Here is a 281,429-nt window from a genome sequence, read left to right as displayed (position 1 = left end):
CTCTGCAAAAACATGCAATTAGAGATCATTTTTTGTTGAGCGCATTAAAAACTAGATTAAACAAGGCTTAAGGCTTAGCCTTTATGTAATCCAACGATCAAGGTTTAACTGTAATAAATATCATAACAAATTACCAACTGGATCACTGACAAGAGTGAACCCTTTTGCATTTTTTGTAGCGTTTACTATAGCCTTTACTATGAACAATATAGGACATGGCCTGCAATTATTGATGATAAAATGTACTAAAACATTTTAGCTTAGTTGAAGAGAATGTTAAAGATATAACCTCAGTCTCAGGCATTCAGGTGTATTTTTTTATGCATCTATGGTTTCTATATTAAGTTCAAGTTTGCAACTATTTGGAATAGAGTTTTCATGCCGAACCCTTTTATCGGTGTGTGCGTTGAAGAAACGAGGGATTCGATGATTTGATAGAGTACACAAACGCAATGAAGATATATGGCAACAAATTGATTTTAAAGAAGATAAAAGTGTTAAAAGGACAAGGGGGACTGGTTTGGCTAAGTAATCTGTCTGATTGCTTGGTCAAACCAGTCCCCTTTTTTTCGTTCAATTGCACTACTCTTTGTGCCATTTGTAGGATATAGAATGCAACCAGAGATAAAAGCAATGACAAGTACGACAGATAGAGGTATATTTTTAGAACCTGATACTTCTATCAACATACGATTTGTATAGAGATCTTTAACAATATTAGTTTAGCTGAATGAGATTTCCTTTACCAATCGTAGAAAGAATGGACAAAAGGATAAACTATAATTTGGTAAAAAGGTTTTTGGGATATTAATGTTGTTAACCCAGGGCAGTGACGGTGAATACTGAATCCACTTAGAGAAGTGTTCATTCTCTAGCTGCTTTTAGCTCAAATTTAGGGTCATACCGTGGGCAAATTTATACCAATTTTATGGTTGAGATTGCATGTAGTTGTCAATCGATAGAAATCCTTCAATAGATCTCATCCATAACCTTAAACCCAATCCCAAAGCTTTGTGGGGCTATCTAGAGAATAAAGAATCTGTAGAAATTACCCGAAGATTAATTTTGGCAAGAAACATTATTGGAATTGGTACCGAAAAGAGAGAAAAACTGAAGTTACTGCAAGAACTTTTGATCTTCCCAAAAATTCCAATTTTTTAACTAGACCTAAAAGAATATACATCATTGAGTTATTCTAGAGTCTCTATCCTCTTCCTTAGTGTCCTAGTTTTACAATCTGGACGTTTCTCCATCATTTTCTGTTTCTATTTGATAAAGCATATACTGATATTTTGATAAAGAGGAAAGAAATAGAGGGAAAAGTGCGTGAAAGAGAGAAAAGGAAGAGAAATACATTAACAATACAGTAAAAATAGAGGTTATTTGTTTGAAAATAATAATGTAAAATTATTATTATTATTTTTAACTATTTAGTTTAAAAAGTCATTAATAGAAATGTATTATTTATTTATGTTATTATTTATATTTTTATTGCAAGGCAACAATGGTAAGGTAAAGAAGAGAAACAAAGAAGAATGTATTTGCGATAGTGTTACTATTAACAATTACCGGATTTTATAAATAAAAAGTGACATATTACTTAACATAATATTAATTATGTTACATATTATATTAATTACGTTTTTACCCAATTTTTAAATTTTTATTTTACTTTTTTCTTACAAAATGGTCAACATTTAGTTCGTCTATTAAATATAATTTTGTTTTTCTAAGTCACTAACTGACTTAAGCTAAATACTCTTGAAATTGTTTTTCCAAACAATATCTCAACAATTAATTTACTAGCAAATCTCTTTAGACTCTTATCACACTCTCAAAGATTCAGAAAAAAGGTTTTAACTTTACAAACCAATAACTTTATTAGATTCTACAACGACGAATAAAAATATTGGTTTTTATTGTGCAAACAAGACTGTTTGATGTATCAGTGTGTTCAAATATCTGTTTTCTAATATAATAATATATATAACCTTGTTAAATTTTGTAGTAAGTGGAGAATGCGAGATATATATTTTGGAAAACTTGTAAATTGTTGTACTTTTGGCATGACAAGTGTATGTATTGGTATTTTGTAATAATAAATATATCTTTCATAGATATCGAAGAATTGTTGAATATTAATTTGGTGAAAAACTAGATAATTTGAACTTTTCGATAAAACTGTAAAAAACAGTGATAATTTTTCAAATAAAAAATTAATCAAATGTATCAAATTTTACCAAAATTACAATTATAAACATTAAGTTTAAGATATTTTAAATAAAATAACCAGGACTGATTAAAAAATAAACAAAGTTTTAAAATAAGTAGGATTATAAACAAATTCAATTACTATAAAGCATTGTAAATAGATTTCATATTTTCTCTTATATGTTTCATCATTTCAATTGACACTAGTATTCAAAGTATTTTTTTACTTAATTAAGAATTAATACTATGTTAACAATTTTTTTTAATAACTTTTTAATAGTAGATTATATGTTATTATTTCATTGGTCTGAATATTTAAAATATCAATTTCAAACTAATTATTATAAAAAAAGTTGTTAAAAAAATATTTTTCTAAGAATTATTCGTTCCTAATTGTTTAGAGAGTGTATGATTAAACCTAGCCTCCCAATCTCTAAGTTGATCAATTTACTAAAACTATTAAATCAATAATTATTTCAAATTAAGTGCACCCAATTTCTCAATTATGATGAAACTTGATTATTTTTACAACATTTCTCAACCCATTTAACTAAACATATTTTACAACATAAAAAACTTAATATTCAATGACAACTAATTGGTCAAACCCTTGTTGTTAAAATACAAAAATAAATGTTTTTATGATTCTGTTTTCTTTTGAGTTTAAATCACTCTTCTAAAATGCTTAATCCACCTTCAGCATGAGAATTTTTTTACTTATCTTTTCTCATTTAATTTATTTCAACTTTAATATTTTTTTCTTCATATTCCTTTCACACTATAACTTCTATTCCGGTCCTTAAAATATTTATTTACAATAAACAATAAAAAAACTAAAAGAAAAAAAGAGTATAATCTAAAATGAAGACAATTTATAATAAAATAAACCAAATGATATAATTATGCATGCATATGTACTAAATTGACAAAACCAATTTAAATACACTTCAAAAATCATCATGAGTTTTCCAAAAAAATGAATCGAACCTCTGTCTAAGCCAAGATAACTATAGAGATTTTTTATCAATATTTTATAATGATATGAGCATAAAATGCCTTTTTCATTTCCTTTTTATGCTAGTACTTTTCATAACCATATGAATGAAAAATGTTAAAGTTTAAATACGATGTCTTATTGTAAATTGTGATATACAGTTTATATTTGAATAATTAACTTGTAGTTAATTGTTTAATTGCTTCCCCTTGTTGCTTTTAATGCAATAAGTCGTATTAGAAGGATGATAGAAGTTTAATATTATTACAAGTTTAGAGTTTTTTATTTGAACTAACATTTTTATCTTCCTTTCTAATATTCACTGTAATTACAAAATTAATACTTTATTTTTTTATTTTTTTATTGTTTAAAAATTATATAAGAAATGGTGGAATGTGTTTTCTTCTTGTTTTCATAATTTTATACCTATTTTAAATTAGCAAATGAAAACTAAAATTATTTGCTTAAACCAAACACGTTTTCATTTTTAAGATATTATGTAAATAGATAAAATGTTAAAAATTTGTGATTTAAGTAAATGATGTTTGGAATTACAACTCTAAAACAAAAAAAAAAAAACCTTGTATTTTCAGGTAAAATTTTTATCGGATTTAAGATTTAACGATAAACATGATATTTAAAAACATGTTTTTTATTTATTTATTTAATTTAAATCATATTTATAGTGATCATTTTTTTTATTTGAATCGTACGTCCAAACATGTTTTCCTTTTTATAAAATTATGTTAAGAAACATGACTTTTAATTTTTAAATTTTCATTTTAGTAATTTTTTAAATGAATTTTTAGAAACTTTTACATAAGTTTTAATTATTATTTTTTGTTATGAAACATTTGTTTTGTTAAATATTTGTTTTGATATTTTCTTCATATGAATTTTCAACAGTGTTATTTATTTTCGATTACAATTTTATTGTTTTATATCTTCCAAATTACATTAAATTAACATCATTATTTAATTAACAGACCACACTATTAAAATTATGTAAATTAAAATAGATAAAAAATTTATTTTAAATTTAAACTTATAAGTAAATTTTTATTTTTTAAATAAAAGTAAATAGATTTTTTCAATAAATAAAAAAATCAATAAGTTAACTAAAACAAAAAACAAAACAAAGTTTTAATAAAAAATATATATACTTAAGTGAAAAAGTGGTTACATGCTTTCGTAACAGAAAATCAATAATAAAGTCGTGTAAAAAGAAATGCTAAAATCTAATTTAAAAATGAAAAAAAAAATAAGACTTTGCAAGACTTTGGCCTGATTAAATCTTTCATTAACCTAGATTTAAGCTTACTAGATTTGACTTTAACATATGTGGGCATAGATCTCTATCAACTCGACTTGATCTAATTCAACTTAACATGACATGGATCGAGACGCACTTAACTTGACATAGATTTGGATTGACTCGACTTAACCTAAAATAGACTTGTCCTAATTCAACTTTACATTAGTCTCTCCTAAATAGACCTAATGTGGATCCAAATTGACTCAACTCGAATTGGTTTGAGCCAGTTGGGTATTAACTCGACTTGAGCCTATGCTTACTTAGCCTAACATGAATTTGGGGCTAGCTCGACTTAACTCTGACCCTGCTCAACTTGAATTGTCATGTCTCAACTTATCCTAGGTTCTATAAACTTGGGCTGAGTTTGACTCAACTTGATATGATCCAACCTCCTTCACCTTATAAGTTTCCCACCAATCTTACATGAGCCCAACTTGACATGGTACTAGCTTGATCTAACTTGACTTGGGTCTAACCTGACCAAGACTTACCTAGGTCTAACCTAGTCCAATTGACTTAAGCATGACCTAACATTAGGTTGGGCTTCGACCAAACTCAACCTAATTTTGGTATAGCTTGATCAAGCCTAAGTTAAGCCTAACCTAGCTTGACTTTGATGTTGTTCGACTTATCCAACCTTACATGACTTTAGTTCAATGCAACTCAATTGTGTATTAAGTGGACTCAATCTAACCCAATTTTGCTTAACTTATAAATGAATTGATCTAATCTTTTATAACTTAAACTAACTTAGATTTGCCTTAATTTTGGATTTTTTTAATCTAAAATATTGTTCAATCTATATCCAATCTAAATCTACTTAGACTTAAAATCTTAAAATAATTATTTGAATTTAAAATATACCAATTTGTAGTCATTCCTTTAGGTTTAATAATATGAGCAAAAATGTTATAAGGGATGTCACCCTAATTTGGATCACCTTTGGATTTCTTTTGCATCAACTTACCTTATTTTGAAAAAAAAAGAAGAAAAAAAATAGTGTAAATAGTTTATCTTTTATAATCTTTATAATCCTTTAGTGTTTTACTTCAATATTAATTGTATATTAACGTTAATTTTTCATTTTAATAAATACACTGTAACAATTATTAAAAATTAAATTCATGTCAACTATCTTAATTATTAATAGAGTTTAAAAAATTATCAAAATTAAAATTTTATTACTTTTTATTATACTGAAAATAAAATATGTGAATACATAGTGAAATGATTAAATTAACAATATATATATATATATATATATATATATATATATATATATATATATATGTATATATATATAACCTTGTTGAAAATTGTAGTAAGTGGATAATGCGAGATATATATTTTGGAAAACTTGTAAGTTTTTGTACTTTTGGCATGACAAGTGTATCTATTGGTATTTGTAATAATAAATATATCTTTCATAGATATTGAGAAATTGTTGAATGATATATTTAAAAACAAGAATAATAATAAATAATAAATAATAAAATTAACAAAGTTTAAAAATAAATACAATTATAAAGATTCCTGTAAAATCCAAATGATAATTATGCACAAGTCAGCAGCAGTGTGGCTTCTGTAAATCATGTAACGTCTTCAAGTACATACAACTTTTGCGATCCGTTACTATACTTTCTAGATTGAATGACTTGGTCGGAATAACCTCCTACATCATTCTAGGTCAATAAACTTGATTGATTTTCGGATGATTTCTTAGCTTTCTTTCGAGGTTGTAGTTGTTTGATTATGATTTATTACTGAATGCATTGAAATGTTACTGTTGGAGGTATTAGAATTTTCTGAGAATACTGCAAATTTTACCTTCAGTTGGAGAAAGAGGCCTTTGTGAAGGGTGTTCCAGTAGGACAAGCTCTTGATATAGACATACCCCCTCCAAGGCCTAAAAGAAAACCAAGCAATCCTTATCCCAGGAAGATCAATGCTGCTGTCGCTGTCCCAAAGAATGGAAAGTCTCTCCTTTCATTTGCATCTTCACATGGTAAACTTGCACTGGACTTGGAGAAAGAACCACTTCCAGAGGTTATATTTATTTTTCTTTTTATATTTCCATTGCCATTAAAACTATCTGTTCTTCCCCCTTTCCATAACATCATTATGCTTTCTCCTTTAGAAGCATTATCAGGAGGACCAAATGCCAACAACTGTAAAAGAAAATAACGACGAAAACAGCTCAAAAATATTTACCATTCTCCAGGAAGCAGCACCTGCCTCATCTGTATCACTGCCGCTCAGAAATCCAAGTCCCTTGAGGGAGTTTATACCCTCAATAAAAGAGGTAACAACTCTAGATGAAACAAATGAGTCTTTTATTACTGATGAGCTTCAAAATCACAAGTTAGAGTTAGATGACGGAGAGCACAAACAAGAGACTAATGCCACTTGTAAAGTCTCTAAGTCGGAGAATTCTGGTGCTTTGAAATTGGTTCAAACTGAGAAAACAGATGGGATGCAAGGAAATCAGAATTACCCGAGACATGTCGCTGTGCACGTTGTTGACGACAAGTTTAATGGGCAACCTAAGATTGTCACAAACTCTGCTGCATCAAACATAAGTGAAAGTCAAAACAACACAGCACGGTCCTCTCTTCATCAATCGTTTTCTCCTTGTCCTCCCTTCTTACAACACAATCAGGATGATTACCATTCATTTCTTCATATGTCCTCCACGTTTTCAAGTCTTGTTGTCTCTACCTTGCTGCAAAATCCTGCTGCCCATGCTGCTGCAAGTTTTGCTGCTACATTTTGGCCCTATGCAAATGCAGAAACTTCCGTAGATTCTCCCGTGTGCACTCCTCCTAGTGTGACAGCTATTACAGCAGCTACAGTTGCTGCCGCAACTGCATGGTGGGCTGCCCATGGTCTGCTTCCTTTGTGTACTCCACTTCATACTGCCTTTGCGTGTCCTCCTGCACCAGCGACTGCAGCTCCATCCATGACTCTCGGTCTATCACAGCACAAAAACCAACAAGGAGAGGTTAAGCCAGAAAATCCTCCTCCAGAACAATCGGAAGTTCTGCAAGCTCAACACTCAGCTTCCAAGTCACCAGCTGTTTCTTCATCAGAATCTGAGAAGAAGGGAGATACCAATGTAAATACTGCACCAAAGGCTACTAATGATGAGATGAACCAAGCGATTTCCGAGAATCCCGATTCCGACAAAATAAACGGTAGAAAACCTGTAGACCGTTCCTCGTGTGGTTCTAACACAACCTCTAGCAGTGAAGAGACTGAGATACTAGAGAAGGATGAGAAAGAAAAGGAAGAGCCAAACAAACCTGATACAAACCTTTTAGGTTCTGAGCCTAATAATCGCCGTAGTAGAAGCATTAGCAACCTTACTGATTCTTGGAAGGAGGTCTCTGAAGAGGTATCACTCTCTATCCAATGATGAAGTCTTAATGTAGTCTGTGTATTTTATCGCTGCTGCTTCTTTCCTCATGCCATTGTTATTTTCAGGGGCGGCTTGCCTTTCAGGCGCTATTCTCCAGGGAGGTGTTGCCACAAAGCTTTTCACCTCCTCATGATTTGATAAATGCAGATAATCAGATTCACAGCATCAACAAGCAAAACGAAAACTACAAAGATGAAGACCTTGAAACCAAAAAACACAGTCCTATTTGTGATGGGCTGCAGAAAAGTTTGTCATTTGTCAAAGATAATGATGAAGAGGAGGGATTGCTAACCATGGGTCTTGGACAAGGAAAGCTGAAGATTCGTCGAACAGGGTTTAAACCTTACAAAAGGTGTTCGGTAGAGGCAAAGGAAAACATGATCGGAACGGCCTGCAACCAAGGTGAAGAGAAAGGTCCAAAGAGAATACGCTTGAACGGGGAAGCTTCAACTTGATGCTTGAGATATATGCATGCAACCACACGAAGAAAATGTCTAGTTTTGCGTATAACATTTCTAAGTCCCTTTGATCAGGGTCTGTATTGCTTCTTTGCAGCTCACGAAACTGGTCGTGTAGGTCTGTGTACCATATTAAATTACCACATACAATCTTTTTCTTTCTTTGAATGATGTTCCTACCGCTGTTAAAAACTCCCCTAAAATAGACTTAGACAACAAACATTAAGTACTGTTTGTGCATTGATCATTTAAGTAATTTATAATCCATCTTTCAGTCACTTCCCACATGCACTTCATGGGATTCTTCTAGTGCCTTTCCGAATCTTCTAATCCTTGTTTGATTTGCAACTCCAAATTCCTTGTTAGTCCTCTTTGAAGATTCAGTGAGAAACTGAATATAGAAATGGAGTTCAGATATTGGCAGAAAATGACAGGCCCGAAGCATTGCATAACACGAAATATTCGAAACACAGATTGGTTTGACAAATAGATACCTCAACAAACATACTTTTCCTCTTGCTGCCTATATCAGTTGCAGGAGTGAACTGACATCTGGAGACGAAGAATGCTTTTGGAAAGATTGAATCCCAGATTCATGAAACCATTTCTAACTCAAAATATTAAGACATTAAATTTATATTGTTGTTAATGTAATTATTGTAGTATCGCTTTTACCTATTTAATAGATCAAATTTCCGAGAGAATTATATAAAGTGTATTTTCATTATGTAATTTAAAAGAAGCTATATGACTTTAAAGGAATTGTATTTTGTTTCTAAAAAGAGTTTCAAGGCTTTATGCATCTTTATACAATTAAAGTGAATATATGACTTCTATACATTAATTAATCTTCGGCTTTATATGAAATCCATTTAATTAACAAATCCTCCTGTGTATTAAATGATTTTGTTTTTAATTCTTATATGATTTAGTGACGGTAATAACCATCTATAATTGGAAGAGTTTTATTTATGAGTGAATTTGAACGAAACCATCTATAATTGGAAGAGTTTTATTTATGAGTGAATTGAAAAAAAAATGTTTAATCTAGTGATATCCAAAATTAGAGGTGTTACATTTAGAGTACATCAATACAGAATCAATAAGAAAATGACACATTTGCAGTGTCAAAATATTTTTTTCTAACCAATAATATAAACCTTGTGTGTCTTAAACTTTTAGAATAAAAGTGATATTAATTTGTTATGTGCATGGATCAAATTCATAATTTCCCTTAAACTATCTCTTCTCAAAGAAAAAATATTCAGTCTAGTGGAAGTTAAACTCCTTTGGAAAGGCTGCAACACAAAAGTGAAATTGATGAGGGGAAAAACATGTTAACAAAAAAGTGAAAAAAAAGTATCCCTTTATTTTTTTTAATGAAGAGAACTAAAATAAATCCATTGTTGCACTCAACCATTATATACACAAGAGTTTAGTTTGTGTATGTATAATTGATGGGTCTTTGATTTACAGGATGATCAACATTCTCTAACGAGTACTAGTTAACTAGGGGTCAACATTTTCATCCTTATTTATCATCTGTAGACTGGACGGATTCACTAAAGAGTGAGAAACCGATTGGTCAAATATCTATTAGTCGATCATATCACAAATTGATCATGTTTACAAGTAAATATATTTATCGGGCTGTGATTAGGTCAACTTTAATTAAAAACTCTTTTTGAAATCTATAAATAGAGATGTAAGGTAAGAAAATAAGTGATTGCATTTATTGCAAATTTAAGACTTCATTGTACTAACCAATCAGTCATTTACTGATTTAAACGTCGAAGTGGCTTTAACAGACACACACCCGCACAGTCTGGTAAGAGAACTTTATAATGAAAACCAAAAATGACGTTTTGAGACTTAGATAAAAGTGTGAATGAGTGTTTTCATTATTATCTCCAACGCCACACCCAAAATAGTTTGTTTTGTTGAATAAGATATGCAAATCATTGTAAACCGTGGTTGAATTCTCACAGAAAAATAATTTAAACATTTTAGAAAAATTTTAAAAATAACAAACAGTGGAAGGATTGTCCAAACAAAATTAAAAATATTTTTATATTAATAAAAAAATGAAAAGAAAAAAATGTATTAATTAATAACATAAACTTACAAACCAATCTTCTATTATTCTTTTCAATTTAAATGAAAAAATATTTTATTTAAGCCAAATCACAAAATTTCCCTCTTTCTTCCTTTTTTTTTCGCTTAAACAACTACATCCTTGCATTATATACAAAATATTTTTACATATGATAAGAATGGAAGAAGAAATTAAGAGATTGCATGAAAAAAATATATTAAGATAATGGATTATTATAGTTATTATTAGCGAGTTAAGTATGGTGGGAAGTGAAATTGGTAATTAGTAATTTCCTTTGTGAAGGAGAGATGAAGTGTTAAAGAATGGAAAGTTTGGTGGCATTGGTTTTCATTATGTTGGAGTAAGGTATGTGTTCATCTTCAAAACGGTGAGGAACTACAAAATAAAATAGCTAATTCATTATTTTATATCCTAAATAAGTAATTAAGTAGTAATATCACATTTAAAGATAAAAGTTTTTCTTTTCTTTTTCCTTCTCTATCACTATTATGCTTAATATAACACCTACAACCATCAAGGTTAAATTATTGTACTAATACTTTTCCACAGAAATATTATTTGATGAAATTTGTCTCTTCATATTTTAGATTTATTCACATTATTAAATATAATAAGAATGCACTTAAACAAGACAATTAAGAATTTTTACTATTTAAATTTGAATATTTTGAATTTCCGAGCAATTTTTTTTTATTTAGAGATAATACACTAATAATCATATAAGTAAATTTTAACTAGTATGTATAATATATTTTATTGTGGACCGATTCCTAATTTGAATATGTTCGAAGTTGGCCCAGATTTAAGTTCGGCTATCAATTTGGGCTTAATTTTTAATAATTTTATTTGGACCAACATCATGTATTTTATGCATGATTTTATAATGTGCACAGTTGTTTATGTAATTATCTATTCCAGGATTCCTCTATAATGGTTAGATTTGTTTTCCAGTTTTATACGTTAAATAAGTTATTTAAAATTAAAATAATTATTTAAGTAATAATTTTTTAAAACTTTAACTTTTTTTGTTTAATCGATTTTTTAAAATTAAACATTCTCTTAATTATAAAATTATCCAAATATAAATAAAAACTATTTTCAGTAAATTTAAAAAAATATTTTAATTTTATAATTATTATAATAATGATGGTAATAATAATTTTATTATTATAAAAGAAATGTATGTTTAACTAGTATAAAATCATCTTATTTAATTTTAGTGTAATGTAAGTGTTTTAATAAGAATTTAAATATATACAAGTATATATAGCTTAAATAGGTAAATGACTAAATATACACAATGATTTCTCATGTTATGATAACTCCTTAGAATCAACTTTTATTGTTATATATTCTTATAAAGCTAAATATATTTTGTAAAGACTTCAACTCCAAATACATTTAGGTTTGACTTTACATTCTAGACCTCTGCATGTTCAAGAAGACGTCCTCTCCAAGCCAAATAAGGGTTGTAACTTGTATCTATAAAAGATACTCTCAAGTCAACCAAATGCATAAGATGTTATTAAATGTTGTAATAATGGAATGTAATCAATTTACTTAAATGCACACTCTACTATTTATACAATGTTAATGGGCTTTTTACCTGAATGAGCTTGATATGTGTAGTTGATTACCTTGATTAGTATTTGATTAATCTATGTGCTTACCATACCTTAATTATGATCTTAAATTAGTAAATTTAATCAACATTTTTCATAGAAACAATCATGGTCAATATGTAGTTGACCAAACCGTTATAGTGCATGTTCAAACCATAAGGACCGAATACATCTAGATAGTCGAGATGTCATCAGTGTAACTGATTATCTTGATTAGTCTTTGATTAATCTATGAGCTTATCATAGATCTTAAATTATTTAACTTAATCAATATTTTTCATAGAAACAATCATGGTCGATATGTATTTGACCAAACCGTCATATCTGCATGTTCAAACCATAAGGACCAAGTACCTAGATGGTCGAGATGTCATAAGACATACATGGTACACCAGCTCTCAATATATTTATACTTGAGTCTTCATATTGTCGATATCTGGTGGCATTGTGTGAAAAAAATTATATTTCTTTAATATGGTCCAATAAGTATAATATAAATATTTACTACTAAACCAAGCAAACATAAACTTATATCATTTTAGTAACATGCAAATATGATTTTTTAAGTCTTTTTAATAAATTTGTGTTACTCTAAACGAATTAATTTAAATACTTCATGTATGGTATATAGTATAAACCGAACGATTAACACCCATGACTGTTCGGTCCACTCACTACATCAACAATGTTGTGCCATAATTGGGTCAACGTTTAAGTTATTATTGGCAATAGTCTAGCAGACGATAAAATAAGCAAAGATATTTGATTAAAGATATTGATAAGCTGTTTATGAGTAACTAATCAAATCTTGTTTTTATTTTATTGGATCTGTGCTAGTTTAGAATCCGTGAGATGACTTATAAATATAAGGTCAAGACCAAAAGCCGGGTACGTTCGACCAAAACTCAAATACTCAATTGTGATAAACAATTCATTAAACTACGCCTAATTTGAGCATTGAAGTGTCTTTTGCAAGTACCTCCCTCATGGTCAAGAGTGCAACCGAGCGGTGCAGATGACTTAGGCATCAAAAGTTAGAAAGATTAGGTCAAAAAAGGTGTGTTTCTCATTTTGCAATATATGTATGTTCTAGGCTTATTAAAACACAAAGATGAGTAAATGAGAAAAAATATTGTGAAAATGAATCTAGAGGTAGATTAAGGAGAAATGTTATCATATAAGCTTATAATTATATTCAAAGTGATATAAAACTAAAATTAAAAAAAGTTATCACTGAAAAATTGTTATAGAAGTTTCCTTATTAGAACTCCCAAAAGATACCTGATTTAAAAAAAACCTGAATAATAAGTTAGATTAGATTAACAATTAAATTAAATTATTTTTCATGCAGTCTATTTCATCGTATCCTAAATGAATTTAGGTAAAACTCGTTCTATAAAACAACAATTTAAAAAAATAAAAATATTAACAAATATTTTATTAAAACATATATCTCTATTATAATGTACATATTAATTATTCAATTTAAAATTAAAATTAAAGTTATTAATATAATTTAAATTTTAATAATACTTTTTTTGTGCTATTTTATTTTTATTTTTAGAAAAGTCAAAATATCTATGATCATATGATCAAATACTCCAACATAAAATTGAAATAAACTTAAAAGTTACATAATCCATTCAAAAAATGATTGGAATTAAATAGACACAAATTTATTTAACGCAAATTTAATGACGTTTTGAAATTATTATCACCAAGACATCACCCTAAAGCAAGTTGGAATCCTATGTTATCCATTGATTTAATTAATTGTGAGAAGAAATTCAATCGTTCCACCTCATCATGTTGGAGTTCTTATGGTCCAACGTCTCCATACAAACTTTCCGTTTTTCTTTTCTTTATATGAATTTGAAGTTTAATATAATCTTATTAAATTATTTCGTAAAATGAAATATTCATTTATTTATATATATATTTGTAAATTATCCTCGATACATCCTTTATATATATTTCAAATGTGAGGTTAAACATTTATTAATATTTTAATAATAATCAAATAAATTTAATAAATAACAAATTTTATAAAAATATTTTAATTGTGTTAAAAAAAAATCTTAAATCTAATTCAATCTTATAACATGATTATAATATCACAATAGAAAAATAATTTTAAACATAACTCAATCTTATAAAATAAATCTTATTTTTCATCCAACTAAATCTTATCACAGTATACAAATATCTTATTTCTAATTTACGTAAATTTTATCACATTATGAAAATATATAAGTTTATTATACCGGAAAATTAAATATTAGTACGGAATATATTACTATACCTATATATTCTTATTATTATTATTTACTCTTTGTTTACCCTGGTTAAAAAATCGGGATCATTTTCACTCGATTTACACGTCTAAAAGAAAGAACAAGAAACCCATTGCTTCTCACCTAACACTCCAAGGGAACCTTAATCACTGCTACTTTTTTCGGCTTCATATAGAAAGATTTGTGCCGGTTAATACGGTGGAAAAAAAAACAAAACAACATAATTATGTGTTGACAATTAGATGTTTGAAAATAATTACATGTTGTGAAAAGGATGTAACCAACACGAGGTGCTGTTTTGAGTCACTATAATTCATTCTGTATAGCCAAAAAAAATAGAATGTAATCTGAGTTATGTACGTAAAGAGCAATGCTTAACTATTTATTCTAGTTACCTAGCATTACATTTAACACAGTGTGATGAGTTTAGGTTAGGTTAAGGTTTATGTGGGTCCCCAACAACATTAATTATTTATCTTTTTCTCTTTTTGTAAGGTACGCATCCATATTCCTTTCCATACATTCATTGTTCACAGATCTAATTCACTGACATTCCGTGATCCTTAAACCATGTTCTTCTAAATTTTATTTTATCATACACACACACACACACAAACGCACGTATAAGCAATCGCTACTTTGACAAAAACAGTTACCTCTGCTTTCAATTTCAATTCATACATATTTTAATATGTATAGCCCTTCAATTAATATAGTACTACTTTCATTAAATTTCTCCTTCAAAAAAATAAAACTGAACTTATAACTTTCATTATTTTTTTTACTAAAATCATGAAATCAAATATATTAACGTATGTATACATATAGGTGTAGGAAATAAGATACATGGGTGTGTGTATGTATATAGTATATTGATTATTGGTGTGAGTTTGTGCAAGAAATCTCGATTCCCATGCAAGATCACAATAGTCTATGCTACGTAATTAAGCTTTGTGCAATTCAACAAGATTGAAATGCTCACAAGCTTGGCCACGCTCGCTCAGCACAAGCTCCAATGTATTATTCTGATACGAAGTGTGCCCCATTCCTCAGACCAATCGTCTCCTCCTTCTCCAACTTCTATGCCTCCTTCACACTACCCATTACCTCCCTGATTTCGCCACGTCTTCTTCTTCATCTTCATCTCTCTCTCATTCCATCAATCATTCACTTTTACAACATACATACATACACACACTACACTCATATTCATTAAATTACAGACCAACTACACTTTCACTCCACTCACTTCTTTTCTTCCTTACAATGTCACCTATTCTTCTCCTCACTTTTCTTCTACTTCTTCTGTGCTTCCCATTTTCTTCTTCCTTACAACCCTCTTTGCCTCCAAACTCCTGCACTCAAACATGCGGGGACCTCCGTCTTCCTTTTCCATTCTATGTCAACTCTTCTTGTCAGTCGATTTCCACCGCTTTCCATCTCTCCTGCACGAATTCATCTACCCTTTTCCTCAGAATTGGCTCGGTGAGCTACAAAGTCTTGGAATTCTTCCCGGATGGCCTGCTGGTGGACTTTCCTGGCTCATCATCCTGTAGACAGTACAATGACTTGAATTCTTTTGACAGAAGCTTTGCAGGGAAGGACAACTTTGGAGTTTCGGTGGACAATGTTATTGGTCTCTATGACTGTGAGGATTCCTCTCTCTGCAAAGCAGATTGTGAAACTATTGACTTGCCCGGTTGTGATGGAAGGGGTGGAGGCTCCCTTGCCTGCTGCTATCCACTCTCCGACCATACCGTATGGCATGTTGGATATGGGTTTTCGGTGTTTTCTCAGTTTGGATGCAGGGGGGTTTCTAGTTGGGCCGTTTTGCGAGGCTCAACTTGGGGAAAACGGGGGGTCAAGTTGGAATGGGCACTGCCCAGAAACTCCTCTGACCAAGTTTGTGCAAGGAATGCTGACATGATCAATGCTACATCAATCGAAGGAGGAGTGAGATGTGCCTGTCAAAATGGATATATCGGTGATGGTTTTGCTAATGGAACTGGATGTTTGCAGGGTGAGTAGTTTTCATCATAACCGGGTTAAAATATATTACTTGTTTTAATGCCATTACATATTTGCAATTACGTCGTTTGTGCGTTATAATTTGTGAAAGAAAGTGTGATGCACGGAAGGGTGTGGTAGAAATTGTCCCAGTAATATCCCTTTTCTTCCGTAAATAGATTGTTAACCTTGTATACGTTTAAGTATGACATTTGCTTATGGTTGATGTATTCCTGTTAGCTTGCATAAAGGACGGAAAGGAAGCATATGGAAGTGACTGCAACATCAAAAGACAAGATCAGAGGAAATTTGTTATCATTGCCGGTACGTAATAGAGAACGGTAATATTCATATAAAACTTAATTTCCTAAAGTCTCGAGTGTGCCAACTCAAAAATTACTATACAACACATTCAACAAATTGTGCAGAGGTCACAACAAGGATTCATGACTACCAGATGCTTTCAATTCTTCACCGTTTTCCTTAAGCTATATATGTAATCTGGTAGTCGTGGTCAGTTATATTATATACTTATATTTCTTGTGTCAATCAATCTAAGAGCATTCTAAACTCAACATGCAGGAATCATTGGCCCAGTTCTGATCGTTGCCTCCCTGGTTGCTCTATTTTATCTTCTTAAAAGGCCAGCAAAACCGGGGATGTTTGACACGGAGCAGGCTTACTATCAAAACATTTCAATCCCCAAAGCTTGTAAAACTCGACTGTTCAGCCTCCACGAGCTAGAGGAAGCCACTAAAGGTTTTGAAGAGGTTAAAAAACTTATGCATGCCAATAATGGGACAATTTTCGCTGGAGTTTTGAGGGATGGATCTCACATAGCTGTCCACAAATTACAATGTGAGAAGAAAGACTTGATTCAAGTTCTGTCACAGATCGAAGTTCTGTCCTCTACTGTGCATAGAAACATGGCCCGCATTCTTGGTTGCTGTATTGAATCTGGCAACACTCTAGTAGTTTATGAGTTTCCTTCCAATGGTACTCTGGAGGAACATTTACATCAAAGCAAAGGACAACAACTACGTTTAGATTGGTACAGGAGATTGACTATCGCTGCAGAAACAGCTAGCATTCTTGCATTCCTACACTACGAGAACTCTCCTCCCATATTTCACCATAACCTTAAATCTGCATGCATCTTCCTTGATGATGATTATTCTGTCAAGATTGCAGGATTTGGTCTGCTCAACTCCAATTTTTACTATGGTTCTCACTTACACAAGAACCACGAAGGCTTTGGCATCTGCAAAAATGATGTCTATGACATGGGTGTGTTGCTTCTTGAAATCATCTCAGGCTCAAATCGCTTGGATTTACCAAGTTCAGCCTTGCAGCATATAAGGGCTGGAAAATTTGAAGAAATTTTTGACCCTTTTCTTTGCTATGATGAACAACCACAGTATCGGCAAGAGCAAATGCAGATCATTGCTGATCTTGCCACAAGATGCCTCTTATTTGGTGTTGATGGAAGGTTGGGAATGGTTGATGTTGTGAGGGAGTTAGTACACTTGACTAAAGAAAGTCTTGATGGAGGAATTAGCAAAGGACCTGCACTGGAAGAGACATTCTCAAATTCAAGCCTTCTTCAGATGATATCAATGTCTCCTGATTCTATGAATGTCCCTTGAATTTTTCCTCCTTTTTATGTCCTACTCAGTTTAGTTTTGCCAGTCTAAAAAAGAAGATAAAGATCCTTAATTGTACGTGTTTATGTGTGAACTGTGACTTCCCTGCCACTGTACATCCAATATTCTGCTACTGACATACTTCACTAAGGTACAAAAGCAAGTGTATTCCGTAGCTGTAACTTAATAAATTTAATCATCTGCTATTAACAGTCTTATAACCATTCAGATGAAAATCTCTGTGCATTCTGAATGTTTCAATTTATTGCATATACCGGACTCTGATTCATTGGATGACTAAATTCTTTACTCACAACTCAATCTTAGCTGGATTTAACTAATGGAATTGATGACAGCTTCGAATAAAGAAACAAACTTTTGATAACTCATTAGATTAACATATTAATCATGTATTTTCTATTTTTTAAGTTAAACATTAATGTAAATTGATTGACATTTTCTTCTTAAGGATGTGATATTATTGACATCCAAAATAGAAGCTGTTATTCTTGAATGATTATTGTTAATGCAAAACTATTCAATTAATTCTTACATTAATAAAACTACTCCAGATAATAATTTTATTCTTGGTACACATGAAATGACTTCTTTTCTATTTAAGAAAATGAACTAAAAGTAATAATACACACAACTGAAAAGTAATTTAACATATATACATCAAGAGGTAAAAAAGAAGAAGATAAAATGTAATTTAGGTTGGGAATCCAAGTGTGAGTCCAAATTTCACATTGGATAGAAATGAGAAAGTAGAGTAATATATAAAGGTGAAAGACTCATTAACTTATTGCCTTAAGGTTTTGGATAAATAGTGGTGTTGATCTGTTATATAATTGATCCAAATGCTATTGATGTTTAACCCACGAGTAACCTCTACCTTCCTCGATAGATCCAACACTTTAGTCATATTTTTTATTATTTTGGTTTACGGGTAAACTAGATATAATTATATGTTTGTATAGAACTACTTATTATAATTTTATCTGGTCATAATACAACATATTTTCCTATATAAAACAAGCTTTAAAATTTGAATAATCAACATCTTTATCCCGAATTTCCTTTATGTAACTAATATTTTAGTGAGAGGGGAGCAGGTAACAATTAAAAAGCTTTTTATTATCAATCATTATATCAATTTTAAAAATTGAATGATAAATTATAAGAGCATTACGAAAAAGCTAGAAATTTTCAACTGACACATGTCAAAGTTAAATCCTTTTTATCAAGATAAAATAGATGATGCTATTCACATTTCTTTTACAATGCTATGTTACAGCATTCTTTTTACATGAATTATTATAATATATTGTAGAATATATACCAAAATTGAAAGGGATGCCAAATTAGTAAAGAGGATACAAAACTAGAAAAGAACAAAACGGGAAAAAAGGTGAAGATGTTCTAAAATTGTGTTTCGTTTAACTTAGTTTTCGGAGAATCTAGTGGTTAATACAGACATAAGGAAGTTTGAAATTTGTAGGAAAAAAGTGATGGAGTGCTAAATTTCATGAAGAACCGAAGTGAATGGTCTAATAAATTTGACCAAGTCTTCTACTTCCCTTCAAATCTTCATATAAATACATCAACCCTTAACAATTTATTCCATCAACATTATTTACTCCATCAAGGTACGTCTTTTCTTTGTCTCAAACCTTGTATAACTTCTTGCATGCACCGTGTTTGGGTGACTTTTTTCATCCCATATAGATTTAAAGATGGCTGAGAATGGCGAAGAAGGTCAAGAAAATCGTCCAGTTCCCCGTTTGAATGAAAGGATTCTTTCTTCTTTGTCAAGGAGATCAGTAGCTGCGCATCCTTGGCATGATCTTGAAATTGGTACTGTAGCTCAGATATTATACATTGCCAATTTGTATTCAATGTGCATTCAATTTACGTCAAAGCTGAGATTTAAAACATGTTTCAAAACTAATTTTTCAAAAATATGCAGGACCGGAGGCTCCTCAGATTTTCAACTGTGTAAGTTCTTGTCTTCTGATTTGCATCCCATTCTTGACTTGCAATTTTCTAGTGAAATAGTTTTGCTGCTTGCTGAATGATTAGTTGTCTCCCACAGGTTGTGGAGATCACTAAAGGAAGCAAGGTCAAGTATGAACTTGACAAAAAGACTGGATTAATTAAGGTACAAACAGATTTCACAGAGAGCTCACTGCCAGATGATTTTTTTCCCTACCCATCTATCTCTATGCTTTAGATTGTTCTTCTTACTATCCTAATAATGCTCAGGTTGATCGGATTCTGTATTCATCTGTTGTTTATCCTCATAACTACGGTTTTATCCCTCGCACACTGTGTGAAGACAATGACCCAATGGATGTCTTGGTCCTCATGCAGGTAAAGCTTCTGCTAAAATGTTGACCCATTTGAATTACATTGATGGGAAAGAAAGCAGAAAAAACTATTTTTTTAACTCCAATATTGCAGTAGTCATTAGTGCAAAGGTCTGAGAGGGGAGGAAGATGAGATAAAAGAACTTATTTTCTTAACTACATCTGGAGAAATCCTAAACATAGGCATTTTAACATAGTTAGCTTACTGAATGAATTACTGACGGACAGGAACCTGTACTTCCTGGTTGTTTCCTGCGAGCCAGGGCCATTGGAATCATGCCCATGATTGACCAGGTATATCTACCTCTATTGCTTTCTAAGCCAATAAAATCATTCCCACTTCTTTTACCCCATTTTACATTACACAATGACAAATGTGTTTTTGACACAGGGAGAGAAAGATGATAAAATTATTGCAGTGTGCGCTGATGACCCAGAATATAAGCACTTTACCGACTATAAAGAACTTGCACCTCACCGCATCTCTGAGATCCGACGCTTCTTTGAAGACTGTATCCAATTCATTACATTCTTTTAAGTTTATTTCTTACCTTTCCTTCACAATTTGAGATTTGTTTCTTAACACATTGCTAAGACAAAAAGAATGAGCACAAGGAAGTAGCAGTTAATGACTTTCTACCTGCAAGCGTTGCTGTTGATGCCATCCAGTACTCAATGTATACGCATCCAATCGAATTTAAACAAAATCCTCACACTCTGCTAACATCATTCTCTCCTGCCATGCATTTGTTGTCATTTTGGACATGTTTATGCAACTAATACTGCTCTACAGTGCAAGAATCTCATTATTTTACGTCACATTTTGCTACACCTATTAAAATATGCCCTTTTTTTTACATGAAATAAGCGTAGAAACAAAAAAGTAAGGTGTCGCGAAAAAAAATAAAAGCATTACAAATCTGGAGTCTTCTGGTACATGTTTTACGCTGCTAACCTTGCCTCTAATTTGGTGCAGGGATCTCTATGCAGAGTATATTCTGCACACCTTGAGGCGATAGACAATTATGTTACTCTACGTTCTCCATCAACAATCGGAATAAGCCATAATATACTGTTATTTTAATATATCCTAATCAAAACCTGTCTATACCTTTTAGTTTTCGTATTTGGCCGGATAATAAACAACCTGTTTGGTTTCTTAGCCGTGCTTAATGTATGTAAGTTTTGTAAAATAATCAAAATTGAAGTGTTTTAACTATGTTTACCAGTTTCCATGCCATAATTTGGCTGTGTATTTCATTAATGCTGACTCAAGTCCTATTGTAACCTTCATTTTAGACTCAAATTCTCGAGTAAAAGTTCAATATCGTTGTGTAATTCAATAATTTACATGAGCTGTTTCTAGAATACATACAAGCTACAAAATAGTATGCTTAACCGCCAATTCTAGTCCTCAACTTGTTTTATGTACGACTATCCTCTGTCACAAAATACTGGCCAAGATGAGTGCTCGTAAACATTAAATTAAGATCTCATGAAATACCTGAAGGAAAAAAAGACGACAAAGTGAACTAAAAGCTATTACCTCTTGTGAATTTATCAGAGGAATCACATAATTGGTAACATATATAATAAATTAGTAAATCGTAACATCCCTTGTTTCTTATTTATTCAACCATTGATTGAGACATGGCTTGAAGCAGTTGATAATGCTGGGTTTCAATACCTGATGCACAAGAATGGTTTAAATATTTGGCTAGATAGAATGGGAATAAAAATCACTCCATCTTTTTCACGTATAATTTGTTTAGTAGTTCTAAGAGAAGAACGGCTGCTGAGTCTTTGGCCTTCTTGACGCTTGGCATTGGCTCTCCAACACATTCATCCGTCCATCCCCGATCAGTAGTATTGACTCGCACCGCAAATGTAAATCTCTTTGCATGTGCTGGACCACCCTCATTCACACACCTACAAGTTTGTGTTAAAAAAGTTATAGATGTTCAGTTATAATACTAAGTAGGTAACTTCATAATGCCATATACCTGTAGAATGGCATAGGCCAATTTCTTCGTAAGCAGATATCATTTAATGTTTGCCTAGTAAATGACTGGTTTCCATTCTTTTTCCCGCTTTCATCATTCTTTTCCTGAGTTTTTCCCACCTCCTTCTCTTTCAAAGCAGCAAGGGCATTTCTGGCAGCTAACTTTTGTGCCATTTTTTTCTGTGGATTTTGAGCAGCTCCTACTTGCACCCCATCAATGAATACTTCAACAGTGGCCAAATTGCCAATACGGCTTGCTTTATACTCTAAGCCTTCGGCTTGCTGTTGGCATCGCTCCTGCAGCTCTCGCACAGGATGCATTGGCAGAGTCTCTGGGGTAACCATAGGATGCAGAAGAGGCTGAAAAACCTGGCAAAATTGAGAAACCCATAATATTCTCCATTAGTTTCTCTTTTTTCCTTCCATTTTGTGAATGAACACTGGAAGGAATGGTCTGCTTAAAAGCTAGGAACTAACCTTCCAAACAACAGTAGTATCCCTTCCACTGTCAAGAAAAATGGCACCCGCAATAGATTCGACAATGTCACCAAGGACCTTGGGAGCTTTGCAGTCTCCCAGACCAAAGGAGTTAAAACCTGGCTTTGACAATTCATCTTGAACTTCCTTCACAAATTCTTTAATCTGTACGCAACCAACAAAATCAACAGCTCGCTTAAAGAATTTGGAATATTACAGATAGGTCATATGATTCATCTCAAGGTAATAAAAAATCAATAGAACGAAACAAGACCTGTTTCTCTAGGGCACTGGACCCATGTCGGAGATGTACATGAAGGTTGTGTTTAACTGCAACACGTGCAAAATTTTCATTATTTACAGCAGCAGCCCGAAGGTCAGTGAGACGTCCTGGTGGCAGATTTGTGTAAGTGAAAAACAAGTGTCTGGTGATAAGATGATCCAAGACAGCATCACCAACGAATTCCAACCGCTGATAACAGGATACTCCTGAAGATGGTCTGGAGGCATGCGTTATGGATTCTATCAACAGCCCCTTGTCTTTAAACTTTAGATTTAAAGCACCCTCTAAAGCATCAAAGTCAACACTCCTGAGTATGCTATCTGGAACATTAAATGGCTTTCTTGCACAATCCATCGTATCGGGATCAAACTCTATTTGAATGCCAATCCATTTCATAAGGTGATTGGCAGCATTTTTACCACCTTCTACATAATATACCCCAATCAGTGCTTCCACAACATCTGCAAGTGTCTTACTGGACAGAACTCTGTAAGAACTTGAATCACTCTCAAGCTCGCCGTCTTCCATCTCATCATCATATCCATCCGTGTGACAATCCATCTTCTCAGTTTTAGAAATGGATCGCTCCTGGTCAAACAAAGAGGACTCCCCATCCTTGGTATCTTCATCAAAGACAGGCAGCACCCCAGGAGCTGCCCATCTGGATGGAGCAAAGCGATCTGCCTGAATGTATGATTGAAGCCCTCTACTTAATGCATATTGATATAATACCATGTTACTGACCATTTGTTGTCTCATCCTAGTAAGTTGACCTTCATGTTTCTGAGGGTATTTTAAGAAAAGAAATCGACTAACAACCCATTTCAGGTAAGCGTCTCCGAGAAGCTCAGCCCTTTCATAGCAGAATGTCTCCTGGCAAGAGGCAGCGGTCAAGGCTTCCAAGATCTGTTCACAAAGAAGGCATGGGTTAAGTGAGGAAACTAGAACTGAAACACAAATACCTCGAGCAGATAAGATACCTTTGAAGTTTGGACAGGATAGTTTATCATATTCTTCAGCTGAACTGCAAGTAGCATACTTTCAACCCTCCTCATTATTGAAGGCAACCTCTGGGCACCACGAACAAGTGATCCAGGCAGTGGGTGTACAAGACATAGCTCGGGAGGAAGGAAAACATAATAAGTTTTGTCATGTGTCTCTTCAGATTCGCCTTCATGTGCTATACAATGAATTGACATTTCCCATTAAACATGAGTCCACAAATTTTACAACGCACAATAATTCCACGATAGAAACTATGAGAACAAACCTTCACAGTGCTCAAAGCGAGGGGACAGAAGATTCTTGCAGTATGATACACCACGCCCTCTTATTAGAGGTTGCTGCTTGTAAATCAAATCAACTCCATATCTACACCCAAAACATAAAAAGAACCAGTAGCCATTCGCACCCTCAATTGTGCAAGAAGAGACAAAAAGCTTCTCTAATCTGGAAGGAACAAGAAGTTATTGTCACTTTCCATGGAACATTGTTGATAACGTCCTCACTATTTAGAGGTGACAACAGAAGATTCCTTCACAGATTAAGATTTGCCCCTTGTTCTTCCTGCACAATATTAGAGGTGCAATGTGGCCAACAAGTTATTAGTAAGAAGTTTCAAAACACACGGAAACTAAAGAGTTCAAAAAACGGGATAGGGAGGCTTGACTGCATCAGGAAAGAAATATTTTAAACAAAGGGGAAAAAACTACGAGATAACAATATTAGTAATATATCATACTTTTGCTTGTAGTAATCAGCATATGAGCTATACTCCAGAGGACCAAGATAACCTTCTTTTCTAGGGAAAGAGTTTTCTGCTGACATGTCATAGCGTATAGAATCAACATAAAACCTCTTCCCCGAATGAGCAGCAGTTACAATTTTCCCTACCAGATCCTCTGCATTAGTACAGGTATCTGCCATCATCAATTTTCCGTGGGTAGTAATATTAATTTGCTTTTGTGTTTGCATGGAATCTCTACTAGGAACCAACCCTGAAGCTTTCACCACATCAAACTGGGCCACAGCTCCTCTGATTCCATAGGTGGGATGTGATTTTTGCCCAAAAGCCATGCCATGACGCAATTTTCCAAATCCATATTCCCTTCTGTCTCCACCTAATGTTCTCTCATTAGTACCAAGGTAAACATCTGGTCGAGCTTTCTGGAGGGGATTCTTCCATGCATCAGCTCCAATTATTGTCTCAACCAGACACCAGTCAATTTGGTTCATAGGATCTACAGACTTATCGCCAAACATTGGGACAAACAAATATGCTTTTGCAGGATCCCAAGGTGTGGTAGATGGTTCAACATCCACATCCAAGACAATGCTCATCAATCTTACATGAAAGCTTTTCAGGGATGCCAGCTGCATGTCATGAAAAAATAGGTTTCTGACATAAGAAACTACTTTTTAAAAAAATATATGAACATTTAAAACAAGTACACTGATTAATTTTTCAACCTGACTCTCAGTGATACTTATCAACCCCATAAAGACAAGAGATGCCTTTGTAGTCACGGTTCGAGCGATAAATAGATCCATTGACATCGATAACACCTACAAAATTAGGGTGATTAGAAAGGGAGAAAATGAGTTAAAATGCAAAAAATGGAACTAGAAGCAGTAGCACAAATACAAATTACTACCTCTGCATCCAGCTCATTGCCAAAAAGTATTGCAAAATTTGAAACTTGAATCAAGAACGGATCCTTTGAATGGCCAATATTTTCACACTTCACAGCATACATGTAAAGTTGAAGCAATTTGGAATTGTTGCAAGCATCTTTTCCAGATAAGATCCATTCTCCCTGAAAATTCAAATAGCATTAAGCAATAATGAGGTCAAGACAACAAACCTATCCTGTAACTAAAGACCAAAATAGCATTCATGTGGCTAGACAGATACAAATTTGGTGAATATTCACTTTTGTAGAAGGTATCCCTGTTCTTTTCCTGAATGGGAAGTGTTGAGAAGAGAGAAAACAAGGCATATATAATGACTTCTGTGTGTTTAGACCACAATACAGTAAGTATTTAGGTTGCACTTGCTCTCCATTATATTAATAATAACCATCTTCAAAGCCTTCAAGATCATAGCACCAGAATAAAGGTATAACATACAAGCTTCCTTTACAAATGAAGAATGATAAATGGTGTACTGGTCAACTATATAATAAACCCTTACAAAAGATTGCTTAGACTACATAAATTGCAGAAAGAACCAACCCTCAGTATACTCAAAATCATATCACTGGATTAAGGTATTACACAAGATTTTTATTGAAGATTTCACATCAACTAAAGATACAGCCAAATTATAATATATAAATGAACACAAAAACTCAGTTACAAGTTGGTTTTGTATGGTTGAGATACGTTTAAAGTTCACTTTCTAAGATGATATCAAAGTCTATCCTAACGAGATTTATTGGGTTTACCATATAACTTGCTACTAAACCACCTACAAGTATTTAGTCCTATATTTGAGATGTTCAATCCTCGGTGTGAGGAGTTGTGTTGGAAATCATACGTCAACTAGAGACATGGCCAAATTAGAGCATATAAGTGAATGAAAATCTCACCATATGAATTGACTGTGTAAGGTTGAATTAGATTTAAAGTGCACTTTCTAAGAATTTCTTCAAAAATGAATAATGATAAATGTGTACTGCTCAACTATACAAAACTCTACAAAAAGATTGCTTAGACTGCATAACTTGCAGAAAGAACCAACCTTCAGTATGTCAGCCACACCTTCAGGATAGAACTCCCTATGTCTAGCAGTCCCTGGAAGTGGATCTCCTTCATCAGTTTGCTCATCCTTTTCTCTTTCTCCCCCACTTCCTTTATCAGGCAATAGCATGTCAGTGAATGCTCCCATCTCATGCAATTTCTTGCAAGCAGCCAGACAAACAGCCTACGTAACACCAGATTAACAAATGGTTCATGATAAAGCTGAGCAATATTACAATTTAATATTCATAAAGAAATCATGAGAAGATATATTTTATTATTACTGAAATATTCAGTAGAGTGCACATTTATAATACTCTAAGAAGAGTGCTTAGCAGGCAAAGACTCCTGTGCTGACTCAGCTCTTAAGTGACAGTCAACAAACAAAGACTATCATACTATTGTATACAACACTAACTAACATACAACCAACAAGCAGAATCAATCAAATTCATCATAAAATATCGCATGCCTGTTGTGCTAGACGCATAGAACTGCATATTGGGCCCTCGAGATTTTCAAATGGTGCATTACAAGGCAGTTGAAGCTTGCAAGAATATTCTGTGGGACCTCCTGTTTTCTCATGCCTCTCCATAATAAACTCAGGACGAAGAATTGAATATCTGGACAAGGGATAGAAAACATCCAAGTCATAATTTGAAGCTTAATAAAAGGCCGGTAAAGAAAACTACCAATCTCAAGCCAAAATGTAGCACCTGTCACTAGGTAGCTGAGAGCAGTAGAAGTGGATAAGACCTACAGCAGAATTAAGACTCACAACTGCACCAGTTGACTTCACCTGGTAAACTGTTCCAGGCCTAGTTTCAACAGAAATCAATCTTGAAGTGTCCTTCAGATGACTAAGGTCTGTTCTCTCTATTGCTTCTTTACGCAAAGTCTCCTCACTGTTCCTGGCATTCCTTAGGAATGCTTCATGTGACAAATTGCCCCTATGTACAAGACAACACAAGTAGTGGAGAGGGAAAGAGTTCAATGACTTAGCATCCACCCACAAAATATAAAACACCATGCATGTCTGGTAAAATTATGAACATTATGCCGGTGAATGCCATAACCAACAAAATGCCAAATTTTCAGTATGACAATCAGATAAGGAAAAGCAGAATCTTCCACAAAGAATAATTTACTATTGGTTGAAAAATCTAAAACAAAATTTTCAAATAAATTATTCTGACACTAAATAAAGAACAAGTTCATGTCGTATAGAAAAGCCTATTATCACAAGAGCCTCGACACATGTGGCAAAATGATTCTAAAGAGACTATTTGATCCCATGCTCAAATCCAACTAAGGCCACTTTGCCTCAACTTTAGTCTACCTTCCACTTCTGAAAACCCAATTTAAACTTCCCATGTAATGAAAGATATTTATGACAAGCAAAGTAATTTATTAAACAGTTAAAAAATAATTAATGATAAAAGAATAGCTTTGAGACATGGCATAAATCACAGAGAAAGAAGGACAAGGAATCTGCCTGAACCAGAAAAAAGAACTAAATTGACCAAGAAAGAGAAGAAAATCAATGAGTAAACTTCATTCTAATCCCTAAAATTGTTAGTGACTTACGCTATAGTCCCTAACTTCGATATAATCTTCACTTGGTCCTGGAATTTGAAAAAAGTCCTAACTTTAGTCCTTTCTCTACATCATTGTTGTCATTTTGCATAAAAAATTACCAATATCATTCCACAATGTCAATGATTAAATATGGATTTTGTGATTTCACGGACTAAAATGGGGATTTATTTAAATTCAATGGGTGGAGGAGGAACAAAAAAAGAAAATAACCCAAGAAATAATAAAAATTTTCTTAGTTGCATTGCTAAATGCAGAATGAGATCCTTCCATCACCTCAATTAATAATAACATAACTACTGTCATCAAAGCAGGCCATAACCAGAGGACAAACAAAAGAGATTCCTTTTCTCTTGGTCTTACTAAATCTCTAGAAAAATATACTTGAAAAACAAAAGAAAGAGTAAAATGACAACAGCTAAAACTGTCACAACCAGTACCTCTCCACCATCAGGATGTAATCAGATCCAGGTTTTCTAGCACGCCCCCTGGATTGAATGTATGCCAAAACAGTTTTTGCAAGGTCAAAGCGAATAACAACATTGCATTGCCGAATATCAAGTCCTTCTTCAGCAACACTAGTGGCAACCAACAATGTGACCTACAAATGAGGACATTAGTCAGATTGAGAGAATAGAAAATATTACTTCTACCCATGTGAAATTGATAGCTGAGCCATGCCAATAAAATATTACCCGCCCATCACGGAATTTGGAAATTGTATCTTGCATTTGGTGGGTTCGCATTTCCTGACTGTTATTGTGACCAATCAAGCTTGCACACTTAACAAAACTAAGAGATGGAAGCTCCGCAAAGACCTGCCAGTATTGGCACACAATGAACCAACAGGATATTGGTTATGCAACTTAATCAACTAAAAGAAACTATAGAAGTAATGTGTGTCTATCAACCTTTGGCAGAACTAATGCAGAAACAACACGCTCAACAAAGATGATTGCACGGAAGTCTTCTGTATGCTGATACTTGAGAAGTATTTTTATTAGTGCTTGCACCTTGGGGGTCACCTTGCCATCAGCCACAGCAGCTCCTATAATGACATCCACATGCTCTCCACCAGAGACAACTAAACAAAAATGTGTCAGCTTAAATAAAATATCAAACTACATTTCATCTCAGACATTGGTATTTTAATATTTAATTTAAATATCATTACAAAACAATGAATAAGTTAGATATGTAGTGAATTATGAATGCTCTTTCACATGTGAAATATACTCCAAATTTCGTATATACTCTAAGATGTTGCCAAATTAAAGAATAACAAATTTAGCTTATCTGGACAATTACAAATTTAAGCAGATGAAATTTGAGCCATTACAAAGTTTCGATTCAATAACCCAGCTCACCATGACTGTCTGGAAGTTCCCCTTCTTCCATCTCTTCATGCTCAGAAACACTTTGAGCTGCACCATTCTCCAAGTCATCAATATCAGTATTTTTGTCAGAAACTGCTCCCTCTGACAGTTGGCATTTCAGTAGAGAAACAACTTTACTCAGATAAGATTCCTGAAACTTGACATCAAGTTGGTAGTTGGCCCTTTCATCATTTTGCAAAGCTGCTAAAAAGGATTGTGCAACCTGTAAAAAGAAAGACACTTTATAAAGATGGACAAGGAACTCAAGATTCCTCATTCTCCAAGAAAGGGTATGTACCTTGAATGCACACCATTGTCCCAGTTCACCAAGAGCATAATTAACAGCTCTCAACTTCTGAATTAGGTTTGCAGCTCCATCGCTTTCAGTTCTTTCAGAAACACCATATACTTGGCGCAGCTCTTCCTTAGCTCCAGCATCTCTAGCTCCCATAAACTGCCATTTGCTTCTTCTTGAACTAGATTTTGCAGCTTCTTCAACTTCAACCTCCATCTGCTTTATCTGCTCATGTAGATAACATAAACTGGCAGCTTTGTCATACTCGACCACAACTTCAGAGGGCATTGGCACATGTTTCTCCAGCTCCTTACGATCTTTAATGGTGCAAACTATAGAATCTAACTTACTCTCAAGATTGCGAATTTTAATTGCACAATCTACTTGGCTGGAGACACCTGAATATGTCACAAGCATGAACAATTCTAACTTGAACACAACTCAGAATGAACAATGCAAATAATAAAAGAATACTAAGTTGTTGGACAAGAGTTTCAAACCCTAAGTAAAATGTTTACAAAAGATAGTCATATCTAGATTATCCTATAAGTTTCGTTCCCCTATTTCCTCTTTATCTCTTAAGATTATTACAAAAGATCCTTATCATATCATGATTTGTTTCCTTAATTAGTTAGGTTTAAGGCTTAGAATTGTTAGTTTTAAGAACCCATCAAACGCAAGAATACACTGCAATACATTATACATCTCAGTTAATCTAAAATTAGTGTTTTATTCTCTTGTATTCTCTTTGTCCCTCTTATACCTAAAATCCCATGATTTCAAAACAAAATATAGCTTTAAAAACTCAGTAACAAAGCACCGGATCCTAAGCTCATCTGAGAAATTGAATAACTACCCTTCAAGTTAACAGGAGAAGCAGTCATTCCAAATACAGATGGTCTCTTCTCTTTGGGAGTTGTATGGTAGAACTCAGACATCACCAGTGAATATGGGTGTTTCTTCACAGCATGGTGGCACTCATCCAGAATCAAGAGATTGATTGCTTCCATTTTTATTATACTATGCCTCAAAATGTTCAAAAGAATTTGAGCGGTCATGACTAATACCTACAGAAAGAAAAGCCAACATGAGTACTTGTAGTATAAACACACAGCTGGCCAAGGAAGAATAGTGGAAATATAAACAGGGCGAGAGGGGAAACTTGAGAATCTTATAGAAAAACAATCTGCCAACCACTTTTATTAAATTTTGAGAATAAAAGTTGCAGAAACATATACCAATCAACTTTCAAATCACATAGTCATGTCTTTTAAGTCTGATTTACTAGCTATTAGTCCATCCACTGCTTTCTAATATTTAAAAACAATACAAAGAAATTACAAGAGCTTCAACAAACGTGCAAATAATTACAATTGCTAGTTTTTAGAATACATTATATCTTGCAAACGTTGAAAAAGTCAAATGTTGGCACCAGAATATCGACATAAAACGTAGATAATGCAATACAATTGATAAAAAATAATATAAGATTCATTTTGAGTGAATATTCTTGAGAGCTAAATACACAGGAAAATGATATATACAGAGATAGTTAATATAGTACAATTTAAAAAAGGATAATTAAAATATCTCAATTTTCCAAGGCACAGAGAACCAAAGGTAATTGCAAAACAGGATTAGTGATAGGTTATATATAGTTTCTAACATGTCCTTCAGCTGGAGTGTAGATATAATAAACATTTAGGTTCCTGCAGATAGAAAAGTTTTTGGTCTCCAAAGAGGTTTGGCGAATAAATCAAATAATTGATCCTTTAAGCTAACAAAGGATGTGTTAATTTCTCCAAGAGCAATCTTCTCATGAATTACGTAGCAGCAATTTCTATATGTTTGGCTCACTCAGGGAAGATTGGGTCAGATGCAACGTGAAGAACTGCCACATTGTAAAAAGTTGATGTTTTCAATATCAGGTCTTAGTTTGGTATTCTGCTTTAGCAGTTGAATTTGAAAACCACCTTTTAGTCCTTGTTTTTCCATGAAATGAGATTTCCCAAAAATGAAAACATTATGTTGAGGGATACCTTTTGTGACAAGGAGACAAAACCCGGTGTGCATTTATATAAGTAACAATATCCCTATGGTCCCAATTCCCATACACAAATCTTTCCTAAGTATCATTTTATAAACCTCAAAACTCAAGCAACTACATCCAATAGTCACTACGAAGTGGACTAAAGAACTGGCTCACCAAACCATCAGCAAAAAAATATCTGGTCAGATTACATGAAATAATTCAGCTTTTGTACCATTCACCAATATTTGCTTAGCAGATGGAAATTCCACAATTTTACTAAGCAACCTTAATTCCTGTAAGTATCTTAATTGACCCAAGTCTTTCATTTCAAAGTGAGAAAATGGATACTCCTTCAAATGCTGAATCCCAGTATGATCATCCCTTATGATGATTATATCATCCACATAAACTACTACATATATGCATAGATTAGATGAATATGCATTTCAATTTTTAGTAAAACCCTGAACTGCCTAAACCAAATAACAAGGGGATTGTTTGGTGTCATATAGTTACAAGTTCTTCATAACTCCAACAAATACAAATACCACAAAAATCTGTCAGATTAAACATTGGAGTATTGAGATAAACATTGGAACAAAAAGAAAAATAAAAGCTGAAGTGCAAAATCATCAACAAGCGTACTCACCATCCCCACACATTCTGAAATCTAATACCCCAAGGAAACTAAAAAAGCATTCCATTTCAGTGATACCATCTTAGATGAACCCAACATATAAAAGTTCATTCATTGAGCAACACCAATTATAATTACAAAGCATAAATGATTTATGAAAACAAAAATAGGCCAGTAAGGATACATACTAGTATACTAATTAAACTAAAGTTGAATCTTACCTAAAAGTTAAGAGCATAGGCTTTAACTTCTATTTACCTAACCTAAACAAATGTGTACAATTTTCCCAGTGTTATCCTCCATTGATATGTTAATACTAATAGATAATGGTATATTAATAGATGCTAGTGTACTAATTACACTAAAACTTAATTCCACAGCTAAACTTCATAAATTAAAAAAAAAAAAAACAGGTTCTAACATCTACTTTCTAAACCTGAATAGATGTGTACGATTTTCCAGCAGTGTTATCAATGGTGGATAGTGGAACATGATGGAAGACCAAAATTACACAGTAGAAACACGCCAGTGTGGCTATGCCACTACAATAGCAGGTCTCCCTTCAAAAGTTGGCAAAAATTCGCTACGCAATTCTGTCATAGCACCACCAGTTAACAACAATGTTTTCCCATCATATGCTATTGCAGGCTAAGAACCAAAAATTTATACAGCTAGATATGGCCAATCATTAACTACAAAAGCTGCATGTTCTACAATACTGGCATCCGAGCAAGAATTTTAATATGAAGTACACATATGCATTGGGCATAAATGAATAACTTTATGTCAACAACTAAACCTTAACACTGAACCAGTAGCCAAACAAAGATGGGGAAGAAAACAGAATAGCAAAAAATAAGGTGAGAGCAAGCTCAGATCAGCATATCTTCAATAAAAAGTTCAAAACATACATGTTTGGTATCAAATTCACGCTGCCACCTTCGTGCATCCCAGAAATCCTGTCCCATTTCTCCACAATAGTGGCCTACTTGATAACCAGTTCGCTCACGAATTACTTCAGCTTGCTGTAATTAGACAAAGAACTGAAATTACTACAGCGGATTACTTATACAAATAATTACGATTGTGAATGGAGACCACTTGCATAGCATTACAAAAATCTCATTGATGTCCCCAACCAAAAGCATTTAATAATAAATAAATTGTGAAAAACTATTTTACCTGGTAAACTAATGGAACTTTTGGAACTAAAAATACTGCAAGCATTTTCTTATTTTGCTTCTGCAAACTCTCTTGTATACTTTTAATAAGAAGAACAGCAATTAAGGTTTTCCCTGCTCCAGTTTCAAGGAAAGCTATAGTATTTTTCCTCTTTGCCTGGTCAAGAACATCTAATTGATACTGTCTAGCTTTTTCCTCAGGAACCCTCTCCTTAGCCTCCTCAGATTTCTTATCAAGCTTTCCATTGCTCTCTTGTTTCACATCATTAACCATTTTTTCTTCTCGGTTCCGCTCAGGTTCCCAAGCGCCTGGGCGAAAGACCATGTCATTGTTACCTGATTTATCCCTCTCCCAGTAACCCCTAGGTTCTCTATCCCTCCAATCTCTATCTCTAACATCCCTCCTGCCAACAGCACCACAATGTTCTCTTTTCCTTCCACCACCATCCCTGTCCCTCCTGTCGACCTCATCCCTATCCCGTGGCCTCTTTCTGTTATTATTAAAACACCTCTCCCTCTCCTTGCCTTGATAATTACCTCTGCCATAATGAGGCCTCTCATTCTTGTAGCCACCAAGCCGAGCCCTTTTGCTGCACCTTTCTTCACTATCAACATCATGGCCACCATTCAGAACCCCCCTATCCTTAGAATAATTAACCAAAACTCCCCCTTCATTCCCATTAGACAGTTTACTCGACCCATTATTCCGAACAGTAGCAGAATGGTCAAAAGCAGCATCAGCGGAAGCAGGAACAGGAGTATGAGGATGACGATTTCCCCCATCCGCCAAAGTGGCATTGGAGGGAAGCCAAACTTCACCTGCTCCTGCTGCTGTGCCATTAGAGTTGGAAGCAGGTTCACCATGATTCAGAGGGAGACCAGCACCGTTTTTTATGCTGTCCAAAATCTTATCAATGCCACCGAAGAAGTCCTGATTGGAAGGGTTGTCAGGCTGCTCTGAAACTATGGATGAGACATCAAAATCAATGAAATCACATGATATGTCTTCACACGCATCCAGCCAGTAAGAGGGGTCATCCCCTGCCGGAACCCTACTCCCATCCTCCATAATAGATTTTGCTAAAAAAAAAAACTCAGTCAGAAAAACAAATAATAACAACAGGAATAGCAGAAAAGAATGAATGAAAAAGAATAGTGATAAAGAGAGAAAGTCACCTAAAACCACAAATACTGTAGGTAGTGTGATTCTATTAGATTCCGCGGTGTATCAACGCTTATTGATTTTTTCGATTCGAGCTAACATAACTAAACTGCCCCAGTCCAAAAGGCAGAGCTCTGTGCTGTTTTCATTCACTCTTCATTCTTCATTCTCAGAGTCGTTTTCTTCTGAATTTTGCTTCTCGTTCTTCTTGCGCTGCTGCTGCTGCTTTTTTTAATTTACTCAGAAAAAGCACAGCCACAGAGACAGAAGAAACAGAGCAAAATCCCAGACAGAATCGGAGAACACCAACACTCCCCACACAAACCACAAACCAGACATACGATGCGGTGCGACAACCTGATTTAAGTCAAAAACAAAAAATAAAATAAAAAATAGATTAAATACTAAACACCTTCCTTCATTAATTAAGGTTAGATATCTCTGTTACGGTCATTACCATTAATTACAAGATATTGTTTTATTCGTAAGTCCTCCCCCACCCCTCAAAAATATCTACTGTATCATTTAATTTAATCTAATTCTTGTTTAGGTAAATTAATTTAATATAATCAAATCAAATATTTCGTAATTTCGATACTAGGCGTGTTGTATTTCCTTATTTATATCTTTTTTTAACTTTAGAAAGATTAGTATTTTAAAAATGAGGTTGAGTGTTTATTCAAATAAAAATATTTAAAATCAAAGTAAAGGTTATATTATTATTTTTTTGAAAGAGTTGTTAATTTAAATAACATAAATAATGTAAACTTAAATACAAAATATTATACTTATAAAACAAAACAAAACTTTGTCTCGTTAAATAAAATTAATTACATTCGTCACGGAATATCTTACTTAGCCCGGTTAAATTTATTTAAAATACAAATAATTAAGTATGAGATGAAAAAGTTTGATGATAGTTCATTTTGGAAAATAATGGTTTAATGAAAAATTATTTTTAAGTAAAAGATAAAAGGTAAATGATGACGTAGTTTTTAAATAAAAGGAATAAAAGTTATTTATTATGAGAAAATAAAAACAAATGAGAATTCTCATCAAAAATAGTAGTTGAGATTTCTTAAAAATATCCTTATCTAAAGAATCATAGATATTTTTGTTAATCTCCTAAATTTCATTTGGTCTTTAAGATTTTAAGATTCTATATATTATACTCAACGGTGACTTAATAAGTTAAAAGGAAAATATTTCAATTAAACATTTTATTTTGGGAGAAGAATAGAGACAGAAGAACAAAGTCTTTTTTTTTTCTTTAAAAAATTAAATTATACTTTATTCATAAAAGAATAAAAAAAGTTTAGTTAATTAATTATTAATTACTAAAGGGATATTCTTAAGATTGAGTGTATTAACATATTTAGATTCTAAACTACTTTGATATATATATCAAATATTGTTCACCAACAGAAAAATATTCTTTGATATTTCAAAAATAATTATCAATATATTAAATTACTAAATTTATGTACTTCTGGTTGATAATAAGAGTGGAACTAATGGTAATTGATATAATAAATATGGGAATGAATAACATTAAGTGATAATAATGATGATGATGATTTTAATTGTAAGGATGAAAATAACATAATGATGAATGATAATAACAATAGTAATAGAAATAATAGTAGTGATAATAATATGGGTATCAAATATTTTATAAATATTAAATTATTAATGATAAATATTATAACAATATTAATGTAGTAAGGATACTAGTTGCTACAACAAATATAGCAATAATATTAAATATAAAACTTAAATAATGATAATAAAAAAATCATGAAACAAAGAATTAAAGAAGTTTTTGTCTCATTTTTATTGTGCTTGGACACATAATACTAATATTATAATTTTTCACTACAAGAAGGCATAAATAGTACTAAAAATTGTTCCAAATTATGTTGAGTATATATATATTTGTGAAAGTAAAAAATTGAGATAAAAAATAAAAAATAGGTTTTTGAAGTAGTGTATTAGAATATGGATACATAAAGTTATAAGCGAGAGGAGTGGAGTAATTGTGGTAGAATGTGGAGTTGATTTGGATATATTCTAAGAAAAGGAATGTAAGAAGGTGCGAGAAATCAATAATTGTAATTCCAAAAGAATATTAAAAGACACATAGAATAGAAATCGATGAAGTTGAATAGGGTTAGTTGATGAAGAAGAAATAGGAATATGAAAAAAAGAAGAGAGAGGAAGCATATATTTAGTTGACAAGTGGATGATTTGCTTTCCTTTCTCATTGATTCACCACACAACAAATTGGAGCATCACTCATTGGTGGACTATGGAACAATCTCATTTTGCTTGGAACCTCATCCTCCAACTTGCATACTATACTCAATGGAAATATATTCTTCTTCTTTTATGAAAAATAACAATATTTATGAAAATCAAATGAGAACAAATTTTCAAGCCAATAACTCATATCCTAATTCATATAATCAAGGAAGAAGAAATAAAAGCAACAAGGGGAACATCAACTAAGTAATTCAAGTAAATCTTATCAACAAATACTTTCTCAAAGTATTTTCACATTGGAGGAGACATTTAATCAATTAATATATATGCATCTCCAATTATTAAACTATTGAATCATCCATCAAGAATTTGGAAGTTCAGGTTGGCCAATTAGAAAAATAGTCTGCATATCTATTTAGTAGTAGTTTTTTAGTCAACAAACAAGTTAATCCTAAAGAATATTATAAGCTAATTACAAAATGAAAAATGAGAATACAAAGATTATAAATTAACACAGACAATGTCAACTTATGTTAAGTTTACAAAGGAACTTCTCGTAAAAAGAAGAAGATAACTAAAGAGGAAAGTATGGCTTTAACAAAGAGATGTAGAGTGTCATAATTCATAAAAAGCAACAAGTTTCATACGTTTTTACACTCTGATGTACCATTGGATATCTTACAATTGGTAAGACATTATTACTTGATTTTGGAGCAAACATCAATCTTATGTTCCTTTCAATGCTAACTAAGATCAAGGATCATGAAATGGAGTCAACAAGAATTATATAGTTTTTCTTAAGAATAACACTACATAAGAATAGTTTTTATTGTTAGAATAAATTGTTAGCTAGAAACAAAAACAAAGATGATTGTCTATGAATCATTTTTACTATCTTGAATTAGTGATAAATATGGGTAGACATTGAAGCAAGTCCTTTTGAAAACAATACTTTATACTATGTGTACTTGTTAAAACTTTATGTACCATATAAAAATTTCAAAGAATACTTATGAAATCTAACTCTTTAGTTCTTTTATTAAATGTAAAAGACTATGTTGAGTTGAGACATATTGATTGAGATTTAAACCAATATATATAAAGAAATGTATTGAAATAAGAATAAAAATAAATATTATATTTTTAAGCATATTATGTTAACTTTATTTACTTCAACCGTATTTCTCATTATAATTTTCTTAGTTTTTGAGTGTTTTTCCTTAAAAGAAAGTATATTTAAATAATTTAAATAAAACATAAATAAAGAAACAAAGCATTAATTAAATCCATTCTTTCTCTATATAATGAAAATTCTGATAAGTATATCTAAATGATATGGTTGTTGACTTTAATAGTATTATTAATATTAATCAAAGTTTCTCATTATATATATTTTTATGAGAAATTGAGGTTGAAGAGTGGGAAGAGAAAAAATGGAAAAGAAAGTACAACAAAAAAAGTTCAAAAATATTGGCAAGATATTTAAAATTCATTCTCAAACATACTAAGAAAAATATATGGAAAGTTTTTATAAATGAAAGGGAGTGTGAAAAGTCTTTACATCTAGGAGAAGAGTCTTTACATCTAGGAAAAAAAATAGTGAGGTAGAAAGATTTGATTTTATAAGATTTAGAAATATAGTGAATGAAAGAAGGTTGAGAAAACAACTACAAGAAAAAGGTATAGGAAACACTATAAGTTGATAGTTAATATACATATTCATGAAATAAGGAGAAAAAAAGTAAGAGGGAGAGATTTGCAAGAGGAGAAGGGAAAGAAGTGAAAGAACAACAAAATAGTGAAAAATAATAAAAGGATTAATTATCCAAACTACAAGGAAGAAAGAAAAACAACCTTTGGAAAAGTAATTTTACATGAAGGAGGAAGAAGTAGATAAGAATGGAAAATATAATCACAATGAACCTTTGTTGGGCATGTCAAGCTAAACGTCCATTCATGAACTTCAATGCTATATTTTTTTCTTGTTGTTTTGGAGTATAGGATTCAGGTCAACTCCCACAAACATTGTCTCGGTCCAAGGTTTTCAAACACAGTCTTTCACATCTTTTTTTTAATCGTCATTCATCCAACACTTTTCGGAGGATACTTGCAGAAGATGCTTTGATGCTCATATCAGTTCAAGTTCAACAATTTAGATATTTAATGTGTATTAAGTATAATCACTTACCTATTTACCTCAAACTTGTATTTATAGATTTAAGTGTGAGTCTAATTATGACCCATTTGATAAAATTTACATTTTGCTCTAATTTATCAATATTAAAAGTAATGTCCTTGTAAGTTAACCGTTTGACCTGTTTGTGTAATCGCATGATCATGAAAACAATATGCGATCATGTTTGTTGTGTGATCGACGGGAACCATCCAATTTGAAGTTAACTGGACAATCGTATGGTACACTCATTGTTCATATCAATATTAATGTTTTAAATTTTCATTATTTACATTCTTTTTTCACAGCCACGGATGATTTTTAATTTTATATGTCAACCCTTTAATTTTTTTAATTAAGAAAAAAAATTAAGTACGTGAATTGAATTATATTTTGAAAATTACAATAAAAACTATACATGAATCTTAAAATGATATAATTTTAACATACACAATAGTTTACACCTGTCGTTAATATTATAAAGTCCAATATAAAGACATAGATCAAAATTGATAATTTATAACTCGATTATATTATTTTATTTGAGACATTATATAATTAATCTATTTTATGTAAGGTGAAGCAAGATCAATAATGATAAGAGCCCGTCTTTTCATACAACTTTATTAATATCATCTATTTAATTAATTATATAATTAATACTAGCACTTAATAAGTAGTATACTATTGTTAATTACTAGTAAATAATCAATTATTGCACAAAGACCATGTAGTTCGAGAAGAACAATTATAATTGATATTAATTACTTGAATTGAGTATATATGCATAACATAACTATAAATTAAACAGATACACACATGTTCTCCTGTCTCAGTTCATAACCATATAAAACCCTTGCACACATAAACTTTACTAGTAATTAATGATAGTTAAGTTAGTCTATATTTGGATGGACCATTCTAAATCAGCCAATTGCTGTTTATTTTGCAATTTTTCAGTTGTGTATGTGCCTAAAATAAAATAAATGAGATCTCATTTTTTATGTTAATAATATAGAACATATTTAAAAGAACTTATGAATATTTGAGCTATCGAAAGAAAGCCGTAAACTTGCAACGAGCTCCTTTTTTTTTTATTTGTTTTCATAAATTTAAAATTTTAAAAATGTAACACTTTTTTTTAATACATTATATATAATATATTTTTAGAATTAGAATATACTTCAAATTATTACTTGCACGAATTTTATAATTCTTTTCTTCTCTTTAATTTTTTTACTCTAAAAAAATTTCTTCTAAGTTAATTAATCTGTTACAATCTCTTTAATCTCCACTCACTTAATGGAATAAAAAAACAAACATACAGCAAAGATCCAACACAAATGGCCAAAACGTGATTTAATTCATTCCCTTCCTATAGTACAACAAGTCCATGGAAAAGCTTGTGATGAAGTTTGTGATATATAGTCGTCGAAGCCTCTAGCGTAGTTGATGATGTAACCTAGTACAACATTTTTTGGTTCAGTTCAAATTATTAGAAAATCTAGAGGTAGATTACCCAAGAAATTTAATGTTCAATCATCCGAACCAAGAATTTCTAAGCACTAATGAGTTGTTTGGATTTTTCTAAGCATAGTTTCTTAAATTTTTCATTAAGAAAATCATTGGAAACAATTTAAGTGGTATAATGTTTTACGTTCAAGTATTTAGTTTTAATTCATAATAAATATAATTTATCTATGTTGCATGCCATATAACTTTTTCTTTTTATGGATGTGATGTAATCCTCATGTTTTTCTTTTATTTTTTATTTTATTTTATTATTTATAGGACTACATAATTAAATAAGTACAAATTTTCTTTACAAATAAGACAAGGATTTAATACATGTCGACATGTTAAGTGCAACATGTACCTAGCCTATATATATTTGATCATCACAACAACCACCTATTATTCACAATAATCTATTAATATTAACAGGTTATTGGGCCACGTGGCCTAGACCCATCCAGATAAGGACTTATGAATAACAATATTTTATCAGGTATATTAGTTACATTCATTAATTACAAAATTTATTGTTAGACTGTTAAGAAGTGAATTTTAAGCCTAACTCAACTCTACAAAATCAGCTTGTAAGGTGAGGTTTGCACCCACCTATATCTCTAAATTGGTCTTATCTCTAGTCGATGTGAGACTTCCAATATCCCCCTCATGCCGAGGTACATACATCTCGAACGTGAAACTTAGACAATAATGGGTGGTTCGATAATGGTCCAATAGTGAGTGAAACAATATGCCCAACACATAACAAATATCGCTAGGATAAGCTCTAACCATAGCTATAATACCATGTTAAAAAGTGAATTTTAAGTCTAATTCAACCTCACAAAACCGGTTTTGTAAGGTGAGGTTTGCACCCACTTATATATTCTAATTGGTCTTATCTCTAGTCGACGTGAGACTTTCAACACTAATGTACTTGGTTGACTTAGGCGTTAAAATGCCTTTTGCAAGCACAAACTCTATCTAGGGAGAACAAGTACTCTTAGAAAGGATGGATATATCTCAAGATGAGGGCTTAAAATGTTTGAAATGTTTTTGAAGTCTTTAGAAAATATATTTTGGTTCTATAGTTCCATCAAGTAAGAAACTTTGATTTTTTTTCTAAATATTTGTAAGTGAATTAAGTCATATAATATATTTTTATAAACATTCTTACCATGTGTCTATTCAAAATTATCCAATGATGAATGAGATTGATAAAATGATTATATGAGATTGATAAAATTATTATAGGTTATATAATGAGTAGATGATGATAAGATTGATTAAACAGTGACTTTGATAATTGTAAATTCAAATTACTAATTTTTCTTTTCATTTTGTATATATTGTGATTATGAGATTGCAATAACACTTTAATACATTAAAAAATTTGAATTTATTAAATTTATTTGAAAAAAGTTTTCTTCAAAAAAATGTTGCCGATAATTTTCAAAATATCATATATAATTGGTCGTATAATCATGGTTATATAGATGTTTTTTATGAAAAATATTTAATTGCCGGTATCAGAAGATTAGTGAAATTTTTTTTGATAAAAAAAGAATTGATGGAATTACCAATGGAATAGGTATTACAAGTTTTTTTCTAGGAGAAGCTATCAAATATGTGGGGGGTGGGCGAATAGCTTCGTATATATTATTCTTTATTCTAGATATATTAATCTTTCTAGTAATTTTATTGTTACATCGAAACAAATAAATATTGATGAATCTCATGAATATTGAACTTGGTAAGAAAAGGGGATTTAAAAATTGAAAAAGAAGATTCTGAAAGAATCTTCTTTGAATACTAAAATTACGTATTGAATAATTTGAATTTTTATCCATAATTCAGACCGTTTTTTCACTATTGCCTGAAATAAAAAATAAGATATAGTAATTATGACCGTTATTATATGAGATCCACCAATATTAAATGCAAAAACACATTATATAGAAATATAGAAATCAATAGGAAAATAAAAATTGAATATAGATTAATATAGAATAAATTTCATATAGAAATGGAGCAACCTCTTTATTATATATATACGTGGAATTCACATAGAAAAATATCGAAAGGGGCAATAGCCAGTTTCCCTTATAAATTGTAATCACTTTTTTCGTAAAATATCGTCTACTTACTATGCTTCTATTCCAATACGAAAGATAGAAATCTATTGAATAATGAAGTATCTTTGTATTATTGTTCAATTTTTTTTAAAAAAAATTATGTCTAGTTTAATTGCAATTAATCTAAAATATTAAACTAAAATATCCCGTGCTTCCGATTCAAATTTGATTTTCCTTCCATACTTGGCAATAGCTAAATCATCATGTAGTGAATATTTTCATAGTTAACATTTTTTATAATATTTTAAAATACTGTGAATACATCTCTGGTTTGGTTTGTAAGATTATCTGTATGAGATATTATACACTCCCTTATCATACCTTTATACACACATGCATGTTATCTAATGCAAGTTTTAAGTTTATATGGTTGCAAAATGTTTGTTTATATATTATTTTAGACGTTGCACAAGTGACCTACATTATTATTCTTATTTATGGACCACCATTATCTGACATAATAATTTGGATCATTATGTATATATACGATGTACGATATACCTTGCGTTGTCATTGTTTTTCGATATTAGCAATTTAATTATGAACACAAACTAGGATAATAATGATCATATCATATAAATTAACATGATTTTCTCGATTAGAATAAGTTCTAAATTTAAAATTTTTCCCTCGACTAATGATTAGGGACATAACATTCAATGAATGAATTCATAGTTTTAAATATGCTTGATTGTATGAGTAACTTAATTATACATGTACGTATTTTGATTAAACTGTGTATTATATGGCTTTTGTGTAAAACTGGAATAGGTTAAAAAAGGGTTGTGCAAATAGATGACCTGGAGAGAGGGTGCAGGTAGTAAAAGTATATAAATGGAATGAGTGGTTAATTTTGTTTCTGTTGGGCTTTAAGTTATAGTGAAAAATAGAATAAAGAGGGGTACAGTTAGCAAATAGACATCCTTTCTCTCTTTTTATTCCGTTCCTTCTTCCTCCCTTTCTCATCACCATTTTCCACAAGCTAATTAAGGTGAAAATCAGAGTCAACATGAAGAAATTTCTTTTCCCTTAGTTCTCGCAATTAAAGTTGATTGTAACCTTATGTTTCAAGAATTTATTTGGTGATCCAAAATCACTTCAATCCCTCTCTTTAACTTCAAGATACCTCAGAATTAAGTAAGGAGAGTTAATTAAGCTCGAAACCCTAATTTTTATAAGAATTTGTTTATTTTGGGGGGGATTTTGAATGTGCATGCAAGTTGTAAAATATTGGTTGTGTTGTGCAACGTTGCATGTTGATGGATTTTGCTATACTGGGAGACTGAATTGTTTTAATGTTATGTTTTTATTATGAAGAAGAATTTAGATGTTTGCTATTTTCGAGGACATCTATGGAGATTATAATTTGTGAGTGGAAGTTAATATAATCACGTTTGAACATTTTTATGTACTAATTCGATCTATGTGTATATAGTATACTCTATATCATAGTATCAGTTTCTTAATACGTGAACGAACAAGCATACCAATGCAGGAGATATTAATGATACATGCATACTTAAATATAAAATAAAATTCAACATTTGAAGACAGTCAAAAAGATATGACAAGGTATATAAAGTGACATGATTCCTTTAAAACATGGTACCATGATATATATTAATGACACATGCAAATACAGTTAAACTAACATAATATATACATCTACCACAGAATGCAATATGAAATGATAGCTTTCTCTCATGCATGCCAGAAATTTTTATGCAAAACTTCAAGTTATTCATGTTCTTGCTGCACAGAATGATGACATGCTGTAAGAAAAGAAGTCATCAGTGACTGATGTTTTTTACTTGTTACAAACTATTACTATATTCACCAAGCATAGTTTTATGAGAGAAGAATGCAGTTACAGTAATGTACTCGGGCAGAAAAAGAGGGTCACAACACTATACACATATACAGGTGTGAAAAAGTAATAGGCTTATTTTACTTGTCAGCATTAATTAGGAGTCTCCTCTTCATTAAGTGTCAGAATCCACCCTAGGAAATTAAATTAGCGAAAAATGTATGATAAATGCATTGGTGCACATGAAGATTGTTTTAAAGCACAGAAAGCGTAACAGTAAACATAAATAATACAGGGAGAAGGGAATGCAAGGTGATGAATTTGGGAGACAGAAGAAGGTTAAAGATGAAATTATGCAGAAGAAAAGAGAGGGTGGTATTTATGAGTGATGATGTTTTGTTTGAGAAAAAAAAAGGAGAGAAAGAAAGAAAGAAAGAAAGAAAGAAAGAATACAGCTTGGCAGATGGCTCCACCATAATTATACTGATATAATTTTGCAGTGGAAAGCAACAAAAGCTCAAAAGAAAAGCAGCATAAGGTAGTGTAATACATGAATAAATGATAGAGAAGGGGCTGGGAGGGGGGGCTGTAGCAGCTAGTGGGCTAAATTTATTAGAGTCTACGCAATTGAAGATTGGAAAGTGACCTAACAGGGAGAAACCCCAACGGTTTTCTCAGAGGGTAGTGTAGTAGTGAGGGGATGTGATGAGATAGTAGACTCCTAGTGTGGGGTTTCTTTTCTTTTCATTTTTTGGTAGAACAGAAGAAGTGAATGAATGAATGAACGCAGGAAGAAGGAAAGAAGAAAGAATGGTAGATTTCCTTACTTTCTTTCAACCCTTATCTGATCTCATCTGATAAATCTGAACTGTAATATTAACACATATACATATTCTTCTACAGCTACCTAGCCAGCTGCATGCTGCAGCTATTATTTGGCCTATTGCAAATATATATATTGTACTCTTTCTTCTGCCCTTCCCCTACCATACTGTGCCCCATATATATAGTTATATATACATCTCAAATGGAATTATTTTGGTAAACTCGCCACCAGTGAATAAAGTTCCTTTTCCAGCAATCTGGTTGATTTGTATAATTGCATGTGTCCCCATTCCCTTACATATGGTCCCACCCCTCTTTTTGTGGTCTCCCTTTATCCCTCGCTGCATCCATTAACAACCCTCTGATAGATTTATGTGCCTGCTTAATTTGTCCCTTCACTTTGTCCTATCTATATTGCCAATGCTAAACCCTTTTTTCACTATTTCGGTAACCTATTTTCTCTCTTCCATCTCTCTCCAATATACTAATTTCTCACCACCAAATCCCTGCATAGATCTGCATATCAATCCTCTATAATAATTTATCTCATCACCTTCCTCCAACTCCTTCTACCTTGCTTAATTACTCTCCTCCATCATTACCAATATTTTAGTCACCGGCAAAAACACTGTTTAATTTCAACATTAACTCCCAACCAAACTGGACCACCATGTGACACGGTTGAATATTTTGCCATCAAAATTAACCAGACTTTGTAAATTCTGCATACAACTTTTGTCATTTAATTAGGACACCCCTTTTACCGACTCTCTTTGAAACATACTTCATTTACTAGTTTCTTCAATTATTATTGTTTTTAAAAGAAGCAAACAAAGCTGTGATATTTATTAGAATCATAGAGCCAACAGGTTTGCTTATTAAAGTCGTGACGACAAACCACTGAGCTGGAAATTGTGTGTGTGCGTGTGCAGTGTGGGGGATATCAGAATACAAGAAAGAAACCTTTGTCTAGTTTATCCTCAACTGAGATGATCGAGATGTACACATTTTTTTAATCAAAGTTAAGCCATCATGGCTAAGCCCTATATATTCTATAGACTTTTGGGCACGTGATGTGCTATACAAGTAAATTTTAACCTCCAACTGGAACCATAAATTGTAAATAACTTTCTTTACCCTTTAATATCACACATCATTTATCACACATCGTTTATGATTATAGGTTCTAACGTGATTTTTAAGGATAACAAATGACGCTACATTAATTAGGTCGCTTTCAACATGTTGATGAAAGAAAACGGCAAATATAAGAGACTGTCATTTCAAAAATGTTTTATTATACACTGTCAATTTTAACACTTACAATAACTAAACTGACTTAGACAAAGTATAGCCTAAAGAGAGTGATAATGCTCCCTACTTTGTCAATGCATGAATAAGGAAATAAATGAGGAGAAGAAAAGAAGAGAGAGTGTAATCTCAGGTTGGGTTTTGCAGTGCAACCTAACATTGGCAAGTGTAGTTGTCTCTCTACAAGACAAATGTGTATGGTAAATATCCTAATTCTTTTCACCCTTCCATTTAAAGCACGCTTAAGGACTTGTTACAAACTGGTCCACTCCTACACCTCACACCATGCTACCATAGTTAAGTTTTGCTAAAGTTAATGAATTTAAAACGTAGAAATGCATAATTGCACACTGTAGGGTGTATTATTGTAAATTACATATGCTTAGTTTGATATTTATAGTTTGATTTGGTCAATAAGGTATATGTGGGTGAATGTTTGCTACAGTTTCGTCATATGAATGTTAGATATCATGTGGGGTGGGTGGTTTCTGTTGGAAGGTTTTGCTTGCCAAGCTATGTGAATGTACTTTTGGCTGTGTTTTTTTATGTGCAAACTTATCAAGAGGAATAATATAAGATTCAAGGGTTGTTTTGCAGAATAAAGATTGTCAAGGATATAGAGTGTAATTATTTTTTTGAATGTATGTTATCTTAGTATTTTGAGACAAAAAATGTAGGGGCATTCATGTGTAATGATGCTATTATTAGGACTAATATAGGATGTAGGTTTGTTGAGTTGGAAATGAATGATAATTGTGCTTTGAGGGATTGTTAACAAGAAACATCTCATTTTTCTTGTATGTACACATTTCTTTGTATATAGACAACTAAATTGTTTTCATTTAATATGTTTGTTTTTGTTAATTAAAAAAACACTATAGGGTTTATATAAAATTTGTATATTTCTTCTTATTGTCTTATAGTAGTTAAGCTTAATTCAATTTTATTAATTAAATTTCATTAGATTATAATTTATCTATAATTTGATGTTATTTTTAATCGAAATCCAACAAAAAAGTTATAGATATAAAATATGGGAGAAAAATGATAGTATAATTAAAAAGAATGAATTTATTTTAAAAGGAAATTGTTATGTTTTATAGTAAGAAAGTGAAATTTGTGTGCAGGCAGGCTGTATAGGACCAATGTATTCAGCCTTTATATGCATTGCATAGTCAATAAACACTTGTAGGTTTAACAAATTTTCATATTAACTTTTTGTATTTAGTATGCTTATATGATATATATTACACATACCAGCATTAATAATTACACTCAATTTATAATATTCTTACAAGATGATAATCTCGAAACTCTACTTTTTCATTTTTTTTCTCTTTTGTTTTTGGTGTATTCTTATAATTTAGTTTGACAACTGAATGTATATATAAAGGGAAATTGATTATGTTATTATACTGAACTATATAATAAATTATTTATTTGTTTTTAACTTTTTTCTAGAGTAGACCTTCAACATTTATATCTATATTAATAATTAATGAACAAAATAGAAAGATACATTCTATTAAAATAATTAACTATGTTTTTTTAATACTTAAAAAATTATGGACGTGATCATTCTCATTTAATGATGTTAATTATATTTTTGGCAGAACAAATAACTAATCACGTATGATCTTTTTAAGAAGTTGAAAATGTTGTCAATTACATCCAATATAATTTGTCCTATGTTATATCAATAAAATAGTTAATATTATTGAATAAAAAGGATTGCATCTATTCATTTCGTAATTATAAAGATCTAACAGATCAAAATTTGAAATATATTAAAAAACTAAAATTTTATTATAGTTTAAAAGAAAAAAACATAATTAATTCTAAAAAAAATAAAAAATTTGTAAAATTAAAAATATTACCTGTTTTTTTCACTTTTTTTTAACGGGAGGGGATAATTAGCCTCCTATCCCAAATATTTCCAACTTTCGTTCTCAAAACAAAATAATGAAAACGTGAAACAGTCAAACATTCTCATAACGATAACTTATAAAAAGAAAACTACATTAAAAAAATATTTATGCTGTACAAAAACATTCCTACGATCATAATACTTATAAAATGAAAGAAATAAAATTTAAAAATATTTAAAGCTCTTAATTAATAATAATTGACTGCAACGCTAGCAATTCAATAAGTTATTTTTTTAAAAATAAAATAAACTTAATTTTGTTTTTATTTTTATTTTTCATAAAAACGAATTATGTTATCTAGTTACACCGCTTTTAAATATATACTAGTTTGTTTTTTATCAATAACAATAAAAAATATAATAAAATTTTAGTTTTATTAATTTTACTTTAATTCGATAGTGTTTGAACTAATTGGAGATGTCTTTATTCTATAGTAGCTGATAACATGATAATATGTATTTGTTAAAAAAAGATGACTAACATTAATATGTAATAAAAAAAATTTAAAAACTATTAAGAAATTTGAAATTGTAAAATAAAAAATTTAAAATTACAAAGTAAAAAGAGTAAAAATTGTTTTTCAAAATTAATAACATATTTTTAACTTTATTTTTGTTTTAATAATAACATATGCGAATTTTTTAAAATTAAAAATATATTTAATTTTATCAACTATTACAATACCAATATTTTTATTGTATTTAAAAATAAAGTATATCTATATTTATTATAACGAAATTAGTTTTTACCCATTATAGAATAATAATGACATTGAGCTTTTTAATAATGAATTTTTTTTATTGTTTTATTTGTTTTACCTTGTTCATTACATATGTTGTGAAATTCGAGTATATCCTAAATTAGTAATGGCTTTCACATTTTCCATAATTATGATATAGATAGAGCATAGAGAAAAAAAATGTGGTCCAAAGTTGAAGACATGCATAGAGTTGAAGAAATCTATCTTCTGAAAAGACAACAATTGCCACCTACCCCTAATTTATTGTCCTCCTTCGTTAATGTCACACTATCTCGTCTCTTGCACAACTATTTTTATTTTCTTAACATGCTTTTTCCTTTCAAATTTTATATATAGTCACAATTTTAAAATATGTTTTCTAACATTATATATATATATATATTTGTTAATTTACACTTATTTAGTAACCTTATAAGTTATAATTATAAATATATTAAAATACATACAAATTGTCAATAACTAATGCACTTATTCTAAATAGACAAACTTAATAAATACATTTTTTAACAAGTGTATAAAAGTTTACTTATCTAAAAATACATCATATTTAAATAAATTATTTATATAACTTATTAATGTTGTAAGTAGTTGTTTTGTAACAGTGATCAAATAAACTAGATCAAATTGAATTATGACGGATAAACTATTATGCTTTTAAGTAGAAAAAGATACAGTTATATTTTTTTTATCTAATGATAAACGTCAAATTTAACAATTAATTTACTATTTAGAGAAAAATGTTACTATATGCTAACAAATCATATTTTAGTATTTTTATCTCTACATTCATAGTATTTTTTTATGAGTAATTAATAAATTGGGAGTACTAATGCTTTATTCCTTATAATAAAAGAATAGATATATGTATTTTTGTTTTTATAAATCATGTTTTTAATTCTTTATTTACTAAAACTCGTTGGAATTTACCAAAAAATTGAAACCTTTCTTATGACAAGTCAGGGAACAAGCATTTTCATAAATAAAAAATCTGATAAAAAAATCTCAGTACAAAATGGTAAAAAATGTTTAAAATCCTAAAATCAAAATACACCATTAAATTTTTTATATTTTGTAAAAAAAATTCGGTTAATATAAAATATTTGTAACAAAATATGAAAGATGGTATAATAGGAATATATAGAAACAAAATTTAACACATAGATATTAATGTGTGTACGTATATGGAAAGAAAATGTATATATTTAATTGGAAATATAACATGTGAAACGAAAGGGGTCCCCAATAGATTTTTTTGTATGATGGTGATGTAAAGTGGGGCTTCTTTCAGATGGAAGGAAAGGCTTAACATTAGTATTAGTAAATTTAGGGTTCTTAAACTCTGAATTTTAAATCCTAATTCTTCTTTTCTTACCCTTAACAGGAATCTAGCTACCTAGGCATGCATGCAATTCTTTTCTTCTCTGTCATCCACATGTGGCCTTCTGGTGTGACATTTCCTCGGAAAATCCTCGGTATGTGTTTTTACCAACTCTTTCCACTCCAATACCAGATCCCAACAAAACACGATAACCTCAAATTATTCAACTTTCCTTTTAATTAATCTCTTTCTTCCATTTTCTTCTCTTTCCAATTTAATGGCTTCCCAATGCTCAATTAGGGTTTCAATCGCTTTCCATTGCCCGCATACCTCTCTCACAATTAATGAAACCAGCAAACAAAGAAACACCGTCACTCTTTCGCATTGGTTCTTTCTGCTGCATTTTATTGCATTATCTGCTGTCAAACAAAACTTAAAGACGGGATTCAGATGTCATTTTGTGTTTTAAGGATTCTGTACGTAGTAGTTCATATTATTACTCCTCGATTCTTTTGTTTTCACTTTATCAATCAATGCTTTTCAGCCAACTTAGTCGAAGAACAACCGAATGATGTTAGGCAGATGGAAGAGAGAAATCCAAATATAGAAAGAATACGTGACGAATAAAATCAAAGGAAAAGAGATAATATAACTTGGAGGATGGAATATATATTGTTTATATTTATTGTCATTAAACAACTCTCACGGGGTACTAAAAGTTACTTGTAGGTCATGTAATTTTTTTCAAAGTTTTTTTAATGTCATATCATTTTCACTGTTGTAAAACTATTAGAGTTTCTTCAATGAATCTCGTAAACTAATTCTCACTTTTATATTTTATTATTTATCTCTATTCATCTCACCGAACATAGATTAAAAAATAGGTGAAACCAGAGAAAAAAGGTAGAGTATAGTTGTGTGCAGAACCGCTGTTCTTGTGTGGCATTTTCTTGCATATATTTGCTTTCACATGAAGACATTATTGGAGTTGTTTTTTGAAATGAGGGTAACATAAAGGAGGATTTTTAATTGCTTATAACTGATTATGAGTAGTTCTCATGCAATTAGTCTTTGCTGTGAAAATAAAAGACAGTCACAGGTCTCTCTTGTATCTTCTGCTATTTCATGATGCTATTTATGAGTCCTTCTTCTATTAAATATGTGTGGCAGAAGCTTTAGAAAAAGGATGTATATATATATTTTCATTCAAAACTATATATAATATTACAAAGAGAGTTTCAGAAGAAACAATAAAGAGACTCACACTTGTATATGTGATGAGCTGCAGCCTGCCAGTGCATAGAATTGTAATTGGAATATGACTAGACACTATTCCTCATGCCAAGGCAAACGCAACTTGTTTGATCCTCTTTTCTCTGTGCTATCTCTACGACTTGAACTTGATAACGTTAATTTTTCACTTGCTTGTCTATATTATAGATTCAAATATGTAATTTATGGTGATTGGAGGCTCATCCAGCCAAAGAAAAATATAGGCAGCAGGTCACAGTGGACCACTCGATGATACTACTGGCTACTCATAAACATAGCCAACTATCTGATCTAGAGGTAGATATCATCACCGGGATCAATTACTTGTAGGCATCTAAATCATATGAATAGTATTTATTTTTTCTGATTTTCGAAAGCTTAATGAAAAAGAGAAACTTCCAACCAGGGTTTGTGGTTTTCGGATGCATTCAACATTTTGTTTCAGTACCTGTGTTCAATGCATATATACACAGATCATATATTATATGACATTTTACTTTTCTTGGTTGTCTATGTTTTTATCTGGTTGCGTGTCTCTGTGTATCTATATATAAAAGAAGGCAACTGATTATTAATTTTGTTCAACTATAATCTCTTGGCTTTCATGGTTAACTAGCCACTCAGTTCATGTAAATTTACATGATCGATATAACAGATGCTGCCTGATTAATTCAACGTGCATGCAGAGAGGGTTGATGAAGACAGTGATTCATGTTACGTGTAAAATATAGGACATGGCTATGCTTGAATGTGTTGAAGAAATAACATGTTTTTTGTTGATAAATTTAAAAACGATGTAGTGAAGCAGAGAGAAAAGGTTAATTTCTGACATGTGGGGCTGTGTCTAGGTGAATGTGTTAAAATTCTACATTAAATATGTGGCTTTGTATCATATAACATCAAACAAGGACACTATATAATATAAATTGATGAGTAGTACCTATTGAAACGAAAAATCACGTGCAGGGAGCAGGCAAGTTAATGATTAGTTTTACGTATATATATACATTCATAATATTACTTATACTCATCCCTTATGAAAAAAAAAAGAAAAATTATTAGTTCAGATTGCATTAATTTCGACTTTCGGCTATTCCTCCCACTTCTTAGTTAAGTTATCTACATTCAGAAAGTCTGACATACTATTTCTAATACAACTGTTAATTATGTTTTTGGGGTCACACAAGTACATATTTAAAACCTAGTTCTTTTGTTCTTTTGTTGGGAAGTCAATTGTAAGCAACCTAAATTCATTGGTAGGGAAACTTAGGCAATGTTTGAAGTTTAAATGTGTTATAAAAACATTAGTGAAGGATTAATCTACAGGATGTCTATTCTTTTGATTGATCTTCAACTTTTTCACGTCATTCCTCACCTCATCATCTCCATATCGAAAAACTATTTTTAGATGATTTCTTCCTCATAAATAGTGAAACTGTGTTTTTGTTTTCATTAAAAACGAACTTTAAAACCTATCCTAAAAGTAAGTCCTTTTTTTTATATTTATTTTACCCTTTGGAACAAGTTATTACAACCTTCACTTTTCCTTTATTAGTTATATCCATCACATACATATATTAGTGTCATTTGATTATGAATAATATATGAAAAAATTTATTGATTTTAATAACAATATTCTTTTTTATGCTTATAAGAATATTTAGATATTGTATTAATATTTAGAATAATAATAATAATAATTTATGGATAATTTTCTTTTTTTGGTTTTGAAATATTCATAAATCAGAGTGCTGATTGTCAAACTAGATTCCTTAGTAAATTCCAAAATTAAATATCATGTTCAAATCACTACTTTTATTATTGGTTTCGCATTAATTTATAATGATATACACACATTTATTATTTTAAAAGGAATGATTTCTTCTGTTTTTGTTAATGAAATATGTTCTAAGAAAGATTTGTGAAATCCTTTTTTAAATCACACGTGGTTCAACACTTTTGTGTTTATTTATGCTTTATAAAACAGTAATCCTCTAAGAGAACTAAACGTATCATAAATAAATAAAAACCATGAACAATTAAATAAAATAACCACAATAAATAAATTTTAAATAAATATATGGTACCTTTTCTATTCATTTATCTTTATGTTTTCTATTTTACTTGACAAAGTTTTAGTTATTTATTGTGGCAAAAAAGAATTAAAAGAAAAATTTGGATTGAAAGAAAAAAAATTAAAAGAAACCCATGTCACTATTCCATTAAAAAATGAAACCTAAAATGGCCAAGCAACTTTACAAACTTTAGCCTAACATAACAAAAACAACTCCATCTTAATAAATGTATTAAAACAATCTTTACTGAATAAATCGTATGTAGTTTGTACACAGGAATTAAAGCACTCCGCATACACTTTTAATATCTGTGTTCATAAATCTTATAACTAACTTATTATACTTAAAATACTTTTTTTATTAAGTTCTATCACCTAAAGTTTAATGATTTCTTCTGTACATATAATCAATCTCCTTAAGTAAACTATATATCTTTATAGGAAATTGCACTGGAGTTGTCTAATTTTTATAATTAACTTTGTTAAAACAAAGTAATTAATATGCACGAGCCAACGACCTTATATACACTACTAACGGTTAACCATTTACCCAGAAGGGTTATAATATCTCTTCACGTTTCAAGGTATTAGTCTCGAAGAGTGAGACCATGAAGAGTTGCAGAAAATGCAAATGCATAAAAAACAATTTGCTTACATTAACCAATGATTGAAGTTTTATAACATAGGAATAAAATATTGATATACAATGTTTCGTATATGCATACAAACTGAAGACGTACATATAAAAAAAGGTGTTAATTATTGTAATAAGAAACATCACGAATTGAAAATGTAAATAGAGGAATAAGATCAAAAGGTAGGGCAAAAGGGTCCTTGGAGTTTTGAGTTATATATGAAGGGAAGTAGAGGGTGGTGTAGTTGTGGTTGGCTTGGAAGAGAAAGATAGTTTCCATATTAATATTGATTGTTTATAAGGACAGAAAAGAGTTGAAGGGAAGAGAAGAAGAGATTATGAATATATATATATATTATTGAGAGAGAAAGAGATGGCAGGAGAGAGGATGGAGTGGAGGGCAGGGTGGTCTGTTTTGATTTTCTCATAGTTTAGGCATTTGCTTTTCCTTTTGTTACCTTTGAGCCGGGGACCATCCAGAAGAGACTCAATCAATGACACACTAAAAGTCAAAAAAATAAAAATAAAAATAAGTGTACACTAGTCTATCGTCTCTCTCCATAATGCCATTATGCCATTGCCATTTTCTCTGCTACAACTAGGTAGAGCCATGTAGTTTAGCCCGTACCATGTGTGTGAGCTGCCATGAGATAAATTAACAGACATGATTGCGTTGGTTTGTAGGATTTAGGAAGAAAATGAGGGTGAAAGCAAAATTTAACAGAGTTAAGTTAAGGTCATTGGTTCTGGATTTGGTCTCAACCCAGAAGCATATGTACTGTACAGATTATACCAAATATGATGAAAACGACAAGTTGCTCACATGACCACAATAGGCACATTATTCATGGCCCCCACGTAAGTGTAGTAATCCTCTCTATCTACCTTTCTCTCTCTCTCCCACGAATAAAACTGGGTTGCAACAAATTTTTTTGCTTCTTTTCCTACTTGTAAAGAACCTTCCTGTGAGGTAACTATACTTATAGCTAAAATCCACACGACTTCTCTCTCTCTCTCTCTTTCTCTCTCTCGATCTAACTTCCCATATTATGCTTTATAGGTCAGCAGCAGTATATAACAATAACACGACCCCTTTTTGAATTCTCCATTCCATGGCTTGTCTTTCTTTAGGGTTTGGATTTGGAGTGTTCTGGTCAAATATGAAGGCACCGACGGTTTTAATTTTTGTGTACTGAGAGTCTGCTTTTGTTTTTCTTATTAGAGCCTCGGCAATCTGGGTAAAATATCTTCTTCCCCATGCTACAGCTATTTCATGGCAACCTTCAATTTATTCTCATTAAGTCTTTTTAATTCGCACCTGCTTTTCCTCAGACTTTTCCGTTTCTTCTCAAATTTCTCTTTTTGTTTTTTTTTGTTTTTTCATTTCTGTTTACTTTCCTGCCCTCTTTCTTTCTTCGATCGCTTTATTCTAATGATTTCGTTTTTTATTATTATTATTGTTTGTATCTTTTTTTTTCCATTGTTTTTGCTGAGATCCAGAGGTTATTATTAACAGAATTGAAGGTAGGTCAGCCATAACTCCATGGACTTGATACAACAAGTTAAAGGCACTTATTCTGATAGCAGGGAGGAAGAGGAGGAAGAGGAAGTGACAGAGATTATTGGTATCACAAGAGAAGCAGAAAGCAGCAGTAAGCTGGCTCTATTTTCTTACCCCTTTTAATTTCTTCATCGATCCACCACAAATTAATTAACTCCTCTCTTTAATTAATCATCCTCGTCTACTTCAATTCTTCATGTAATAAATATTCCCCCACACCTTCAAAATCCACGGTTGGGGAACCATCGTTAATCTCTCTACGCCACTGACACTTCACCCACTCCCCATGAATTAGGGTTACACCACCAAGATGCCGCATCCAATTTTGGAAAGAAGCTAGACCTGATGGAGTTGTCACTGGGGAGCAGCAAGGAAGAGGAAGGGGAGGGCAATTTGCAAGGCGGAGGAGGAGGAGGAGGAGGAGGACCGCTTCATCATCATCATCAGCACCATCATCACCAACAGCATGAACATCATCATCATCATGACGGTCACGGAACTTGTTCAAACGCCAAGGAAGTAGTGGAGAAAGAGCACATGTTTGACAAAGTGGTGACACCGAGCGATGTGGGGAAGCTGAACAGGCTGGTGATACCGAAGCAGCACGCGGAGAAGTACTTCCCCCTTGATTCGTCGTCCAACGAGAAGGGTCTGCTCCTGAATTTCGAGGACCGGAATGGGAAGGTGTGGCGGTTCAGATATTCGTATTGGAACAGCAGCCAGAGCTATGTGATGACAAAAGGGTGGAGCCGTTTCGTGAAGGAGAAGAAGCTGGATGCAGGTGACATTGTTTCCTTCCAGCGTGGCCTTGGAGATATGTATAGACATAGGTTGTACATAGATTGGAGGAGAAGGACCGATCACGGCCATCCTCCCTCTGATCCCTCCGCCTCCCCTTTGTTTCTTCCCTCTATCAGATGGTACTCCCTTCCCGCCACCTCCCCCATCGTTCCACCCCGCTACCACCACGATCATCACTTTCACCATCTCAATTACAACAACCTCTTCACTTTCCAGCACCAACACCAGTACCTTGGTCATGCTCATGGTGCTGCCACTTCCGCCGCCGCCGCCGCCCATCATCACAACAACTACGGCGAGCATAATTCGGGATCTGGGACTGGCTCACTCTATTACCTCAGGTCCTCCATGCCAATGGGTGGTGGTGCTGATCAAAACTTGGCAGGCAGAGGGAATAGCATTGTGCCCATGATCATCGATTCGGTGCCGGTGAACGTGGGTCATCATAACCATCGGCATGGGCACGGTGGCATGTCGAGTGGCGGAGGTAGTTCAACCACAAGCAGTGGAAAACGACTGAGGCTATTTGGGGTGAACATGGAGTGTGCCTCTTCGGGGGAAGATTCGAAAGGCCTGTCTTTGGGTTCGGCAGCGCATGTGACAGTGGGAAATTCACTTCCTTCTTCTTCGTCACTCCAGCAACGGTTGAGGATGCCCCATGAAGACCCCCTTTCTTCTTCAGCAAGGTTCGGTGATCACAAAGGCGGAAGCGGGACTTCTCTGCTGTTTGATTTGGATCCCTCATTGCAGTATCATCAGTAGTCATCAAAATAAATTCAACATATCCATCGACCCACCAATAATGAACGGAGAAGATGCAGTTTCGGAGTTAGTTGGGCTAGCTACCCTCTCTTTTGCAGCATTTTTTTTTCTTTACTTAATTTTCTTTCTTCTCTATATCTTTCTCTCGCCAGCTAGCTACAAAGGAAAGAGCTCCCAAACTTTCTTTATATTCTTCTTCTCCTTCTACTTCTCCTACTCCTACTCCTAATCAGTAAGCAGTAATATATTAGCACGTATAAGTTAGCGTTTGAACTTCTTGGTACGTCTTGAACTGCACACGAAGCGTTAATTAGCTGGGATTCCGGTCTCGAAGGAACTGAAAAAATCGTTTCAAGACCAAGAGACGGAATATGAGATCTCCATTAGCTAGAACTTCAATTGTGTATAATGCAACACATATATTAATATATTATATTTATAATTTATCATATATATATATATAATACGGCTCCTCCTGTCCCCTTTTTTTATTGCATTGGTATATACTGTTACATATGTACTCTCTCTCTTTCCGTTCACTGCATTTAATGATACACAGAAAAGCTTGTTGCTTTCTTGTATCCTCCAGTGTTTCTGTTAGCCTTGTTGGGTTGATGCGGTTCACAACACTGATGCTTCTGCAGCTGCTTAGTTAGGCATTTTCGCTTGCTGATAAGGAGCAGAAAGTTGTACAGCTGTAAAATGGTGAATAAATTATATTCTTCTTCTTCTTCCGAGTTTCATTTATATCCATCGTTACTTTTTTCATTATTTCCTTTATGCTATTGGTGTTATATTTAATGAGTAGTTACTCCTCCTTCTCCGGCCCTCTTTTTTCTATATCCTCTTTCAACTTTCTTGTCTTCTTTCCAATTCAGAAGCAGCCACCAGCTTTGGACAAACACGACTGCATCAGTGTAGATTTTCTCCCAAGGGTTAAAACAGTAAGTATCTCAATGCTTCCCAAACTAAATTTCCACTTTTATTATTACTTTGCACCGGGATTCAATCTCTCTCAATGCTCCTCATTATTGCAGATACCATGTATTTCTTCTAGAGAATTCTGTTATATGTCTATATATATATATATATACATATCACTCTCTCTCTCTGGATTTTGATTTTTTCTTAAATGTTTGGTTGGCTACTCTTTAGCACAGTCGTCTAAGTTTATTAGCCACTGGTTGCTAAAATACCATTTTGTATTTTGCTTTAGTCAAGGGTACAAATACTGTTAGACACTTTTGAACAACAATCAAAACAACAGTTTACTTTGTAGATTCGATCATATATTCTTTTGTCTCTTATACCCAATACAGTAGAAACGTGGTAAAATTAAATACTGTAGTCTTTTTTTCTTGTGTGCAACCTGGTATGTGTAGTGTATTATTTTGAAATCAGATTCGAACCAGTTGTAATGGACATTTGATGCATTTTGCTTTGAGAATCATGGATAATGCAGCAGTAAACGCATTTTATCATATATATATATATATATATATATATATATATATAAAAGTATGCATGTATATATTTCATTAATTATATTTATTTTTTAATGTGATGAAAGAGATTGGTTCACATTAGTTAAAGTAGCGAAGCTAGGTTTGAATATTAATCTCACATTTATTAGAAATAGACTGTTCATGGCATAAAAAGGAGAGATTAAACGGAACGTGATTCGCAGAGTGTAGTAATTAAAAGCAAAATATAAGAGACTAAGGAGTAGGACTTTCTTTTAGGTACACACTTGAACCTGATGCTTTTCTGTCCAAATGGTAAGAGTATCTCAGATCCGTTGCTGATTTCAATGTCCATGTGAACTCATTCAAACCGCTGGAAATTAAACTACCAAACACTTCAAATAATTTTACTCTTTACAATAATAATATGCTTAAACTCCAAATACAATAAAATTCAAAATGAAAAATATTATGAAAATATTTCACACCCTCCCTCCCATTATCATTCTTAGCTCATGCATCGTCTATTAATCAGTCTAAGAAAATCAGATCAAATTTATTTAATTTATGTTCTATTTTGAAATGATGATTGATAGATCAATATTTATATGACAAACTTTTTTGTAGGACTGCAGTTCTGGTTAATGTTATATTTATAGTTATATTTCAATTGTTTATGATCTGTTCAATAAAATAATTTATGATCGAGATAAATTTAATTGGAGGTTGTATTAACAGTATCTATAGTTATATATTTTTTTTCAAATACTTCTTGGAAACTTACACACTACTGTTCAGAAACACTGTTTTTGTATTTTTTTTTATTCATTAAAATCTATGTATGTTTGCGCGTGAGTTTTTCTATTTATTATATATAGAAAGTTTGTAGTTTCACCTAGACATTGAACTAGGTAAGTGAGTATTTCCATAATTCACTGTTCATTATGCACCTTATGTTCAAATGGTTTTGTTACAGTTATTGTCTTTAAAATAATAGTTAATAGTTCAAGAATCAATAAATATTTTTGTGAAAAATTAAGATTAATCAATAAAAACTTTAAATTCAATTTCTGAACCATTATCATTTAAACCGCTTTCAGAAAGTGATCATGAAAACATCATGTGCATAAAAAAAATACATATATAATTACATTTGTAATGTATTTTGAAACCAAGTTGATTATTAACTTCAAGAGATAGTTAATTATAAATTTGAAAAAAACATGAATCGATACGTAATGGGAGTATTTTTATGATTGCCAATTTTTATGTCAATCATTTACATATATCTTCTGTTTATCTTGATTTAGAGCATATATGACTCATTAATTAGCTTATTAAACAGATTTGATTAGTTGGATTGATCTCAAGTACGTTAATTATAACATATATTATAATTGTTGGTTAATAAGTATGAACTGGCCAACACGTTTACTGAAATTTTGTGTAAGAATGAAACAATGTCTGTAATATGTATACACCATAGTGCTCTTATGTTAATTATGTTCATCTATTCCTGTTAATGTTTGATAGCTGTGGTTATTTATGGGGAAGCTAGGGGAAAAATAACCCTTAACTCATGATAAATTAAAGATCTGTTGCTCAATTTCAGTAGTGCAATTTAGGAATATCTAATGTTTGGTTTTTCAATGTCTTTAGTTACTTTCACTTTTAAGGTATATATGAAGTCATATTTACATGAAAAAAAAAGTTATGAAATAAAAATATACTACTTGCATTGCATTTCTTCATTTATAGTCTAAAATCCAGTAGAAAAATGGATATTCTTTTGATCAAAACTGATACATTCTCCAATGTATCTGCAGAAAATGCAAATAATCACATAAATAATTTTGGGATAGCATTATTTTTCAGTGAAGCCTTCTATTTGTGATAGGTATTAACTCAACTATTTGCAGAAATCATATCCATTAAATTATTCAAAATCTCCTATATACAAAGATCATACATTCTGCATAATGAAGAAACATAGAACAGTATGTGTGATCTCCCAAGACAATTTAGCTGAAAAAAAAAGGAAAGAAACATTTTATCCATGAAAATTTTTCACTTGCTAATCCAATATCCGATATAAAAAATCTGGGAAAGTTTCAAAAGTTTTCTTTTGATAGAAAATGCTACTAATATTGATTCATAATCATGATAACTTTAATGTTAGTAGTGATATTTTGTATTTAAATGTATTTGAAGAAAAAGGTAATTTAGTAATATGGAGTTCTACGATTTGAAGCTCATTATTACTAGTAAAAAAATGTAAATAAAACTTTATTAGTTTTTGGAAATATACCATTTTTAACACAATTATGCAGTAATTTATTATAGAAAACTTCTTCAAAAGTTGTCATCGGTACTATTAACTTTTGGAAACTGACTTTTGATAAAGCACAAACAATAATACTGTTAAAGCCTAACAATTTATCATAGAAACTGATGCGTAAAGTTTAAAATGAAATTGATGGAATTAAAAAAAAAGGTTGAATTGATGGGTATTAATTTTCTATTGAATATATACTGCCCGAAACATTTCCAGATAATTAATATAGTAGTTGATGGAGGATAAAAAAAGTACAAAATGTTGAATGTGTTATTATATATAGTTCATCAAAAACAAAACTATTTGTTTTTAATTACTAGAAAACAAATTATCACTTTTTTTGTTTATTCAATCCTTTTGTTTCGTTTCTTATTTTATAAAAATGTGCAACATAGATACGGGGGAAAGTGATAATGTTATTTTCTAAGGAAACAAGAACAGTATCTAACACATTTCTATAAGTGAGCAAGACAAACTAAACCATTTATTTCAGGGATTAAAAATGATAAATTTTCAGTTTACATGAATTAAAAACAAAAAAACTCTTATATATACACAGAGACAGAGAGAGAGAGTTCTTCAATTCTTTAAATTTTTTTTTCCTTTCCAAATGATACACTTAATTATTAATTCAACTTTTTAATTATAATACATATGATTTTATATTAAACAATTTTTTAGTTTATATATATATAATTTATAGTTTTAAACAATTTTTAATTTATATAATTAAAGTTTCGGTTACAATTGAAAATACCAATATAATACGCTTACTTTGCGTTCAAAGTTAAAATTAATAGCATCATAGAATGTATAGAGGAAAGGAGGTTACTTTCTTGGAATATATTGAATTTAACGAGCTCGTTGGCTTACAAACTAATGGCTTAGTAAGATTAAACAATAAGCATAAAAAGATATACATAATATATCTTATTCATTTATATTAAAATTGTTTTGGCAAAAATATTAGTGAAGTATTCAGAGTTTAATTTTCTTCTTTCAAGCTCAAACAATGGTTCTATAATTTGTTAATTTTGTTTCTATAAACTATTGAGTTACTTACTATAATAACTAATTTTTAAGTATCTTCTATTCTTTATAAATATTGAGTTAACGAAATAATTTTTAAGTCATATATTATCGATTATCCTGATGTTACCCAAACGTCAGTATTTTAGTAAATCTATGTTAACATTGGTATACAAATATCCTATTTTAAGTTTAAAAATCATTAATTTTAAATTGTTAAAGAGTATCAAAATTGAGAGATCAAAGAGGATATTGAAGTAAAATACATTAAAGAAAATGAATTAAATACATAAAAAAAATGAAAAGATCAAATATAAGATTAAGAAATGGATAATTATACATAGAATCGAAATAAAGTCAATACAAAAGTGAAAAATGAAGGATGATTGAAAGATAAATTATGCGAGATCTAAAAGGACATGAAGACATATGGTAACTACTATATATAAACATGGCATAAGAGACATAACGTGGACATTTTTTGAATTGTTATTATAAATTATGCAAATTTTTTTACTTTATTTTGACTTAATTACCAGAAAAATGGTGAAAAAAATATAAATATCTTGTGTATGTTAAAAAAATAGGTGACATTATATTTGCAACACTTATATTTTGAGAATACCATAAATAATGACTAACTTAATAATGATGTTTGTTGTAATTTGAGTCATTATTTTCATTGATTTTTTATAATATCTTGTTCTATCATTAGTATTTTTTTTTCATTTATATTTGTGCACTTTAAGTTTTCAAAATTTCAAACATTAATCAATTTTCATCTTTACCATTCTCGTTCATCTTTTTCATTTCCGACGACAACATTTCATCTTTATTAACATCATTCCATTTTCATCTAAAAGTACAAAGATAATTAGAAAGAAATAAATTTGGTATTTACATAAAGAGATAAGTTATACATTAATATTGTATTAATTGTATAATGAATTAAAACATTCTAATTTAGATTGGAAAATTATCGGAATTTAAAAAAAAAACATAAATCTACCAACTAAATACTTCAATTAAAAGAAGTTGAAGAATGAAAAAAAAAGAGTAACGAATATAAAAGGATGAAAATTTTGAAGAAAAAAAAACTTTGCATCAAATAAAAAAGAACCATAGGAAAAGAGTTAAAAAAAAATACGAGACTCTTATTTTTCAAGAAATAATGATACCTTAACATACAAAAACTTCTTCAGTCATTTAACGTTACTTTTTACTACTCTTCATTGTTTTTTCCTTTATAAATCTTAAAATTCACTTTTTTTATTATTATTTTATTCTATAATTTGTTGTCAAATAAATGTAATATATATCAAACTATTATTACTCTTTTTCAAGAAGTGGAAGAGCAAATAAAGGTACTCTTATAATTGTTTGATATCTCAACTTTAGATTCATGTAATTCATCCACCCTTTATTTTTTTTAATGAAAAACTCTATTTAATTCTACATGACATGTTTTTATTCATTTTTAGAGTTATATTTCCTCAACATACACACATATTATATATATATAAGTTTTGTTTATATAAAAATGTGTAAATATGTAGTTGATGATTTATAAAAATGAATATGATATTGATAAATGGTTTTCGTTATAGAATCTATCATGTTGTTAATAATGACTTTTATTGTAAGATTGATAAACGATCACATTATTGATGACTAACTTTATTACAAGATCGATAAATAACTATATTATTGACGACGACTTTCATTATATGATTAGTATACTATCACGTTGCTGATCAAAACATTAATTTTTGTCCATTAATAATTACTGATACTAATGATCTTTAAGCATTGTTCCACATAATTTTCGCTCATCAATTATTTGAATTTTTTTTTTCCATATTGTTCATATCACATTGATGAAGAAACTACAATATTTCTTTTTCTTTCAATGAAAGGGCATCAAAAATATTTCTTCAACGTTCATGATAGGTATCAAAATGTTTCAAAAAAGTATCTCTAAAAACTCCTTACTAATTTACACGGTCTAATTTAATAATTATATTTTTACAATTAAATAACAAATTCTCTTCACTCCTTAAATATCAAATTAACATAATAACCAGATTACAAATAGGCAAATAGACATTTTCCTATATTCACACAAAAACTTAATCATGATTTTCCTAAATTGATTTATTTTTTAAGCAACCTTCCAACCCATTTTTGAGACCAACAAAACCTCGATATTTTAATAAATCGGTATATCTCCGATACAAAAATAATAATAATTTATCAACTCAGCGCATTTAAAATTAATTAACTTATCTTATCGATGAAAATCCATTTCGAATCAAAGCAGATACACTATATTTTATATAATTTCTCAAATTCGATAAGAAGAAAAGAAGTAACGAGAACCGATATTTTGTGCGATTTATGCTGAAAATCTTGGGCATTGAAGTTTCCGTACCTTTTATATAATTTCTAATTATAAAATATAGTTACTGTTGTTTTTACTTTTGACGGAATAGGTTACATAGGTTTGCATGGTCTAACTTTTAATAATAAATTTATTCAATTCAGTTAATTACAAAATTTAGTTGAATAGTTATGAAAAGAAAAAATGTATAATTGGAATAAAGTAACAAGTTAGAAGTGAATATTGAGGCTAAAAACAAACGCCAATAAATTCATTAAATTAATCTTTTAGAAAATTTGTTCAAATATTTATTTTATTTTTTTTATGAACAAGTATATATAATAAATGGAGTACTATGGGATATTCTAATCCCCGTAAATTTTTACATACAAAACAATTACCAAAACATAAAATATACATAATAGGACCTTGTTTATAAAATGCAACACAATATCAACGAGATATGAGTACAATAATATAAAAGATTGACATCACTTTCTATCTAAAATCTTAAGATAATGGGTTAGTAGATCTTTCGTCTTTATATAGTATTATATTTTCTCATTTTTATCCAATGTGAGACTTAGACTCACACTTAGATTCCCAACACCAATACCCTTTTACACTCTTCGTGACTTCCAAAAGATACACACAAGAAAAAGAAAAAAGAAAAAAGAAAACACGTTACCAACACTAAAAGAACTTATTGCTAGTATTAAAAAAAGTAAAATAAAATAAAATAATAAACATAAAGTAGATGTAAAAATTTGTTAGGTGTGAAAGTAACAGTGTCCATCCAACTTATTTCAATGCTTAACTTTCTCAACCCATAAAAGACCTTCTTTAGATTCTCTTAATGAAATTCTCTACACTTATAGAAAGTTTATATAATCATAAATAGAACAACGGTACCACAAATTTTGACAAACTTTATGCAAATATATAGTAATATGGTTTTCTTTCCTTTTGGCTACTTTATTTTTTATTCCATCTACCATTCCTACCAAAAAAGGCGTTTTGTAGAATTTCTCCCAACTATCATTTCCAAATTTTTGTTTTATACTTTTAATCAAAGTATGGTACAATAATTAATATATAATCTTGAATTAAAGAAAAAATTCTTTTGTTTTTATCCTATTTTAATTATAAACATAAATGAATATTTTTATTTAAAAGAGCATGGTAACCCTCTTCTTTTTTCATGGCCGGAGAAAGAAATCATTTTCAATTCCTAAGTTTAATATTTTGATGTTCTCCAATTTTTATGAAACAATGGACAATGACAGTCGAACTATCTACAAATTTCACCAAACCCCTAATTCATCTTTATTAATTAATTAAACAATTTTAACTTCTTAATTACTAATCAGACACCTTCCCGTAACATCCAAGAGGCACATAACTTTATATATATAATTCCATTTAATCTTAAAAAAATATACATTATTATAACTCGATATGCCTATTTAGATATCATGAACAAAAAAAAAAGAACTATATATGCCTTCATACCCGTTACACGACCAATACATTTTTCTTATAAGTTGAATCTCAAACACCTCTAAAAACTTATCCGAAGACTAAAAAAATATTGTTTAGATTGTTGTTATAACTGAGATAAAAATAATAAAATAAGAATGTTGTTATTGTTTAGATTGTAGTGGGTCTTTATATTTTATATGTAATCATCATTTTAAAAACTTATCAAATTGGTGTTTATATTTGTAACTACGGTCGAGATTTAATATTTTTGTTTTATAATTTCATTACACATTAGTTGGATCCGTAAACGAACAGTCACATTAATTAGTGACATGTTCATTGATATAATATTTTTAATGTATAAACTAAATCAATAATTTATTGGAGATAGTGAATGCTGAATTATATGTTTAACTTTTGATTCTATGTAATTATATCATAATAACGTGAAAGTTCATATCAGTAGTATAAATTACCATGAAAGTGAAATTAATCTTTCGTCTGATGAATAAGATTCCTTCTTCTTCTTTTCAACAATAGATTTAATGAACTTAAAAAAAAAAAAACATTCGTGTTCCTCTAATAGGATAACAGATTTGATGTTGAACATACAGGCCTATATATAATTTACGGAGAAAAATTAATTATAAAGTGTTGAATTACAGACTGCGTGTGTGTGTGTGTCCTTGCAAAGGGTACAGTAGGCCATAATTTGGTCCCTCTTTCCTTTATTGAAAGGGTACTCGTAACATATAAGGTATTAAAAGATTGTAGGTATTAGAAAAAAATATAGAATTTTGATAATATTTAGTATATAGTAAAAGTTATTTACACAGAAAAGGTAGTGTATGTTGAAGAAGAGTGAGTTGCAGAAAGAGATAGAAATGAAAGGAAGAGAAGGTATTATATATGTATGATCTGAAACGAAGGTGAAAGAAGAAGAGTGGTAGATCTGGAATGAAGGGTCCCCCAGCCTAGCATGAGACGTTAGGGCTAATTAAGAAGGAGATTTATTTAGTAGATTCTACCATTTTCTTCTCATCTCAGCCTTCCATTAATTCCATCCTTGGATTTGACGCATGCACTGTCCTTCACTCATCTATCCAAATCATTCTATAATTGTACTAAACCTCAATATACATATATGGACCACACCTTTCTTTATACTTTCTTTCTCACCTCAATTATTCCACTGCTAATTAATCTCTAGGATCAAACTTCTCAGTTTCTGGCGTTATATTTGTTGTGTAGGTTTAATATACACGCATATTTATAGATCTCCACACTGGTAAGATATAATTCGTTTTGGGCTAAGTTATCGGATTTGCTTTTTTACTACTCGACTCGAAAAGGTCTCTTAGCAAGTGAGATATCTTATGTGTACCCATGTCTATTTCTTATTTTATCTGATGTGGGACTTTGTTTGTATCGAACGATATTACGGTAAAATAGATATGATAAAGATGATAAATTTAGAAGAAAGAAGAGGATGCATGATCATGGACCATCTCAGGATGCATGGAGATTAAATGAGGGTGAGGACCATCTGTAATAGGAAGTGACCACTGACATAATAAAAGAGAGGTAACCCTTTTGAAGTTACAAAGTGCAGCCCTCCCAAATGCGAAACCGAAACCAGTTTGAAGTTACATGAAGAAGAATTACCTATCTCCAACACCATCCACATGTCTTTCTATCTCCCTCTCTTCTCTCTCTTTTTGTTTTATTGCACCAAATTTGAAAGGAACAACAGAATGTAGTAATCTGTACCGAGCTTCTCTTTGTGGTACCATACCTGTCCTCAACTCTCCTTTCAACTCTCCACGTGACTTCACTTGTCCTCATTTTTCCATCACTCTCTCTCTCTATATTTATATATCTATCTATCTATCTCTCTATCAACTTTCCATCACTACATTTTACTGTTTTAACGCTTACACTGCTGCTGCTTAATTCTCACACACAACACTGTAACTAAATAATTCTCCTTAAACATTCGCATGTGTTTCCTGTCACTCTTACAGAGTTTACTTTCTGTTCGATGCTCATCATCAAACAGTGTCTTGAATGAAACAGAACAGCACCATTTCAATCAAATCGCCAAAAGATTGAATTATACAAACTTTAATATTTTATGTACTCAATTACTCTTTACAATGTAATGTTTTTTATACTTAAACCAACCACCATACATTATAAATTAACGCTAAACAGATGTCAAGAATCTAGAAGAAATGGAAACACTTAAACTAAACATATTTAAGTCTAATAATAGTAATAGTTTGCTTTATGATTAAGTTCATGAGTACAGAATAATCATAGCTCAAATACCTCGAGTTAAACTATACATGGAAGAAAATAATATTTCAGAACAATTATTATTATTTTTTGCATGATGTATAGTTTAACTTGATATTTTTGCTAATATTTATATCTACGAATAGCTCAAATAAGTCCTTTTGCATTTATTAACAAATAGCTCAAAAATTTCATGCAGTAAATATTTCAGAACAACAAAAAAAAGACTAACTAATATTTTTGAAAAAAATAATACTATTAATTAAGCAGTTACCACCCACATGTTTCAAAATTTTATATATTAACTATTTTTCTTGATAAACTCATCTTGTTATTGTTATTTTAAAATGTAATAATAATTATAATTATAATAATAAATCTATATAATAATGATAATGCAATGCATATGAAATAAAATAAAATATTAAATTGACACAGAGAAATAAAAGAGGTAACGAGACTTACTTCGCAGTTTGACAAAAGTTTATTTCATGGACACATGTTCTTTGAGAAAAAAAAAAAGAGTCACTGTTCTATTTGCGTTTGGCCCATATGATTTTTGGATCCTGCATAAATAATATCTGACTCCAGCATCTTTGTAACACTTGTAGATATAAATGTTAGCATGGGACATTTCTCAAACTAACAAATGCAAAAGGACTTATTACAAAAATAAGAAAAATATATTTTGATAATTTAATATGGTCATTCAAAAATTAATTTTTTGTAATTATAAAGTAAAAGATAAAAGGAAAGAAATTAAGCCATGGACAGAGTTCCCCTCCATAACAAGAACTGGATATGAATCTGTTCCAATACTGTCACCTTGTTCAGAGATATTTTTCTTCCCTTTTCCTTGCAAGAACAGAATGTAGTATGAAAGAAGTTGAATTTAGTTGAAACTGTGTCTAGAAATGCTTCACCGTGTGAATGACACCATTGGAAGCATGAAAGTGTTCAAAGCATAGCCTTGTAAACTTTATTTTCACGAGTGAGGAGCTTTTTATCAGCCAACTTGACTCACTATTCTACTGATTTGTCATCAGTCATGTTCCGTTCTCTACACCATTTTCTGACAACTCATAGGAATTCATTTTCTTCATGTTTCTCTTCCAGCTTCTCAACTTTTACTACCTTTTTCTGTTGTTGAAAAAAGATAAAGTCTGCTAATCTTTCCATAACTTCCTTTCCTTTGCATTCCCTAAAATGTTTAATTCAGACTTTCTCTATATATGTATTCGTAGAAATGAGTTGGTCATAGTTTGTGTGAATAATTAGAGGTAAAGGTTCTTTTGATTTTTTTTCTCATGAAATTGAACAGTGTTCTCCTTATAATTTTATAGCTGTTATTATTCCTTGATTGTGATATGGATTAAATTTACAAGTAAGTATAAATGAGATACTTTTGTGAATGTGAAAATATTAAAGAATCGAAGAAGGAACTATATATTTTTTTTCTTGTTTTTTAAATAATTTATAATTGTTTGATGAACTAAAGAGAAAAGTTTAAAGAATGAAATTTGACCATTTTTCTGAGATTTTTGTCGTGAATGATGAAATGCTGGACGTGGATTATCATCATACGCACAAATGAGAATATTATCTAAACGCATTCATGTGATCTAAAACTTAAATAGGTGTCGGCAAGTTGGATTATGATTCTGTGCATATATGTAGAAGTTGCATATTACAAGCTTTCTAGAGACATAAACATTCCTCTCTCCTAAGACATTTGATCTCTCTATGAAACATGTTCTCCCAGGATGCATGGTTGATCTTCAGCCCTTTTCACTTAGGGGTGAAAGCCTGCAGTGGTGGTGAAAGAAAGATAAGGTCAGAGCATAAAGAAATGGGCAAAAATTGAAGGCACAGTGGATGAATAAACTTACAGCAAAAATGGTAGCATGGCCAGGATCTGCAAGGTGGGCAAAGAGGTTGTCAATAGGACCAGTGCCGGTGTATATGTGCTGGAACCATGCACCCATCACAGCCAACATGGCCAATCTCCCATTCTTGATCTCCTTAGTTCTCAACTCCTTGATCTTCTCGGGAGAACCACTTCCCCATCCAAGAGGGTCAAACCAAAGCCCACCTGGGTAACCAACATCAGTTCCTGTGAGCTTGTTGTTGGGAAAGATGGGGTCAGTGTTCACACACCCTGGCTTGATTATGTCAGCCCACCTTCTACCCTCAGCCCACCCAATGAAAAAGAGCTCAACAATGAAGAGGGTAGTGGTGTCTGTGAAGTATTCAAGTTCTCCAGCTGTGTACCATGAGGGTGTGTTTAAAACACCAATCTTTGTCAGGAATTCTGGAATGAAAATCCCAGCAGCACCCAACATTGCCCATCTGCAGTGCACTAGCTCTGCCTGAACATTCCATCTCAGACTCTCCGGATCAGATCCTATCAATCAAAATCCACTTTCTTTTCTCATTTGCTTTCATAAATGAAATTTCAACAAAAACATGCTCATAACATATTCTGTAAGGAAGCATATATTGTTAAGATTGTGTTCTTAATTGAAGATTAAGCACTGACTTACCAAGACCAAGAGGGTCAAAGCCAAAGTCTCCAGGGAGACTGCCGTCAAGCCATGGAGGAGGGGTGCTGCCGGGAAACCATAGGGGCCTGTCAGGGTCTGCTACAGCACACACTGTAGTGGTGGATCGTACTCCAACTGCTGCTGTGTATTTGTTCACCCTCAATTTCCTTCCACCAAGAAAAGAAGCTTTGGGGGTTCCCAACACTGATCCATTCTTCTGGGAACTGTACAAGTTCACTACTTTTGATCAATCACGTCTATGCATCACGCATTAATTCATTCATACAATGCTTGGATTTCCATATTCAATGCATTAATTCATTGATGAATATGTGCAACATCTTATGCACAGAATGAAATGACATAAATAAATATATTTGCAAATATGGGAGAGTGGAGAAACTTGCCTTGGCGTGGAGATGGAAACAGCAGCAATGGCAGAGGAGGCACAAGCAGAAGCCATTAACCCTTGATTCAAAATATAAATTTTTTGTTCAGTGAGTGACTATCTTTGCTTCTGTGTATATGTTTGATGATTAATGGCAAAGAAATGGAAATTTGTTGATGTATGAAGAATCTTATCCGAAAGGATAGGAGTGTGAATGGGTAATGAATTTGTGGGTTGCCATGTGGCATGTGAAATCTAATGGGATAGGTTTACCTTAAAAAAAATCAAAATCTGGTGGCTCACACGGCCTTCTGCCTTACATAAAATCTATTTGTTGCCACATGTCATCACAAATCATAGGAGATGCAGATTCTGATATGCTATTTTCCCTGCACACCAATCACACACATTTTGTGGGACCTATATTTCTTAGTTGGATATAAATTATCTCTCTAACAATTCCTCCAATTTCTCACCTAAAACTACTCTACACTCCGAACCACATTCGCACATTCAAGTTATAGGAATACTTTATTCAGAACCAAAATTTTTAAAAGTGTTTTTAAATAGTTGTAAAAAATATGCTTTATTACAATTTAATTACTATAAAACAATATACTCATTGTTAATTATTATACAAAAGTTCAGTAAATTTATACTTAATTACCATAAGAAAGTCGTATTTTCGTATGTCAATGTAGAAATGTAGCAGTCTTATTTTTAATAAACTAACATTTTCAATACTTCAGATCTTTTTTTTTTTTACTTTTTTTCATCACTCCAATATAATTTAAACTCGTCATTCCATATATTATTTGCCAGTATTTCACTCAAACTAGAGACAGATCATAGTAGGCTAAGAAGATGAGTGTGGGATTTGCTTGCAGTATGTCACAGCATTAGTTCCTTCAATCTATACAAGATATTTAAGAACATAACCAAGTTTCTTTTAATGAAATATCATGATTTTTTTTTTTTCTGAACAATATTAATTTTCTATTTAAAATATAAAGGATATGCTTGAAAAATTAATCTTTCTAGCTATTTCATTATGCACTTGAAGCCTTTTGTTCTGTTCACTACTTCACAACTGTAGTTCAATAGTTCAAGTTGCAGCAACTTTGCACCGTTATTGATCATCATAATATAAACGCATAATTGCATACAGCAATTGTCACTGTACTGTAACTTTGTGAATCTATTAGCAAACGTATTATCATTATCAGGTAGCATAGGGTCAGTCAGAACAATATGCAAGGGAATATAGGGAAAAAGATGATCTTCGCTATAAGGTTTCAACAGATAGGAGTGGAAAACTGGATGAATTCTAGCTACTGATGGCAGCAGTAACTAGTAGCAACCTGTCGTATCCGGAACGAGTCCAACATAACTCGTAGTCAGTCTTTGATTCTTTCTTAAAGCAACTGAGTGCTGTTTGTATGGTTGCAGTTTCACTAGCACTTGATCTCTACTTTAAATTACACATGACATCTCTTATTGTCAGCATATTTTTCCATCTTTTGTTGAGCTTTGTGAAGGCTAAGTTTCAGCCTATGTAAAAGTATCTTTCAACTTGTAATTCCTGAACAGAAAAGGATCCTCGCCATCTGGAACATATTTTGTGTTCTCATATGGTTCTCTATCATGGACTATCTTGAAGGAGTAATGCCAATGCCAGCATGGTTCGAGGTGCTGCACCAACACGCCGCCTACAGCAGCAACTTTGCCCAAAAGTGAAGCATTTCAAGCACATTTCCAAGCATCTAGTCAATGCTTTTGACTGCTCTTCTGTTTGAGGATGTTATGCAATACAATACTCATAGTCAAAGTTGTGTCTTGCCAAAATTGCCTAGTGAAAATCTTATCTCTATTAGAGACGACTGATATCCTAATCTATATTATCAACAAAAGTATTCATCTTCTGATTCAACCAGTGTCAAGCTTAGCAATAAACGCATAATTGCATACATTAACTGTCATTGTACCATAACTTTGTGAATTAATAGCAAACGTATTATTATCATTATCAGGTAGAGTAAATATCCACACAACACAAGTAGAAATCTACTCTCAATTCATTCTGCATCATCTTAAAGAAGCCTTTCATGTTGAGGCCATACGTAAGAAAAAATTAGAGACATGGACACCATGATTCTAGGTTTTGAACATACAGTTGCAATCGCATAGAATGCAATCATTGCACCGCATCAGTGAACTTCCATTCCTTTTACATATTATTTTTGACCAAGCTACCTCGTATTCCTGTATATTGATTATAGGACGTGTAAAACAATAAGATGTATAAAACAGACTGAGACATTCCAAATCACCTTCATGATACTAACATTTTTCTGCAACACCATAAATTCTCAAGAGTTGCCATCTTGTTTTTTCCTGCGGTTGCCTGTTAGATGCACAAGAACAAACGATCAAGGGAGATGACTTGAAATGGAAAGCAATAAGTTACACATAAATCATAGTCAGCACCTCAAACAAAAAGAAAATATCAACCATTTAATCACTTGCTTAAAGTTGTTTAAACTCTTTACGCTCTATTTGTTACTATAGGTAAGTAGAAAAGAAGAAGATTATATAGGAATCATCAAATTGTCATTGTTTATTTGAGAGGAAAATAGGGAGGGAAATTATTCCAGTTGGAACTACTAAGAATTATCCCCAAATTTACATAAAATGGGAGAGAAATTATTTCTCTTTTACACTTTCTTTTTGTTTTAATTACAAAAAAAAATGTATATTTTTATGTTAAGAAAAAACAGGAATAAACTAATTGAGTTTTTATAACTAGTATAGAAATACTATTTTATGCAATTTGTGTCCTTCTTTCCATTCTCTTTCCTAATCATCCAGAGAAATGGAGGAAAAAAATCTTCATTTTATTCCTCTTTTTTTTTTTTTTTTCTAACTGTTCAAACAAAACATTTTTCCATTCTATGTCCTTTTATTTCTAAATTTTCCATTTCTTTCCTCCAAACTTCTTTCCTCTCTTATTTGGTATTTTTACCCTATCTCCCTTCCTTATCTTTTCCTCCACTCTATTTCTACGCAAACAAACAAAGGGCAGATGTTCACAAAGTCAACACAAACTTAATTAGAATGCAACATAGATGATCTATTTAATCAAAATCATTTTCCATGAATTATAGTTTGGTTTATGTTCCAAGTCTTACAATAGTGTGCATGAATGTCTGTCAAAAAGTGACCAACAAGGTGCCTTTATCAGCAACAAGTAAGAAGAAAAGCTTCTCATTCTAAACATTGTTAATTAGTCAGGCAAAGTTAATAAACTAACAGATTGAGAATCCGAAGTCCAATATTTATTCATGCCAGTGACACAGTGAATAGACTAACCCTTCACACAATCTGAACTTCCAGGTTATGTATATGCTCATAAAACAAGGAGCAGGAAGGATAGGCGGTGAATGAGAGTGTGTTCACACCAATGAACATTGAACATTAGCAGCTAATTATTGACTCTCTTTAATCCACTTTGATTTCAGGGGAATAAACTGCCCATTTGTAATTCAAAAGCCAACACAATCTACCCCAATGAGTAACTGAACTTAGAAGTAGTTTAGGTTAGATACTGTCAAGGGAAATCAGCTAATAGTAATTAGAAAGCTACTTTGATCATAAAAAGGACGCAAAAGTTATGTGTTTTCTTCATATATTTATATCAACACATATATGCCAAGAACGAAGCATGAACAGAAGTTCATTTTATGCCTCCAGTTGTCCTCTGTAATATGTAATTCTAAAGATAGATTTCATCTTACTTCTAAAACTCTTGCTCCATAAGACCTGACCATCAATACCAGTTAGATTTTGATCATCAAGGCGTTTCCACGTTTTAACTGATTTGACATCTTCCCATCGGCCATTCTCTGTTTTCTCCAAGCTAACTACCACCACTCTTGCTCTTCTAGACCATCCAGCTTTGCCATAAGCATGATATCCAAATCCTCCAGCATAACAAAGATTTATACCTGTTAACTTGCCACAGAAGTCATTGACATGATCATGGCCAGTGAAAACTGCCTTCACATCTCCTGATTCAACCAATGTTGTGAAGAAACCAGAATTCACAGACGCAGAACTTATGCCTTCTTGTTTCACGCCTGTGAAGTTTGATGAATCAAAGTTAGCATATTCAGGTAATGGAATGTGAAAGTACGCAAGACCAGGTGCAGGTTCTTTCTGAGGCACTGGTCCATTCATGTATGCTTTCTGCAGAACAAAGAGCAAATAGTTAATCCAAAGATATATCAAGGGAAAGAAATGAAAATCAGCTCTGCGTCTAATGAATAGTCTCTAACTTTCATCCATAACCCCCAATAAAAAATAGAAAGAGAAACAGGATGAACAGTTTAGCGGATCTTTGGAGAAAGTGTACAGGAGCCAAAATATAGTTAGTCAATGAAACAGGTAAATAATACCCTAAGTTTTTTGGATGTCCGTCGGAACCAAAGTTGCTGAGAGGGTTTGATCCAGCCGTAGCCAGGAATGAAAGGAACCTTGGAGTAATCTCCACTGTCGAGAAAGTAGAGATTGAGCACTGATTTATTTTCAAAATCAGTACCCTTAACTCCTCCAACCTCTAAATTATAGTTCCCATAACCATTAATTATGTGTACACCCGGAGGATTGACAATAGATAAAGTGTTTTTCATCCCAGCAATATATTTCATCACCCCTTTCCTAGAAAGGGATCCTTCCTGGTCATGGTTGCCCAAAACAGCTACCCAAGGAATGTTTGAAGCGATTGCAGGAGCAAATGCCTCGTCCATTGATTTGGTCGGATCTGAGGCATCATGTCCAAATATATTATCCCCTGTCACAGCAAAAATGAATACACAAAATCTTATATAGCCAATATGCTCAATAAAGTAAAAGTTGCAAATTCCAAACTTATATAGCCAAACTCATTCAATTCCAAACAACATGTATGAAAATTTATCCTTGTGACCACAATAATAAAATAATTGGGGGGAGGGATGATGTTTCCAAAAGAATCATCTTTGTGCACTCAAATAGAAAGAAAAAGATAAAAACGAATGAAGAGGCAAAAGAAATGAAAAGTAAAAATAGGAATTGGGAGGAATAGAAACCAGTGAAGACAATTAGGTTGGGTTTCTCAGCAAGGATGATCCTTTGGATGAAGGCGGTGGTGTTGAGGTCAGAGCAAGAAGCATACTGAGAACGCAACACATCCAAGCAATGGGTGGTCTTCCCATTAGCATAGTGCAAGTCAGCAATCTGCAAGATCTTGAACTGTCCGTTTTCCCCGAACCGCAACTTCTGCTGTTGTGGCGGCTTTCCTTCCGTGGCCGCCGAGAAACATATCGAAATGAGGCAAAAGCAATAGAGTGGAAACAAAACCCATTTTCCTCTTAGTGCCATGCCCACTCCAACCATCACCAATCATCATTTCATGGCTATACTAATCAAATGCTTTTTAACTGTTGCTTATAATCAAGACAATTTCACAGTGTTATTACCAACAAAGACAAGCAACACGACAACATACACTGTCAACAAAGGCAGCAAAAATCCTTTTGTTTTATGTTTGCATCAAAGGAAGAGAACGAGAAGAATCGTGCTCTAATGATGTGGAAAAATAATCTATATAAACTCATTTACTTAACAACTATTTTATAAAGTAATTAATTTTGCAAACAAGCTGTAAGTTAGTTAACTCAAGTAATTTTCAAACGCATTATTAAGACCATATTATATGTAGGAAATAATTTATTCCCAAATAAACTATTTTTGTAACAATAAATTCATCTCTACGATAGATTGCCGGTAAATTTTATAAAAACATATTATATTACTATTTAGCTTCTTTTTATAAGATTAATATAATATACAAATGACAACAAACTTCTTAAGTTAGTTTATTGTAAAGATAAATTAAATTTGAATTCACTTTCATGATATTAGAATTTATTTTGACAAATTTTGTTAGACCTAATATACCATTCTTTATCGTTCACAAATATTTAACCCTAGGCACAACATGTAGATGTGCGTTGTGAGAGTGATAGATATTTTACATTTGATAAAGATAAGATTAAATTATACTCTATAACTAAGATCAAATCTCACTTGATTTTGTAGGAAGGATTAAATCAAAAGGCTTAAACTTAAAATTATGATTAATAACACACACATTTCATATACATGTATTACACATTTGTTTTTTCTTTTTCTTTATCTCTCCTTTCATCACATTATAGATGTTATAAACTTATTAAATTTATTCTCTTTCACAATAAGTATTGATCAACCTATGAATATTTTTCTAAAAACTTGTCTGCATTACTAATTTTAAACTTCATTATCACGAAAATGATAAGAGAGTATATGCAGAAGCCATTTCAGAGATTCTTCTGAGCTAGTAACGGTGATAAATATGGTACAAAAAATGATGGAAGTGCAGATCACACACACACACATGACATGATCCAACTCATGGCTTGGCTCCGTTACATAATGAAGAAAGTAGGGAAAATTAAGATGATGAAGTTGGTGGTAGAATCAGTACTACAGCTAGAACTAGAACTGATGTGATGATGAAAATGAAACACAATCAAAGATCCTTAGATTTTAGTTCCAAAGGAGAGAACTTGAACCAAGGCACCCATGTGGAAGTTGTCTTCTGATAAAGCCTATAGGCCTCTTCTCTGCTCTCTTGTTTCAACATTCGCTCCTCCACAAGCTTTGTCACATAACCCAGACACATGCTATTGGCCAAAGCTCCTATGAAGGTCCATCCATGTCCCAGCTTCCATGCAAACACAAACACTCCCCACCACCACAACTGCTCTCCAAAGTAGTTTGGATGCCGACAGTAATACCACAACCCTTTCTCGAGAATCGAAACCTCTGTCTTACCTGCTTCTTTTAGCTCCTTGTTTCCACTCACAAAGTTGTAAAGCTGAGTATCGGCAATGTATGCTATGACAACACCAGATACACACAAAACTATGGCTACAAAGTCCCACATGCTAAGAGGCTCGTTGACCGAGTGGATGACATAGAATGGAAATGATAGTCCAATCAGAAACACCTGCAAAGGTGAAATCGATACACTTAAATTTAAATGGAAGGTGCAGATAGATATTATATAAACAGGGTTCGTGCTTCTTTAATGTAAAAGCACAGAAAGCTAGAAATGGTGAGTGACCTGCTGAGGCACGTAGATGGCGAAGAAGGAAGCCCACCACCAATGCTTTCCATACTGATGGCTCAAATCAGTGAAACGCCAATCCTCCCTGGCACCCCACTGCCATTTTTCTCGCCTGAAGTAGTTGTGGATCAGCCTGATACTCCACACCCAAGTCAACAGAATCACCGTCCTCGACCTCAACCAGTTATACTGAGCCAAAGGATGAGTCGAATAGTAATGAACTAGCATCACAGGTATCACCGTCCAGTACGGGTCGATCATCTGTACCGACAGCAAAAGGTGTGTGTCAAGCTCAAAATCAAACCAGAAACGAAACTGCATAAGTGAAGAGAAGAAAAGAGGGAAGTGAAGTGGAAAGTGTACCCAGTGGCTGGATTGGATTAGGCCGATGAGCCAGAAGAGCAGATTGACATTGAAGAAGAAAAGGACATTGGCAAATAGTAAAGGATGGTGATAACACCATGTCCAAAGAGTTGACAGAGAAGATGGAGAGTGTGGAAAGCCACTGATGGCAGAATGGAAGGAGAGATAAACTAGGATGGAGGGCAGAGGGACCAAGAATGCTATAGTAGCATTCTTCAGATTGCTATATGTTGCCATGTTGTGATTTGTTGTCATGGTCTTTGTGGCTTCCACTTTTATAGCTGTCGAAAATAGAAGGGAAGCAAGGCATGCAGAGGCTCCAAACAAAATTCAGCACAATTCCCTTTATGTTTCTACTTGTGGTTCCCCACACAGCACGCCACCAGGTTATCAATTAGCCTGATCCGTTGTTCCACACAATGATCAGGGGATTCTATGATCCCAATGTCTGTATATCCACGCCCGTTTCATTTGACTTTTATGTCTTACTGTTGTCTAGAACTATTATCAAATTTCAGAAAAGTGAATCTGAGAGAATAAATCATTCTCTGATACAGATATATCCGAGTTCATTATCTAAAACTGCAACCAATGCAGTTTGATTTGGACCTAATGAATGCCTCTCATTATTAGTCGTGCATGTATATATATTTTAGCATCAATTACTCTTTCAAAGGAAACCAACGAAGCAGGTTAAAATTTTTTGAACTATTTATCCCCGTGGAAGAAGTTCAGTTTCTCCTCAAGTCTAGGATCATCCATGCTGTATAATTGTTAGAGTTGGAGACAGCTGCAGTTTGCTTTTTGAAAGTTAACTAGAAAGATTTTGAATGAGTTAAGGAGCACGAAGAAGAAGGGGAGAGAAGTATAAAGGTAAACGGGGCCATCAATCGAAAACCGAAACTGGGTAAATCATTAAAGTAAAAGCAAATGATAACCTTAGCAGTGGTGCAATGATGTTTGCCTCCAACAGGAGTGTCCCTAATCATACATTAAAAACCAGTTGCATGACAACTTAATGATACAAACTTAACCTGCAGCATAAATTCCCGCCATCAACGGAGAAAAAGATGAACAATTTAGGGATCAATAATGGCCACTCAATTAATGTGTATCTGTTTATGCACCTCAAAATCAGAATACTATTAAACAACAACTTGCTGCCATTCCTTATTCCTCAGCATGCCTAGGCTATGCTAATCCATATATGAATATCGGTTTTGGAGTTTGGCATGCTAAGTTATGGTAATTATTTAAAACAAGAAATATAAAAGAGAAGTCTATTATAATGATGATGATATAATTAAATTAATATATTAAGTTTAAAACTTGGTAATCCCTATGTTGTTTTTCCGAAGAAAAAAAAAACACCGTTTTACCGTTATATATATTAATATATAAATGCATTGTTTATAGATATTCAATATTAGACCTTTATTTTTATACGACCTCTATAGTTATAAAATAAATAAAAAGGAAAATATTTTTAAAATATAAGATATCAATATAAAAACTGCTCAACAAATCAAAACATACATGCTGCGATGTTGATTAAAAAAATAATAAAATGGAAATTTGTATTTTTGTTTATCTTAATTTTTTGTAAAAATAATGCAATATGAAACATTCTTTATGTATTGTGTAATCTCACCCACAAAGGAAACAAGGGTAATTTTTGTTGAAAATATGGGGACTGGGAATAACACTTTCCATTACAAACAGAAAGTGTGGGCTTATGTTGTTATAAAATGGGCCTATGATTATTTTATCTCGGTATGAATCGGGCCATGACTATAGGCTTTAATGTACTCGTTATATTTCCAAATTTAATATTTTTTCGAAGAGATATGTTAACCTCATGTTGGTTTAAAGAAGAAAGAAAAAAAATTTAGATGATTTTTTAGGTTCTTAGTAAGAAAGAAATGTTTTATGTTATATTTAATTATTTGTATTCATAATAATCTTTAATTAATACTAAATTAAGTTAAATGTTAAACTATTAAGTTTTTTCTTTTTTAGTTTTATGGAATTGTATATCTAATTTCACAATTTTAAACTTTATTTGCGTTCAAATCAATGAATTATCGCACAACTATATTATTAAAATTTTTATTATGATAGTAATTTCAAATTTTAAAATTTAAAATTCTACTTCTCATTTTATATCAGGACGTTTATTTTCATTCGAGTTTTTTTTGCATTAAATATTTGAGATACGGACCATCAATATTAGAAGTTTAATTATTTGGATTTTATCAATTGTCTTAAAAGCATATTATAAATATAACTATTTGAAATTTTTAATTTTTTTAATCTTAAAAATTTAAGATAGTGATAGTAATTGTGTTAATTCAAACTCGACTTAGTCTGAATTAAAATCCTAGTCCTAAATAAATGAACATCAATTCAAGAAACAAAGACATAAAAGAAAAAAGGAAGAAAAACTTTTGAAGTGAATGAAGAGAAAGGATTTGAAAAGACGTTAATGCCCTCGAGACATTTTCAATGTTGTGGTCTTTGATGTACACGTTAGGAATTCTAAAACTTAACATCAAAACTTTAGATTAATGGAAAATTAATGAATTTAAAAAGATATGTTGCAGATTGATTTTTAGTACAATTGTTCCTTAAAATGTTATAAAAAAAAAGTTTAAAGAACATTGATGTTCTATATCGATAACTAAACAATAAATGTATATTTTATTTAAATTATTGTCGAGTAAGACCTGACACTTGAATATTATAAATTTAAAAATATAATTAAAAGAAGGACCTTACAAAATGTGACAGATACGTTTCTTATTAAATATTAATTTCAACGAAAACAATATATTTTGCATTCATGAAATAATAATTGACAAAAAAAAGTTCAAAATTCAAATATTTTTTAAAACAATGTTATACATTCATTACTACACGGAATTAACGTAACTTTTGTCGAAAGTCTTAAAAGCCCCTACGTCAACCTGCATTAAGTATGAAAAGAATAATATATTATATTGTAAAATAAGACACTTGCGTGCAATTTTGGTAAATCAATCATAAAATTTGTTGATTAACGTGCAGCTCTATTGAATATTGTAACACAATTCACATAATTATTGTAAAACTGGTTTTGAATTGCGCGTAGACATAGAAAGTAACCCTCATTTTCCAATTGCAACTTGCTTTCTCATCTCAAATCCCTAACCCTACTTATTCTTCTCTAAACAATTTAAAATATGCACCTAAATACGCTAAGTCAAAGAAAACTTTTCAACCCTAATACTTTATTTTTATGTGTGTACATCCAATTATATATTCACATCTTTTTTAATAATCTATCCATGAAAAATTTAATAACATAATAATTTATATACGATATGATCGTTTAGTCAATATTACATTAGACTGTTTAAACAACCAAACATACCATCATAATTATTACCGTTATTATCTTAAAATTAAATTATAATAACATATAAATCGAAAAGTATCTCTTTAAAATAATTAGATATAATACTGATTAATTTATAATATAATTATTACTAAATGGACTATAATTAAGATATTAAAGATTATTTCAAAATTTATAAATACAAATTTAAAAGAAAAAGGTAATTCATTAATATAAAATTTATATCAAAATCTATAAATATAATTTTAAAATAACGAAATAGGTAATACACATTTCTTACTAAAATTGTTTTTTTTTCTAACTTTCAAATTTAAATGAGTGATAAAGTGAAAATAAACATTTGGGTTAACCGTTAACCTTGACCATTGAAACAATTATACGAGATTCAAATTGTCTATTACATCAACTCTATAACTTCAAGTGGTGTATGAATTGAATACACATCAGATAAATATTGAATATTAATCATATATTTTAAAAATAATTATTACAAAAGTCAACACTAGTATTGTAATTAAATTATCAAGTTGCACACTACATTTGCATTAATGTATTAATGTATTGAAGGTTTTGGTAGTGATGATGGGAATATATACCGACAGCTTTGTTAAACAATAGAAAAGATATGATAAATAAAACCTGCCCCTGTTTGACAGTGTAAAATTAAAAATGAAGAAACTATAGTTCAATAATTAGAGTTTAAAAAGAATGAAAGAAAGGTTCTCGGTAAAACTACTTCAAATGAAAAGTTTAATTTTCTGAATTTATTGAATAATGATTTTATATATTATTTTATTCATATAATACCCTCACCTGATAAGAAAGCTGTCTTTATTTTTGTTGTGATTGACGTCAATGAAATGTATTACGTGTTGTAATAATGCTAAAATACTTTTGCCAAAGTCAACCTGCCCATGCATGTTATTTTGTAGCAGCATAATTTGCATTCTTATAACAAAAATAACTATCGGAAATAAAACTCAAATTAATTTTTTTTCTACATAAATAATATGTAAAATAAAGATATGTATATATGAGATCATAGCAAATACGGAAAAAACTTTGATATAAAAGAAAAACTCACATATTTAATCTACTAAAAAAAATTTCAATAACAACAATCAATGAGCTTATCATAAATTTTTTTGTAACTTCCAATAATCAACCAAAAATATCTTGACTAACAAGGTAGATAACATTATAGGAAAATTTTAATAGATATTTAGCTAAATTTAAGAGAAAATCAAATATATGAGATATAATATAAAATCTCTTCTCTAAGTTTTTTTATCCCATATTTACACAAAAATACATTAGCTGTTCCTTTATTCTTTTTTATCCTCTTTTAGTTCTTTTCTATTTTCATTATAGACATTTAGAGTTTTTAACTCTCTATCAACCTCTTAAAAACATAATACAAAAGCTTATATTATTTTAAATTTCACAATACACTAGTAGTTCATAAAAACATGTTTTTTTTTTCTTTTATTAATTACTCTTAATAGACAGCATATCTCTTGTAATAACAAGATCATTCTTACTCAAGTGATCAAGTTGTTTAGGTGATATTTCGATAAACAATCCTCAATCAACTAGCTTAATTTCTTTCATAAGTTGTAAGATAGATTCTCACCTTATACAAGATGATAAACAAGTTGATTTATCTATTGTCTAATAAAACCAATAGTCTTCCTAATTTTCTTCTTTTAATCTTTCTAAGATTTATTTGTTGGTTTAATACCTTATTTCTCAATAAGATCACACATGTCTTTGCAAAATAAAAAATATTTCATATGCAAAATTTTTATATTATATAATTAGTAGAATCCAATTAAATCATGATTACAATACCATTATTATTTTTCGTCTTCAGAACACAAATCAAATTAACCGAAATTCTGATATCAATGAGAAGATAATAAAAATAACTTCGTATCAATTTTTTCTTTCCTAAATAATATACAAAATAAAAAAAAATAGAAATATGAAAAAATCTTCATATAAAGAAAAACTCTAAGAGACCTAATAACGTAAAAAAAAAAAAAAACTTCCACTAATCATAATTAATTGATATATCAGAAGTTAGGAAACCAAATACGTGAGACCTGGTATAAAACATATTCTTCGAGTTAGCTTATGTGCAATTTGCACATAATATAATAATTGCTCTTTTTTTTCTTTTTCACATCATCTCTTGGTAGTTTTTTTTTTTTCATAAAATGCACTCAGAACTTTTGTCTTTTTTCTCATTCCTGAAAAGCTGGTGTAAATATTTATATCTTTTAAATTACATAATGCAATCCATACAAAAAAAATATTTTTTTCTTTTTTTTAACTAAATCAGCATGAATCAGTGGACCAGCTAACAAATATTTGATTATTTTAATGATTTGTTTTTTTTATATTTGCGGGAATTGTATGGGGAAGTTTCGTGGTTGAAAGCATTGTACTTTGTAAGTGATATGGACATGGCATGAAGTAGTGGAATTTACTTTAATTTCATTAGTATATCATCATTCACACCCGCACAAATGTGAAACTGACATGATTCCTATATTATATATCTGTAGATTGAAGATGAAAGAAACAGAGAGTGTTTTAAAATCTGCAATGAGTCTGAGTGGTACAACACAACACAACAACACAGGGATGCTAAAGGAGGGAGTGAGAATGAAAGTGGATGGTGCGGTTTTAAAGTGCATTTTGAGACAGAATATCCATTCCCTCTCTAAGATGTTTTTGAGACAGCAATAGATGTTTGTTTTGTGCAGTAGTTTATTTAAGATTATGATTGTGAGTTCCACTTTCACACGTTATGTATGGCATGGCATTGGCATAGTTGTGAATGATGATGATGACGATGACAGAGAAATTCCACTGAGGCACTACCGGCCGCCCCTCCCAACCCAACCTCAGAACAAAAGTAAACGCTTAATACAGATTATTTATTTTATTACCATACTTTTCTTTCATACATCTATCTCCCACTTGTCAACATCACTCCACTTTCTCCCTTCTTACCTTGCCTTTTCTGGTACTTGGTCATTGGTCAATGCCTGGTCGCTCTATGCCATGCTATTTCTATCCTTTCCTACCTCCCATATTACCCTTATGCCCATTCCTTCTTTTGCTCAACGTTGAGCAAGGAAGGACCTTAAAGACTCCATCTTTTTCTTCTGGGGATTCGTTCCGATGAGAGCTCCCACTCCCATAGACAGACCAACCCCATCAACATCAACATCAACAACGTCCACACCACCCTCTTCCATCTACATGATTCCCAAGTTAATGGTCTTTGTCACTCTCCTGTTTCTTCTTCTCTCTGGGCTCCTTCTTCCTGTTCAAGCCGCCTCCTGTAACCAACTTGATAGAGACTCACTCTTGGCCTTCTCCAGGAACATATCCACTCCTTCTCCTCTCAATTGGTCTGCTTCTGTTGATTGTTGTCTGTGGGAAGGCATTAAGTGTGATGAGAATTTCAGAGTCATACATCTATTGCTACCATCCAGGGGTCTCGCCGGCTTCATCTTCCCATCTCTCATAAATCTCACTGCTCTCTCCCTTCTTGATCTATCCCAGAACTGCTTATCCGGTAATCTCCCAGACCAATTTTTCTCACTTCTTAATCACCTGCAGATTCTTGATTTAAGCTACAATCGTCTCTCTGGTGAATTGCCACCCTTTGTTGCTAATACCAGTGGCAATACCATTCGGGAGCTTGATCTGTCCAGTAATTTATTCCACGGAAAACTACCACTCTCTCTCCTTCAGCACCTGGCAGATGCAATCGCTGCAGGGAGTTTGACATCTTTTAACGTCAGTAACAACAGCTTCACTGGTCAAATTCCCACTTCTCTCCTCTGCAATAACCACAGTAGCTCATCCTCTCTTAGATTCTTGGATTATTCCTCCAATGATTTCTCTGGCATGATTCAGCCAGGACTAGGAGCATGTTCCAAGCTGGAGAGATTTCGAGCTGGCTCCAATTCCCTATCCGGGCCCCTTCCTGGTGATATTTTCGATGCTGTTTCTCTCAAAGAAATCTCCTTGCCCCTCAATAAACTCGGTGGAACCCTTGGAGAGAGCATTGTTAACCTTGTCAACCTCACAGTTTTGGAGCTCTACTCCAATAATTTCACCGGGCCCATTCCCTCTGATATTGGTAAGCTCTCCAAATTGGAACGTTTACTTCTTCATGCCAACAAAATAAATGGCACTCTGCCCCCATCTCTAATGGACTGTGTCAATCTTGTCATGTTGGATGTAAGGCTCAACTTGTTGGAGGGAAGCCTCTCGGCATTGAATTTCTCCGGACTCCTCAGACTCTCAGCACTTGACCTCGGCAACAATAGTTTTACTGGTATTATACCACCAACCATGTATGCATGCAAATCCCTTAAAGCAGTGAGACTTGCATCTAATTATTTTGAGGGACAGATCTCACCTGATATACTTGGACTTCAGTCTCTGGCTTTCCTATCAATTTCTACCAACAACCTCAGTAATATCACTGGAGCTCTGAGGCTGCTTATGGGACTCAAGAACCTTAGCACTCTTATGCTCTCCCAGAATTTTTTCAATGAAATGATGCCAGATGATGTCAACATAACAAACCCAGATGGATTCCAAAAGATCCAAGTTCTGGGTTTAGGCGGTTGTAATTTCACAGGTCAAGTACCACACTGGCTTTATAATCTGAAGAAGCTCGAGGTCTTGGATTTGTCCTATAATCAAATTAGTGGTTCAATTCCTCCTTGGTTGCACACGCTTCCCGAGCTTTTCTACGTAGACTTGTCTTTTAACCTCCTCACAGGAATGTTTCCAGCTGAGCTCACAACGCTTCCAGCACTAACATCACAACAGACCTATGACAAAGTAGAGAGGACTTACCTGGAGTTACCCGTGTTTGCTAATGCCAACAATGTCTCTCAGATGCAATACAATCAGATTTCCAACCTACCACCAGCAATATATCTGGGAAACAATAGCCTCAACGGCAGTATCCCGGTAGAGATTGGCAAACTCAGAGTCCTTCATCAGCTGGACCTTAGTAACAACAAATTCTCTGGCAATATCCCAGCGGAAATTTCTAACTTGATTAACTTAGAGAAACTATCCCTCTCAGGAAACCAACTTTCCGGTGAAATTCCCGTTTCACTCAAAAGCTTGCATTTTTTGTCTGCTTTCAGTGTAGCATACAATAATCTTGAAGGACCGGTACCCACAGGTGGCCAATTTGATACTTTCTCCTTTTCTAGCTTCGAAGGAAACCCACAGTTGTGTGGTTCAGTTGTTCGGCGGTCTTGTCTTCCTCAACAGAGTACTACTGCTCGTAGTCACAGCTCAAGCAAAAAGCTGATAATTGGATTTGCCATTGCAGCCAGTTTTGGCCTTGTTTCCTTCGTTTCAGTGTTGATAGTGTGGGTAATATCCAAGAGGAGGATCAATCCAGGTGGAGAACCTGACAAGATTGAAGTAGAATCAATTTCTATCAGCTCTTACAGTGGGGTTCATCCCGAGGTTGACAAAGAGGCCAGCCAAGTGGTACTGTTCCCTAATAAAACAAGTGAAATCAAGGACCTTACCATAGTTGAAATATTAAAAGCTACAGAAAACTTCAGTCAGGCAAACATAATAGGATGTGGAGGTTTTGGTTTGGTGTATAAAGCAACATTACCAAATGGAACTGCTCTGGCCATCAAGAAACTTTCAGGAGAATTAGGTCTAATGGAAAGGGAATTTAAAGCAGAGGTAGAGGCTTTGTCGACAGCACAGCATGAGAATGTGGTTGCCTTGCAAGGCTACTGTGTGCATGAGGGTGTTCGGCTTCTGATATACACTTACATGGAAAATGGAAGTCTGGATTACTGGCTGCATGAGAAGGCAGATGGTCCATCTCAGATTGATTGGCCTACCCGACTGAAGATTGCACAAGGTGCAAGTTGTGGATTGGCTTACATGCACCAAATATGTGAACCACATATAGTGCATCGTGATATAAAGTCAAGCAATATACTTCTTGATGAAAAGTTTGAGGCACATGTTGCTGATTTTGGGCTGGCCAGGCTCATTCTTCCTTATCACACTCACGTTACAACTGAACTTGTAGGCACATTAGGATACATACCCCCAGAGTATGGACAAGCATGGGTGGCAACTCTGAGAGGAGACGTGTACAGCTTTGGGGTTGTCATGCTTGAGCTGCTAACGGGGAGGAGGCCTGTTGATGTAAGCAAGCCAAAAATGTCAAGGGAGTTAGTTGCCTGGGTTCAACAAATGAGGAGTGAAGGAAAACAAGATCAAGTCTTTGATCCATTTCTGAGAGGCAAGGGCTTTGAAGAAGAGATGCTCAAGGTTCTTGATGTAGCCTGCATGTGTGTCAGCCATAATCCTTTCAAGAGACCATGCATCCCAGAAGTTGTTGAATGGCTGAGGAATGTAGGATTATCCAACCACCATACGAATAAAGACTAGAGATAAAATGTCTGTTCCCATAGACTTGTATACTTTGTGCAAAAGGTTCCAATTCAATATATACACAATCATTTTTACCTCTGTAAATGATGACTCCTAATCAGATTATGTTAGTTGCAAGATTTTGGTGACTGTATATGTCATCATCCATATTGCTCAGGAAAATTTTTCCATCTTAGGAATACCTTAATGCCACAAACTGCCTCTATAACACTTTCCAATTATACAACATCCTAAACTGCACAAGCCTTTGTTATCTGACTCTACTCTATCTTGTTTTACTTTTCTATCAGTTCATGGTCACACATCATACGCAAAATCAAGAAACAAAAGAGTAAGACAGTACAAGAAGGTTATGTTTTTTTTTCTCTTTTGGGGGTACAATTTGAAAATGCTGGGTATGAAAGAATTGAGTACAAAAAGATAGTGGAGATAAATTGAATGATGGTAATGATTATTTGTTGACTACAACTAAAGAAGTTGAAATAGTTCCATTGTCGGTGGTGGCTGTGAATGGAATTTGAAGTTTTTCATTTTAGAAAAATGAAAAAGAGCATTGAATAAACGCAAGAAATAGAATGGAATGATGCATTGCATTTTTGGTATCTAAATAAATAATTACAGCTTAGAAGCTGCCAATCTCAGACTGAGGCATGCGAAGAGAGACTCCACCCGTTTTATTATCAGATTATATAACTAATATTTTGGTATTAAATCTTTATTAATTTCATCCTTAAGTTTATATTTTCATTTATTAATTTAATCCCTAAATCCATATATTTTATCACGTATAAGTTTAACATATTTTTTAATGTTTTAATGTTTTATTCCGGTGACTTTAAATTTCAGGTGATATGATATTACATTTTATCTTTTATTCTAACTTTTTTTTTCTAAGGTAATCTATTGTTTACATTATATTCTTTCCTCTCTTTTTTTTTTCTGTGAATAAACTGTTACTCAATTGGAGGGGTTGAATTTGAATAAAATCATCAATTAATCTACTAAGTTTTGAGTTGAATCCGATTTGTGTTTTTTTTTACTAGACTCAATTCAATTCACTTTTTAATCGGATTAATGAATTATGTTACATATCTTAAATTTTAATTAATAACATTTATAAATTTTAAAGTATTTTAAAAAATCCTTTAAAACTAATCTATTAAAAAGTATTTTTTTTTTCAATCTAATGAGCGAGCTTGACACTCTTGAATTAAAACCTATTAAACATTTATATCACTTATGACATATATTTCTTATAATTAACTTGTTTTTCAAAATTGAATTCCATTGAAAATTTATATTTAAATCAAATTTATGTTAAGTTATTAATATATGATCCAAAGAGGAGGGTTTGGATTACTTTGTCACCCTATTAAGTGGTGAATTAAATGATCCAATATAGATTAGTAAAAATCTTACTTCTTGCTTTTCATTCATGAACAACTTCAATTTCATTTAGTACTTACCAGTCACCTTAAGTGATATTTTTTTTCAAATTATATTTTTCCATTTACTCCCTTACAAAATTTAAATCCTATTCCAACTGGTTTGGAGTTAATAATAAAGAAAATCTGGAGGCTGTGGATTGAGTTTCTGGGAAATCCTGACACACATATCTGGTGAACAGGAATGATTACAACAGGTTGTGAAGATGAAGCAACTTCATAAAATTTATCAAATTGTTTGGCACAACATGACATTACAGATAGAACATATAAATTGGGTTGACCTGCAGAGGGAGGTATGAAGGAGAAAAGGGGTAACATAGATAGCATAGTACAAGGAAAAAGGAGGTTGTGTTGTACAAGATTGATCTGTCTGTCCATAAAATGAGAGTGTCCTGTCCCCGTAAAACCCCATTGGTTTGGATCCCTCGGAGCTTCCAATGGGTAAAAAGAAACAGACGGGGAAAGGAGATTAAGGCAACAAATCCAAATCAGCAACCACCAACCAACAACTTCGACTTCAACTTCCTTCATTCAAACATGTTCGAGGATTCAAAAGGGTAAAGACACTTCAAACTAACTTGAACTAAAAAAGAGAGAAAAAGAAAGGTGTAATGAATAAAAAATGGTTTCCATTTCAGTCATCTCCTTGGATATACCAACAGAGAAGCATGGTGGCACAGCGGCGCAGGATGTAGAGACGAGCACGTTGCTCCTTAACCAAAGAAGCGCACTTGTTGCTAAACCCATCTCCCTTTCTCTTACCATTACCACGGATCTTACCTCCTTGCTTCAACATTCTGATTTTGATATTACTTAGAGCTTTTCACACCCCAAAAAAAAGCTCGCTCGCAACAGAGCTTGAGGGAGTAGGTAGAGGAGCAGAGGAACTTATATACTGATACGTATGAATGTATATTATATACATACGTACGTACGTACAAAGGCAACAGTTGACGTGCCGAGTGAAGGAAGGAGTACACAGGAAGTGACGTGAAGGCTCGAAAACTGAGGTCAGGGAGGGGGAATGAATTTGGTTTTCGTGATGCGATAAAATAGTGCCCTTACTTGTGTTGCCAATGTGGATTAAACTTGTTGGTGTGCAAGATCAAGCGACGTTGACGTTGATGTTGATGTTGATGTTAAGGTTGAGAATATTGAGGTTGAGGTTTATTAGAAAAGTGGCAAAGGTGATGGAACATTAAAAGAGGGGTACTGCTATAATTCGGACAAAGCACGGAGAGTTTAGTCATGGAAACACCAACCATTCGGTTGGATTCTCACGTTACCTTTTGTTTTACTTCCAACTATGGATTTCATACTAATCTATCCTATGTTACTGACACCTTTTTAATACAAAATATGTCGCCACTCACCACCTTAACCAAGTATGAGAATCTGTACCAGTAATTCTTCTTATCCCATACCAAAGATAATATATTCTTCTCAGTTTAAAACAATATCTTCATGATGAATCCTGTCTAGTTGCTAGGTAGAATATGTTCCTTTCTCAGCAAAACTTTTCAAAGCCAAAAATTCGTTTCATTACTTACTGTTCCTTTTTGTCAAAAGTAAAAGTACTTATTCTTCTTAGAATATAATATGAACAGGTGAAATCTCAAATCTTTTCATTCCTTTAGCTGATTGACAAATACAAATCAGGTTAGAATTTTTTTTTTATCAAGTACTGAATTAAGGCGTTCCATTTCATCTAACTTCTTTAAAAACTAATTTTAACTTTAAAAAACAATTATTTGTTTATTGTATAAGTATTTGTTAAGAAATTTGTACATAAGAATAGTTAGTTCGCTATGCTTGTATTTGTTGTCCTGTCAAGTATTATCCGGGAGTTCTTGAAAAATAGTCAAATCATATTTTTCAGTTTCGGTGGAGGTTCGATGGCTGGCTTCCAGCTTTTCCTGACAGTCAAAAAGTTTGGATTCTAAGCATGATGTTGAGTAGGATCTTTTCAGGATGCCAATTTTTACCTGGAATAGATATACTATTCGATTTGGTGCTTAGATCAAGATTATCTTTCTTCTAGTTTGGCATTAATTTGTGATGGGTCAAATGATTTCTCGATATGCAGAAGATATTGTTCCATTTTTACATGCATGCAGAAGATACTGGTACCTTTGATCAGGCAGGGTAAAGAAATTTTTATATACTTGAGGTCCTCGTTTATAATTTTAACTGCATGCACAATCTATTTTATTTGGCGTTATTATCATAATATCATGGCCTGAATTTAATTAAACTAAAAAACTCTATATATTAATCTTGTCATTAGTTTCACATAACCGAGTACATATCCTTTTTTATGTGGTGAAAAGTGAAGTGAAAGCATGTACGAGGAGAAAAGCACTAACATGCCCTTCGTCTATCACAATCAATTCAGCAGGATTGGTAGAGTATTTCTTAATCCTTTATGACATGTATGCATCCCCATTCAGTGAACTTCGATAAGTATGGCACAAGCTGCCCACTAGAGACTGTTTGCAACTATTAATAGAGTAGAATTCAAGCAGAGTGAGGGTGTTCCTTCAATGAGCTGAGTTTTTTCTTTCACTGTTTTTAATATGTATGCATAATAGGACTTGGGAATAGCCAGGTCATCGAGATCTTTTCCAAACCACATGCTTATACATTTTTTATGACAGGGATGGGTACAACTCTGGGGTTGTCATGCTTGAGCTGCTAAGGGGAGGAGGCCTGTTGATGATGTAAGCAAGCCAAAAATGTCAAGGAAGTTAATTGTTTGGGTTCAACAATGAGAGAGGCAAGGGCTTTTGGAGAAGAGATGCATCAACCAGAATCCTTTCAAGAGACCAAACATAGAGAAGTTGTTGCATGATCGATGAATGTAGGATTATCGGACTAGTAAATGAAAAAGACTAGAGATGATGACTCTCCTTACTAAGATTTATTAATTAACATAATTTCTTCACAGAAAGCATACCTTAATGCGACAAATTGCTTCTGTTTGAATCTTTCCAATAATACACGACATCCTGAGAACTGCACAAGCCTTTGTTATCTGACTCCAGTCTATCTTGTTTTACTTTTCAATCTTAATAATGCATTCCTATAACATTATCGAAGCTTAAAGGAATCTCTTTGAATCTTAACCTCAACTCTCTAACCAAACCTTCTGCAATATTAGCATTGTCATTACCAACCAAGACCTGAAAATTAGGTATAGATTTTACGATAATTTGAGACAATAGAGTCAACCGCGGTTGTAGGACATTATCTGAACTTCCACTATCGAATGGAAGCCGAAGTGTTATACCAATAATCAATCCTTGAAACTTCCTAATCCAAAGGCCATGTAAAATCAATAATAATTTCACGCCACGTAAAATTATACATAAAATAAAATCGTTCAAGAAACTAAAATGAACCAGTTTTAGAAAATAGAAAACTTAACCCATAAAAGGGTTGACAAATCCAAATAACACACCATCAAAGCTGAAAACAAAAAGTGTAATGAAACTTTTATTGAACTCGCATTAGATAGCTATTGCAGTATTGTTGTACACCCAGTATTATTAAAAATCAATTCATCCTAGAAAGTTTGTTATGTTCAATTTGCCTTGAGTTATTAAAAAATAACCTGATACTGGTTACACATCTAGAAAAACACTAAAAACAGATCGTTTCTCCAATTAGAAGAAAACATATTAATCAAACTATATAGGCCCTTTGCTGGGCATGCCAAGCTACAACCTCTTCGTAAGACATGTTTCCTCCAAAAATATCCAAGGCACTACCCACAGTTACATCCACACGTTCCATTCCCGCACTTTTAATCCTCTCTAGGTCAGCCATTCCAGTCACACCACCAGCATAAGTAACAGGAATAGGTGAATGCTTGCCAAGCAAAGCAACAAGCTCTTCATCAATTCCCAACTTTTTCCCTTCAACATCAACACCATGAACCAAAAACTCATCAGCAAAGTTGGCAAGAAATTCCATTACACCAGGATCAACAAAAACATCACTAAACTTCTGCCATCTATCAGTGACAATTGCATATTTACCATCCTTTTTTCTACAACTGAGATCCAACACAAGTCTCTTTTTTCCAACAATTTGAACAAGATCTTTTAGCCTTCCAACATCCATTTGTCCATCATTGAATACATAAGAAGTCACAATGACGTGGCTTGCTCCCTCTTCTATGTAACTCGAACAATTGTCAGAATTTATTCCCCCTCCAATTTGTAGACCACCGGGATAAGCATGCAATGCTTCCAAGGCAGCAGCTTTGCTCAAAGGGTCTGCACCAAGCATGATGACATGGCCACCCGTGAGTCCATCTCGTCTGTAAAGAGTAGCATATTCAGCAGCCGACTTATCAGACTCAAAATTGGTCACAGGATCCGACCCATCACCCCCTTTCAAGTCTTGCAAGGTTGACCCCACAATTTGTTTCACTTTTCCCTTGTGGATGTCGATGCAGGGACGGAATTGAGCCGCGCATCGAATGGAAGGAGAAAATCTTCGGCTGGAAGGTGAGAAGAGAGTGAGAGAAGAATGGTTATTGGAAAGAAAGATGGGTGAGGTGACGAAAAGCCCGAAGGAATGAGATGCAGAGAGATTTCTCATCATTCCTCAAGGCAACTGTGACAACCCTTCTTCACACAAGAGAAGGAGAGACTCGCATTCTATCGGAATGAACATTGAAGAACCTAAATGGATGAAAATTTTCTTTCCAGGGACCTAATAACCAGGTCACCAATCTCTCTTTGAAGAACCTGTGTTGGGTATTTACTCTACTTAAAGAAAAGAAAACGAGAATGAGAAGATAATGAGGAGGGGACATTCAAATTAGAAAAAACAAAACATTAAAATAGAATCGTCAAAAGTGAATCATACGACAGGGATTACCTTCAGTCATGGCAGATGGGAGACAAACAGAGAATGAAAAGTGCTTCCCAGTTGCAGCAGCCAGTGAAACACGATCCTAGGGTTTCAGGCAAGACTATAAGAATCAAAATGCATTTTTTAGATTCTGGAAAGTGCATTCGAAAATGAAAGATAGCTGAAAGAAGAAACTAGTGAGGTGTAGAAAGAAATTACTCCGTTATTCGATGGCCCAAGAAAGGCCCAAAGTGTTTATGGGAGGACACTAATTTCACGTGTCCTATAAAGTTCTTTTCTTTATAAAGTTTAACATCCAATCTGCCAAGATTTCGAAACCAGCATTAACCTATCTGAAAAGTAACAAAGATAGTATTGAGTTAAAGCTTCACTTTTTTAATTTATTATATGATGCAATTTTTTTTTTAAATTGATAGAAATAATGTTAAAACTTAAAAAGTTTGGAGTTTTTGAATATTGAAGAGGGATTGTTATGACATCTTTTATTTTCTTGAATTCATTGTACATTTTATATTAGACGAAATCTTTGATTTTAAATTATTGAGTTGTAATGCTTGTGTATTATGTTTTGCCAGATAGATAAAAGAAATTAAAAAGGTGAAATTTTTTTTACAAAAAAAACTACTAAGATTGAAAGTTAGGTGGTTCATGTTGAACTAATCCGTTTAGAAGATGGATTAAGGAGAACCGATTCATGTTGATAGCTGTACCATCACGTAACATGCTATCTAAATGTGTATTTAGTTGTTAGTTTTGTCAAATTTTCAGTATTTATGTATTTTTTTTGTATTTTCTTACAATTGTAACAGAAATGTTGTAGATATGAAACGGGACGAATTTAGTGATGAACGTTAGAAGATGTCTGAGAATGTATGTTTGCAATGCAATGCAATGCAGAAGTTGAAATTAAGGAGAACAAGAGTTGAATGGGGGAGAGAAAGTTAGGTTTTGAAAGGTGGCTGAAGACATGACAAGAGAAGCTAAGACAACTTTAACTGTTGCAAAAAGTGTTGGAAAGTAGCATTGCATCGTTGCTTGCTTACCCTTCTGCAACTGCCAACCAACAGTCAGCATGCAACTAACATGCTAACGTTGTTTGCAATACTTTCATTATTAATGTAATGGAACGAAAGGAATCTAACCTCTCTATCTTACTTCCACTCTGCTTCTTCTCATTACCTAGCTCATCTCCCACTTTCACTTTCCCTCCAAGTAAGTATTTCATCACAAAAAATATGTTACTACTGTTCCGACAAGAATCTACGGTGTAATTCATAATTACTCTGTCAACTTAGGTAGTGATGTAATGAGTAGTACCTTATACAACCATGTCGTTACTACACTGAAATTTACTTGAGTAAATTTTTTGCATGGTTTGGTGCTGTTTATTTTTCTCAGTGATACAATTCTGATTTTGAACAATTTTTGCAATTACAAACTGCTTAACTGCTGCATGAATAATCTGCAGCCATAACATGGCTGAGGAACTGGATAAACCGCTGCTTGATCCTGAGAATTTCAACCGAGATGGCATTGATTTGGTAAGTCCTCTAACAAAGGCAGGGCTCAATCAAAATATAGCACTGTTTCCTTCAACGTTTTTCGTTTTTTGTTTCATTACAAATATCGTTGAATTATTTGCATGAAAGATGGTGAAATTACTGAACAGAAAATACGTTTCTGTCATTATAATTAAAAATAAAAAATATTTTATCAAATGAAATAAACTCTTACTATTTTAATTCCGACTTCATTGTTCATTGTTATTTTGATCAGGAGCGTATACCATTAGAAGAAGTATTTGAACAGTTGAGAACATCACGAAGAGGACTTTCATCTGACGATGCCGAAGCTCGAATAGAGATATTTGGCCCAAACAAACTTGAAGAGAAGAAAGTAAGAACGTACTTCTTATAAATATTTATTTTCATAAATTCATCATATAGAGTATGTGAATCAGGATAGATTTGGCCATTCAAGTACCTTGTTAACTCATACCAAGACATAGTTGTTAAAGTAACTTGTTCACTGAGATTTTGAATCTTATAAATTGTGAGTTCTGCATTGTGGTAATTTATTTTGAAGGGCAAGGAGGCATCCCATTTTGTTGCGGAGCCCATGTTTGCAGTTAGCATGTTTGCATCCACTTAAAGAAATTCTAACCCTCAAATTCTACTGCAGGAGAATAAAATATTGAAATTTCTTGGTTTTATGTGGAATCCTTTATCATGGGTTATGGAAGCAGCAGCACTGATGGCGATTATCCTTGCTAATGGTGGAGTGAGTAGAGAACGCAACAATTGTTTTACAATATACCATATGTTATTTCTTCTTTTCGTTCAGGGTTCTATTTTTAGTTTGTATTTCCATTTCTTGGTTCCTCATTTTGAGATAAATTTTCAGGGGGAAGGTCCTGATTGGCAAGACTTTATAGGGATTATATGCCTACTGGTAATAAACTCAACTATTAGTTTTATAGAAGAAAATAATGCAGGTAATGCTGCAGCAGCATTAATGGCACGTTTAGCTCCTAAAACAAGGGTATGTTTCCTTGTTGTCGACATTTACGTAGGAATTCATCACCTATGCCATGCAGAGTGAACATATCTCCTTAAAAAAAGAAATTGTTCTAGTACTATGTTACTATATTGCTTAAGGCTTGTAATGCTAAAATACATTGTTTTCAAGATTCCTTACTTACACAAATTAATGAGTCCCTAATATCTTTGTTCAGGTTCTCAGAGACGGGCAGTGGCAAGAGCAAGATGCAGCAATTTTAGTACCTGGGGATATAATTAGCATAAAATTGGGAGATATAGTTCCAGCTGATGCTCGCTTGCTAGAAGGGGATCCTCTAAAAATTGATCAGGTAAGCCTTTGTTATGAAACAAATGAACATTGTAAATCTAATGTATATTTTTCTTTCTTTCTATTTAGTGATTTTGTAATATACTTTCTCATGACAAACTGGTACAATGATGAAGAAACAGAGTTCATGATGTCCTGGTTTTGTTTTATGCAGTCAGCCCTTACTGGAGAATCTCTACCTGTCACGAAAAGAACTGGTGACGAGGTCTTTTCAGGTTCGACATGTAAACATGGAGAGATTGAGGCTGTAGTGATAGCAACAGGAGTTCACTCCTTTTTTGGAAAGGCAGCATACCTGGTTGATAGTACTGAAGTTGTTGGACATTTTCAGAAGGTAACTTTAAGGAAACTTTGAACTCTTTCGGCATGGTTATATTAATAAGAAATATAGCCAAGCCAAGCTGTTTACAAAGAGCTAGAAGTTTGAATTTGCATAAAAGGATAAAATGCTTTTAAGGAATGTGACGATGCTTAACTTGTGACAACACTGGCAAAAAGGAGTAAGGAGAATATGCATTGAGATTGAAGCATTTGTTTTATATGGAGATTCATTTCAATGCAAAATATACTTTGCAAGTATTTGATCAATCAGTCAAATTTCAGACCATATCTGTTTTTCTTACCTTTTTCAGGTCCTTACCTCAATTGGTAACTTCTGCATTTGCTCTATAGCTATAGGGATAATTTTTGAAATAATTATAATGTTCCCAGTGGAGCATCGATCATACAGGGATGGAATCAACAATCTTCTTGTTCTCCTAATTGGAGGAATACCCATCGCTATGCCAACAGTCTTATCTGTAACACTTGCAATTGGCTCTCACCGTCTTTCTCAGCAGGTCCAACTCTTTAGCTCTTAACTAGAATCAAATTAAGATTGGAAGAAGTTAAGATATTTTCTGCATTATCAATAATATTAGTTTAAAGTTTGGGAATCCTATACCACTTTGGCTAATACACGGGCACGTGGTGTTACCCTCAAAGTTCAAAAGAATGTAGCAAATCTTTATGCTTCTGACTATGCTCTTTCTGTATTTTTACTTCGTTTGTAAGGGAGCCATAACTAAAAGAATGACAGCAATTGAAGAAATGGCAGGCATGGATGTGCTCTGCAGTGACAAAACTGGAACTCTTACACTGAATCGCCTGACTGTTGATAAAAACCTTATTGAGGTTGGTACTTAAAAATGACATATAAAAGTATATTATCTATATTATTGATTCAAAATAACATTTTCATATGTTTTATCAGAATTCAATTACTAAATAATTGGCTGAGAATATAGAATCTAATGTGTTTGTAACTAGTACAACTACAATGCAGTTTGCTCAAGTCACTAAAAAAATTATTTAGTTAGCAACTTCATCATCTTCACAGAAGAGTTTAAAACTTCAAGCTTGTTTGGATAGCTTATACTGATTTTTGAATCATTTCATTCTTCACGAATCATGATGTAACATATCCTAATTCTTAATTACCATATGGCACTACTTCAATTGAACATATTATTTGGTCCCTCCCCAGCCCCCAATTAGCTATTAAAAACGCATTATCTTTTCATGAAGGTTAAACATATTGAGATGCAAAAGAATTCTTAAGAGTTGAGAACTTTTACTACTAACTATTTTTCATGAACAAGCTCTCTTATTATGAATTGTTCAGAGGACTGTTAGGAGGTATTGTCCTTACTTAGAGTTTCACCTTACGTGTTGAACAGGTTTTTAATAGAAATATGGACAAAGATACGGTTGTTCTACTAGCAGCCAGAGCAGCTAGGCTGGAAAACCAGGATGCCATTGATACTGCCGTAGTTAATATGCTAGCTGATCCAATGGAGGTAAATATACCATGTTACTTTAATACAGAAGTTCTCCAAATGTTCATTAATAGAAGAAAATTAATTCCTTCTTCCTCTCTACAGGCACGTGCAAACATCACTGAAGTTCATTTTCTACCATTCAATCCTGTAGATAAACGTACAGCTATAACGTATATTGATTCTGATGGCAATTTTTATAGGGCCACTAAAGGAGCTCCTGAACAGGTATTAAAATTTCTAAAAGGTAGTGAATATCCTTTTCTTATTGCCTAACGCCTCCTACTTTTGCTTCAAATCTAATGCAAAGTTTTTTCTCAATGGACCCTCATGCAAAGGGAGGAGAGAAATTTTTTTGCAATCATGGGAATGCCTTTTACAAAACTTCAGTGTTTTTTGGCTGTTTACTGCATACCAGATTCTAGATTTGTGTCAAGAGAGAGATCAAATTGCCAGAAAAGTGCACGATATAATAGACAAATTTGCTGAAAGGGGATTGCGATCTCTTGCAGTTGCTTATCAGGTTATCAGCATGATACCCTTCTTTCTTCTTAAAGGATCATTAAATGAAGAAAAAGATGTCAATGTTGCTTACTTATAGAAATTTTCAAAATACGTTAATTACTTTAACAATTTAGGATGTCGATTATTATTTTGTCTTAGATAAGTCATTACTCTTTCAGGAAGTTCCTGAAAAATCCAAGGATAGCCCTGGAGGTCCTTGGAATTTTTGTGGCTTGTTGCCTTTGTTTGATCCACCAAGACATGATAGTGCGGAAACCATCCGAAGAGCACTTAACCTTGGAGTCTGTGTAAAGATGATTACAGGTAAACATGAAATTTCAATGGAAGCATAGAATAAAATATAACAAAAGACCATAGTGTGGTGGTAGTTGTTGCACAGAAATGATGAGGGCTACTGCGTGATATAAGATATTTTGTCTGATTCTAATCAAATCGATCTATATTCACTGAATAACTGCAAAAACTCAATGATATTCAAGGTTTATAGAACCAAAGGATCAAAGTGTAACTACAATTATATAAAGCAAATATAGTAAAGGAAATATCAATGAGAGAATATTGTTGGCATCAAACTTCACCAAACATGCTCTGTAATCCTTCTCAATAATACACATAACTGCTCATTCAATGTGTTATTAAAATTTACCAATATCACTATCATCAATGCGTTTAACTCATATTTTCTCTGTGTTGGAACTTACCTGCAACACACCCAAATTAACATATCTTGTTCATTGCTAAATTCTTTTCTCAAATAATAAATTTTAAATATCTTCCAATAAAAGTGGCTGAATAAGTCATCAATCTTTTGTGTACATTCACATTTGAAATGTTTAGGTCAAATAAGCTAGTTTAAACGTCAATGCATTGTAGGTGATCAATTAGCCATTGCAAAGGAGACAGGCCGAAGACTTGGCATGGGAACAAACATGTACCCTTCTTCTTCTTTGTTAGGGCATGAAAAAGAAGAGCATGAAGCTCTCCCTGTAGATGAGCTCGTTGAAATGGCAGATGGATTTGCTGGTGTTTATCCTGGTATATGAATTTGATAGTTAAGAAAGTTAGTTGCTTCTCTCAGACCATATATATATATATATATATATATATATATATATATATTTGGCTCTTGCTTCCTTTCATTCTGTATAATAAATGACTACAACTAGAAAAATATGGTTTTCAGACATCTCACTATCTTAGCTAACAAATAAAGAGAATGATGAAATATTGTTCCAATAGATCAACACCATGAGCCTTATGGGTAAAAAATCTTGCATAATTGATCACTTTTCTTAAACCTTTCGGCTTCCAATAATTTACTGGTAAGATATGAGTTGTTTCAACTAGCCTATGGCTTGCACTGTTTCTTATTTAAGATAAGAAAATGAGTGATTTAAGCAAGAAAATAATTTCTAGTCTGAAGTGATTAGCACCATTTTTTGTTCTTATTCAAATTTTTTGGATGAATATCTCCTATACGTTGTTACGTATCATTTTCAACAGTGTTGCTATTTTACTAATTATGTTGAACAAATATTTTATCAATGTTGCAATTCATACTTTCAGAACACAAGTATGAAATAGTGAAAATTTTACAAGAAAAGAAACATGTTGTTGGGATGACCGGGGATGGAGTAAATGATGCCCCAGCATTGAAGAAAGCAGATATCGGAATAGCTGTGTCAGACGCTACAGATGCTGCAAGAAGTGCTGCTGATTTGGTCTTAACCGAGCCTGGGTTAAGTGTCATTGTTAGTGCTGTGTTAACAAGCAGAGCTATATTCCAAAGAATGAAAAATTATACAGTTGAGTGTGTAGCATTCCTCTTCTTATGCACTACGATAGAAATATTCTCCTTTCACCTTTTTATACAATATGTAGCCTCAACAAGAAAGCAAGACTCTTAGGAGCTAGAAGAATATAGTCAAAGTGTCTAACTGAAACCTAGATTGTTCAAACCACCAGTCATTATAATTGTATCAATCAGTAATAACTCGGAGTGTTTTTCATGATAATATTTATTTGATGTTCATTTGATTGCTTTCTTTAATGCAGATATATGCTGTCTCCATCACCATAAGGATAGTGGTAAGAAAAGTTCCTACCCCCAATTTCAGAGTCATTTTTATAGATTATGTTTTTCTCTATTCTTGAATTTATATCTAAACATTAAAGTTCCTTTGGACGAGCGTCTAACTTATCAAACCGAATGCAGGTTGGTTTTACTCTCCTGGCATTAATTTGGGAGTATGATTTTCCACCCTTCATGGTCTTGATCATTGCAATACTAAATGATGGTAGTACTTCTGATCATTTCTTCACCCCAGTACTGGACATGAATTATAAAACTTCCACTTTCCTTTTCTTCCGTATCTACTTAGTCAAGCAATAGATAAAAACTATACTCACCATTTCTTTTTCCAGTTTATGACAATGTAATAGAAGAGATAAATGCATCATAAAGTTACGAGAAAAAAAATAAAATGCGTGATTCATCTTTTCTTTTGGTTTTAGAGCATCCCACGACTTTTTATTTTCTCACTCAGGAGTGTAAATGTTGCAAAGTTATAAAATTCTAGCTTGAATATAGAATCATAGGGTACGAAATCTCAGAAAACAAATCATCTTCATTTGAGAGTAACAGAAGTTTTTCTTGACATAATAGTCTTACTTTGTTACTGGCGAAACTTAACAAAGGGATAACACAAGTTTTTACAAGGTAGGATTGAATAAATAACCATAGACATAACAATAGATGGGCAATTAGGCCAAATAAGATGTAGTAGTGATATGTACGATCTGTAGTCATAACATTTTAATTTTGAACTAGGTACTATCATGACCATATCTAAAGACAGAGTGAAGCCATCCCCGACACCCGACAGTTGGAAGCTACCAGAGATATTTGCAACAGGAATAGTGATTGGAACTTATCTTGCTTTGGTCACTGTCCTATTCTATTGGGTAATAGTTGAGACCACTTTCTTTGAGGTACACAAGTTTTTGTCTCTCCCTCCCTGATCTTGTTGTTAGACCTAAAATGAAAATCACATTTCACTCAATTTATAAACATCTTTGAGCCGAAAAAGTATTGTTGCAGACCCACTTCCATGTAACCTCATTATCTAGTGACAGCGAGAAAGTTTCATCAGCTGTATATCTGCAAGTTAGCATCATTAGCCAGGCTCTAATCTTTGTTACTCGAAGCTATGGATGGTCATTTCTAGAGAGACCCGGAGCTCTGCTGATGTGCGCCTTTGTAATAGCTCAACTGGTAATGTTGCATGCCTCAAGTGTAAGGAAGTTAGATTGTTTTAACACATAAAATAGTGGTTGATGAAGAATGTGATGTATGAATTGGTTAGGTGGCGACCTTAATTGGTGTGTATGCAAATATCAGTTTTGCAAAGATTAGCGGAATTGGATGGGAATGGGCTGGTGTTATATGGTTGTACAGTTTGATCTTCTATGTACCATTGGACATCATTAAGTTCACAGTGCGTTATGCTTTGACTGGAGATGCCTGGAAACTCCTATTTGAAAGAAAGGTAAGTGGGAAAGTGAGAAAGTTTAGAGAAAGTTTCGAGAAATTTCAAAATGCGTAGCTTGACTTTTGATGTGTTTTTGTGTTGAACAGACTGCTTTTACATCAAAGAAAGACTATGGAAAAGAAGATAGGGCTGCAAAGTGGGTTCTTTCTCAGAGGACTCTACAAGGACTGCATCTCATGGCCGCCGGAGGCCTGGAGGTAAACGGAAGACGCTCTTCTATCATAGCTGAACAGGCCAGACGACGAGCTGAAATAGCCAGGTACTTTTCTCATCTCATTCACCACTTTTGCTCCCAATCATCTACAAGAAACCTCTTTTAACTCTCAAAATGCATCAAACTTTGCAGACTAGGGGAGTTGCACACTCTCAGAGGACATGTTGAGTCTGTTGTCAGACTCAAAAACTTACACCGCAATATCCAATCAGCTCATACAGTCTGATGCATTCCTTCTACCATTATTGCTTATTACTTCTGTTTCTCTATAAAGTTTGCATCTTCTTCCACTCCCTCCAATTTTGCACCTCCCTCAACGAATCTTACGCATAAACTAAATCTAATTTTTTACTTCCTTAGTCGTCCTTCGTAGCCGTAGACGCAATCCTACTTTATCTTCTTCAGCTTGTCCTTTTACTCTGTGTTTTTATCTTCAAATTCTTAAACTTGTCGGAGCTGTTACTTCTTGGAACGGACAGAGAATCTGACTGTCGGCGATGTTAGGGTTAGGGAATATTCCGTCTCTACCCAAACCATTTATTATATGTATGCGAATGTCACCGACAAATTGAAAATAAATCAAATCAATACTAATTATTTTTGCAATATACAATCAATTAATAATTGTATAATTGTATTTATTTATTCTCTTTTGTTTTATTATGTCCTGTGGCTGTGGCTGTTTTCCTAATCACCGCCAATTCTTTTACCATATACCGTTAAGTTTAACGAAGTTAGAACAAATTTTGTTTTATATTCTTTCTTTCGACCAACCCGTGACACAATACTTACTTGTCGCCTTCGGACAAGCTATTCTTACTTTCGAATATATCTCTTATTTTTATTTTAATAATTTCAGCACACTTGCATATTTTTTAATTTTTAAAATAAATTAAAAACGAGAAAAATTGAAATTAATAGTACATCAGTAAAAGGTCAAAAGAAATATTTTCTCAAGTTTAACTGGTCCTTTAAATCTAAGATTGGAGGCAATAAAAAATTCGCGCATTTTTTTAATCTTATATTTTTTAATAGATTGTTTGAGTAAATTGTGTACTTTTTTTATTTATTAAATGCCGCACTTTTTATTTATCGAAGAAACACAAAGATAGAAGACAAAAAGAAATAGAGAAATAAAGAATTCTATATATATTAAAGATAGTGGTTGCAGGTCTGTTTTAGCATTATTCGGGAGACATGGTGGATATTATATTTTAATATTTCTTTATTTAACACTAGATGTTCTTTAAGGAAATATTAATTAAAAAATATCATGTGTTAATTTTATATCGAATTTGATTTACTTGTCTTTTCAGATTACTATATAGATTAAATAATATGAAAAAATTATGAATTAGAGTAATTATTCGATTAGACCACTCTAAATGAATATGCTCACAGGAGCATATTCATTAATACAGATTTATGAGTGGCTTATAATGGAAAAATATTATGTACAAATTAAAAAAGGAATTTTATCATCTTGTAACTTGACTTTCATACGTATAATATACATATTTTAGGATGAATTTATGGCATTGGACAATCTTCTCAATGGAAATCTTTATTTTCTCTCTCATATAAGCTTTTATGAAAAAGTTCATCCTCATGTTTTGATAGAAAAATTTACTATTTTTAGAAATTCAAATTCATTTAATTTGAATTACTTTCATCTCAGTCGATTAGTTTTTAAATACTTTATTTAAATAAGTTGTTTAAAATTTATTACATTATAATTTTCTAATTTTAAAATAAAGTATTTCAATTGCATTAAATGCAAATATCACAACTTCAATCTTTGCAAACATTTACTAAAAACCATTACAAAGTTGACAACAAATCCAGTCAATATAATAATAATAATCTTACTCACGTTATTAAAAAAATAATAATCTTACTCACAAATTATTAGAAGATCGAAAACTACTATTAAGTCTAATTTATTTATAAACTGTCATCAATGTATAGGAAAAATAAATAATTAGAACTGTTTGGCTAATAAATCCATGATTGTCAAATTAACAACATTCCATGTACAATGATTTGTAATTATACAATAATGTAAAAATATTTAAACCAATATTCAAGCTTAGACTTTATTATAAGTTGTCACTTCAAACCTTGGCAAAATTTTTCATTTACCACCTTCTTTAATATTGAATTATTTATCTTTTACCATCACTACTATAGCTTTTAATAAATTGCCCTATTTTAAAATGAAAATAATATTTTAAAATTAAATAAGCAATTTAATATTACAATATCTAAAAATATATCTACTACGTACAAAATAAAGAATTATAAGTAATATGTGAATTTATGTTATTTTACTTTTGTGAACAACTATAATAACTACTTTTATAAAATATTTTAAATTTAAAAACATATTTAACAACTTTTCCATATTTAAATTATATTTTATTGTCAATAACAAAACGGTTAAATGCTAATACTCTTCTTTAAAGATGAAAAATTATGATATAAGAAAGTTATTAATATAACAATTGAAATTAATTTGAACATTATTTTAAAAGATTAAATCACATATAAGATAAAATACCAATAAAATTTATTATTTTAAAATTTCGAGTTTAATTAGTGTCTCCTCCGTCATTTTTATTCGTATCAATTCATTATGCGATTATATGAAAGATAATATACGTTTTAATCTCTATTAATTACTTTATTTTGCTAAGTTTCTTTTTTTTACTATGTGGAACAATATCACTACGTTGTTCTATAGTAATAATTTAGACAGCACATACCAATATATGTTACATCAATGGAAAAGAATTACGTTACATCATAATTAAATAGTAATTTCCGAAAACAATAAAGTACATAAAAATTAAAAATTAAAGATGTTATTCAATCCGAATCACAACCTAGAAATTATTGAACACTCATTATTACCCCCAAAAAACGGTCTTTAAAATAGGTGGCATTAGTTCAAACGTCTTTTTCCATTATTATTCTGTAATTAGAAAAAAAGATAATTCCATCATTAAAATTAGACAAAGATGAATGTTTTGCGTCACTTGCTTTCTTTTTAGTAATTTATTAAATTTTGCATGACATCATTTCAAGTAATTGGTTTCTTTGACTTTCCTTCTTCAGCTTTGTCATAGCCGTTGGCATGAAAGCCACATATACCAATACTCGCTTATTCACCAATACGTATATACAGACATAAATACATAACAGAAAATAAATATTATTGTATAATAATAAATTTGTAGAAACGTGTCTTTCATTCGTGTCCCTGTACTGTGAAGGCTACTTAAATTGTCTTGAAAGAAAAATCCAACACAGAAAAATCCAGAAAAACCAATCTTCACAAAAATTTTCTTTCTTACTTCCCATCACAACTTCTAAGGGAAAATCATTATTACTTATAGTAATAGTGAGGTACTATTATTGAAGTATAAATTTAGTTTTATGTATACGAGTACTGTGAGAGGCACTGTGACTGTGATAAAGTAAATAAAATTTCCATGGCTTTGGATTCTTTTGGCAATTCGTGCTGGCCAGCTTTACTTGGCTATGGGGGGCAGCATTAGTATAGACCCATAAAATAATCAGAGAGAAAGATTAGAACTTGCTGAAAAGGGGTGACTGAAAAACCCTTTCAGCTTTCTGGGTAGGAAGGATTTTGTGAGAGATGGTGGAGTTTAGAAGGTTGTTACTGTTGCTGTGTATCACTTCCTGCATTCTTTGTTGGATGCCCAATGGTGCTACTTCTGCTACAGATCCAAATGATGGTTAGTCTCTTCTTTCACTTCACTTCACTCTATTTCTCTGTTTGTTGCTTTTTGCATTGTGCTATTCTTGTAAAAACTTGCTTTCTGCCATCGTTTCACTTATGTGCTTTGAACTGTCCAAACAATTTGTTTGGAGTTTTTAGTTTTCCTTTATTCTGAAACAATGGGAAGCTTTGTAGCTGATCTATTCAGTGGCTCACATCACATCAGTTCTATTACCGTGATTGTTAGTGCTTTAGACAGTTTGTTGGTTTTCTCTACGAAGTACCGCTTGCGTTGCATGCCTATGGTCTCGTCAAATGAATTGTATTTTTCCTTTCCAGTTTGCACAATATGTTCTGTGCACTTGATTGTCGGTTCTTACTACTTTGTAATTGGTTACCTTGCCTTGCGTCATTTCTAAGGTTTATGTTCTTCCAAGTGCTGAATAAGTCATTATCAATCCTAAAGTTCTCTAACAGTCTTCTGCATTATTCGGTTGTTGATGGAAGTCTCACTTCTTTCTTTTCCGTGTATATAGCTCTTACCCTTCAACTTTTTTATAAGGAAAATTTTCAATTTTTCCCCTCTACCTCCCTGTTCAACTTTCATCAACTGTGGATCATATGCCAAAAAATATGTAGTAGTAGTGAACACAAAGTCTGAGAAAAATGTGCTGCTTGTTTTAGTAATCACTTTCTGATATTTTAAGGCTTTATGAGGTGTTTTTTGTGTGCGTTTTATAGTTTGCCGACACTCTTGGTCTTTCCTTTTTCACCCCCTTACGTTGACTTCTTATCTTCAACATCTCGTGTTCAGTTTGATGTACAAGTAAATCATGCGTGCGTTATATTTCGCAATCAAATAAAGCTAAAAATTCTCAAATGTAAGCAAAGAAGTGTACTGAATGGTAATGTTTACAACGCACTGGAGCATGTGCGTTATTTTATTTTTTTTGTGGCGAGCCCTCTATGCTGCAGCTGCCCTTCTGGACTTCGGAACCATCCTTTATAGTAGCACTCAGCAAGCCCTTGTCCCGTGAGGATAAATGCTTTAATAGCTTGAGCAGTAACGTGGAAATGTGATAACTTCACCTGTGCTTAATTCCAAAATTCTTGTCAATGTTGTATGTGGACTTCTTTAATCTTATCTCTCAAATGGCACATTTTAGATCTGCCATATTTCAAATATGGGATTTGGGCAGTTCATACGAAGTGATTAAAAATAAACCAACTACTGCAATGGACTACTTGGCCATTCTAACTTCTGATTGGCAAATCACTAACAGAATCTTGTAGGGTTTAGGTTTCTGTTTAAGGTTTGAGTACCCATTAAATAGCTTGTTTTTACCCTTTTTTGTATTATATAGTTCATGTCTAGTTTAATGCTGTACAATTCCTTATTTGTCTTGTGTTGTCCACATCTTTAAATCCTCAACAAGCAGCCAGCATTGCTTTTGTGACCCTTCAGAATATCTAGAATGTTTGCTTGATGAACATCTGATGATTTTGAATCTCATTTGCATCCCTAAATACGGACTTGTATGGGTGCATTATGATCCTTCAAATAACTGGGTTTTGTACTGGCCCGATGATATAATTTTGAAAGGTTTTTCTTCAGGTGCCTAATATTTGGTGATGCTATTTTAACTAACATTATGCACACAAAAACAATTACTAATCTTCTATCCATACTACTTCCACCCAGGAAATTATGATGTACCATTCTGAGAATCCTTGGTGAAAGTTGGGTTTCTTTTTAGTTTCTACGCTTTGGTATTTATAAACTTGCAACTTTTATAGTCTATGAATAACCAAGTAATTGTCAGAAAACATTTTCTTAATCCGTATTCATGGCTAAGGTCCAAATTATTCACTTTTGTTTAGAAGTAGTATATTCAAGGATTCTATCATAATGAACTAGTTTTGCCTGAAGAGAAATCTATACCCTGAAATATGTAAATGGATCATGTTGAGGCCATAACCTATTAGATAATGAAAAACCATAATACATGTATTAGGTTTACTGAATATTTTTATTTTTGGAATGTTTTCTGCAGCTACTGCTGTGAGACTTTTATTTCAAAATTTGAACTCACCATCCCAGCTTGGTTGGCCTGTTAATGGCGATGATCCATGTGGGCAACCTTGGAAAGGCATTTCTTGTTCAGGCAACCGTGTTACAGAGATGTATGGTCCCACTCTTCACTTTATATAATTTGATCATTACCTTTAGGCTTTGTTGCTTATTTTTAATGACTATTGTTTGTGACTTCTCAGTAAGTTATCTAATCTTGGACTGACTGGGTCGTTGCCTTATGGATTAGAAAGCTTGACATCTTTGAGCACCCTGTAAGATTAATGGTCTCGTTCCTTACATATATTCATTGCTATCATTGTGTGACCTTGTAAACTTTTGTAGAGACATGAGTGGCAACAGTCTTGGCGGCAGCATACCATACCAGCTCCCTCCATATGTGCAGCGATTGTATGTTTCAATTAATATGGGGTTGTTACTCTTCAGTGTATTTTATTTATGATATGATTTGTAACGTTCTTAGTTCTTTGTGTGCAGAAATCTTGCTTATAATAACATCACAGGGACTGTTCCTTACTCTATTTCAAACTTGAACGCTCTTACAGACCTGTGTGTAATTTTCTTCTTGTAAATTTACATAGTTGCACTGTATTGACCACCACTACAAACACCTCAAATAATTTTTTATTTTTTTTTATGCAGGAATCTTGGTCACAATCAGCTCCAGCAAGGACTGGCTGTTAACTTTCTTAATCTTTCTGCCCTCTCTACATTGTGAGAATTTGTCTTGCCCTTCAGCTGCATAAAAACAGTAGTCTAAATGGCTTTCAAGTTATTGTTACCTTTCTATAAAGATTTGACCCTTTTCATCTTATATATGTTTTGATAATGCTTTTTTAGATGAATTACTATTATGCAGTTGAATAGTTTTACAGTATTAGTTCTAATTGCATTTCAAGACATTTTGCATGTGAAAAGAATACATATATATGTGCTGTTGAAATATGTTTCATGTGATATGGTTTTGGTAATTTCATTATTTACATGCGGCTACTTTTGATCCTTGGTAATACCAAACAATTGTGAGCCAAGTGGGCTTATATTTTTTCCTTATTACAGGGATCTCTCGTTCAATTCTCTAATTGGTGACCTCCCTCAGACCATGAGCTCACTTTCACACATAACAACCTTGTAAAAATACTGACTGTTGGTGTTTTCTGTTAGTATATTACATTTTATTGATTGCATTCTAAGTTAATTTGTTTATATCTGGGCAGGAATCTGCAAAACAATCAGTTTACGGGCACTATTGATGTCCTTGCTAATCTTCCTCTGGATAATCTGTGCGTCTCTGTTGTATCATATGACATAGCTCCTTTCCTATATTTCCAAAATGAAAAACTTGAAGCCAATTGTATTTATTGTCTTAAATTATTCTCAGGAATGTGGAGAACAATAATTTTACTGGATGGATACCCGACCAGTTGAAGGATATAAACCTACAGTAAGCATTTCTCATTGTCAGCAATTTGGTAATTCGGAATCAGATTTTCATCATAAATTTCTGTGGAGCTCTAATATTTGGAAAATTTAACATTAGGAGCGGTGGTAATGGATGGAGCTCCGGACCTGCACCCCCACCTCCTCCTGGTACACCTCCCGTACCTAAAAGGAACAAACACCACCAGTCTGGAGGGGGAAGCAACACTACCCCAGATGTCAGTGACAGCAGCAGCAGTTCAGTTGACACGGGCAAAAAGTCCGGTATAGGAGGTGGCGCCATTGCTGGAATTGTAGTCTCTGTCATAGTTGTTGGGGCAATAGTAGCATTCTTTCTGGTGAAGAGAAAATCCAAGAAGACATCTTCAGATTTAGAAAAGCTGGACAATCAATCCTTTGCTCCACTTCCCTCAAATGGAGTGCATGGTCTGCATCTTGCATACTATTTCAAGATATTTTTTCTTTAATGATGAGGGCATCCTTATTGTTGTGTTTTCTAGATAAATTTATAATTATATTGCCAAACTTTACTGTTTAAGAACAAGACCAACTTGTCCTTTATTTGCTGTTATATATTGCCGGTCAGTCTTTTTTCTCTAGTAATCTGGTTATTACCAAATTAAAGTTTGCAATTCAAAATTTGGCATATTATTTTTCTTTTCAACTTTATTATCCAAATTGACATATGTGCCATAATGCAGAAGAGAAGTCAGAGCAAACATCCTCTGTTTCAGACATGAAGACCTTTGATACTTCTGCCTCCATAAATCTTAAACCCCCACCTATTGATCGACATAAATCATTTGATGATGAAGAGTTCTCCAAGAAGCCCACAATTATGAAGAAGACTGTAACAGCTCCTGCAAANGACATCCAGCTTGCCATAAGCATGATATCCAATCCTCCAGCATAACAAAGATTTATACCTGTTAACTTGCCACAGAAGTCATTGACATGATCATGGCCAGTGAAAACTGCCTTCACATCTCCTGATTCAACCAATGTTGTGAAGAAACCAGAATTCACAGACGCAGAACTTATGCCTTCTTGTTTCACGCCTGTGAAGTTTGATGAATCAAAGTTAGCATATTCAGGTAATGGAATGTGAAAGTACGCAAGACCAGGTGCAGGTTCTTTCTGAGGCACTGGTCCATTCATGTATGCTTTCTGCAGAACAAAGAGCAAATAGTTAATCCAAAGATATATCAAGGGAAAGAAATGAAAATCAGCTCTGCGTCTAATGAATAGTCTCTAACTTTCATCCATAACCCCCAATAAAAAATAGAAAGAGAAACAGGATGAACAGTTTAGCGGATCTTTGGAGAAAGTGTACAGGAGCCAAAATATAGTTAGTCAATGAAACAGGTAAATAATACCCTAAGTTTTTTGGATGTCCGTCGGAACCAAAGTTGCTGAGAGGGTTTGATCCAGCCGTAGCCAGGAATGAAAGGAACCTTGGAGTAATCTCCACTGTCGAGAAAGTAGAGATTGAGCACTGATTTATTTTCAAAATCAGTACCCTTAACTCCTCCAACCTCTAAATTATAGTTCCCATAACCATTAATTATGTGTACACCCGGAGGATTGACAATAGATAAAGTGTTTTTCATCCCAGCAATATATTTCATCACCCCTTTCCTAGAAAGGGATCCTTCCTGGTCATGGTTGCCCAAAACAGCTACCCAAGGAATGTTTGAAGCGATTGCAGGAGCAAATGCCTCGTCCATTGATTTGGTCGGATCTGAGGCATCATGTCCAAATATATTATCCCCTGTCACAGCAAAAATGAATACACAAAATCTTATATAGCCAATATGCTCAATAAAGTAAAAGTTGCAAATTCCAAACTTATATAGCCAAACTCATTCAATTCCAAACAACATGTATGAAAATTTATCCTTGTGACCACAATAATAAAATAATTGGGGGGAGGGATGATGTTTCCAAAAGAATCATCTTTGTGCACTCAAATAGAAAGAAAAAGATAAAAACGAATGAAGAGGCAAAAGAAATGAAAAGTAAAAATAGGAATTGGGAGGAATAGAAACCAGTGAAGACAATTAGGTTGGGTTTCTCAGCAAGGATGATCCTTTGGATGAAGGCGGTGGTGTTGAGGTCAGAGCAAGAAGCATACTGAGAACGCAACACATCCAAGCAATGGGTGGTCTTCCCATTAGCATAGTGCAAGTCAGCAATCTGCAAGATCTTGAACTGTCCGTTTTCCCCGAACCGCAACTTCTGCTGTTGTGGCGGCTTTCCTTCCGTGGCCGCCGAGAAACATATCGAAATGAGGCAAAAGCAATAGAGTGGAAACAAAACCCATTTTCCTCTTAGTGCCATGCCCACTCCAACCATCACCAATCATCATTTCATGGCTATACTAATCAAATGCTTTTTAACTGTTGCTTATAATCAAGACAATTTCACAGTGTTATTACCAACAAAGACAAGCAACACGACAACATACACTGTCAACAAAGGCAGCAAAAATCCTTTTGTTTTATGTTTGCATCAAAGGAAGAGAACGAGAAGAATCGTGCTCTAATGATGTGGAAAAATAATCTATATAAACTCATTTACTTAACAACTATTTTATAAAGTAATTAATTTTGCAAACAAGCTGTAAGTTAGTTAACTCAAGTAATTTTCAAACGCATTATTAAGACCATATTATATGTAGGAAATAATTTATTCCCAAATAAACTATTTTTGTAACAATAAATTCATCTCTACGATAGATTGCCGGTAAATTTTATAAAAACATATTATATTACTATTTAGCTTCTTTTTATAAGATTAATATAATATACAAATGACAACAAACTTCTTAAGTTAGTTTATTGTAAAGATAAATTAAATTTGAATTCACTTTCATGATATTAGAATTTATTTTGACAAATTTTGTTAGACCTAATATACCATTCTTTATCGTTCACAAATATTTAACCCTAGGCACAACATGTAGATGTGCGTTGTGAGAGTGATAGATATTTTACATTTGATAAAGATAAGATTAAATTATACTCTATAACTAAGATCAAATCTCACTTGATTTTGTAGGAAGGATTAAATCAAAAGGCTTAAACTTAAAATTATGATTAATAACACACACATTTCATATACATGTATTACACATTTGTTTTTTCTTTTTCTTTATCTCTCCTTTCATCACATTATAGATGTTATAAACTTATTAAATTTATTCTCTTTCACAATAAGTATTGATCAACCTATGAATATTTTTCTAAAAACTTGTCTGCATTACTAATTTTAAACTTCATTATCACGAAAATGATAAGAGAGTATATGCAGAAGCCATTTCAGAGATTCTTCTGAGCTAGTAACGGTGATAAATATGGTACAAAAAATGATGGAAGTGCAGATCACACACACACACATGACATGATCCAACTCATGGCTTGGCTCCGTTACATAATGAAGAAAGTAGGGAAAATTAAGATGATGAAGTTGGTGGTAGAATCAGTACTACAGCTAGAACTAGAACTGATGTGATGATGAAAATGAAACACAATCAAAGATCCTTAGATTTTAGTTCCAAAGGAGAGAACTTGAACCAAGGCACCCATGTGGAAGTTGTCTTCTGATAAAGCCTATAGGCCTCTTCTCTGCTCTCTTGTTTCAACATTCGCTCCTCCACAAGCTTTGTCACATAACCCAGACACATGCTATTGGCCAAAGCTCCTATGAAGGTCCATCCATGTCCCAGCTTCCATGCAAACACAAACACTCCCCACCACCACAACTGCTCTCCAAAGTAGTTTGGATGCCGACAGTAATACCACAACCCTTTCTCGAGAATCGAAACCTCTGTCTTACCTGCTTCTTTTAGCTCCTTGTTTCCACTCACAAAGTTGTAAAGCTGAGTATCGGCAATGTATGCTATGACAACACCAGATACACACAAAACTATGGCTACAAAGTCCCACATGCTAAGAGGCTCGTTGACCGAGTGGATGACATAGAATGGAAATGATAGTCCAATCAGAAACACCTGCAAAGGTGAAATCGATACACTTAAATTTAAATGGAAGGTGCAGATAGATATTATATAAACAGGGTTCGTGCTTCTTTAATGTAAAAGCACAGAAAGCTAGAAATGGTGAGTGACCTGCTGAGGCACGTAGATGGCGAAGAAGGAAGCCCACCACCAATGCTTTCCATACTGATGGCTCAAATCAGTGAAACGCCAATCCTCCCTGGCACCCCACTGCCATTTTTCTCGCCTGAAGTAGTTGTGGATCAGCCTGATACTCCACACCCAAGTCAACAGAATCACCGTCCTCGACCTCAACCAGTTATACTGAGCCAAAGGATGAGTCGAATAGTAATGAACTAGCATCACAGGTATCACCGTCCAGTACGGGTCGATCATCTGTACCGACAGCAAAAGGTGTGTGTCAAGCTCAAAATCAAACCAGAAACGAAACTGCATAAGTGAAGAGAAGAAAAGAGGGAAGTGAAGTGGAAAGTGTACCCAGTGGCTGGATTGGATTAGGCCGATGAGCCAGAAGAGCAGATTGACATTGAAGAAGAAAAGGACATTGGCAAATAGTAAAGGATGGTGATAACACCATGTCCAAAGAGTTGACAGAGAAGATGGAGAGTGTGGAAAGCCACTGATGGCAGAATGGAAGGAGAGATAAACTAGGATGGAGGGCAGAGGGACCAAGAATGCTATAGTAGCATTCTTCAGATTGCTATATGTTGCCATGTTGTGATTTGTTGTCATGGTCTTTGTGGCTTCCACTTTTATAGCTGTCGAAAATAGAAGGGAAGCAAGGCATGCAGAGGCTCCAAACAAAATTCAGCACAATTCCCTTTATGTTTCTACTTGTGGTTCCCCACACAGCACGCCACCAGGTTATCAATTAGCCTGATCCGTTGTTCCACACAATGATCAGGGGATTCTATGATCCCAATGTCTGTATATCCACGCCCGTTTCATTTGACTTTTATGTCTTACTGTTGTCTAGAACTATTATCAAATTTCAGAAAAGTGAATCTGAGAGAATAAATCATTCTCTGATACAGATATATCCGAGTTCATTATCTAAAACTGCAACCAATGCAGTTTGATTTGGACCTAATGAATGCCTCTCATTATTAGTCGTGCATGTATATATATTTTAGCATCAATTACTCTTTCAAAGGAAACCAACGAAGCAGGTTAAAATTTTTTGAACTATTTATCCCCGTGGAAGAAGTTCAGTTTCTCCTCAAGTCTAGGATCATCCATGCTGTATAATTGTTAGAGTTGGAGACAGCTGCAGTTTGCTTTTTGAAAGTTAACTAGAAAGATTTTGAATGAGTTAAGGAGCACGAAGAAGAAGGGGAGAGAAGTATAAAGGTAAACGGGGCCATCAATCGAAAACCGAAACTGGGTAAATCATTAAAGTAAAAGCAAATGATAACCTTAGCAGTGGTGCAATGATGTTTGCCTCCAACAGGAGTGTCCCTAATCATACATTAAAAACCAGTTGCATGACAACTTAATGATACAAACTTAACCTGCAGCATAAATTCCCGCCATCAACGGAGAAAAAGATGAACAATTTAGGGATCAATAATGGCCACTCAATTAATGTGTATCTGTTTATGCACCTCAAAATCAGAATACTATTAAACAACAACTTGCTGCCATTCCTTATTCCTCAGCATGCCTAGGCTATGCTAATCCATATATGAATATCGGTTTTGGAGTTTGGCATGCTAAGTTATGGTAATTATTTAAAACAAGAAATATAAAAGAGAAGTCTATTATAATGATGATGATATAATTAAATTAATATATTAAGTTTAAAACTTGGTAATCCCTATGTTGTTTTTCCGAAGAAAAAAAAAACACCGTTTTACCGTTATATATATTAATATATAAATGCATTGTTTATAGATATTCAATATTAGACCTTTATTTTTATACGACCTCTATAGTTATAAAATAAATAAAAAGGAAAATATTTTTAAAATATAAGATATCAATATAAAAACTGCTCAACAAATCAAAACATACATGCTGCGATGTTGATTAAAAAAATAATAAAATGGAAATTTGTATTTTTGTTTATCTTAATTTTTTGTAAAAATAATGCAATATGAAACATTCTTTATGTATTGTGTAATCTCACCCACAAAGGAAACAAGGGTAATTTTTGTTGAAAATATGGGGACTGGGAATAACACTTTCCATTACAAACAGAAAGTGTGGGCTTATGTTGTTATAAAATGGGCCTATGATTATTTTATCTCGGTATGAATCGGGCCATGACTATAGGCTTTAATGTACTCGTTATATTTCCAAATTTAATATTTTTTCGAAGAGATATGTTAACCTCATGTTGGTTTAAAGAAGAAAGAAAAAAAATTTAGATGATTTTTTAGGTTCTTAGTAAGAAAGAAATGTTTTATGTTATATTTAATTATTTGTATTCATAATAATCTTTAATTAATACTAAATTAAGTTAAATGTTAAACTATTAAGTTTTTTCTTTTTTAGTTTTATGGAATTGTATATCTAATTTCACAATTTTAAACTTTATTTGCGTTCAAATCAATGAATTATCGCACAACTATATTATTAAAATTTTTATTATGATAGTAATTTCAAATTTTAAAATTTAAAATTCTACTTCTCATTTTATATCAGGACGTTTATTTTCATTCGAGTTTTTTTTGCATTAAATATTTGAGATACGGACCATCAATATTAGAAGTTTAATTATTTGGATTTTATCAATTGTCTTAAAAGCATATTATAAATATAACTATTTGAAATTTTTAATTTTTTTAATCTTAAAAATTTAAGATAGTGATAGTAATTGTGTTAATTCAAACTCGACTTAGTCTGAATTAAAATCCTAGTCCTAAATAAATGAACATCAATTCAAGAAACAAAGACATAAAAGAAAAAAGGAAGAAAAACTTTTGAAGTGAATGAAGAGAAAGGATTTGAAAAGACGTTAATGCCCTCGAGACATTTTCAATGTTGTGGTCTTTGATGTACACGTTAGGAATTCTAAAACTTAACATCAAAACTTTAGATTAATGGAAAATTAATGAATTTAAAAAGATATGTTGCAGATTGATTTTTAGTACAATTGTTCCTTAAAATGTTATAAAAAAAAAGTTTAAAGAACATTGATGTTCTATATCGATAACTAAACAATAAATGTATATTTTATTTAAATTATTGTCGAGTAAGACCTGACACTTGAATATTATAAATTTAAAAATATAATTAAAAGAAGGACCTTACAAAATGTGACAGATACGTTTCTTATTAAATATTAATTTCAACGAAAACAATATATTTTGCATTCATGAAATAATAATTGACAAAAAAAAGTTCAAAATTCAAATATTTTTTAAAACAATGTTATACATTCATTACTACACGGAATTAACGTAACTTTTGTCGAAAGTCTTAAAAGCCCCTACGTCAACCTGCATTAAGTATGAAAAGAATAATATATTATATTGTAAAATAAGACACTTGCGTGCAATTTTGGTAAATCAATCATAAAATTTGTTGATTAACGTGCAGCTCTATTGAATATTGTAACACAATTCACATAATTATTGTAAAACTGGTTTTGAATTGCGCGTAGACATAGAAAGTAACCCTCATTTTCCAATTGCAACTTGCTTTCTCATCTCAAATCCCTAACCCTACTTATTCTTCTCTAAACAATTTAAAATATGCACCTAAATACGCTAAGTCAAAGAAAACTTTTCAACCCTAATACTTTATTTTTATGTGTGTACATCCAATTATATATTCACATCTTTTTTAATAATCTATCCATGAAAAATTTAATAACATAATAATTTATATACGATATGATCGTTTAGTCAATATTACATTAGACTGTTTAAACAACCAAACATACCATCATAATTATTACCGTTATTATCTTAAAATTAAATTATAATAACATATAAATCGAAAAGTATCTCTTTAAAATAATTAGATATAATACTGATTAATTTATAATATAATTATTACTAAATGGACTATAATTAAGATATTAAAGATTATTTCAAAATTTATAAATACAAATTTAAAAGAAAAAGGTAATTCATTAATATAAAATTTATATCAAAATCTATAAATATAATTTTAAAATAACGAAATAGGTAATACACATTTCTTACTAAAATTGTTTTTTTTTCTAACTTTCAAATTTAAATGAGTGATAAAGTGAAAATAAACATTTGGGTTAACCGTTAACCTTGACCATTGAAACAATTATACGAGATTCAAATTGTCTATTACATCAACTCTATAACTTCAAGTGGTGTATGAATTGAATACACATCAGATAAATATTGAATATTAATCATATATTTTAAAAATAATTATTACAAAAGTCAACACTAGTATTGTAATTAAATTATCAAGTTGCACACTACATTTGCATTAATGTATTAATGTATTGAAGGTTTTGGTAGTGATGATGGGAATATATACCGACAGCTTTGTTAAACAATAGAAAAGATATGATAAATAAAACCTGCCCCTGTTTGACAGTGTAAAATTAAAAATGAAGAAACTATAGTTCAATAATTAGAGTTTAAAAAGAATGAAAGAAAGGTTCTCGGTAAAACTACTTCAAATGAAAAGTTTAATTTTCTGAATTTATTGAATAATGATTTTATATATTATTTTATTCATATAATACCCTCACCTGATAAGAAAGCTGTCTTTATTTTTGTTGTGATTGACGTCAATGAAATGTATTACGTGTTGTAATAATGCTAAAATACTTTTGCCAAAGTCAACCTGCCCATGCATGTTATTTTGTAGCAGCATAATTTGCATTCTTATAACAAAAATAACTATCGGAAATAAAACTCAAATTAATTTTTTTTCTACATAAATAATATGTAAAATAAAGATATGTATATATGAGATCATAGCAAATACGGAAAAAACTTTGATATAAAAGAAAAACTCACATATTTAATCTACTAAAAAAAATTTCAATAACAACAATCAATGAGCTTATCATAAATTTTTTTGTAACTTCCAATAATCAACCAAAAATATCTTGACTAACAAGGTAGATAACATTATAGGAAAATTTTAATAGATATTTAGCTAAATTTAAGAGAAAATCAAATATATGAGATATAATATAAAATCTCTTCTCTAAGTTTTTTTATCCCATATTTACACAAAAATACATTAGCTGTTCCTTTATTCTTTTTTATCCTCTTTTAGTTCTTTTCTATTTTCATTATAGACATTTAGAGTTTTTAACTCTCTATCAACCTCTTAAAAACATAATACAAAAGCTTATATTATTTTAAATTTCACAATACACTAGTAGTTCATAAAAACATGTTTTTTTTTTCTTTTATTAATTACTCTTAATAGACAGCATATCTCTTGTAATAACAAGATCATTCTTACTCAAGTGATCAAGTTGTTTAGGTGATATTTCGATAAACAATCCTCAATCAACTAGCTTAATTTCTTTCATAAGTTGTAAGATAGATTCTCACCTTATACAAGATGATAAACAAGTTGATTTATCTATTGTCTAATAAAACCAATAGTCTTCCTAATTTTCTTCTTTTAATCTTTCTAAGATTTATTTGTTGGTTTAATACCTTATTTCTCAATAAGATCACACATGTCTTTGCAAAATAAAAAATATTTCATATGCAAAATTTTTATATTATATAATTAGTAGAATCCAATTAAATCATGATTACAATACCATTATTATTTTTCGTCTTCAGAACACAAATCAAATTAACCGAAATTCTGATATCAATGAGAAGATAATAAAAATAACTTCGTATCAATTTTTTCTTTCCTAAATAATATACAAAATAAAAAAAAATAGAAATATGAAAAAATCTTCATATAAAGAAAAACTCTAAGAGACCTAATAACGTAAAAAAAAAAAAAACTTCCACTAATCATAATTAATTGATATATCAGAAGTTAGGAAACCAAATACGTGAGACCTGGTATAAAACATATTCTTCGAGTTAGCTTATGTGCAATTTGCACATAATATAATAATTGCTCTTTTTTTTCTTTTTCACATCATCTCTTGGTAGTTTTTTTTTTTTCATAAAATGCACTCAGAACTTTTGTCTTTTTTCTCATTCCTGAAAAGCTGGTGTAAATATTTATATCTTTTAAATTACATAATGCAATCCATACAAAAAAAATATTTTTTTCTTTTTTTTAACTAAATCAGCATGAATCAGTGGACCAGCTAACAAATATTTGATTATTTTAATGATTTGTTTTTTTTATATTTGCGGGAATTGTATGGGGAAGTTTCGTGGTTGAAAGCATTGTACTTTGTAAGTGATATGGACATGGCATGAAGTAGTGGAATTTACTTTAATTTCATTAGTATATCATCATTCACACCCGCACAAATGTGAAACTGACATGATTCCTATATTATATATCTGTAGATTGAAGATGAAAGAAACAGAGAGTGTTTTAAAATCTGCAATGAGTCTGAGTGGTACAACACAACACAACAACACAGGGATGCTAAAGGAGGGAGTGAGAATGAAAGTGGATGGTGCGGTTTTAAAGTGCATTTTGAGACAGAATATCCATTCCCTCTCTAAGATGTTTTTGAGACAGCAATAGATGTTTGTTTTGTGCAGTAGTTTATTTAAGATTATGATTGTGAGTTCCACTTTCACACGTTATGTATGGCATGGCATTGGCATAGTTGTGAATGATGATGATGACGATGACAGAGAAATTCCACTGAGGCACTACCGGCCGCCCCTCCCAACCCAACCTCAGAACAAAAGTAAACGCTTAATACAGATTATTTATTTTATTACCATACTTTTCTTTCATACATCTATCTCCCACTTGTCAACATCACTCCACTTTCTCCCTTCTTACCTTGCCTTTTCTGGTACTTGGTCATTGGTCAATGCCTGGTCGCTCTATGCCATGCTATTTCTATCCTTTCCTACCTCCCATATTACCCTTATGCCCATTCCTTCTTTTGCTCAACGTTGAGCAAGGAAGGACCTTAAAGACTCCATCTTTTTCTTCTGGGGATTCGTTCCGATGAGAGCTCCCACTCCCATAGACAGACCAACCCCATCAACATCAACATCAACAACGTCCACACCACCCTCTTCCATCTACATGATTCCCAAGTTAATGGTCTTTGTCACTCTCCTGTTTCTTCTTCTCTCTGGGCTCCTTCTTCCTGTTCAAGCCGCCTCCTGTAACCAACTTGATAGAGACTCACTCTTGGCCTTCTCCAGGAACATATCCACTCCTTCTCCTCTCAATTGGTCTGCTTCTGTTGATTGTTGTCTGTGGGAAGGCATTAAGTGTGATGAGAATTTCAGAGTCATACATCTATTGCTACCATCCAGGGGTCTCGCCGGCTTCATCTTCCCATCTCTCATAAATCTCACTGCTCTCTCCCTTCTTGATCTATCCCAGAACTGCTTATCCGGTAATCTCCCAGACCAATTTTTCTCACTTCTTAATCACCTGCAGATTCTTGATTTAAGCTACAATCGTCTCTCTGGTGAATTGCCACCCTTTGTTGCTAATACCAGTGGCAATACCATTCGGGAGCTTGATCTGTCCAGTAATTTATTCCACGGAAAACTACCACTCTCTCTCCTTCAGCACCTGGCAGATGCAATCGCTGCAGGGAGTTTGACATCTTTTAACGTCAGTAACAACAGCTTCACTGGTCAAATTCCCACTTCTCTCCTCTGCAATAACCACAGTAGCTCATCCTCTCTTAGATTCTTGGATTATTCCTCCAATGATTTCTCTGGCATGATTCAGCCAGGACTAGGAGCATGTTCCAAGCTGGAGAGATTTCGAGCTGGCTCCAATTCCCTATCCGGGCCCCTTCCTGGTGATATTTTCGATGCTGTTTCTCTCAAAGAAATCTCCTTGCCCCTCAATAAACTCGGTGGAACCCTTGGAGAGAGCATTGTTAACCTTGTCAACCTCACAGTTTTGGAGCTCTACTCCAATAATTTCACCGGGCCCATTCCCTCTGATATTGGTAAGCTCTCCAAATTGGAACGTTTACTTCTTCATGCCAACAAAATAAATGGCACTCTGCCCCCATCTCTAATGGACTGTGTCAATCTTGTCATGTTGGATGTAAGGCTCAACTTGTTGGAGGGAAGCCTCTCGGCATTGAATTTCTCCGGACTCCTCAGACTCTCAGCACTTGACCTCGGCAACAATAGTTTTACTGGTATTATACCACCAACCATGTATGCATGCAAATCCCTTAAAGCAGTGAGACTTGCATCTAATTATTTTGAGGGACAGATCTCACCTGATATACTTGGACTTCAGTCTCTGGCTTTCCTATCAATTTCTACCAACAACCTCAGTAATATCACTGGAGCTCTGAGGCTGCTTATGGGACTCAAGAACCTTAGCACTCTTATGCTCTCCCAGAATTTTTTCAATGAAATGATGCCAGATGATGTCAACATAACAAACCCAGATGGATTCCAAAAGATCCAAGTTCTGGGTTTAGGCGGTTGTAATTTCACAGGTCAAGTACCACACTGGCTTTATAATCTGAAGAAGCTCGAGGTCTTGGATTTGTCCTATAATCAAATTAGTGGTTCAATTCCTCCTTGGTTGCACACGCTTCCCGAGCTTTTCTACGTAGACTTGTCTTTTAACCTCCTCACAGGAATGTTTCCAGCTGAGCTCACAACGCTTCCAGCACTAACATCACAACAGACCTATGACAAAGTAGAGAGGACTTACCTGGAGTTACCCGTGTTTGCTAATGCCAACAATGTCTCTCAGATGCAATACAATCAGATTTCCAACCTACCACCAGCAATATATCTGGGAAACAATAGCCTCAACGGCAGTATCCCGGTAGAGATTGGCAAACTCAGAGTCCTTCATCAGCTGGACCTTAGTAACAACAAATTCTCTGGCAATATCCCAGCGGAAATTTCTAACTTGATTAACTTAGAGAAACTATCCCTCTCAGGAAACCAACTTTCCGGTGAAATTCCCGTTTCACTCAAAAGCTTGCATTTTTTGTCTGCTTTCAGTGTAGCATACAATAATCTTGAAGGACCGGTACCCACAGGTGGCCAATTTGATACTTTCTCCTTTTCTAGCTTCGAAGGAAACCCACAGTTGTGTGGTTCAGTTGTTCGGCGGTCTTGTCTTCCTCAACAGAGTACTACTGCTCGTAGTCACAGCTCAAGCAAAAAGCTGATAATTGGATTTGCCATTGCAGCCAGTTTTGGCCTTGTTTCCTTCGTTTCAGTGTTGATAGTGTGGGTAATATCCAAGAGGAGGATCAATCCAGGTGGAGAACCTGACAAGATTGAAGTAGAATCAATTTCTATCAGCTCTTACAGTGGGGTTCATCCCGAGGTTGACAAAGAGGCCAGCCAAGTGGTACTGTTCCCTAATAAAACAAGTGAAATCAAGGACCTTACCATAGTTGAAATATTAAAAGCTACAGAAAACTTCAGTCAGGCAAACATAATAGGATGTGGAGGTTTTGGTTTGGTGTATAAAGCAACATTACCAAATGGAACTGCTCTGGCCATCAAGAAACTTTCAGGAGAATTAGGTCTAATGGAAAGGGAATTTAAAGCAGAGGTAGAGGCTTTGTCGACAGCACAGCATGAGAATGTGGTTGCCTTGCAAGGCTACTGTGTGCATGAGGGTGTTCGGCTTCTGATATACACTTACATGGAAAATGGAAGTCTGGATTACTGGCTGCATGAGAAGGCAGATGGTCCATCTCAGATTGATTGGCCTACCCGACTGAAGATTGCACAAGGTGCAAGTTGTGGATTGGCTTACATGCACCAAATATGTGAACCACATATAGTGCATCGTGATATAAAGTCAAGCAATATACTTCTTGATGAAAAGTTTGAGGCACATGTTGCTGATTTTGGGCTGGCCAGGCTCATTCTTCCTTATCACACTCACGTTACAACTGAACTTGTAGGCACATTAGGATACATACCCCCAGAGTATGGACAAGCATGGGTGGCAACTCTGAGAGGAGACGTGTACAGCTTTGGGGTTGTCATGCTTGAGCTGCTAACGGGGAGGAGGCCTGTTGATGTAAGCAAGCCAAAAATGTCAAGGGAGTTAGTTGCCTGGGTTCAACAAATGAGGAGTGAAGGAAAACAAGATCAAGTCTTTGATCCATTTCTGAGAGGCAAGGGCTTTGAAGAAGAGATGCTCAAGGTTCTTGATGTAGCCTGCATGTGTGTCAGCCATAATCCTTTCAAGAGACCATGCATCCCAGAAGTTGTTGAATGGCTGAGGAATGTAGGATTATCCAACCACCATACGAATAAAGACTAGAGATAAAATGTCTGTTCCCATAGACTTGTATACTTTGTGCAAAAGGTTCCAATTCAATATATACACAATCATTTTTACCTCTGTAAATGATGACTCCTAATCAGATTATGTTAGTTGCAAGATTTTGGTGACTGTATATGTCATCATCCATATTGCTCAGGAAAATTTTTCCATCTTAGGAATACCTTAATGCCACAAACTGCCTCTATAACACTTTCCAATTATACAACATCCTAAACTGCACAAGCCTTTGTTATCTGACTCTACTCTATCTTGTTTTACTTTTCTATCAGTTCATGGTCACACATCATACGCAAAATCAAGAAACAAAAGAGTAAGACAGTACAAGAAGGTTATGTTTTTTTTTCTCTTTTGGGGGTACAATTTGAAAATGCTGGGTATGAAAGAATTGAGTACAAAAAGATAGTGGAGATAAATTGAATGATGGTAATGATTATTTGTTGACTACAACTAAAGAAGTTGAAATAGTTCCATTGTCGGTGGTGGCTGTGAATGGAATTTGAAGTTTTTCATTTTAGAAAAATGAAAAAGAGCATTGAATAAACGCAAGAAATAGAATGGAATGATGCATTGCATTTTTGGTATCTAAATAAATAATTACAGCTTAGAAGCTGCCAATCTCAGACTGAGGCATGCGAAGAGAGACTCCACCCGTTTTATTATCAGATTATATAACTAATATTTTGGTATTAAATCTTTATTAATTTCATCCTTAAGTTTATATTTTCATTTATTAATTTAATCCCTAAATCCATATATTTTATCACGTATAAGTTTAACATATTTTTTAATGTTTTAATGTTTTATTCCGGTGACTTTAAATTTCAGGTGATATGATATTACATTTTATCTTTTATTCTAACTTTTTTTTTCTAAGGTAATCTATTGTTTACATTATATTCTTTCCTCTCTTTTTTTTTTCTGTGAATAAACTGTTACTCAATTGGAGGGGTTGAATTTGAATAAAATCATCAATTAATCTACTAAGTTTTGAGTTGAATCCGATTTGTGTTTTTTTTTACTAGACTCAATTCAATTCACTTTTTAATCGGATTAATGAATTATGTTACATATCTTAAATTTTAATTAATAACATTTATAAATTTTAAAGTATTTTAAAAAATCCTTTAAAACTAATCTATTAAAAAGTATTTTTTTTTTCAATCTAATGAGCGAGCTTGACACTCTTGAATTAAAACCTATTAAACATTTATATCACTTATGACATATATTTCTTATAATTAACTTGTTTTTCAAAATTGAATTCCATTGAAAATTTATATTTAAATCAAATTTATGTTAAGTTATTAATATATGATCCAAAGAGGAGGGTTTGGATTACTTTGTCACCCTATTAAGTGGTGAATTAAATGATCCAATATAGATTAGTAAAAATCTTACTTCTTGCTTTTCATTCATGAACAACTTCAATTTCATTTAGTACTTACCAGTCACCTTAAGTGATATTTTTTTTCAAATTATATTTTTCCATTTACTCCCTTACAAAATTTAAATCCTATTCCAACTGGTTTGGAGTTAATAATAAAGAAAATCTGGAGGCTGTGGATTGAGTTTCTGGGAAATCCTGACACACATATCTGGTGAACAGGAATGATTACAACAGGTTGTGAAGATGAAGCAACTTCATAAAATTTATCAAATTGTTTGGCACAACATGACATTACAGATAGAACATATAAATTGGGTTGACCTGCAGAGGGAGGTATGAAGGAGAAAAGGGGTAACATAGATAGCATAGTACAAGGAAAAAGGAGGTTGTGTTGTACAAGATTGATCTGTCTGTCCATAAAATGAGAGTGTCCTGTCCCCGTAAAACCCCATTGGTTTGGATCCCTCGGAGCTTCCAATGGGTAAAAAGAAACAGACGGGGAAAGGAGATTAAGGCAACAAATCCAAATCAGCAACCACCAACCAACAACTTCGACTTCAACTTCCTTCATTCAAACATGTTCGAGGATTCAAAAGGGTAAAGACACTTCAAACTAACTTGAACTAAAAAAGAGAGAAAAAGAAAGGTGTAATGAATAAAAAATGGTTTCCATTTCAGTCATCTCCTTGGATATACCAACAGAGAAGCATGGTGGCACAGCGGCGCAGGATGTAGAGACGAGCACGTTGCTCCTTAACCAAAGAAGCGCACTTGTTGCTAAACCCATCTCCCTTTCTCTTACCATTACCACGGATCTTACCTCCTTGCTTCAACATTCTGATTTTGATATTACTTAGAGCTTTTCACACCCCAAAAAAAAGCTCGCTCGCAACAGAGCTTGAGGGAGTAGGTAGAGGAGCAGAGGAACTTATATACTGATACGTATGAATGTATATTATATACATACGTACGTACGTACAAAGGCAACAGTTGACGTGCCGAGTGAAGGAAGGAGTACACAGGAAGTGACGTGAAGGCTCGAAAACTGAGGTCAGGGAGGGGGAATGAATTTGGTTTTCGTGATGCGATAAAATAGTGCCCTTACTTGTGTTGCCAATGTGGATTAAACTTGTTGGTGTGCAAGATCAAGCGACGTTGACGTTGATGTTGATGTTGATGTTAAGGTTGAGAATATTGAGGTTGAGGTTTATTAGAAAAGTGGCAAAGGTGATGGAACATTAAAAGAGGGGTACTGCTATAATTCGGACAAAGCACGGAGAGTTTAGTCATGGAAACACCAACCATTCGGTTGGATTCTCACGTTACCTTTTGTTTTACTTCCAACTATGGATTTCATACTAATCTATCCTATGTTACTGACACCTTTTTAATACAAAATATGTCGCCACTCACCACCTTAACCAAGTATGAGAATCTGTACCAGTAATTCTTCTTATCCCATACCAAAGATAATATATTCTTCTCAGTTTAAAACAATATCTTCATGATGAATCCTGTCTAGTTGCTAGGTAGAATATGTTCCTTTCTCAGCAAAACTTTTCAAAGCCAAAAATTCGTTTCATTACTTACTGTTCCTTTTTGTCAAAAGTAAAAGTACTTATTCTTCTTAGAATATAATATGAACAGGTGAAATCTCAAATCTTTTCATTCCTTTAGCTGATTGACAAATACAAATCAGGTTAGAATTTTTTTTTTATCAAGTACTGAATTAAGGCGTTCCATTTCATCTAACTTCTTTAAAAACTAATTTTAACTTTAAAAAACAATTATTTGTTTATTGTATAAGTATTTGTTAAGAAATTTGTACATAAGAATAGTTAGTTCGCTATGCTTGTATTTGTTGTCCTGTCAAGTATTATCCGGGAGTTCTTGAAAAATAGTCAAATCATATTTTTCAGTTTCGGTGGAGGTTCGATGGCTGGCTTCCAGCTTTTCCTGACAGTCAAAAAGTTTGGATTCTAAGCATGATGTTGAGTAGGATCTTTTCAGGATGCCAATTTTTACCTGGAATAGATATACTATTCGATTTGGTGCTTAGATCAAGATTATCTTTCTTCTAGTTTGGCATTAATTTGTGATGGGTCAAATGATTTCTCGATATGCAGAAGATATTGTTCCATTTTTACATGCATGCAGAAGATACTGGTACCTTTGATCAGGCAGGGTAAAGAAATTTTTATATACTTGAGGTCCTCGTTTATAATTTTAACTGCATGCACAATCTATTTTATTTGGCGTTATTATCATAATATCATGGCCTGAATTTAATTAAACTAAAAAACTCTATATATTAATCTTGTCATTAGTTTCACATAACCGAGTACATATCCTTTTTTATGTGGTGAAAAGTGAAGTGAAAGCATGTACGAGGAGAAAAGCACTAACATGCCCTTCGTCTATCACAATCAATTCAGCAGGATTGGTAGAGTATTTCTTAATCCTTTATGACATGTATGCATCCCCATTCAGTGAACTTCGATAAGTATGGCACAAGCTGCCCACTAGAGACTGTTTGCAACTATTAATAGAGTAGAATTCAAGCAGAGTGAGGGTGTTCCTTCAATGAGCTGAGTTTTTTCTTTCACTGTTTTTAATATGTATGCATAATAGGACTTGGGAATAGCCAGGTCATCGAGATCTTTTCCAAACCACATGCTTATACATTTTTTATGACAGGGATGGGTACAACTCTGGGGTTGTCATGCTTGAGCTGCTAAGGGGAGGAGGCCTGTTGATGATGTAAGCAAGCCAAAAATGTCAAGGAAGTTAATTGTTTGGGTTCAACAATGAGAGAGGCAAGGGCTTTTGGAGAAGAGATGCATCAACCAGAATCCTTTCAAGAGACCAAACATAGAGAAGTTGTTGCATGATCGATGAATGTAGGATTATCGGACTAGTAAATGAAAAAGACTAGAGATGATGACTCTCCTTACTAAGATTTATTAATTAACATAATTTCTTCACAGAAAGCATACCTTAATGCGACAAATTGCTTCTGTTTGAATCTTTCCAATAATACACGACATCCTGAGAACTGCACAAGCCTTTGTTATCTGACTCCAGTCTATCTTGTTTTACTTTTCAATCTTAATAATGCATTCCTATAACATTATCGAAGCTTAAAGGAATCTCTTTGAATCTTAACCTCAACTCTCTAACCAAACCTTCTGCAATATTAGCATTGTCATTACCAACCAAGACCTGAAAATTAGGTATAGATTTTACGATAATTTGAGACAATAGAGTCAACCGCGGTTGTAGGACATTATCTGAACTTCCACTATCGAATGGAAGCCGAAGTGTTATACCAATAATCAATCCTTGAAACTTCCTAATCCAAAGGCCATGTAAAATCAATAATAATTTCACGCCACGTAAAATTATACATAAAATAAAATCGTTCAAGAAACTAAAATGAACCAGTTTTAGAAAATAGAAAACTTAACCCATAAAAGGGTTGACAAATCCAAATAACACACCATCAAAGCTGAAAACAAAAAGTGTAATGAAACTTTTATTGAACTCGCATTAGATAGCTATTGCAGTATTGTTGTACACCCAGTATTATTAAAAATCAATTCATCCTAGAAAGTTTGTTATGTTCAATTTGCCTTGAGTTATTAAAAAATAACCTGATACTGGTTACACATCTAGAAAAACACTAAAAACAGATCGTTTCTCCAATTAGAAGAAAACATATTAATCAAACTATATAGGCCCTTTGCTGGGCATGCCAAGCTACAACCTCTTCGTAAGACATGTTTCCTCCAAAAATATCCAAGGCACTACCCACAGTTACATCCACACGTTCCATTCCCGCACTTTTAATCCTCTCTAGGTCAGCCATTCCAGTCACACCACCAGCATAAGTAACAGGAATAGGTGAATGCTTGCCAAGCAAAGCAACAAGCTCTTCATCAATTCCCAACTTTTTCCCTTCAACATCAACACCATGAACCAAAAACTCATCAGCAAAGTTGGCAAGAAATTCCATTACACCAGGATCAACAAAAACATCACTAAACTTCTGCCATCTATCAGTGACAATTGCATATTTACCATCCTTTTTTCTACAACTGAGATCCAACACAAGTCTCTTTTTTCCAACAATTTGAACAAGATCTTTTAGCCTTCCAACATCCATTTGTCCATCATTGAATACATAAGAAGTCACAATGACGTGGCTTGCTCCCTCTTCTATGTAACTCGAACAATTGTCAGAATTTATTCCCCCTCCAATTTGTAGACCACCGGGATAAGCATGCAATGCTTCCAAGGCAGCAGCTTTGCTCAAAGGGTCTGCACCAAGCATGATGACATGGCCACCCGTGAGTCCATCTCGTCTGTAAAGAGTAGCATATTCAGCAGCCGACTTATCAGACTCAAAATTGGTCACAGGATCCGACCCATCACCCCCTTTCAAGTCTTGCAAGGTTGACCCCACAATTTGTTTCACTTTTCCCTTGTGGATGTCGATGCAGGGACGGAATTGAGCCGCGCATCGAATGGAAGGAGAAAATCTTCGGCTGGAAGGTGAGAAGAGAGTGAGAGAAGAATGGTTATTGGAAAGAAAGATGGGTGAGGTGACGAAAAGCCCGAAGGAATGAGATGCAGAGAGATTTCTCATCATTCCTCAAGGCAACTGTGACAACCCTTCTTCACACAAGAGAAGGAGAGACTCGCATTCTATCGGAATGAACATTGAAGAACCTAAATGGATGAAAATTTTCTTTCCAGGGACCTAATAACCAGGTCACCAATCTCTCTTTGAAGAACCTGTGTTGGGTATTTACTCTACTTAAAGAAAAGAAAACGAGAATGAGAAGATAATGAGGAGGGGACATTCAAATTAGAAAAAACAAAACATTAAAATAGAATCGTCAAAAGTGAATCATACGACAGGGATTACCTTCAGTCATGGCAGATGGGAGACAAACAGAGAATGAAAAGTGCTTCCCAGTTGCAGCAGCCAGTGAAACACGATCCTAGGGTTTCAGGCAAGACTATAAGAATCAAAATGCATTTTTTAGATTCTGGAAAGTGCATTCGAAAATGAAAGATAGCTGAAAGAAGAAACTAGTGAGGTGTAGAAAGAAATTACTCCGTTATTCGATGGCCCAAGAAAGGCCCAAAGTGTTTATGGGAGGACACTAATTTCACGTGTCCTATAAAGTTCTTTTCTTTATAAAGTTTAACATCCAATCTGCCAAGATTTCGAAACCAGCATTAACCTATCTGAAAAGTAACAAAGATAGTATTGAGTTAAAGCTTCACTTTTTTAATTTATTATATGATGCAATTTTTTTTTTAAATTGATAGAAATAATGTTAAAACTTAAAAAGTTTGGAGTTTTTGAATATTGAAGAGGGATTGTTATGACATCTTTTATTTTCTTGAATTCATTGTACATTTTATATTAGACGAAATCTTTGATTTTAAATTATTGAGTTGTAATGCTTGTGTATTATGTTTTGCCAGATAGATAAAAGAAATTAAAAAGGTGAAATTTTTTTTACAAAAAAAACTACTAAGATTGAAAGTTAGGTGGTTCATGTTGAACTAATCCGTTTAGAAGATGGATTAAGGAGAACCGATTCATGTTGATAGCTGTACCATCACGTAACATGCTATCTAAATGTGTATTTAGTTGTTAGTTTTGTCAAATTTTCAGTATTTATGTATTTTTTTTGTATTTTCTTACAATTGTAACAGAAATGTTGTAGATATGAAACGGGACGAATTTAGTGATGAACGTTAGAAGATGTCTGAGAATGTATGTTTGCAATGCAATGCAATGCAGAAGTTGAAATTAAGGAGAACAAGAGTTGAATGGGGGAGAGAAAGTTAGGTTTTGAAAGGTGGCTGAAGACATGACAAGAGAAGCTAAGACAACTTTAACTGTTGCAAAAAGTGTTGGAAAGTAGCATTGCATCGTTGCTTGCTTACCCTTCTGCAACTGCCAACCAACAGTCAGCATGCAACTAACATGCTAACGTTGTTTGCAATACTTTCATTATTAATGTAATGGAACGAAAGGAATCTAACCTCTCTATCTTACTTCCACTCTGCTTCTTCTCATTACCTAGCTCATCTCCCACTTTCACTTTCCCTCCAAGTAAGTATTTCATCACAAAAAATATGTTACTACTGTTCCGACAAGAATCTACGGTGTAATTCATAATTACTCTGTCAACTTAGGTAGTGATGTAATGAGTAGTACCTTATACAACCATGTCGTTACTACACTGAAATTTACTTGAGTAAATTTTTTGCATGGTTTGGTGCTGTTTATTTTTCTCAGTGATACAATTCTGATTTTGAACAATTTTTGCAATTACAAACTGCTTAACTGCTGCATGAATAATCTGCAGCCATAACATGGCTGAGGAACTGGATAAACCGCTGCTTGATCCTGAGAATTTCAACCGAGATGGCATTGATTTGGTAAGTCCTCTAACAAAGGCAGGGCTCAATCAAAATATAGCACTGTTTCCTTCAACGTTTTTCGTTTTTTGTTTCATTACAAATATCGTTGAATTATTTGCATGAAAGATGGTGAAATTACTGAACAGAAAATACGTTTCTGTCATTATAATTAAAAATAAAAAATATTTTATCAAATGAAATAAACTCTTACTATTTTAATTCCGACTTCATTGTTCATTGTTATTTTGATCAGGAGCGTATACCATTAGAAGAAGTATTTGAACAGTTGAGAACATCACGAAGAGGACTTTCATCTGACGATGCCGAAGCTCGAATAGAGATATTTGGCCCAAACAAACTTGAAGAGAAGAAAGTAAGAACGTACTTCTTATAAATATTTATTTTCATAAATTCATCATATAGAGTATGTGAATCAGGATAGATTTGGCCATTCAAGTACCTTGTTAACTCATACCAAGACATAGTTGTTAAAGTAACTTGTTCACTGAGATTTTGAATCTTATAAATTGTGAGTTCTGCATTGTGGTAATTTATTTTGAAGGGCAAGGAGGCATCCCATTTTGTTGCGGAGCCCATGTTTGCAGTTAGCATGTTTGCATCCACTTAAAGAAATTCTAACCCTCAAATTCTACTGCAGGAGAATAAAATATTGAAATTTCTTGGTTTTATGTGGAATCCTTTATCATGGGTTATGGAAGCAGCAGCACTGATGGCGATTATCCTTGCTAATGGTGGAGTGAGTAGAGAACGCAACAATTGTTTTACAATATACCATATGTTATTTCTTCTTTTCGTTCAGGGTTCTATTTTTAGTTTGTATTTCCATTTCTTGGTTCCTCATTTTGAGATAAATTTTCAGGGGGAAGGTCCTGATTGGCAAGACTTTATAGGGATTATATGCCTACTGGTAATAAACTCAACTATTAGTTTTATAGAAGAAAATAATGCAGGTAATGCTGCAGCAGCATTAATGGCACGTTTAGCTCCTAAAACAAGGGTATGTTTCCTTGTTGTCGACATTTACGTAGGAATTCATCACCTATGCCATGCAGAGTGAACATATCTCCTTAAAAAAAAGAAATTGTTCTAGTACTATGTTACTATATTGCTTAAGGCTTGTAATGCTAAAATACATTGTTTTCAAGATTCCTTACTTACACAAATTAATGAGTCCCTAATATCTTTGTTCAGGTTCTCAGAGACGGGCAGTGGCAAGAGCAAGATGCAGCAATTTTAGTACCTGGGGATATAATTAGCATAAAATTGGGAGATATAGTTCCAGCTGATGCTCGCTTGCTAGAAGGGGATCCTCTAAAAATTGATCAGGTAAGCCTTTGTTATGAAACAAATGAACATTGTAAATCTAATGTATATTTTTCTTTCTTTCTATTTAGTGATTTTGTAATATACTTTCTCATGACAAACTGGTACAATGATGAAGAAACAGAGTTCATGATGTCCTGGTTTTGTTTTATGCAGTCAGCCCTTACTGGAGAATCTCTACCTGTCACGAAAAGAACTGGTGACGAGGTCTTTTCAGGTTCGACATGTAAACATGGAGAGATTGAGGCTGTAGTGATAGCAACAGGAGTTCACTCCTTTTTTGGAAAGGCAGCATACCTGGTTGATAGTACTGAAGTTGTTGGACATTTTCAGAAGGTAACTTTAAGGAAACTTTGAACTCTTTCGGCATGGTTATATTAATAAGAAATATAGCCAAGCCAAGCTGTTTACAAAGAGCTAGAAGTTTGAATTTGCATAAAAGGATAAAATGCTTTTAAGGAATGTGACGATGCTTAACTTGTGACAACACTGGCAAAAAGGAGTAAGGAGAATATGCATTGAGATTGAAGCATTTGTTTTATATGGAGATTCATTTCAATGCAAAATATACTTTGCAAGTATTTGATCAATCAGTCAAATTTCAGACCATATCTGTTTTTCTTACCTTTTTCAGGTCCTTACCTCAATTGGTAACTTCTGCATTTGCTCTATAGCTATAGGGATAATTTTTGAAATAATTATAATGTTCCCAGTGGAGCATCGATCATACAGGGATGGAATCAACAATCTTCTTGTTCTCCTAATTGGAGGAATACCCATCGCTATGCCAACAGTCTTATCTGTAACACTTGCAATTGGCTCTCACCGTCTTTCTCAGCAGGTCCAACTCTTTAGCTCTTAACTAGAATCAAATTAAGATTGGAAGAAGTTAAGATATTTTCTGCATTATCAATAATATTAGTTTAAAGTTTGGGAATCCTATACCACTTTGGCTAATACACGGGCACGTGGTGTTACCCTCAAAGTTCAAAAGAATGTAGCAAATCTTTATGCTTCTGACTATGCTCTTTCTGTATTTTTACTTCGTTTGTAAGGGAGCCATAACTAAAAGAATGACAGCAATTGAAGAAATGGCAGGCATGGATGTGCTCTGCAGTGACAAAACTGGAACTCTTACACTGAATCGCCTGACTGTTGATAAAAACCTTATTGAGGTTGGTACTTAAAAATGACATATAAAAGTATATTATCTATATTATTGATTCAAAATAACATTTTCATATGTTTTATCAGAATTCAATTACTAAATAATTGGCTGAGAATATAGAATCTAATGTGTTTGTAACTAGTACAACTACAATGCAGTTTGCTCAAGTCACTAAAAAAATTATTTAGTTAGCAACTTCATCATCTTCACAGAAGAGTTTAAAACTTCAAGCTTGTTTGGATAGCTTATACTGATTTTTGAATCATTTCATTCTTCACGAATCATGATGTAACATATCCTAATTCTTAATTACCATATGGCACTACTTCAATTGAACATATTATTTGGTCCCTCCCCAGCCCCCAATTAGCTATTAAAAACGCATTATCTTTTCATGAAGGTTAAACATATTGAGATGCAAAAGAATTCTTAAGAGTTGAGAACTTTTACTACTAACTATTTTTCATGAACAAGCTCTCTTATTATGAATTGTTCAGAGGACTGTTAGGAGGTATTGTCCTTACTTAGAGTTTCACCTTACGTGTTGAACAGGTTTTTAATAGAAATATGGACAAAGATACGGTTGTTCTACTAGCAGCCAGAGCAGCTAGGCTGGAAAACCAGGATGCCATTGATACTGCCGTAGTTAATATGCTAGCTGATCCAATGGAGGTAAATATACCATGTTACTTTAATACAGAAGTTCTCCAAATGTTCATTAATAGAAGAAAATTAATTCCTTCTTCCTCTCTACAGGCACGTGCAAACATCACTGAAGTTCATTTTCTACCATTCAATCCTGTAGATAAACGTACAGCTATAACGTATATTGATTCTGATGGCAATTTTTATAGGGCCACTAAAGGAGCTCCTGAACAGGTATTAAAATTTCTAAAAGGTAGTGAATATCCTTTTCTTATTGCCTAACGCCTCCTACTTTTGCTTCAAATCTAATGCAAAGTTTTTTCTCAATGGACCCTCATGCAAAGGGAGGAGAGAAATTTTTTTGCAATCATGGGAATGCCTTTTACAAAACTTCAGTGTTTTTTGGCTGTTTACTGCATACCAGATTCTAGATTTGTGTCAAGAGAGAGATCAAATTGCCAGAAAAGTGCACGATATAATAGACAAATTTGCTGAAAGGGGATTGCGATCTCTTGCAGTTGCTTATCAGGTTATCAGCATGATACCCTTCTTTCTTCTTAAAGGATCATTAAATGAAGAAAAAGATGTCAATGTTGCTTACTTATAGAAATTTTCAAAATACGTTAATTACTTTAACAATTTAGGATGTCGATTATTATTTTGTCTTAGATAAGTCATTACTCTTTCAGGAAGTTCCTGAAAAATCCAAGGATAGCCCTGGAGGTCCTTGGAATTTTTGTGGCTTGTTGCCTTTGTTTGATCCACCAAGACATGATAGTGCGGAAACCATCCGAAGAGCACTTAACCTTGGAGTCTGTGTAAAGATGATTACAGGTAAACATGAAATTTCAATGGAAGCATAGAATAAAATATAACAAAAGACCATAGTGTGGTGGTAGTTGTTGCACAGAAATGATGAGGGCTACTGCGTGATATAAGATATTTTGTCTGATTCTAATCAAATCGATCTATATTCACTGAATAACTGCAAAAACTCAATGATATTCAAGGTTTATAGAACCAAAGGATCAAAGTGTAACTACAATTATATAAAGCAAATATAGTAAAGGAAATATCAATGAGAGAATATTGTTGGCATCAAACTTCACCAAACATGCTCTGTAATCCTTCTCAATAATACACATAACTGCTCATTCAATGTGTTATTAAAATTTACCAATATCACTATCATCAATGCGTTTAACTCATATTTTCTCTGTGTTGGAACTTACCTGCAACACACCCAAATTAACATATCTTGTTCATTGCTAAATTCTTTTCTCAAATAATAAATTTTAAATATCTTCCAATAAAAGTGGCTGAATAAGTCATCAATCTTTTGTGTACATTCACATTTGAAATGTTTAGGTCAAATAAGCTAGTTTAAACGTCAATGCATTGTAGGTGATCAATTAGCCATTGCAAAGGAGACAGGCCGAAGACTTGGCATGGGAACAAACATGTACCCTTCTTCTTCTTTGTTAGGGCATGAAAAAGAAGAGCATGAAGCTCTCCCTGTAGATGAGCTCGTTGAAATGGCAGATGGATTTGCTGGTGTTTATCCTGGTATATGAATTTGATAGTTAAGAAAGTTAGTTGCTTCTCTCAGACCATATATATATATATATATATATATATATATATATATATATATATATATATATATATATATATATATATATATATTTGGCTCTTGCTTCCTTTCATTCTGTATAATAAATGACTACAACTAGAAAAATATGGTTTTCAGACATCTCACTATCTTAGCTAACAAATAAAGAGAATGATGAAATATTGTTCCAATAGATCAACACCATGAGCCTTATGGGTAAAAAATCTTGCATAATTGATCACTTTTCTTAAACCTTTCGGCTTCCAATAATTTACTGGTAAGATATGAGTTGTTTCAACTAGCCTATGGCTTGCACTGTTTCTTATTTAAGATAAGAAAATGAGTGATTTAAGCAAGAAAATAATTTCTAGTCTGAAGTGATTAGCACCATTTTTTGTTCTTATTCAAATTTTTTGGATGAATATCTCCTATACGTTGTTACGTATCATTTTCAACAGTGTTGCTATTTTACTAATTATGTTGAACAAATATTTTATCAATGTTGCAATTCATACTTTCAGAACACAAGTATGAAATAGTGAAAATTTTACAAGAAAAGAAACATGTTGTTGGGATGACCGGGGATGGAGTAAATGATGCCCCAGCATTGAAGAAAGCAGATATCGGAATAGCTGTGTCAGACGCTACAGATGCTGCAAGAAGTGCTGCTGATTTGGTCTTAACCGAGCCTGGGTTAAGTGTCATTGTTAGTGCTGTGTTAACAAGCAGAGCTATATTCCAAAGAATGAAAAATTATACAGTTGAGTGTGTAGCATTCCTCTTCTTATGCACTACGATAGAAATATTCTCCTTTCACCTTTTTATACAATATGTAGCCTCAACAAGAAAGCAAGACTCTTAGGAGCTAGAAGAATATAGTCAAAGTGTCTAACTGAAACCTAGATTGTTCAAACCACCAGTCATTATAATTGTATCAATCAGTAATAACTCGGAGTGTTTTTCATGATAATATTTATTTGATGTTCATTTGATTGCTTTCTTTAATGCAGATATATGCTGTCTCCATCACCATAAGGATAGTGGTAAGAAAAGTTCCTACCCCCAATTTCAGAGTCATTTTTATAGATTATGTTTTTCTCTATTCTTGAATTTATATCTAAACATTAAAGTTCCTTTGGACGAGCGTCTAACTTATCAAACCGAATGCAGGTTGGTTTTACTCTCCTGGCATTAATTTGGGAGTATGATTTTCCACCCTTCATGGTCTTGATCATTGCAATACTAAATGATGGTAGTACTTCTGATCATTTCTTCACCCCAGTACTGGACATGAATTATAAAACTTCCACTTTCCTTTTCTTCCGTATCTACTTAGTCAAGCAATAGATAAAAACTATACTCACCATTTCTTTTTCCAGTTTATGACAATGTAATAGAAGAGATAAATGCATCATAAAGTTACGAGAAAAAAAATAAAATGCGTGATTCATCTTTTCTTTTGGTTTTAGAGCATCCCACGACTTTTTATTTTCTCACTCAGGAGTGTAAATGTTGCAAAGTTATAAAATTCTAGCTTGAATATAGAATCATAGGGTACGAAATCTCAGAAAACAAATCATCTTCATTTGAGAGTAACAGAAGTTTTTCTTGACATAATAGTCTTACTTTGTTACTGGCGAAACTTAACAAAGGGATAACACAAGTTTTTACAAGGTAGGATTGAATAAATAACCATAGACATAACAATAGATGGGCAATTAGGCCAAATAAGATGTAGTAGTGATATGTACGATCTGTAGTCATAACATTTTAATTTTGAACTAGGTACTATCATGACCATATCTAAAGACAGAGTGAAGCCATCCCCGACACCCGACAGTTGGAAGCTACCAGAGATATTTGCAACAGGAATAGTGATTGGAACTTATCTTGCTTTGGTCACTGTCCTATTCTATTGGGTAATAGTTGAGACCACTTTCTTTGAGGTACACAAGTTTTTGTCTCTCCCTCCCTGATCTTGTTGTTAGACCTAAAATGAAAATCACATTTCACTCAATTTATAAACATCTTTGAGCCGAAAAAGTATTGTTGCAGACCCACTTCCATGTAACCTCATTATCTAGTGACAGCGAGAAAGTTTCATCAGCTGTATATCTGCAAGTTAGCATCATTAGCCAGGCTCTAATCTTTGTTACTCGAAGCTATGGATGGTCATTTCTAGAGAGACCCGGAGCTCTGCTGATGTGCGCCTTTGTAATAGCTCAACTGGTAATGTTGCATGCCTCAAGTGTAAGGAAGTTAGATTGTTTTAACACATAAAATAGTGGTTGATGAAGAATGTGATGTATGAATTGGTTAGGTGGCGACCTTAATTGGTGTGTATGCAAATATCAGTTTTGCAAAGATTAGCGGAATTGGATGGGAATGGGCTGGTGTTATATGGTTGTACAGTTTGATCTTCTATGTACCATTGGACATCATTAAGTTCACAGTGCGTTATGCTTTGACTGGAGATGCCTGGAAACTCCTATTTGAAAGAAAGGTAAGTGGGAAAGTGAGAAAGTTTAGAGAAAGTTTCGAGAAATTTCAAAATGCGTAGCTTGACTTTTGATGTGTTTTTGTGTTGAACAGACTGCTTTTACATCAAAGAAAGACTATGGAAAAGAAGATAGGGCTGCAAAGTGGGTTCTTTCTCAGAGGACTCTACAAGGACTGCATCTCATGGCCGCCGGAGGCCTGGAGGTAAACGGAAGACGCTCTTCTATCATAGCTGAACAGGCCAGACGACGAGCTGAAATAGCCAGGTACTTTTCTCATCTCATTCACCACTTTTGCTCCCAATCATCTACAAGAAACCTCTTTTAACTCTCAAAATGCATCAAACTTTGCAGACTAGGGGAGTTGCACACTCTCAGAGGACATGTTGAGTCTGTTGTCAGACTCAAAAACTTACACCGCAATATCCAATCAGCTCATACAGTCTGATGCATTCCTTCTACCATTATTGCTTATTACTTCTGTTTCTCTATAAAGTTTGCATCTTCTTCCACTCCCTCCAATTTTGCACCTCCCTCAACGAATCTTACGCATAAACTAAATCTAATTTTTTACTTCCTTAGTCGTCCTTCGTAGCCGTAGACGCAATCCTACTTTATCTTCTTCAGCTTGTCCTTTTACTCTGTGTTTTTATCTTCAAATTCTTAAACTTGTCGGAGCTGTTACTTCTTGGAACGGACAGAGAATCTGACTGTCGGCGATGTTAGGGTTAGGGAATATTCCGTCTCTACCCAAACCATTTATTATATGTATGCGAATGTCACCGACAAATTGAAAATAAATCAAATCAATACTAATTATTTTTGCAATATACAATCAATTAATAATTGTATAATTGTATTTATTTATTCTCTTTTGTTTTATTATGTCCTGTGGCTGTGGCTGTTTTCCTAATCACCGCCAATTCTTTTACCATATACCGTTAAGTTTAACGAAGTTAGAACAAATTTTGTTTTATATTCTTTCTTTCGACCAACCCGTGACACAATACTTACTTGTCGCCTTCGGACAAGCTATTCTTACTTTCGAATATATCTCTTATTTTTATTTTAATAATTTCAGCACACTTGCATATTTTTTAATTTTTAAAATAAATTAAAAACGAGAAAAATTGAAATTAATAGTACATCAGTAAAAGGTCAAAAGAAATATTTTCTCAAGTTTAACTGGTCCTTTAAATCTAAGATTGGAGGCAATAAAAAATTCGCGCATTTTTTTAATCTTATATTTTTTAATAGATTGTTTGAGTAAATTGTGTACTTTTTTTATTTATTAAATGCCGCACTTTTTATTTATCGAAGAAACACAAAGATAGAAGACAAAAAGAAATAGAGAAATAAAGAATTCTATATATATTAAAGATAGTGGTTGCAGGTCTGTTTTAGCATTATTCGGGAGACATGGTGGATATTATATTTTAATATTTCTTTATTTAACACTAGATGTTCTTTAAGGAAATATTAATTAAAAAATATCATGTGTTAATTTTATATCGAATTTGATTTACTTGTCTTTTCAGATTACTATATAGATTAAATAATATGAAAAAATTATGAATTAGAGTAATTATTCGATTAGACCACTCTAAATGAATATGCTCACAGGAGCATATTCATTAATACAGATTTATGAGTGGCTTATAATGGAAAAATATTATGTACAAATTAAAAAAGGAATTTTATCATCTTGTAACTTGACTTTCATACGTATAATATACATATTTTAGGATGAATTTATGGCATTGGACAATCTTCTCAATGGAAATCTTTATTTTCTCTCTCATATAAGCTTTTATGAAAAAGTTCATCCTCATGTTTTGATAGAAAAATTTACTATTTTTAGAAATTCAAATTCATTTAATTTGAATTACTTTCATCTCAGTCGATTAGTTTTTAAATACTTTATTTAAATAAGTTGTTTAAAATTTATTACATTATAATTTTCTAATTTTAAAATAAAGTATTTCAATTGCATTAAATGCAAATATCACAACTTCAATCTTTGCAAACATTTACTAAAAACCATTACAAAGTTGACAACAAATCCAGTCAATATAATAATAATAATCTTACTCACGTTATTAAAAAAATAATAATCTTACTCACAAATTATTAGAAGATCGAAAACTACTATTAAGTCTAATTTATTTATAAACTGTCATCAATGTATAGGAAAAATAAATAATTAGAACTGTTTGGCTAATAAATCCATGATTGTCAAATTAACAACATTCCATGTACAATGATTTGTAATTATACAATAATGTAAAAATATTTAAACCAATATTCAAGCTTAGACTTTATTATAAGTTGTCACTTCAAACCTTGGCAAAATTTTTCATTTACCACCTTCTTTAATATTGAATTATTTATCTTTTACCATCACTACTATAGCTTTTAATAAATTGCCCTATTTTAAAATGAAAATAATATTTTAAAATTAAATAAGCAATTTAATATTACAATATCTAAAAATATATCTACTACGTACAAAATAAAGAATTATAAGTAATATGTGAATTTATGTTATTTTACTTTTGTGAACAACTATAATAACTACTTTTATAAAATATTTTAAATTTAAAAACATATTTAACAACTTTTCCATATTTAAATTATATTTTATTGTCAATAACAAAACGGTTAAATGCTAATACTCTTCTTTAAAGATGAAAAATTATGATATAAGAAAGTTATTAATATAACAATTGAAATTAATTTGAACATTATTTTAAAAGATTAAATCACATATAAGATAAAATACCAATAAAATTTATTATTTTAAAATTTCGAGTTTAATTAGTGTCTCCTCCGTCATTTTTATTCGTATCAATTCATTATGCGATTATATGAAAGATAATATACGTTTTAATCTCTATTAATTACTTTATTTTGCTAAGTTTCTTTTTTTTACTATGTGGAACAATATCACTACGTTGTTCTATAGTAATAATTTAGACAGCACATACCAATATATGTTACATCAATGGAAAAGAATTACGTTACATCATAATTAAATAGTAATTTCCGAAAACAATAAAGTACATAAAAATTAAAAATTAAAGATGTTATTCAATCCGAATCACAACCTAGAAATTATTGAACACTCATTATTACCCCCAAAAAACGGTCTTTAAAATAGGTGGCATTAGTTCAAACGTCTTTTTCCATTATTATTCTGTAATTAGAAAAAAAGATAATTCCATCATTAAAATTAGACAAAGATGAATGTTTTGCGTCACTTGCTTTCTTTTTAGTAATTTATTAAATTTTGCATGACATCATTTCAAGTAATTGGTTTCTTTGACTTTCCTTCTTCAGCTTTGTCATAGCCGTTGGCATGAAAGCCACATATACCAATACTCGCTTATTCACCAATACGTATATACAGACATAAATACATAACAGAAAATAAATATTATTGTATAATAATAAATTTGTAGAAACGTGTCTTTCATTCGTGTCCCTGTACTGTGAAGGCTACTTAAATTGTCTTGAAAGAAAAATCCAACACAGAAAAATCCAGAAAAACCAATCTTCACAAAAATTTTCTTTCTTACTTCCCATCACAACTTCTAAGGGAAAATCATTATTACTTATAGTAATAGTGAGGTACTATTATTGAAGTATAAATTTAGTTTTATGTATACGAGTACTGTGAGAGGCACTGTGACTGTGATAAAGTAAATAAAATTTCCATGGCTTTGGATTCTTTTGGCAATTCGTGCTGGCCAGCTTTACTTGGCTATGGGGGGCAGCATTAGTATAGACCCATAAAATAATCAGAGAGAAAGATTAGAACTTGCTGAAAAGGGGTGACTGAAAAACCCTTTCAGCTTTCTGGGTAGGAAGGATTTTGTGAGAGATGGTGGAGTTTAGAAGGTTGTTACTGTTGCTGTGTATCACTTCCTGCATTCTTTGTTGGATGCCCAATGGTGCTACTTCTGCTACAGATCCAAATGATGGTTAGTCTCTTCTTTCACTTCACTTCACTCTATTTCTCTGTTTGTTGCTTTTTGCATTGTGCTATTCTTGTAAAAACTTGCTTTCTGCCATCGTTTCACTTATGTGCTTTGAACTGTCCAAACAATTTGTTTGGAGTTTTTAGTTTTCCTTTATTCTGAAACAATGGGAAGCTTTGTAGCTGATCTATTCAGTGGCTCACATCACATCAGTTCTATTACCGTGATTGTTAGTGCTTTAGACAGTTTGTTGGTTTTCTCTACGAAGTACCGCTTGCGTTGCATGCCTATGGTCTCGTCAAATGAATTGTATTTTTCCTTTCCAGTTTGCACAATATGTTCTGTGCACTTGATTGTCGGTTCTTACTACTTTGTAATTGGTTACCTTGCCTTGCGTCATTTCTAAGGTTTATGTTCTTCCAAGTGCTGAATAAGTCATTATCAATCCTAAAGTTCTCTAACAGTCTTCTGCATTATTCGGTTGTTGATGGAAGTCTCACTTCTTTCTTTTCCGTGTATATAGCTCTTACCCTTCAACTTTTTTATAAGGAAAATTTTCAATTTTTCCCCTCTACCTCCCTGTTCAACTTTCATCAACTGTGGATCATATGCCAAAAAATATGTAGTAGTAGTGAACACAAAGTCTGAGAAAAATGTGCTGCTTGTTTTAGTAATCACTTTCTGATATTTTAAGGCTTTATGAGGTGTTTTTTGTGTGCGTTTTATAGTTTGCCGACACTCTTGGTCTTTCCTTTTTCACCCCCTTACGTTGACTTCTTATCTTCAACATCTCGTGTTCAGTTTGATGTACAAGTAAATCATGCGTGCGTTATATTTCGCAATCAAATAAAGCTAAAAATTCTCAAATGTAAGCAAAGAAGTGTACTGAATGGTAATGTTTACAACGCACTGGAGCATGTGCGTTATTTTATTTTTTTTGTGGCGAGCCCTCTATGCTGCAGCTGCCCTTCTGGACTTCGGAACCATCCTTTATAGTAGCACTCAGCAAGCCCTTGTCCCGTGAGGATAAATGCTTTAATAGCTTGAGCAGTAACGTGGAAATGTGATAACTTCACCTGTGCTTAATTCCAAAATTCTTGTCAATGTTGTATGTGGACTTCTTTAATCTTATCTCTCAAATGGCACATTTTAGATCTGCCATATTTCAAATATGGGATTTGGGCAGTTCATACGAAGTGATTAAAAATAAACCAACTACTGCAATGGACTACTTGGCCATTCTAACTTCTGATTGGCAAATCACTAACAGAATCTTGTAGGGTTTAGGTTTCTGTTTAAGGTTTGAGTACCCATTAAATAGCTTGTTTTTACCCTTTTTTGTATTATATAGTTCATGTCTAGTTTAATGCTGTACAATTCCTTATTTGTCTTGTGTTGTCCACATCTTTAAATCCTCAACAAGCAGCCAGCATTGCTTTTGTGACCCTTCAGAATATCTAGAATGTTTGCTTGATGAACATCTGATGATTTTGAATCTCATTTGCATCCCTAAATACGGACTTGTATGGGTGCATTATGATCCTTCAAATAACTGGGTTTTGTACTGGCCCGATGATATAATTTTGAAAGGTTTTTCTTCAGGTGCCTAATATTTGGTGATGCTATTTTAACTAACATTATGCACACAAAAACAATTACTAATCTTCTATCCATACTACTTCCACCCAGGAAATTATGATGTACCATTCTGAGAATCCTTGGTGAAAGTTGGGTTTCTTTTTAGTTTCTACGCTTTGGTATTTATAAACTTGCAACTTTTATAGTCTATGAATAACCAAGTAATTGTCAGAAAACATTTTCTTAATCCGTATTCATGGCTAAGGTCCAAATTATTCACTTTTGTTTAGAAGTAGTATATTCAAGGATTCTATCATAATGAACTAGTTTTGCCTGAAGAGAAATCTATACCCTGAAATATGTAAATGGATCATGTTGAGGCCATAACCTATTAGATAATGAAAAACCATAATACATGTATTAGGTTTACTGAATATTTTTATTTTTGGAATGTTTTCTGCAGCTACTGCTGTGAGACTTTTATTTCAAAATTTGAACTCACCATCCCAGCTTGGTTGGCCTGTTAATGGCGATGATCCATGTGGGCAACCTTGGAAAGGCATTTCTTGTTCAGGCAACCGTGTTACAGAGATGTATGGTCCCACTCTTCACTTTATATAATTTGATCATTACCTTTAGGCTTTGTTGCTTATTTTTAATGACTATTGTTTGTGACTTCTCAGTAAGTTATCTAATCTTGGACTGACTGGGTCGTTGCCTTATGGATTAGAAAGCTTGACATCTTTGAGCACCCTGTAAGATTAATGGTCTCGTTCCTTACATATATTCATTGCTATCATTGTGTGACCTTGTAAACTTTTGTAGAGACATGAGTGGCAACAGTCTTGGCGGCAGCATACCATACCAGCTCCCTCCATATGTGCAGCGATTGTATGTTTCAATTAATATGGGGTTGTTACTCTTCAGTGTATTTTATTTATGATATGATTTGTAACGTTCTTAGTTCTTTGTGTGCAGAAATCTTGCTTATAATAACATCACAGGGACTGTTCCTTACTCTATTTCAAACTTGAACGCTCTTACAGACCTGTGTGTAATTTTCTTCTTGTAAATTTACATAGTTGCACTGTATTGACCACCACTACAAACACCTCAAATAATTTTTTATTTTTTTTTATGCAGGAATCTTGGTCACAATCAGCTCCAGCAAGGACTGGCTGTTAACTTTCTTAATCTTTCTGCCCTCTCTACATTGTGAGAATTTGTCTTGCCCTTCAGCTGCATAAAAACAGTAGTCTAAATGGCTTTCAAGTTATTGTTACCTTTCTATAAAGATTTGACCCTTTTCATCTTATATATGTTTTGATAATGCTTTTTTAGATGAATTACTATTATGCAGTTGAATAGTTTTACAGTATTAGTTCTAATTGCATTTCAAGACATTTTGCATGTGAAAAGAATACATATATATGTGCTGTTGAAATATGTTTCATGTGATATGGTTTTGGTAATTTCATTATTTACATGCGGCTACTTTTGATCCTTGGTAATACCAAACAATTGTGAGCCAAGTGGGCTTATATTTTTTCCTTATTACAGGGATCTCTCGTTCAATTCTCTAATTGGTGACCTCCCTCAGACCATGAGCTCACTTTCACACATAACAACCTTGTAAAAATACTGACTGTTGGTGTTTTCTGTTAGTATATTACATTTTATTGATTGCATTCTAAGTTAATTTGTTTATATCTGGGCAGGAATCTGCAAAACAATCAGTTTACGGGCACTATTGATGTCCTTGCTAATCTTCCTCTGGATAATCTGTGCGTCTCTGTTGTATCATATGACATAGCTCCTTTCCTATATTTCCAAAATGAAAAACTTGAAGCCAATTGTATTTATTGTCTTAAATTATTCTCAGGAATGTGGAGAACAATAATTTTACTGGATGGATACCCGACCAGTTGAAGGATATAAACCTACAGTAAGCATTTCTCATTGTCAGCAATTTGGTAATTCGGAATCAGATTTTCATCATAAATTTCTGTGGAGCTCTAATATTTGGAAAATTTAACATTAGGAGCGGTGGTAATGGATGGAGCTCCGGACCTGCACCCCCACCTCCTCCTGGTACACCTCCCGTACCTAAAAGGAACAAACACCACCAGTCTGGAGGGGGAAGCAACACTACCCCAGATGTCAGTGACAGCAGCAGCAGTTCAGTTGACACGGGCAAAAAGTCCGGTATAGGAGGTGGCGCCATTGCTGGAATTGTAGTCTCTGTCATAGTTGTTGGGGCAATAGTAGCATTCTTTCTGGTGAAGAGAAAATCCAAGAAGACATCTTCAGATTTAGAAAAGCTGGACAATCAATCCTTTGCTCCACTTCCCTCAAATGGAGTGCATGGTCTGCATCTTGCATACTATTTCAAGATATTTTTTCTTTAATGATGAGGGCATCCTTATTGTTGTGTTTTCTAGATAAATTTATAATTATATTGCCAAACTTTACTGTTTAAGAACAAGACCAACTTGTCCTTTATTTGCTGTTATATATTGCCGGTCAGTCTTTTTTCTCTAGTAATCTGGTTATTACCAAATTAAAGTTTGCAATTCAAAATTTGGCATATTATTTTTCTTTTCAACTTTATTATCCAAATTGACATATGTGCCATAATGCAGAAGAGAAGTCAGAGCAAACATCCTCTGTTTCAGACATGAAGACCTTTGATACTTCTGCCTCCATAAATCTTAAACCCCCACCTATTGATCGACATAAATCATTTGATGATGAAGAGTTCTCCAAGAAGCCCACAATTATGAAGAAGACTGTAACAGCTCCTGCAAATGTGAAATCATATTCTATTGCTGACCTGCAGATTGCTACTGGTAGCTTCAGTGTGGATCATCTTGTTGGCGAGGGGTCTTTTGGGCGTGTGTACCGTGCTCAATTTGATGATGGAGAGGTATTTCTTAACCTGTATTACTATAATTTGACTTTGTCTGATTCCAATGACAAGGGTTAGTATGTCCAGATTATTGTCATCAATATATAATATTCGCCAAAGAGGATCAAACCTGTGTATTATCTATGTACAAACACAAGGATGCATGCATTTCTGATATGCCATAAGGTTGTGTTAGTGTCTCCCATCTCTGCATCTCCAACATTTTCTCCCCTAAGCAAAAAAAATCAAGGATGCCCATGTAAATGCCACAGATATAGCTAATATCCCATTAAATAGTGGAAATTTCTACCTTGGACCAAAAGTTTTTAATGGTTTTGACTCTTTTTTTAATTTTTGATTATGTTGTAGGTTCTTGCAGTGAAGAAGATAGATTCATCTGTCCTTTCCAATGATTTGTCAGATGATTTTATAGAAATAATTTCAAACATCTCCAGTTTGCATCATCCAAATGTGACAGAGCTTGTAGGTTATTGCTCAGAGTATGGACAACACCTCTTGGTCTATAAATTTCATAAAAATGGATCACTACATGACTTCCTTCATCTACCAGACGAATATAGTAAACCACTGATATGGAATTCCCGTGTCAAGATTGCTTTGGGTACTGCGCGTGCTTTAGAGTAAGTTAGTTATGTACTAATAGGATTATATTTTGAGGAATTTTTGCACCAATTCATGAACAATATTTTAGTTAAACTTTTTTTCCAGCTTTATTAGCTCCTCCTTGCTTTTCTATTTTTCTGTTTTATTTATTTTGTATGGTATTCTACTTAAGTTGCATGCTAACCTGTCCTTTTTGGGCTTGACTGATTTAAAACTGAAATTCAGTTTCTAGTTTGCTCTTTTTTTTCCTGAATTAAAATTTGTCTGGACTCTGGATTAATACTTTCTCTAAAGTTCATATTTGGAAATAAACACTGGAAAATTATTTTGGACTATAAAGCAAGAATTGAGTTTATTTTGTATCCACTATCACCTTGAAAATCAGTGTACTATCAGTAGATGGGAGAGTGCCACTTTGTGAAAGTAAGGATTTTACTTACAATGGAAGTTTTCTTTTCCCATGATTTTTATGTGGTAACATGTGGTTGGACATCAAGCATAAATGTTAATGTTACTTGAGACTCAATGACCAGACTTTCTCAACAATTTTTTGTAGGTACCTACATGAAGTTAGTTCGCCATCAGTTGTTCATAAGAATATTAAATCAGCCAACATATTACTTGATGCAGAGCTTAATCCTCATCTTTCAGATAGTGGATTGGCTAGCTATATTCCAAACGCAGACCAGGTGATTTTATAAATCTCTAGAACTTAGATTTTTATATTTGCGGATTGGCTAGCTATATTTGGGGATGACATGTATGAAGAACTAAAATCACAGACCTGTAATATTTGGAAGATCTGGTTGACACAATTAGAACTTAAGAAACTAAAAATTGCCACATTTGCGATACCTAAAGGATCTAATTTTCACAATTGGGATCTGGAGAACTAAAATTTCCCAATGCTAAATTTAAGGGCCAAAGGGGCATTTGCACATCAAGGGTCCAAGCCCACCACATACTTTTGTGCTTCTGCAGGAATATTCTGGCAAAAAACTGTGGCTTTTCCTTTTACCCTGTGACACCAGTCCCAACAAAATTATTATTTTAACTTTTGGTCTCAAATTCAGATATTGAGTCATAATGTTGGATCTGGATATGATGCTCCTGAAGTTGCGTTGTCTGGTCAGTATACTCTGCAAAGTGATGTCTACAGCTTTGGGGTTGTCATGTTGGAACTTCTCAGCGGACGGATGCCGTTTGATAGGTGAATAATGATTAACCTCACATTTAATGCAACAGTTTTCTACATTTGATAGATCTAAAACAATTGAAATATTTGCGTAAACAAGATGTCTTAACATAATTTCAGAATATGAATTTTTTAGTTTCTTCTTGTTATTGAGCAATACTCAGCAGCATTTCAAATTACACACAAATCATGTGTTGGCTCCTCTATTGGTCCTGACTGTAATATTCTGTAACAGCTCAAGGCCAAGATCTGAGCAGTCTTTGGTTCGATGGGCAACACCTCAACTCCATGATATTGATGCATTGGGTAAAATGGTTGATCCTACATTGAAGGGGCTATATCCTGTTAAGTCTCTTTCTCGATTTGCTGATGTTATTGCCCTTTGCGTGCAGGTATTGTCAACCACGTTTTTATTCATCCAAAATATACTGATTTTGTAATAATGAATTGGATGCTTTTGGGTGGAAAGAATATATTTGTGCATAGCATGTTAATGTGTTTATTTTACACTTTTGGGGCAGCCGGAGCCTGAATTCCGACCACCAATGTCAGAAGTGGTTCAAGCACTGGTGCGATTAGTGCAGCGAGCTAACATGAGCAAGCGAACATTTAGCAGTAGTGATCATGGAGGATCCCAACGAGGAAGTGATGAGGCAGCTCTACGGGAGATCTAAATCCAAGGAAATGTAGTTATATTTTTCTCCCTTTCTTTGAGTTAGACACCGGATGATATAACTTCGATGGTTACAAATTTGAGGTGCCTTCCATATTCTGTTAATAACAACTGGTAATAATGAAAGGTTTCCTAGTTTATGCAATCTAACTTTGTAAGCTTATGTAGCCGGGTCGGTTGTGAAGTAACTTTCAATATGAGATCATCTAATATATTCACAGTAAATGTCAACGTGTTACAAGGCATATAAAACAGCAACAGAATCAGAAGATGATTGAAACAGTATTTTCCACTGTTTTTGCTGCTTGTAATTCAACTCTCTGTTTGATGTTCAATGATAGATGACATTATGAAAACGTTAAGTTGGCTTGACGCTCACAATAGTCTCGTTATATATCAAAACAAAGGTTCTGGCTATATTTGGATTACAATCCCTAAACATGTCATTCATGAACATACTGAGATGTTTTTGACCTTTTCCTTTTAGCTCTGACCAAACCAGTTCAAAGTTCCTTGGACGTAATCCACAGATAGATTGATTACCTTCAGCATTAATTTCCAAAGAGTGATGCGATAAACTCCATCATCGCCTATTATTTCTTTATATTTTTCTTTCCTATTACCCTTACACCATATCACTTTTCATAACTATCATACACTAGACGTCAATTGGCATATCGACATGTATTTTTTTTCCCTCTTGAGAGGAAAGAACGAAAATCAAGACTTTCCGTACAAAAATAGAAGAAAAATGAGAAAAGATGCAACATAATTAGTTATATTGTCTAGAAAAGGAAAATTGCATTTGAAAATAAAACCATCCACAATATTAATGTTATCTAAGAGGATTATGTTCGAAAATGAAAATACATAATTTATTATGATGCCAACACAATCCATTATGATTATTTTTATTTTATTTTTTTCAACAATAAACCTTTATTTATATTTTATTTCGTTTCCATTTTTTTCCATCCAAATTACTTTATCTATTTCCTCTCATTTCCCACCAAAAAGAATCGAGATGTGGGTTTGGGATAGGGAAGAAGGGTTTGGTACGCTAAAGAGTTATACATGGAAACAAATTCAGGTAAAAGCTGTTAATCATACACTATATTTATTGTGGTAGAATATATATAAACCAGTGAAAGTTACAAGTGAAATGGCCAACTCTACTATCATACATGACAACACATATTGACAAAATCCTACTCTAAGTCAAATGTTTGCAGGACAAAGAAAATCCTATTCTAAGTCAAATGTTTGCAGGACAAAGGTGAAGTATCCCCGAAAGTGAGATCAGAGTTATTTGTGGTTCTCATTCCATCTCCGCTACAACATTTGGCTCCTCACCGTGGCAAAGGTACTCATCGCACAATGATGCGGATCCCCAGTCCTTTCTTAGCCGTCGAATGTCTTGGGTGAAAGTTGAACCCGATGCTCCAATGAACACACTGGACATGGCACATATAGTTTTGTCCAACATAGCTTCCACCTTAAGAAAACAATGTCCACAAGGAAATTTAGCAGAGGAATTTACAAGGCGCACACCGCCCATTACATAAGGATCCAAACTAAACAATTAAGAGATGCAGCATGATGAATGGATAAGTCATAGAATTAGAAATAATATTGACCCGATGTTAAAAGCGGTCGGAAAAAAGAAGGTAATGAATGACATTGAAATATAGTGCATTGTATTCAGACCTGAGGGTCTCCTTCAATGTGATGCCTGTACAACAAAGAGTCCCATTTTTCTGCCGAATTCCGAGGTGGGCGTTTGACAAGTGGAACGTGCCTGCCTTCTCTCACAAGCAGTGACTGAAGCAGCCGAATTTCACTCTCTGCGGCGTCTGTAGAGAGGTAAATGAGGGGTGCATTGGCTCTTTCAACCACACGCAAGATACAATCTGCTGCTTGAGGAATAGGATAAAAGCAACTTGGTTTTTTACCATTACTGTAAACAAGAAACAAAACGTATCATCACAATCACAATCATATCGCACGCAATTATTTACTTGATTGCGCTTTCATGATAGATGGTGACTAAGGAGGCCAGGCGAGGCGACGTAGGTACCAGAAGTTCAAGAAATCGTGTCTTCGGAAATGCAATGCAAGGAAGTTCCTGCCGAGGAAGGTTTGGATGAAACGTTGAGCGGTGAGGAAAATGAGACGGTTGGGTTGAATCAGAGTCTTGCACCGATGAGCCAAGGGGCCACCTGCTTGCGTCACCCATTCCTCCTCCACATCTGCATACAATACATCCCCAATGGCTAAAACATCCTCCTTTTCCTCCCGTGAAAACCTTGACACAACCTCTTCCACGCTCCGCGTTCTGGGCTTCCTCGCGTCTTCATCCCACACAGTCGCAGGCCTATTCGTAGACAAAAGCCCCAACGATTTCAACTTCCTCAAATGCTCCTCGTCCAGACAACAGGGTCGAGGCAGGGAAAAATAACACAAGAATTTACCCGCGTGCTTGCCATTCTTCCTCATGCTAGAAAACTCTTGGAAGGAGATCACTGCTTTGACTTTACCTCCAATGCATTTATTCATGTGCTCCACATCCAATACTCTCTCATACTCATAATCCACCTTGGAGCTGGGAATAACCAGGACCCGGTTAAGGAGAGCCGCGAAGAACATGTGCTTCTGCAAGCACATCAGATGGTTAGACATCTGCCCCGAGACGCACACTGCAACCAAAAATTTATTAGCCTTGGGCCTCCACTCGATGGTCCTCCTTTCTCGCAGGTTCTCATCCACTGTTCCACAAGAGGCGTTCCGAAAATAGAGAGAGGTGGCAGGGGTGTAGGGACTGAGAAGAAGCTGCTGAATCTGTGAGTTGAGGAAAATCTGGTTGGATAGAAGGGATTTGAGAGTGGGAGTTTGGGAAGTGGAATTGAGAGCGTGGAGAAGCCCTAATTGCTGTTGGCGCAAGAGGTAAAGGGCGCGCAATTGAGATTCCTCGGGTTGATGGTTGCGGAGATTGAGGTTGACGGAGGAGAGGGAGAAGAGCGAGTGGGAATCGGGGATGACGTAGTAGAGGAGAATTGCGAAGAGAGGGAGAATGGCGAAGAGGTATCTCTTCTGAAAAGGGAAGTTGAACTTGGAAGTGATTCGCGAAGTGAGGGGTTGGAAGTGGAAGGAAGAGGGAGACGTAGGCGCATTCCTCTCCTTCCGATGGATGAACTCGTCTGCTTCGTCGGAAGATGAATTCCTTTCCATTGCTGCCTGGCGGTGACCGGTCACCGGAGGAGGAGGAGGAGGATGACTGTTGTGTTAGTATTACGGTGGAAGTTGAAGGAAGGAAGAAAATAACGTCTTGTCTTGTGAACGAAAACGATGTCCTACCGCCCAGGCCCATCTGAGCCCATTGCTTCAACAGGCCCAACTACCACAATAATCACGCAACAATAAAATTAATAAAACTGAGGGAGAAAGCTTTTGAAAAGAAAAGTTAAACATCGGGTTTCTCTTGTTTTCACTATACCTAATCAAATTAATTTCACTATACTTTTCTTTCATTCTCATATCTTATTCTGTCTGCTCTGTCGTTTTGCAGAAAGAGGAACCAGAAGAAACAGATTGACAAGAATGTGAAGTCTCACGCAAATTAATTTGTAACCTTTCCACCATCATACAAGAGAGATTAATTTAGGTATATTGAATAGCTAAATCTATGAAGCGATAGTGCACCCCCTTTAATTTTTTTATTAATTACGTAAATCTTGTATACGTATCAAACTTTTAATCATTTTAAATTAGAATTATATGACGAGTATTTTTAAGACGTTTTTTTTTTCATTTTTTTATTCTATATGAATTTTAATTTGAAGTCAATAAAAAAATATATTCGATTAAAAATGAACATTTTTATCTTCCAACAACTTTTTATTATAAAAGAATAACCTTCTTATGCAGTGTGTTACGAATATTTATCTTCTCCTTAAAACTAATCATATAGCTTAAATTCAACTATAGTACTACAGCCTTAAAAACAGTACCACCGAAAAGGAGCAAATCTATGGAAGTTTTGGTCAATTGCCATACATTAGTTGAACGGCGAATTTGAAAACATAAAAGAAAATTTGGTTGACCCTTAATAAACACTGCTCTACTCTTAATGATTCGGGTGGGATCCCCGGTGTAATGGATTCTCCTGCCGAAGGGAAAATGGCCACAGCTTGGGCTCAACTGTGCAATGGCTACAAAACTACAATACAAATTACTCACAGAATCAACTCACACGCTGTAAAGTAACAAAACAATCATATGATTAACTTAGTTTAATGTACCATGATTAAGAGAAGTATCCTGTGACCTAATAGAAGTGTGCCCTTAGTGATTGCTATTTTAGTCTTCCACGATCTGTCTACACGTAGTTGGCTGTTGCGAGGCTGATTGAACTCACCTCTTGCTTGATTTCAAAGAGTGAAAGGATGAGTATGCAATGATCACACTATTAAAGCAGAAAATATTTGTGGCATTTATGATCTATATAACATGCAACAAACAATGTGACATTGCATTGTATTAATGCTTGAAAACTGAGCTAAGCTTTACCCATTTTATTGTTTCTCTTCAGCCACTTCAACGAGCCTTCCGCGAACCCATCTTTTAGATACTACTATAGGTGATCTAGACACTGTCTCATTTTCAAGGGACTGAATTCCCATCACTATTGGAGAAGGCTCTGTTTCGTATTCACTTCTCTGATCCTGTTCAGCTTCCCTTTGTTGATTGGATGGACTAGACTCGCGTATCTGACCATTCAAACTAAAAGGTAAGGATGCGCAGCCATTGGTTAGGAGAAGTTCAGGTTCACCATTAACTGGCTTCTCCAAGGAAAATTTGCTAAAATTTTCAGAGAACTTGTAGTCCATTGATGATAATGTTGTGTGTCCATTTACTGGGGCCAATTTTGATTGGTTTAGAACTTCAGATGCTGATTCTTTTTCTTGATTGACCTCACTCAAACCAACCGAAGGAACATTACTGTCAGTTATAGCTTGTGTATCAATGGATTCCAGTGATTGAATAGCTTCAGCTATAAGCTTTCTGGTCTCTATCAAAGAAGACTGTGCAAAAGGACTCTTTGTCGCAGCAACCTCCAGTGCCTTGGCAGCTTTCTCAGCTTCAGCAATCAATAGTCTGTGCGTAACATATCATTTCATGAATTTAAACATGACGACTACTGAACAATAGCGATCAAAAAACCAAAACTTGTATTTCTATGATCTAATCTCCAAAACCAAACAAAATTAGACTATGTTTGATATTTTGCGAATCCAGCATGACCACATATAAAAGAAGGCCAAATGTTCAAAACAAAGGAAAAAAACAGGTTTTGTGTGTGTTAAGGAGAGGGAGGGGGATTATTTACTTATTATTGAAATAATATAATATTCTACACTGATCCTTGCAAGTAGAAAATGGGTTTACCTTGCTCGTTCAATGGCTTGAATTTGTGTGGTTTCCGAAGCAGCTCTCTGTGCTCTAATATTCTTTATCATTTCAAGCTTAGAATTCACCAAAGGATCTTTGTAGGCTGGGGATTTACTTTTTTTCAACAGGATGGGCTTATGGGTTTTTGAGTCATTCTTAACATGAGTACTAGTAACAGTGTCTCTTTTTTTTGTAGGTTTCTTCTTGGTAGGTTGGGTATCATCTTTTGGCCTTCTTCTAGCTTTCCTTTCAGCTCCAACTTCAGTGCCATGATACTTGGACAATGCAGAATAAACTCTTTGACGGTATTCCTGATTTAACAGAAAAATAAATTGCTCTTTTAGAGGGAAAAATAGTAAAAAAGAATTTCCTCCCAAATAAGCCTGAGTACTTTGACAAAGCTTTATTTGTTAGGGTACAAAATTTTGAGTAGACTTATCTAACACATTTGGGGTGACAAGTTATTCAAACATGACAAAGTCCACATCAAGGATAGAGCAGACACATACATATCAACGTCCACTTTTTAGATACGGCAAAAGTGCTGGACATAAGTGTCATTAGTGTCCATGACATAAAACTTTTGTGTGAATCAACTAGCACGTAAGATAGGTGAAAGATCTAGGAAATATTTAATGGCAGTAAAGCAATTAATTACCCAACCTCAATGTATTTAGCATACAGACTTACAGGATCAGCCCATTTCGCACTAATGGCTTCTGCAATTTTCCTTCTCTGCTCAGGGGACTTGGGTGCTCTTTTGCCACCTGATGTCTTTATCATTTGTTTCCTTTGGTCAACACTCATCAACCACTCCTGCTTCAGCTGATCATCCAAGGTTTCATAAGAATTCCACTGCAGCTCTTCCTGACCAAGAAAGCCTTTCCTAGAAGCTTCTGCAATTAAATTTTTCCACTCAAAGCAGCAAGACTCCGCTGCCTTCTTCTTTTCACGCCTCTCTTCCCATCGCCTTCTCACTCCAGCACCAATTTTCAGTCTTGTTTCTGTGCTGTGCAATCAACGAAGAAGGCATATACTTATTAGTAACAAAGAAGCAGAGCAGCATTCATTTTTACCAACATGAGAAGCAGTATTTATATTAATAAAAAGAAGCAGTATTTACTGGTAACAGCAATAAAAATGGAAAGGCATTAGGCATATGCTTACGTTTGTGAGTGGCCAAGATTACTGAGCTTCATTTTGATCTGCATTACAAAATGTTATTAAGGAAATCAATATACAAATGTTACATGAGCAAATATTCAAAATATCACTTCACATCCTAATTTCCTATTAATCATGATAAAATGCGACTCTAAGAAACAGTTAGGCGAAGCAGAGAGAGGTTAAAAAATTAGGAACGTGAGATATTGTGAGCTTTGCTTTGAAATAGTGAGACACTCGAGGTGAAGAGAATTAAGATGGATTGGATGTTGTGTTATTAATTAATATGAAAATTGTTGTTGAAAAAAGACATAAGAATATTCTTACATGACATCACCTTAGGGTTCTGCATCGCGAGCCTTGTTCTTTCTTTGATTTTGCGTAAAGTCTCTGGTGGTGGCACAGATAAGTGAGAATTAGATGGAACGAATGTTGGAAGAGAATGAAAGAAAAGAAAAGAAAGTAGGGTGGGGATGGGAAGAACAGCATACCAGGAGAGTGCTTTCTTCCTTTGTTCCAGGGCGTATTTCCTTTATTAGCTTTGGATATCCTCATTCTTCTCAACCGCTCCCTGTCATCGGGTTGAGGTTGTTGGGTTTCTTGGTCGGAAAATTGAAGGTCAAAGGAAGGAGGGGTTAGAGGAACTACATCCAAGTGATTGGAGTGTGGTTTTGCAGCGACAGTGTTAGGTTCGAAGGTGGCAACAGCCTTAATCACATTCAGCTTAGCATCCTTTCTGTTCCTAAGGCTGTCCAAGCAAATCCAGGAGCCTCTGGGCGCATGGTACGGCATTGGGGCCTTCAACGTCAGAGAATAACGGAAGGATAGTTGCGCATTCGTAATCTCTGCTCAAAACACAACAGAAGCCAAATTAACAATACTTAATCATCCTATGAATCGTGCAGATTAGAAAGAAACGTAAAGTTACCAAACAAAGGCATGGAAGCTCAGAGAGTGGGTGCAATTCAGGCAAACGTAAAGTGCATCTCCTCTTCTTTTCTTGGAGGAAGAAGCAGAAGAAGTAGCAGCTCTGAAGAAGCTTGTTCGCTCGCACACCACAAATTGAAATAGGATAATGGAACCAATCGGTTAAGATAGTACCTACAATACATGTAAATTGTGAAATGTCAAACACTCCGGGTTGGGCTTCCTAGTTGGGCCTCACTCCAAACCCATCCATTTTGGGCCTCGCGTCGGGCACTTCGCTTTCAAAATAACATTAATTTAAAAAAAAAATTTGGTTGGCTATCTTTTCTAACTTCTTTTTAATAGTAAATTAATAATGGACTCTCATGTGTTAACTTTATTTTAACAACTTTTTGATAATAGACCACATATTACTATTTTATTGGTCCATATATTTGAAATAAATCAATCATAAGTTACCATTGTTGTCAAAAATAGTTGTTAAAAAATTATTTTTTATTAAAGTAAAATTTCTTTAGCACACCTAAATATTTTACATTCATTTGACATTATCTTTACTTATTTACTAAAAAAAGGAAGAGTGCCTGATAAATTATATAGATATGATGTTAAAAGTAAAAGTCAAATGGTAAAATAATTAGGTGAAAATAAAATATAATTAATAGAATGTCCAAATTTTTCACAAAGATGCAATTGAAAATTAAAATTAAAATTTTAATTAAAGCAAATTTGAATAAGATATTGATTTTTGTTTTCTGATTTCTGACACCAATAAAGCTGATTAGAATCGGTCAGTAGCACTAAGACAAAGGAACATACTATTGAAAGCCGGCATGGATGCATTGCAGGCGCTGGTGTCTGAGTGGCTATCAATAAAATGAAGGAAGGTTGCTTGATCAAGAGTGAAGAGAAGAGCAGAGAAGAGACAAGATGATCAGCACCCTGGTCTTCATACTCATTGTTACAGCCTTTGCACTTGTTCTGAAAATCCGAAGCAATAGCAGAAATTATGGTGATGGAAGGAAGAAGAGGGAAGGAGATTGTTGTGCAGTGTGTCTGTGCCAAATCTCCGATGGAGGGAAGATACGGACCTTGCCGGGATGCCACCACCGTTTTCACCTTCATTGTATTGCTCCATGGTTCCACAACCATTCTACCTGCCCTCTCTGCAGAAACAATATCACTCTCCACGACAACCATCACACCCACCCCAAACTTTTTAGAAACTCTCTCCTTCGTTTCTTCCGCAGTTTCTCTGATATATTCATTGTTCTTCTTTACATACTGCTTCCTCCAGCTACCAATCGTGAGTGTTTCCCCTTGCTTCATTAAGGCTGTCTCTCTGTCCACCACTTTTACCATATTTCACACTTTCCATCAATGATATGTAATTTCTAATATATGCAGATCAGATCCATACTGCTATATGTAATTTCTAATATATGTATGTGATTTAGATTTATTCCTCACATATACTATTTAGTTATTTAAAGATTTGTATTAAAAAGGAAACATTTGAGCATACTTGTTTTTGAAACTACATGTTAACCTCTGAAGTTGTATGATTGAGATTCAATGAATTGAAGAAATACTGAAAAGTGATGTGATGGTGGGAGGTTCAGTGAATACATGGCCACATTGGGGGAATGCATGCTTGATGGTTAGAGTGTCGGCGACCGTATCAACAAGACGTCTTTGTTCATTTCCACTAACAGCTGGATTTGGATCCACCAACTGCAAGAAAAAGTACGGTTTTCTTTCGTGGACAAGCTTTTTCAGTCAATTTCTAATCTTCTAACAAGCAACTACCTTCACTTGTTTAGAACCAGGACTCCAGTCATTTACCATCGAATTTGGCATCACAATGACTGCAAAACTACTCCATCCAGTCATGTCATACTCATGCACAGCAATGGCCTATTCCCCTGTCAGTAAAAACTAAATCAAGCTATTTCACCTTAATAAAAACAAATGGCTTTATGACATATCCATGTAACATTTAGACACTTACAAATGCAAAGGTTTTGTTACATAAATACTTGTCGTTTTAATTTCCAACAGAAAAGATTTATTATTGTCAATTTTATGGTTAAGAGAGGCAATATGAGCACATCCGAAAACTGATTTTAGGTTCAGCTCCACTTTGGAGTATTTTCTCCATCGTGGTTTTGTTTTTAAAAGAAATTTAAAAAAAAAAGTATTTATACTAATTATTGGGTGTGGTAGAACAAAAATCAAAATTTATTTTGTTTGCCGTGGCCTGACAACAGCGACAGCGTCACACATAATTTTGAGATGCCCTGCCCTGGAACAGCAATTCACTCGAAATTTCTGATGCTGTCACATGGGAAGCAAGTTGGAAGTTTAATTTTATAATTTTATTATATAATAAAAAGAGCGTATTTAGTTTACATTTCGTTTTCTATGATAATTATTGGTTGAATTGAATTATGTGAATGGAGCGTGTTTGAGTTAAATCATTGGAATGGTCAAAAGTTAAAAGGTTAGTTGCTGGAGTTGAGTGGTACAGATACAGACTCTGCGGCTAATGTTTCGGTTTTAAACAGGATGTACGAATAAGAAGAGAGAGAGATGGCAGAGACGTGGAGGGAAAGGAAACCAATCCAAACTAAACCATCTTCAATATTTAATCTTGAATCTTCTTCTTGTTCAATACTGATTAAGATTATCTTCATTTTTATGTGAATGTGTGGGTCAACCCCAAGTTCAACTTAGACCATTCAACGCCGTGGTCGTCAAAGGTTGTTTTCATTTTGAAGTCCATTGTGGAGGTTCTTCTCTCCAACCTCATTTCTTCGCAATCTCATTCCCATGAATCTATTTTAACTCCGACCCTTCTCACTCTCGTTCACCGTTCCAAACCCTCCTTCAAATTTCTTTTCTTCCGTGCTTTGAGAAGAGAGAAGAGAGAGCATTATGAGTGAGCAAACTGACACTCTGGGTGAATCCCCCGCCGTTGCGTTAATCGGAAAGATAATGATAATCGTTATAATAATCTTCTTCTTCCTTGTTGTAATTGCTCTCGGCTTTCATCTCTTCACAAGAAACTTCTGGTGGCGCGAGCCTGCTCCCCAATCACGGCGCCGCCGCCGCTTTGTGTTTTCCTCCGGTCAAGAGGGTGGTCTTCGTAGGGGACTGGATCCCTCCGTTCTGAACTCCATACCCGTGTTGGTATTCCAAGCCCAAGACTTAAAGGAGGGTTTGGAATGTGCGGTTTGCCTCTCGGAGGTGGTGGAAGGAGAAAAGGCCAGGCTTTTGCCTAAGTGCAATCATGGATTTCACGTTGATTGTATTGACATGTGGTTCCAATCCCATTCTACCTGCCCTCTTTGCAGGAACTCTGTTGCTGTACAATCCGATGAAAATAACAGTGCACAGAACTCAGAATTAGAGTCTCCGACTTTTCCCACTAACGTCTTGGTTTGGGGGGATCACAACCAAATAACTTCAACTGGTGGTGGTTCTTTGGAGGAAGGTGCTTCTCAGCCACCTTGCCCCTCCTCATCCTCTTCCGCTGCTACTTGCAATGATGACGATAGTAACAACAGCAATAGACATGGCGGAACCTTGGTTATTGACATACCAAGTGATATCACTTCGACTTCTTTGTCTCCTTCTGCAAGCAGGTTTGCTGAAGATGACTTGAAATCGCCAATGACGGGAAGACTGAAATCATTGAAGAGGCTTTTGAGCAGAGACAGAAAAAATCCTTGGAGTCCTACTTCTGTAGATGTAGAACAAGCAGCTGATTCAGGGGGAGGGATGCAGCTGAGTTAGGAATTATTTGAGTTCTATTCATTATTTTTTTATTTTTCTTTAATGTGCATATTATTCAGCTTCGAGGTAGGAAGTTGTGAGTGAATTTTCTGTTCTTGTTCTTGAGAGAGAGGTCAGAGCTCTCGTAGATATGGTAGCTGTTATCAATACGTGTGCATATAATGGCTGAGGAGAGCAATTGTTTGAAGTGTCTTTGTTGTATATAGTATAGGTTTCGACTTCTAGCAATACAATAGAATGACCCTCTTCCTTTTATTGGAGATTATTTTCTTCAATATGATGTGAAGTGGAAGGGATACAACATAGGATTTATTTGTCTCACCAATACTAGCAAGCACAAATTTGAAATATGGTAATTGCATTGAAAATCTTCTGTAATTCAGAGCTTTTGTTCTGCTGAATCTTGCTGATACTAAACAGTACGCACTGTAACTAGATTAGCAACAAATATGAATAAAGCTGGTGTTCTTGTGTCAAACTTTTTAAACTGTCAGTGTGCATGGCTGTTGATTGTATGAACTGGTAGATTTTTTTTTAGTAAAGAAGAAGGGTGGTTAATCTTAAAAAAGAGAACGGTAGATAAGACTTTCTTACATTACTGATGATGTCATTGGTTATGTGGCCATCATGTGCTGACTGAAAAATCTTTTGCAGAATATTCATTCTAGTTTACTTTGAAAAACATGGACTCGAGGGCGCATGTAGTCTAATACTTTCTGAATTAATTTTAATTCATGAAAAAAAAAATCTTCTAGAAGAAGTTAGAAGTAAGCTGTTCTCTGTATATGTTACATCTTTGAAATTTTGATCTGAAAATGAACAGAGCATGGAGAAGATGTAAAGGACAAAATATGTGCACCGTTTAATAATGTATTATTATAATTACAATAGCAGTAGACTGAAAATGACGAAACATAAGCGATTGTGGTATAACAATGATAGTTGGATTTGAATTTATGAGTTGCTGTAAGTTTTGAAAGTTTTTGACAACTAGTCAAATCTAATGGCTTGAAGGTTGAACCATTCCACCATCATGCTATCACATTACTTTTCCATCTTTCTCCTCCTTTTTAACTTTCTCAAATTGTATCGGAATATTCTAGCATCTTTATGAAAAAAATATTCAAATTGGATGATTGGATCTCAGTTATTTTGTTCAGGCGTAAAAAAAAAAACTTTCTCAACGGAATGTATAAAAACAATCAAGGCATATTATTTAGATATTTCTATTTTCTACATAAATAACAAAAAGTACAAAATACACTAGAAAATTGAAATATCTAAATAAGTAGCATCAAAAAGATTTTCAAAAAGAAATTATTATGGAAAATAAATGAATCTCGTATCCGATGCCCTACCATCAACTACCACGAAATATTATCGTTTTATTAATGAGTAGGCTTCACGAACTTGTGTCTTCACTGTATAAATAATTTTCAAGTGATTGGGATAATACAAAACAGTTTGATTGGATCAATTATGATTGATAACCCGTTAAACTAATAATATCTCAGTATTAACTTTATAAAATGGTGCAACCAGTTACCCACGTGAGCATCATTGAAATTAAAAAATAATCTGAGAGTATGAGTAAAATATTATTTGAAGAATGAAGCAGCACTGCTACGGTGTGACTGCTGTCCTCATGGCCAAGCTGGAAAGCTCTTTGAAACAGTCAATAAAGTTTGGGGAGTGCTTGAGTGAGACTGATAAATATACAGAACACAACCCAACACAACAACAAATGTATTATTTCTTCTTTTCTATTGTTGCCTTTCATTCAAATAAGCGAAAAGCAGGAGCCGTTTTGGTTTTGCTGATTTCTCAGGTTATTGTCTAATTATTATTCAGTATCTATCAAAAATATCATCTCCAAGAAAGTTCAAACTCAAAGATATAGTACAATCACGTGGCTTATCACATGACCTCTCTGAAATTTCTGTCTTCATTTTCACCAAATCCAAAGTCCGGACAAGGCCGGATGCAGCAGCAGTCAAAAGGCAAGCACATGATCCCACATGTACCCAAAATGGCATCGGATCCCAATATCCTTTGCATTTCTGACATTAATAAAAAATGAATCGAGACTCATATAATTCACATATCACTCACATAGCATAGTATCTTAGCTTTACTTCACTCACTATGCTTCCAGTATCGCTACCATAAGAACCAAGATTCTCCTTCCACTACCATGAAGAGTTGGTCCCCAGCACTCGCTGCTCTTGCTCTCACACTGTCACTGCTATTATTAACCTGGTCAACCAGAGCCGGAGCTGAGGTTTTCCCAACACTACAAGTGCACTCTTGGCCGTCAAGCAAGACTTCATCTTATCGTCACGCTCATAGGAAGAATCTTTCTAAGCAGTTCGCTTCAAGTTTCCGAAGGATACCTCCAAGCAAATCGAATCCGACACAAAACAAGTAACTCTTAGTATTTACAGTTTCTAGCCTTTCCATTATACGTAGCTACCCCTTGACTGACAAGAAAAAACATATCTCTTTCGCAGGTTCAATCCTCCAACATATGGTTGACAGAACAATCTTATTTCTTTAGTTTTGTTTCAACTGCGACAAAAATAACTGTTTGTGTATACTCGTATCTTACTTTCAAATTGCCAAGTCCCAATGTTTGTATGTATTGCAATTTACATTGAATTTTACAGTTTTGCTAACCAAGGTTGTTGAGTTCTGATACACCTAAATATCTAAAATTTTCGTATTCTAGAAACGAGGAATGATGTCCAGGTTTGTACCGCAAACATATAAGTCCAGCAAATATCGGTATATTGGGTGAGGGGCGTCAAGCAAATCATTGGAGGAAAAAAAAAATTATTTTGCAGTAACTACCTTTGTTAATTCAATTTTCCAGTGACATTCTATGTGAAATAGTAAAATGATACAAAATTACTAGCAAAGAAAAAATCATACAAATCTTCAAGCATTAAATCTTGGGGACCCTGCTGACCTGCTTAACACCATCATTCTCTTTAAAATAACTTCGTCTTTGAGCGGAAAAAATTGTCTTTAACTCTACGCATTCGATGCCTTCACTTTCTTTAGAGAAGCCTCGGAAAGATCGCCATCTCTTCGTCGTTTCTTCAATGTCTTCCCGCTTGCTGCAGTAGCAGCAGTATCAAACCCACTTTCAACCTTTTCCTTTTTAGACCTCTTTTTCCTATTAGACTCATCATCATCTCCACTGATATAAGCATTTCTCTTACTTTTGTGTTTTTCTTTTTTTGGGTTTTTATTTTGGAAGCTCAAAAAAGGTGCACCAGAACCTAGAGATTGGTCAATTTCTTTCCTCATTTCCTTTACAGTGTTTGGATTAGATTTGTTATTCGAGGTATCTCTAAGAAAGGAATCGTTTTTCATCAACTTTGTATCATTCGAACCAAACATAGAGCAAAAATCTTTGTAAGTAGATTCTTTGGATGCTTGTTTTGACCTCCAATGATCAGGATTCGCAGCAAATCTGTTGTAATAAAGCAGGTATCAATCGTGAAGGTTAACCTTCAATAAACTTATAAAATCGAGAAGTTAAAAAATACGCTCTCAATTGAAAGTAATAATCTGAAAATTCTATAATTCACTAAATAGCCACCAACATACCCGTCAATATCTAGTTTCCTTAATAGATACGAGCCCTGCTTTGTCTTGGAAAGATCACTTCGCACAGCTAACACCTCAGACACTATAGTCTCTCTTAGGGACAGATTACTGACCGTGAAGCACTTATCAATGGTAAAAGCACCAGATGAGTTGAGTGCGACCTCCCCAAAATGTCCTTGCAGTCTACAAAATAAGTTATAAGTTATGAAAGACAAAAAAGGGAAAATATAAAGACAATAAAGTAGCAATTTTCAAATCCATTAAACACAGATTATTAATAATTTCAACATGAAGTACGTAAAAAAAATTAAAGGTAAATTGGACTGGGGAAAATACATACCCCCTCCAAAACTTAGGCTTTGGGAACTAGAGTCACTAAGTTACAATTTTGGAATGTAAAACAACCTCAATTTAAAATTATCTCAATAGATATTTCAATCCATTTAGTGTTAGTCAAAAGAAAGTATTATATAAATCATCCTAAACCACAAAAGGTAAATCTCTAACTATTAATAAAATAAAATATACTCCCGCAAAATAATTTCTCTCATCTCATTAGCTTGAACAGAGATCCCATTAATTATGTGAAAAAAAATTGGAGTTTAACAAAGAAATAGAAAACATAATCTAAAAATATTGTTTATGTCATTAAGCCCTGCAGCAGAAATAAGAAATTCCTAGAGAAAATAAATGGTAGACGTATAGCTGAAAGATATACTTGGTTATCAATCTGCGCTTCAGTTTCCCAGAAGCTCCTGAACTTAGAAAAGCCTCAATAACATGTGATCCTCTTGAATCTCCCACTGCTTCAAGAACATGAGTTGCCTCCATGGAAGTTATACTTCTGATATAAGGTTGTATATATTCCTATGAAAATATAAGGTAGGATAATGGAATTGAGCATATCAATAGCCTATTTAATGTAAACACCATATAAAACTAGCAGGCTCAAATAAAATAACAATGAACAATTTATGGCATAGTGCTTCCATGAACTCCAACAGTAATTCTCTGTTTGGTACAAAGGAAAGAAAGTGAGAAGAAAACTAAAATTTGAATTTAGAAAATAGAAGGAAAGAAAAGTTTGAACTTTTGACTGTAGAGGTCAACTTTCCTCTCCTTTTATGTTTCCTCTCCAACCAAACAACAGAAAAATGCATCAGTATTCATGTTTTCTCTCATCTAGCCCTCCCTGTTTTCTTTCTTCTCATTCGATCATCAACAATACTATAAAAAGTTCACCATACTATCATATGTCAGACTGCTCATCACTATCTCAAAAAATACAGCAGAAAAAAACAAAATGACTCTAAACAAGGAGATCTTTAATATCTTAGAATCAAAGAAGGCACAACAACACTTAAATTCATCATGATTTTCATTATTTATGATAAGGGATGAAAATATTTCTGTAGGAACAACAAATGGCAGATCTGTTCTTAATTTTAAAGGATTTCAACAAAATGCTTCCTCTCATAGCTTTGGCTAACAAAACCAGAAAGAAAGTAGCTAAGACATCAATTTTCAAGTAAATCACTTACACTTCTAAACCGGAATACTGTCTGTAAGATCAGAGAACCCATGACATTCATTCTAGCACCACTTTGCCAGCTCCAGTTGGACTTATCGTCATATGTGAAACAACTGTCAAGAAACATGAGTCGTGGAACAATCCCTTTCGGAGAATCATCCACTGGGCATACCGCTTCAGCAAGGACTTCACAGCACTGCCCCAAAGTTAAAAAATAGGTCATTAAAGTTTTCACAAGGACAAAAAACAAAAACAAGATAAAAATAACTTCTGAAATGCAAGTAACCCCATTTACTTTTCAATTTTGAAGAAATCATTGTAGACATGAAGTTAGGTTTTAGAAGCAATAAATTAAGAATCTCGAATACACAAGAACATACAGATCTGCATATTGTAGACAATGCAACCAAAGTGCAAACCTTGTGTTCGTTAACATGAAGCCTTTCACTGGCAGCAACAAGTGAAGCAACAACTCCTGACCTTCCCATTTTGAAAAGATCCTCCAAATTTGGCCCAAGTTCTTCCCAAATCAACTCCATCTACCAAACAATAAAAAGTCACAACAAACACGGGAAAAAATTTGCAAAAGAGAAAATTATAACACAAATAAAAGAAAATGCATGAGACAAAGGCCATACATGCAACATTCTGCAACCAATCTTAAAGAAGATAAAATTAATTGGTCACCCTTAAAAATGTAGAAAATGCTCAGTATTGTAAAGCAGAAAGGCAAGTGGGCACAATACCAGATCTTGATTCCTTGCATAAGAAATTAATGCTTGGACAACAAAGTTTCCATGTTGGTGAGAAGATAACTCAAACAAGTAATTCCTGAATACTTTAGTGAATAATTCATTGAACAAGGCCTCAGGAGATACTTCCAAAACGACCTGAAAAAGATTTACAAAGTTTTATTGCCCCAGAATCTGTGGAAAAAAAAATTCACAATGTCTCCATAAAAAAAACTTGCTGCCTTCATAAAAAAATGCACAGGCATAAAATGGTTAAGTATACAATGCCACATGAAAATATGTCCTATGAGGCTGTTTAAACTATCACAAAACAATTCACATGCATAACATGCCCAACGTTCACTGTCAGTAAAGAGATAAATTATTTAGGGACTATTTAAAGTTGTTGAGATTGTACCTGTGGAAAGGTTACCCTGATGGTAGGTATATAATGTTTGTTTGCTTATGTACTAAAATTCACATTTACTATGGAAAGTACGAAAGGAAAATGAGACTTTTTCATAAACATCTTTAAAAGAACTAGCTAATGTAGTTTCTGTTGAACTTCTGTTCGTATTTTTCAAAAGCTAATGCACTACTGTAGCTAATTATATAGTTTTCTTTCATCTATATGATACTCACCTCCATTAGATGGCTAAATTTAGATTCTTTTAATAAATTCTTGAGATCTGCTACTACTTTAGCGTCTATAAAATTGCCCTCTGCATTATTCTTATCCTTGCAGCCAAGAAGGAAAGGAATCACATGTAACAACTCTTCATCATCGCCTGCCAAGACCCTCAGCATTGTCTGCCATTAATTAAAGAAACCCCATTGAGATGAGAGGAATAAAATAGAGAAGCAAAAAGTACAATTAACCATAAGCACATAATGGCATCACAGAAAATGTTTATACCCAAGAGGTAATCTAATAAAGTTAAGAATGAATTTAATAATCTCTGTAGAGTATGATAAAGTTCTAAAGAAAGCAGATCCTAAGAAATTACTGAGACGAAGGCTATATCTCGCAAAACCTCCATCGTAATATCAACTCACTATGGAATGGAATTACAAGACTCTAGAGGCTAAGACAATATAAAAAACCTACACATGCCCTCGGCATCAACCAAAGCAAGAAAATTAAATTTGACTTTATAGAGAACCTCATTGAATAACAATAGATGGCCCATAATCTAATAGTAAATACTAAAGGCCAAGCATGAAGGAATACAAGTATTCATTTAATGCAGACTATATAGGAAAGAGAGGGAGATGGAAATGATACCTGGAAAACCAAACTACTGAATTGGTCAACTTGTAGTGTCTTAATACATTTCTTAGCATGCTTTAACATATCTGAGACAAGTACTTTCAGTAAATTTGGAAATCCAGGCTGAAAATTTGTTGCATCGTCTTTCTTTGAAAACTCCTTTGAATTCAACCGCTCAGCTAATAGGGTAGTCGATTTTGATAAATAGTATCCAGACTTATCTAATGGTACTCCTCTACAAAGGCAGAGAAGAGTCCGAAGCACATGAGAACCATAGCAGTTACACATTACATCAACAGAATTTGCTGCAATCACCTGCCAAATGACATGTATACGTATGAGAAATCACATTTAAAGCAGAAGAACATCCTTCCTGGCCATGTCTTCCTCTTCCCTTCCCACAATTAACATTTTATTTCTCTGACTATATCTAGACACTGCCTGACTAGATTATTTTTTTTGCCAACATCAACTACCTTTGCTGGTAAAACTCATGCTTACATGCATAGTTTGAAAACATTAAAGCAGAAATAAAGTTGAGGACCAGTTAGTGGCAAGCAATATAAACATTGATTTACAGAATTCAACTAGTATGAAATGCATTCCACCTTGCATATGATGGTTAAAGCCTCCTCAACCAGAGGGCGAGCCTCATCGTCTTCGAGATGAACGGCTAAAGACTTGATGGCGGTCTCAGCAACATGAGAACCGGATCTATCCATTGCAATATAGGGGAAGTCGTTAGCAGAAGAGTGAAGGAAATCACAAAGGTGGTCAACATCACAACCCTGGAGAATGGTCTCCAAAGTGTGGCTAACAATATAATCGGTTGCTATTTCGAATTCTTTCCCCTTGGTTTCTTGGAGCGCATTAGCACATATAAGTGAACGTTCCTCCAATTCTACCCCCTCGGTTTCAAAAAGATTAGCAATTTCTGAGAAGTATTGGGTAGTTTCAGGGTCAAGTTGCTTCCTACAAAACATAACGTAAATTGAAAAAAAAAATTGAATTAGTTGAAGGGATGAGAAAAAACTGAGAAGAATAGTTATTGGGTACCTAACACGGGATCCTTGAGGCGGGGAAGTGAAGGTTTTGGAGTTTGTGTTTGAGTGTTTGGGATTGGAATCAGATTCATGAGCGGCTCCCCCTTTCTTATGCTTTCTCCTCTTACTTTTGGCTTGCTTGAGGGATTCATAATCGTGGTCGCCCATTGAGCTCCTTGACACCAATGCTTTTGAACCAACAGATACCATAAGCACCCTGTCACTGTAACTGTTAGTGTTAAAATTGAATCAAATAACCATTATTGTAAACTACAGAGGGAGAGAGGGAGACAGAGAGAGAGCATTACGTTGAGGTTGAGGTTGAGGTTGTGGTTGTGGTTGTGGTTGGGCGCACGGCGCTGCTGCTGCTTCCGCTTCTTCTTCTCTCGGTGGCGCGCGACGGAGAGTATGAAATCAAGTACGAAGAAGCATCACTCACACAATTTGAAACGCACCGTTTAAACCCTTTACCCAAACCTAGTTCTACTGTCGTCTCTTCGACGCCAAACCTCTTTCGCCCCTTTTTACGAAGCCTTTTATTTTACTTCTTAAATTAACCACAGACAAAATGTTGTTAGTTTTAATTTTAAAATTTTCTCATTCAAATAATCATAGTTTACGAAAATATCAAGGTATCAAATTACTAAAATGTTTGGAAGTGATAAAGGTGATTAAATTTAAAAGATTTTATATAATATTTGAGACTTAAACAACATAATCTTTGTAAAAAATAATTTCCAGTAAAATATTAAAGAGAAAAAATGTTTAAAACGGTTTATGGTGTGGTTATTTGTATTTGAAAGTTAGTAACCTTTTTTTCTTTGGGTAAATTGAGACAATTTCAGGATATAAATATCCTAAGAACCAAAAACTACTTAAGATGTCGTCAATATCACATTATTATCTATCTATTATAATATAAGAAAAAAATATTAGAAAAATTACTTTTTTTATCCGTATTTATTCTTTTGGCTTCCACGTGTTTTCAAAGACGTCATATATGTTTTTATTCATAAATTATTTAAAGTGTTAATTGTTTTATAATATAAATTATATTTTAAATGTTTTGTTATTATTTGAAATAAATTTTATCGAATAGAATATTTATTTGATGAAATAAAATAACATTTTATTTTATTTTATGGTGAAAAAAAATACATTTAGAATATGGACAAAAAAATTATAAGTTTTTAGTATCATCATTTGATTTTTTTTATTACTTGTCTATAGAAAGGTAATTTATCTTTCTACTCATTATTCATATTTAGACTATTTTTTTATAATTATTTAATACGAATCTATTAATATTTATTATATATGAGTTTCTTTGTTTAATTATTAAACGACTATTGTAATACATTTTAAATAAGTTTTGCACATATATTGATTATATATATATATATATATATATATATATATATATATATATATATATATATATACCTACAAGTATTACATCATATAAATTTGTCTATATAAACGAGTCTATTAATATACTTTATATAAGTTTGTTCACTCATTGATTATACAAGTCTTGCAATACACATTACACAAGTTTTGTCCACACATTGATTATACAAGTCTAACAATACACATTATATAAATGTGTCCGTATACTGATTGAATAAGTCTAGTATTACATGTTAGACAAATCTATCAATTTATTGGTTAGATGGGTCTAACAATACACATCAGACGAGTCTTTTCGTATATTGATTAAAAGAATATAACAAAAAAATTAGGTGAGTCTAACAATACATATTAAAAGAAACTGTACATATAGTAATTAGACGAGTATAACAAAAAATAGTAGACAAGTCATTTTACGCATTGATTAGACAAATATAACAAAAATTATTAAACAACTTTAGGAATACATTGATTACATGAGTAAAGCAAAAAAATTAGACAAGCCTCTTGCGTGTTAATTAGACGAGTATAGTCATACATATTAAACAAGTCTAGTACCGATTAGACAAGTCATTCATATATTGATTGGACAACTCTTTCAATATACATTAGACAAACATTTCCAAACACAAATTAAACAAGTTTATTAATACATATTAAACAAGTATGTTCATTCATTGATTAGATGGACATTGCAATACATATTAGACGAAACTATTAATAATTAATTAGATGAATATAAAGAAAAACATAAGATAAATTTAACAATATGCATCAGACAAGTTAGTTTATATACTAATTAGATCAATACAAACATTGTATATGTCATTTTATACATTTATTATAAAAGTCTAGGAATAAATATTAGAAAAAATAAATTATATAAAAAGTATTAACTATTTTTTATACTAATTTTTTTCATTTTTAAATCTATCTTTTTAGAAATATATATTTTACTCTTATTTCTTAAAATAATATTATTTAAAACATTGTACTTAATAATTCATTTCAAATGTTTAAAATATTTATTTCTAAATATTCTTTATATTTTTAGAGAATCTATTTTGTTTTTACAAATATTTTATTCTTTGTATTTTATAATGTTTGTTATTTATATTTTCATAAATATATTGACTTTCTGTATTGATTCTATTTAAAACTTAGTTACAATTTTAAAAATATTTATTATTTATGTTTTTAACCTCTAAATTTATTTTAATAAACAACAACAACGCACGAGTTTAAAATTAATTTATGCTTAAAAAACAAACTTAATTATTAGTTTTATCTCAATTAAATCTTTTAATTTATTTTATATTCAATTTGATCTTTTACTTTTAAAAGTTTTCGGTATAATTATTATTTTGTTGTTATTATTTTACAAGTGGGTGAGCTTGTGTGTACGTTTTTAAAACAATGCTAAATAACACTAATTTAAAAAATTATTAAATTCATGTATGACCAATTCTGTTATATTTTTTCTAGACAGTGCAATTTAAAAGTAAGAAAATGATTTTTGAATTATGGAAACTAAAAATAATTTATTTTTAGATTATATTATTCGGAAGTCATTTTTAAAATATTTTTGAACTGTAAAATCCGAAAGTAAAAAAGGCTTTTTAATTATACAATCTAAAAATAAAAAGTGACTTATAAATTAAATAATCTAAAAATTATTTTTTTCTTGACCTCTTCCACTTTCGAAATTTAATTTATCTTTTAGATTATTCATTTTTTTTTTCTAAAACAAGAGATAATTTTTAAATTGTGTAATCTAGTTTTTTTTCTTCTGAATTAGTCTAGAAGTAAGTAAATTTTGTATGTGGTGATCATAGTGTTAATATTTGTAACCCACCTTTTTGCGGATTTTCCTATGAAAAAAATGCAATATCTGGGAATTAATTTTCTGTGTATTTTGTTGTGGATAAAAATTCACAGGTAATATTTTAATATATTTATGTTTGTTTGGATTTAACGATTTACTGTGTATTTTCAAATCTGCTCACAATTTTTCCCATGAAAATTCAAAAGGTGTTATTTAAAATATTGTTTTTTCAATTAATTACAATGATCTCATTAAATTAATTGCATTTAAAAAGTTTATCATGTTCAGTTATACACAGAAGAAAACAGCTCTAATACAATTTGAAGTTAAAATGTTTATCAGTAAAAATAATACATTATAATTTTAGTTTTCTATAGTATATTATTTAATAGTATTTATCATTGTTCAAGAATAAAATAATATATACTCAGATATAATATATCAACTAATGAAGTTACGTGCGGGTTTAAATTTTGCAGGAAAACTTCCCTTCGAAAATTAAATTTGAAGTAAAAGATTGTCGTTTGCCTGACTTGGCTCATCTACACAGAGCAAAGATGAACATCAAACACAAACCTTAAATTTGTTTTGTTTTAATGAATGAAACTTGAATGTAATACAGTTTTTAGAAACTAGGCAGAAGTAACATATTTGTTAACTGTCATGATAGTTAATACTGCATGTTACCACTTTGGCTGAGAAAACACGTTTTTCAAATTTGCGAATTATTGGGGGATGAAGACAAAAGAGGCTCAAGAACTTGAATTTATGCAGTAGAAATTTATTTTGAGAACGCTACTACAGGTCACGCCAAAGCAAATTAGGACCACCTAGCATTAACTTCTATACTGTTCTGTCATGTGCAAGCTTTTCCAAGAGGCCACACAAACTCCCTATCCTATAATTTCTCAACCTCTCCAAAACAAAACACAACAATTATTATCTCTTTCGTTACTTTCCTTTCCTCAGAGTAAGTTGGAAACTGGGATCCATGACCAACCGAATAAAAACAGCTCTTCCCGCTATTTTGGATGCCCTCACCAAAACCAAGACCAAGACCAAACTCTTGTTGGCTCTTGCTGCCACTCTTCTTGTCGCCCTCGCCGTTGTCGCCGGAGTCAGCTCTCGCAAGAACTCCGGCGACAATGCCTCCACCTCCAGTTCGTCGCACGCCATCATCAAAAGCGCCTGCAGCAGCACCTTGTACCCGGAGTTGTGCTTCTCAAGCATAGCCTCTGAACCCGGCCTGGCCGACAAAGTTTCCAGCCACAAGAACGTGATAGAGCAGTCGCTGAACATAACCGCTGGAATCGTTGAGCGGAATTACTTTACCGTGAAGAAGCTCTTAAACGTAAAGAGCCTGACCAAGAGGCAGAAAACGGCCCTCCACGATTGCTTGGAAACCATTGACGAGACCTTGGACGAGCTCCACAAGGCCATAGATGAACTCAAAGACTACCCCTCCAAGAAGCCTCTCTCGCACCACGCCGAGGATCTCAAAACTCTCATCAGTTCGGCCATAACCAACCATGAGACTTGCCTCGACGGGTTCTCTCACGAGCAGGCCGATAAAAGACTGAGGAAGCATTTCCAGGCTGGCCAGGTGCACGCCGAGCACTTGTGCAGCAACGCATTGGCCATGACAAAAAACCTCACTGACACCGACATGGCCATGGCCATGCACAACGACGACAAAAACGAGCACAGGAAAACCATGGAGGACCCCCATGAAATCGTGTGGCCCCACTGGATTTCCGCCGCCGACCGCCGCCTTCTGCAGTCGGGTACGGTCAGTCCTAACGTGGTAGTGGCCGCGGACGGCAGCGGGAACTTCAGGACGGTGTCGGCAGCGGTGGCTGCGGCTCCTGAGAGTAGTAGCAAGAGATACGTGATCAGGATCAAAGCAGGTGTGTACAGAGAGAACGTGGATGTGCCAAAGAAGAAGACTAACATAATGTTCCTTGGGGATGGCAGGACCAACACCATCATCACAGCTAGTAGAAACGTGGTAGACGGGAGCACCACCTTCAATTCTGCCACAGTTGGTCAGTTCCTTAATTATTCTTCTTTCTTCTAGTTCCCGCTTTTCTAACATGCTAAATTCATCCACATTAAGATGTCAAAAGGTACATGGTTCAGTGCTTAACTTCAGACACTATTATTATTATCCAAATCGCTCCATTTTTCTTTTCTCGGATACTAACATATCCCAATGTGCTTTCAATCATATTGTGCTTGGTCCCCCAAACGACTGCTTAACTTTGTTTTGAACATTGCTAAAACTAATGATTATTCTATAGATACTTTCTATTCAAAAGCTAAAGTGTCTCTTTCGTTCTCTTTGTAAACAGTATCTATATCACGTTCGTGTTTATGTCATTTAAAGGAAATGAGTGTGATTAATGGAGAAAGGAAAATTAAAAGAAAAAAATTGAAAGATATTGTGGATAAGTTTGTCAGAAGATGATACAGATTCCAACGTACCACGACAGAAATAAACAGGCTGTCCCACCAATAAAGCATAGATCTTGAAAGTGAGAAGATGAAGTCGGTCTTCTCTGTCTTGCACTACATCATTATTACTCAGCTAATTTAGGTGTGACTTTAAAGTTTTACAATCGTTGACTATACCTCCAACAATGACGACCATAATTTTGAAAATAGCAGTTTGAGAAAAGTAGACGTTGTGACTAGTCTCTTCACTTGATTCAATTTTACAATAACAATTACATGATGACCTGAATTTAACCATTATTTTTTGAAGAAAAACGTACCTTCTTTTGATTCAATTTTAAAATTCAACTTAAAATACTTGCACTATAAATGAACAGAGATATTTAACAAGTGGTTTTGGTTTGCAAGTGCAGCCGTGGTTGGTGAAAGATTCTTGGCAAGAGACATAACCTTTCAAAACACAGCTGGTCCTTCAAAGCACCAAGCGGTTGCTCTCAGAGTTGGTGCTGACCTCTCAGCATTCTACAGGTGCGACTTTCTTGCATACCAAGACACCCTTTACGTCCACAGCAACCGCCAATTCTTTATCAGTTGCTACGTAGCAGGCACAGTCGACTTCATCTTCGGTAACTCTGCGGCTGTCATCCAGAACTCGGACATTCACGCTAGGCGTCCTAACAGTGGGCAGAAGAACATGGTCACCGCTCAGGGCCGCGTTGACCCCAACCAAAACACCGGCATTGTCATTCAGAAAAGCAGGATTGGTGCAACCAAAGACTTGGAATCTGTCAAGAGCAGCTTCCCCACGTTTCTCGGGAGGCCATGGAAGGAGTACTCTCGTACTGTCATCATGCAGTCAACCATAAGTGACGTCATTGACCCTGCTGGGTGGCACGAGTGGAATGGGAACTTTGCTTTGAACACGTTGTTCTACGGGGAGTATCAGAACACTGGGCCTGGTGCTGCAACCTCAAGGAGGGTCACTTGGAAAGGGTTTAAGGTCATCACCAGTGCTGCTGAGGCTCAGCGCTTCACTCCTGCCAATTTCATTGCAGGTTCAAGCTGGTTGCCCTCTACTGGCTTCCCATTCTCTCTTGGCCTCTAGTTTTTCATCTCTGTCCCCTTCACTTTCTGTCCTCTTTTACCTTCTATTCACTCTTTCTTGTTCCATTGTCACCTCCTAAATATAGTTGTTTCAATTGAGGACAGGTCAGACAGATGAAAATAATGAGGGAGTGCGTTCTCAATCAACTCAAGCTTCCCTCTCCTATGCTTGTATTAATTTGTAGTAATTGTGCGTTGGATTTTGAATTAGTACCCGAGTCTCCTTTCTATTTATCATTAAATGCAACACTATTCCGAGTACCCATTGAAGACGAGGAAAATATTTAGTAAAACGATAGGGAAACAAATATTTTCAGGAGTAAACTCCATGCAAGGACAAGGGATCAATGTTATATTATGTTTAGTGATGATTGTTATTGCAGGGGAAGCAACCACATGAATTGTGGCCTAAGACTTGAGGGTTACACTGGTTCTTAATCTTTTGTGCTTGTTCAACGGTCTTCTTGATTTGCTCCAGGTGCTGCTGTCTGGCTGCTGCTTTCCACTCCTCAGCTTTTCTGTGAACCACTGCGATCTTCTTCATCAACTTCTCTTCCAAGGATGATCTCATCTTTTGAATTTTTACCTAAACAATTGTTTCAACAACATTCCTTAGTTTCGTTGCTTCTTAACCTTGTTTGAATTTAAGAAATTGCTAGGTAATATGTGTACATTATATTTCATACACGTTAAAGTATAACACACCACCCTACACTTTTAATACTGAATTAATTGAACAAGAAACCTGAGAACTATTTAGCCTTTATAAATGAGTTGAATAGTGCTACTTTTACAACCGTCACTTTTGGTGACTCAAACTCACTCCCATAAATCGTTACACAATAATGAAGAGAACCAAAAGTGGCCGACCTTGAGATAGAGTGTGCTGTTTTGAAGCGGATAAAAAGAAGCCATATATTATTCTGTTTCCCCCTCCCACATTCCTCGCAAGATATACTACAAGTCAATCACACTGTAGCCTTTAGTCTGTCCAAACAAATCATCGACATGTTCTAAAAAGTAATATAATATTCATATCCGTTTTATATTCAAGTTGAACAGCAATGAAGAGAATATATCAAGGGCAGCAGCTACGACTATAACTCGCCAAATCAACTCATAAGCTCCAAGTTCCTCACGAATTTCTAAACAAAAATCGCATTTTCTCCCTAATATTATATTAGGAACAGGATGACTTATGGGATTATAGTTCACTTTACCAAAGAGGGAAGCACGAATACGGATATTCATTGCATTAAGGAAGTGTGGAGTGGTCAACAAAACAATAGAGAATGAAGTCCTTAAACGGGGGCTGAATCGAGGAGGAAGGCAAACTGTACGCATGGCAAAAAACTTTGAAATGTAATAAAAAGTTCTAACCAGCAGATGCCAACTAGTATGTACAGTATTTTATCAAATGAATCATTTTGGGTTATTATTATGGACATATAAATGGTCAACATCTTGCTACATGCCAAAAACAAAAAAAAATAGGAAGGATGTTTTGTACATGCCTACAAGCTTACTACTTACTATTATTTCAGATGAAAAAACATGAACAAGAAAATGGAGTAGCCGATAGGCCAATGCAGGAAAAATCAGTTTTTCATGTTAAATTAATCAAAACAACGTTAAGTACAAAGAATTTCCTGATTTGATAAATTGCAGCCATGACTTGTGCTGAAAGCCTGAAACTATTTTATTTTAGGAGAATAAGAAACTTGAGCTTAAATGATTTGGTCAATTGTACCCGGTGAAGAGTTGCAGAATAACTTTGTTTGGAAAACTATTACTGATGGTTTCCACACGCATTGTTGTTGAATGCAGACCACTATAACTAATCATAATTCATCAGAAAATATCAGCAATTAAGTACCTCAAGCTTCCTTGATTGTGCTTCTGCTTTAGCACTATGGAGGTCTAACCAAGCTTGAATTTTGGCTTCTTCTCTCTGATACCTGCCGCACATACTAAAATTTAGTCCTTCTCAACAGGCATACAATATACAACATCAGATGAAATTACAATAGCTGACTACTACAACGTTTATTTACCTGAGACAAAACTTGGTCTTTTCCTCTTGTTCCCACGTAGCAACCCTGCAGTCTGAATCAGCTTTCTGGCTAGCATTATGTCTCAAGCTCTTTGACATTTCCTTTTCCTCCTCTTCTCTTGAGCTCCAGTGTGATGTTACCGAATTATACGGTGTTCCTACTTGCAATTTGGCAAAATGACACTCCTCCAGCCGAATCAGGTCAATGGTGCAGGTTTTGTTATGGTGGTTTGCGGAGGACAATGGTCCCGACTTACTTGCAGGAGTGTTATGGCGAGCAGGAGATGAACTCTTGAATGGGGTGTGGCATCTTGAAGCTGTGCAACTTCCAAGAGGCGTCATCTCCGTCCCAGCATCCTTACGAACCACTTCCACTGCCTCCTCAGCTGGGTCTCCAAACAAAAACCCTTCTCCAGTTGGCTCTGAATATTGCAAATTAGGGAAAATGGGCACAGTGCTGTCTTTGAACTCACCTGCATTGCAAACGAAATTTCACTGTTTGTCAAGGAGTTATTTAATTTATAAACTTTAACTCAATCATATCATTTAATTGCAAAAGGATGAGATTTTTTATCAATATGTTTGTAGTGAGAGTATCAGCTTCTTTGGAAGTTGCAAGTGTAGACTGCAGTTACAATCATTCTTTACAGTAATAGCTCCTAGCTTAGTAAATTGATTTGCAGCCACAAAACCAACTAGTCTAAGATCTATTAAAGACCCAAAAAAAGAGTCTTTTAACCTATATTTGGATCATTTCAAAATTCAAAAATTGATAGAGAAAATAACATTTGAAAGGAAATGTCGACAAATCCTATCAGCATTGGTAGCATTAAAAAAAAACATGAATGTAATTTCAAATTAAAGTCATTCTAAAACAAGTTTTATACAAGATTATTATTGTAGAATGCGGATAAGCAGAAGTTTGAGAGTTGTAAAGAGAAAGGAGAAGAGAGACAGGATGATAATGATGAGCATAAAAGCAAGGGGAAAGTTGAGAAGTAAGGATGCTTATAGCACCTTTTAGCACAGTGTGCGTGGAACAAGAGATCCCATTAGAAGCATGGGCTGTGTCATGGTGGTCCAAAGACACACAGCCTTGAAAGTTGCCAGAGTCAGGGTGCACCTTTATGTTAGAAGGCTCAGAGAGCTTTATAGTGTGAGGTGGGGAGTGGTGGGAGCTGATGAGCCATTTCTCTGCATCGTCCCATTTGGAAGGGAAGCTCTTTCTTGAAAATTTGCCAACACTGTTGAAGCTGAAAATGGGTCTGCCAGGGGTAGAGGGAGCCTCTAGTCTCCTGTGTGTGATAGAGCTGCTTCCATCTCTGTTGGCTGAAACCTCTCTGCTATCCGAGTTACCGTTGTTTGGCATTGGAAAGGAGTTAACAAACTCAGTTTGAGCTTGCAGATTAAGTGGAGTTGTGTGTGGTGCTGCTTGTACCATTACCATACAAATTCATACCATGTTGTATATAAATATTTTTAGTTGGTCTGAGGCATAAGATAAGAGTGGGGTCTGTATTAAGCTGAGCTTATTGGGGTAACTGAGTGGAGAAAAAGGGAGTGTGGCTACTAGTCTAGTACCACTAGTGCCTAAGCCTATATATTGTGTGTTGTCTGAGCTTTGGTTTTGCCATAAATAAAACAGTGGGACATGAGAAAGTAAGTGGATAGTCAGATAGAGTAACAGAACAGGAGCAGCACGCTGAACTGAATAAGGAAAAGGCACTGTTGAGTTGACTGGATGGATCGGAAGAGTGTTGAAGATGATGAAATAGTGCTACTGCTGCTCACCCACTGCTTCATCAAAAGAAGAGGGAGCTTCGGGACCTGCATACCAAATCCTTTTACCAACAAACAACATCAGAATTGGCCTCTGTCATGCACTGTTACCTCACTCAGCTTGCACGGTTTACTTTCCCTAATGCTACATCAAATTCAACCCACCAACAAAATTACCCTTAGAAGCATTATTATGACCTGTTTCATACTCAAAGAAAAAAAGTGAAATATAAATATGAAAGTGATATAACCTGACAGAATGATTCTATTCAGTTGAGGTATTTCATATGTAAGATTATATATATATATATATATATATATATATATATATATATAAAGTATCTTCAATGTCTGTTTGATGTTATTAAGTATTATTGGCTATAATCTGATTTTTTATGTTTTAACACCCACTTACATTATTTTTATGGTGTGAATGTTAATGCAAGATACTTTTACTCCATGGAAGAAATTTTTAATATATTCGTATACAGGGGATTGAATGACAAAAATAAAAACAAAGTGTTGGGTCTTATCAAGAATTAAAAGAATAATAACAACGTGATTTAGAGTTTTGTATGAAAAATTGTCGTTAGAGTATTACAGTAGGTTAAGGTGACACATGTTGTAACTATGAATAGATAAAAACTATTTAAAGGAATGATACTTTATTTTCAAAATAAATTATTTAAAATATATTAATTTATTTTAATATATCAATATTAGTATATTTTGAAATTTTGGTAAAAAAATTAAAAAATAAATTAATAGAGAATTTGGACTCTTGCATCCAGATTGTTGTGAAGTTCAGAAACCAACACAATTTATGTTTCCACAAAAAATTCTCTTTCAATTTGGTTGTTTTAATTAGTTTAAAAAAGAACTTTTATTTTTTCTTCAAATTTACATAATTCTCTATTTTGTTTTGAACATTAATTTTGACAAGACCCTGTTACAAACAAGTCATCAAGGAAATAACAATGAAGTTACGATCAACTACAAAAAAATACACTAGAAAATAAGAGAATACAGACAAAAGAAAACTAAAATAACAGTAAACAACTAAGATGAATAACCCCGGTGAATATAATAAAAGCAAGATCACAGCTTTAAACACAACGAAGTTAGAAAATGAATCAGTGAAGTCGTTTGATGTGACGTGACGTTGGTCCTCTGTAATTATACTTAGTGAAATCATGGTTGAAGATCGTAGCTTAAAGTTTTGAAAATTTCTTCATTAAAAGCATGATAACTTACTTGAAAGGCCATGTGGTCTTACAGTGATGTGTTGATATAAGAGATTATGTATATTATTGTGTGAAGTGAAGAGCAAGAGATTGATTGATTTCATAGTGAAATGGTGAATGGACCAACCAACAAAACGATAAGCATGATGAAACCTGAACTGTGACTTGGAGTTCACCGGCAACGAAGGTAAGGGATAAGCCACTTTGGCCCTACATTACTATTTATATTACAACATTTTATCATGATAAGACACAGGCCTTTAATAATTCAACTTATAGCATTTTATAATAATATCATAACCAATGCTTTACCATTAATCAAAAACTAATTAATTAAAGGATGAGATCATTGCCTTACTATATAGGCAGGGCCTATCCCTCACCACTTTTATTCTTCTTCCCGGACAATCACATTCATGGCTGCTACCTCTGTTTCCTCAATTCAAATCCCAATTCACAGATATGGATCATTTCTCAACTGCCCAAACAAAAAATTCATCTCCAAACCAAGCTATGTCCCACTCAAAAGGGCATCATCATCATCATCGTCATCATCGGTAGTGAGGATCGCAGCATCCATGAAGAACAAGGTTTGATGTTTTTTGGGTTTGATGTTTCCCCTCGTCTTAGCAGAAGGAAACAGATGTTGTGCTAATTAATGTGTATTTAATTGGCTAAACAGGTTTACGAAGATCGTTCTGAGGGCATAGTGTGTTACCAAGATGAGCGAGGGGAAATCATTTGCGAAGGGTATGATGAAGGGCCCTGTTTTCAAAGAATTCCAGACCTCACCAACAATCATCCAAGGTATACCCAATAATTAAAAATCACACCTTTTCTTGCTCCAGTTTTTCCTACTTCTAATACTCATATCCGTGGCTTCACCAGAGAGAGAGAGGCTCAAATCACCAATCTTCTTCTTCGACAGAGTTGGCTTCAGATAGTGAAAGGAGAGAAGAACTCCAACGATGGCGCTGTTGAAGAAGGCCGTGTCAGAAAGGACTTTAACTGTAATGGTTTTAACTCACTGTGCTAATTCATTACCTTATTCGATCTCATCTTTTCAGACTCGGAGATCTTAGCAGCATATATATATGTATATCTATATACAGACTGTGTATGTATGAAAAAGGCTTTTTGTGACAAAGGAAAAGGATGTTAGCAACATGTGCAGAGGGTTTTGTTCCTCTTGCCACTTGTAACTTTTAAGGCTTCATAATGGGAATGCCACCTTTGCTTAATTGCACCTCCTTTTCGCTTAGATTATTAGTTCATATTTTGTCTCTGTGTCCTTGTATTATAAAAGAACAACTTCGCTGTCTGATGATAAAGACAATTTGTGAAAAACAGAAGAAGCCATGTTTGATGCTCTGCTAGCTACTAATTAAATAAAACACACTTTCACTTATCTTCGATGAAAGTCAAGATAGATGTTGGTCGATGATGAGGAGAGTTTGAATCATTTGCTTGCATGGAAGAAGTACCAAAATGGTGGATTCTTAATTGGAGTTCGGGATTTTTTGTTTGCATTAATGACTAGGTTTATTAAGTTTTATTCATAAAAATTATTTTAACTCGTTTAATTTTGTTCAAGTATTTAAAATTTCACCCACTTACTTATTCAAAATCCGGCCTGATAGCCTCTTTAAACTAATCAGACTGAAAAATGTCTTAATATATAAAACAATTTTTCTAATGATAATAATTTACAATCTTAATTTTTTCACGTGAATTTTATTTACAAAGTCTAACTTTACACTTTCGATGGTGTGTAGATTTTATTCATGTTTATATTTTTTTTTCGTTGCTTTTTACGTTTAAACATCAAAAGTAAATAAATAAAAAGTGAAAATAACAAATCATATATACATTATATGATATTAGATCTCTAATACATGGAACATTCCATTAAGAGTTACACTGTTAATAATCAAGATAAGTTAAATAAGATTACATAAATATCTACATTACCCTTTAAACATTTTTAAAATAAATTTCTCTCTTATAAGAGATCAAAGTATATATATATATATACAAAAACATATTTAATAATGGAAACCAAACAACTACAAAATATTTTTTCTATTCTTTAGTCATTCCTATGGACACCGTAATCTTGTAGCATGTTTATTCTTGTGTAACACAGTCAAAATTGATTGAAAAAACAATTACCCAAAATTTGAATAAGCTAAAGTTTTTTTTTTAAATGCATGTGTATATATTAAAGCGTACACATCTTATTTTCACATCTCATCGATACTTTAATGGATATAATTTCATTTTACTCACTTAGTTAATATATAATTGAGTATCTAACTAATAACTCGTTCATTACTTCTTATGTTATAATAATATTAACATCTAAAATCACAAATAATTGACTCAAATTTTGAAAGATTGTTGATTTAAACTTATATATTTTTATTTATCACACTATATTTTCTACAAATCATATACTAGACAGTAGGAACTTCATTTGACTTTCACACATAATATTTTATTCAGTGTGATTCCTATATTAGTAAAGTCATGATATTTCCTTCTTCAGTCCTTAATTCAATACACAACCTAAATATCTCAACACGATATTCTCTCCATGAAAATAATGGTTTACAATTCTTAATGTGAAACTTATCACATAAATATAAATAATCACATTTAAAATTAATTAAAGCAATAAACAAACAAACAACAAAACAAAATTAAATATTTAGTTGAGTGAAAATGTCATCTAAACAAGAGTTTAGTTGTAACATTTAAATCTGTTTATTGTTTATTGCTATTTCAACCTTAATGTGATTATTTAAACATTACTATTTCAACCTCAAATGATTCACAACATAACTCAATATTTTTCTATACCTTTTAAAACATCAAAATAAAAATTAAGATATCAAAATATCAAGATTTTATATCTTTACATATCCATGAATAACATCCTTCCATAAAATTCATATTAGTGTGACAAAGTCACATCCATCGATGCATGAAAACTTCTCAAAACTAACTAACAAAAAATAGACAACTAAACGTACTCTAAAACAAATTTTGGTTACATATATATGTTTTGTCCTTTACCATAATGTTTAAGGTAGGTTATAATTTAGACGAATAAATTCTTCAAATAAAAAACAAATTATGAAGAATTTATCTAATTTATACAATTTTTATTCTTAATCAATTTACTAGATCCTTACAAGAGAAATTTAATATTGTACCATTTATATTCTTAAACAGTATACTAAATTCTTATCGAATACCCATAATATTAAAGATATCTGACATGAGAATTAAAGGGTGTTCAATAAGAGATAATACAATAAACCTAAATTTTGACTAAGATAGAGTCTAAATGACTTTAATACAAAATTAAGCTTTAATATCATTAATTTAACTAAAATGGTTCAATAACATATCACACATCAAGTAAATGAAAAACAAATTAAAATATATTTCAAAGAAATCATTTTTTATTTTTATAACTCTTTGCTCATAATATTTTGATAATTTTTTTAATTTTAAAAAGAATAAAACATGTAGGCTTTTTGCTCATAAGGTGTGTTACATTAATTTTCTTTTTTAATCTTAGGTTTATTTTTTCGAAAAATAAACTAACCAAGTTCATTTTTGCATATGTATTTAGTTAATTAAATTTTTGTGTATAATATGGAGAACGAAACTCGGCATATTAAATTTACTTTTGCAAATATATATTCAGACTTAAACATAATAAAAAATTATTTAACATTTTATTGATTAACAGATGTTAGTTATTTACTTTTTTTTTCATTTAAATTAAAAAATACATTTCCTAGCATATATAAGTTTATATAAAATTAGAAAAATTATTTTAATATAGAAAATGATACTTAAACAATATTTTAACATTATTTATGTATTATTTTGTAATTGGTCCAAAATTACTCTTGATGTGAACATGAACCTATAATAAAATAACAAATATTGTTAAAGTATCGTCCTCTTTTAATATACAACACTCCAGTGAATATTTTTGAATTTTTTTTTTAAAATGCAAAAGTTGAGTGATTCTTATTTATCTGATTAGAAAATGGCAGAGTGAGAGGGGAAATGTTGAGTTGGCTTAGTTTTGAATTTGGGGATTGCGGAACCCTAATCTTAAGTTTTGCTTAACCCACAACACAACACATGGTATCTATTCTTATCTGAATCGAATCGAATCGAATTTGCTTGTGTTGAAGTGGGAAGGGAGGATCAAAGATGTGGTGGAGATCAGCGTCATTCATCATGGACAGGCAGCAGAACGAGGCTGCTCTCAAGGGAGACACCGTCGCTCCTACCGAATCATCGATATCAAACCCTAACCCTAATCCTAATCCCAACTCTAACCCTAAGACCTCTGCCTACTATGAGACCAGAGCAGCACATCATGGCGTTGTCACCAGCGACTGGCTGGCCCAGGCTCAGGCCGCCATTGGGCCAGACCCTGATCCTCTACCTCAACTCAGGCCCGATCCTGACAAGCCATTCAGCGTCATCAAGGAGTTTAATAACTGGCGGATACAGCCCCATTTGGCGGAGGCCGTCGCCGCCATTCGCGCCTTGGCCGCCGTCATAAGGACCAGCCGGGCTACCACCATGATGCAGCTGGAAATGGAGCTGAAGAAGGCCTCCGATACTCTGAAGGTACTCTCAAGCCACTAACTTCATTATCTTCTGGTTCATTGATCTCAACACTCTTTGTTCCGTTACAGTCGTGGGATGCCACCTCTATCTCTTTAACAGCGGGCTGTGATCTCTTTATGCGATATGTCACTCGGACTTCTGCTTTAGAATACGAAGACTTCAATTCCGCTAAATCTCGCTTGATTGAGCGTGCGGAGAAGTTCGGCGAAATCTCCCACAAGGCAACTTTCTCATTCATTTCCACCCTCTATGCACTGCACTTTAATTTCCCTTATTTTTCTCACATTTGTGCCTAAATTCATTTTTTATTCTGCAGGCCCGCAAAGTTATCGCGATGTTGAGTCAGGATTTCATATTTGATGGTTGCACAATTTTGGTTCATGGTTTTTCCAGAGTTGTGTTGGAAGTCCTCAAACTGGCAGCACAAAACAAGAAATTATTTCGGGTCTTCTGCACAGGTTTTTTCTTTTTTGCTCTCTTACTTTGATTTTATTTATGTATTACTTTAGGGGCGCATTATTTCAGAGTTGTAACAGAGGGCTCATATTCATGTTTAGTTCCAAAGTTTAAATAACAAATGAGCAACTTTGTATTTTTCTTTAACGATAATTTCATGGATTTAGGCTTTCTTCATCTTTTCAGTCACATCTTGTATTAATCGCGATTGTTAAAATTGTTATTCTCAATTCATTTCTGTATTCTTTTTAAAACAATGGAAGAAGCCAATCTTTTGATTGTTTTACTGATAATTTGGTTTCTGCCTGTCTGTTGTTGTTGATTGATTGATACGGAGAAACATGTTCACATTGTGAGATAAGGCTTGGTTATTGTTATTGCCTGTGAAGTTTGGTTTCTGTACCCTCCTGATTAGACTGGGATTCGATCATCGTAACAATTGATTAAGGGATCATATTTGACTTAACTTGGTCATTATCTTGGGGTGTTCACTGGATCGGGTTAACCGATGACCCAACTTTACCCAATCCAACCCAATTAGATTGGGTTGGGTTTCATTTGTAATTGGATCAAATCTGATCCAACTCGAACTAACTCACTCTTATAATGGTTGGCTCAGTGTTTTAGTATATTATAAACAAATTGTGTTATGTTTTTCTTTTCATGTTTTAAGTTAGTTTGGACAAACTTGGTATGACTTGACTCATTGCCTTATTTGAAGTCTTGGATTAGTTTTTGTAAAGATTGTGTTATTTTTTAATTAGGTTGATACTTGAAAATTACAACTTTTAACAGGAAAACAGAATTTATTTCAAAATGTTGATGTAATTGATCCAACCGAATCCAACACGCTCAAGAGTGGGTTGTGTTTGATGGGTTGGGTAATGGGTCTGCTCAAATCCTACACAACCCTTATCAGTGTCTAACATATGGGTCAGATGTTTTCGGAGAGAGGCTCTAAGTATAAGTGGGTCAACAACCCACTAAGTCCCTGTGCCCGTCCCAGTACTTAGGAAACTGTCGAATGATATCTCAAGGAGCGTAACCTTAACCTATGGGTCAGATGTTTTCAGAAAGAGGAATCTGTAATGATAAGTGGGGCAACAATCCAGTACTTAGGAAACTGTGGTTCAATATCTGAGGGAGTGTAACGTGGCCCTAATACCTGGAATTTATGGAACTAACATTTAAGATCCTAAGCATGAAGCAATATACTCCAGCTCCAGTAACTCGGACTGGGTTGGTTAGCTTTGGTAGGATAAATAGAGGAGGATTGTCGGGTCATTAGCCATTAGGTAACGAAAAGGCAAAACACATAATTCGAATGTTTAGGTCACTTTCAGCTACAAGTAGATTTATTCTGGAACAGTTTCAATTTTGTTCACATAATTTCCATTTATGAAACCCATTTTAAAACTTGTGGAGTGTATATATTTGGCATCTTCACTGTAATCTGAACTTCAACCTCGTGTCTATTAATTTGTAGAGGGAAGACCAGATCGAACAGGATTGCGGTTGTCCAATGAGCTGGCCAAGCTTGATGTTCCTGTGAAACTACTAATAGATTCTGCTGTGGCATATACTATGGATGAGGTGGACATGGTTTTTGTAGGTGCAGATGGAGTTGTGGAAAGTGGGGGCATAATCAACATGATGGGAACCTACCAAATTGCATTGGTTGCACACGGGATGAATAAACCAGTTTATGTCGCTGCTGAAAGCTACAAGGTATATTTGCAATTTGCTAAGTTGGACTTTATGTTGGCTTGCGCTCATTTTTTAGAAAGTTTACTTTGAATTTGTGTGTAGTTAATGTCTGGTTATGCATTTCTGCAGTTTGCTCGTCTCTACCCTCTTGACCAAAAGGATTTAGCCCCTGCTTTACGCCCTATTGATTTCGGTGTACCTATTCCATCCAAGGTTGAGGTTGAAAGGTCCGCGCGGGACTACACCCCTCCTCAATACCTTACTCTGCTTTTCACAGATTTAGGTGTTCTTACCCCATCTGTTGTCAGTGATGAGCTGATCCAGCTATACTTATAGTAATCCATGTATATCTATATCTCTTTTTGTATTCTTTACAAATCTTGGCTTATATTCAAGATCATGTATTTTACATGAAACAATTTTGTGACAAGCACGTCTATCGTTTCAATTAATTTGGGGTGGCTTTTAGTATTAGGGCATTGCGTATCTATGTGGCTACACGTAATCTGTTCTTTCTTTGACTTTCGAAGCATAACGCGAGTTCTGTCAGAGAAATAGAACTGCATTCCGTTTTTTGACGTAGTTTTGAAACTTGGTGAATAATTAAATTTTAAAACAATATGTGAAGTGTTATAACTGTGTTATTTTGATCTGATTTGAAGAGGACGATGAAAGTTATGTCGTCATTGTTAATGCCTTTTATTTTAAGAACATTTTTTAGTTAATATTATTATGTCTCGTGCACACTGATGGCCGAACCCTTTGCGAATTGTTACACGTTCCATGGTTTTCATGATTAATGATTGGTTTGAAGAGATTGCTGACTTTTAGGAAGTAAACCGTTGTCAAGATTTATTTCTTATTTTAATTTCAAGGAAAGTATATTTTTTCTGAAAATGTTTCTAGTTAAAAAAATCTTAAATCAATATACGTAACATGAATAAAGAAACGGAACAATGTTAAATACAATTGATATTGAATGTAGATTCTAGTAGAATGTGTAAAAGTTCTAGGGTGGTGTTGGTAGTCCAAGATTGTGTAAAAATTGAACTTCGATGACCTTCACTAAGCATAACCATGAATGATATAAACGCAATAATTTGACTTTTTGAGCTAAGAAAAACCAATTAGGCCAAAAAGCAAATGAAAAGAAAAGGTTTTTCCATGAGAAACAAAAAATAAAATATTGTTTGCTAAATGTAAAATGTGGTTGATAGTTAATAAATGAGGGAATTGTGGCAACACATGTTTTCTGTATCTGTGAATGTTTTGTCAGTGTGTTCGTGAATTTGATTGACATTATTATAACATAGACACGTACACTAGGTCCTACTCTTTCTGTTCACCTGAGAGAGAGAGAGAGAGAGCACTCTCACTTCACTGGAGCTGAATCTCATTCTCCATGGCTTCTCCCTATGATCTCAGAAGAAGCATTCTGGTTTTGCTGTTGGTGACAGCTTCAGCTTGGGAAGAAGAGAAGAAAACATTCATAGTGCAAGTGCAGCACGATGCGAAGCCTTCGATCTTCCCCACGCACAGGCACTGGTACGAATCATCACTGGGTGAGGCCACCTCCATAATCCACACCTACCAAACAGTCTTCCACGGATTCTCTGCAACTCTCTCCGCCGCGGAGGTGGAGAACCTGGAGTCACTCTCCCACGTCATAGCCCTCATACCCGAGCAGGTGCGCCAACTCCACACCACGCGCTCCCCTCACTTCCTCGGCCTCAACACCGCCGACAGGGCTGGCTTGCTAAAGGAAACCGATTTCGGCTCCGATCTTGTCATCGGACTCATCGACACCGGCATTTCACCCGAAAGCCAGAGCTTTAACGACCGCGACTTAGGCCTCCCTCCCCCCAACTGGAAGGGTCAATGCGTCGCCGGAAAAGGCTTCCCCCCCAACTCCTGTAACCGCAAGCTCATCGGAGCCCGCTACTTCTGCGGCGGTTACGAAGCCACCAACGGCAAAATGAACGAAACACTCGAGTACCGTTCTCCGAGAGACACTGACGGTCACGGTACCCACACCGCTTCCATCGCCGCCGGCAGGTACGTCTTTCCGGCCTCCGTCATGGGCTACGCCAAGGGAATGGCCGCCGGGATGGCTCCCAAGGCTCGCCTCGCCGTCTACAAGGTCTGCTGGAACGCTGGCTGCTACGACTCCGACATCCTGGCAGCATTCGACGCCGCCGTGGCCGACGGTGTTAACGTGGTCTCTCTGAGCGTCGGGGGCGTCGTGGTTCCCTACCACCTGGACGTGATCGCTGTGGGGGCCTTCGGAGCCTCGGAGGCTGGCGTGTTCGTGTCTGCCTCGGCGGGGAACGGCGGTCCCGGCGGGCTGACGGTGACGAATGTGGCACCGTGGATGACAACTGTGGGGGCCGGAACCATAGACAGAGATTTCCCGGCGGATGTTATTCTGGGGAACGGGAAGGTGATTGGTGGAGTGAGTGTCTACGGTGGGCCAGGGCTGAGTCCGGGTCGGCGGTACCAGCTGGTGTATGCTGGGTCTGACGGTTACTCTTCCTCTCTCTGCTTGGAAGATTCCTTGGACCCTAAATCCGTGAGTGGTAAGATTGTTGTCTGTGACAGAGGCGTCAATTCAAGGCCTGCCAAAGGCCTAGTCGTGAAGAATGCCGGTGGAGTTGCCATGATTTTGGCCAATGGTCCCTTCGATGGAGAAGGTCTGGTAGCTGACTGCCACGTCCTCCCGGCCACCTCCGTCGGTGCCGCTGGGGGCGACCAAATTCGAAGATACATCTCGTTGGCCTCACAGTTACGGTCGCCACCCACCGCAACCATTTTATTCAGGGGCACGAGGGTTGGGGTTAAGCCAGCGCCAAAGGTGGCGTCTTTCTCGGCCAGAGGGCCTAATCCGGTTTCCCCTGAGATTTTGAAGCCCGATGTGATTGCGCCTGGATTGAACATTCTTGCGGCATGGCCTTCTTCCATTCCTCCTTCTTCCCTACCTTCCGACCACCGTACCACTGACTTCAACATACTCTCCGGCACCTCTATGGCCTGCCCTCACGTCTCCGGTTTGGCTGCTCTTTTGAAAGCGGCCCACCCTGACTGGAGTCCCGCCGCCATAAGATCTGCTCTCATCACCACTGCCTACACTCTCGACAATGGAGGAGGTGGAGGGACCTTGTTGGACGAGTCCACTGGGAATGCTTCTTCGGTCTTCGATTATGGGGCTGGCCACGTTCACCCGGAGAAGGCCATCAACCCCGGTCTGGTCTATGACATTTCCACCTACGATTATGTCGATTTCCTCTGCAATTCCAACTACACTGCCCACAATATTCGGGTTATCACCAGAAAGGCCGCAGACTGCAGTGGAGCAAAGAGGGCCGGTCACGCTGCCAATCTCAATTACCCCTCTTTATCTGCTGTCTTTCAACAGTATGGCAAGGAAGGCTCACGCATGTCTACACACTTCATTAGAACTGTCACCAACGTTGGAGACCCCAACTCCCTTTACAGGGTTACTGTTGCAGCCCCTGCCGACACCGAAGTCACTGTTGAACCGGACACACTGGCTTTCAGGAGGTTGGGTCAGAAACTGAACTTCCTTGTGAGGGTGCAAACCAGGGAAGTGAAGCTTTCACCCGGGAGTTCAACTGTCAAGACTGGCTCCATAGTTTGGTCTGATGCCAAGCACACTGTCACCACTCCCTTGGTCGTCACCATGCACCAACCTCTCTGATCTAAAACTGTTTGTTAGTTCCGGGTTTGGTCTGTTTGGCTGTATAAATTTTGCACTTTTTCCATATTCTTACCTTAGGACTATGTTTATTCTTAAGTTAGTTGTTGTTCCACATATAAGTATGTATGTATAATGGTGAAAGCGAAACGCTTGTGAGATGAAGGATGGATGGTACGAAACATGGTGGAGGCGTATATATCCTTCTTTCATGTTTGTAAAATTAAGAATGAATGAAGGAGTGTCTGTAGGAAATGGTGTCATGAGAAGAGGAGGAGAATAAGGGAAAGATTCGTATCCTTTTACAGCAAATTTTGATGGATGGTTTCGGAGTGTCCCTTTTCTTTTGCTTAGTCAAAGATTTTGCAAGCACATGTGCGCAGACACGGTAATCCTTGATGCATATGAATCATCAGACAGTGAAGCAACAATTTCACCTCTTCATAATGACAGACTAGACATATTCCCATTATTATTTTTGTTGTTTTATGTGTATTCTAATAACCACAATCTGCTTACTTTTTAAAAGTAGCACCATTCATTACCTTCTTATGAATTCAACATTTCCACGGCACTAACAAAATTAACATTTAGTAACTTGGGATGGTATGTATTTTTAAGACAAAAGAAATATTTTGTCTAAAATGATATATATTAGTGTTTATGAAATTTAAAATAATAATTTTCAACATAATTCTCTTTAATTCTTAAGGTGTATGATAAGTTTTAAATTAGTATAGGAATACAGGTAATTTAAAATAATTTTTTCAAAAATAATTTTCATATTTCATGTTCATAAAAAATATCATTAAAATACAATTTAGATGTTGCATGGTATTCATGTATCAAATTAAAATTTTAAAAGACTTTAGACATAAAAAATAAGATTTGAAAAACTAAATAAGAATGTTACGATTTATAAGAATTGTTTTCGTAAGGAAGGTCGACTTAGTCACTTCAAACAACCGATAGTCTATTGTCTTAATTTTAAGTCTTTTTGTTTGTACACGGGTTTACCTCTTAAAGATTTTTTCATGTCAAAATTAATTTGGATTCAAAGGATAATAGAGGTATAATTAATGTATTACTTATCACTTAATTTCGATTTCAATTTATAGTTTTTTTCTAATGGGTTTTTATTAGAATTAGCTTAATTACAGTTCAAATAAATTTAAACATTAATTATTAACCTAATCAGAATTACTTGATTGTCTTAAATCGCTAATGTAATAGTTTAGTTTTTCGATTAAGATAACAAGTTTGGGTTCGATCGACTGATTGCTTGGACTAACCTCATTCCTTAACCCGACAATCCATAATGTACTCAAGTCCCTCAAATCTGATAATTGCTTAAGGTTATGTAAAGAAATTTGATTTGTTATCCACTGTTCTTTGCTTCAACCTGCTTGAACTCCCTACCATTCATTTTGAAATGTGACCATTGAGATCGATAGCCAAAACACTTTGAACTTCGTGCTTGCTAGTTAGTTGTAAGGAGATATGAAACATTAGGTCGTTTGGACTATCAGATTGTATATGACAGTTGTGGCTTCATGACAGTTGGGCTATCCATTTTTATAAATAAAGATGAAGTTGGCCTGTCATTTTCACTTTTTCTCATATAGGTCTTCCTTTATTGTTCGCTTTCTGCTTAAGGTAATAATAATGTTAACTATTAGTCTTTCTTTGTCTGAGGAGTCTTCTAGCTGGAATGGTCAGGGGTATATGGATGATTCCTCGTCGTCAATGTCATTGTTCAAGTCTTCGTTAGACAACTAGAGATTAACCAAGTGAAATTTAGGCAGTGCAACCATGGTTGTACACACTAGAGATGCGAAGGAAGGCCTTATCTCAAATGATATTGTCACGAAGATTGAGGTTGATTTCTTTGATGAGGGGGAGGAAGTGAATCTTCCACTCGTCCCACGTTATGATTGGCGTCACACGAGGTTTGTGAATATGTGACTAGCTTTCGTTGGGGTGCGAAATTGTGCGATTGGACTGGAAAGACATATGTGCTTGGCGACAACATAGAGGACCACGTGCTTGACTTGCGAGTCTACAAGGAAAATACATGGATTTGTCATGACAGGAAATGTTTTAAAGCAGACTTCTTTTTCATGTACGCCTACTTGTTCACCAATATGCTCGTCAAGATATCTTTCAAGAGTTTCAGATGGAGGTGTTGCACGAATTTAATATGGCACCTACTCAACTCCATCCGAACAGCTGGGTGGCTAATAATGTCTTTTAAGTTTTATGCTTGATACTTGATTTGACACCTATGTCTCGTGATAGAAGCCAAAATACTTCGATATCGATCACTTCAAACGAGGTGGTCATCCAACTTTTTAATTTCAAGTCTTCTTGTAAACATGAGTTATCTACTAAATGTTCTCTAATTCCAAAGTTAGTTTGAATTCAAATGCAAGAAGAATAATAATGTGTAATTAATGTACACCTACCACCTTATCATAACTCTAATTTATTGTTTTTCCAGTGGGCTTTTGATTATATAACTAATTTATTTGTGATCTAAATTGACTTAAACCTTAATTACTGACCTAATCAGAATTATTTAGCTATATGAAAATAACTTTATTTACATTTTGTTTTATATTATCTAATATCATATACATAAAATATTTTCTAAAATTTTAATTAATTACTTAATATTTTTAATTAAATAAATTAAAATAATAATTATTGTAAATGTTAACTTATTTTATTATAATTAGTAATTAGAACTTAATGTTAGTGATTTATATTATAATATTGTTGAATATTTTGATTTTCAAATAAATAATAAAATAAATAATGTTTTATTTTAATTTTTATTACCAATTGGTTTAATGGGTTAACTAGGAGAAGTTAGCCGCCTCATCGCTATCAATTTAACGGCTTAAACAAAACATCCAATCACTCTACCAATCCTAATTTCTTTATTCATGCTTCTTTCAAAACTATAATCCAAAAAGTTAGAGTTTTTGTTAATTAAAGATGGAGATTCGGCTGTTATAATTCAACTAACAGTTAACCATACCAACGTTGTTCACAAGAAAGTGAAAGTTATTAAACAGTGTCCCTGGATGTCTACACTGTACTCAATAAGTGAAGAAATAATTTATGATGAGAAAAAAATACTTTTGCCTATTACTAGAAAAAAATGAAAATTATATTGATATTATGAAAAAGTTAATTAGAAAACCTAGTACAGAAAAAAAAAACAATTTTAAACTTTTATTTTAATATAATAAATTACTGTAGGTAAATTTTATTGTATCACTTAAACCTCTTGTCAAAAGAGTCGTTCTTGTGTAAAAAGGCTGCGTATAAAACGAAAACAAATGAAGAGTGGGTAAACATAGAAAACGCAGAATAGAAAAAGCAAAAACCTTCATTCGCAGCGTTCAACCAAAACCGAGTCTTTGGATATTCATTCATAGCTTTGTTGTTTTTCATCTGACCGATGTGTGGAGGAGCTATTATCTCTGACTTCATTCCGGCGGCAGTCACTGCCAGGTCTCGCCGGATCACCGCCGGTCATCTGTGGTCCGATTTGAAGAAACGGACTTCTGAGGTCATCCACTCGGACGATGACTTCGAGGCTGATTTTAGGGATTTCAAGGACGATTCCGACATCGAAACCGACGTCGACGCCGACCACCAAGTCAAACCCTTTGCTTTCTCCGCCTCTTCTCGTAACTTCTCTCTCTTCTTCACAATTCTCTTTTTTTCCTTCGCATGCAAAATTATCAATGTCTGCTTTTTTGTTTGATTTTTTCGGACCAGTTTTTATTCATCCACTGGAATGGAAATCAATTTTGTTGGGCATCATGTGATATGAATTTCTGTACCCTCAATTTTAAAGTGAATCTAATATGTGATTTTCGTTTATGGAGTTGACTGTAGGGAATTTTATTTTCTAGATCTGCTAGAAACTCTTTGACTCGTTATGGATCCCGGGTTGATTTCTTGAATGATTTGTTTTTTGGGAGAAATGCTTCTTGTTTAGGAGTGTATGTTTATCCATTTTTCGTACCAGAGTTCACTTTCTACTGATTTTAACTCAAGGATCACTTTGTGGATTTTGTTGAAATTGATTGATGTTTCATTTCATCGTGTTGTTTTGTTGTTATCACAAGCTACAAGCTGTTCTGTCTCTCGGTCGCACACCACTGCAATTGTTCTTTCTCAGTATAGTGGGTGGTAACCTTCGCCTTGATTAAAAAACTAAACTACTAAAAATGATTTTTACTTTATTGGGGAGACTTCTAAAGTCCTCGAAGGGTTTTTGGGAGGATTGGAAATTTTCTTATATGATCCATGTATGATATCATTATTGTTATTTTCTTTGTTTAATTGTTCTGAGTGTCTGTTTCCCTCGCCGTGAAATGTGTTTATTAAAGAGCGGGCAGTGAAATCTGTGGCATTCAATGGTGGAGCTGAAAAGTCTGCAAAGAGAAAGAGGAAGAATCAATATAGGGGAATTCGTCAACGTCCTTGGGGGAAATGGGCAGCTGAAATCAGGGATCCAAGAAAGGGCGTTCGTGTCTGGCTTGGAACCTTCAACACTGCTGAAGAAGCAGCAAGAGCTTATGATGCTGAAGCACGGAGGATTCGTGGCAATAAAGCCAAGGTGAATTTCCCTGAAGAAGCTTCCGTGAAACGTTCTAAATTAAATCCACTGGGAAATCGGAAGATTGTTCAGCCCAATGTTCACAAGTTCAATGCTGGGAACAATCAGAACGATCTTCGTTGGCCTATGGATCTGGTGGAACAGAAACCCCTAGTTAATCAGTTTGCTGACATGGGTTCCTTCCCCGGCAGTGGAAATGGGCTCAGATCTCTGCCTTCGACTGATAATGTGACCCTTTACTTCAGTTCAGATCAGGGGAGTAACTCATTTGATTGTGCAGATCTTGGGTGGAGTGAAAAGGCTCCCAAAACTCCTGAGATCTCATCCATGCTTTCTGCTCCTTTGGATTGCGATTCTCATTTTGCAAAGGATGCCACCCATCAGACTAACTCTCAGGATGTGGTATCTATGCAAGATGATTCTTCCAAGACACTCTCTGAGGAGCTTGTGGATATTGAATCTGAATTGAAGTTTTTTCAGATGCCTTATCTTGAAGGGAGCTGGGACGATACTTCATTGGAATCCTTGCTATCTTGTGATACAACCCAGGATGGTGGAAACCTGATGAACCTTTGGAGCTTTGATGACATTGCTTCCATGGCTGGCGGAGTTTTCTGAGCAGCCTTTTGTTGGCCTCCTCCCTGTGTATTTAAATAAGTTGCACATCATTTTTCATTTTCCTTCGGAGTTCATTAATCTTGTTTGTGTTTTTTGTTGCATTTATTCCTCCCAAGTACACATCCTTGCTTGTGCTTGACAAAAATATGATGTTATTTCCATTTTTCTTGCTATCTGGAATGGTTGTGATCTCTGTTGAGGATAGAGTTGAAAACAATTAACTCGCTCAGCACGAGTGAAGTTTATTGATCACTTGCTTTTAAATTATGGGACTATATATAGCTATTTGGGCGCTCTTTTACCTTGTCAAAGTCCATAGTTTTAGCTTCAGGGAATCTCGATTGATGTTGCAGGGCGATTATAATATGATCTGTGAAACAGTCTTGGCTGCTGATATTTTTGAACTCGGTTGTTTCTCTACGGTTATCTTCTCGTGAGAAAATTTGAAGGATGAAAAAGAGCACTATGATGAGCAAGATGCAGAAAATTATAAATATTTGATTTCAATAATTTTGTTAGTTTGGTATGTAAGAGATGGAGAAGTTTACGAAACCAAAGTTTTTCAATTCCATTGCGTAGAAGTCCAAAATGTCGGGAATGTTAAGGTTACGATTGTTGTACATGATGTATGATGTAGAAATATGGTGTTCTTTAAGCAATCGTCTTCAATGTCAAAAGTAGCAACACAATGTCGTATGTTCTGAATAAATTGTAGATGAAATTTAGAGAATATAATGACAAAATAAATGAAAAAAAAATCAAGAATAAAATATTACATGGAACCAAATTTGCAATTTAGTCGAATTATTCACAACAACTTCAATCCCCCAAAATAGTCTTTCACAAAGGTACTCTTCATGTGTGTGTAACAAAATCATTTAAGTTATCTTTTTAACACTATGAAATAATATTTGAGTAATATTAATTTTATAAACTACTTTCAGCAATCATAATAATAAATATAAGTATTTTCAATAGTATTTTAGAAATAAAGGATGTATTTGAAAAATAACAAACCTTTTTATGTAATTTATAACTTTATGATAATATTATTTTTATTTTTAAAATAAATCAATTATTGAATATTATAGTACTCATAGGTACTTAATAATTCTTAGCATTAATATACCATTTTTTTAATTCATTCTTTATCCAATTTTCAATTGTTCTATTATACAATATAAGACAACCTAATATCGCTAACAAAAATAGTAACCAGCATAACAAAAATTATCATAAAATAATAATAACAATAATAATAATAATAATAATTTATTAATAATTTGTTTTAAAAAATTATGAAGACCATTTAAGGTTTTGAACAACTTCGAGTCTACGAAAACTACCTTATTACCATGTCCTGTTAATTATCATTCTTGTTTTGATGGTTTGAAAGAAATGGACATTTCAGTTATTTGATTCAATATCATTTTCTTAGGAGTTGTATTTCTTCTTGGATATGGTTCGAGGGCAATGAGTTACTCCATTATTTTCATTTATTTCAGTTTTAAAACTATTTTTAAAAATAATAAGTATTCCGTAAAGTAATGAAATTTATTCAAGACTAATTGTCTCACTAAATGAAAAAATATATAATTATAAAATAAAAGTTTAAACCTTCGCTTGATCCTCGTATTTGTGTGTCAATGTTAAGTGGGTCATCTTTTTTTTTTTCGATCTCAATCGGGTCCATAAACTTGTAAAAATGAGTCAATTAATCCCTCACCATTAAGATTTCCAAATCCCTAATTCCTTTTTTAATTTCTTTTATTTAAATAAAAATTCCACATAATGAAACGATGGACGTCATCATAAACACGTCATCACAATTAGACGTTAGTGAAAACTTATCGGTAAGGGCTTAATTGTCTTATTTTTACAAGTTTATAGATCTGATTGAGACCGAAAAAAACACGATGACCCACTTGAGATTGACACACAAATACGAGGACCAACTGAGAGTTTAAACCTAAAATAAAAGTAATATGGAGAAATAATTTAATCGACCTTAATTTAGTTTAATGACAATAAAATCATTAAAATTGTACATCTTAAAAAAGTAATTGTAATACGTCAAAATTATTTAGAAGATGGTTTAGAAATGATGTATTACCTATAAGATTAATTGAGAAATTTAAGCATTAAATGAAAAATATATAATTTCAAATTTTCATATTATTAATTAAAAATTAACAATACCAAGTTATTCTAAAACCTACTTAAGAAAAAAAAAAGTATTTCGTAAATATATCATAATTTTAATTGAGAATTCAGAAACTTGACCAGAAATTCAAAAAAATAAAATATAAATTGAATTTAAATAATAAGTCATAAATAATTTGAAAGTACCAAATTTTATTTAATTAATTTATTCATTCATTCTTGAAATATTATTTTATTTGACGTAATGAAAATTTAAAAAATATTTTACTTTGTAAAATAAATAATTTAGTCATACTAAAATACATGATTTAAAAAATTCCTTTTCGCCTTTATTAATTTTATTTGTTTTTATTGATAAAAAATTCATTGGTTTCTCATTCATTAGATAATTGTTAATTTAAGATCTATAAACTACAATATGTTCATGAGATGGGTTAATTAAGCTTTCAATTGCTTTGAAATTTTATATTTCTATTTAGATTGTATTTTTTATCATGTATTTTTATTTATTAATATCATTTCTCCTAGGAACTAATTTTTTATTATTTTTATTCTGGATGATGGCCTTTATAAACACGAGTTTCGTTCTATTGAGAAGATGAGAAAATTGAAGTTAAACTCTGATGGCAACTTCAAAATCCAGTTTCCTCTTCCTAGTTTTCTTGGTTAGCAATGGAATAACACTCAGCTTAAGTGTCACATGCCAGCCAAAAGAAGCTGCGTTATTTGTATTTGGAGATTCAATATTTGATGCTGGAAACAATAATTACATCAATACCACTGCTGATAACTACGCAAATTTCTTTCCATACGGGGAAACCTTCTTCAACTATTCAACAGGCAGATTTTCTGATGGTCGCATCATTCCAGATTTCGTAGGTACATAAAATTGTTCTGTTTTTCTTTTACCAGCTTCCTTAATGTTTCTACACATTCATGCTTATAACGTCAGAACTATATTGTTGCAGCTGAGTATGCTAAGTTGCCTCTAATCCAACCCTATCTGTTCCCTGGTAATCAACGATACGTTGATGGAGTCAATTTTGCATCTGCAGGAGCAGGGGCTTTGGTTGAAACCCATCAAGGACTGGTCTGTTGCATTGCATGGCATGTTATTGTTAGCTCTTTTGACTTGCTCATTTTGTATCCAACTGCAAGCATTTTGATGTTTAATTTGCAGGTGATAGATCTTAAAACTCAACTAAGTTACTTCAATAGAGTCAGCAAGGTGTTGAGGCAGGAAGTGGGAGATGCAGAAACCACAACCCTGCTGGCCAAAGCTGTCTTCTTGATTAACATCGGAAGCAATGATTATGAAATCTACCTCACACAAAAATATAGTGTCATTACTCCAGAGAAATATGTAAATATGGTAGTCGGTAATCTTTCAACAGTGATAAAGGTGCGTTGATGAACCATAAGAGTAGAACTAGCTGTAATGAATATATATCTAACATGAAGAACATGATCAGGGGATACACAAGGCAGGAGGGAGGAAATTTGGGGTTCTCAATCAGCCAGCTATGGGTTGTGTTCCATTCGTTAAGGCTCTTATGAATGAATCTAAAGGCTGCGTGGAAGAAGCTTCAGCACTAGCCCAACTGCATAATAAGGTTCTTTCAGTGGAGCTTGACAAGTTAAACAAACAACTTACAGAATTTAAATATTCATACGTGGATTTCTTTGATTTATCATTAGACCTTATAAGCAACCCTTCAAAATATGGTAGGTATGGTTTGAACAAATTTATAGTGATAAAGAGAAAAGTTAATCTGATTTGATTGTGATTGTGGTTGTTGTAAAGGTTTTAAAGAAGGCGATGTGGCATGCTGTGGCAGCGGGCCTTACAATGGATATTTCAGCTGTGGAGGGAAAGGAACATTGAAAGATTACAACTTGTGTGTGAATCCTAGCGAGTATGTGTTCTTTGACTCAGTTCATCCCTCTGAAAGGGCTCATCAATTTATTTCCCAGTTCATGTGGAGCGGCAACTCAAGCATTGCAGGCCCTTACAATCTTAAAATTCTATTTCAACTATAATCCAACCATGTTCAGATAAATTACCTTGTTCATGATTGTGACATCTTGATGGTAGCAGTTGTTTCATTTGATCCATTTGGGGTAGATATGTTGTAGTTGGTGTATTAAAAAAGACCACTGTCAAAGGCAACATTGAACTTATCAGCTAGCTAGCAAACATGCATCATAGATATTGGAAAACTTTGTGCCAGCCCAAATATAATAATAATTGGAGAATAAATTTTGCAATCCCAGTTTCAAGTAGCTGAAAAAATCTAATTACAGTATAAACTCTCAAAATAACATAAATGAATTGAGCCAAGTTTTTACTTTTGGGCTCATGTGAGTGAGTTTTGCTGTCGAGCTTATTTACGGAGTTTATGCGCTCTTTTTGTTATGTATACATTCTCCATTCTTCTTTCAGATCATTCTCACACATTAATAATGTTCATTCATTCTCTTGCAAGTCTTTGTCCATGCTTGCAAAAGTCTTTATTTGAAGCACTGAGTTTCTTTTGTCAACATGTCGGTCAGCAAAGTCATGTGTTTATAAGAGTTATTGATAGAGAGTTGTTATTTTTTGATTTTGTCAAGTTTGTGACTCTTTGTCCGGTTGTGTCACTTCTATTTCGTTGTTTATTTTTTCCTTGTATTGGCTTCTTTTCAGATCAGATCAATTTTTTTCTTCATATAAATGTTGTGTTCTTTAATTATGTCTTTCTGGGTTATCATGAAAACCCAGAAATTCGTCACCACTTAAAGAGCATTTTCTTGGGTCGAAAATCATATCATGATAATTAATGTACCTCGATGATGGAACTTGCCTTCGGTTATGACAACACTTTATTCACTTCTTTTAAAAAATTAGAACACTGCGACTTCCTCCATTATTTGGAACCTTAATTCTATGCTCATCTCTAAGGAAAACTTAAATGATAAAATATTTAGCAGATATTTTATTAGTAGTAATATGGTTTATTGGTAGTAATATGGGTAAACATAAATGTGAGAGTATTTATAAGTAGCAATAAGTTTTACTTCAGTTTTGTGATTTAGATGATAATGTTGATGAAAAAAAATATGATGGAACTGATTATTAATTTTAAAATTTTTTAATATTATTATGATTGAATGATTGTGTAAACAAAAATTATTTAAGTATGAACATGTTTTGATATATTATGGAAAATTTAAATGCAGTGATGTTATATTTAAATAAGTGATAAATTATTCAAACGCAACATGAGATTCTGACATACGTCCGCCTTGCAAACCCACATTAATTTCACCTTTTGCCTAATAGTCCGCCTGAGAGTGTGGTGTGAATCCATTTCATCCTGAATGTTTGATATCGTTGGAAAAGTCAACCTGTTATTGAGTGGCGGACCAACCTGACCCAACATGTATTTAGTAGACCAAAGTCGAATCAAACTTAAATGAACTGGCGTGAGGAGGCGCAAGGATTGCTCACGGTGGCGTGATGGTTTCTGCGATTTGTGTTCTGTTGTCGTTACTGGTGGATTTGCGTTGTTTTGGTTCACTTGTAGGTTGTGTGATTTACAATGATGGAAGGAATGTTGGTGATCAAAGATTTGGACTCGCAATGGTCACTCGAGGTTGATAGTGGATTTGTGATTTTGAACTTGTGATTAAGGGTTTTTTCGCGATTTATGGCCTTCAGTGCGAAGATGGTTGTCGCAACGGTAGTCTAAATGTTGGTATTGACCTCATTTAACGCAGAAATCCAATTGAATCAATTTCGTAAAATTAAAAATCCAATTAAAATAAAAAAAATTAAAAAATCTATTTGAGATTTCGATTCGAAATAAGAACCTCGGAATATTAAATCTTAAATTAATTAATATAGAAAATTCTATTATCTATGTATTAAGATAAAGAAAAACGAAGTCAAAAATCATGCTTTATAACTTAACATAGAAGTAACATTTTTGACTAGAAGAGCTTATTATTAATAATTAAATGAGGAATAAAAAATCAATACAGACCAATTCTCCGTTGATTTAAATCTTTGTACATGTTTCCACGATACATTTTCAATATTTAAATTATTTACTGATACAATGCTAGAAATTTAGTTTTCCTTGTGCATGAAGTCAAAGTAGCCTATATAAACACAAGTTGCAAACTGTGACATTAGACGTTAGAAAATTGAAGTGAAACTCATGGCAAGTTCAAACTTCAGTTTCTGTTTTCTAGTTTCTTTAGCAACCTATGGCATAAGTTGCTGCCTAAGCCTGGGTGATGTTTGCGAGCCAAAAGAACACGCAGCATTATTTGTATTTGGAGATTCATTATTTGACGTTGGAAACAACAATTACATAAATACTACGGCTGATTATCAGGCTAATTACTCTCCATATGGGGAAACCTTCTTCAAGTATCCAACAGGCAGATTTTCTGATGGTCGCGTTCTTCCAGATTTCATAGGTATACAACAACTTTGCTTTTATGTGTTTAATTAAGACCAACCAATAACTCACTTCTTACAGCCTATATCTACAATATTATTGCAGCTGAGTATGCTGACTTGCCTCTAATCCCACCCTATCTATTCCCTGGTAATCATCGATACGTTGATGGAGTCAATTTTGCCTCAGCTGGAGCTAGGGCTTTGGTTCAAACCCATCAAGGACTGGTCTGTTATGTTTTATTGTTAACTATTTATTACTTGTGGATGAGATTGAATGATATCTTTTATTCTTTTGACTAGGTCTTTAATTAACTTTGATCCATGCCATCTATTTTTATCTGACTGTTCAATTTGCAGGTGATAGATCTAAAAACTCAGCTCAGTTATTTCAGGAAAGTCAGCAAGGAATTGAGGCAGCAACTTGGAAATGCAGAAACCACAGCTCTGCTTGCGAAAGCTGTTTACTTGATCAACATTGGAATCAATGATTATGAAATTTCCTTGTCAAAAAATTCAAGTAATTCACGCACGAATGAGAAACAAGTAGAGATGGTAGTTGGTAATCTTACATCAGTGATCAAGGTATGTAGCAGATTCTTCTTACTTGGCTCTGCATCGAAGCGTCAAAGTTCAACTTAAATAAAACAAGTGCACCATTCTAATATGACGCATTGCATGAATTAGGGGATACACGAGGCAGGAGGAAGGAAATTTGGTGTTTTTAGCCTGCCAGCTGCGGGTTGTGTTCCATACGTGAAAGGTCTGGTGAATGGATCAAAAGGTTCCTGCGTGGAAGAAGCCTCAGCACTGCCTAAACTACACAACAGTGTGCTTTACCTTGAACTTGGCAAGTTAAAGAAAGAACTAGAAGGATTTAAATATTCATACGTGGATTATTTTACCATAACTTTTGATGTTATAAACAATCCTTCCAAATATGGTAAGTAATGCATATATTTAGTAGATATGATTTTGGTGTAAAAGGTTATCTGATTTAGTTTTTTGAAGTAAAGGGTTGAAAGAAGGCGACGTGGCATGCTGTGGCAGTGGACCCCACAGAGGATATTACAGCTGCGGAGGTAGAAGAGAAGTGAAAGATTACGAGTTATGTGAGAATCCAGAAGAATACGTGTTCTTTGACTCTCTTCATCCCACCCAAAGTGCTCAACAGATTGTTTCCCAGCTTGTCTGGAGCGGAAATCAGAGTATTGCAAGCCCCTACAATCTCAGATCACTCTTTCAACCATAATAACCATCCAATCTTCTACTCTGTCTATCCAACATATGAAAAATAATTTTAATTTAATTAAATAAATTATTTCATGTCTCAGTTACATAAACAACCTCTTTATATATCTATTCCCACAAACTTTAAAATAAACTTCCTCATTTATCTTAATTAAATAGATTATAAACATTGTTTCATGCTCTTAATTTTAATTTTTTAATAACCACAGAATAATTTATTTGCAGATTGACCTGATTTGATTCGTTCCAACGCATTTCTTAATTAATACATATTTGCATTTCAAGTTAGAAGAGATAAAACGTATTTCTTAATACTTTCTTATTTATTTAGCGTATTTGTTCTAATTCTGAAAATATTTTCCAGAATATAATTAGAATATAATCGTACTTGGAGTGAGTTGCAATGGATTGGTCAATTGATATCCTTAGTTTAACAAAAAAAAACATATAAGATGAATCGAAAATCTCAACCAAAATCTAGATAATCTTTCACGAGCACACAAATATTAACGACATGTGCTATTTACTCGAACAATTTATTGTCTGTGTGGCTACACAGAACCGAAACTTCTGGAAACACACTCGAACCATATATATATATATATATTACAAAGAAGTATTAAGTATTACCCTCCAATCTCGTCCGTACATCATTTTCTTCTACAGTATACTCTAATCAATACTCAAATATTAAAAAGATCTAAACATAGTATATTTTGCAACCTTAGTAAAAAAAGGAAACTGTGTAAAGAGGGTGCTTCTGGAGAGTTCTTAAGGTGGGTGAACTGTTTTTATTTATGCTTTCCTCTTCCCTCCGAATAAAAATGTTAAGAGGTTCCTTGATCCATCCATGTCTTACAATATTAAAAGTAAGGAGTGCATAAATAAATAAATAAATAAAAAATATTGGGTTCTGGTTTGATTTGATAAGTTGGGTAGAAGGAAACCGAGTTTGATTTGATTGAAGAAATGGCGAAGGAAGGAGAGAAATGTAGTGAAGAGTTGTATGAGGTTCTGGGCATAGAAAAGGAGTGTAGCCCATCTGAACTCAAGAAAGCCTATAAGAAACTTGCACTGGTTAGAATGAATTGTCACATTTCATTTTAAGAGTTTTGTTTTTGTGGCTCATTAGAATGAGTTGGTATTAAAAACAAAGAATTTGTTTTGTTTGATGGGATAGAGATGGCACCCAGATCGTTGTTCAGGGAGCCGCGAGGAAGAAGGGAAGGAGAAGTTCCAGGCAATCCAGCACGCCTATTCTGGTTGGTCAAATCTGTTTCAATTCAATTCATGTTACCTTCTTTTCTTCCATTCCATTGTTAATTAGTTTCACTCTGTTTTTGCCCAGTCTTATCTGATGCCAACACAAGGTTACTGTACGACGTAGGTGTCTATGACAGCGATGACGACCAAACCGTATCTACTCTCTTATTCTCCCTCTCCTTATCTTCTACAAACTAAATAAATAATTTTGCTTTAATATCACTGCTCCTTCTTCTTTGACCTTGTTCCTGTCTAATGTAAACATTCTCAGTTTCCTCTCTCCCTCCCTCTCTCTTTCTTTCTTTCTTTATTTAAAAAAATGATTTTTTTTGTTGGTGTGGTGTCCTTTCGTCTGTAGCAGTCTTGTCCTGTTTCTGGGCTTTGCATCGTCCATTTCTCTTCTTCCTGGAGAAAAGGTACCATGTGAGACCAGTTAAAATCCTTTGTTTTCATCTTTATTTAGGAAAGCTAGCCAGGCACAAACTGTTCTAAGTTCAATTTGCATACCATTGCTTGTCTTGTGTTGTGATCTACACGCAACACAACCAACCGGTGGATCAAGTCCATACCAGAATTTCCTACATGGGATATGGACCAAAGAGAATCAAAATTTGGTGGTGGTTTCATTCTTAGGACTGTTCTTTTTGTAATGAGCCATTTGGTATGTTTGTTTGAGCAGGGCATGGGTGATTTCTTGAATGAAATGGCCACAATGATGACTCAATCAAAACCCAGTGTAAGTTATCTCCTCTTTGTTCCAATCGTTGTCCACTGGGCCGAAAGTTTCACGTTTTTCACGCCTTTTTTTTGTGTTATATGGATGAAGTTAGAGTGTTGGCCTTTGTCAAATAGTATGTTGTTGCCATGGCTTTTTCTGTTATTTGACTAATGATATTCTCTTGGGCTTTTTATACTTGTTGCGGGGAATGATTCTTGTTGAGTTCACTAAGATGCACAATGGCTGTCAGAATTTTGAGAAGGCTATGGATGAAGTTTCATGCCCAATTATTCTAAAACAGAAATTAAGCAAAAGGAGTTAAAGGCAGATATTGCATTGCAGGGATACAATGTGATAAACAAACACGTGCACTAAGTAGTTTCAAACCATGAATTAATAAATTAATTCATGATATTTGTTGGCCTGGTCGTCTAAGTGGTGGGCCTCAATGGCTAAGATGAGTCATGTGATAGATATGATATGGTATTGATTTTATCATCGAACCGTGGGCCCACCATATGTGATTATGAAAGAAGTTAGTCTCATATCTATGGTATGTGTTAGTATTGTTATTGTTGCTGATTACATTGCATAGTGACTAATTATGTGGGAAGTTCATAGTGACTAATTATGTGGGAAGTTCGTGCGGTAATGCATACAACTTACAGTACAAGGGCATGTTAGTTATGTTGTCTGGTCTTGAACGGCCACAGCAGCAGCTTGCATGCATCTATACTATGTGACTAGCCTATTGGTCAATTCACATTTGATGACACTGGGTGGCTTGTGATGTGACATAACAGGAGAATGGGGAGGAGAGTTTTGAGGAGTTCCAACAGCTCTTCGAAGAAATGTTTCAAGCCACTGCACCTGTTTCACCTACGTACATCATGACTAATGCTGAAGGTTCTAGATCAAATAAACGTAATTCCACTGAAATTAATTTTGGAAAGACAGACAATACATCTGAACTCAATTCGAGTGACCAGAACTTCTGTTTAGGGGTTAGTATATTTATACAACATTTTTCGTTTTATAATACAAAATTCATGGCATACATGTGAATAAAACTGGAAAAGGCATGCAAATATGGCATTCAATGCTACCTGGGCCAAGAATTGCATGCAAATTTCATGTTAGCCTTCGGGGCCTATAGTGAATAAATGATGAAACCTCAAGTTAGATTAGCCTTGTCAGTGTGTTGTGTATTTTAAAGCAGAAGTGAGTTTTGATGCCATAGGCTCTACTTGAACATTGAAATTTGCTTGTAAAGATTCTGAACTTCCTAGCTGTCCATTTGCATCTCAATTGTTGTCCATGTCATGGTTGTCATGTCATTTTCTATTAAAAATGAGATACAAAAGTTCTTGGGTTGGTAATGAAATGTTAGGAGTTTGTAAAATGTATCTGCATTAGATATTACATGGAGTGATATGTACTACTGATAGATAGCAGGGCATGGTATTGATTGGTGGTTTTGTTCTTGATGATGTGAAGGGAGGTGGAGCAGCTCCAAGATATGGAGAAGGGAATTCCATGAGGAGGAGGTAGCACCGTAGCATGGTGTCTGTGATGATCATTACGTTTCCTCTATGTTGTTCTATCGTTTTTATTCTAATCATTGTTGTATGGTTAAATCGCTGTTTTTATTCAAAATATATGTCCTCTCTTATGTTTCCATTAAAATCAAACAATCTTATCTCTATTCAATTTCTCTTATTTCAAATCAAGTTTAATGTGGTTTTTATAAACATATGTTTCTTAAAATGGAATAGAGTTGTTTTTATTTATATAGTAAGCCTATTTTTAAGTGGTTTATTTTTATTCAAAAGTAGTGTTTTTTCTTGATAACAAAATTTTGTAATAAATTTTATTTGAAGATACTCTCACTCGAGGGTTGTGTTGAAGTCTTTAATTCGAAGGAAGGTTGGTTAGTATAATGAAATTTAAAATTAATAATAACACAAATATCAATTGGTTTCATCATGGACAAATAATTTATGATTTTGGTTTGTTTGTCTTAAAATGGTGATGCTTGCCATTTTATGGTCTAAAAATGGAAAATGATACTTGAACAACCATTTTTGACAATATTTAGACACGCGCACACGTGTCAAAATCTGAGTGGTCCATTTTCATTTAATTTTTCCAACTGGATCACTCAGATTTTGACACGTGTGCGCGTGTCTAAATGTTGTCAAAAATGGTTGTTCAAGTGTCATTTTCCGTCTAAAAATATTACTCCTTCATGATTATTTTTGCTGTTAGTTATAATTAAGTAGTATATAAAGCAAAACTTTTATGGAGATCTTAAATTTAAGAAGGAAGTTTTATAAAGAAATTATTAAAGTGTACTTGTCTTGGAAGTCTCTGAACCCATTGTCTTGGGGTTTGCTTAAGGTTATGGCTTTGTTAAGTTTACAAATCAGAAAATTATCATGATCTTCAAATCAGGGGTGGTGGTTGCATGGAAATGGTTTTTTGTCTGAAGATAACTGTTCCAGAAAACAATATGTCTAAGAAATTTCCATAAAAGTTTAATGACCAATCATATGATAAAGTGAATTTAAAATATAAATGGATATAGATTTCATTTTATAAATTAATTTCGTAAAGTTGAGTTAAGTTAAATTTTTTTTTTCATTTCTCCTTTTCTTATTCTTTTTATTGTTGTGAACTCGTTTTGATTCTTTTCCTTTTTCTCTTCCTTCTTTTTTTTCATTTTTTTTGTTTTACTAATTCCTAATTAATTTATAACACATATTTAATCATATATAACAAAAAAATCAACGCCCATTTTCAAAATTTAATTTATCAACAAGGAATTTTAAAAAGTATTATCGATCAATTTTATTAAGCTAAAACAAAAAATTTAACTCTCATATAATAGAATTTACCGAAAGAAATATTAATTGATAACAAAAATTGTAAATTACCAACGAATTCATTACTGTAATTAAAATTCTACAATTCTTCGTTAAAATTCGCTTGTAAATCTTAAAGACAAAATTTTCAATGATCTTTTTTTTTTCACCGACAAAATTCTGTCAGGAAAATAATATTTTCTTATAATGCATGTATTTGTTTTACGTGACTCGTTAGTATTTTTTTCGATTTGTATTATTTTATTTGTTTTGAAAAATTATTTCAAATATTTTTTAATAAGTCTATTTTAAAATTTTAAAAAGTATAAAAACATTTTTTTCATTATTTGAGAAATTGTTCAAGGTTTTGAAAATAATAACAATAATTCATGGTATCATTTAAACTAGAATGTTGTGATCATAATAACTAAATAGTTTTACAAAAGATTTAAACCAAGTATATACAGTCGTAGGTTTTTGTGTTTAAGTAAATCGAGCTTAAACCAAGCTCTAATATTGAGGATCAACAAAAGAGAAGTAATCGATTGTGGGTCATCTTAGGAGAAATTGACATGGGAATATCCTTACCTATCTTAATGTTTACATTGCCTCTAGCTTAAAAAACGAAACGCTACCAGATTGAACCCTACCACCGTAAAGACCACAATGTCCAAGAGATGGACATAATAATATCTCATTAATGCTGTGTTATAAAAGGGGCTGATTTGTCATTTTTGTGTCTGACAGAATGTGTTGTAAGTATAGGATGGTCCCTTGGCTTGGCTTCGAAGCCAAGAGAATTGGATGGTTACGTGCCCTTCATGCAAACCTTTACATGTTCTCTGTTAAGCCATTGTGGAAGCCCTATTGTCCTGTGCGTCAATCATCCCTTAAACAGTAATATCTTACATGTTCACTTCTATTGCTTCTTTATGCTCATTCTCCATCTGGTTACTCTTTTTCTTTTACTTCACCTGCAAACAAAGCTGTTTTGAAATGCTTTGAAATGCTAAGCTAAGAGTAATTCTCCACCCATCCGTTCAAATAGTAAATAAATGAGTACATGTATTCATAAATTATGAACTGAGAGATATATGTGTATAAGATTACCTTGTATGCATCCATAGAAACTCTTCCAGCCTCTAAATTCAGAGAATCTATGCGCCTTCCTTCTGCCTCTGCTGTTACACTTGTTTCCTCTGTGCTCTTTCTTCCATCAGCTTCTCCTTCTGCTCCAGCCATCTTCACTCTCCACACACTTTCTTCCTTTTCTTTTGGAGTTGAAATCGTGAAGCTCGAACCCAACCTCCATCACCATCAGCTTCGCGTTACCACACCTCAGACCACCATCATATACTAATCTTTAAACTGCGCCTCCCTCACTTGTATGGTTGTTGTTATTACGTGTTAGGAAAACTCTTCCTGGTTTAGTTTTATTTCAAAATTATCAATTATTTACTTCCAAGATTAGCATTTATTCCTTCAATTATTGCTTGCTTTACTTTAATTTTTCAGCATGCATATGTAGAATAATGTGTCTTTTTTTAGTTCATTTACAGTATGTCTACATCATGTCTTTTTTTAGTTCATTTACAATATGTCTACGTCACAGAATGACTTTAAAGCTAATAAATTATCAGTATAACGTTAAAACTATTCAATTAGCGTATTTAATGGTATAATAATTCAATAATTAAGTTATGGATATCAAGTTGGGAGAAAAAGTAGGATGACAACGTTATAAAATAAAAAATACTTTTAAAAGATTAAAAAAATAAGTATTCAAGTTTAAAAATATTTTAAATATGTCTTTAATTTATTTCTCTAAACTTTAATTAAATCTTTTTGTATACACTAATAAAAATTATAATATATCTCTTAAATGAAATTGCGTAACTAACAACTATTTAATTAATAATAATTTAAATTTAACATAAATGTTTCATCTTTAAACATCAATATATGTTGCATGATGATAAATTTATGACAATAACATTTAAATTATTATATTAGAGTACATAAAATATTTAATATTTATTAAATGAGTTTAAAAAATAAAAATATTATATAAAAACAATATTCTGCATAATAAAAATAAACAAATAGAAAATGATTAAATATGTATCTTAAAAGCATGATGAGATGAAAAATATCTTGAAAATATAAGAAAAACTAAAACTTTTCATGTATCAAAGTAGTAGAACTGTTAAGAGATAATGATAATTGTTTTAGGAAAACAAAACTTCTTCATATGAAACAAAAATTAAGGATCAATAGAGAATAAAAATAATAATTTTTTTATATTACCTAAATGAAAGGTTTAAGTGAAATATTATTGAGAATACAATAATTTTATGTAAAAAAGATAGTGAATAAAAATATTAAAAAAGAGTAAAAATGTGAGACATAAAACTATGATTGAATGTAATTAATAATAAGGTAAACTTAGCCCCAGTTTTATAAATATGTGGATTTAATCATTTTAACTACATTTTGTCAAATAAACTTAATAAAATTTGGTTAAAAAATTAAGTTTGCGTGCTTTTTAAGTTGGGAAATGGTCAAAGTTTTAAAAATGGACTAATTTTAATTTTCAAGAAACCAAAAACATATTTAACCATTAATAATACAACATTTGAACATAATCACACAACAATTTTGATAAGAGAAAAATTATCTCGGAGATGTGAGTGGATTTCATGGATATAGAACAAATCAAACAATTATAAAAGAAAGAGAAAATATATAACAAAAAAAGGATTATAAAACTAAAACTTAAGAAAGAAAAAACATATATATATATATATATATATATATATATATATATATATATATATATAAATTATTTAGGTTACCTAATAAAATGTGAGTATTTTTGTTATTTAAATGGTACAAGATGAATACTATAGCAGATATGGAAATGGGAATGAGCGGGATGTACATACTCATCTTCGATCTCATACCCAATTGAAAAATTGAATATTATACATACCCATACACAATAATCAATTTATTTGTCATACCTAAAGAAAAGTGACCGATCGAATGGCACAAAAACAAAAATTAGAAGTTTTGTGGAATAAAAATGACTATAAGTAAATTTTTATATTGATAAATATGATAAGTGTGAAAAAACAGATGTTTTGACACTTATAAATGATCTCAATTTTGTAATTATTTATGTTATTACTCAGTGAAAAGTCGTAATAGGAAGTAGATTGTGTTGTAAATTATTGTTCAGGAAAAGTTGCACAAAAGTGAATTTGTCAGCCAATTCTCGCATAGCAGAAGCAAAATTCGCAGAGCCAGGAGAATCCATTCGCACAGCGCACCATAATTGGTTCGCTGAGCGAATCATGCCAGTTTGGAGATTTCAACTCTTGAATTCGCACAGCGCATCAGAGGCTGTGCGCTTAGCGAGTTGGTGCAGTTGAGTGCTGAATTAATTTTAATTCGCACAGCGAATCTGCTTCTGTGCGCTGAGCGAAGGGAGCAGTTTTATGAGAAATAAACTGTCTCTTAAAAGACGTGTTTTGAGGGATAAGAAAGAGGACTGGAAAATAGATTTTTGGGGGGAAGAACTGCTCTGGAGACCATCAGGAGACCTCTCTGAAGACATCAAGACTGCACATCATGCAAGGAATTGCAGAAATGAGTATGTTTGTGATGTCTAGGATAGGCTAAACTTTTATTCGTTGGAATTGACTGTAATGGCTGACATTTGATGTAATCTTTCCTGTTCAATATAAATTGTGTTCGTATGCTTTTCTTGTTTACTTTTTATTTTATTTTACGGAAGTAAAATAAACTTGTTTTTATATTTAAATTGTACTGGAAAGTAAATTTGAGTATTAACGCAAGAAAAGCAACCAGAAGGAAAGATGCTAGGAATAGTTTCAATTCTCCTGGTCATCAATAACATCGTTCTTAATGCAAAGTTTATGTTTACTTACTTAAGGAATTAAGAATTGAACATAATTCTTTAGAACTTGTTTTAAGGAATTAAACCAAGATACTGTGATGTTGATGTGTGAACGCAAGTTATATTGCTCAGATTAGTCACTGTAATGTGGTCATGAAGTCAATTCCAATGAAGCTTTCTTTAAATTTTAATTTCAATTTTAAATTGTCATCTAGCTTGAAACTGTTAATTCACCTATATTTTGTTGTTCAATTGATTTTGATAAATAAATTTTAATTGAATAACGTAACACAAATTCCCTGAGGAGAACGATACTTTATTTATCACTGTATTACTTGTAACGATTTGGTATACTTGCCAAAAAGTTATCAAGTTTTTGGCGCCGTTGCCGGGGAATTTGATTGTTTTGTTATTTCAATTAGTTGTTTATCAATTTCAATTTTGTTCCTATCTCTGTAAATTCATTGTTTTAGTTTTCTGTGTATCTGTATATATTGTGTTTTAGTTTTCTGTGTATCTGTATATATTGTTGTTTTAGTGCGCTCTGCGAATTTGTTCAAAAAAAAAAAAAAAAAAAAAAAAAAAAAAATTTAGTCGCACAGCGCACAGCTGAGGTGCGCTATGCGACTAAACATAAAAATTCAAAAAAAAATAAAAAAATAATAAAATATTCCAAGGTGCAGAAAACGAGAGAAATTCGCACAGCGCACAGCTGTGGTGCGCTATGCGAATTGACTCGTTCAGTTATTTTTTTTTTTTTTTTTTAAAAACCTACTTCTTCCCCATTTCATTTTACCATTCTTCATTTTCCCTTGCCACCATTCTCTTCCATTTTCGCACAGCGAACGTACCTTCCTCTCTGCAAATTTCTCCACTTTATCTCCATTGCCACCATTTCACTTTCTGCCTTGCTTCAAGTGCCTCTTCACTCTCTGATCCTGTTCAAATAATCTTGGTCACTCTCACAGGTTTCATTTTCTACTCTCCATTTGCTTCTCTGTTTTTAATGTTCATAGGAGTATAATAGGAGTTTTGGTCTGATTGGAATGCTCTCTTGAACCACTGTGTGCATATACACTTTCAAGCCTTATCTGTTTTATGCATAACCATGACTGTCATTTGATCTGATGGATGTCCTCTGCGCTGTCTCTCGCTAGGCGACAGATTCGCATAGCGAATTAGAGGTCTGGTTTTCTGAACATGAAATTCGCCTAGCGAGAAAGTCGCACAGCGAATTATAGGTTTTATTGCTGATATGAAATTCGCACAGCGACTCTGGTCGCATAGCGAATATTCCCAGAGAGTGGACACCTATTTCGCCTTTTTCGCATAGCGACCAGTGTCGCATAGCGAATTGATCTTGACAGTAGGCACTGAAAATGCAAATTCGCATAGCGCACACTGGCGCATAGCGAATTCCATCTGGCAGCATCTGTGTTTTGATTAATTCACTTGCTCTGACCCATTTTCCACAATTGTTTGCACTGTCCATTAATTCTTGCAGATGGCACCTCCCAAGAGCACACAAGAAAAGAAGAGGAAGACCACCCGAGGGTCTTCTTCTAGATCCCAACCTTCAGAAGCCCAAGAGGAGCACCTTCTCCTGAACTATGATCAGGACCGTTTTATATCAGAGGCACATTCTGATAGGTTTCATCAGGTTATCATGGGAAGGGCATTATTACCTGAGAGGAGGGTTGAATTGAAACCTGGAGAGTATGACCATATCCAGGAAGAACTGGAGAAGAGAAGATGGAACTTTGTTTTAGCCAGCCTTCCAGATGAGATTGATGAAGTCTTGGTTAAAGAATTTTATGCAAATGCTTGGGAACCTGACCACTCTCAGCCTCACTCTAGAGTTTCAAAAGTGAGAGGCAAGCTAGTACGCTATGATCGCAGATCAATGAACAGGATTTTGAATACACTGATGTTTCAGCCATGCCCTCTCGGTGCTTTTATGTCTACCTATCCTGATCATGACCTTATTGCCTCCACTTTATGCCTTCCCGGATATGGCTATCAGCTTGGCACTAGTGGGACACCAGTGAGAATATTAAGGAAACATTTGAATTCACTGGCCACTATCTGGAGTCTCTTCACATTCACCAACATTTGTCCCAATTCTCATACTTCCGACATCAATCTGGAAAGATCTTATATGGTATATGGCATTATGACAGGGATTGACATGGATGTGGGAGCTTATATCTCTCAAGAAATGGCACTGATTGCTGATAATGATACATGTAAGCTTGGATTTCCTGCCTTGGTGACAGCATTGTGCAAGGCCAGTGGAGTACCTGGAGTTTCTGATATCACTTTGAAACTTCAACCCCCTCTCAACAAGAAATTCTTTGATAGAAATTGCAGCAGCAGGGACGACTTCTCTGCTATGAATGCCCCTCCTCCAGTTCCTCCGCCACGCAGGAATGTTAGAGCGGCCAGACCACCTGTAGCGCCGTCTGTTCCTTCACCTGATCTTTTCACTCGCTACATGCAGCAGAGTCTGGCTCGTCAGGACGATATCCGCGACTGGTGCACTAGTATGAGGCAGGGTCAGGTGTCTTTACAGGATAGCATGTATCACTTGTCCCTGGGAATCCCTGATTTTCCTCCCGACTCACTGATGAGTGGGGCCCAGTTTGCAGAACATATTCCATGGCCTGAGGGCAGGCCAGAGTCTAGGTGGGGGAGTGCCTTTCCAGGAGCACCAGAGCCAGAGTTAGATGAGCAGGAGGACATGATGGCAGGTGATGGTGATGAGGAAGAAGAGGAGCCAGATCCCAGATGGGTACAGCAGAGTTATCATTCGCAGGAGAGCCAGTGGAGATCCAGGCCAGATGCGTCCTGGTAGAGTGCTGATGGACAGATGTTATTGATGTGTTATTTATGTTTTTGTTATGTTGTTTTTAGATGTTTCAGTTTAGATGTTATTGTGGAACTCAGTTTATTTGTGATGTTGGTTGTGGTTGTAAAGACTTTGAGGTTTTGATTTAATGACTATGCATTGTCTGATTAAGTTATGTGATTCCTGATGATGATGACATGTATGTTTGTGGTTACTGTGCTTCAAAATTTTTATCTGTGTGTATGAATATGACCAGATTTGTGAGTGTTGAGCACATATACTGATTGAGAGATATTGAATTGTCTGGATATGGACTTGGATTTTGCATGAGTTTGATTCTATGTACACACTCTTTTTGGTTAAGGATGAAAAAGGCCCTGTTTGTATTGATCATATAGCTACTTGGCCAGATAGCCAACCTTGAGACACTGTGATACATTTGTGAACCTTTTGAGCCTTGAAATTTTTTTTTTTCCTTCCACCTTGAGCCTATTAGATGATATCCTACCTTACACCTTAGAAGAGAACATGTATTATGTTTTAAAGGAGGTTAAGGTTGAATTCAAGTTTGGGGGAAAGAAAAAAATATGAAAGAAAAAAAAAAAAAGGAAGAAGCTCAAAATGAAAGAAAAGGTTGAGCTGTGAAAGAAAATGGTATGTGATAAATGATATATTTTGGGATTTGAGTACTGGATTGGGAATTGAAGTTGTTCTCTTCTTAATAGGTGTCTTTGAATCCAAGAAAAACCATGATTCTTTTTCTAGCCAAGCCAAATCTTAACCTGAAAAGACCTTTTGACTTAACCAATAGTGTGTGAAGTGTGTGAATCAAATGAAATGCAAAAGCTGATGAAGTTCTATGACAATTCTGCTGTGAGGACAAACACTGTGAGTGGTGAGACTGATAAATGTTGATCTGGTTTTACATATTCTATACACAGGTGAATTTTTGAGTATTGTACTGTGTCATACCTGTTTGAATCTTTAGGAATGCATGTGATTTGTCTGATGTGTAAAGTCATTCTATCAAAATGTCAAAGGTGTGTTATGTGTTGTTCATATGTTTCTGTTATTTCCTGAGGGCATGAAATAGTTCAAGTTTGGGGGAGTTGATAAGTGTGAAAAAACAGATGTTTTGACACTTATAAATGATCTCAATTTTGTAATTATTTATGTTATTACTCAGTGAAAAGTCGTAATAGGAAGTAGATTGTGTTGTAAATTATTGTTCAGGAAAAGTTGCACAAAAGTGAATTTGTCAGCCAATTCTCGCATAGCAGAAGCAAAATTCGCAGAGCCAGGAGAATCCATTCGCACAGCGCACCATAATTGGTTCGCTGAGCGAATCATGCCAGTTTGGAGATTTCAACTCTTGAATTCGCACAGCGCATCAGAGGCTGTGCGCTTAGCGAGTTGGTGCAGTTGAGTGCTGAATTAATTTTAATTCGCACAGCGAATCTGCTTCTGTGCGCTGAGCGAAGGGAGCAGTTTTATGAGAAATAAACTGTCTCTTAAAAGACGTGTTTTGAGGGATAAGAAAGAGGACTGGAAAATAGATTTTTGGGGGGAAGAACTGCTCTGGAGACCATCAGGAGACCTCTCTGAAGACATCAAGACTGCACATCATGCAAGGAATTGCAGAAATGAGTATGTTTGTGATGTCTAGGATAGGCTAAACTTTTATTCGTTGGAATTGACTGTAATGGCTGACATTTGATGTAATCTTTCCTGTTCAATATAAATTGTGTTCGTATGCTTTTCTTGTTTACTTTTTATTTTATTTTACGGAAGTAAAATAAACTTGTTTTTATATTTAAATTGTACTGGAAAGTAAATTTGAGTATTAACGCAAGAAAAGCAACCAGAAGGAAAGATGCTAGGAATAGTTTCAATTCTCCTGGTCATCAATAACATCGTTCTTAATGCAAAGTTTATGTTTACTTACTTAAGGAATTAAGAATTGAACATAATTCTTTAGAACTTGTTTTAAGGAATTAAACCAAGATACTGTGATGTTGATGTGTGAACGCAAGTTATATTGCTCAGATTAGTCACTGTAATGTGGTCATGAAGTCAATTCCAATGAAGCTTTCTTTAAATTTTAATTTCAATTTTAAATTGTCATCTAGCTTGAAACTGTTAATTCACCTATATTTTGTTGTTCAATTGATTTTGATAAATAAATTTTAATTGAATAACGTAACACAAATTCCCTGAGGAGAACGATACTTTATTTATCACTGTATTACTTGTAACGATTTGGTATACTTGCCAAAAAGTTATCAAAATAATTAGAAGTTAATGATTGTCTAGTTTTAAGATTAGACTCATAAATACAATGATCAGTTATTAACCAAATTTCCAATTCAGGGATAATTCACAACTTAAAGGAAGTATAATGGAGTGAGAAAGGTATATACCTTGGTTTTTCATCCAAAGTGGGTGATCTTAAACACCAATTTTAGAAGGGTCAAAATAATATATTTAAAATTTATATATTTAATCATTATCACTAATTAAACAAAAGTACATAATTTAATATTAAAATTTTCTTGGATCTTTCTTCTTAAAAAATATAGTTTTGAAGTACATTCGGTCGTAAAATAACTTTGAAACAGAAAAACAGACTTTGACTCATTGTCCAATGATTGGTCTCCCAACGATTTCTTTCGTCCAACAAATTTATCAAAATGTAATAATCAAAACTAAATGTTCACCTAAAGAAATATGTTTGCAAATCAAACTTACAAAACTTAAAAGAAATTACAAAGGTAATTAAATGACTGAAAACTATTCTATAATTAAGTTATAAGCTATGATTTTGATATTGAGTTTTTAGCTTCTTGTAGCATCATGAGTTTTAAAGAGATTTTTTCTTCCAAGTTTTGACTTCTTGACTTTGTTATAAGTCCTTTGAACTGAAATGATTCATCTTCAAGTTCTTCTAGTATTTGTTCCATCGATAATCATATATCAGTTTATCTTTTTTTTTAATAAAAATGAAACAAATGAAAAATAAAAATGTAATAATAAGTTTGCATATAAGAGAACACAAAGTATTATCAAACACAAAAAGAGAACATATAAAAGATTGGAAGACTATAAGAACCTGGAAAATAGAATATTAGAGTTGGTAGGTGTGTTAAAATAATGAGACCAAGTATTATCAAATTTAAAAATAAGTTGATTAAATAAATAGAATTTCTAAACTCGTCTCATTATCTTAAACACTTACATTTTCTCTAAAACATTATTTTCTTGAACACTCTACAATCTCTATAAGAGCTCTAACTCCTCGATCATCTGTTTGATCATGGACAAATACATTTATGATTTTGGTTTGTTTACCTTAAAATGATGATGTTTGCCATTTTATGGTCTGAAAGTAATTACTCTTTCATGATTATTTTTGCTGTTAGTTACAATTACGTAGTATCTAAAGCCAAAGTTTTATTAAGATCTTAAATTAAGAAGGAAGTTTTATAAAAGAAATTATTAAAGTATACTTGCTTGGAAGTCTCTAAACCCATTGTCTTGGGTTTGCTTAAGTTATGGCTTTGTTAAGTTTATCATGGTCGTTCAAACTAGGAGTGGTTTTTTTGAAGATAATCGATCTAGAAAACATTATGTCTACTTGAAGAAATTTCCAATTATTAGCAAGTGTAATGACCAATCATATGATAACAAAGTTTAATAATGGAAAAAAATGTTTTATTAAAGTCATACTTAACAACTAGAAATAAAGTCAATAATATATAAGTAAGTACAAATATGAGACAAGTCAATTTTATAAAATTAAATTAATTAAAGTCTAATTCATTTGTGAGAGGAAGTGAGTTTGTCACTTTTTATCTTTCTTTTTCTTTTTTCTACTCATTTCAACTTAATTTATAACAAATATTTTAACTATTGATGAATTAATCCCCATTTTATCAATAAATTTTCAAAATTTAATTATTGATGAATGTATTACAAATTTAATTACCGACATATTTTAAAAAGGTATTATTGATAAATTTTATTACGATAGGGTCAAATCTAAAACAAAAATTTTAACTCCTATTTTAGTGATAGAATTTATCGAAAGAATTATTGATTAGTAATAAAAATTGTGAGTTACTGATGAATTTATTATTTGTAATTAAAATCCTAAAATTCGTAGTTAAAATTCGCTTGTAAATATTAAGACAATTTTTTTAACAAATTTTTTTTTCATCTACAAAATTTGGTCAGGAAAATAATATTTTCTTATAATGCATGTATTTTGTTTTACGTGACTCGTTAGTTTTTTTTTTCGATTTGTATTATTTTATTTGTTTTGAAAAATTATTTCAAATATTTTTTAATAAGTCTATTTTAAAATTTTAAAAAGTATAAAAACATTTTTTTCATTATTTGAGAAATTGTTCAAGGTTTTGAAAATAATAACAATAATTCATGGTATCATTTAAACTAGAATGTTGTGATCATAATAACTAAATAGTTTTACAAAAGATTTAAACCAAGTATATACAGTCGTAGGTTTTTGTGTTTAAGTAAATCGAGCTTAAACCAAGCTCTAATATTGAGGATCAACAAAAGAGAAGTAATCGATTGTGGGTCATCTTAGGAGAAATTGACATGGGAATATCCTTACCTATCTTAATGTTTACATTGCCTCTAGCTTAAAAAACGAAACGCTACCAGATTGAATCCTACCACCGTAAAGACCACAATGTCCAAAAGATAGACATAATAATATCTCATTTATGTTGTGTTATAAAAGGGGCTGATTTGTCATTTTCGTGTCTGACAGAATGTGTTGTAAGTATGGGATGGTCCCTTGGCTTGGCTTCCAAGCCAAGAGAATTGGATGGTTACGTGCCCTTCATGCAAACCTTTAGATGTTCTCTGTTAAGCCATTGCGGAAGCCCTATTGTCCTGTGCTTCAATCATCCCTTAAACAGTAATATCTTACATGTTCACCTGCAAAGAAAGCTGTTTTTCTGCTCATTTTTTTTGTGCACTAAAGATCTCATGATAACATTCAATTTCCTGTTACTGACACTTGAAAAGTATAACGCATGACATTTACAATTTGAGTTGCAAGGGGAAGAAGAATGGCATCCCTGGTGCCTGGAGTTCTACTGAAGCTTCTTCAGAGTATGAACTCTAACGTAAAAGTACGCGGGGAATATCGCTCTGTTCTTCTGCAGGTGATCAGCATCGTGCCCGCACTATCTGGCTCTGAGTTATGGCCTAACCAAGGTTTCTTCATAAAAGTCTCCGACTCTTCTCACTCAACCTATGTCTCACTTTCGAAGGAAGACAACGAGCTCATATTGAATAATAAGCTGCAGCTTGGGCAATTCTTTTATGTGGATGGAATCGAAGCTGGGACACCTGTCCCTATTCTTGTTGGTGTTAGAGCACTCCCTGGACGCCATCCTTTTGAAGGCAATCCCAAGGACTTAATGCAGATGTTAGAACAATCAGAGCATCCTCATAGTGATGGAGTTAATGGTTCCAAATCCACGGATTTAACAGAAGCCAAAGAGAATCCAAGTTCAAGTCAGAAGATTGTTATTAAAGAGGAAAAACTAGGTGTTGCATCCAGGTATATGCAGGGTGTTCTGAATCCAAACTCAAAGCTTAACGGGCTAGAGGCTAATGTAGGAAGCAAAGGAAATGATCTAGAAATGGGCGCAGATGGTAAAAAGGTGGGATCTGTGAAAGGAAAGCAACTAGACATCAAAGGTCAGGTATGATTCTTGCTCTGGATTCCGTTTCCTAAAGGCTCAAGAATATATGGTTGTATTGTAGAATTTAACTCGTTCTATGTAGCTTTGGAGTAACTGGGAAAGTGAGAGTGATATATAGAATCAAGTACGATTGGCCTTGAATGAAAATTGCAAATAACTTCAATGAACTTATCAGATACAATCAGTTCGATATTTTTGTACTGTTGTTGAAAATTATTTAATAATAGATTTTAGCATCACAGGTGCTCCCAATGACTCAAACTGGCACTCGACTTGAAGCATTTTCACCAAAGCAAGACGTCGCTCAATCTAACATCCGAGAAGCTGTCATAGCACCTTCTGTGCGCACTTCTGCCAAACACAGTAGTCCTACTAAACAGGAAAATTTGAATATGAATTTGTTGTCTGGCGCTAAAGATAAAAGCAAGAGCACTGAGACAATCCCATGGTCTTCTTTGCCAGCCAAGCTTCTCCGGCCCGGAAAGGTGCATTCTTATCATTAATTGAAACGTTGATAATTGTCATTAATCGCCAATCCAATGCGTGACGGATTAGCAATAAACGTGCATTGAAACATGTGTTAGGCTTAAAACAAACTATATTTAATTCGACCAGAGCACTTGGATTTTGCGTATTAACATGATTTTTTACTTGGCAATCATACAAAACCTAAACGTAATTTCCTCCTTGCCCACTTTATTTCCTTTTACCGAAGGTTATTCTTAGAAGGAAACATCTAGCATCTCAGGTTGTAGTACAAGCCCAAAAAGAAGCGTCTGCAGCAACAACCACAGTTAAATGCCTGAGGTATATACTGTCTTTTAATCTAAACCTTGGTACTCGTTAGTACATAGACAATACATTCATTCCGTAGTAATCAAACGCCTTCATCAGTTAATTTGGGTTACAAATGAAAGCACAGTTCCTATTGCTATTTTGTGTCCCTCAAATGTCACCTCTTCATCTTTGGTTTTCAGTATGTTCGCCAACGTCTGCTCTTTCGCATCTTCAGAGAACCCTCATGCCACACTAAGCAAATTTTTTGCTCTCCAACAGCTCATGGACCAGCCAAATGGTACAGCTCAATTGAATGATAAATCACTTCAACTATACAGAATTTCAACTCCCTTAGAAAGGCATAAATCTGGCACGACAGCAGGTTTGATGCCAGCTAAAAGCACGGCAAAGTCTTCAAAACCTTTGACCGAACTATCAGGGATTGAGAAACAAGAATGGGCCAAAGGGGGTGGTATGAAAGAGATCAACGAGCTGAGAGAGTTACTTTTAAATGAAACAAGATCGTGGTTTCTGATGTATCTGGAAAAGACATTAGATGCTGGATTTTCCGTTAGCTCCCGTGAGAAGAGCAAGGATAGTAAGGATGTTGCAGGGAGACAAATTGAGCAAGCCAATAATATAGCTCTAACACTGTCACACCTTAAGCATGCAAACGAGTGGCTGGACAACCTGAGGAGCAGTTGCAACACGGAAAGTGAAGGGATGGTGGAGACTGTTGACAGATTGAAGCAAAAAGTTTATTCTTGTTTGCTTGTACATATTGATTCCGCTGCATTAGCATTGGGGAACCGAGCCTGATTCAAGGTCAAAAAGCAGCTCCACAACAATTGAACTCTAATGCTATTTATTAGTTAAATTTATTCAGCCAACATTGATAATGGATGCTTCGACTGCTCTGTTTGAGTGAAATGCAATGTTGGTCTATACTTGTACCCAAAATAAAAAAGTAATAAAGGTGCTGACTGGATATTAAATTTCAATTTATCTTGTAAATGAAAAATAAAGTAAAGCCCTCTAGGAGACATTGAAAGTTGAATTATGACATGGTTTTCTTGTCCAAATGGTAGCAGTCAAGGAATAGTACGCTATTTTGACTAAATGCAGTAACCGTACCAGTGGAAAAAAAAAACTTGATTCTACACGAAATCCAGACGAGAAAGAATTTAACTTGCGGCATACAAAGTGATGGATGGCGGAATGACAGTAATAAGAGAATGGATCCATAATAGATAAACAAGCAAAGTAACAAATAACGAGCTATAGTGTAGTGAAGCACAGACAGTTTGGAAAGCAAAAACAACAGATAAGGAGAACAGTGGCTGCAAAATTAGCATAGTTTACGAGCATAATTTCAGTTAATACGAGGCTACTTTAGAAATTAGATAGAATATATTAGTGAGAATAGAAGGAAAGGTATATATATGAATTTAACTTAGTACTGTCTGAAAGTGAGATTCAATCGACCAGGGCGTAGATTAGTCTGTTGCAGCAAGAGGTTGGGGGCAGAGTTTGGATGAATAGCGCTAACTCCGTGGAATACATTTCTGGAGGGGCCACCAAAGATCAAAACATCCCCAGATTCGAGTTGCAGTTTCTCTGCCTTGTCGGGATCCCTGTGATCTCCATAGAGGAATTGAGCAGAGTCTCCGATGGAGAAGGATACGACGGGCAAGCCTCGGCGAAGAGAGTCTTCACTTTCATCCTTGTCTTGATGAAGACCCAAACGGCCAGTTTGGGAGTAAAAATTGACAATGCAGATGTCGGGTGAGATGGAGGGAAGGCGATTTTGAGGAACGAGGGCGTTGGAATCACGAAGTGCATTAGTGACCAATGTCTGAAACTCGGGAGGGATGTGGGGGGGTTTTGCTCCGTCGAATGGTCGTCGTTCTCCGTACTGAGAGGTGTGAGGATCCCAGTTCTTTCCGAGGCACATCATCTTCAAATGCATCTTGGTTCCTTCCCCGTAACCAGGCTGGTAGAATCCTCCCACGCCCACCCCCAACTCCCTGCACCTTTCCACTATCTTCTGCTGATCGCTCAGTGAAAGGTAACCCTTCAGAAACACCATCCCAGGCCTCAACGATAACCCAATGCCATTGTTATTACTACTACGGGATTTTCTCCTTTCTCTGTTCTGTGCAAGCAATGGAGGTTTCAGAACCACGCTTCCAGGTTGCTTACGGTGACATATATCAAACCCTCCCTCTCCTACTGCTGCGGATGCTGCGGCTGCTGCTGATGGCTTATCAACGTCATCGCCAATATTTAACTTTGCCATTCCCATTCCAACAGAATCAGAATCGGAACGAGAATCAGGTGATGAATTCTGCGGTTGCTTCTTCTCTTCGCTGCCCCTACCTCGCCCACATTGCTCTTGCTTCTTCTCTTCGCTGCCCCTACCTCGCCCACATTGCTCTTGCTTCTTCTCTTCGCTGCCCCTACCTCGCCCACATTGCTCTTGCTTCTTCTCTTCGCTTCCTCTACCTCGCTCACATTGCTCTTGCTTCTTCTCTTCGCTGCCCCTACCTCGCCCACATTGCTCGTTGCCAACAACAACCTACAAAACCGTTCATATTCGTAAAACCCCCAAAGTAATTATTTTATTTAAAAAATAATAACCTAATGACCTTCAAACACAAGAAAATATTAGTTACCCGTGAAATAGATTGAGAGCGACGGCCGCGGCCGCGACCACCACCGCCACCGCCACCTCGACCAAAAGGTTCCATTGCCTCTACAACCCTTGCTGCTGCTACTATATATCGATTGATCTTCCTAGGTCTTTTTGACTGTTTGTTTTCGCCTTCTGTGCTTTACTTTTACTCTTCCTCCTTTTATTCACATTAACCACAGCAACCAAATTATTTATTTTCTCATTTATATCATATTTCAGTCTTTTCCTTTTCTTCACTCCAACAAACAAGTAAATTCTTCATTTATAACTAAATATTTTTAGCTTCTAGAATAAATATTCGTTTTTATATAATTAAACTTTATAATAAACCAGATTTTTAAACATATAAACTATGAATTATAATGTACAATACATATCTACTTAATTATATAAATTAAATTTTATATTTACTAGTAGTAATTTCATTTATGATATAAGATTATTTTTAAAAATTAATATTTTTTTAAGAATATCAAATTTCATCTAGAGAGTGAGATAAAAAGTACATAAAATAAACATATATACTATTAAAAAAATCAATTATGTGGATAAAAAAATAGCAATTTGAGACCATTGAGAAATTGTTTTCCCTCAAATTGCATGTGTGAAAAACACATCTAGAAATTAAAAAATAGAATTTACAGAATGTGAGGTTGAAATAGTAAAGCTGTTAGTGTATTATTAATAATATAAAAAAGGTTTAATGTAGTTGAAACTCTACTCTAGAAAACTTATTGGCTTAGAAAATAACTTCTTTTTTGGTAAAACCCTTTTGTAAAAACAAAAGATGAAGATAAATACTTATTTACACTAATTTGTCTTATCCACCAAAATTACCTTAGTTTTTAACTAATTCATAAAGTAAAATATTGTTTTATTATCATAATTACCGTTTCAATTGTTTCTTCATGCAATCCATAAATCCATTTTTTTTCTCTCTCTAAAAAATTTCTTTAAATTTTTTTAGTAAACTCTATTAAATTAATTATAAAACTATATTTGAGAATAAAATTTAATTAAATTATTATGAATGATTATTAATTTTGATTAATATAAAAAATAATATTTAATGAGTTAAAAATATTTTTCAATAAATCATAATTTTATTTTAAAAAAATAGTTAGTTATCAACCTAGCACTGTATATTAAATGGATTTATCAATAAATAAAAATACATAATTTTTAAGTTTGATTTATATCTTTCAAACCCTCCGAGTACTTTTTTATCTTTAATCTTTCTTCATGATTTTGCTCTTTGTCAAGGTCAGAAGAAAATACAACATTTGTGACAAACCAATATGAGGCTGATAAATTCAATATAGATTTTCTTATTCAAAGAGAAAGAATCTATATATATTACAATATAGTTCAAAGAAAGATTAATATAATATTTGTTCATATATTGAATGCTTGTGAAATCTTAATTATGTAAAGTTGCATGTATAAAAATTAAAAATTTGGAGTAAAGCAATCGACATAATCTCTAGGTTACTGAGGTGAGACATAAGTTATGTTATTTAATGTATTTTATCATATTTCATCAACTTGCTTTTTATAAGATAAAATAATTTATTTATTTTACTACAATCTGTGACTATTTTTTATTTGTATAATTTAGTTGTTGTGTTGAAGAGAATGACTACTTTATATTTTTCTCATTCCAAATTTAACTTCTACGGAATTATGATATGAATTGAATCTTGTATTAAAAACTTATACTATATAGACCAATTACCTTACCATAAATAATCTGTGTAGGAGCTCTGTGGACTGTTTGAAACAACAGCCAGCCAACATAAGGTAAGTTACATGTCTTTCGTGTCTTTTCAATTAAATCTATTTGTCAGTACAAATGATGATTAGGTACTCCAAATTATGATTTTAAGATAAGCAAACAATTTACAGGGTTTTCATAAGATCAATTAGATTTTTGAAAGAAAAGACAAAACAATATTATGGTCATTACATAGTTTCTATTTCATGGTCATTACAAACATTCCTTTGAGGTTTCAAGGAAGACTTTGATCCGTATCAACTGTAAGGTTCCAATAAATGCCAACACACATTGTTCAAGGACACATTTAGGTCATTCTAGTGTCCATCGATTTTCAAGAACACTTACTATTCCTTGAAGGATATGAAATGAACATAACATACTTGAAGCTTTTCTACTACAAACTCAATAGTCTCTGTTCTCTTCAAAGTGGGTAATTATTGCAAACACACAAAAGAAACAAAGACAATTTTGTTAAAACATATAGTTGTGATTGCCGTATTCACTTCCATGCCCATGTTTCAGTATTTTATTTAGGGATGATTGCAATTACCTTGTAGGAATTAAGAGAGAAAGTACTGAAAATTTGCCTAAAAATATAATTTTGTTAGGCTGATTTTCTGTTTGAAGCTATGAATTTATGATATTTTGTGTTTTCTTGAATAGATTTGCTACGAGAGAGGGCATGAAGTTGCGGGATACATTATTCATCCAATCTCATAAGTGCGGAAATTGATTATGAGTTTGCATTGTGGGTGGGTGGTGTTATGCATTGAACATGGGAGGAGAGGAAACCACTTATATAATAATAATAATAATAATAATAATAATAATAATAATAATAATATATATATATATATATATATATATATATAAATTTTTACTATAAGGAAAAATAATAATTTTATAATTTAATTTATTAAAAAAATTATTTACCATATCAATTAAATTATTCACAAATTTCACTCATATTTTTTCACTTTCCAAATCTCTTAAAAAGAAACAACAAAAACTTTATCTCTAAATCCATTCAAATTCATCATCTAAAAAAACACATGTTTCTACTGGATTGGACGAACATTCACTCTTCTCCCTGCTCTGTTGGACCGATCCGATAGGCTTGAGGAGGATTGACATGCAGAAGATACCCTGACGCTCAAGTAAGATATGTTTCGTATGAAGGTCTATTGTAAAAATTATGAAAAAGTGTCTTACTTTGAAATTTAAGGGTTTATGAAAATCAAACCTATTAATTTACCTCTTAATGAACATTAATGCGAACATTAACCATTCATCAATAGCACTAACCGTATTAATTGCAGTTTAACTCTATTCAATGACTGTCGTAACCGTCTGACTGCACCGTTCTTCTTTATACCACAACCGATCCACGAGCCCCAACTTACCACATAGTAATAACACATCTAATATATTATGATTAAATGTAAATAGCAATAAAGTAATTGAGAATCTTTGTTTCATGGTTACAACCAAAATCAAATATCAATATGTAGTCCATTAATTAACATAAATAAATCTCATAACGAAAACACAAACGAAAAAAACATAACACTAAATGAAAAAAAAAACATAATAAAAAGAAGGTGTTAAAAACAATAAAAAGCTAAATTGATGCTATTAAAACTCATATATGAAAAGTTAGATAAGTTGGAAACTATGTTACAATAAAAAGACTTACAATGTCATTTTCAATTTCATCTCACGTAATAACTCATTTTTTTAAATTAGTTATTATTTAAATTGACATAATAAATAACTTTTATTTTAACTCATACAATAAGTAAGGTATTATTTATAATTATATCACTAGTTAATTTATTATGACGATAGAAATAGTTAGTTGTCATCATACAAATTATCATTCAAAATATGATGATATTAATTTAGTAAGAAATTGATATTTGAGTGATAGAGGGAAAGAAAAAGTAAAATGTTTATAAAGAAATGGAAAATCCAAGGAGAGATAGAAAGTGTAGTAATAGAAAAAAAGCCGTCAATTTAGAAGTATGGGAAGATAGTTCGTGGAATGTTGTGTCATAACATAACAACAGAAGGAGTAGTTGTTCTGTTTTCTTTCCTCGTGCTCATAGAATTGACTGGTGAGTGATGATGACCAATGAGGTCTTACACGAGGCTATACATATTCCAACAGATATACAACACACATGCACCCATTCATAACATTCAAACAATGCCTACACTCCCATCCATCTATCTCTCTTGTTGAATAGAATTCAAAATAAAACTACTCTTTGAAAAACATAATCATTTTCTTTCAAATTTCTTATAACATATAAAAACATGGTCTATATAAAAATCAACACGTCCAATTATACCTTTCTTAATAGTTTACTATGAATTCGTTAATAGTATATGTAACCGTTATTTTTTTTAGGTTTAATAGCCAATTTAGTCCCCACTTTGATTGAAAAATCTCAATTTAGTCCCTCGTTATAAAAGTGTTTTACATTAGTCCTAACTTTTAAAATAGTGGGTCAGATTGGTCCCTTTCGTTAAATATAAGTTAACGAAATTAATGGATGATGATGTGACACAGCTTAAAGCTGATGTGTTAGATTGGTCCCTCGTTAGCTTTAAGTTGTGTCACATCATCATCCATTAATTTTGTTAACTTATATTTAACAGAAAGGACCAATCTGACCCACTATTTTAAAAGTTAGGACTAATTCAAAACACTTTTATAACGAGGGACTAAATTGAGATTTTTCAACCAAAGTGAGGACTAAATTGGCTATTAAACTTTTTTTTAATTACATACACTTTTAAAGTTTCTTGAAACGAGTAATACATTAGGTAATTTATTTTTCAAAATTAGACCTTTCATTATTAAAGTACAATTTCCTTTTGTAAATACTAAATTTTCATTATATTTTTTCTAATATTATAAGCTGTTTGTTGCTGAAACTCTATTTTTGGAGGAACAAATTCTTAGTGACCTTTTTTTTCTAGTTTTATATATTTGTATATTTATTTATAATAAATTACTTTATTAAAAATTTATAATTTTTATAATATAAATTTTAAAAATATATTTAATTTAATATTCACAATTTTCTTTATATAAACTTATTCGAAAAATATCTATTACTCAAAGCTTTAACGTTCTTCTAGGTGTATAACCTCTATGGTATAATCACAAGCTATGTTGTATCTTGATAAAAAAAACTATGATGTGTGTACGAAAATGACAAGTAGAAAATGTGTGAGACATTTCTTGAACATTTTCCTATCTTTTAACATTGTTCTGATTCTGAAAAGACCTTTGGATAAAAGTGAAAATCTGCACAGAAAAATAGAGCACACCACAACACACAAAGAGGTACTAGAAAGTATATGCTTTAAAGCATCAGACGATCTTAAGCATTTAGACGATCTTAAGCATTTAGACATAATGTTTCGAGTATTACCAGTGTTGTCTATTTTGAGTAACTTATGATGTTTAGGTATTAATGTTGAGCGTTAGTTACATTTATTCTAGATGTTCTAGCTTTTTATTAGACACTGTAATTAAATATTTTGTTACAATATTCCTTATAACGTTTAGCGGTTATCAAACATGCGTTAGACACTTCTATCATTAGACTCTCTTATATAGTTTAGGACACTTAATAAGTAGTATTTATAACTTTTTATCATTTGTCCTAAATGATTAAGTATTAGTTTGTTTTAGACTTTATGTTAAATTTTAAAATATTTTATTTAAACGATGTTGTCTTAAAATATATATTAAGCTATAAAAGTTATTTATATTTATTTTTTGTAATTATAATATTGTTATTTTTTTGTTATATAAAAGTAGTGGCTATGAGTTTTTATTAGTGTGAATGAAAACAAATAATGGTTGCATATATTACAATAAAACATATTTTGGTAATAGTAAAAGAAGGCAGGTGAAAGAAACAAAAGAAAATAAAGTTGTTTAGTGGAGGAAATACGGTTTTCTTTTTTTAAAAAGTTAAGATATTTTTCTAGATTAATTAGTTTATTGTTAATAATTTATTATTTTTATTAATATTTTTTACCATCTAATTATTATCACAAATAAAATTAGCATTATATATTTAGGAGTAAAAACTTTTATTATAATAAAAATGTAAAGTAATTATTAAATCACATAGTTAATTATAAATATCATTATAAAAGTATACAGTCGAATAAAATTTTACATTTTAAAAGATATAGTGAATAATATTTGACGAGGTGTTGTCACATCCCACATTCCATATTTCACTTTGAAGGCGGAAAAATATATTGTGGTCTCATATTTTTTTCAAAACGTTTCTTCATATGAAATAAATGCTCGGGGAATGCTTCATAGACAATTAATAAACTTTTAAAATTTCAATTCCACTTCACATTCTTATAAAAAATAGTTTATTTTGAATATATTTTCTACAAGTAGTACATTATATATAATTTTAACAAAGTAAACTATACAAGTTATTTATTATAAATTTGATTTATTTAATTTCATATGTTAAATGGTCAAATAAATTAAAACGCATGAGTAATGTACAAAATAAATGTTTTTTTTTCACTTAAATAACGTGTGCACCAACCAATGAAATAAAAAACTACTTTAAAAATATTTACCACATGGAAATCGTTTTAGAAAATGAGTTTCTTAAATAAGGTTTTAAATGGGAAGTATGTAAAAATTATCAATAGAAAAAACTTGTGTGTGAAAAAAATAGAAAAAATGGAATGTAATTTCTAAAGCTTCATTAGTACTGTGTGTTCACTTTCACCTTAATAGTTACAATATAAAAAAATGTATTAATTTAAATTACCAAAATTAATTTAAATTTTCTAATTAAAAAACAATAAATTATATCTAAATTTGATCCGTAAAAGTCATAATAGAGAGCAAATTTTGAACATTCCTAGATCTTTCTTCAAGAAATTAAATTGTATTTTGTAAAAGTATAGTGGACTAGTAAAAAATTGAACACTTTCTGACTTTACGAAGCCAATTATCCACCACATCTACCAGCATGCGCATCCAACAATTATAATTATAATTATAATAAAAAGGTCACTGTTTTATTTCTTTTCACCTACGTTGTTAATACTTAATTCATGACATCACCCCCTAAATACTTCATTTTCTATTCCATAATCCTAAAATAAATTACTAATACTACCACCGGAGCTTCAAAACATTTGACGATTTTTTTTATTTCAAAATTATATATATTTTGCAATGACTTTCAAATGTTATTATTATTTTTATATAGACACTTTTCAAAAAATAATTATATTTGAAATTTACGAGGATATTTAAAAACACATGTACGTGTTATATTAAATAAAAACATTTTAAGCAAAACATATTAAATGTTTATTTGTTAAATGCTTCTTATACACGTTAACCTTAAGCCAATTACTTTGGATAGGAGGAGATGCAGCCAAATAGATAGGAAATTATATTTATCGCACAAAATAATGAATTATTTTTAGAGAAGAGCTTGCAATAAATTTTTTAACACATGCTCGGACATGCTATTATTATTTAATTTATTTGAAACCATTAAAAAAATTCTAAAATAAAAAACTATATAAAAAATATATTTGATTTCAATCAATGATAAAGTAGGTTTTAAAAGACGCGTTAAACAAATACTTGTTGATTGTGACACTTTAATGTAGTTTATTATTAATAAAAATAAAGGGTTATGAAATTGATAAAATAAAAGAGATTTGTTTCATCTCATATAGATATAATATTTATATATAATATTTATATAGTTATTAAAAAAAATAGTGACTATAATAATAAATATATTTAAAAGGGTTAAACATAACCACTAGATAATAATAACCTATTTAAAAAGTTAAAAGTAACCACTAGACAATTAAGAAGAGGATATGTAGTATTATCATTTTCAATAAGAAATGTTTCAACACATATCTCTCATCTCTTCACATTAATAAGATGATCATGGTAAAAGAAACAAACAATATACATAAAATAACAAAAAAGACAACAAAATAGGTTATGGTTCAAAAGAAAACTTCATAAACAATTTTATACATCATATATTTATTCTACATTCTATAGCTCATATAAAAATATAATTAGTTAACTCTAGATTCAATTATCTATGCACAAATATATTCAATATAAGTGTGCATCCATAATAGTATTTATACTTTGCAGAGTTATAAACGATATTCGCACCTGAGACCAAAGGTTTAGAGGGTATAAACATCCTGTCTTCTCTCCCTCACCTCATTCATCTCTATATGAGTTGAATGATTGTTACTATATTTGGATACATGCTTTCATAATTCCCACATGTCAAAGAACACACTAACAACATCATCATCAATTCCTTGAATTGGTTCTAACCATTCTCAATCACACGTCACGAACTAGTCACCATATTATCAAACATGAATAAACGCCATACATACATAACCATATTATAAACCAACAACTTTTTTTAACATTCACATAATCACACTCATTAAACACATCATAAGAGATATATGAAAAGTTAGTTAAAATTATGATATTTTTGCTCAATCATTAGATTAGATCTACTCGCTTAGCGAAAGCTTATTCGCTTAACCACCATATTTGTTTGCTCAACTAAAGTATTCTCGCTCAACCACCAGATATGTTCGCTCAACCATTAGTATTTGACAGTAGACTCGCTTAGAGACCAAATCTATCCGCTTAGCAAGAAAACCACTAGAACTTACATACTTAAATTCTCTCGAAAGTCACTTAGTGAATATATTCTCGCTCAACAACCGTCACTCAACGAGTTTGCATAATTTTGCATAACTGGATTATGGAGATTTATGACATTCCAGCGCTACAAAACCAGTCTAACACCAACCATAAATGTTCAAAACAACCAATTCACATATCATATGCATTTCAACAATACAATTCATTCCAAATACAAGTTCAATCACTAAATCATAATAGAGTTTCAATCATATTATAGTTAAGGCAATTCAAGCTTCCTAATACAACTCAATAGGTCATATCTCATCAGACAACTCAATTACACAATCCAACTACCATACAAGCATAAATCAAAATTTTCTTAATAGCTAAAATCAAAGTAACTAGCATTCCTTACCTAATAGATGATCAAACAACTCCAAGACCCTAAAGTAGCTCAAAAAACTTACAAAACTTTATATGCTCTTATGAACAATAGAAACACAATCATATATATCATTAGAATCATTATCAACAAAAACTCAAAAAACTCATGCAAGTTAAGTAGGATCTACATGCAACATATACAAGAAAAGACCAAAGAAAATAGATTGAAACTCAACTTACTGAAATAAAGGAACTGATTGGTCTAAATTGAAGAACTTATCGTTAATATCAATCCTAAGGTCTCGAGAAGTAAGATGATTCTAGAGAAGTGATTTATAGAAAAATTATGTGTTTTTAAACAATGAAACTTGTTTATAACAAAATTATTTATATTAATATTAAAATAATTAATTTTCATTATTTTTAAACTATTATCATTTTTAAAATAAATTTTTTTAAGTCTTTATATTAATGAATATCTTATATTTATATATCTTTATACAAAGTTGAAAATAAAACAATATAATAACAAACTGAAGAAATATTAATTACATGAATAACAAAACCTCAAATGATCACGTCCGAGTCAAAAACAATTTTAAATAATGGAATAGGTTTATTTTTGTTCAAACACGCAATTGTTGTCAATAACAATATTTTTGTACTTATGTTTATTCATATTACATCAATTATGATATTTTATTTTTTTATTTCTCTCTTTCTTTGGATCAATGTAGAAGAAAAAAACAGTGAAGAATTAATAAAAGAAGGAATGGGAACATATATGCATGTCTTCTTCTCTTTGTTTCATGCAAGAATAAGAAGTAATGGAAGAAACAAAAGAAATTAGGATATGCAAGATTTTAAATCCTTTCACTTTTTAACATTAAACTTAAAATTAAAAGAAACCTTACTATTCGAAAGAAAATTATTAGTAAATCCCCGTATGTCTATAAAAATATGTGTAATTTATATATTTTTAATTTTTTATTAAAATATAACAAATTATTCCTTTTCTTTTCTTATTTTTAAGTTATTTTCCAAAGCAAACGTATAATTAAATTTTGTTTGGAACTAAGGAAAATTATTGAATAGGACAAAGGAAGGATAAAGTATATGTTTCTCCGCTGTAATATATATAAAAAACAAGGAAAAAAAGACAATATTCATTCTCAATTTAGAGAAGTTGTTGTAATGTGACTGTAAGAATATCGATGTTTATTCTGTAATATATAAACCAAACAACTGCATTTTTTCTTTCTTTATTTACATGTTTCCTTCTAAAACAGAGAAAACATTATTACACAAATTGTTTTAAATTGGATATAGTGTTATTCAAGTAACATCTTAGTTTCAAAATATTTTACAAAGCATAATTAATTAATTTTGGAGAGAGAGTTTTAGAATTTTAAACTAGTATTATTGGTTAGTACTGAAAACTTTTGATGTCGCTATATAAAAAGAGTAGTTGGCGTGATTTTCGTCAAACTCATTTTTTTTATGTGTTGACTTTGGCAAACTATATTACAATAACAGGTTTTAAATTATAATTATTTTTAAAGAAGTTTTTAATACGAATTAGTGCCACCATAAAAGTCTGTGACAAATAAAATAGTACTCTTTAATAACATGTACTTAATTTTATGTTTTGTTAAGTATGAGATAAAGTCGTTTTTTTTTAAAACTAGCAAAACTATTTGTAATTTTTTTTTTCTAATATTACTTTTCTGTTTTTCCTCTTAGACTTGTACATATTCTTCTATCATTTATATTATATACATTTAGTTTTTAAATATTTCATGAAATATTTTAAAACTAAAAATTAAAAAAAATTAGAATATTAATAGACTTTATTGTTTACTACTAATACATAACCTCAACGCTATATAATATTTACATTATTCCGAAAGTTTTTCAAATGATAATATTGTATGAGAAGGGACAGAGCATAATGGGAGGTAGGTAGGATGTTTTGGCAATCAAAATTTTAAAATTTTGTGTATTACAACAACAACTTATGAAGATGAAAGTAGATAGATTTTTATTTTTTTTATAAAGTATGTATTTAATGTTAATGAATAACAAAACGTAAAATTAAATATACTAAAAAATAAAATTAATAAGATTTTTTTACGCTCCATGCTTTTTTACCTACATACTTTGTCTTCCAATTTCTTACACGTTCTCTTTTTGTGTTTGAAGAAAAAAAATTAAATGCAAACTTATTATTACATTTTTATTTCTCATTTGTTCCATTTTTATAAAATATAAAGAGAAACTTATTGATAATTATCCATGAAATAAATACAAGAAGAATTTGAATGTAAATTATTGTATTTCGAACAACTTATAATAAGGTTAAGGAGTCAAAATTTGGAAGAACAAATCTTTTTAAGTCTCATGATTTTACAGAAGCTAAAAACTCAGAATATCAAAATCATAGCTTATAGCTTCATTATAGAACAATTTTGAGTCATTTAATTACCTTTGTAACTTGTTTTAAGTTTGATTCGCAAACAAATTTCTTTAGTTCTGATTACATTTTGATACATTTGTTGGGCAAAAAGTTGGATAATGAGTCCGTCTTGTTTTTGCTGCTTTAAAGTTATTTTACGACCCAATGTATTTAGGCTTTTATTTAGAATTATTAGGTGTTTAACAATATTTATATGTTTTTAAAATACATATGTAAACATCTGGGTTGATCATATATGAAATTAGTTTTCTTATAAAAGAGAATTCTCTTGATTTTTATTATAGAACATTGATTCTTATCAAATATTCAATTATTTACGAAGAATCTTTCTTTATTCCTCAATTGGTTAGATTATGACATTTACCATCTCTGTCTTATTTCATATTCCTCTTATTTATTTTATCTAATATTTTATCTATTTATTGAAAGAATTCAAATTAAAAAGATCCCAATCTTTCCCAGATAGATTGTATCAGTAAATCTCTTGTCCTACATTATAGTCAAATATTACTTTCATAGTGTAATAATTTTTTTTATCTGATAAGCCTTTTGTGTAACATTTTTTTATGAACGTAGAAGGAAAAATTAACTATGATGTGTTTTTTCATAATTGGTTGTTAATTCTGATAATTTATTTATTTTTTAAATCTTGAACTTTGTTGTTAAATAGGTATATTGATGGAGAATAAAATAATAAATTCATTTTTTAAAAGTAATAAAAAAAAGCTACATGTGAAGAAATAACACAAATTCAATTTCGTCAACTATTTTGAAAAATGATACCAATGGTTCAATTGTTCTATCAGCCCTAATAACAAACGAAGAGTTTCACATTAATACTTTCAAACATAAGGTCAAATATGAGAATATATATCCAATAAATCAAAGAAATAAAATTATAAAAGCTTATTTAAAATGGGATATCCATATCAAATACAATTTCAAAACTATATTTTTTTTAAGAAGAAATATCTAAGAAAATTTCAATATTAAATTATGTACTTTTGTTAGTGATAATAATTAAATATATAAATTTAAATATATTATTATGACCTTTGTAAAATTGGTGTTTAAGATCACCCGACTTTGGATGAAAAACCCAAGGTATATATCTCTCTCACTGAATTATGCTTCCTTTGAAGTATCATAAATTAGAGTTTGGTTAATAATTGATAATTGTATTTATGAGTCTAATCTTAAAACTACACTATCCTTCACTCCTAATTATTTATCAATATAAAAATTTGCTTATAACCATTTTTTATTTCATAGAAATTCTAATTTTTGTTTTTGTGCCATTTAATCGGTCACTTTTATCTAGATACGGCAAGTAAATTGGTTCAGACAAGTATTGTTTGAATCCAACCCCATTTTTTTTACGGAGCATCCCTACATTAACTGTGTATGGATAATAGTATCTACTTTTTCAATTGGATATGAACGGGTACAAGTAGGGATGACAATTTTATCCGCAGACACGGATATTCGTGGGTAAAATCAGCGATGGGTAGTAACTATCTGCGGGTAACGGATAGCGGGTATTTTAATATCCGCTTCTAAACAGGTCGGGTACGGGTAGTATACTACCCGTTCCGCGGGTACCCGTTACCCGCAAAAAATTAAAAAATAAATAATTTATATATTTTTTAATTAAATTTAGTTAAAAATAAAATAAAATAATATTTTATTAATTTAAATTTAATTAAAATTAATTTTTAATTTACATTTAATTTAATTTATATTATATATATATATATATATTTATTTTTATTTAAATTTTAGTTTTAAAATGTATTAAATATTTTTTTTAATTTTTTGCGGGTACCCACGGGTTTTAAAATACCCGCGGGTAATTTTTAAACGGGTACCCGGCGGGTAGCGGATTGGATAACGGGTACGATTTTATCCGGCGGGTCGGGTTGCGGGTAGGCACTACCCGTATCCGACCCGTTACCATCCGTAGAGATGAGTATGTATATCTCTGTCTATTTCCGCCCTAATACTTATCTAATACCGTTTAAATCACTAAAATACTCACATTTTATTAGATAACATAAAGAATATATATATATATATATATATATATATATATATATATATTTATCTATTTATTCTTTTAGGTTTTAGTTTTAGAACTTTTTTTTGTTACATATTTTTTCTTTTCTCTTATAATTGTTTGACTTGTTTTATATCTATGAAATTCACTCACATTTTTGAAATAATTTCTCTTTTATCATAATTGTTGTGTGATTATGTTAAAATATTGTATTGTTAATTGTCAAATATATTTTTGGTTTCTTAACTTTCAACCAAAATTGAAATTAGTTCATTTTCAAAACTTTGGCCCAACTTAGTTTCCCAACTTTATAAATATGTGGATTTATGTCTTTTAACCAAATTTTGTTGTTTATTTGACAATTCAAAATGTATTTCATGATAGTATTTGAGTTGCTTACGCTGTTTGATACATTTCACTCCAATGTTATGTGAAAAAAACGTTTAAAATGTCAAATAAACTTAACAAAATTTGGTTAAAATGAGTAAATCTATATATTTCTAAAATTGGGGATTAAATTGGATTAAAGTTTTGAAGAGAGATTAATTCAAATTTTTAGTGGTCAAAAACATATTTAACTATTTTATTAAGCAAATAGTTATTTTTTTGCGTTTAAGAGATATATTATAATTTTTATTAGTGTATAAAAAAGATTTAATTAAAATTTAGAGAAATAAATTTAAAACATATTTAAAATATTTTTAAACTTGAATATTTATTTATTTTTTAATTGTTTAGAAGTATTTTTTATTTTATCAACTCTGTACGTTGTCATCCTACTTTTTCTCCCAACATGATGTCCATAACGTAATTATTGAATTATTATACCATTAAATACGCTAATTGAATAGCTTAACGTTATACTGATAATTTATTAGCATTAAAGTCATTCTGTGATGTAGACATATTGGAAATTAACTAAAAAAAGACACATTATTCTACAGTGGTGACGCATGCAGAAAAATTCAAGTAAAGCAAGCAATAATTGAATGAATAAATGCGAAACTTGGGAGTAAATAATTGATAATTTTAGAAATAAAAGTAAACCAGGAAGTGTTTTCATACACCTAATAACAACAACCATAAAAGTCAACTGAAGAGCTCGTGAGGGATGCGTAGTTTAAAAATTAAACAAAAAAGGAGTGCAATTATTGATGATAAAATATGATATCATGACTAAGTAGGAGGGTATCGAGATCTGACTTGTATGCCTATAAAAGCTAATGCAAATGAACATAAATTGAATATCTCTAACTCTAACTGCAGAGAAGAAGAAGAAAAAGAAGATAAGTGTGTGGAGAACGAAGATGTCTGGAGCAGAAGGAGAAGATGGAAGAAAGAGCACGGAGGAAACTGGTGTAACAGCAGAGACAGAGAAGAACCTTAAGCTGAAAGAGCGAAAAGTATCATGGGCAAAACTAAGACGCATAGATTCTCTGAATTTAGAGGCGGGAAGAGTTTCTATGACTACACACAATCCTCACAAGGTATAAATCTTATATACACATCTCAGTTTATAATTTATGAATACATATACTCATTTATTTACTATTTGAACAGATGGGATGGAGAATTACTCTCAGCTTAGCATTTCAAAGCATAGGAGTTGTATATGGTGATATTGGGACATCACCTCTTTATGTATATGCCAGCACCTTCAGCGATGGAATCAAACATAATGATGATATTTTGGGTGTTTTGTCTCTTATCATCTACACCATCCTTCTCATACCTATGATCAAATACGTCTTCATCGTACTGTGGGCTAACGACAATGGCAACGGTACCATTCTTTTTCTAAACATATATACCACCGTCTCAGTTTTTACGTACTTCTTTCTTTCTCTTCAAATCTTCTTTCACATTCTTCTATCACTTCCTGTTACATTCCTTCTTTATTCTTTATTTCATTATATTTCAATATTACACTAAACAAATATTAAGTGAAAACGAAATGAAAGAGAGTGGTCCAATTTTGAACTCAAACAGACCCAGATCGGTATGCTTTGGTTTTGGTGTCAAATTTGTCTTTTTCTCAGACTTGGATCGGTTATCGACTCTAACAAAAGACTTTATCTTATTGTTTTTTCTTGGACAGAGTTATTTGTTTTTTTATTTTTTCTTCGTTGGACATTTTTAGAAAAAAAAAATTTAAAATATCCAATTTTTACTAAACTATATTATTTTTAGAAAATAAAAAATAAGTAAATAAATAAATATATATAAATAGATATAAACAACTAAATCAAGAATTATAAATATATATTTATTTTTTCTACTTAGTAATTATAAAAGAAAATAATTTCGTGCGTATATATATATATATATATACACGTCATATGTTTATGTGTCGTATGTTTGTGAGTTTGTTTACGTATGCGCTTGTAAATGCATACATATGTGCATATGTATTTTTCTTTTTAAATTAGAAAAATAATAAAAATAGTGATCTGGATATATTTAAGATTGGTAAAGAAAAAGAAATCATGACAAGTGCACTATATATGTCATAAAAAACGACGTAATAATAGTTAAAATGAAAGTTATTTGAACAGGCTTATCATTATAGTTACCTTTTATTTAATCTATAAGCAAGCTTTTACATCAAATTTAAACTATTTATGCTTTCTTTGTTTGGAAAGTGGTGGCAGGACAGATATTTATATTACATTTTTTCTTCTTTTTATGCAGCATGAAAGTGAGTAGTGTGTCTGTGCATTTGTACATCGTTCTGTTTTTTATATTAGACAAACAATAGAAAATAAATATCAAATATATTGTGTGAGATAAAATTAACATAATAAGTGTGCTTGATATGTTTATTCAATATGAAATCACGATAGTAAGTTATTTATTATGTGATTTTTAATTTCACAGGTGGAGCCTTTGCACTGTATTCATTAATATGTAGGCACATAAAAATGAGTTTGATTCCAAATGAACAACCAGAGGACAGGGAGCTTTCTAATTACAATCTAGAAACCCCATCGAGTCAGATGAAACGGGCTCACAAACTAAAACAGAAACTCGAGGGCAGTAATGTTGCACGAGTTGTGCTTGTGCTTCTTGCAATAATGGGAACTTCCATGGTTATAGGAGACGGCATTCTTACTCCATCAATATCAGGTTCCTCAATTTTTTTTCTTATATTTCTAAGTTTTTCTAATCAATGTGAGAATATATTTACCAAGCAATTAAGCTCCTCTCATACTCTTATATTGCTTAATGTTGTGCAGTACTTTCAGCTGTAAGTGGGATCAGTAAATCATTAGGTCAAGGTGTGTGTCATCAACGTCTTACCATGTCTCCTTTTCAATGCAATTTCTTTCAAATGTGCTTAATGTTGTTTCTATTTTTTTCAGATGCTGTTGTGGGAATCACAATAGCAATTTTGATAGTCCTATTCTCTGTTCAACGTTTTGGTACTGATAAAGTGGGATTCTCATTTGCTCCAATTATTTTGGTGTGGTTTTTGTTCATCGCTGGAATTGGTTTTTACAACTTATTCAAATATGACATTGGAGTATTACGTGCCTTTTATCCAAAATATATATATGATTACTTCAAACGTAATGGAAAGAATGGATGGTTATCACTTGGTGGAGTTTTTTTATGCATAACAGGTGACTAACATCTCTTCTTAATTATTCCCGATTAAATTATTCAACCTTTTATTTTAACTTACGTATATGTCATTTTAGGATCTGAGGCTATGTTTGCTGACTTGGGTCACTTTAATGTACGAGCCATTCAGGTAAGTAAATACTTTTATTATTAAGGTTAATTTCTTCACAAAAGGTGTTTCAAGCTACAATTGATTAAAGTTGAACTTAAATTGATGATGCAATATAATGTGTTGTAGATAAGCTTTTCTTTCATTACATGTCCATCAATCGTGATTGCATACATTGGGCAAGCAGCATATTTGAGGAAGTTTCCTGACAATGTAGCCAATACTTTCTATGATAGCATTCCAGGTAAGTAATTTTATTTTAACCATCTAGACATAATGCATTTAACAAGTTGGAAGTAGTCCTTTTAAGTAACACATTTAATAAATTAATTTCTCCTTTTATGTGTGAATTAATCAAGAATTAAAAATAACATGTAGGTCCCTTATATTGGCCAACTTTTGTTGTGGCTGTTGCTGCTGCCATTATAGCTAGCCAAGCAATGATTACGGGAGCATTCTCCATTATATCCCAAGCCCTAAGTCTAGGTTGTTTTCCAAGAGTTAGGGTGGTGTACACTTCCATCAAACATCATGGTCAGGTGTATATTCCAGAAATCAACTACATGTTCATGATTGCATGTATTGTGGTGTGTGCTGCCTTCAAGACCACAGAAAAGATTAGTCATGCATATGGTAAGTGATTATTATTATTGATGCTTGTTTTTCTTATATATCTTATGTTAGGAAAGGATGTAGGAGAAAAGAGTCATACATAAAATGTTTGCTTGGATATATGCAGGGATTGCGGTTATTGGTGATATGATGATTTCAACAATCCTGGTTTCGCTAATAATGCTTGTTATATGGAAAAAGAGTCTATGGCATGTGATATTGTTCTTCTTTGGATTCGGTTTCATGGAATTAGTTTATTTAACATCTCAACTGACCAAGTTCACAGGAGGAGGGTATTTTCCAATTGTATCAGCTATGTTCTTGACGTCGATTATGGGAATTTGGCACTATGTGCACAAAGAAAGATACATGTTTGAGTTAAAAAACAAGGTATCAAGTGCATATCTGAATGAAGTGGCGAACAACCCAGATGTAAGGCGAGTGCCAGGAATTGGATTTTTGTATTCTGAGTTGGTGCAAGGCATTCCTCCTATATTCCCACACCTTATAGCTAACATTCCATCTGTCCACTCAATTCTCGTGTTTGTGTCTATTAAAGCAATTCCCGTGAGTAGTGTTGCATCGGAGGAGAGGTTCTTGTTTCGGCAAGTGGAGCCAAGAGAGTACAGAGTTTTTCGTTGTGTTGTGAGGCATGGTTACAATGATATTCTTGAAGATCCTGCAAAGTTTGAGTCAGAATTGATACAAAATCTAAAGGCATTCATTCAGGAGGAGAACTACCATATGGTGGAAGTGGAGGGAATTGAAAATGCAATCGAACAAGCAACGGTGGTTGAAAGCAGTGATAAGAGGGAAGCACATCGTTCCTCTAGTAGAATAATCCCCAACCAACCAGCATCAGCCTCATCCGACTCCATTCGATCATTGGGGGGGAGTGACACCAAGTCATATGCTAACTTCCTTGCCCCACCCATCCATAGAGCTGAAGATGAACTCAAATTCATAGAAAAAGCATCAGAGAAAGGCGTGGTGTACATGCTGGCAGAAGCAGAGGTTGTGGCTCACCCAAATTCCTCCATCATCAATAAGATCATTGTGAATTATGTGTACAGTTTTTTCCGAAAGAACTTTAGACAAGGTCAGAGTTCCATGGCAATCCCACGCAATAGACTTCTCAAGATTGGAATGACATACGAAATATGACATATCTCTTCCACCCATCCCTAAGCACAATAAATATAAACTTCCCTTTAATTTTGATGTTACCAAAGCATGTTACTTTACAATTACCTATAATCAACAAAAGAACCATTTGATGTCCACCTTTTAAGTCTTCAAATATTTTAATGTCTATTCAATTTGAACACCACAACACTAATATTCACAAAAGAATATTTATAATAGATATGATAAAAAGGCATGTAATGTAATATAATCCTCCTCAACCATTTGTTACTAAACTATATTGTCTCTAGAGAATAAAAAAAACAAATATATATAAATAAATATCAACAACTAAATCAAGAATTTATCTTTTCAACTTAGTAATTACAAAAGAAAATAATTTTGTTCGTGCGTGCATACGTGTACGTACATTCGTGTATGCATATGTCCATATGTATGTGCGTTCATAAGTCTGTTTGTTCGTGTGTGTGAGTTTGTGCATGCATATGTTTGTCCGTGTATGTATGCTTGTGTCTATGCTTTTTTTTTAAATTAGGAAAAAATATGAAATAATGACGTGTATATTTAGATTAATGAAAAAATAGAATAAAATGATGACTTATTACAACAACCGGGTGTAGTGTATATGTTATAAAAAAAAATGATGTAATAACACTTTTGTAATAAAAGTGAAAGTTATTAGGAAGGGCATATCATACTAATTACCTATTTATGTCAGTTTATAATTTTAAAATAAAACAAAAAATATTTGAATTTATTATGAGAGTTGTAATGCGCTTGTCTTGTAACTAAATCTTGACAATTTAGTACATTGATTACTATTTCTACATGCTTTGTGTGTTTTTTCTTTAAATTAGGAAATAATATGAAATAATGACATATATATTTAAATTAGCGAAAAAAAAGACAATAATGATGACCAAAATCAGAAATCTCAATTGTCAGTTTCCAATTCACAAAAAATCAGAAACCCCATCTCTCTCCCAACATTTCGGCAACCATCAATCCATCTTTGTCTTCTTCTTCACCTCAAACACCCACAATTAGAAAAAAACTCATTTAAAGAGGAGGAAGAAGGTTGAACAATAATTGAGAAAAAGGGTTGGCGGTAATGTTGGTGGATCTCCTTGCCAACGACGCGTCTTGGAAAAGATGCAACAATGCCGACGCTAACGGCGAGACAAGGAAAGTGCAGTCGTGAGTGAAGGTGGTGTTGTCTTGGCCTCACACAAAGAAGATGGAGGTTGATGATAACACTCTAGATTTTCATATTTTTCTTTGCTAAAAATCTTTTCTGAGAGTTCTTTAGTCTTTAATTGTTTAGAAATAGGTTAATTTTATATTTTTCTTTTAAATCTTTAAGATTGTAAAATTGTACTTAAAAAGATATTTTTAGGAGTATTTTTGGTATTTGTTAATAATTAGAAAACTTATATTTTTTTTAGAAAATCTTTGATAAAAAATCTTTCTTTTTAATTGTTAGATTTCCTTCTTTTTTTCTTTAATTTGATGATTGATTTTTTTTCTTGAATTATAGATTGGGTCATATATAATTGGGCCATATATTTTTTTTTATATTTTTTTATTAAATTTAATTAAAAGTAAAATAAAATTATATTTTATTAAGTTAAATTAAATTTTAATTTATATTTAATTTAATTTATATTATATATATTTTTTGTAAATTTATTTAAATTCTATTTTAAAAATGTATAAAATATTGTTTTTTGCGGGTATCTACTAGTTTTAAAATATCCGCAGATATTTTCTAAATGGGTAGCAAGTCGGGTAGCGGGTACATATTTATCTGGTGGGTCAGGTTGCAGGTAGGCACTATCCGTGCCCGACCCGACCCGTTCTCATCCCTAATCCCAACTGGTCCCCAAAAAAGTCTGGAGTTCCACATATCCTTGGTATTGACCCGCTCCCCCGCATAGCCAACTATCAGTTCATTGTAGGGTACGATCAGATCTTGTGATAGATCCATATGCTAAAAGGTCTTCTAGTATAGGATATTGACTCAAACATGCACTTTATACTTGCAAAATTTTCTATTGAATTGGTGGGCAGGGAGTTGAGCCATTTCATTGCTTCTTCTTCCAAGGACAAGGAGAATGCACAACACCATATGGCGTCATTACCCGTATGAAACACCATTCAATTAGTGAACATTTTAATATGGTCCTCCGGGTCTGTGGAACCGTCATACATCTTGAACTGGGGTGGGGGGGGACGAACTGCGCGGATATGTGAACCTTAATGATAGTTGGGACAGACGGTAACATCGTATGCTTTATTTTTATGGGAGGATGTTCCTTGCTTACAATAATGCTTTCCTTTGGATGCTTTATTTTTATGGGAGGATGTTCCTTGCTTACAATAATGCTTTCCTTTGGGACGGTCTTCGTTGCATTCTCTCTGACCTTTGTGTTAGTGGCCTGAACAGTGTCGGTAGTGAACAATCTTGCTTTGTTCATTCCGCCTGATCGGTCTTATCCCCCTCCTTAACCAGAGTGTTCTCCTTAACGGCCCTCGTCGCGTTCTCAGCTTTGAGGGCTGTCACCTCTCCCTCGTAGCATTGTTGCATTTCCTCCATCATTTGATGCAACATTCTGATCATTTTTGTTGGGCCTTCTGAGTTCATATTTCTCGTGGTCACCATTGGGTCTTTTCAAGTTACTCAGCCCATAGTGGGTGCCAAAATGTTTCGGGTGTAGGGTCAAACAAATTTTACAAACACACCTTCACAATTTTCCTCCTACATCATTCAAGTAATTCTATCTTCGTCCTACACCTTCGTGCTCGCTCTAAACCGAGCAGGGGTACCTGCCAAAGGTACTCCGATGTTTAAGTAAGTAAACAGTTTGTATGGAATCAGAACAAAGTCTTAAATTCATAGTAAATGCGATCACATATCTCTTACTTTTATCCAATATTTATAGTTTTTTAGATGGGTTAAGATAGTACAAACTTAATCATGACCCAAGCCCCTGCTAAGGGATTCGGCCCTCTGGCACTTTCTCACGCCTGGTCGGACACGTCATGTATTTGTTTTGCTTCGTCTAGGATATTTAACATTTGGGTTGTCTGACACCTTCTCACGTCTGGCCAAACACGTCATGTATTTGTTTTAGAATTATTCTTGTAATAATTTAATTTCTTGAATTATTCTTGTAATAATTTAATTTCTTGAATTATTCTTGTAATAATTTAATTCCTCTTTATTCATGTATGTATCAGGTACTAGTATAAGAAAAAAATAGAAAAAGGATAGGTTCTTGAGCATCAGGAAAAAAATACTATACAATTTTATCAAATGTAAAAAATAATTCTGATATGTCAACTTAAATATCATCAGTCTACCAACCTACTAAACTATGGGAAAGTTAGTTCGTAATAATCTAAGAAAAGTATAGGAATATGAAAAATTGATCGTATATGGCAGCTTAGATCCTTAACCTTCCATGGAAATATCACACTTTTTATAATTAGAATTATACCATTTTTATTGTCTCCTTCAATTGCAGAAAAACATATTGAAGATGTATATAAGTAAAAATTAAATATAAAAAATAAAATTAGTTATAGGTTACATTAGATATAATGTTAAATTATAATATTTTAACAACTTTTTTATAACAGTGATATTTATCACCACTTTATTGATTTGTTTGAATTTATTTTAAAAAAATATTTAAAATGTCATAAGTTACCACAAATCTCACACATGAGTTGTGAAATAAAAGTTGTTAAAAAAACTTTATCTTAATTTTGTTCATACATTAGCATTGGACAGAAATATATATACATATCACCTCTGGATCGTAATGATTTAGGATCGATCTATGATGAAAAGGTTAAAAAATTTAAGAGGAAAAATTGAAACAGAAATGATTAAGATATCCTATGCTTGCTGGGTGCATGGGTGGCTTTTTTTTTCATAGATCTGATCGCACATTTCCAAAGATTATCAGTTTCTTCATAAAAAAGGTCAAAATGATTAACTTTTTTTTTCTTCAGGCACTTTAAAAGTTAATTAACTCAAAAACCATTGTCAATATGCATCTGAAAGTGTAAACATGTTATAAAATAAGAATCTAGCTTTGGTACAATTAAGTAAAATATTCAACAAATGAAGACACATATACATTCGTTCGTCTGTCTGGTTTTCTATAGGTTTGCTTCTATTCCTGCCATGGATGATTTTGTTGAAGGAGAGAAGCTGGTGTGGTGTGTGTTTCAGCAGGCAATGAATAATCTTACATGGATCACACAGGCCATTGTAGAAAAAGCATTCAATAAGCAGGGAAAAAGAAAAGAAGATTGAAAGAAGTAGAAAACTTACAAGTAGTAGAAAGTTTACAAGTTATATAAGTGACTTGACCTAGTTTGACCAGGGTTTGACCTTTTCACCAGATTCATTATCCAATAAGGGTCTGCCACGTGGCATTTTCCTTCTCCGTCCAAATGAGGGTTTTGCGTTTTGCAGGGGGGTGTCTGCGCCGTGGAGATTCATGGTTCTGGTTCTATTTTGCGATTTCGCAGTGCTGCAGGTGTGAGAAAGATGATTATCGTGGTCTTGTTCTGTTGTTCTTGGTTTTCCTGTAGGTGATTCGAACTCGCGGTGTAGATCGGAGAATCTTGATGAACGAATCGGGGTTTTGCAGGTATTGCGATTGTGATTTGTGGCTTTCGAATGGAGAACCGAATTGGGTTCTGAACTCGCGTCTGGGTGGTTTCAATTTGCATTTCGCGTGGTTCTTGCGGTTTGGGATTGACACTCTGCGATTTTAGGGTTCGCGTGCTGGATTGGACGAAGGTAATGTGGTGGATGATGGTGGTTCTGAGGAGAAGCAGTGGTGGCTGTTCTGGGTCGCGTTGGATCTGTGCGTGGAGGGTTTCTGCGATTAGGTATTCGCGACTCTGGGTTCTTTCGCGTGGTGCGATTTGCTGTGTTTGGTGGTTCTTCCATGACACGAAGGAGCTCGCAAAAACGGCGCTGCTCAAGGGTTGATGGTGGTGGCACGAGAGAGAAGACGCGAGGAGGCTTCACGATTCATGGTGGTTTTTGATTGATCCGTGGTGGCCGGCGAGGATGGTGGCCTGAGGTGTGGTTTCGCGAAGCTGATGGTGATGGAGGTTGGGTTCGAGCTTCACGATTTCCGGTGGATGGTGATGAAATGGTGATGACATGGAGCTAGGAAAATTAGGGTCTGTCTTGGGTGATGAAAGTAGTGATGACTTGGCGCGTTATGATTGGCTGATCGGGTGTGTAGAGGATCAACACGTGGCAGGATCAGTAAGTAAGAGGATATCAATCATAATTGACTTGTGTATCTATAAAAACTAATGCAAACTAACTCCAACTGCACAGAAAAAGAAAAGGAAGAAAGTGTTTGGAGAGTGAAGATGGCTGGAACAGAAGGAGAAGCTGATGGAAGAAAAAACACGGAGGAAATAAGTGTAACAGCAAAGGCAGAATTAAAGCGCATAGATTCTCTGAATTTAGAGGCTGGAAGAGTTTCTATGGATGCATACAAGGTAATCTTATACACATATCTCAGTTCATAATTTATGAATCAAATGTACTCATTTATTTATTATTTGAACAGATGGGGTGGAGAATTACTCTTAGCTTAGCATTTCAAAGTCTAGGAATTGTATATGGTGATATCGGGACATCACCACTTTACGTATACGGTAGCACCTTCCCATATGGAATCAAGCATAAGGATGATATTTTGGGTGTTTTGTCTCTCATCATCTACACCATCCTCTTTATACCTATGATCAAATACGTTTTCATCGTACTGTGGGCTAACGACAACGGCAACGGTACTATTCTTTTTCTAAACATATGTCTCACTTTTTGCCTATTACTTTTTTTCCTCTTCAAATCTTCTTTCACATTCTTCTATCACTTCCTGATACATTCCTTCTTTATTCTCTATTTCATTATATTTCAATAATACACTAAACAAACATTAACTGGAAACCAAAATAATAAACTAAAGAAATATTAATTGGAAACCAAATGAAAGAGAGTAGTCCCATTTTGAACTCCAACAAAACCCAGATCGGTATGCTTTGGTTTTGTTGTCAAATTTATCCTTTTCTCAAACTTGGATCGGTTATCAACTATTACAAAAAAATAATAATCCAAAATTGGATCAAATTTGTTTTCTTTTCTCAAATTTGGATTGGATATCGAATCTTACAAAATTTGTTTTTTTTTCCTCTTAGATATAATATCTGACTCTTACAAAAATATGAGTGTTTGTGTTTTATTCTGTACCTCCAAAGAGTTTTATTCTATACTTTCAAATTTCATATTTATAATTAATGATGTTTGGTGTGTATTATTGATTATTATTATTACTCATTTATGACTTTATTATAATATACTAAAGTTAACATTTGTGTCGTGTTTGTTATTTTGATCTGTGTTGAAAAAATTTAATAACAAATTATAACAAATGAAACTAATAAAATGTGTGCTTAATATTCATAAATGAAAGAAATATAAAAATTATTATTATCAAAAATATTGTATCTGAATCGGATTTCAAAATTCGATGTATTTCTTTTTTGATTTCCATGTCCTTCTGATAGCTTTTTTTAATTATATTATTTGTAAATGTTTATTAAATTATTTTAAAAAATTTTATTATATTATTTCTAAATGTTTAATTAGGTAACTTGTATGAATTAATTTAATTTATTAATAAAATGAATTTATTTAAAATTGATAAATTTATTTAAAAATGATATGAAAAATTTAAAATATTCTTTAGGTAGTGTTAAGTATTATTAATTCATTAAAATAAATATTAAATAGTTACAAACAAAATTATTTAATTCATAATTAGTTTAATTAATTCAAATATTTATATATTTATAAAATATTAATATTTCATTAAAAAATAACTATATATCTTTAAATTATAAAAGTAAGATATTTTAATGGAGATTGAGAATCCTAGGTCAAAAAATATGGTCAAAAGATTCTTCTGATTTTATTAAAAATTAATCACATTTTAATGGAGGGCATTACAAATATTTCAAAAAAATTTAGAGGTGTAAGGTGAAATATTTGGAGATGTAGGGTGAGACGCCTAAAAGTATTATGTTTTTTTTTCTCAAACTTGAAAATAAACCAAACAATTGTATAATTATTATTATAAAATCCAATTTTTTTTTTCATTAATCACCAAACAAAAAAGATGAATACATGTTATTCATTTTCTGTTGTTTTGAAGAGTACATTTTAAACCCACATTCTATGATTTTTTGTTCTTCATTATTTTAGCTTCAGTTTTAAACTAAACGAATAAAATAAACGACTAATGATACAATATAGTAAATAGTTATTGATATTATTTTCGTGGTATTGAAAAAAGACATCAAATATGTCATTATTCATTTGCTAAAACGTTAGACTGAAGAAATAGTAACGTGCGGTTTATATTACTTTTATATACCTTATATTTAATCTATAACCAAACTTTTACATCAAATTTAAGCTATTTATGCTCTCTGTGTTTGGAAAATGGTGACAGACAGATATTTATATTGCATTTTTTTTTCTTTACGTGCATGCAGCGTGAAAGTGAGTAGTGTGTCTGTGGATTTGTACATCCGTGTGTGTTTTTTATATTAGAGAAAAAAAATAGAAAAAGTAGTACATGTTTATTAGTGAAAAATGAAAACTTATTATGACTACCTGACATAAAAATGATAGTATGATAATTTTATAACAGATATCAAATATATTGTGAGATAAAATTAACATAATAAGTGTGTTTGATATGTTTATTCAATATGAAATCCCGATAGCAAGTTATTTATTATGTGATTTTTAATTTCACAGGTGGAGCCTTTGCACTGTATTCATTAATATGTAGGCACATAAAAATAAGTTTGATTCCAAATGAACAACCAGAGGATAGGGAGCTTTCTAATTACAAACTAGAAACCCCATCGAGTCAGGTGAGACGTGCCCACAAACTAAAGCAGAAACTCGAGGGCAGTAATGTTGCACGAGTTGTGCTTGTGCTTCTTGCAATCATGGGAACCTCCATGGTTATGGGAGACGGCATTCTTACTCCATCAATATCAGGTTCCTCAATTTTTTTTCTTATATTTCTAAGTTTTTCTAATCAATGTGAGAATATATTTACCAAGCAATTAAGCTCCTCTCATACTCTTATATTGCTTAATGTTGTGCAGTACTTTCAGCTGTAAGTGGGATCAGTAAATCATTAGGTCAAGGTGTGTGTCATCAACGTCTTACCGTGTCTCCTTTTAAATGCAATTTCTTTCAAATGTGCTTAATGTTGTTTCTATTTTTTTCAGATGCTGTTGTGGGAATCACAATAGCAATTTTGATAGTCCTATTCTCTGTTCAACGTTTTGGTACTGATAAAGTGGGATTCTCATTTGCTCCAATTATTTTGGTGTGGTTTTTGTTCATCGCTGGAATTGGTTTTTACAACTTATTCAAATATGACATTGGAGTATTACGTGCCTTTTATCCAAAATATATATATGATTACTTCAAACGTAATGGAAAGAATGGATGGTTATCACTTGGTGGAGTTTTTTTATGCATAACAGGTGACTAATATCTCTTCTTAATTATTCCCGATTAAATTATTCAACCTTTTATTTTAACTTACGTATATGTCATTTTAGGATCTGAGGCTATGTTTGCTGACTTGGGTCACTTTAATGTACGAGCCATTCAGGTAAGTAAATACTTTTATTATTAAGGTTAATTTCTTCACAAAAGGTGTTTCAAGCTACAATTGATTAAAGTTGAACTTAAATTGATGATGCAATATAATGTGTTGTAGATAAGCTTTTCTTTCATTACATGTCCATCGATCGTGATTGCATACATTGGGCAAGCAGCATATTTGAGGAAGTTTCCTGACAATGTAGCCAATACTTTCTATGAATGCATTCCAGGTAAGTAATTTTATTTTAACAATCTAGACACAATACATTTAACAAGTTGGAAGTAGTCCTTTTTTAACAAGTGACACATTTAATAAATTAATTTCTCCGTGTGAACTAATTAATAATTAAAAATAACATGTAGGTCCCTTATATTGGCCAACTTTTGTTGTGGCTGTTGCTGCTGCCATTATAGCTAGCCAGGCAATGATTTCCGGAGCATTCTCCATTATATCCCAAGCCCTAAGTCTAGGTTGTTTTCCAAGAGTTAGGGTGGTGCACACTTCCATTAAACATCATGGTCAGGTGTATATTCCGGAAATCAACTACATGTTCATGATCGCATGTATCGTGGTGTGTGCTGCCTTCAAGACCACAGAAAAGATTAGTCATGCATATGGTAAGTGATTGTTATTATTGATGCTTGTTTTTCTTATATATCTTATGTTAGGAAAAGATGTAGGAGAAATGAGTCATACATAAATGTTTGCTTGGATATATGCGCAGGGATTGCAGTTATTGGTGATATGATGATTACAACAACTCTAGTTTCGCTGATAATGCTCGTTTTATGGGAAAAGAGTCTATGGCGTGTGGCATTATTCTTCTTTGGATTCAGTTTCATTGAATTACTTTATTTAACATCTCAACTGACCAAGTTCATAGGAGGAGGATATTTTCCAATTGTATCAGCTATGTTCTTGACGTCGATTATGGGAATTTGGCACTATGTACACAAAGAAAGATACATGTTTGAGTTAAAAAACAAGGTATCAAGTGCATATCTCGATGAAGTAGCGAACAACCCAAATGTAAGGCGAGTGCCAGGAATTGGACTTTTGTATTCTGAGCTGGTGCAAGGCATTCCTCCCATATTCCCACATCTTATAGCTAGCATTCCATCTGTCCATTCAATTCTTGTGTTTGTGTCTATTAAAACAATTCCGGTGAGTAGTGTTGCATCCGAAGAGAGGTTCTTGTTTAGGCAGGTGGAACCAAGAGAGTACAGAGTTTTTCGTTGTATTGTGAGGCATGGTTACAATGACCTTCTTTTGGATCTTGCAAAGTTTGAGTCAGAATTGATACAAAATCTAAAGGCATTCATTCAAGAGGAGAACTACCATATGGTGGAGGTGGAGGTCGAGGGAAGTGGAAATGCAATTGAACAAGCAGCGATAGTTGAAAGCACTGATAAGAGTGAAGCACATTGTTCCTCGAATAAAATAATCACCAATCAATCAGCATTAGCTTCACCCGACTCCATTCGATCAGTGGGGAGGAGTGACACCAAGTTATTTGCTAACTTCCTTGCCTCATCCGTCCATGGAGCTGAAGAAGAACTCAAATTCATAGAAAAAGCATTGGAGAAAGAAGTGGTGTACATGCTGGCAGAAGCAGAAGTTGTGGCTCATCCAAACTCCTCCATCATCAATAAGATCATTGTGAATTATGTGTACAGTTTCTTTCGAAAGAACTTCAGACAAGGTCAAAGTTCCATGGCAATCCCTTGCAAGAGACTTCTCAAGATTGGAATGACTTATGAAATATGACACATCTTCCTTAGCTTATGATCCATAATTATAAAATAATGTGTATTGTTTTCTTTTTTAATTTTGTTAGTGTGTTTTTCTTAAAGTTAAATATGTTTTTGGTTTATAAATTTAAGTATGAAATAAAAATTTATCTTTATTTTAAATTTTGATATATTTTGGTTTTAAAATTAAAAAATGACTGAGTAAAATTTTAAGACTTACATAAAACTTATCTTATCCAATAATTTGGGATTGAATAAGATCGTAAATTGCGTTTAAAAAATAAAACACATAAATAAAAGAACGAGAAAAAGTGAGCCTAAGGTAAAAAAAGAAGAAATAGGAACAAGAATAGATGAAAAGGGTTAAAGTTAGATGATAAAGTAAGAGAGAGATAGGAGAAAAAAGTGTTGGATGCTGGAAGAAGCAGAAGAGAAAAGAAAAAATGACATTTTCTCGTATTTCAAACAGTCTTAATACCAATTTAATAAAATTGTCGAAAATCTTTTTAAATAAAATGAGAACATAATTAAAAAATAAATTGATAAAGAATTACAGTGAATCAACCTCATAAATATAAAGATCAAAATATTAATTAAGACTTAAAAGACATCAATTTATTATTTTTTAAAAGAAAAAAATATTTGCATTGTTATTAACTAATCAAATACTTGAGCAAATACACTTTTAGAAAGAATACTTGAGCAAGTTGGCTGGATAATTGTTAGAGAGGTTCTCCCTGCACCTCACCAACATCATCTGCACCTTCTTTCTTTTTTTTATTTACAACTCTATCCTTTTCAGAAAGAATATTTTACTTTAAAAAAGTTGACCCATTTAATGATTAAATTAAAGCAGGAGCCCTACACCCCTTCCTAATTAAGTTCAATCTTACCGCATTTCAGATTATTTTGTAAACCCTACACCCCTTCCTCTTCTTGTCGCATTTCATTTCAAGCTCACATTTTTTTTCCTCCCGCACTCCTCTCCTCCTCCCTCATCATCAACTTCATTTGTTTTTAAGTTCTTCAGGTGCAACAGTGTAGATTTTCTTCTTCTCAGAGAGTTAACTTCAAGGGTAGATTTCCTTAAGGTCATGCATTGAGTGTGATAAAATCTGTTTTTTTTTTTTCATTTTTATCTCTCTGTGATCTCTGGGGACCTTAACCGTACTTGGAATATAAAACACTCTGATGCTCAAATAAGATGGGTTTCTCTCAAAGAGGTCTCTATTTCATTAGAATGAAAAAAGTGTCTTTACCTAAACATTAATTGCATATTTATAGGACTCATAACAATCAGACCCATTAATTAACTATTAATAGCGTATATTTTTGAGCAGTCAAACCTATTAATTAATCATTAATATCGTATATTTTTAGGCCGTCAATCTTATTAATTAACCATCAATAATATATACTCGCAGAACATATGACAATCAAACTCTTTAATTGACTATTAATATCTGTTAATACATCTGCTAACTGGACATAAGTAACCATTAACTGAAACGGTTATCTTGACCGATCGGTTACACTTCATTGGTGAGTTATATTATGGACAAATTAAAAATTGTTTTTGAAATATTTTTTAGCCTATTAAGACTTACATAAAAACTTATCTTGTCGAATAATTTGTGATTGAATAATATTGTAAACTGCATTTAAAAAACAAAAAATGTAACATTTTGAATTAAAGTAGAATAGAAAATGTATTTTACTAGCCCATGTTGTGAATATTATTGAGTGGCAGTGATATTACAAGGATAGTAGATAAGAAATTAGCAGATAAGAGAGTGGGTTCAGAATGTGTAGGTTTGGCCATTGGTGTTGATAGGAGTTATGGTGTTTACGATTAAGTATAACATGAGTTGCTCTGCATACTCAGAAACAACCATGAAAAAAAAAAACAAAAACAAAGGGAAGCGGTAGCTGTTGACAGAACAGAGAGATTGACACTGATGATCCGAGCCACTCAGGCCAGTGCAAGATCACAGATAAACTCTAAAAAAACATAGCTTCATTCACGCTCCCTGGTAATGCTTTGTATAATCTCCTTGCTTCTTGATTTAATCTGAGACAAAATAATTGGTAATTTATGAGTAATTCTGAAAGACTTACAGTTACATTACATGAGCCATATAGACACAACAGAAGGTTACCTTACCTGACAGACACAAAGAAAGAGCAGTTAAAAATTGAGGTGGATTTGTTAAATCTCTAAAACAATATCTGCAAGAGGAAAAGAGATTTGGTTTGTCTTGTCTTGTCCCTCCATATACATATATACAAGAAAGAAGTGTGAATAGGAAGTTATACTGACATTCAGAATCAGTCTTGACCCATTTACCGCCATCATCAGTTTCAGCCTCTGCTTCCTCCTCCATCGGCATCTTCCTCCTGTCTTCCAGTCGCTTCTTCAGGGACAGTGCACGAGAAGAATGCTGGGAGTTTATTTTCTTGTGAAGAATCATCCTCAAAAGCTGAATAAGAAAACGCTATTATATTGAAATAGTTCATGCAATGCATACATGTAATCCAACGGAGGTAAAAGGACTACCTACCTTCTCCATTCTTGACTCCTGTAATTGAAGGGTATCTCTAAGACTGGGTGTTGGGGAAAAACCACTTCTACAAACGAACATCTTCTTCAGCAAAAACGAAATTGATTTCTTCCCAATTGCTTTCTTACTGTTTTTTGCACAAATCTCTTTGAATTTACCAAGTATGACACCGAGAGTCTTCTCAATGTCTTCTTCATCATCATCATCTTCTTCTTCTCGTTCTTGTTTTTCTTCTTCGTCATCGTCATCTTTATTTTCAGAATCAGTGCAGAGAACGTTGCTGATTCTCCGATCAACCTCCAAGCTTGATGGACAATTGAGGAATCTGTCGAGAGGAAGGTGGGCGATTTCCTTTTCCACTTTGGGTTTTTGTCTCAACAGTTTAGTGAGCTCTTTTTGTAGCTTCCCAATTTCTTCAGGAGTGAAGTCAGGAATTTGCTCAGAGGAGGATGGTTCCTCTGTTCGCTTCTCTAGTGCTTCCTTATTATTTCCAAATGTACCGATTGCCAGCAAGCCATCAGGCCAATCGCTGAACTCTTCTCGACCCTCTTGTTTTCCATCATCTAACGAGTTCCAAATCAAAACTTTTTTCAATTAACAACTCAACTAAATTATCTTAAAAGCTAAAAAATATATATATTCATTTATATCTTCAACATAACTTATATTAAACATGCACACACAAATCTGTAAATTAGAACAATTTTATTTATTTCTGAATTACTTTGAATGTTTAATTATCACACAAGTCCCAATATAATATTTATATATTCTTCGTATGGGTACATGTGAAACAAGTTATATGAAAATTTTCCAAAGTCCCATTAATAGTTTATGTAAAAATTAGATGGATTGAGCTGAAAAAAAGGAAAAATATAAGAAATATAGTCGGAGAAAGAAAATATGTTAAGTGATGCAATAAAAAAAATAGAACAAATGAATTGCAATGGAAAAAACAGAGTTTGTTATAACCTTATATTTTAAAATAGACTTCTTTATATATATTATAAACAAAAAAGAAAATAGAAGTTGAATACAAATTATAGAAGTTAAGGGTAGGAAATGTATTGGTATGTGTGCGGAGGAACAGCCAATCCTGAGCAGTTAAACTAGGACAATAATGTCTTGTAGACATAGACAAGTACTCCGTACGTCCGGGTTCGTTAAGTCATTTTTGTCTACTTAAAAATAAAACTTAATATTAACGAATCATAGATAAAATATCTTCCTACAAATTTACCTAAACAAATTTCTTTTAGTCTAATACTGTAACTCAATATAACCACTACATTAAAAAAAATGAAAACTATTGCTGTTAGAATTATTCTTTGTAATAATTTAATTCCTCTTCATTCATGTATGTATCAAGTACTAGTATAAGAAAAAAAAATAGAAAAAGGATAGATTCTTGAGTGATCAGGAAAAAAATACTATACAATTTTATCATATGTAAAAAATAATTCTGATATGTCAACTTAAATATCATCACTCTACCAACCTACTAAAGTATGGGAAAGTTAGTTCGTAAAAATTGATCGTATATGGCAGCTTAGATCCTTAACCTTCCATGGAAATATCACAATTTTTATAATTAGAATTATACAATTTTTATTGTCTCCTTCAATTGCAGAAAAATATATTTAAGATGTATATAAACAAAATAAAAAATAAATAAGAAATAAAATTAGTTATAGGTTACGTTACATTAGATATGATGTTAATTTTTTTCATACATTAGCATTGGACAGAAATATATATATATATATATATATATATATTATATATATATATATATATATATATATATATATCACCTCTGGATCGTAATGATTTAGGATCGATCTATGATGAAAAGGTTAAAAAATTAAAGAGGAAAAATTGAAACAGAAATTATTAAGATATCCTATGCTTGCTGGGTGCATGGGTGGCTTTTTTTCATAGATCTGATCGCACATTTCCAAAGATGATCAGTTTCTTCATAAAAGGTCAAAAGTTTCACAAAAACTTGTGTGAGCTAGAATTCTGAAATACATAATTAACTTTTTTTCTTTTTCTTCAGGCACTTTAAAAGTTAATTAACTCAAAAACCATCGTCAATAATGATCTGAAAGTGTAAACATGTTATAAAATAGGGAATCTAGCTTTGGTACAATTAAGTAAAATATTCAACACATGAAGACACATATACATTCGTTCGTCTGTCTGGTTTTCTATAGGTTTGCTTCTATTTCTGCCATGGATGATTTTGTTGAAGGAGAGAAGGTGGTGTGGTGTGTGTTTCAGCAGGCAATGAATAATCTTACATGGATCACACAGGCCATTGTAGAAAAAGCATGCATCAAGCAGGGAGAAAGAAAAGAAGAATGAAAGAAGTAGAAAACTTACAAGTAGTAGTTGTATGAGTGTGTGGTTTTCTGTTATCTTGTTTTCCACCAATTTTAGTTTGCATCCAGCTGAGGAACTGAGGCAAATGACAAAAAAGATATTCATTCATTCATCCATTCTGATGGGATGAATAAGGAGAACCTAGTGTAAGATAACAGTATAATTTAGTCTCTCAAGAGAGAGAGAGAGGGAGGGAGAGAGAGAGAGAGAGAGGACCTACCTTCATTATGAGAGCAGAGGGAATGAATGGGCTTAGAGAATGGAAGCAGCAAGTTTAGGAAAAAAATATATAAGGTGAGAAGAAATTAAAGGTGGTGATGTGGTTGGAAGGTAGTGATGGAGAGAGAGGGAAGAGGCAGGTGAGTGAAGTGTAAAAAGAAGCCAGTTTTTAGCCAAGCAATTTTGTTTGTGGTGAGATCTTGGAAGCCAATGAGTGCAAGTGTTGAGCTTTGGGAGTAGAAAATTTAGAAGGCAATTTGATGGGGAAATTGACCCTACCTCATATCATATGGTTTAATTCCCATCTCTAGATAAATTTGATGTCCCAGAAGAAGAGTATATTTTTAGTGATTGGTAGAAGGAAGCAATTGCGCGCGTAGTGTAGTTTTTGTCGATTTGGTTTGGTGTGAGATGGTAGCATAATCCTAATTAATAATGGTAGCAGAATCTGTGATAGTATTATTTGCTAACGTGGATATGCAAAAGGCATGTGGTCTTGGAACTTGGGATTGAAGTTTGAAGAGATACGAAGGGGTTTTAAGTTTTAGAAGTAATATTATTATTATTATTATTATTATTATTATTATTAACTAGGTGAGGTGTTGTGTTGATGAATAAAATAAATAGTGATAATGATTATGGATGGTATGGTATGGGCAGAGGGAAGAGGGAAGAAGAAAGAAAGAAAGAAAGAAAGAAAAAAAGAGATTAGAATTAGCATATATAAGTACGAGTATGTGCGACATTTGAAAGGAAGGAAGAGTACCCACACTCGCATGGGAATGTCGCTCACTTACCGGACCGATTCCTGGATTTCACCTGCTCCAATTATAATTATATAAGGTAGTGCTTTTTGTACATCCACTTCATCGCTACACTTTCACATTTTCTTCCCACACTTCCTAATGCCAATTAATTATTACCGTAAACAAATTAATATCAAATTCAACTTGATAAGACTATCTTTCCCCGCAAAGCTACAATACAACAACTAACAAACCAAGCACCTACCCCGTGCCAATGTTTTCCTAACAATATAATACTCTTCATTTTCACTAAATCATTTACTACTATAAATTAAATCAAAACAAACAATACCCACCATTACATCTTCTAATGTCACACCTTTACATTTCAATCTATTCAATAATATATATACATATTGTTTCTCTCTCATCGCAAATATTTCTTTCTTTCAATGATAAAAAATTAGTCAATTAGGTGATGTCTTTGTATGTGAATGATAATAAAAACATGCAATGACATTTTTAAAACTAGTTTAAATTTATTGATAAAGTTTATAAAACAACAGTGATTGTATATGTTTTTTACGATAATACCAAGAATTGTTAATCCTCAATGTATGTGATGTTTATATTATACTATCTGGGATAGCAGTATTTTCTCTTCTCCCCTTTTTGATCTTGATATGTCATGCTTGTTTAGGATATAAAAGTTATTCTCGAGATGCAGGAAAGAGAGAAGAGTAATATAAATGAATGAATGTTGAGAGATTAAGTTATTGGGATAGGGAATGAACGTGCATGGGGTTTGGGATGATACTCGGTAAAGTAAGTAATATCAAAGGAAACTTACCAATTATGGAAAGCTTAGCACATGACTCCTCAAAAAAACACAAAAAGGTAACTTATCATCGTTTCCACTTGCTTATTGGGCGATCAAATATTGTCAACCTATCGAGTGCCATTAATTTTATCTTGTGAGGGTTTTATCTGTCATGTGTTAGTTAGTTTATTCAAATTCTTCTATTTCCTTTTCCAATTCATTAATACTCAAACCTCACACAATTAAGTTTGTTAAACTATACCAGATCATGAAACAGTACCAATCATCTAAGGATGGGCAAAATCAAAACTCAATTTTTTTTTTACAAATTTCAGTTTAACTAATTCATACTCTTTAAAAAAAATATACCTATGTTATATAAATATAGATAGATTTTATCATACAATTATTTGTATTATTTTGACAAATTCCAACTTAAAATATTAGTCTAAAACATTGTTTATTAAGCTTAAAAAAGTTAATGTTATTAATTTTAAAGAACTATAACTATTAATTTAAATTTTAAGGATTAAAATTTATCAAAGTTTGAAACAATGAAAAATTTTAATTTTGTGTGTAAGTTTAAAGATTAAAAAAATATTTAATCCTTATAAAAATAGTTTATCAAAAACTTAAAAGAAAACAAATAATAAATGTTCACACAAAGACTACTCGTACCTTCTACGTATTTATTGTTTATATCCACTCTTTCAGAGCTGATATGTCTTCTTTATGTAAGTCTGAACATTCTTAACTAACTTAATCATTAAAATCTTTAGTAGTAAATCTTACAAACCACTAGTAAGTAAATAGTGATTAAATTAAATGACATGTCTCATGAATGTTTATTTATTATATAATACTTGTATGAGTTCATGATACAAGAGTTTGTAAGAATATTCAATCTTAGGTTTCCTTACCTATGATTAGCGACCTTAATTCTTTATTCTTTATTAGTTGTCCAAAATTATGTTTCTTATGTTGCCAGCATGAACATATGAGGTCATCTCATCCCATGTTGATATGTTAGTCGAAGTCTTCTCTTTGGCATCCTGCACATTGAATACTTTAACAAAGAAAATTTATCTTACTTATAACAATTCAATTAATTACAAATGGGTGTAACTTTGAAATTGTTTGGTGATGTAATATGTTAAACATTAATAATAAATTAATATTGATATTATAAGAATCTTTTTAATATATTTTAAAACATCAAAATTAGTGTTCATCAACGTATTTTAAAGACATAACATAAAAAAGGTACATAAAAACTCAATAAAGAATTCAAATTCAATTTTGAAGGTACTCTAATTTGTATTTATTTACTTAATATTTGTTTGAGTTTTGTAGGTAGGATCAAAAATAAAATTTTACGGGTTCTTATATTTTCTCCGTTTGGCATTTAGGTGACCCATCTCCAAGAAAAATAAAATTAAAAGTCATGGTTTTACCGTTTTGTTTGAAAGAGTTATAAGGAATTAGTCTATATATGGGTGTGGTGGTGGGCGCGTCGGCCATATAGATTTTGACATGCAGGCGTCAGGTTTGGAATCTTGAAAGTACTCATTCCCTCAGTCAACCTCTACCTCCACGTATCCTACTCTTGCCGTTTACATACTAAACAATTAATTCTATTTTTTAATGCTTTTATAACTCTTTCTTCAATTACTTTTATACTCTGCTTCTTATATTGAAATGTTTTAACTTTTAATCACTTGTTTGTCGATACATAAGCTATGTATATGTGTTTATTTTTTTATAATAGTAAAAAATAATAATCTTTATTTGTTTTATAAGTAATTTTTTATAATATTTAATTATTTTTAATTAAAAATATTAAAGTTAAAAAATAAAATTGATAAGATAAATATTTTTGTATGACTAAACTAAACCACGTACCTATTTTTAAATAATTAATTAGATGTATGACTTTGATTTATTGGGCATTGGGTTGATTGGAGTTGGACTAAGCGACCAATGGTTATTCAACCATCTGACACTTGCGTTAAATTTTCAATGGAAGTGTTCATATTTCCGCGGTTATGTGAAGATGAAAAGTCTCAAGTTTTAAAATGTTTACAAATTCCACAACAATTCCATGATCTCAACTAATGCAATGCAATGCAACTTCCACTTTAATATTCTTCCCCCGAACCTTTTTTAGCATTAATTAAACAAGTTAATTAAACAAGTTAACTAGGTCATCCTATCAATTCAATTTTATGTCTCATTTACTTTTTTTATTTTAATTCTTTTCCATCTGCTGGGCCTGCCGACTGCCTTCAATCAATGGAAAATTGAAACAAGATTTCAATAATTTGTATGGATTAATATAATTTATTAATTGCAATTATTTTCTATAATTATTAAATATATTAATTATGGATATTATCAATTTAATCATAATACCTGGTGATAGGTGATGGATATATAATTGAAGTTTTATTTTGAATGGTTCGTAATAAGTTAATGTGTTCACAGATTTCTATTAAAGTGTGAAATTACTAAAAAATTATGTCAAAAATTTGTTTTGCATAAAATAATTCTATTTAGTATGCAAAAAATGTTGTAGTGAGAGTAATTATTCTTGTAAATTGTTTTCTTATTTTCAAAGTCGTTCTCAATATAATGTTTTAGTTGTAGGTTTTAAAACTACAATTAGTTTTTTATTATAAAAGTTTATTTTCAGTCCAGGATGACTTTTGATCGAATTGAACTTAAGAAAATATATTTGACCTTAATATAACTGAATAAATTTGACTTTGACTTGAATTTTCGGCATAACAATATTTTCTACTTAAAAACGTCATCAATTTTATTTACGCTTTTGTAATATTTAACTATTGTTTAAAATTTGAATATTACTTTGAATATTGAAAATATCTAATTCAAGAACACTAAGCAAAGGTTTAGGTCATAATTGTTTTTTTATGCTATTAAGGTTATCGTTCATATATATATATAATATGGATATTCAAAATTCATTTATGGTACTGCAATTTTTTTATTTGAACACATTTAAACGTTGATTCTATGATTTTTCGACGTTTAAAGTGTTTTACATGTCGACTTCGAGAACTTTTGACGCTTTATGCTTCAATTATACAAAGTTTAGTAGTTCGAATTCAACAGCATAATAGTTTGAACTCAGCAGTTTGATAGCTCGAGCTCAACGGTTCGTCAGTTCAAGCTCAGAAGCTACACAATCCAAGCTCAATAAGAGTTCAATATCATATCAAAGGTCAGTGAAAAAGAAAAATCGACTTTGAATGTTCATTTTATTAGATATTGTGGATCATCAAAACGGACTTCGAACGAGTTTGTCATTAGTCCAACTAGTGGTCGACATTTAAATGGTCATTTTATTTATAAAGTCTGAGGTTAACAAGAATTCAACATCATATTAGACGGACCATCAGAATCGACTTCAAATGAATTTATTATGTCCGCTTGACTTAATAATTTATGTCTAATTGATCATTTTATTTACAAAAATGTTACTAATTATTTTTTATGTTGACTTTTTTTTAGCAGACGTTAAATGCTACACATTGAAAAAGCTCAGTTGACACAAGAAGTAGTTAGGATAGAATTCAAAATAAACTTAATTATTTCTGAAAATTGACACATTGAACAAATTATTTGTTATACATGGAACATGAAGTAAATTATAAAGAAATGTAACAAACTGCAACAATTGGAGGAAAATATTTTATGCTTTTTCTTTTGCGTCGAAAGGTACCATTGAGTTGGTAAGTTAACGCTTCTATTTGTTCCAATAATAATAGCGCTCATTGCTTTACAGGAAATATTTCATTACACAAGTAGAAATAATCTATTTCATGACAGCTTCTTGTTTTAGTTTTACTTATACTCTAAATATATATTTTTTAAATAAAAGAAACTATAAGAGAAACGATTATTAAAAGAGTAATAATATTATGATACATTTTTAAATTTATTTGATATTTGTTACAAGGATAAAATGGTAAAAAAATATAAATTTTTGTATTATTTCAAAAAAAAAAAAAGAATAATATCAAATGAATATAAAATATTTAGGTGTATTAAAAAATATTTACTCTTCTTATTATATATATATATATATATATATATATATATATATATATATATATATATATATATATATATATATATATATATATAAAAGAAAACAAAGGAATCTAATGTCAAATTTTTTTCAGGATAATTGTTTTCGGTCCTTACATTTGCACTAATGTGTCCGATATAATATGAAACGTATTCAGGAACATATGTTCTGGCAAAAGAAAACTATTTATTTGGGTTCTAATAAAATTAAAAATAAATAGTTTGTTTCTGGTCCACGCGCTAAACAAAAAATGGTTTTGACTTGGTAGCGGGGGAGAAAATATAACTATAGATTCACAAATAAATATGGACGAAAAGACTCAGCTGCGTTGCATACTCAACTCTTTTTTTTGTCTTTCTTCTTTCTTATTTCTGCCCTAAACATAAAAACAAACTCAACGCTTCATACGTTGTGAAAAAAGAAGCAGCCAACATGCCAGTGGCTCTTCATAACCAACTCATGGGTTTTACCTCGTTTGCTTCTGCTTCCTCCAAACCGCTTCTTCACAATAATACTTTTCAACACAACCAACCCTTGTTCGGCCTCAATCCTATCTCGTTTCCTTTCCACAACACGACAAGGGGTACGAGGTTGAGAAGGGGACCAAGGTTTCCGGTAGCAGCTATCAGTCAGGATTTTATTAAGACCACACTGAGAGTGCATGCAGAGAAACCTGTGCAGTTCAAGGTCAGAGCTGTGGTAACGGTGAGGAACAAGATCAGAGAGAATTTCAGAGAGACCATGCTGAAGCATTTGGACGCCATCAGTGATAGTATAGGAACAAGAAATGTTGTGCTGGAGCTTATCGGCACTGACATTGACCCAAGTAAGCCTTTCACAACTCACCATTATTACTTCCCACTCTCTCTTAGAAAACACAACAAACGAATCTAATGTTATTTTAATATGCTTCTTAGAAAGGAAATCTCCAAAGAAGAGCAACAAAGCAGCCCTAAAGAACTGGTCAAAGAAATCCAGTGTCAAAGCAGAGAGAGTTAATTATACAGCCGAATTCATTGTGGACTCAGATTTTGGAGTCCCTGGAGCTATTGCTGTTACAAACAAACACCAAAGAGAGTTCTTCTTGGAAAGTATAGTCATCGAAGGGTTTGTGAGTGGAGCAGTTCATTTCCCCTGCAACTCATGGGTACAAGGAGAGAGGATATTCTTTTCTAACAAGGTAACCAACTTGGAAAGGTCAAAGCATTTAATTACTATTTAATAATGCTAACCAGTTGAACATGCATTCCTTTTTTTATTATTCAAAATTTTCAACTTTCAATAGTAGACTCGGCTGCTTTGATCAAAGAAAAAGTCTTCCTCCATAATCACAAGTTACAAATCGTAAACAAGCAGCCATATACAGATTATTATACCTGTGAAATGAGTTTTCAAAATTCTTATCGACTAATGCTAGGGTTTATTTAAGCTTACGTATATCAACCACCGACAACACGGTCGCTACCCAATTTAATAGACCCACTCACAGAAAGATATAACTAATAATTTATTACGTACAAGTTGTTTTATTTTTTATTCTTCTAATTCTGGGTTTTTATTATATATATATTTTTTATAATTTGATTTATTTTGTCAGGCATATTTACCTGGTGATACACCTGCTGGGCTTAGAGTACTGAGGGAGAAAGAGTTGATAAATCTTAGAGGTGATGGGAAAGGAGTTAGAAAATTGTGTGATAGAATATATGATTTCGACACATACAACGATTTGGGTAATCCAGATGAAGGAATTGAGCTTACCAGACCGACTCTTGGTGGAACCCAAAACCATCCATACCCAAGACGCTGTCGTACTGGTCGGGCCCCCACAGATACAGGTAACATTAACAATTCATTCACTCGTCTAAGGTTAATTATTACGGACGTGAGCATAACACAGTAAATTGCGTTTTATAGATATGCATGCTGAGAGTCGTGTGGATTTGCCACAGCCTATGTACGTACCAAGAGACGAGCAATTCGACGAGTCTAAAATGAACACATTCGTAATCAAGAGGCTGAAGGCAGTGCTCCATAACTTGATCCCTGGCCTTAAGGCTAGTCTCTCTGCTGATAACCAAGACTTCAACCGATTTTCAGACTTTGACGACCTTTACAATGATAGCCAGCCCTTGCAAGATGAAATTATAAAGAAATTCCCTCTGTCACAAGTGGTCATAAAGATACAACAATGCAGCCAAGAACTTCTCAAGTATGACACTCCCAAAATTATTTCCAGTGAGTGTCCCTTGTTCTTTTCCTTCTAATTGTTATCTTTTTGGCGTGAACTAATTTATCCTTCATAATTATTATATTGTTATTGTAAACAAGGTGTTGCTGATTAAACTAACGATCTCGTGCTTATTATACAGAGGACAAGTTTGCCTGGCTTCGAGATGATGAATTCGCCAGGCAAGCAATAGCAGGAGTCAACCCTATTAATATTGAGCGGCTTGAAGTTTTCCCACCGGTGAGCAAACTTGACCCCGAAATGTATGGCCACCAAGAGTCTGCACTCAAAGAAGAACATATTTTTGCACAACTGAATGGCATGACCGTGCAACAGGTACTCCTCAAAATCCTCGACAACATGACTAAAAATGTTTTGTCGCCAAATCCCATGGCTTATCTTAAACAATTGGGACCCTGGCACTAAATTTGTTACTCCGAATTTCTCAGGCAATACAGGCAAATAAGCTGTTTATGATAAACTATCACGATGTCTATGTTCCATTTGTTGACCGGATCAACGCCCTTGATGGTAGAAAATCCTATGCTACCCGCACCATATTTTTCTTGACACCGCTTGGCACTCTCAAACCAATTGCTATAGAACTTAGCCTGGGACCAAGTTCCGGATCGAAACGCGTAGTTACCCCTCCTGTGGACGCAACCACATATTGGAAGTGGCAGCTTGCCAAAGCTCATGTTTGTGCCAATGATGCTGGTGTGCACCAACTTGTTAACCATTGGTAAGCAAATCCGGAAGCACAGCATATGTACTATTTAACTACCATTTGATTACATCTTGTTGGTTAACTAATCGAAAAAGAATTCTCTGGTAAACTGTATGCAGGTTACGCACACATGCCTGCACGGAACCATTTATATTGTCTGCTCATAGACAACTAAGTGCAATGCATCCTGTTTTTAAGCTGTTGGAACCACACATGAGGTACACATTGGATATCAATGCTTTAGCTCGCCAGAAACTGATAAATGCCGATGGAATCATCGAGTCTAGTTTTACACCTGGGCGCTACTGCACGGAGATCAGTTCTGCTGCATACAAACACTTGTGGCGCTTTGACATGGAAGGCCTCCCGGCAGATCTCATACGCAGGTTAGTTGAAAACGAAAAGAGACCCATTTCTGAGTTGAACGAATCTTATAAATGAGAGTCTCATTGCATGATCCATCGCTGCAGGGGAATGGCGGTACCTGACGCAACACAGCCAAATGGTGTAAAACTGGTAATAGAAGACTATCCTTACGCTGCAGATGGGCTTATGGTCTGGTCTGCAATCGAGAACTGGGTCCGCGCCTATGTGAAGCACTACTACGGCCATCCAAGCAAGGTTTGCAATGACAGGGAGCTACAAGCATGGTACTCTGAATCAATCAATGTGGGGCATGCTGATCTTAGGCATGAAAGGTGGTGGCCGACGTTGAATGATAGTGAGGATCTTGTGTCTATACTTACCACATTGATTTGGACGGTATCCGCACAGCATGCAGCTATTAATTTTGGACAGTACCCTTACGGAGGTTATGTGCCGAATCGTCCTCCGCTAATGAGAAGATTAATCCCAGAAGACGAAGAGGAAAAAAAGAGTGAAAAACAAGCGAATTTCATGGCAGATCCCGAAAAGTATTTCCTAAATGCGCTGCCAAGCTTGTTACAAGCTACAAAATATATGGCAATAGTTGACACACTCTCTACCCACTCACCGGACGAGGAGTATTTGGGGGAGCGCCAACAGTCATCCATTTGGTCAGGTGAAGCAGAGATCATCGAGGCATTCTACAACTTCTCCGCAGAAATGAGAGAGATAGAGAAGGAGATTGAGAGAAGGAACTGTGACCCAACACTCAGAAACCGCTGTGGCCCAGGGGTTTTACCTTACGAGTTACTTGCACCTACCTCTCAACCCGGCGTTACATGCAGAGGTATTCCTAACAGTGTCTCCACGTAAAATCTCACCTACCCCCACCCATTACCAAGTTTTGTCACATATATATTCATTCTTATTTGCAAATATCTCCATGACCAAAATGTGCGTAAGTTCACTAATTCACGGAAACAACTCTACTGTGAATGTGCACGCGATACTAATTTTAATTTTTTTTTATTAAATTTAATTATTCTTATTTTTTTTCTTTCCTTCTTCTCCATTGTCTATCCGCAATTCATGTCGTTAGTTCCTGACATTGTAATATAAAAACCACATGGGCATTTGTCAATTTTCTCTTCAATACCAAATTTGAAAAAAGTATGTCTTCAGATATTTTTTGTTATTTATCTTTCTGGGATGGAGAAAAAACGAATTATGTGGAACAGTGAGAGAGTGCTTCAAGCATATTTGTCATCGCTGTCGTTCAATAAAACTTTGCTTCATTCTTAATAGTATATATATTTTTCATAAACTTTTATAAGATGGTTTATTACAACGTAAGTTTAACTTAGACACCAGGATGAACGTCAGAGTATCAACTTATATTGATTCAAATTTGTATTATTGATAAATACTAAAAAATTCATATTAAATTTGATAACATCGTTAATGAAACAGATTGACATAAATATTAAAAAATGTCATAAATAAACTCTTTAAATATATATGGACAGAATTGTGATAACAGAAAGGGCATCAACAAATCTTAAAGGAAACGGATATGATACGGCACGGAGAAAGAAAGGGTTGAGAATCAAAAACCAAAATCTTGACCTCATATTGACAAGCTTGGAACCGATGGATGTCAAGAGAATAACAAAAATTTACAAGTGTGGGGCAAAAAGAATAATGAAAGACCTGAGACAATTAGCTGATTAGTGAGGTTGCATGAGGAAGTCGTCAAAATTAGGGCCAGTAGAATATCCATCGCTCGACCGCAAAATCTATATACACAACCCTGCAGTGTTCCCCACCGTTTCATTACCGCACTATTGAGGGACAAAATTTACTGGTGATTGAAAAACCAATCAAAAAGAGCTCAAACTTGATTTCATCAAAAACAATCGTAACTACCTTCTGTAGAAAGAAATCAAACCCCAAACTAGGAGACGGCCAAAAAACAAAGCCTTATATATTATATAGGAAGAGGACTCGCTGATTTTTCCAATACAAGTATGCTATCTGAATACAAGGCTTCCATTCTGCTGCAGTCTCAAGTTTTCCACTACTGACTGATAGAAAGATTTTAGTGCCTTTAAATCTCCACCCTGCACCAAAATATCGTAGTATTTTAGCCCACCACAACAGATGTTCATCCGGTGATTCACCTATTAAACAACAAGCACTACAATTCACACTTTACTTAGCAAGAGACGTTACAGAGCATAAATAATCTTTTCATCAAATTACTCACAACATAAGCATGGAAGAGAAGAAGTTCCAGGATGTTATATGGGGGAAAAAAAACTTCGATTATTTCAGTAGGACTATATTCTAAACATTTCACCGCCATAAGCTTTTATTACCTGCAACTTTTGACGATATTGCTCTGCCAGATCTTGTGGGCTATTTGCAGAAGATAATCCTTTTGATACAAAATGAACCAGAAAAGCATCCCCAAATTTTTCATACATTACCTTCTGTGCCAGCACGATTTCTCCAAACAAAATAAACTGAACAGAAAATCGAAAATAGAAGGAAGAAGACATGAGCACTAAAAATTGGCATAAACCATCAAAACACTTAAATAAATATACAATATCCATCTTCCGAAGCAACAAACACCGAAAAACCATATACTAGTATGCTCCGATTACACCGTTATAGTTAGTTGACCATTCCCTCATACAAATTTTCCCTCTTTTCTTTTTCAGCTAAACAAATTTCCTTCAAACAAACCAAACGCAGGGAGCCCATTAGACAAGCCAAACAATCTGTTTGGTTCAACTTATTGTGAACAAATATTAGCTTATTTTTTCATACTATCTAATCAGAGCTTTTGAAAAATAAGTATTTTCTTTAGAACAAGAGTTTCAAACATGCAATTATTTTATAGCAAATTTAAGATCAAGGAGACACCCTTGAATATACAAACTTTTAAACAAATAACTGTAAGACTAAGAATGACATACTGGACGGATTTGATCAATTTTATTTCGAATTATAATGGATACGATGAAAAAAATCATTAATCCATTATGATCCACCAAAAATTTAATTAAAATATCTTATTCATCCTGATCTAATTAATAAAAAATCCAATTCAATCTATCCATTAACAACTTTCTCATGAATACAATTCATCCATAAAAATAATATATTTTAAGAAAATTAGAAATCTATTTTTAAAATTATATTTTCAGAAATAAAATCTGTGAAAAAAATTTAAAATATATTTTTAAAAAAAATTGTTAGAAAAGTAAGCTTAAGAAATAATTAATTTTGAAAAAAAAAATGTTTGGATTAATTTTCATCCATAAAGTAGTGATGGTACACGACCGAGTCTTGTCAAGTTTTCCATAGAAGAAACTTCTTGACAGGTTAAAATTTGATCACTAATATGATCAAAATCTAGATTCATGGCATAGAGGATCATAATCATATAAAACTTATCCAACATTTTTTTTATCTCAACTAATGAGTGAACTACCAAGAACATTTTCAATTCCTCAACTAATGATTGAGATTTAGCAATGAAAGACGTCATGTCATTATCAGATTGCTTGAGAGACAATCGATTCGCATAATCATAGAGGTGTTGGACATCGTCTACAAAAATATTTTTGACCTTTATCCAAAAGGAGTTACGGGTTTTGGATGACCTAAGCCAAAGTAGAGCACAAAGATGAAAATCAGGTTTCTTCCAAGGTTGAATTTGATCTGTTGGTACTCTACTCCAATATTCTTCTAAGTGATCATGGAACCTTTGAGCAAGATATCAAAGTTCAATTGACACAGAAGAGATAGGTAATTTTTCCCATTTTATTTCTTAGAAGTTATAGAAGGAATCCAGGGAAAAGAGGAGATAGTCCCTAAAGACATTTTGAAACAAGGTAAAGGCATGCACACATTCCAGTAACGCAATAGAGAAAGAACAGAGGGCAACCCTAGGGTTTCAACAAAGAGAAACCATGAGGAACTCTAGATGACTCACACCAAATGGTACTAGAACGAAAAAAAGGGGGCCGAGAGGAGCTCAAAAGGTTGCGACGAGTCAAATCATGGCGGTCAGGAAGGATATCAACAACTAGAAGGTGGCATGAGACACATGCCTTGTTCGGCCAAGACATTAATGACAATCAGTCCGAATTTGGATGCACGGCCATTGAGGTTGGGTCACACTCCTTGAGGCACATCAGACCCAAGTGTCAGCGAATGAAACTTCAGCGGTTGACGGTAACAGAAGGTTAAGAATGGTGACCGAATGGCTTTGTCAAAGAGATACTCGCAAAGTGAGATCGACCCACTCTGATACCAACTCGAGAAAAATACAAAAAGAATAACAAATGAATTAAAGAGAGTGAATTTCTATTTCTTAGGATCTCATTTATAATAACTTTGAAGATAATGTATAAGAAGGAAGAGAATAAGAAAAGACTTATCTAGAAACTAGATCAAGCTCAAAGCTATGAACAACATTTCAATAAACTTTATTTAAGACACTTATTCTAACCACTATCATAAAATCCTATGAAGATTAACTACATTATATGGAACCAAATACTCAACCTAGCTGGAATCCCCATATGACTTTGATTACGTTCAATTATTTTCCATAAAGAGAAAGATAACTCTAGACATAATAAACTCCAATTACTGTCCAGGCAAAGCAAAGAGTTCTCAAAAAGAAATCTTTTGATGATCAAATTTAGACAATTTCAAATTCTAAAATCAGTAGGCATATTGTATGTTATACTCAATTGTTGAAAGTATTTCAATTCTATAATTATGTAATTTGAGCCCTTTATATTCACGATTCTCCTATTATTACTTCAAACAAACCATACTTATGAGTGTTCTATGTTGCAGAGTGCATCAATTGTCCCATAGGTCAGGTAAAACTAGGTCACAATCGAGACATGGCACTTACATTGTTATGCACTTAAGTTGAAAGAGTTGCAGCTTAACTATCAACTATAACTTTTGGTCTATTGATAAGTGTTCAATCCAACAATTGGCATTACAACTAAGGTTACAAATTCGATTCTTAATGGGACAATTTTTAAGGGAAATATTGTTGTAAGTAGCATCAATTGTCTCGTGGCATGTAGGCCAGGTGGGCCAAGTCACAATCAAAGAGATTGTTTCCTAGTGAGGCAATTGTTGGGGGGAAATAATTGCAGGATGCATAAATTGTCCCATGACATAAGTCAAGTGGACCAAGTCACAATAGTATCCTCTTATGTAGAAAGAGTTATACCTTGACTAACAGTTCTAGCTTTTGGCCGCTTGATAGAATATTCCCTTATCTACATCATTGTTATTGTTGTACATGTAAATTAAATTTTTAAATTCTGCTTGGGAGCTTCTTCTTTTTTATTTCTTGAACTTCCTCAAATGACATCCATTTTATTAAAAACAAATAAGCAAATAGTTTTCTTCAAGGGACAAAGAACGAGACCCCAAACTCTTCTTTCTATTGTGCAATACAAGCAATCTTATAACAAGCAGCCAAGTGAGGACTAATAATATACGCAAAGGTTTTGAATAGTAGTATCGTACCACTTGAAAGAAACAAAGTGACAAAAAGAATGTACAAAACAATAATTTATGTATCTTACAGTGTTTGCATCATGGAAATCAAAAGATCTGTCCAGTACACTGTATAAACAACAGTTTATAGCAAATGCTTCAATCACAAAACTTCGAAAACCAGGAACCTGAAAACCATTAGACATTTAGGAAAAAATTATAAAAAAATGGGATGAGTAGAAGTAAGTAGAATATACCTTTTCTTCGTAAGGCTGGGCACACCAATCTTTAATTAATCTAATAAAAATCTGTACACATGCCTAAATTGTGAAAATAAGTATACTTAGAATGTATGTTTTGTCAAAAAAGAACTGGTCCAGGAAAAATAATGACTCAGTTGAATAAATAGAAAACACTATACATACCTTTCTTACAAGGATATCCTTATGATTACAAGATGAGAACAAAAGCAACTGCATCACTGGATCCAGGTATGCTTTACATTTTGGGAAAAGAAATACAGGAGACAGGTCATGTGTAGTAATCACATGAAGAAAAGTATACAATGTTCGCTGAAGTTCTTGCAATTCACGAACTTCCTGAAGAAGGAACATAATAAATCTTATAATCATGCACATATATTTGAGACAGTTTATAAGCAAAGAATAAGATAGATGGTAACACAAGATGTTTTTCTACAATGGATTTCACATTTGAAACAATTAAGTAATGAACTAAGAACAAAACTCACTTTATACCACACAGCATAGAGACTAAGTAACAGAATAGATAAGCAGTGTCATTATTTATATCGGAAAGTTGCTCTAATTGCGGACGCTTAGCCCACCTTAGTTGTGATCTCTATAGGAGCTGCCTTAATTGAAGCCTCAAGGGTGGTGTTTAGTTCCAAAGCAAGAGATATGACTTACATAGTGTTAAAGTATAGGAAAGAGAAAGACATTGAGTTGAAACCCTACGTTTCAAAGATAGCAATTTGATAAATAAAGGAGAATTGATATCCTCTAATAATAAAGATACAATGCAGGAATAATAAAAATGTTCCTAATAATACATATATGGTCTACATATCCTTGATCACATAAGATCTGCTCCTTATTATAAATCATAGAACTCCTAGAATTCGGGCAAATCTTACCTTATAAGTCAAGTTTGAGGGATTGTTGGACACTAAGTCCAAGTTCTAAGAAATTCCTCAACCTAAGGTTCGTCAGATAGTGATATTGTAGCTCCAAAACATGTAGAAAGTAAAGAAAAACAAACAAACATAGAGAAGTGAACATTTGACAATAGAACAAACAACAAGCACAATTACTATAGCACAAGCACAAACTTCTTAAAATTGGAAGAAAAGAAATAATCAAATCATAAAGACCAATCATATAACAAAGCTAACTTAAAGCAAGTATAAGAAGAGAAGGAAAAATGTATGCCAGTTATTTATTAGAAAACTGCAACAACATTTTCATACCTCAGTGATTGCATCAGGACCAGGAGAAGGTAACCCATTTCTAGGAATAACACTAAATATCCGCTCAACAACAGCTGGAAATATTTCCTCCAAAATGTCACGCACCAAAGTATTGAACTTGCAGATTAGTTGATTGAGTAACAATAGAAAACCAACCATTTGCTTTGGCTGCAATAGAATGTAAACAAGACATTACACAGCTTTATCTTCAACCAAAACCAAAATAAACCTCATTCAGGTGCAAAACATGTATTATATTTTGGGGTTTTTATATAGAGGGAGGAAGATGGAACTTACAATACTCATACATTCATAATTTTGTATGAAAAGATATTTTAGATATTTCCATATATTCTAACAGCCAACCTTAAGATTGGTATAAATAAACCCTTCAAAAAACTAAACTAAATCATATAATGATACTATAGAATGGTAGTACTAATATGGTTCTTAAGGACTTCCTCAGGACCAGCCAAAACTTCAAGTTAATCTGATGGGCAAGGATTTTTTTTTAAGAGGTTGTTTCATCAGAATTCCCTGGGAAGACTAAGAAGATGTATTTAACCATGTCAGTAAATCTGTATAGCAGAGATCAAAATTTGAAGAGAAACTCCGCCAGAATATATTTAAACAAGCCAGTAAATGCATGTTGAAGATGTCACAGCAGTGGACAAAACCAGTTAAGAAAATGGTTGGAATGAAGAACAAAGGTCAAGGACAGCTTGATGGAGAACATTATACTGGTGATTACGAAAATGGCATCAACAAAGACAAATAATTTGAAGGAACAACCATGAAAGCAGTAGAATTCCAGCATTGAAAGATTTCAAAAGCGGACTGATAAAGGCACAGGTCTGGAGGAAGGTACTGTACCGTTCTAATATATTGAAATAAAGTGTTGATAGGGGAAGCTTTAACCTCTTTATATCTTTGTTTTTTTATGATGAAGAATAAAGTGGTTTAATGGTTTCTTGCACAACAAATGACATAACAAATGTTTATATCTTGATCATGTTTGTGCTAGATATGTGAATCCATTATTATTGAATGAATCATGTTTAAAACAGATTGATAATCTCATTTCTGGTTGAAAGAATCGATTAAACAAGGTGTATAATCTGTTAGATTTAACCAGATTACTTAGTAAGCTAACAGGGGCAAATTTTTCTGTTATAATCGATTATACAGGGTATATAACCGATTAAAACAGAGAACAGACCTAATTTGTCATATAAGTGAGATAATATGTTAAGGATGAAAATTGGATAGACAATATGGCTAAGTGTTGATATAATCGATTACATAAGTTTCCTAATCGATTAAAACAGAAAACATAGTCTAATCCTTTGCCTTTATAGCCTGATCTGTTATAACTGTCAATTGAATGAAGAATAGGCTTAGGTGCTTAGATAATCCATTACATGCATAGGTTAATCTGTTAAAACATAAATAAAGCATAACAGATTACATAAATATCCTAATCGATTATATTGCAACAGGATTTGAAAATCCTATATATATGTGTGACTTGAAAACTGTTTCAATAACGTTACAATTTTCAAATACTAACATTCTCGTTGAGTTTTGATTACAACTGCTTTCAAGAGACGTTCTTGGAGAATTTACACTACATTGGTTGATTACCCAACAAGATTCATTCAAGACATTGTGCTAAAGTGGTTCTGACTCAATCTGCACTAGAGGAGTGTGTCTTAGAGATCAGGTTCTTCATAAACAATCTGTGTATTGTGTAGTCGCGCGGGTTTGCCAAGGGTTGAGAGCTGTGATTGTTCTCGGTTGTTTAAGAGATTGAGGTTATTCATCTACTGGGTTGCTATATTGATTTTGAGTGGTGAGAGGAGTGCATTGAGAGGGTTGTCTCTGTATTTCTGTATACTCAATCAACTATAGTGGATTCCCTTCAACTAAGGTTGTTGAAGGAGGACTGGATGTAGGCTTGTGATAGCCGAACGAGTATAGATTGTTTGTGTTGATCTTTCTCTACTCTTTCTCTGCTTGTTGATTCATTACTATTTGTCTATTGATTTCAATAAAGCAAAGAATTCAAAGATTTTGAAAAGATCAAAAGGGTTAATCCAATTCACCCCTCTTGGCTTGAGATATAAGGCCTTTCTTTTCTTACAAAAAGGTTTCCCATATAGAAGGAAGAGGAAATAAGGGAGTGAAAAAT

General features: G+C 33.2%; 37 protein-coding genes, 4 long non-coding RNA genes and 2 pseudogenes across 54 annotated transcripts in view; 26 read left to right on the top strand and 17 right to left on the bottom strand.

Annotated features, from left to right (window-relative positions):
• The window catches only part of LOC124843124 (protein LATE ELONGATED HYPOCOTYL-like), an 11,595-nt gene extending 2,921 nt beyond the window's left edge, over positions 1-8,674 (top strand). Inside the window, exons 7-9 of one of the 3 annotated variants that reach the window (XM_088105739.1) lie at positions 6,354-6,566; positions 6,658-7,914; positions 8,004-8,674. In XM_088105739.1, coding sequence (XP_087961865.1) covers positions 6,354-6,566; positions 6,658-7,914; positions 8,004-8,393 — 1,860 coding nt within the window. In that variant the 3' untranslated portion in view covers positions 8,394-8,674. The remainder of the gene's footprint in view (positions 1-6,353; positions 6,567-6,657; positions 7,915-8,003) is intronic. The other 2 variants (XM_088105740.1, XM_047319770.2) reach the window with 2 other exon arrangements.
• A 6,721-nt stretch (positions 8,675-15,395) lies between these two features.
• On the top strand, positions 15,396-18,334 carry LOC124843126 (Protein kinase superfamily protein). Its single transcript, XM_047319772.2, has 3 exons — positions 15,396-16,448; positions 16,676-16,759; positions 17,018-18,334. The coding sequence occupies exons 1-3, from the start codon at positions 15,695-15,697 to the stop codon at positions 18,079-18,081; spliced, it is 1,902 nt and encodes a 633-aa protein (XP_047175728.1). The 5' UTR covers positions 15,396-15,694; the 3' UTR covers positions 18,082-18,334.
• Positions 18,335-19,574: 1,240 nt separating this feature from the next.
• On the top strand, positions 19,575-21,839 carry LOC124843137 (soluble inorganic pyrophosphatase 1). 2 transcript variants are annotated; one of them, XM_088105738.1, is made up of 9 exons: positions 19,575-19,727; positions 19,807-19,935; positions 20,048-20,076; positions 20,174-20,239; positions 20,344-20,451; positions 20,676-20,741; positions 20,839-20,959; positions 21,043-21,124; positions 21,424-21,839. In XM_088105738.1, the coding sequence occupies exons 1-9, from the start codon at positions 19,607-19,609 to the stop codon at positions 21,464-21,466; spliced, it is 765 nt and encodes a 254-aa protein (XP_087961864.1). In that variant the 5' UTR covers positions 19,575-19,606; the 3' UTR covers positions 21,467-21,839. The 2 variants fall into 2 exon arrangements, with proteins under 2 accessions (XP_087961864.1, XP_087961863.1); XM_088105737.1 differs by lacking the exon at positions 21,424-21,839 and having other exon boundaries at positions 21,043-21,412.
• Positions 21,840-21,975: 136 nt separating this feature from the next.
• DCL1 (dicer-like 1) lies at positions 21,976-35,588 on the bottom strand. The gene is made up of 21 exons (XM_088105736.1): positions 35,244-35,588; positions 34,069-35,147; positions 33,798-33,911; positions 31,074-31,284; positions 30,221-30,615; positions 29,914-30,145; positions 29,458-29,630; positions 29,242-29,364; positions 28,987-29,147; positions 27,667-27,900; positions 27,423-27,573; positions 26,952-27,134; positions 25,864-26,025; positions 25,679-25,774; positions 24,951-25,582; positions 24,480-24,580; positions 24,190-24,389; positions 23,201-24,115; positions 22,927-23,091; positions 22,451-22,818; positions 21,976-22,376 (listed from the first exon to the last, which is right to left on the bottom strand). The coding sequence occupies exons 2-21, from the start codon at positions 35,134-35,136 to the stop codon at positions 22,187-22,189; spliced, it is 5,874 nt and encodes a 1,957-aa protein (XP_087961862.1). The 5' UTR covers positions 35,137-35,147; positions 35,244-35,588; the 3' UTR covers positions 21,976-22,186.
• Positions 35,589-56,103: 20,515 nt separating this feature from the next.
• On the top strand, positions 56,104-58,812 carry LOC124843149 (B3 domain-containing protein Os03g0120900). The gene is made up of 4 exons (XM_047319795.2): positions 56,104-56,207; positions 56,298-56,475; positions 56,754-56,889; positions 57,094-58,812. The coding sequence occupies exons 3-4, from the start codon at positions 56,781-56,783 to the stop codon at positions 58,359-58,361; spliced, it is 1,377 nt and encodes a 458-aa protein (XP_047175751.1). The 5' UTR covers positions 56,104-56,207; positions 56,298-56,475; positions 56,754-56,780; the 3' UTR covers positions 58,362-58,812.
• A 12,154-nt stretch (positions 58,813-70,966) lies between these two features.
• On the bottom strand, positions 70,967-72,459 carry LOC124843144 (chlorophyll a-b binding protein 7, chloroplastic). The gene is made up of 4 exons (XM_047319791.2): positions 72,299-72,459; positions 71,892-72,115; positions 71,238-71,752; positions 70,967-71,154 (listed from the first exon to the last, which is right to left on the bottom strand). The coding sequence occupies exons 1-4, from the start codon at positions 72,352-72,354 to the stop codon at positions 71,137-71,139; spliced, it is 813 nt and encodes a 270-aa protein (XP_047175747.1). The 5' UTR covers positions 72,355-72,459; the 3' UTR covers positions 70,967-71,136.
• A 998-nt stretch (positions 72,460-73,457) lies between these two features.
• Positions 73,458-77,867, bottom strand: LOC124843122 (putative inactive purple acid phosphatase 29). 3 transcript variants are annotated; one of them, XM_088105735.1, is made up of 5 exons: positions 77,406-77,865; positions 76,734-77,128; positions 76,074-76,524; positions 74,625-74,683; positions 73,458-74,067 (listed from the first exon to the last, which is right to left on the bottom strand). In XM_088105735.1, exons 1-4 carry the CDS (start codon positions 77,710-77,712, stop codon positions 74,649-74,651), a joined length of 1,188 nt encoding a protein of 395 aa, XP_087961861.1. In that variant the 5' UTR covers positions 77,713-77,865; the 3' UTR covers positions 73,458-74,067; positions 74,625-74,648. The 3 variants fall into 3 exon arrangements, with proteins under 3 accessions (XP_087961861.1, XP_087961860.1, XP_087961859.1); XM_088105734.1 differs by lacking the exon at positions 73,458-74,067 and adding an exon at positions 74,271-74,541; XM_088105733.1 differs by lacking the exons at positions 73,458-74,067; positions 74,625-74,683 and having other exon boundaries at positions 75,248-76,524; positions 77,406-77,867.
• Positions 77,868-78,602: 735 nt separating this feature from the next.
• Positions 78,603-80,451, bottom strand: LOC124843110 (uncharacterized protein C594.04c-like). Its single transcript, XM_047319748.2, has 3 exons — positions 79,853-80,451; positions 79,487-79,750; positions 78,603-79,369 (listed from the first exon to the last, which is right to left on the bottom strand). The coding sequence occupies exons 1-3, from the start codon at positions 80,105-80,107 to the stop codon at positions 78,890-78,892; spliced, it is 999 nt and encodes a 332-aa protein (XP_047175704.1). The 5' UTR covers positions 80,108-80,451; the 3' UTR covers positions 78,603-78,889.
• A 5,438-nt stretch (positions 80,452-85,889) lies between these two features.
• Positions 85,890-89,952, top strand: LOC124843127 (tyrosine-sulfated glycopeptide receptor 1-like). Its single transcript, XM_047319774.2, has one exon. The coding sequence runs from the start codon at positions 86,442-86,444 to the stop codon at positions 89,721-89,723; it is 3,282 nt and encodes a 1,093-aa protein (XP_047175730.1). The 5' UTR covers positions 85,890-86,441; the 3' UTR covers positions 89,724-89,952.
• Positions 89,953-93,424: 3,472 nt separating this feature from the next.
• Positions 93,425-94,190, top strand: LOC148203205 (uncharacterized). Its single transcript, XR_015784088.1, has 2 exons — positions 93,425-93,577; positions 93,832-94,190. It is a non-coding gene; the product is annotated as an uncharacterized LOC148203205 (long non-coding RNA).
• A 453-nt stretch (positions 94,191-94,643) lies between these two features.
• On the bottom strand, positions 94,644-96,222 carry LOC124843130 (1-(5-phosphoribosyl)-5-[(5-phosphoribosylamino)methylideneamino] imidazole-4-carboxamide isomerase HISN3, chloroplastic-like). The gene is made up of 2 exons (XM_047319778.2): positions 96,065-96,222; positions 94,644-95,949 (listed from the first exon to the last, which is right to left on the bottom strand). Exon 2 carries the CDS (start codon positions 95,783-95,785, stop codon positions 94,859-94,861), a length of 927 nt encoding a protein of 308 aa, XP_047175734.1. The 5' UTR covers positions 95,786-95,949; positions 96,065-96,222; the 3' UTR covers positions 94,644-94,858.
• Positions 96,223-97,183: 961 nt separating this feature from the next.
• On the top strand, positions 97,184-105,450 carry LOC148203204 (ATPase 10, plasma membrane-type-like). The gene is made up of 22 exons (XM_088105732.1): positions 97,184-97,270; positions 97,527-97,599; positions 97,835-97,954; positions 98,240-98,338; positions 98,462-98,599; positions 98,793-98,927; positions 99,081-99,260; positions 99,559-99,765; positions 99,980-100,099; positions 100,645-100,764; positions 100,849-100,971; positions 101,162-101,266; positions 101,427-101,571; positions 102,142-102,303; positions 102,835-103,073; positions 103,324-103,356; positions 103,484-103,565; positions 104,099-104,259; positions 104,369-104,542; positions 104,634-104,816; positions 104,906-105,078; positions 105,166-105,450. Exons 2-22 carry the CDS (start codon positions 97,534-97,536, stop codon positions 105,257-105,259), a joined length of 2,859 nt encoding a protein of 952 aa, XP_087961858.1. The 5' UTR covers positions 97,184-97,270; positions 97,527-97,533; the 3' UTR covers positions 105,260-105,450.
• Positions 105,451-108,371: 2,921 nt separating this feature from the next.
• LOC148203203 (protein STRUBBELIG-RECEPTOR FAMILY 7-like) lies at positions 108,372-113,181 on the top strand (the record flags this gene model as incomplete). The annotated part of the gene is made up of 11 exons (XM_088107061.1): positions 108,372-108,794; positions 110,833-110,962; positions 111,053-111,124; positions 111,195-111,260; positions 111,348-111,419; positions 111,513-111,584; positions 111,930-112,001; positions 112,088-112,153; positions 112,252-112,314; positions 112,411-112,736; positions 113,012-113,181. Coding segments are annotated over exons 1-11 (1,209 nt in total), but the record flags the coding sequence as incomplete, so codon positions are not given.
• A 3-nt stretch (positions 113,182-113,184) lies between these two features.
• On the bottom strand, positions 113,185-114,824 carry LOC148203202 (putative inactive purple acid phosphatase 29 pseudogene; annotated as a pseudogene). The gene is made up of 3 exons (XR_015784395.1): positions 114,359-114,824; positions 113,687-114,081; positions 113,185-113,477 (listed from the first exon to the last, which is right to left on the bottom strand). The product of XR_015784395.1 is annotated as a putative inactive purple acid phosphatase 29 pseudogene (transcript).
• A 731-nt stretch (positions 114,825-115,555) lies between these two features.
• Positions 115,556-117,404, bottom strand: LOC148203201 (uncharacterized protein C594.04c-like). The gene is made up of 3 exons (XM_088105730.1): positions 116,806-117,404; positions 116,440-116,703; positions 115,556-116,322 (listed from the first exon to the last, which is right to left on the bottom strand). The coding sequence occupies exons 1-3, from the start codon at positions 117,058-117,060 to the stop codon at positions 115,843-115,845; spliced, it is 999 nt and encodes a 332-aa protein (XP_087961856.1). The 5' UTR covers positions 117,061-117,404; the 3' UTR covers positions 115,556-115,842.
• A 5,437-nt stretch (positions 117,405-122,841) lies between these two features.
• PSY1R (Leucine-rich receptor-like protein kinase family protein) lies at positions 122,842-126,904 on the top strand. The gene has a single exon (XM_088105728.1). It carries the CDS (start codon positions 123,394-123,396, stop codon positions 126,673-126,675), a length of 3,282 nt encoding a protein of 1,093 aa, XP_087961854.1. The 5' UTR covers positions 122,842-123,393; the 3' UTR covers positions 126,676-126,904.
• Positions 126,905-130,376: 3,472 nt separating this feature from the next.
• Positions 130,377-131,142, top strand: LOC148203199 (uncharacterized). The gene is made up of 2 exons (XR_015784028.1): positions 130,377-130,529; positions 130,784-131,142. It is a non-coding gene; the product is annotated as an uncharacterized LOC148203199 (long non-coding RNA).
• Positions 131,143-131,595: 453 nt separating this feature from the next.
• Positions 131,596-133,174, bottom strand: LOC148203198 (1-(5-phosphoribosyl)-5-[(5-phosphoribosylamino)methylideneamino] imidazole-4-carboxamide isomerase HISN3, chloroplastic-like). Its single transcript, XM_088105731.1, has 2 exons — positions 133,017-133,174; positions 131,596-132,901 (listed from the first exon to the last, which is right to left on the bottom strand). The coding sequence occupies exon 2, from the start codon at positions 132,735-132,737 to the stop codon at positions 131,811-131,813; it is 927 nt and encodes a 308-aa protein (XP_087961857.1). The 5' UTR covers positions 132,738-132,901; positions 133,017-133,174; the 3' UTR covers positions 131,596-131,810.
• Positions 133,175-134,135: 961 nt separating this feature from the next.
• LOC124843129 (ATPase 10, plasma membrane-type) lies at positions 134,136-142,439 on the top strand. Its single transcript, XM_047319777.2, has 22 exons — positions 134,136-134,222; positions 134,479-134,551; positions 134,787-134,906; positions 135,192-135,290; positions 135,414-135,551; positions 135,746-135,880; positions 136,034-136,213; positions 136,512-136,718; positions 136,933-137,052; positions 137,598-137,717; positions 137,802-137,924; positions 138,115-138,219; positions 138,380-138,524; positions 139,095-139,256; positions 139,824-140,062; positions 140,313-140,345; positions 140,473-140,554; positions 141,088-141,248; positions 141,358-141,531; positions 141,623-141,805; positions 141,895-142,067; positions 142,155-142,439. Exons 2-22 carry the CDS (start codon positions 134,486-134,488, stop codon positions 142,246-142,248), a joined length of 2,859 nt encoding a protein of 952 aa, XP_047175733.1. The 5' UTR covers positions 134,136-134,222; positions 134,479-134,485; the 3' UTR covers positions 142,249-142,439.
• Positions 142,440-145,388: 2,949 nt separating this feature from the next.
• Positions 145,389-152,983, top strand: LOC124843123 (protein STRUBBELIG-RECEPTOR FAMILY 7-like). The gene is made up of 16 exons (XM_088105729.1): positions 145,389-145,783; positions 147,822-147,951; positions 148,042-148,113; positions 148,184-148,249; positions 148,337-148,408; positions 148,502-148,573; positions 148,919-148,990; positions 149,077-149,142; positions 149,241-149,303; positions 149,400-149,725; positions 150,001-150,284; positions 150,636-150,907; positions 151,447-151,579; positions 151,964-152,100; positions 152,321-152,477; positions 152,607-152,983. Exons 1-16 carry the CDS (start codon positions 145,684-145,686, stop codon positions 152,757-152,759), a joined length of 2,175 nt encoding a protein of 724 aa, XP_087961855.1. The 5' UTR covers positions 145,389-145,683; the 3' UTR covers positions 152,760-152,983.
• Positions 152,984-153,843: 860 nt separating this feature from the next.
• LOC124829016 (O-fucosyltransferase 36-like) lies at positions 153,844-156,573 on the bottom strand. Its single transcript, XM_047302435.2, has 3 exons — positions 154,836-156,573; positions 154,466-154,715; positions 153,844-154,253 (listed from the first exon to the last, which is right to left on the bottom strand). The coding sequence occupies exons 1-3, from the start codon at positions 155,984-155,986 to the stop codon at positions 154,077-154,079; spliced, it is 1,578 nt and encodes a 525-aa protein (XP_047158391.1). The 5' UTR covers positions 155,987-156,573; the 3' UTR covers positions 153,844-154,076.
• A 179-nt stretch (positions 156,574-156,752) lies between these two features.
• Positions 156,753-160,441, bottom strand: LOC124829017 (muscle M-line assembly protein). 4 transcript variants are annotated; one of them, XR_015784027.1, is made up of 9 exons: positions 160,299-160,441; positions 159,862-160,215; positions 159,708-159,760; positions 159,374-159,411; positions 158,897-159,215; positions 158,204-158,517; positions 157,325-157,912; positions 157,057-157,178; positions 156,753-156,974 (listed from the first exon to the last, which is right to left on the bottom strand). XR_015784027.1 is itself a non-coding variant. In XM_047302437.2 (8 exons), exons 1-7 carry the CDS (start codon positions 160,309-160,311, stop codon positions 157,330-157,332), a joined length of 1,674 nt encoding a protein of 557 aa, XP_047158393.1. In that variant the 5' UTR covers positions 160,312-160,441; the 3' UTR covers positions 157,019-157,178; positions 157,325-157,329. The 4 variants fall into 4 exon arrangements, 2 of the variants coding, with proteins under 2 accessions (XP_047158393.1, XP_047158392.1); XR_007028062.2 differs by having other exon boundaries at positions 157,083-157,178; XM_047302437.2 differs by lacking the exon at positions 156,753-156,974 and having other exon boundaries at positions 157,019-157,178.
• Positions 160,339-162,364, bottom strand: LOC148203197 (uncharacterized). The gene is made up of 2 exons (XM_088105727.1): positions 161,117-162,364; positions 160,339-160,471 (listed from the first exon to the last, which is right to left on the bottom strand). The coding sequence occupies exons 1-2, from the start codon at positions 161,657-161,659 to the stop codon at positions 160,460-160,462; spliced, it is 555 nt and encodes a 184-aa protein (XP_087961853.1). The 5' UTR covers positions 161,660-162,364; the 3' UTR covers positions 160,339-160,459.
• Positions 162,365-162,818: 454 nt separating this feature from the next.
• Positions 162,819-164,414, top strand: LOC124829018 (RING-H2 finger protein ATL60). The gene has a single exon (XM_047302438.2). The coding sequence runs from the start codon at positions 163,235-163,237 to the stop codon at positions 164,093-164,095; it is 861 nt and encodes a 286-aa protein (XP_047158394.1). The 5' UTR covers positions 162,819-163,234; the 3' UTR covers positions 164,096-164,414.
• Positions 164,415-165,957: 1,543 nt separating this feature from the next.
• Positions 165,958-166,774, top strand: LOC148203196 (uncharacterized). Its single transcript, XR_015784026.1, has 2 exons — positions 165,958-166,519; positions 166,606-166,774. It is a non-coding gene; the product is annotated as an uncharacterized LOC148203196 (long non-coding RNA).
• A 136-nt stretch (positions 166,775-166,910) lies between these two features.
• On the bottom strand, positions 166,911-172,787 carry PUM23 (pumilio 23). Of its 2 annotated transcripts, none has more exons than XM_047302440.2 (11): positions 172,594-172,787; positions 172,299-172,508; positions 171,851-172,214; positions 171,258-171,557; positions 170,615-170,782; positions 169,988-170,131; positions 169,661-169,780; positions 169,252-169,437; positions 168,429-168,577; positions 167,711-167,893; positions 166,911-167,573 (listed from the first exon to the last, which is right to left on the bottom strand). In XM_047302440.2, the coding sequence occupies exons 2-11, from the start codon at positions 172,493-172,495 to the stop codon at positions 167,129-167,131; spliced, it is 2,256 nt and encodes a 751-aa protein (XP_047158396.2). In that variant the 5' UTR covers positions 172,496-172,508; positions 172,594-172,787; the 3' UTR covers positions 166,911-167,128. The 2 variants fall into 2 exon arrangements, with proteins under 2 accessions (XP_047158396.2, XP_047158397.2); XM_047302441.2 differs by having other exon boundaries at positions 172,299-172,502.
• Positions 172,788-176,367: 3,580 nt separating this feature from the next.
• On the top strand, positions 176,368-179,288 carry LOC124829021 (pectinesterase-like). Its single transcript, XM_047302443.2, has 2 exons — positions 176,368-177,565; positions 178,388-179,288. Exons 1-2 carry the CDS (start codon positions 176,512-176,514, stop codon positions 179,077-179,079), a joined length of 1,746 nt encoding a protein of 581 aa, XP_047158399.1. The 5' UTR covers positions 176,368-176,511; the 3' UTR covers positions 179,080-179,288.
• Positions 179,289-179,432: 144 nt separating this feature from the next.
• Positions 179,433-183,065, bottom strand: LOC124829022 (uncharacterized). Its single transcript, XM_047302444.2, has 4 exons — positions 182,149-183,065; positions 181,133-181,604; positions 180,955-181,036; positions 179,433-179,664 (listed from the first exon to the last, which is right to left on the bottom strand). The coding sequence occupies exons 1-4, from the start codon at positions 182,576-182,578 to the stop codon at positions 179,440-179,442; spliced, it is 1,209 nt and encodes a 402-aa protein (XP_047158400.1). The 5' UTR covers positions 182,579-183,065; the 3' UTR covers positions 179,433-179,439.
• A 1,340-nt stretch (positions 183,066-184,405) lies between these two features.
• LOC124829025 (uncharacterized) lies at positions 184,406-185,395 on the top strand. The gene is made up of 3 exons (XM_047302448.2): positions 184,406-184,744; positions 184,837-184,961; positions 185,043-185,395. The coding sequence occupies exons 1-3, from the start codon at positions 184,571-184,573 to the stop codon at positions 185,188-185,190; spliced, it is 447 nt and encodes a 148-aa protein (XP_047158404.1). The 5' UTR covers positions 184,406-184,570; the 3' UTR covers positions 185,191-185,395.
• A 2,823-nt stretch (positions 185,396-188,218) lies between these two features.
• LOC124829024 (uncharacterized) lies at positions 188,219-191,456 on the top strand. Its single transcript, XM_047302447.2, has 5 exons — positions 188,219-188,819; positions 188,888-189,040; positions 189,136-189,277; positions 190,762-191,003; positions 191,112-191,456. Exons 1-5 carry the CDS (start codon positions 188,394-188,396, stop codon positions 191,316-191,318), a joined length of 1,170 nt encoding a protein of 389 aa, XP_047158403.1. The 5' UTR covers positions 188,219-188,393; the 3' UTR covers positions 191,319-191,456.
• Positions 191,457-192,174: 718 nt separating this feature from the next.
• Positions 192,175-195,169, top strand: LOC124829023 (subtilisin-like protease SBT1.5 pseudogene; annotated as a pseudogene).
• Positions 195,170-198,048: 2,879 nt separating this feature from the next.
• On the top strand, positions 198,049-200,262 carry LOC124829026 (ethylene-responsive transcription factor RAP2-12-like). Its single transcript, XM_047302449.2, has 2 exons — positions 198,049-198,395; positions 199,104-200,262. The coding sequence occupies exons 1-2, from the start codon at positions 198,164-198,166 to the stop codon at positions 199,949-199,951; spliced, it is 1,080 nt and encodes a 359-aa protein (XP_047158405.1). The 5' UTR covers positions 198,049-198,163; the 3' UTR covers positions 199,952-200,262.
• A 2,475-nt stretch (positions 200,263-202,737) lies between these two features.
• Positions 202,738-204,274, top strand: LOC148203195 (GDSL esterase/lipase 5-like). The gene is made up of 5 exons (XM_088108028.1): positions 202,738-202,993; positions 203,083-203,204; positions 203,295-203,516; positions 203,587-203,839; positions 203,919-204,274. The coding sequence occupies exons 1-5, from the start codon at positions 202,738-202,740 to the stop codon at positions 204,152-204,154; spliced, it is 1,089 nt and encodes a 362-aa protein (XP_087964154.1). The 3' UTR covers positions 204,155-204,274.
• A 2,030-nt stretch (positions 204,275-206,304) lies between these two features.
• On the top strand, positions 206,305-207,907 carry LOC124829015 (GDSL esterase/lipase 1-like). Its single transcript, XM_047302433.2, has 5 exons — positions 206,305-206,581; positions 206,668-206,789; positions 206,922-207,146; positions 207,249-207,504; positions 207,578-207,907. The coding sequence occupies exons 1-5, from the start codon at positions 206,317-206,319 to the stop codon at positions 207,811-207,813; spliced, it is 1,104 nt and encodes a 367-aa protein (XP_047158389.2). The 5' UTR covers positions 206,305-206,316; the 3' UTR covers positions 207,814-207,907.
• A 243-nt stretch (positions 207,908-208,150) lies between these two features.
• LOC124829027 (uncharacterized) lies at positions 208,151-211,503 on the top strand. The gene is made up of 6 exons (XM_047302450.2): positions 208,151-208,889; positions 208,993-209,074; positions 209,161-209,228; positions 209,755-209,811; positions 210,597-210,797; positions 211,291-211,503. The coding sequence occupies exons 1-6, from the start codon at positions 208,782-208,784 to the stop codon at positions 211,342-211,344; spliced, it is 570 nt and encodes a 189-aa protein (XP_047158406.2). The 5' UTR covers positions 208,151-208,781; the 3' UTR covers positions 211,345-211,503.
• Positions 211,504-213,119: 1,616 nt separating this feature from the next.
• LOC148203194 (uncharacterized) lies at positions 213,120-214,117 on the bottom strand. 2 transcript variants are annotated; one of them, XR_015784031.1, is made up of 2 exons: positions 213,768-214,117; positions 213,120-213,643 (listed from the first exon to the last, which is right to left on the bottom strand). It is a non-coding gene; the product is annotated as an uncharacterized LOC148203194 (long non-coding RNA). The 2 variants fall into 2 exon arrangements; XR_015784030.1 differs by having other exon boundaries at positions 213,120-213,631.
• A 10,199-nt stretch (positions 214,118-224,316) lies between these two features.
• On the top strand, positions 224,317-226,946 carry LOC124841520 (protein CORTICAL MICROTUBULE DISORDERING 1). Its single transcript, XM_047317806.2, has 4 exons — positions 224,317-225,168; positions 225,411-225,653; positions 225,884-225,975; positions 226,146-226,946. Exons 1-4 carry the CDS (start codon positions 224,527-224,529, stop codon positions 226,762-226,764), a joined length of 1,596 nt encoding a protein of 531 aa, XP_047173762.2. The 5' UTR covers positions 224,317-224,526; the 3' UTR covers positions 226,765-226,946.
• Positions 226,947-227,209: 263 nt separating this feature from the next.
• Positions 227,210-228,775, bottom strand: LOC124841521 (DNA N(6)-methyladenine demethylase ALKBH1C-like). The gene is made up of 2 exons (XM_047317807.2): positions 228,621-228,775; positions 227,210-228,523 (listed from the first exon to the last, which is right to left on the bottom strand). The coding sequence occupies exons 1-2, from the start codon at positions 228,693-228,695 to the stop codon at positions 227,399-227,401; spliced, it is 1,200 nt and encodes a 399-aa protein (XP_047173763.2). The 5' UTR covers positions 228,696-228,775; the 3' UTR covers positions 227,210-227,398.
• A 14,517-nt stretch (positions 228,776-243,292) lies between these two features.
• Positions 243,293-247,727, top strand: HAK5 (high affinity K+ transporter 5). Its single transcript, XM_047317815.2, has 9 exons — positions 243,293-243,541; positions 243,615-243,837; positions 244,932-245,180; positions 245,291-245,332; positions 245,417-245,677; positions 245,756-245,808; positions 245,917-246,031; positions 246,166-246,420; positions 246,527-247,727. Exons 1-9 carry the CDS (start codon positions 243,362-243,364, stop codon positions 247,561-247,563), a joined length of 2,415 nt encoding a protein of 804 aa, XP_047173771.1. The 5' UTR covers positions 243,293-243,361; the 3' UTR covers positions 247,564-247,727.
• Positions 247,728-251,591: 3,864 nt separating this feature from the next.
• Positions 251,592-258,193, top strand: LOC124841518 (potassium transporter 5-like). The gene is made up of 9 exons (XM_047317803.2): positions 251,592-253,086; positions 253,158-253,380; positions 255,416-255,664; positions 255,775-255,816; positions 255,901-256,161; positions 256,240-256,292; positions 256,401-256,515; positions 256,649-256,903; positions 257,011-258,193. The coding sequence occupies exons 1-9, from the start codon at positions 252,895-252,897 to the stop codon at positions 258,051-258,053; spliced, it is 2,433 nt and encodes an 810-aa protein (XP_047173759.1). The 5' UTR covers positions 251,592-252,894; the 3' UTR covers positions 258,054-258,193.
• Positions 258,194-259,714: 1,521 nt separating this feature from the next.
• Positions 259,715-263,329, bottom strand: LOC124841524 (protein NEGATIVE GRAVITROPIC RESPONSE OF ROOTS-like). The gene is made up of 6 exons (XM_047317813.2): positions 263,204-263,329; positions 262,984-263,059; positions 260,599-261,161; positions 260,358-260,517; positions 260,202-260,266; positions 259,715-260,108 (listed from the first exon to the last, which is right to left on the bottom strand). Exons 1-5 carry the CDS (start codon positions 263,207-263,209, stop codon positions 260,247-260,249), a joined length of 825 nt encoding a protein of 274 aa, XP_047173769.1. The 5' UTR covers positions 263,210-263,329; the 3' UTR covers positions 259,715-260,108; positions 260,202-260,246.
• Positions 263,330-269,173: 5,844 nt separating this feature from the next.
• Positions 269,174-273,266, top strand: LOC124841523 (linoleate 13S-lipoxygenase 3-1, chloroplastic-like). The gene is made up of 8 exons (XM_047317811.2): positions 269,174-269,708; positions 269,800-270,062; positions 270,480-270,720; positions 270,800-271,120; positions 271,255-271,448; positions 271,562-271,854; positions 271,959-272,225; positions 272,310-273,266. The coding sequence occupies exons 1-8, from the start codon at positions 269,315-269,317 to the stop codon at positions 273,076-273,078; spliced, it is 2,742 nt and encodes a 913-aa protein (XP_047173767.1). The 5' UTR covers positions 269,174-269,314; the 3' UTR covers positions 273,079-273,266.
• Positions 273,267-273,696: 430 nt separating this feature from the next.
• PSD (ARM repeat superfamily protein) overlaps positions 273,697-281,429 on the bottom strand; it is a 12,568-nt gene continuing 4,835 nt past the window's right edge. The window contains exons 8-14 of one of the 3 annotated variants that reach the window (XR_007029119.2): positions 279,239-279,406; positions 278,175-278,348; positions 278,007-278,069; positions 277,839-277,937; positions 274,584-274,730; positions 274,132-274,325; positions 273,697-274,015 (exon numbers count right to left, since the gene is read on the bottom strand). Coding sequence is in view for 2 of the 3 variants with exons in the window: in XM_047317808.2 (XP_047173764.1) it covers positions 274,236-274,325; positions 274,584-274,730; positions 277,839-277,937; positions 278,007-278,069; positions 278,175-278,348; positions 279,239-279,406 (741 nt within the window). In the remaining variant the exon portion in view is untranslated. Of the gene's footprint in view, positions 274,326-274,583; positions 274,731-277,838; positions 277,938-278,006; positions 278,070-278,174; positions 278,349-279,238; positions 279,407-281,429 lie in introns of all 3 variants that reach the window. The other 2 variants (XM_047317808.2, XM_088105726.1) reach the window with 2 other exon arrangements.

Source organism: Vigna umbellata, chromosome 2, assembly GCF_029865625.1.
Source record: "Vigna umbellata cultivar VRB3 chromosome 2, Vumbellata_1.0, whole genome shotgun sequence".
In the NCBI taxonomy this organism is placed as follows: Eukaryota; Viridiplantae; Streptophyta; class Magnoliopsida; order Fabales; family Fabaceae; genus Vigna; species Vigna umbellata.
This window is presented reverse-complemented; position numbering and strand designations above follow the sequence as displayed.

Coding starts and splice junctions, on each gene's coding strand:
- LOC124843126 (XM_047319772.2), top strand. CDS start 15,695: ATGTCACCTATTCTTCTCCTCACTTTTCTTCTACTTCTTCTGTGCTTC. Junction 16,449..16,675: donor TGGAACTGGATGTTTGCAGG/GTGAGTAGTTTT, acceptor TATTCCTGTTAG/CTTGCATAAAGGACGGAAAG. Junction 16,760..17,017: donor GAAATTTGTTATCATTGCCG/GTACGTAATAGA, acceptor CTCAACATGCAG/GAATCATTGGCCCAGTTCTG.
- LOC124843137 (XM_088105737.1), top strand. CDS start 19,607: ATGAAGAACCGAAGTGAATGGTCTAATAAATTTGACCAAGTCTTCTAC. Junction 19,728..19,806: donor ACATTATTTACTCCATCAAG/GTACGTCTTTTC, acceptor CATCCCATATAG/ATTTAAAGATGGCTGAGAAT. Junction 20,240..20,343: donor AAAAGACTGGATTAATTAAG/GTACAAACAGAT, acceptor AATAATGCTCAG/GTTGATCGGATTCTGTATTC.
- DCL1 (XM_088105736.1), bottom strand. CDS start 35,136: ATGGAGGATGGGAGTAGGGTTCCGGCAGGGGATGACCCCTCTTACTGG. Junction 27,574..27,666: donor TCTCAGCTACCTAGTGACAG/GTGCTACATTTT, acceptor TCCCTTGTCCAG/ATATTCAATTCTTCGTCCTG. Junction 22,819..22,926: donor ATACTACTGTTGTTTGGAAG/GTTAGTTCCTAG, acceptor CAATTTTGCCAG/GTTTTTCAGCCTCTTCTGCA.
- LOC124843149 (XM_047319795.2), top strand. CDS start 56,781: ATGGACTTGATACAACAAGTTAAAGGCACTTATTCTGATAGCAGGGAG. Junction 56,890..57,093: donor AAGAGAAGCAGAAAGCAGCA/GTAAGCTGGCTC, acceptor CCCATGAATTAG/GGTTACACCACCAAGATGCC.
- LOC124843144 (XM_047319791.2), bottom strand. CDS start 72,354: ATGGCTTCTGCTTGTGCCTCCTCTGCCATTGCTGCTGTTTCCATCTCC. Junction 72,116..72,298: donor GTTTCCATCTCCACGCCAAG/GCAAGTTTCTCC, acceptor GAACTTGTACAG/TTCCCAGAAGAATGGATCAG. Junction 71,753..71,891: donor CTTTGACCCTCTTGGTCTTG/GTAAGTCAGTGC, acceptor TTTGATTGATAG/GATCTGATCCGGAGAGTCTG.
- LOC124843122 (XM_088105733.1), bottom strand. CDS start 77,712: ATGGTTGGAGTGGGCATGGCACTAAGAGGAAAATGGGTTTTGTTTCCA. Junction 77,129..77,405: donor CAACCTAATTGTCTTCACTG/GTTTCTATTCCT, acceptor TTGCTGTGACAG/GGGATAATATATTTGGACAT. Junction 76,525..76,733: donor GGACATCCAAAAAACTTAGG/GTATTATTTACC, acceptor TTTGTTCTGCAG/AAAGCATACATGAATGGACC.
- LOC124843110 (XM_047319748.2), bottom strand. CDS start 80,107: ATGACAACAAATCACAACATGGCAACATATAGCAATCTGAAGAATGCT. Junction 79,751..79,852: donor TAATCCAATCCAGCCACTGG/GTACACTTTCCA, acceptor CTGTCGGTACAG/ATGATCGACCCGTACTGGAC. Junction 79,370..79,486: donor CCATCTACGTGCCTCAGCAG/GTCACTCACCAT, acceptor TCACCTTTGCAG/GTGTTTCTGATTGGACTATC.
- LOC124843127 (XM_047319774.2), top strand. CDS start 86,442: ATGAGAGCTCCCACTCCCATAGACAGACCAACCCCATCAACATCAACA.
- LOC124843130 (XM_047319778.2), bottom strand. CDS start 95,785: ATGATGAGAAATCTCTCTGCATCTCATTCCTTCGGGCTTTTCGTCACC.
- LOC148203204 (XM_088105732.1), top strand. CDS start 97,534: ATGGCTGAGGAACTGGATAAACCGCTGCTTGATCCTGAGAATTTCAAC. Junction 102,304..102,834: donor ATTTGCTGGTGTTTATCCTG/GTATATGAATTT, acceptor TCATACTTTCAG/AACACAAGTATGAAATAGTG. Junction 103,357..103,483: donor CCATCACCATAAGGATAGTG/GTAAGAAAAGTT, acceptor AACCGAATGCAG/GTTGGTTTTACTCTCCTGGC.
- LOC148203201 (XM_088105730.1), bottom strand. CDS start 117,060: ATGACAACAAATCACAACATGGCAACATATAGCAATCTGAAGAATGCT. Junction 116,704..116,805: donor TAATCCAATCCAGCCACTGG/GTACACTTTCCA, acceptor CTGTCGGTACAG/ATGATCGACCCGTACTGGAC. Junction 116,323..116,439: donor CCATCTACGTGCCTCAGCAG/GTCACTCACCAT, acceptor TCACCTTTGCAG/GTGTTTCTGATTGGACTATC.
- PSY1R (XM_088105728.1), top strand. CDS start 123,394: ATGAGAGCTCCCACTCCCATAGACAGACCAACCCCATCAACATCAACA.
- LOC148203198 (XM_088105731.1), bottom strand. CDS start 132,737: ATGATGAGAAATCTCTCTGCATCTCATTCCTTCGGGCTTTTCGTCACC.
- LOC124843129 (XM_047319777.2), top strand. CDS start 134,486: ATGGCTGAGGAACTGGATAAACCGCTGCTTGATCCTGAGAATTTCAAC. Junction 135,291..135,413: donor TTATCCTTGCTAATGGTGGA/GTGAGTAGAGAA, acceptor ATAAATTTTCAG/GGGGAAGGTCCTGATTGGCA. Junction 140,555..141,087: donor CATTGCAATACTAAATGATG/GTAGTACTTCTG, acceptor ATTTTGAACTAG/GTACTATCATGACCATATCT.
- LOC124843123 (XM_088105729.1), top strand. CDS start 145,684: ATGGTGGAGTTTAGAAGGTTGTTACTGTTGCTGTGTATCACTTCCTGC. Junction 147,952..148,041: donor GGCAACCGTGTTACAGAGAT/GTATGGTCCCAC, acceptor GTGACTTCTCAG/TAAGTTATCTAATCTTGGAC. Junction 150,908..151,446: donor GGTACTGCGCGTGCTTTAGA/GTAAGTTAGTTA, acceptor AATTTTTTGTAG/GTACCTACATGAAGTTAGTT.
- LOC124829016 (XM_047302435.2), bottom strand. CDS start 155,986: ATGGAAAGGAATTCATCTTCCGACGAAGCAGACGAGTTCATCCATCGG. Junction 154,716..154,835: donor CACGATTTCTTGAACTTCTG/GTACCTACGTCG, acceptor TCTTGTTTACAG/TAATGGTAAAAAACCAAGTT. Junction 154,254..154,465: donor ACATTGAAGGAGACCCTCAG/GTCTGAATACAA, acceptor TGTTTTCTTAAG/GTGGAAGCTATGTTGGACAA.
- LOC124829017 (XM_047302436.2), bottom strand. Junction 159,216..159,373: donor AATCTTGGCCACTCACAAAC/GTAAGCATATGC, acceptor TTGATTGCACAG/CACAGAAACAAGACTGAAAA. Junction 157,913..158,203: donor CAAGCCATTGAACGAGCAAG/GTAAACCCATTT, acceptor TGTTACGCACAG/ACTATTGATTGCTGAAGCTG.
- LOC148203197 (XM_088105727.1), bottom strand. CDS start 161,659: ATGGTAAAAGTGGTGGACAGAGAGACAGCCTTAATGAAGCAAGGGGAA.
- LOC124829018 (XM_047302438.2), top strand. CDS start 163,235: ATGAGTGAGCAAACTGACACTCTGGGTGAATCCCCCGCCGTTGCGTTA.
- PUM23 (XM_047302440.2), bottom strand. CDS start 172,495: ATGGTATCTGTTGGTTCAAAAGCATTGGTGTCAAGGAGCTCAATGGGC. Junction 172,215..172,298: donor CCTCAAGGATCCCGTGTTAG/GTACCCAATAAC, acceptor TATGTTTTGTAG/GAAGCAACTTGACCCTGAAA. Junction 167,894..168,428: donor AAGCGCAGATTGATAACCAA/GTATATCTTTCA, acceptor CTTATTTTGTAG/ACTGCAAGGACATTTTGGGG.
- LOC124829021 (XM_047302443.2), top strand. CDS start 176,512: ATGACCAACCGAATAAAAACAGCTCTTCCCGCTATTTTGGATGCCCTC. Junction 177,566..178,387: donor CTTCAATTCTGCCACAGTTG/GTCAGTTCCTTA, acceptor TTGCAAGTGCAG/CCGTGGTTGGTGAAAGATTC.
- LOC124829022 (XM_047302444.2), bottom strand. CDS start 182,578: ATGGTAATGGTACAAGCAGCACCACACACAACTCCACTTAATCTGCAA. Junction 181,605..182,148: donor CACGCACACTGTGCTAAAAG/GTGCTATAAGCA, acceptor TTTGCAATGCAG/GTGAGTTCAAAGACAGCACT. Junction 179,665..180,954: donor CACAATCAAGGAAGCTTGAG/GTACTTAATTGC, acceptor ACAATTGTTTAG/GTAAAAATTCAAAAGATGAG.
- LOC124829025 (XM_047302448.2), top strand. CDS start 184,571: ATGGCTGCTACCTCTGTTTCCTCAATTCAAATCCCAATTCACAGATAT. Junction 184,745..184,836: donor CAGCATCCATGAAGAACAAG/GTTTGATGTTTT, acceptor TTGGCTAAACAG/GTTTACGAAGATCGTTCTGA. Junction 184,962..185,042: donor CTCACCAACAATCATCCAAG/GTATACCCAATA, acceptor TGGCTTCACCAG/AGAGAGAGAGGCTCAAATCA.
- LOC124829024 (XM_047302447.2), top strand. CDS start 188,394: ATGTGGTGGAGATCAGCGTCATTCATCATGGACAGGCAGCAGAACGAG. Junction 189,041..189,135: donor TCGGCGAAATCTCCCACAAG/GCAACTTTCTCA, acceptor TTTATTCTGCAG/GCCCGCAAAGTTATCGCGAT. Junction 189,278..190,761: donor ATTTCGGGTCTTCTGCACAG/GTTTTTTCTTTT, acceptor ATTAATTTGTAG/AGGGAAGACCAGATCGAACA.
- LOC124829026 (XM_047302449.2), top strand. CDS start 198,164: ATGTGTGGAGGAGCTATTATCTCTGACTTCATTCCGGCGGCAGTCACT. Junction 198,396..199,103: donor TGCTTTCTCCGCCTCTTCTC/GTAACTTCTCTC, acceptor TGTTTATTAAAG/AGCGGGCAGTGAAATCTGTG.
- LOC148203195 (XM_088108028.1), top strand. CDS start 202,738: ATGGCAACTTCAAAATCCAGTTTCCTCTTCCTAGTTTTCTTGGTTAGC. Junction 203,205..203,294: donor TTGAAACCCATCAAGGACTG/GTCTGTTGCATT, acceptor TTTAATTTGCAG/GTGATAGATCTTAAAACTCA. Junction 203,840..203,918: donor AAGCAACCCTTCAAAATATG/GTAGGTATGGTT, acceptor GTTGTTGTAAAG/GTTTTAAAGAAGGCGATGTG.
- LOC124829015 (XM_047302433.2), top strand. CDS start 206,317: ATGGCAAGTTCAAACTTCAGTTTCTGTTTTCTAGTTTCTTTAGCAACC. Junction 207,147..207,248: donor ATCTTACATCAGTGATCAAG/GTATGTAGCAGA, acceptor TGCATGAATTAG/GGGATACACGAGGCAGGAGG. Junction 207,505..207,577: donor AAACAATCCTTCCAAATATG/GTAAGTAATGCA, acceptor TTTGAAGTAAAG/GGTTGAAAGAAGGCGACGTG.
- LOC124829027 (XM_047302450.2), top strand. CDS start 208,782: ATGGCGAAGGAAGGAGAGAAATGTAGTGAAGAGTTGTATGAGGTTCTG. Junction 208,890..208,992: donor CCTATAAGAAACTTGCACTG/GTTAGAATGAAT, acceptor TTGATGGGATAG/AGATGGCACCCAGATCGTTG. Junction 209,075..209,160: donor AATCCAGCACGCCTATTCTG/GTTGGTCAAATC, acceptor GTTTTTGCCCAG/TCTTATCTGATGCCAACACA.
- LOC124841520 (XM_047317806.2), top strand. CDS start 224,527: ATGGCATCCCTGGTGCCTGGAGTTCTACTGAAGCTTCTTCAGAGTATG. Junction 225,654..225,883: donor AGCTTCTCCGGCCCGGAAAG/GTGCATTCTTAT, acceptor CTTTTACCGAAG/GTTATTCTTAGAAGGAAACA. Junction 225,976..226,145: donor ACCACAGTTAAATGCCTGAG/GTATATACTGTC, acceptor TTTGGTTTTCAG/TATGTTCGCCAACGTCTGCT.
- LOC124841521 (XM_047317807.2), bottom strand. CDS start 228,695: ATGGAACCTTTTGGTCGAGGTGGCGGTGGCGGTGGTGGTCGCGGCCGC. Junction 228,524..228,620: donor GCTCTCAATCTATTTCACGG/GTAACTAATATT, acceptor ACGGTTTTGTAG/GTTGTTGTTGGCAACGAGCA.
- HAK5 (XM_047317815.2), top strand. CDS start 243,362: ATGTCTGGAGCAGAAGGAGAAGATGGAAGAAAGAGCACGGAGGAAACT. Junction 243,542..243,614: donor CTACACACAATCCTCACAAG/GTATAAATCTTA, acceptor CTATTTGAACAG/ATGGGATGGAGAATTACTCT. Junction 245,333..245,416: donor CAGTAAATCATTAGGTCAAG/GTGTGTGTCATC, acceptor TATTTTTTTCAG/ATGCTGTTGTGGGAATCACA.
- LOC124841518 (XM_047317803.2), top strand. CDS start 252,895: ATGCAAACTAACTCCAACTGCACAGAAAAAGAAAAGGAAGAAAGTGTT. Junction 253,381..255,415: donor GGCTAACGACAACGGCAACG/GTACTATTCTTT, acceptor TTAATTTCACAG/GTGGAGCCTTTGCACTGTAT. Junction 256,904..257,010: donor AAAGATTAGTCATGCATATG/GTAAGTGATTGT, acceptor ATATATGCGCAG/GGATTGCAGTTATTGGTGAT.
- LOC124841524 (XM_047317813.2), bottom strand. Junction 261,162..262,983: donor CACTCATACAACTACTACTT/GTAAGTTTTCTA, acceptor GGAACTCGTTAG/ATGATGGAAAACAAGAGGGT. Junction 260,267..260,357: donor GGTCAAGACTGATTCTGAAT/GTCAGTATAACT, acceptor TTCCTCTTGCAG/ATATTGTTTTAGAGATTTAA.
- LOC124841523 (XM_047317811.2), top strand. CDS start 269,315: ATGCCAGTGGCTCTTCATAACCAACTCATGGGTTTTACCTCGTTTGCT. Junction 271,121..271,254: donor CACTCCCAAAATTATTTCCA/GTGAGTGTCCCT, acceptor CTTATTATACAG/AGGACAAGTTTGCCTGGCTT. Junction 271,855..271,958: donor CACCAACTTGTTAACCATTG/GTAAGCAAATCC, acceptor AACTGTATGCAG/GTTACGCACACATGCCTGCA.